The following is a 244,956-nucleotide window of genomic DNA, read 5'->3' as shown; positions in this document are numbered from 1 at the left end:
CCTGAGTGGCTGACAGGTGGAGTCTGCAGTATACGCGTGCACCGTGTGTGCGTGTATGTGCGTATGTAAACACCTGTGCGTGCTTATCTCGTGAAGAAACACTGACCGAATCTGCTCCTCCTTCCTAAATCACATCCTGTCTTCCACATCTGCCTCCTCCACTCGTTCTGATGTGTTCTTATCTTGACATAAGGAAAGAAAAATATTTCTATTTTCCTAAATTCTTTTTCTTTTTGCTTTGTTGTCAAGCAGCAAACCCATGGTGGTAAGTTTTGCGGTATAAATCAAGTCATTTATGTGGTATGTTTGGAAACGATTACACAGTTTTATGGAGCAAACAGGCCAGCTGAAGAGAGGTCATGAAGATGCCAGCTATGGCTTTTCTATCTTAAGCTCTCTTTTTACGAATGGTTGTCCAAATGAGAGTAACATCGTCCCTTTTCAAACAGTTTTCAGGTTTTCATCCAAAACCTCAAAAAGGACGGCTATAAAAGGCTTTGGAACTAACACAAAGTTTTAACTGCGATTTGACTTGAGCATGCCCAGAGATGGACGACTGACAAAAGAGTCACACAGATCCAGAGATCATTTGGTAAAATCTAGTCGTTCAGGAAAAATAGGTGTTCCTGTAAACCACCTTGCAATAGATTTGATTGCTAGCAGGTTGTTAGTCTCCTGGAGTTTGCATGGAACACACCAACTTGTCTGCAAACACAATTTACTCAGCAAACTGTAGTAAGAGGGAGAACATTTGCCTTTAGAGCAAAAGTTGCCCTTGACTGCTGCAAACAAGACATTTCAAAGGGCTGTTTGGTGACTATTGGTGAGTGTTTGCAATCATGCAGGCGTCTTTAATGCAAACTGTGTGCGACTGAGTACAATTCTGGTACAACAGTGAATACTAGTAGCAGCTAACAGCGATTCACCAATAAGTTGGGGAATTAAAGACACAAGACTGGCAAGAAGCTGTTGGATTATTAACTGGTCACATGACAGCCACTGGAAGCCAACGGGTAAAGCGATCGGTTTTTATCGGATTCCTTCGTGGAAGAGAAATTGTGCAAGTCATGTTTCCGAAGTCACGAAGAGGCAACAGAGGGCTTGGATTGCGGGGAAACTCCCAAAACACACCGTGGTACAAGAAATCCCTTTCACTGGAAAGAATAGTGACTGTCGCTGCCCCCTCTCTCTTCCAGTACTCCGGAGCGAAGAGACAGACAGGACGGCCGGGGACACCGCCGGGTATTCTTTGCCCCGCTCCGATTTTAGTGGATTTTAATGCTGTGGCTGACACCACTGGACTTTTAATGTTGTTTTTATGTTTTTACTGTGTGTTCTCCCTGGCCAGGGGGGTTTTTAACTGTATTTAATCTTTTTTGTGAAATAAATTATATTTTAGTAATAGAGTTTTATATTGTTCTATTGCCTTGGCTACTCCACTGCTCTGTCCGTTTTTTAAGGGGTTGCCCTTCACTTACAATAAAACCTGGTGTCCACCTACATATCTGGCTACTCGGAACATGTCAGTGTCCTGTACCCATCCGTCGGTAAACTGAAACTGGGCTTGTTGCAGGGATCTGAAGTTACTAAACACTTCTTGAGTGTATGCACTCACACTTAGGAACATATAATTATAAATATGAGCGTGATGAAAGCTGGGCAGCACGCTAACGTCTTTAGCCCAGTCTGTATGCTCGTATGGGTCTAACTCTTTCACTCCTTTGATTTTTTCTTCATACCTTTTTTTTTTTGGCCTTTTCGTCAAGTCTGTCTTTGTACGGACCTGCCATGTTCTCCTTCGTTTTGTACATAACTGTTTTGGGGGCAAATAAAATGCAGGTAGGGATTAAAACTGCTAAATTAATGGTTATCGGTGCTGGAAATGCTAGCGCTTCATGCAGTGTTTTCATTTTGCTGCCACTCGTACCTACAATGCAACGCGCGAAAGTCACGTGGTCTGACTGACTCACTTTTGTGACAAGCCTCCAGTGGCCATATGAGGAATTGCAGTTTTGTGGTACTTTACATTTTCCTTCATTTTTTAACCTTGTATGTTGCTGAGGAATTCAGCTATTACTTTATTTAAAGAAGAGCAAAAATCCTTAATATTATACACAGGTAATGGTTTAAACAGTCTATATTTCTTTTTTTTTCTTTTTTTTTTTTCTTTTTTTTTTATATTTCTAAACTATGCAAAACCAAGACCACTAAAATGGAAATCAGTCAGCAAGCAGTGATGATGGAGGCGGCTAATGTTCGTTAATGTTGTACTTTCTGGATGATATCGATTTAAAAAAAAATCCCAAAACAAAACAAAAAGCACATTAAGGCACTCCGCACCACATCACACTATTTTCCAGATGTGACTCATGTGGTGTAACGGCTGTTCTTCACAGTTGGTTTGTCACACCTGTGTCTCCTGTGGATAAACATCTCAGTTTTGCGTCAAACGTTCTCCCCTGAGCCCTGTGGCATTTATTTCTATTTCTTAAACATATCTGGGCCACCCCGGGCCAGACCACATGGTTAACGCCTTTAGATTTATAGCACCCAAGCTTCGCGTCAAGGTGAAACCTCACACGTAGGCTAATAGATAACTCATAAAATTACCTAAGGGCAGACAAGCCTCTGCCGTTTGGTCCTGTTCATCATTTTTAATCTCGCCTTTACATCTTCATATGTGGACACTCCTACATTTTTGCATGTGTGTGTGTTTGACATGGAGGGGTGAGAGTCTAGTCTCAGATAATTACAGGCCACTGATCCCATCAGCTGTCACCGCCACACTCTTTTTACATGTCAATGACAGCCAAATGGGACCTCATATCCTTCCTCCGGCTCATACAATGCTCTCATTGAAAACATGAGCAGCGGAGAGAAAATCCGAAAGCAAGAAAGCATAGGATGCCACTCCTCGTCCCAGCTGGCGCTGGCTCAATGGCAAAGGGCACTGAATCTTGTCCGCGGAATAACAACCACTCCTATTCCTCTCCTCAAATCCTCCTCCTCATCCTTCACCTCTCTCCGGCCGACTTCATCACCGCCTCGGCTTAATCTCTGCACATTCATGGGGACTTGCACCCAGGCTCTGCTTCTTTGCCTCCTTTTGTGTTTGCCAGCACTCTGAAGAAAAAAGAGGGGGGACAGGGGTGGATGAAGGCAGTGGTGCCTGCGGTTGCTTTGGTTTGTCTTTTTTGGCAGGGGGGGTGGGGGGGTAAGAGCTTGGCAGGACGCCTGGCTGTGGCCCTGCATACAAACATAGGGTGAAAACACAAGGTCTGTTTGTGTAGGTTTTGTTTGGCTGTCACATCTCCTTACCTAAAGAAGAGCGGGGGAAAAAAATTGCCACAAGAAATGGTTTGCCCCTCGCTCCCTCTAGACAGCCATCGATTCTCTGCAACAGCCAGGGGGGAGATGGACAGAGATGAGATGGAAAGCAATCCATATCAGGAAATTACTGACCATAACTCAATGAAATTAATTTAATCTTTACAATAAAGTCTTGGCAGGAAGCCCAGTCTTGTTTTTTTTTTCTACTTTCAAAATAGGAAAAGAGCTCTTCGATTAAATCTGAAATACTATCAGTCTGCATGTAAATCTACAAAACAGCACCAAGAGAGTAACCGCAATTCATCACTACAGTATATTGTATATCTGAGTAGACAAAGAGCTGACACAGTCCCTGTTTTCTTTCCTGCATTACATCCCGTTCAGCTAAACCTCCTTAACTCGATCTCCCTTGGACTCGGAGAAGCTGACTTCAGCGCAAACGGCACATTGCATGTGATTTGTGGAAGTTGAAATCTTTACCGTATGTGCCGCTCTTGTGTCCCTCTCGGGGTCCACGCTTACATGCTTGGTAGGGGCCACTGATGTGAAAGGGGACATTGCCGGGTTCCCAGCGCAGCTGCGAATAACATTGAAGTGGCATTCCAACTTGTCAGTGTAGCGTGGGCCATGCACAAAGCCACTTCCTGCTCCTCAGAGGGAAATTTGAACCAGCCGCCCATGCACGGGAATCCGGCAATCTGATCAGATTCAATATGTTTTCCAATGTTTATATGTAAATTAGCCACTGTGCCACTTTGTCATAGTTTAACGGCATGTGGTTTATATCAACGTCTACACAAATTTGTATTTATGTTCTATCCTGTCAGTGTTGCAGCACATCAGGGCCTCTGGGATCTCCTGGTATTTCAATTACAGAATGTCCCCCTGATAAAGGACAATCTGCATAGGTAACGCCGAAAGAGCTGTAACTTATTGCAGCATACGGCTGAGCTGACTGCTTTATGATCACTCTGGTCGTAACCACAACGCCAAATCCAAAGGGAAGCTTTGCGGTGGAATGAGAAGGAAGCCTAACATGTTTGGAAGTAGAATGAAATTTGGAGTTTAAGCTACCTTTGGAATTTCTGTTTTCCCTAAAATAATCCCATCTGTTAATTCAGTTACTGTAATATGCATGAGATTAGCTGGTTCTGTTGGAGGCTTCTTCCTGTTAAAAAGGATATTTTCCTTCCTACTGTTGCCAAAGTGCTTGTTCATAGTTGGATGTCTGATTGTTGGGGTTTTCTCTAGTTTGTTTGTATTATTGTAGCGTCTTTACCTTACAATATACAGCACCTTGAGGCAACTGTTGTTGTGATATGACACTATATAAATAAAAGTGAACTGAAATGAATATATTACATCTATACAGTCTAAAGATTCAACTTGCTAAGGTCTCATTCACAGGCCTAGAAACAGTCCAAAGAGGGTGCTGCACCAAGTTCACTTGGTCACTTGGCCCAGTTGCCTGTCGCTTGCATGGAAGACGGCAACTTGGAAATAGTCACCAAATACTTGCCGAGCAGAGGTGAAACCTGAAAAAGTCAGGTGCAAACTGGAATTAAATAAAGTTCACTTTTAGAGTAAAAGTAAAACTAAGATGTTTCAAACATCTACTTTGAAGACAAACAGACTGTCTTTCTACTTTGCAGCACACAGTTTCACTACTGTTCAGCGAGTTTTTGGTGAGTGTTTGCTAACATGTAGGGGTCGCACCAGCAAGTTAGGGTATAATAACTATTTTTCCCCAGTGACCTGCGGTCGCCAGGAGTCGCCGCCCTGTCCTAACAGAGTTTGTTAGCTTCTGTCTCCATAAAACCAAGATGCCAATGTCACAGAGGCTTTCTATGTAGTTTATGATCTCCAGCAACTCTTTGGTGAAGTGTGCAGCAAAATACAGCACTATGTTGAGGGCATTAACTTTGTCATTTGGTGGCTTCAGATACCATATATTCAATTTATCCTTAGGTTTGCTTTTTTTTTGTTGTTTGTTTTTTTTGGGGGGGGGAGGGGGGACTCAGAGCTCTCTCTAACTCTTCAGAATGGAGATAAATGTGATTTAGTTTGTGGTACTTGTAAAAAAATGTAAACACTGCAAAATCTCATTATAACAAAACAGCACTGTCAACAGCTTTTATGTGGACTATTTCTTCTGTACAAAGTAGTCTCTTTGTTATTTAACTGGTGCGTGCAACTCCCACTAAAACCACAAATTGCTGTTTTTAAATTCCACCTTTCACACAAGTTGAGCAAAACATACACAATGTATTAATCAGCCAGCTCTTCGTGATGGGGAGGGATTTTCATCAGTATACTTGGTACAGTTGATTCCCACTAAGCTGTCAACAGAGAAGATCAATCTGATGTGGAGTTACTCACTTTTTCCTGCAGCTCAAAAGGTAATTCTTAATATTTTATCTTGAAGAGTCAATAAGATAAAGGAGTCATATCATATCTCTATCAACAGATATTTGTATATTTATGGGAATCTCTGCAAGATTTCTGTTTCCACGTTTTTTGACCAATTCAAAATGAGGCAGGCTTTGGTTTCATGCAGATCCATGTGAGTATACAGTGGGGCAAAAAAGTATTTAGTCAGCCACCGATTGTGCAAGTTCCCCCACTTAAAATGATGACAGAGGTCAGTAATTTGCACCAGAGGTACACTTCAACTGTGAGAGACAGAATGTGAAAAACAAATCCATGAATCCACATGGTAGGATTTGTAAAGAATTTATTCGTAAATTATGGTGGAAAATAAGTATTTGGTCACCTCAAACAAGGAAAATCTCTGGCTCTCACAGACCTGTAACGTCTTCTGTAAGAAGCTTTTCTGTCCCCCACTCGTTACCTGTATGAATGGCACCTGTGTGAACTCATCATCTGTATAAAAGACACCTGTCCACAGCCTCAAACAGTCAGACTCCAAACTCCGCCATGGCCAAGACCAAAGAGCTTTCGAAGGACACCAGGAAAAGTATTGTAGACCTGCACCAGACTGGGAAGAGTGAATCTACAATAGGCAAGCAGCTTGGTGTGAAAAAATCAACTGTGGGAGCAATCATCAGAAAATGGAAGACATACAAGACCACTGATAATCTCCCTCGATCTGGGGCTCCACGCAAGATCTCATCCCGTGGGGTCAAAATGATCATGAGAACGGTGAGCAAAGATCCCAGAACCACACGGGGGGACCTGGTGAATGACCTGCAGAGAGCTGGGACCAAAGTAACAAAGGTCACCATCAGTAACACACTACAACGGCAGGGAATCAAATCCCGCAGTGCCAGACGTGTTCCGCTGCTGAAGCCAGTGCATGTCCAGGCACGTCTGAAGTTTGCCAGAGAGCACATGGATGATACAGCAGAGGATTGGGAGAATGTCATGTGGTCAGATGAAACCAAAGTAGAACTTTTTGGTATAAACTCAACTCGTCGTGTTTGGAGGAAGAAGAATACTGAGTTGCATCCCAAGAACACCATACCTACTGTGAACCATGGGGGTGGAAACATCATGCTATGGGGCTGTTTTTCTGCCAAGGGGACAGGACGACTGATCCGTGTTAAGGACAGAATGAATGGGGCCATGTATCGTGAGATTTTGAGCCAAAACCTCCTTCCATCAGTGAGAACTTTGAAGATGAAACGAGGCTGGGTCTTCCAACATGACAATGATCCAAAACACACCGCCCGGGCAACAAAGGAGTGGCTCCGTAAGAAGCATTTGAAAGTCCTGGAGTGGCCTAGCCAGTCTCCAGACCTCAACCCCATAGAAAATCTGTGGCGGGAGTTGAAAGTCCGTGTTGCTCGGCGACAGCCCCAAAACATCACTGCTCTCGAGAAGATCTGCATGGAGGAATGGGCCAAAATACCAGCTACTGTGTGTGCAAACCTGGTAAAGACCTATAGTAAACGTTTGACCTCTGTTATTGCCAACAAAGGTTATGTTACAAAGTATTGAGTTGTATTTTTGTTATTGACCAAATACTTATTTTCCACCCTGATTTACGAATAAATTCTTTACAAATCCTACCATGTGGATTCATGGATTTTTTTTTCACATTCTGTCTCTCACAGTTGAAGTGTACCTCTGGTGCAAATTACTGACCTCTGTCATCATTTTAAGTGGGAGAACTTGCACAATCGGTGGCTGACTAAATACTTTTTTGCCCCACTGTAACTACACACCTGTTATCAACCAATGGATAACCTGGCTATAGCAGAAGCTTCCAGAACCTGATGGATTCCCAGACTGACTCGATGATGTTGCTGTCCTCCGCTGTCCAAAGGGCTTCTCACTTTCAGACAGTATACGTCTGTATCCACTGTGGTGATTAAGCTCTTCTTTCAAGCTCGGGTCTCATCTGAAGGTGAGCTTTCTCTTTGAACCAAGGAATCTGGGCTTCTGTCAAACCACCGCAAGAGTCTCAGGGTTCCCACAAAACCCAGCTGATGACAGTTGCTGTTTGGAGATGAGGGCATCAACTTGTGAGACCCGGCTCTCCCATGGGAACCTGTGGAAGCTTATCCCAACCCACTGTGCACCCCCTGAAACTGGTGCCTTTCCCATCATGGATTACAGGAGCTTTATAAAGACTACTTAGATCTCCATGCACATCTTTCATCCAGAATATTTGCACCCATAAGATTGCAAAAAAACCCTCTAAAACAAAAAAAACCCCAATACAACCCCCCCCCCCCCCCCCCCCCCCCCCCCCCCCACACACACACACACACACACACACACACACACAATTTCAAAGAATGTCAGGGAAGCAGAGAAGAAAATCAGCCGATTTGCAGAATCTTTAAGGATGGGACAAAACTGTGGTTGCCTCAAGGTGTTTTATTTTGTAAGGTAAAGACCCTACAATAAGAGAGAAAACTCCAACAATCACACAGTGCCTATGAGCAAGCGCTTCACAACAGTGGGAAGGAAAAACTCCCTTTTAGAAAGGAAGAAAGCTTGAGCAGAACCAAGCTGAAGGAGGGGCCGCCATCTAACGTTAACTTCAGGGTATTTTACAATGCTAGCATAAGCTACTGCTTATGGCTAAGAGAAAGTGCTAAGATTGGCCAGCACATCTCTTTGTTTATCTAACCCATTGTTTAGGTGACAGTCGGTGGTGACATTCAGCAGTCCTGGAAAAATTAGTGGAAACTCATTAATCGCTAATGAGTTTCCAGTAACTTTGACAAAAACAATGCCTGGCCATCTAGTTTATTGGTATCGCCTTTGGTAATTCCTTTGAATTTAAACTGTCACATGCAAAAGTAAAAGCGCTATGAACCTCAACTATAATTTATAGTTTTAACTGGCAAACATGTTAATGCTATCAAGCTAAGATCTCAAACTGAACATCAACATCATTTAAAGCTTGCAAGCATCTTAGTTTAGTCAAAATACCACTATGCTAGCTAGTTCTTTGTTAACTAATTAGTTTTGCTTAATTTCAAAATAATATAAGTTACTGTTCAACACATTAGTCTGTAAAAATGTCACTGCTAGATGTAAATTGATAGTAGATTTTTTTCTCATCTTTGGAAGGCTTTTAGCCTTGTACCTCAGCTATCAATGCTTGATAAGAAGCGTTTGCCTTTATTTACTCTAGAGACTGTAAAACTTTATAAAAGAAGTCCAACTTCTGAGGTGAGTTGTTGAGTATGTGCTGAAATGTCTGTAAGTGCTACTGTTTTTGTCACTGTTAGCTACTGTTAGCCTCTGCTAACCAACCTTAGTGAAACTTTCTTTTAGGTGGATACAACATTGTTCGACTCTGACACTTACTGAATGAAGTTATGATTATGATTTAAGAACGTAATCAAACTGTTTATCAAAGGTAAAGTGGTATTTTGTATCCTGAGCCTAATATGGCATACGTTAGCTCTTAATAACAGCTTATAGTTTTTAAATGGTTGTTGTTTAGCAGGCTCCTTCTCAGCTGTCCAGAAATGAGAGGGTCACATATCTAATCTGCTGACAATAAGTTACTGTGACAATAATATCAGAAATAAATAAGCAAGTTTATACATGTTTTCATTTGTTAAAACCCTGATTTCATTTCTGAAGCTGACGCTTGAGGTCATTTTACAAAGAAACCGGTGGTGTACCTTTCATTCATGTTTTCGTTTCGTTGGTGAAGGGGACCCCTTCTCCTGTGATAAAACATGGGTATGGTCTTTCATATCTTGAGTCAGAAGGTGCAGGCATAAATGTATCAGCCTGTCCACAACACCAGAAACCTATGATGGTATTCCTTCACCTCAGCTTTTAGTGCAATATGTATGTGGCTGGTCTCAAGCTACATACATAAAACACCATTAGTGTAAAGGGTGATGTCCTTCCAGCCCGCTTTATTAAAATATGGTGGTGGATGGCAGAGACTGCTTCCCATGAGTCCATGCTGAATAAACTTAAAAACGATACAGAAGATAAAGATGAACATTGGGACTACTTTTGGAGCTATCTGAAGCAAACAGGAAATCATGACCATATTATCATAATCTGAAGGATTATTAACTGTGACCACCGGTCCAAATGTTACTTTACCGTCATTTTTATTTGCCCATTTCTGTGTTTCTTCTCTTGGAACCCACTGTTAGTTAGTTTCTCTTTTCTTTCTTTTAGACTTGTAAGGGCAGGGGTGCACACCAGCAGTTTTCTTGTGTTTTTTGTTTGTTTGTTTTTTCTCTCTCTCTTATACATGTTGCAAAATCAATAAAAACTTAAATGTCAAAAAAAATAACAATAATGAAAATATGGTGGTGGCTCCCATAAACTGCAAACCTGCTCCTATGCATGCATGTAAATGTACTGATTCTTTAGCGCTTCTCTAATCTATCTGAGCACGCAAAGCACTTTTATACAACTTACCTAATTCACCCATTCATACAAGCACTTTCCTATCTAACCTTCACACACATCAGAGAACAATTTGGGGTTATTATCAGGCAGTAGCATGCAGACTGGAGAAGCCAGGGATCAAACCACCAACCTTCTGATTACCAGAGAATCTGCTCTACGTCCTGAGCTACAGGCACCCATAAACACATTTATGAGGATGCGTCAGTTTGTTGGAAGATGTAATTACACGCTAATCTGTGCATATCTACAAGTTCAGTATCCTTTAAAAAATACAGATTGTATCTTTAAGGTAATAAATACATAAACAGAGACTAGAGACATAATATGTGACTTATATGGACATGTTACAGAGATAAACAGGGATGGGAAGCAGATGGAGATAGACAGTTGAAAGAATATCAAAGGTTTCACTGGTCTGCCCTATAACAGGGTTGAAATGTAGGGACAAGGACGGCGTTTGTTCTTTAATCTGCTCTCTCACACTGGGTTACTGCAGCTCTCCTGGGAATCACTTTCAGCCCAACACAGACTGACGGTGGGATCTAAAACACCACTCAGTCACAAAGCTGCAGACACAGGACAGGATACCAGCTTCCCATTTCAACAAGAAATGACAAGACTGTTTTGTTATGAATGGTTTTATTGAAAAAAAAAAAAAAAAAACAACCCACCTCCACATACAGAGTTAAAAAAGAATATGCTGGATTTTCAGGTTACAAACAGACATCCTGTAGTGACATACGACAATAGTTACTGACAGATTCTGGCAGTAGTACAAATGGAGTGGTCTGCCTTTGATGGTAGTTTATCCCTGCCACAGTTTCAAATGAAATTAACGCCACACAACGTTTAAAAAAAAAGCAAAATTGGTAAAAAGCAAAAAAGCAAAACCCAAAACTTATAATAAAATGCTGCGAAAATATTGTGCATGAGCCATGATTAAATGACACTGACGGAGATAATATGAAGTGCCCTGGGTTGTCATCGTTTTGTTAAATTGTGCGTTTCTCTGATGATTCTCTTCCGCCCTCTAGTGGTAGTAAATCTCTACTGAAGGAGCAGCAGTGAGCATGTCTGCAGACCCCGTTTACTTTACAAGTGCTCGGGGTGGTTCTGCAGACAGGTGATGAACTCTTTCACCTGTCTGCCCTCAAAGCAGATCTGGTAGACGGCTGCGAACAAAGGAAACCTGCAGAAGGAAGGAGACTCAAAGTTTATTGCATGTTGATGTGAGGACACTGCAAATGAACTGTTTGTAGGTCAAGGAACAGGAACAAAACAAGCTGCTGGCTATAAAAAAATAAATGATTTTAATATCCTTTATTGTCCGAGACAGGTTCAAGATAAAAATGAGCCCACAGCTGCTGGTCTAATCAGAGGTGTAATCAGGCGATATAAGTGAAAACACTTGTGTGTGTGTGTGTGTGTGTGTGTGTGTGTGTGTGTGTGTGTGTGTGTGTGTGTGTGTGTGTGTGTGTGTGTGTGTGTGTGTGTGCGCGCGCGCGCGCGCGCTTGTGTGGACTATGGCTGTTTATACTGCAGTTTGCAGGTAATTACAGATAGCAGGAATGCTGATAATTCTTATTAGTTTCATTTAGATTTCATGCTGCCGGTAATACCAAAACTTCAAGAACATAATTGTGATTTATAACTTCGATCCCAATCTTCGAAGAGCACAGCCAGAGTAAATATTCAGCCCGACTTGAACCATTAATGTAATGAAGGCGTACCCAGCAGACTGGAAACTGGTTCTGCTAATATAAAACAATAAAACAAAGACGTAACTGTACGTAAAAGGATTAGTGGACTTACTTGTTGACCATGTCCCTCTTTTTTAAGATCTTGTAGACCTCCGCGGAGGTCTGCGGACCCTGGAGCTTCTGGCCATTGAGCATTTCTGCCTCCAGCTCAGCGATAGACTGCATGAGCAAACATAAAAGCGTAGGCTGAGCAACCAAGTATGTTGACAAAAAGGACACACAGATAGAGATCTATTGTGTTGATGGCAGTAAGCTTTTCAGGGCTGTCCCGGATACCATTCTTTGGTCTCCAGAGAGTGAGCACTGCAAGCAGCAGACAAGCAAAACTGCTTCTAAGGGGCTTTGAAAGGGAGCTAAATCTAGCAGAAAAGTCACTAAGAAGGCGACAGTGAGATGAACTGAGCCGCGATGATCACTGCTGTGAGCGAGGGGGATATAAAGACTGCCCAGCAAATATTTGGTTAGAGCCCTTAAACTTCTTCCTTCACTGCGTCCATGACCCAAATCAAAGATAGCGTGTGCACGCTACCTCTGTGTACACTTCAATTATTCATAGAGTAAACCCAACGGGGGCCACTTTTCCTCAAGATAAAAATGCTGCAGCCCCATTTAAAGTCTGAAGGAAAACATGACTGACTGAAAGAGTTAAATGAAGTGCAGCTGGGTCCATAGACCTTTTGGACAATGATGCAATTTTTGTAGTCTTGCCTCTGTGCACCTCAACAGTGGATTTTGAATGAATCAGTCCAGACTTCCAGCTTTAATTCAAGAGGTTTAAGTTTTTTTTGCATTAAATGTTCAGAAAAAACAGCCATTAAAAGAAAACAAAACTTTGTTTTCCTTTTTAATACAGTCCCCGATTTTCACAGGCTCAGTCTCAATTGTAGAAACCAACATGGACCAACAAGGATTGTTTTTAATACTTGGAAATTCCTCTCGAGACGCTCTGCCAGAACTTTACTTCACCCACCTTCAGCTGCTGTTGTTTGTGGGTCTCTCTGCCCTCAGTTTTGTATTTAATAACTGAAAGGCTGCTTGGTTCAGTTGAGATTAGGTGACTGACTTGGTTATTGAAGATCTATTTATTTGCCTGTGAGACTCTTGGGTTTTAACTTGGGGTTGAACAGTTTTGCAGCATTTGGTTGTATCCTCGCAGGGAGTAGAGCCTCGTACACTTCACAATTAATCCTGCCGCTTCTATCAGTAGGCACATCATCAATAAACACCAGTGAACCAGTTCATGCCCTTACCACACCATGAGCACCACAATGTTTGATAGATGATGTAGTATTCTTCAGATCATGAGCTGCTTCTCTAATCATACACACCTTTCTCTTTTTATTGTTCTACTACAAGTTCATCATAGTTTCCAGAACTGCGCGGGCTATTCAAGATGTTTTCTGGCAAAGTCTAATCTGGGTTTATTGTTCTTTGTGCAAACCACCTGTAAATTCTCTGTATCTCGATTCATAAAGGCACGTTTTGCTTGTAAACTTTGACAATGACATAAGTACCTCCTCTATAGTGTTCTTGACTTAGTTAGATGCCATTAAGATGTTTTTCTCAACGATGGAAATAATTCTGTCATCATCCACTTCAGTTATCTTCTGTGAGCTTTGAGGGTTTTTGGTGTTGCTGAACCAGATTGTTGATTTGGACACTACGACAGTTTTTGCTGTCTCTCTGATTTTTTTTTCCCAGGTTAGTGATGACCTCCCTCATTTACATTAGTATCTGTTTTAACATTATATCGAGAGTTTGAGTGAAATGCAAATGTGAACAACACTCACATGTCTCTGAAACTGCTCAACAGTCAACTGTTTAATTACTTTTGAGTCTCAGAAAATGCGGCACTATGTGTAAAAAGAAAAAAGCCGTAATTCCTGAACAGTTAAAGCTAAATGTTTATATAAAAAAAGACCTTTGAAACTGCACAGTAGTGCACTTCAATAACTTTGATTTTTTCCTCTTAATACTAATAGTAGATATTTGATTTACATTGTAATAATTAACATTTAGTTACCCTTTGGATTTGGATTTTTGTAACTTATATTCCTCTTATTTGAAAAACAATAATTGCGATGGACTGTCCTCTCTGACTCACCTTGGACGTTCTGACGAAGGCCTCTGCGACCTTCCGGTTTCGTCCTCCGTAGCAAGTGGTGATAAGGTCGGCCACGCCGCAGCTTTCCAGGAAGGTTGTAGAGCTCACTGAGCCTTTGCAGAAAATTTTGGCAAAGGCAACCATTTCCATCAGGCCAAGCCTGATTACCGCCGCTTTGGTGTTGTCGCCACAGTCGAGGCCATCACAGAATCCAGCGCCGACCGCCACAATATTCTAGTAATGCATGAGGGGAAGGGTGCAAACATTTTAAGGTTTTCCATTATACAAGGAGAATTTGACTATGGAAACATCCGTTTACCTTTAAGGCTCCACAGAGCTCCACTGTGTCACTCTCCCGCACGACAGCGATGCGAAAGTTGGGAGTCTGCATCAGTTCTTTGAAGATGTGGCCGTTTGCCTCATTTCTTGCTCCTGTAGTGAATGAAGTTTATTAAACATAGAGTGCTAAATTGCTCCAGCAACACTTAAAACAGGAAGTAACTGTGCACTAGCTTGTCTGACCACCACAAAACCTCCTCTGCAACTTATCTACACATGTGCTGTACAAAGTATCTAACCGATGGTGGTTTCACAGAACTTCTCATCCGCCACCTCGCTGGCGATGTTGGCTCCCATCAGGACGCTGACGTCAATCTGTAGTTTCTCTCGGATGATGTCTGAGATTAGCGTCAGTCCTTCCGGTCCCTCATCAATGCCCTGGATGACAATAATCAACAATTTAAAACATAACCTCTACCCTGAATGGGCTTTTGGCCTTGAGATGATGGTGACACATACAGGATGTGATTGTCTCTGTATTATATTGTATTATATACAAAAAACTCATGATGCCATGACCGCAGAAAAATAAGAAGCTGTGGTTAGGATACTGTTTCCCCTTTTATGCTGGCAGAAAATGTGACATGAACAGTCACAGGGTCTTACTTTGATGAGTGATATCCCGATAGCTCCCTCTGCGATGTGAGGTTTCATCTGATCACAGAGTTTCCCAATGAATTGGTGCGGGATTACAAAGACGAGGATCTTTGCTCCTTTAACAGCTTCTGTGATGTCTGGAACAGCCACCTAGTGAGCCGACAACAGCATGTTAGTCCTCATACAGAACCAAATCATACAGTGCCAGTATGCAAGACACTTCATTTTGGATTTCCTCTAACCCACACAGGATCAAAAGTATACATACAGACTTAAATATATACATGTATTCACTTAAATCTTTTAATATGTGTTGCTGAGGGCTGTACAAATTCTTAACAAAGCCAAGGCCCAGTCATGATCACCAATGATCAATCATGACTAACAGACCCTGTATAAAATCCAAATAAATTCAAACTTTTCACCCAATTCTTTTTTTTTAAGTGATTAAAGATGTATGCTGTACACTCAATCCACTCTGGAAAAACGGCAGGTCAGAGAAATCATTAAAAGCCCCAAATGACCATGATATTCATGCCCATGACGAGTGGATGTAAACTTCTGACCACAACCGTATATATCACTGTACACTGATATATATACTAGTTTAATGCTAATTTACGGCAGTATGTATCTGCGGTATATCGTTTTTCATTAACGTTGGTAAATATTTAATAAGCATGTAAGGAATAATGCAAAGATAATTATGACTAATGCAGCGTTCCACTTGGAACTTGATGTTGGAACTTGGGAATTATGTCTCTCCTGAGTTAGCACGTTCCAGAAAAACCAAAAAAACAGGAAGAACAGGTTTGAAAAAAATTCTTATCAAGGTGGAGCTATTCAGACATCACTAGCAATTCAGCATAATTCTTATGTTTTTGCACTTAAAACACACAGCCATAAACAGAGCCTGAGAAGTGCTCTGAGTGAGTCAAAAAACACACAACAGTGACAGCACAGATTAAAAGTTTACAGTTTTACTACAGTTTAGGTTCAGTGCCAACATCTTGGATTAGTAACTTTGGGTATGTTGGTCTGCGCTGACTTCCCGAGTGGGAAGTTCGAGTAAGGTGGGTGTTCCATAGAATACATTTCTGACCTCCAACTTATTAAGGAGCGCACCGTAATCTGAACTATTTAAAGATGACACTGCATACCCACTGCAGCAGCTTAGTTATTTATAGATTCCATGATATTTTCTAATTTTTCATATTCTATGACAGTTTGAACTCAAGTTTAATGATCTATAATTAAGCATGTGGTAACTTTATACAACCAAAGACTGCAAATAATGTCTCAAAAGCCAGTTTGGTGGCATTATTCTCACATTTTAATGAAATATAATGCACTCATTTGTATTTTCTTAAATTAGTTTTCGAGTGTATAAATAGTCTGGCCCCAGGATGTCTTTCTAGTTGCATTCAATAACAAAACAGTAAGAGGAGGATTGTGAATCATAACTGTAAAATACCACACCACAGATCTAAATATGGACGGTCAGCAGCTATGAAACACACTCCTAATTGAAATCAATTTGATTACAGATATCAAATCTTTTAGAGTAAAGGTCAAAGGTTGGTTAATTGTATTAATTTATTAATGTATCTTTCTTACGCTATATTTTTTCAGTATGTGTATGTATTGTATCTCTGTGTATTACAGTGCATTGCAGTTTTATGCTGTTTGAGCATTGTGAATGTAAAAGACCAACAAGGGACAAGGGCAGGAAATTAGCAATGGTATTGGAACCATGTCAAACTGCATTGTTCCTTTTAAAAAAGTTAAATAATCTTATCGGTGCAATGTCGTGTGCTTCAAGATTGCGGTAATTAGCAAACCGGACTGCATAATCTACAGATGATGCTTCTGTAACTGTTGCACTTACCACATTCTTGGGCAGCTTGTGGCCTGGTAGATACTTGACATTTTCATGCTCGGTGTTGATGATCTCTGTCAATTTCTTCCCGTCAACCATTTCTTCATAGACCCACATGTTCACCATTGGGTCAAAGCGGTTGGAAGCTTTGACATTGTGCCCGATAATTTTGGCAATGGCAGAACCCCTGAGGGAGGGACAAAGATCAGGTTAGAGAGCCAGGACTGAGCCTAACCCAAAACCACAGGTTGAAGCTCTGGGAATTAAGTGAGTACACAAAGTACGGCATGTTCCTGAAAAGGCTAAAAAAGCATGCTTAGGCTTGGAATTGGACTTCTTCCAGGAACATGCCCTTAAGGGAGAACTCTTTGTAGTCCCAAGAGTTAGAACCACAAAAGGTACTCACAGGTACTCCGTACAGGTACTCTACAGGAGTGTATGGATTTTATTTTGCAAGACCCTTATTTTAGAAAGCAGGATGCTACTACACGAACAGCTCTTTAGAAGCAATCGAGGAAGGCTGTAAATAACAGCTCCAGATCTTCCTTTCTGATGTGCAGGACAGAGGTAAAGATAAGCCTATTAGATTATGAATACAGCGGGTTTGCAACCAGTAAACGACCAAATCAGCGATCAGTTTTCAGTTGGCTGAAAAAAGGGAACTCCTACTTCTAAAAGAGGCAAAAAGATACAGAAAAACGTTACCAGTTTCCAGATCCAACGATGCAAACTTTCTTTCCGGGCATTTTTAAAAGTAGAAACTCCGACAGTGAGCGCTTTGCAAATACAGCCTGTTGTCCTTTACTCCCCAGTCTTTAACTTCCTTATACGCCCTGAAAACGCTGCTACTCTCTTACCACGCCCTTATTGTCACGGCTACACCTCTTATTATGTGCAGTTCATAAGCAGCAAAGCCTTCTCCACGCATCTCCACCGTTTAGACATCTCCACTGTTTTTGAAAGCTTCATAGCCCATATTCAGGTTCGAGTTTAAAGGTGACTGCATGCAACAGCAACAAGTCCGCTATATTAAAGCGAACGTTTTAAAGGCCAGTTATTATTTAATATTATCGGGAAATATGGGATACCGCCAGTCACATTACTACCTCATGATAACAAAAGCGTATTTTAAAGGCGCTTCCGGTCATTGGGCTTTTCAAAATAAAGCTCTTGCTAACAAAGGATGCCGCTTAAAAAACAAAACCACTACACCCCTAATTAATTTAACACGTAAATTAGCTTATACATTATATTTAAAAACGAGGTATGAAAAACATTAAAAACAAAGCAGATTAATAACGCGTTTCTTTTTAAATAAATATGATTCAGCCCATCATTGAACACTCCTGGCTATCAAACATTTTTACATATTTGTCAAAATATTTATACACACAAAACGCATCTGTTTAATATCTTTAAAGTTGTACTTGTCTGCACATGTTCAGCGTATACAAAAAATATCAAATAATAAATTAGTGGGAACAAATATGGATAATATGTGGCCTATTTGTGTAATTATTTATTCACTTTATTTTTCACCTACAACAATGCAAAAATATATTATAAATGTTTTTAAGGTTATAATTCCTTCTTTCAGATAATACTTACCAGTCAGTATAAAAATAACAAAAAACTAATTTATTTGTTGTTCTTTCTTGTTACTTAATACACAAAATCTGATAATATTTTATAAAATTATTATGTAAAACATTTATTTCCGTTTTAGATTGCGGCTTTTTAATCCCCTCAATTTTTTTTTAACCATTTACGCCTCTTTTACGTTTTTTTGTTGTTATTGTTTGTTTTCTTTTTTGGTTGGATGGATTTTTTGTTTATCATAAATGATTATATTTTTATATATCTTATATATCTCAATGCGGAAACGCTCCTGTAAGGTGAGTCACATGACCGTGTCCCCAACCGAAGCCAGTAAATATCAGGCTAGCTAGCAGTCTGTTAGCTACTCCCAGTTCCAGTAGATCAGACCATGTTTTTTCAGCTGTCATCGGCCAGTTGTCAGTCCAGCGTGTGTAGCCTGTTCGGTGGTGCTTTTCGTTAAGCGATGACCTCCCAGTAAGAGAGACTCCGTCCTTTAAAAAAATTCAGCTCTGTAGACTTGGCTGGCTTTACAGGTTAGCTTAGCGCTAGCAAGCTGCGTCCAGAGGAGGTGTCGTTGCTAGTGACTATGCAAGGGGAAACCACGACGATCCGAATCACGGAAAACGAAGGCAAGCTGGATGTATATCCCCAGAACAGGACCCCGAGCTCGGGGAGAGCGAGTGCCAAAAGCTGGCAGTACAGGTTAGTTTGTTCCGCTAGCAGCTAATTTAGTGTTGTCAGGAGCACTTCGTTGACCCGGACAGCACAACAACCTACTCTTTTTCAGTAGTGTTTAAGTGTGTATTTGGTTCTCAGGTATACAAGCTGAGTCAGAGGAATGCTCTGTGATTGAATTGTGTATTTACCTTGCTGTGTTTATGGGCGTGTGCTCACTGCCTGTATCATTTTATGAGTGTCTCCTTTTGCCCCATAATACCAGCGATCACATGGAGAATATTGATGGCTACCTGATGAAATATACCAACCTGGTGACAGGCTGGCAGTACAGGTGAGTTCTGACCCAACTTCATGTGACATAAGTCATCTCAATGAGCATTAAAGACCTTACAGTTTTATAGGGACAAAGTACCTTTGTGTGTGTGTTTATGTGTTTCTAACTTACCAAACAAAAATGTAAGGTGTGACTGTGATAAAAAGTCATATCATGGACAGCAGACTAAGCCAGTGTTGTTTGATTTCAGGTTCTTTGTCTTGAACAACGAGGCGGGCCTGCTTGAGTATTTTGTCAATGAGCAGTCACGGCCACAGAAGCCCCGTGGCATGCTCCCTTTGGCGGGGGCCGTCATTTCCCCGAGTGATGAGGACTCGCATACCTTCACTGTCAATGCCATCAGTGGGGAGCAGTACAAGCTCAGGGGTGAGGATCTGGCAGCCATGAGTGCTCTAAGTTAATTTGGCTTTAGCTGGTGCTTCTGTGCTCCTTCCTGAGCTCTCCACCTTTTATTGATGCCTCCATTCTACTTTTTCTTTTCTTTGTTTTAAAGCTCAGCCTTGCTCTCATTAACTTCCATCTTGTTCCTGCTGTATTGATCTGGATGTTTTTCCATTATCTGCTGCCGGTGATGCAGAAGCACACAGGAATCAATGCTGAGTATGATTACTGTAGAGTTACTGTAACAAGGTTGTGTTCTTCTTCTCCTGTGTGTGTGTGTGTGTGTGTGTGTGTGTGTGTGTGTGTGTGTGTGTGTGTCAGCCTCTGATGCCAAAGAGAGGCAGCACTGGGTCAGCAGGCTACAGATCTGCACGCAGCACCACACAGAGGCCATGGGGAAGGTAAGACTGACAGTGCCGAGTGTGTTTATACCTGAAAAGAGGCACATGACCATAATTTGTACCATGGTTGGTTTACACTGGATCATTCTTCTGTCAAGAATATATAGTTTTAAAAATTTATCTTTAAAAGAAGAAGCATAATTAAGATAAAAACAAAAAAGTCAAAAATAAAAATCAGTTGAGGCAGGCTGCCTGTTACACTTTTGTTGGATATAATGACACAGTAGTTCAGTTCAATTCAATTTTGTTTGTGTAGCACCAAATAACCACAACAGTCACCTCAAGGCACTTTATATTGTAAGGTGAAGACTCCACGCTTTTCTTTCCAAGCTCCTTGGACTACGATGACCTGGAAGACTGAGAACCTTCACAGATGTAAATACTCCACAATAATACAGAGAAAACCCCATATATCAGATGACTGCTTGTTAATAGAGGTATCCTATTAGCCAATCACATGACAGCTGCTCAATGCATTTAGACACATAGAGTATGGTCAGGATGGCCTGCTGAGGTTCAAACTGAGCATCAGCAAGAAGGTGATTTAAGTGATTTTGAATGTTGCTTGGTTTGTTGGTCTACTGATCTGCTGGGATTTTCCCATACAGCCAATTCCTGGGTTTACAGAGAATGATCAGAGAGGGAAAATATCCCGACTGCTTCAGGCTCATAGGAATACAATAGTAACTCAAAACAATCACTTGTTACAAGCAAGGTATGCAGAAGAGCATCTCACCAGCAGCAGAAGACCACATCTGGTTCTTGTCCTGTTGGCAACTGAGGTTGCGGTTCACGCATGTTTGCCAAAATTGAACAATAGAAGACTGGAAAAACATTGCCTGATCTGATGAGTCTCAATTTTTGCTGCAACATTTGGTTGCAGCAAAAATTATAACCACAGTGTACTCATCAACTCATGGCTGCTTTGAGAAGATTAACACACGATGTCACAAACTGATTTCTTGAACATAACAATGAGTTCATTGCACTCATTATGTCTGTGGAAATATTCTTATCCTTGAAAGGATGAGTCAAAATCGCCATCAGATTTATGGCTCAGGTAATGGCCGATCTGTGTGTTTCTTACTAAATCTAACCGATTCTAAATTAGAAGGGTCGTGATCGCTGCATGCAGTTTGTAGACGGGCACACCACCATTTTTCTGTAAGGAAACACGTGAAAGCAGAGAGAGAAGTGACAATGTTGTAAGCCCACAGAAGCACCACTAAAGCAACAAGGAAAGAGAAGGAAGTCTGACTGGCATGAAATCGTGCTAAAGTTTGCTTTGTAAGCTCTTATCAGATAATGCGTCTGCAGCTGTGTGAGCAGTTTGTGCAGATATTTGTGTCTGCGAGCAGTGATGACTGTGCAGAAAACACATTTTCATAAGCTCAAAACTCGGTGTGCTTACAAAATAAAAGCTAAAGGCGTATGGCTGCCTTGATGCATGAAGCTTTGTACTTTACCTTCATGTCCAGGATCTTTATCTAGATTTGCATATTAGCATATTTGCAGATTTTTAAAAAAAAAAGAAGTTTATAGTAAAAACCTGGAAAACTCATCCGATGTGAAATGTGCACTCCAGAGACAGCAGCTCAGTCAGTCCTGTCTGTCTTTAAAGGCTTGTAAACCATGAACAGCTATGTTTTACTTCAAAGTCCATCTTTGACATCATTGTCAAAGTCAAAATCATCATTTTTTTTCTGCGCTGATGAGCAGTGACACAATGCTCTTTCATTAGTCTTTTTTGGTTTTTGGAGCAGAAAACCCATGCTGCTGCACACCTTTAGGCTCTAAAGGCCCTTAAATGGCTGCTGATCTGTCAATAAATGTGCAGCAGTGAAACAGCCGGACAGTACTTTGGTATTAAAACTGTTAGGGTGTTGTAAAAACTTCCTCAGCAAAATCTATGACTCATGAGCGGATGTGACAGTTTCCTGTTTTCCTTTCACATGTGCCAAAGGAGGCAATCCAACAGAGTTAGAACAGTATCGGTGTTTATGTAAAGAAATATCAGCTTCCAGCCTGTTTGTAAGTGCAGCAAGCAGCAGTATTGATCTGGATATTGATCTCCAGATTGCTGTGCAGCCCGTGGCCCATTTTAATGGTCTGGAGGTGGCCAAGTTTAGGAAAAATGAGCAAAGATGTGCAAAAATATAAGAAAAATGTTTTTAAGTGCTATAAACCACAGAGCCTGGGAGCCGGAGCTGGCCTGGTAAAGACGGTGATCCAGGCCCAATGACAGCTTTGAAAAATTAGAAGTTTGGACTTTTAAGTTTTTAAGTTGGTCATAGGGGTCATATGATTGTCTGTTTTCTTTGTATTATTTCTTTGTGTCTTTACCTTACAGTATGACGCACCTTTAGGCAATTGTTGATTTGACTATATAAATAAAACTGAACCAAAGGTTCGGGCCAGTTTTGGAGATTCAAAAAAAAAAATGAAAAAAAAAACAAACCCAAAAACATAACAGGATTTTTTCCCTTTTACCAAAATAAAATAAAAAGTGTTTTATAAAATAATATACTTTCAGCATGTTTTGTGCTGTTAGTCCGGCATTTAAAAAAAACAACTTTTTGTTTGTTTACGTACGCTTACAAATTGAGGAAACAGTATGGAGTTCAGGGGCCATGAAAAAGCCTGATAAATATCAGTAGTTTACACTGCTTATAAAATGTTTTTGAAAGCTTTTATTTTGAAAAAACAATATGGTAGTGCAATACACCCCGTCTCATTTATAGCTAGAAACACTGCGCTGACCCATAAATGTAATGACTGTGCTGGTCTCCGTTCCTCAGAGTCAGCCTCCGTCAAAGTCCCGGAGTTACTCCACGGCGTCTCAGGGCAGCGGCAGCTCCCCGATGTCCATGCGCCGGCACAGCCAAAACCCCGCCTCTTTGTTTGGCTGGTCGCAGGTCAGAGGCTCGTCGGCCTACTCCAGTAAGAGGTCCCTGCTGCCCGACCACCTGATGGACGCAAGAGAGGTACACTTTGATCTGAAGAAGTCATAACTCACCGATTGGGGGGAACTTTTAGCCAAGACACAAACAGTGGGGGCTAAATCCCAAGGGACGCTAGTTGCGTGCTACATTTTATGATGATTAAAAAGACTGGATGAAGGCGCCGTGTTTGGACAAGATGAGCAGACAGAAAGCAGTGCTGGCACTCACTACAATGTTTCATTAAAGTTTAAACTCGAGGCCAAGTACAAGCAAAAAGTACAAGAAACATTTAGTTCCTACAAGGCACGCAGCGGTGAATGTGAAATATTTAAGAGGCGCTTTAGAGCAGGACTTTAGCTCACTGAGATTTGTTTAGTCATGAGCTTTAGTAGTCTCTCTCTGAGCCAGTTTAATGCTGCAGATTGTCCACAAGGGGGCACTCTCATGTTTATTTAACTTGAGTGGGATACAGCAGGTTTTTGTTCTAATCAGCAAGGTGTAAATATGTTTTTCCCTTGAATTAATCAGAACGTGATAGTTAAACAAAGGCACTGAGTCAAAATCAGCAGAGCTGCCTGCACAGGTAGTTAATCACGGTCCTGTGAGGCTTTGCCCTTATTAAAAATAACCACGACATCCTTGTATTTCCAGATGATGAGCCAAGCCCAGGGTCAGCACAAAGACCTGATGCAGGGCATTGAGGGCCTGCCTGCGACTCCTGGCCTTTCCCCCCTGGACCAGGACCTGCTGATGCTCAAGGCCACTTCCATGGCCACCATGAACTGCCTCAATGAGTGCCTGCACATCCTCCACCTGCAGCAGGTGGCCCGACAGAGAAGCTCCCTAGGAGGTACGTGGAGGGATGTGGTGGGTTGTTGTTGTTACCTTTTGTGTTTGTCACAAAAGGTAACAACACGTAAGTTGAACTGTATATGTTAAAGTACCTGGATTACGTTAAGGGTGTGCTAATTAATGATGGTACACTAAAAGCTCAAACTCAGTTTAGTTCATCTGGACCCAGGCTGGCAGTCAGAGAGCTTTTGGCCAGCATGAGTTTCTACAAACAGAATACTTACAAAGGTGGGACGGCTTGTAAAATGATCTGCAAACCTCATAAACCTGCATTTTATTCATAGAACATAGAAACATTTTCTTTCTCAGTTTGCACATTTGACATGGTTTCTATTGCTGTATTGTGTTCAGGCAGCATGGACACGCAACTTTATTTAGTTGAACTCATATAGCACTAAATTCCAACTTTGTCTCAAGGGGCTTTATTTTGTAGTGTAAAGACTCTACAATAGTACACAAACCCCCAACAATCATATGACCCCCTATAAGCAAGCCCTTGGTGACAATGGGAAGGAAACACACCTGTTCAACTTGAAGGAACCTCTGGCCACCTGTCAATTGTAGTTTTGACGTAATTTTGAGTCCCTCGTGGTGCTTTATGGTCAAAATCACCTGCTACTGTGGTACTGAGTCGTCCCAAACACTGTCCCTCTGCACCACCTCCATCTTATCCCTTTATTGACCAACCCTTTATATTTACCAGTAAAATTGACCATGGGCTCAATAAAGGGTTAAATAAATTCTATATAAACTCAAGTTAAATTTTAAGTTCAGTAAATACATGATGTTTGGGAAGTGGGTGTTAAATATTTATGTCTCTACTGGGCACGCAATCCTAAGAACAAATCATAGTCTTGCTCATGCAGTGTCTGCACCCAATCTAGGCGGTTAGTTTGGCCGGACACTGGAATTATTCTGCATTATTGATGGGGTCACCTGTCCCCGTTTGTACCACCTGTCTCGCTGGTAATTGGATCTCAGATGGTTAAATATCCATCCGCAGCACCTCGAGGACAGCTCTGTTTTTAAGCTTCACATTAAAAATCATACAGTAAGGTGAAGGAGAGGAGACTCGCTGATCTTTTGTTAAAATGCCGGAAAACTCGTCCCACTTTTTCCACAGCGGATCTCGTTACTCAATGTATATTTCATCAGGCCGGACTCGCCACAGCAGCCAATCAGATTAAGTCTTCTGACGCACAAGGTGAATTTGAATTAGATCTGTCCTCTGCTATACGTACTTTTAAAGGGGGCGGAGGGGGGGGGATGCCATAGTGAGAGGGTTTAGCCAATCGGGGTGGGGGATGCTTCCAGAGTATCCTGATACCTGTCTTCACGGAGGAGTTGGGTTACACTCTTTTGGTCGACGGCAGCTCTCTGAGGAGCAGAAGCTCTGCCCGGTCAGCTGCAAGGCGATTGCGGGGCGCCGTGCGGTAAATGGTGGGCCGAGCTTAGCGCTACCTGTGCATGTAGGGGGGCCTCGGTCGGGTGGGAGGGAGGGGTAGGACCATGAGTACCTCTGAACCTGCACCTGTGCACTCCCCGTCCACTGCAGGACCCACCATTGAGTGGCTGGAGCCCAAACTGCCCGACATCCTGAAGAATGGCAGCAGCTCTCTGGGCAGCTTCACGACAGGTGAGGGCCCGCTGGAGGGGAACCGCTTGGAGCTCAGCAGCCCCGAGTCCTGCAACTTCTCCGGGGTAAGACTAGGAGAGGGGAGAGGTTATCTGTGTCATGCTTGTTGCAGTTTTCTGTTAATGCTCTGTGAGACTGCCTCGTTTTAAAATCAGTCATACAAAAAAACTTTAATTTCTTCCCTCCTCTCTCCTCACAGGAACAGGAAGACATAGATGCAGAGGATGAATTGGAGGACTCCTTTACGGACAAGGAGGAGGACCTGGGTGCCGTGGAGGAGGAACGGAGCGTCATCCTACACCTGCTGTCGCAGCTGAAGCTGGGGATGGACCTCACGCGGGTAGGTCAAGTTCCCATATCAGCAAAAACAATCCCTCTGAGACGCCAGCACGAACGGGTCTTTGATAAGGCTCGCTTGGCTGTAACAGAGGAGGATTTTCCCGGAGCGAGAGGAGTTTCTTGTATCAATAAACACAGAGTTCAAAGCACATTGCGTCACAGTGAGGCGTGAAATGCTGCCAAGATTCCCTTCTGATTGGTTTTGAATGCAATTTCACAGAATTCTGGTAAAGAATAAACCAAAATGAGGAGTTCACACCATGTTCATCTGCAGCTAAATAAGCCATTTTTTAACAGTGTACTGATACACAGTTAAAAGTATGTGGTAAGATTGTTCCACACGTATTTCAGCCTTGACTCAGCAACTGTTACACAGAAACACTGCCTTTCACTTCTTAGGTTGTTTTTTTTTTTTTTTTCTTTTTTCAAATAAATCCTCCTGTGCTTTTCATGCATCATTATAAAAAAAACAAACCCTGCAAACTTTTCTAATGTAACACAAAAAGATCAACATCATTTACTGCAGTCATTGTGTCCTGATCAGTCCTTATGGTCCAGTAACGGTCAAAGACGCTGATACTGGTGTACTGGTGCTTTGTAACTTAGCTGTTTAACAGAAAATAGAAAGAACTATGGCTTAACACTGACATGTTGGTTATTGCCTGCATCTGTTGTGAAAAAGTATCTGCCACCTTCCTGATTTTTCTTTTTTTGCATATTTGACAGACTTGCATGTTTTAAATCAGACAAATTTTAATATTAGACAAAGATAATCTGAGTAAATACAAAATGTAGCTTTTAAATTCTTTAAATCATTTATTAAGGAACAAAAAAGTAACACAGACCTACCTGGTCCTATGTGGAAAAAGTTATATCCCTATAGTTTGGTCATTTTGCAGATCTAGTGACAAAACATTTGTCCCAGTGAAAAAGCAACATCCAGATGAACAATATTCCTTCCTGGGATGAGAACTGACTTTGACTGACTTTGTTTCTCAGCTGTTTCTTTAGATCGTGGCCTGATGTGTTGCTTTTTGAGATCTTTTCGCAATATTTTTGTGATTTTTGTGATATTGTATCGATACAGGGACAACAAATATTTATCTTGTTAAATAAATTAAAATACTCTTGGAATACTAGGAACAAAAGGGATCATCTCATGCACCATCATCCAGACATAATGTTAGCTAAGCAAACTAACACATTATCCAACATTGGGCGCACTTAGCTTGACAATTCAGATCAAGCTAATGGCTGAAAAGGACAAACTCCTTACATCCACCAAAGAGAGAAAATAATAATCAGCGGCTGCCTGGTGATTAAGTTGAATTTTTCACATTGTGCAATTGACTGTAGCTTGTGGTGATAATCAGTTGCCCAGAGCTTGAGGGTGTTGCACAGTCATGACCACGTTTGATCACAAAGTGATTGCGCAGGTCGCCTGCACCTTTGCAGTGTGACTTGGACCGACTGCAATCCCTCTGAGAGATTTCAAAGGTCTTTAAATAACTGCTGTCTGATTTATAAATGCAGACAGATTGCCAACATTTCGCCATCAGTCTGAATGAGTCTCTGTCATTGAGCACAACTCGAAGGGACTCGACTCAGCTGGCCTGTAGAACAGGAAGGCTGATCAATGAAAATGTAATTGTTAAATGTGAATTTCTGTCTATGCAGACAGCAACAGATATTTGTCACAGTTAAATGCTTATTAAATATCAGCCTGTGATGAGGCTGATATCTAGTAGCACAGTGCTGTATTCGAATTAAAGCCGCCCATGAAAGTAATTGAAGCTGTTTAAAAACCACATTTTGAGGCAGGATAAGGAGTCATGGTTGAAGTAAGCTCCTCATTCTTGGTAATTAGTTGTCAAGGACACGTGCTTAAACACCCTGACCTGAGGCTTACGCTGACACTCTTATCTTTCAGTGTCAGTTTGTTCCCGTAGTTCGATATCCTGCTCTTGAGTTTCTGATTTATCTCATGGGTCCGCTGGCTTACCTCAGCTGGAACTCTAGTAAACACCCCATGATCCGCAGGGTCACGTCCTGTCTACGTCTTTTCACTTCCTCATTGCACTATATTTTTCTGCCTAACCTGAGCTAATTTAGAAGCATCCTCAGACTCAGTTTGTTAATGCAGTATGTTCCAGAAGATGTGATTTAAAATCTCTTCTCTTGTCCATTTTACTTGTAGGTGGTCCTCCCCACCTTCATTCTCGAGAAGCGCTCTCTGCTGGAGATGTACGCAGACTTCATGTCCCATCCGGATCTCTTTGTGACCATCACAGACGGCAGCAGTCCGGAGGACCGCATGGTCCGGTTTGTGGAGTACTACCTCACCTCCTTCCACGAGGGCCGCAAAGGCGCCATTGCCAAAAAACCCTACAACCCCATCATTGGCGAGACCTTCCACTGCTCCTGGAAGGTGCCCAAGAGACCAGACGCCTCCAAGGAGCCTTCACAGGGAAGCCCCGACCCCACTGCTTCCAGCCAGGACTCCTACCAAGTGCGCTTTGTGGCGGAGCAGGTTTCCCATCATCCCCCTGTGTCTGGTTTCTACGCCGAATGCCAGGAGAGGCGGATGTGTGTGAACACACATGTGTGGACCAAGAGCAAGTTCATGGGCATGTCCATTGGGGTATCGATGGTGGGGGAAGGTAAGGCAGCACAATTTTTAAAAAAACTGTGTTCTGCGAGGTTGGCAGCAGGAGTGGAAACACGAGCTGTTTTTACACATGGAGCACATGTAGGAGGCCCGCTCACCAGCAGCGAGTGCAGCGGGGGGTTAGCTCCTCTACACTCTCATTCACACAGGCTTTGCTGAATAAAGAGAGAGTGTAGAGCATTTATTGTCTGATCTGACTTCTCCCCATTTTAATTCTCACCTGCACCTCGATTGGATGTCTAAAAAAGTTCAGGGGCGCGCTGCATTGGAAACATTAGATGTTTTCACACATGAACTCGAGATGGCGTCAGCAGAATCAGGTTGGCTTCTTATCTAAAGTTATCACTTCTCACGTGTAGCAGAAAGCAAGAGATGGCCCGCCTCAGATGTGTTTTCACTGCTGGAAGTAATCTGTTTGGCTCAGGTGGAGCATGCTGAGTTCTGGAAAGTTACCTGCTCTCTTCTCACGTGCACAATATCATGATGTGTGCTGTGGAGCTGGCAAGTCGCTATCTCACCTCCTCCTCAGACCTCGAGGCCGCAGTGCCAAAAAAGCCTTTCCATACACAGCTGTAACTGACAATAGAAGTGAGGTGCCCCCAACTCCCTTACTCCTTAGTTTGGTTTTAGTTTTATCTTAAAGCCCTCTTATTACCAAAAGCAGCAGTGTAATTAATTTAGGACTAAATTCTGGTGTATCAGGTGTCATAGTTGGTGTACATTCTCATTTGACTATTAATGCATTTCTTAATAAAAGTATTTCTCTCTTGTCCTTGTTAATAAAAATGTAGGACAGGACATGTTTGTACTTTACTGTGTAGGGCCTCAACCACAGAAGCATCTCTGTCATTTCCTCTGTCACCCAGTACAGACAAATAAGGGAAGTGTCGTGGTTGTGCGTCGGTATTGTGCAGAGGCTGTGCACAGCTTTGCAGACTGTCGTCTACATGCCATTGCTGTTTACCGTCACCAGGTGGCAGCATCAAAATTAGGTGGTACAGCCGACCTGTGAGATCCAGCTGCTCTTGATGTTGTTTATCAGTCAACCATCACCATTTGACCTAAACCTGCCGTCATCCTTGTTGGGCTGCAGGCTCCTTTTGACCATTTCTGCGGTAGGGCTGTTGCAATACTAACATTTCAGACTTGGTTGAGTATTTTCCTGGATATTTCTATCATTATTAATACCACAGGGTGGAAAAAGACAAAAGAAAGATTCGACTGTATTCTTATTTATTGTTGCTGGGTAATACATTACATAGTACACCCCTCATATCTCTTTGTTACAACTGGCAGAAACCTTGTAACTCTTGTTTCTGTATTTATTCTTCCAGGTTGTCTGTATTTGCTGGAGCACGATGAGGAGTACACCTTCACGCTGCCCTGCGCCTATGCTCGCTCCATCCTCACCGTTCCCTGGGTGGAACTTGGCGGCAAAGTCACCATCAACTGCGCCAAGTCGGGTTACTCGGCAGTCATTACTTTCCAGACTAAACCCTTTTATGGAGGCAAATTACACAAGTAAGTCTTAGTTTTTATATCCACAACAAGAAGTAAAAGAAATGTATTTAATGTGGTTGCAATGATTGTCATTATATCAATATATGTGGTTTGAATCGTATCAGATTATGAGCTTGTGTTCCTTTTTGCCCATTGGGATCCATTTTCAGAAAGTTATGTTGTTATGCTGATGATGCTCAATTTTATTTACCACCAAAGTGCAACAACTTCCAAGCAGTTACTGCTTCGTTTCTTGGAAAACAAAAAAGTTTAACTTCAAACTGAAAAGCAGAAAAACCCCCAGAGGTGACCTTATTTGGTCGATGCTTTCATTCATTCAATGAAATGTGCTCTCTAAATGAACCGAACTTGACTATGTGACCAGGTGAACTACTAGCAATACTATGACAGTATTCAATTTAATTCAGTTTTATTTATATAGCACCAAATCACAACAACAGTTCCCTCAAGGAGCTTTATGTTGTAAGGTAAGGATCCTACGGTAATACAAAGAAAACAGATAATCCTATAACCCCATGACCAAGCGTTTTGGCAACAGTGGGAAGGAAAAACTCCCTTTTAACATTCAGAAACCTCCAGCAGAACCAGACTCTGGGAGGGTCGGCCATCTGATGCGACTAGTTGGGGATGTTGGCAGTAAGACGAGTTTTTGATTGCCAGTTCTGCAGCTCTTTAAAATAAGTGTCCAAGATGGGCGTTTATATCTAAACAAATCCTCAAAATTGCATGTTTGTATTAATTCGGTCCTCCTACCACACGTTTAGGGTAACAGCAGAGGTGAAGCACAACTCCACCAATGCAGTGGTGTGCCGCGTACAGGGCGAGTGGAACGGCGTCTTGGAGTTCAGCTTCACTAACGGAGAGACGAGGGTGGTCGACGTCACCAGGCTGCCTGTGACGAAGAAGCACGTGCGGCCAGTAGAGAAGCAAGGACCGACTGAATCCAGGTCAGATGAAATTGAAGTTGAAGGAGCGAACTTGCAGTGTATTTAATAGCGTTTGCTGAAACATTTCGATCCTTTGCAGGCGCCTGTGGCAGCACGTGACCGAGGCTTTACGGCAGAAAGACGTCGAGAAAGCCACTGAGCATAAGACGGTCCTCGAGGAGAGGCAGCGGACAGAAGAGAGGCACCGTGTCGAGACAGAAACCCCCTGGAGGACCCGATACTTTGACAGAGAGGTGAGCAGTGGTGATTTATTAGGTTTCTGCTGATACAGCAGCTGGTATTTACTGCATAGGAAGTCATATTGAATCATATAACTGCCACATTGAAGATCTTACAACTTATATACACAAAATATTTGAATTGCATGAGTTAAAAAAAAAAAAAAAAAAAACTTCTCAGAGGAGTTTCCACACATTAGTTTGATGCCCATTGTTTGGCAAAAATGTTGAAATCAAATACTTTGCAGCCTCAACTTAACAGTCTGGTGTTTTGTCTAACTTTATCAGGGTAAACAATTATGCTATCTCACTGCAGACGCTTCATTATCACTGATACGTGATGCCACACTGACTCTCGTCTCTCCTCCTGCAGGGTGAAGGTTGGGTTTATCACAAGCCACTTTGGAAAAACTCTACATTCAAATCCTAGTTTCTTCAGCCCTCTCCTATCTTGGATGTTGATATTGTAGATTCAGGAGTGTGTGTGTGTGTGTGTGTGTGTTTGTGAGTGTGCCGGAGTGTGTCTGCGTGCACACACGCATGTGGCCGTTGGTTATGAAATGACAAGCATGACCTGCACTGACGTACAGACGAATGCGACGCTGAGGGGGGAGAAGGACCGAGACGGCATGACCGAAGGTGTTCTCGAATCTCTCACATGATGTTCAGGAAGAGTACAAGTTTTTGTACTGCAGATTAGGGTTTTGTTTTTTTTAAAATAATCTAATGTCAATGAAAACATATTCTTGTACAGGTAATGGTACTCTATTTACACAGCCTTAAGATGATCTGATGAATGATACTCTGTTTGGACTCGGATGATCCGCCTGGATATGGTTTCTTCTTCTTCTCCTCTTTTTAAACTGTGGTCTCACCTGAGGATAAAGGGACTTTTGGTGAATATCTTCTTTAAATAGGAAAGAAAATCCCCAAGTAACTGGAGAATACATCTCATAAAGCTGAATCTGTGTATTTGAGCTGATAAAACAGAAGTCATTCCCTCTGTCACTGGATGTATTTACTTACTCGTGGTGTTTTGATCTGAGCAGTACAGAAACATTTAGTGGATGCCTCCCAGAGTAATTATTAAACGGGGCAATTTCCCAGAGTATATACATAAAATAGCACATTGAGCAGTGCTTACAGAAATTTACGTACTTTAAAATGACAGATTTAAAGAAAAGTACTAAAAATTAAAAAATAACGGCATCTGAATACTGAACACTGAATTCACTCACTGTTTACTGTAGACTGCACTGCGTTTAATGTGTTTACTCTCATTTTATACATTTATTTATCTTGTCACTCTGAAGGAAAGGCCCCAGTCATATAGGCCTAGAGACAGGTTGGCAACCTGATGGCAACCACCAGTTGGTAGGTGGTGCTGGCAGTTGCAAAGAAGGTGCACTAGAACTGCTTTAGTTTCTAACATGTTGCTTATAGTTTGCTTGGAAGACACCAACTTGTCTGCAAAGACTTTGCAATGGCTCTCTGAGCAGTAGTGAAACTATGAAGAGTGCAAAACAAGCCTGTAATAGAGACCGCTCACCCTCAAGGTGGAAGTTGAGTCCTTTAAAACATGTTTTCAGTAATAAGGCGTACTTTTACTTTGAATTTGAACGGTGTCTATTTCCGGTTTGCATCACATTCTCAATTCGTAGTTTCACTCCTGCTCAGAGAGTAGTTGGGAGACTGTTTGGATAACACCCAACGTTTCTTTGCACCAACTACTCACGACCTTTCACCGAAGCAATAACAAAGAGGTTATTGGTGCAGCACCCTATATCGCTTTGCGATCAGTTTTACCTTGCAACTGCTGGGAACCACTCCCCAAGCAGTTTGGAAATATGCCCCCCTCCCCCAGTGACGAGAGGTTGCCTGGGGTTTCCAGGTGTGCGTAAGAAGCCTAAGATGTCCTTGGTGGCATCACTATGACTCTATTAGGGTTTTTTTTTTTTTGGAGGGGGGGTTTAAATCATAAAATTTAGTTCAAGCTCCCCTTTAAGCTGTAAGCAGATCTATCTTAGGGTTTGGTGATGGGTAAAATTCTCCAACAGTTCCAAATAGTTACCGTGTCCAGTAGTGGGTGCTGTGTTTGTGCAACATTTCCTCAGTAATGCATTGTGCCACGAGGTTTCCTTAACATCAACTGTACATTTCCAGAGGGGTGTACAACAAAGCAAGTTCAACAACCTAAAAACACGTTCACAGATCATCTGTTGTACTAATCAACTTTGTTAACCTTCGAACGTTATTGGATTTCATGACTTAAATAATCTGATATATTGGTTCGTTTTTCTTGAGATTTCCCTAATGTTTATGTATGATTGTTTATTAGCCGTTACTAAGGGCATTGCAGTTCAAAAATAATCTTGTTTTATTGTCACAAGTAATGGATTACTCTGTTACAGTCTGCTTGGATCAGTTGGTTATTGTTTGTGGCTTCCAATACGTTGCCAGCGGGAAGTTGCAGAGTGCCCTCTGGTGGACACACAACATCAACCCCTGGCAAGGCTGAAGGGTGTTTCTCTCATTTCTTTCTTCCCTACTTTATCACGTTTTCATTTTAACAGTTATTAATGGCAACAGATTAGCACATCGCTGACATTAGCTAATAGCTGAGATGAGCCAATAGCTAAGATTAGCGCTGCTCTGAAAATAACCTGCTCCACACCAGGTTGTTTGGCATAAGTTGCCATGGTGATTTATCCAGTTTGAAACCCCCCCCCCCCCCGCACACACCTTTGTGATGCTGAAGACTTTGACTTTAGGCTAAACTTAGCTTGTTATCCTTTCATCTTGCTTCATAGTACACCCCTCAGGTCTGTACAGCAGAAGGAGGCACCACCTTGTGGCACTATTCAGCAATTGCACTTTACAAGCTAAATAATTCTCAAGAAGACAGACCACTAAAAGAACAAAACTTGCACATTGACACTCCCCATTGTAAGTGCTTAGTAGTGCATTCGTGAGCAACTATGATGCAGAGTTTTAGGTAAGTAGGTCAGACCAAAAAACGGTGTTTTAAAAGAGCTAAATGAGCACGTAACCAGCCAACATGTACACTGAATTTAACGCCAAGTTTAGTCAGTGTACGCCCTTGTTGATGATCACTATAAATTCCTTTAGAAACACAAAAAGTTTCCTTTCAAAGCTTCAGCTCTCAATTTAATGCTGAATGCTAATATTGATGTGGGTTTTGTTCACGTTGCTGGAACAGCATGTTGTAGACTGAAAATTAGCAAATTTTATTAAATAATTAAATGATTCAGTCGCAGGTGAATGCTTCTTAAAAGGACAAAAAAAATGCTATGCCACTCTTCATGTCTTTTGCCTTTTTTCTTTGTGGTTTTGCAGTGTTTGGAAAAGTCCTGCAGCATGATTGCAAACTCACTTAAATTTCCTAATGTCTGTTGTGAAAGCTTTTAACCAAATTTGCTTCCTTTTGTAATGTAAATAAATATTTTCTTTAAATGTGTGTCCATCCCCGAGCTTGCCCTTCTTATTTCTGGAGTCACTTTGAGTACTTCATGTTCAATCAGTGTTTGTTTTCCTCTTTGATTCCACTCTACCGTGCTGTGATGTATACATGATATCCTGTATGTATCGCCTCCCTGCTAAAGCAACACGTTCTGAGAGCAGAAAGCCACCCTGCCATTGATAAGCTACCCCCTTCAAATCTCGGTGCCTTATGTAAACTCTTCATGTGCGTGTGCCATCCAGCAAGGAGCACGGCACTCATCACCTACTTATCTGACCAATGCAATGATGTATGTATTGTTAACGTGTGTTTGATTTCTTTTTCTTTTTTCTTTTTTTTTTTAAATCAATGCTTGACGTCGAGACTTCGACTGAGCACTTTTACTAACGGTTTTGACATCCTCCTAGTTTTTGGATTCTGCTGGTTGTCTTGCAGGTCTCTGAAATGCACTGAAGGAAACCTGGTATGGGGAAAAATGGATGTGTGAGATAATCTAATAAATGGTGTATCACTTGTATGCTGTGTCTGGTTCCTCTACTCATCAGCATTATTATTTTTGTGAAAAAGGCTGATTTTAAGACATATTGGAAGCTACACCTGCACAACTCCAGAGTAGTTTCCCTTTTAACAAATGACCAGTACTATGCTGTGAAATCAAGTCTAGGAACTCATCAGCTTAGCCTTTGGCTTGGAGTTTCAACTCTACTCAGGACATCAACTTAAAGGGAGCTCTATTACACTCATATCCAGCTCCATTGTTGGACTCTACTAGAGTGGCTTTGCATGATTAACTGTTCAAAATAATCCATATTTATCACATTCATGGCCTTTATGCAGCCCGTCAGTTGATCCTGCCTGAAACGAGCTGTTCTTTCTCCCTTTAAGCCAACTGTTTTGTGATTGGCTGCCCCTCATAAGCAGAAGGTTTGATAGCACATGGGTGGAGCTTCTGTACCCACAGCCAGAGCTGTGAGCCTGGTATGACCATATCTTCTGTCATTAATCATATATTTTCTAAATCTGTGCCATCACAGTAGTTAAAAAATCTGAGGTTTTGATTACACTGACACTGACCTCATTATTTGAAACTCTCGCTATGTTAAATATAACATCCACCATTATAACTGTACATATATGCACTCCTGTGAAAAGCTAACTCCACCCTCTCTGCTTCCATAGATGGTGAGTAGCTGAACAAACGCACTTGATTAACTGATTGTCAGCCAGCATGAGCACCTCTGTAAAAGCAGTCTTTCCAGTAGTGAACGTCCCAGTAAATTCACCCCAAAGTAAGACCATGTTCAGAGAAACTACAAAACTTCCAAGAGCTACAGCTGAGACTCTACAGGCCTCAGTTAGCGTGTTAAAGTTCAATGCAGCGCAATTAAAAAACGATTGATTAATTGAACAAGTATGGCTTATTTGGAAGAGTTGTCAGAAGACAGACTCTAAAAAGATAAATGTTATATTTTAGTTTGCTGATATTGCCCTGCTGCCCACGAGGTTCTAGGTCTTAACACTCGCTTGCTCAGACTTTGACTAAAGCCCATTTTGGCAGGATATTGTGTAGAATCTATGACGACGCTAGCCCTGAGTGAAAGAGAGACAGCTGACCTTGAACTCAGGCACAAGAAGTCAGGTATTTCAATAAAATACACAGTCCCCCACAAGGAAACCCACTGTGATGGAGCTCTGTGAAGAGCCGACACAGCTTCTTTACCCTGTGAGATTCAGCAAGGTGCAGCAGGATTTGCAGGTCTGTTTATTCAGATTATTCCATCATAATCATACCATTAATGCGCATTATTTGCAAATCAGTTTATTTTTTCTGTTTATTAATCATTAAAAACACGTTAATTTTAGCACATGTATGATCTGCATGACCTGCAGTGTCTTTGCTTCTTGCTGACGCAGTGTGTATCAAGTCATCAGGGTTCTTATCGAAGCATAAAGTTTTTTGTTTCTCAAATAGCAACTGTGTTGCACAAACGAGAGCCAGAGGATGGTGAAACACGCGAGTCATACATGAGGACGAGGCAACTATCTCAGCAGAAGAATGCCAAGGACACTTGAGAGATATGCCGGTAATAAAAGACTTTTACAAAAAGTTCACAGTGTGAAGTGTGTGGCAGACTAACAAAACAACTTCAGAGTTTAGTTGCACATTTTTTCCCACAGTTTGCAGTAAACAAATATTATTTAAGGGGATTCTGTTATTCTTCTTTTTAATCTCTGTTGTTTTGGTCTTGAATTAACTCGAGCCGCTTTGTGTGAAAACTTGGATTTTTGACTCACTCAGAAGTAACTCGAAGTTTTGAGTTGTGTAACTAAATTGATGATAACTCAAATTGTCAACTGTCAACCCTCTGAAAGTTTTTCGTATTTATTTATTTACTGTAAGTGCTGGAAACAAGCATTCATAGCTTTAGGTATGGTTCACAGTTTAAAATAATCCTCATTTATCTTATTCTGGGCCTTCATTCTCTATAACAAGCAGTTTAATCCTCTCCCTTCAAGCTCATCTTCTTCTGATTGGCTGCCCTTCCCAAGCTTTGTTGTTCCTGCTGGCATCTTTGGCACTGGTGCTCCCCGTCAGCAGACAACAGCAAAATCTTCATGATTCCTTCCACCTTGATGAGAATCCCAGTCCCAGACACACTGAAGCATCCCCACAGCATAATACTCCCACCACCATGCTTCACTCTGGGGACAATGTTCTTTGGGTTGTACACCTCTGCCTTCATTCTCCAAACACAAGCAGTGTCTCTGTGGCCTAACAGCTCTAGCTTTGTCTCATGTGCCGATGTGCTTCCAGTATGCATCATAATCGGGTTGTCCTTAGCATATTTCAGTCTGGCCTGAATGTGTTTCTTCTGCAGAAGTGGTGTTTTTCTCAGTCTGTGCAGGGTTCTAGTGATTTTCCTACAATTCCTGACTTGGACAAGTCATTCACAAGTGTCTTGGTAATTGTTCTGAGATCTTTAGACACATCTCTCACTAGTTTTCTTTCCAGTCTTTGAAATCTTTTGCTTCTTACCTCTGTTTGTTCTCAGTGGTTCTCAACGAGTTTCTTTATAACTATGTATATCCATCTCCTGCTTTGTGAAGATCAACAATTCCTGTTCTCAAGTCTAAACTGATTTCTTTTGTTTTTAACATGATGCTTTGAGCAGTCATAGCTTAAACCCTTGCTGAAGTTTTCATACTGTGAAGATAATCTTTACAAGCTTAGAGCATTACAAAGCACATCCTTGGACAGCAGTGGTGCAGATGTGTGTACGCGGGGGGTGGGTGGGTGTGTGTGTGTGTGTGGGTGGTTGGGATGGGGGGGTCTGATACAGTCTGATACAGCTACACAGTGTGAAGAAGGTCATCAGTCTGACCCTCCCTGTGGTGAGCAGCGAGCTTCCTTTACTCTCCTCTCCCTGCGTCTCACTCAGGGCCTCCGTCACGGCTGAAGAGCAGCTTCTATTGCTTCTATAACCACCAGGAAAAGTCTCAGCAGCTCCAACTTATCATTATTATCATTTTAATTCACGATGGCTCTCCATATATCTGGTCTAATAACGATGGTCATCTTTTATTTGTTGGTGCTGGGGATTGGGATCTGGGCTTTTTTGAAATCTAAGAAGATGGAGAAAAATTCAGCTGGTGGACAGGTGGAAGTTTCTTTTTTGGCTAATCGGAGGGTCACCTTGGCAGTGGGCGTCTTCACCATGACAGGTGAGTTCACGTAGAAGTGTGTGATCAGTAATTTGGTGCTAACTTCAAACACATTTTGCTTTGTTTTTTTTTAATGAAACAATATCTGTTTGCTTTTATAAAAGTAGTAACTTGTACCATGAATGTGAGACTTGTGTGTGCTCTGTCTTGTATGATCGGCTGCAGCTACTTGGGTTGGAGGTGCCTTTATCATTGGAGTTGCAGAGACTGTTTATGACCCCACAAAGGGGTTAATCTGGGCTCTCATTCCTCTACAAATATCAGTTTCATTCATCATCGGTAAGAACCTCTTACAGAGGAGTATTTACCTCCAAAAATATGCCTAAAATGGGCTATTTTCTTCAAAATAAGATCCACTCATACAGGATATGTCCTTATCTTCTATCATTACTTAAGATTTTTTTCTTAACTGTCCCCTTCTCTTAAAGGCAAATTTTGAATACCTTGACATTCCTCAGCGATCACTAAACTCTTAACCACAAGAATCGAACATAACCTGAAATCTAATTTCGGCACTGCTTTGATTGTTGTCTCTTTTGCTAAAGGTGGTCTGTTCTTCGCAAAGCCGATGCGGGATAAAAATTACATCACCATGATGGATCCCTTTCAGAGGAAGTATGGGACAACACTGACCGGGCTTCTCGCCATCATCCCTTTCATAAGTGAAGTCATGTGGGTTCCTGTCACGCTGATTTCCTTGGGTAATATAAACACACAAACACTTCCTTTCAGAAGTGTTGCCTAAAGGTGCTTTTTGTAGTTGCCCTGCAGAATTTAGCCAAACATTTTCACAACCAGGGGCCAGCATTTTACCAGTTACCTCTAAACTTCATATTTTAAATACGGTTATATCCTCATAAGGATTTGCCCACTTAAAGAGCGTATTCACCAGTAACACTGGCTTGCCTGCAACATCTAGTGGTCCAAACTGGTATTACACAAACTACAGCATTCAACTTTAGTTGCCGTCTCTTCAATACAACACACAGGTGTTCTGTTTTTTTTTTTAACTCTTATTTTGTTATTTTTTGGAAGGTTTTAAAACTTCTAATTGCCTGTATTTGCCATGAGTATCTTTAAATATTTATAATGGTCAACATGATTTTCAGAGGTATCGATTATGTGTGTTTTTCTCCCAACAGGAGTCACACTTTCCGTCTTTTCCGATCTGCCCTTAAGTCTCTGCATCTGGATCTCTGCTGCGGTGGCCATCGTCTACACAGTTCTTGGAGGTCTCTATTCAGTTGCTTTTACTGATGTCATCCAGTTATCACAGGTGTTTTGTAGCTTGGTGAGTTTAATGTGACAACACATAAACAAGACTGCTTTTCCAACACGCCAGAGGTAAAAGTTATCTCTCGCAAGAAAGAGTGCACGTTACAGTTGAAGCAGATTCGTTTCTCAAAAGCTTTACTCTGTTTTTTTTTTTTCCAGTGGTTGTGTGCTCCCTTCGTTCTGGCGAGTGATGTCTACACCGACCTCCGTCAAACGGCTTTCAACCACACATTTCAGGCGCCCTGGCTCGGCCGCCTTGAGCCTGATGACGTGTGGATATGGATCGATAATTTTCTCGCAATGGTGAGATGACATAACAGTAAAATGTTTCTAATGATTTAATAAGATCTGAAGTCCTTGAAACCTTATATTAAAACAAAAACATTGTATATAAAAGATTATATCAAATAAAGTGTAAAGTTGATATGTCGCTAATAAACAAATTGAACAAAAAGGCTGAAAAAATAAGAGGTACAATAAAAAAGAAACAGCGGGAGGAACATTAGGTTAACTGGCAAGAGGTAAGTAATGTGATTGGGTATAAAAAAGTCTCGTTAGGCAGAGTTTCTCAGAAGTAAAGATGGGCAGAGGTTCACCAATTTCCAAAAACCTGTCTACAGATTTCAGAACAATTTCAGAAAAATTTTACTCACGTAAAATTATGAAAACTTTAAATCTCTCCTCATTTACAGTGCATAATATCATCAAAGGAATCAGAAAATTTGGAGGAATCTCTGTGCGCAAGGACAAAGCTGAAAATCAATACTTGCCCTCAGGCATTTTGAGACATCTACATCATGAGTGTGATTTGCTTTTAAACTCTTGGCCCTGTATATGTTTTTATTTGTTAAAAACAAACTGTGAGCAATAAGTTCTTATGCTGGTAATTACTAAAACACAAGAAAATCTCTCGGTTTTAAAAAAAAGTAGCTTAAAAAAAATGAACATAGTAGATTGTGGGCTTGCTCTTTGTTTTCAGAGTGTTGGAAATTTGGCGTTTCAGGACTTCTATCAGAGGACACTCTCCTCCAGCTCCACGGCCACGGCCAGAATGATTTGTTTCATAGCGGCAGGTGTGGTCATTGTTCTGGGAATTCCACCTGTGCTGATCGGAGCTGTTGCAGCATCAACAGGTACACCTGACGTCTTCTTTCTTCCGGCTAAACCCTTTAGTTGTCCCCACAGCGGATCATCTGCCTCCATTTCACCCTTTTCCCTCTGCACATCATTTACTAAAAAAAATTCAAACACTACACATAAAACTTAACTAATATTCTTTTTACTCATCCAAATAGTTTTCATAGATTTTATTTTGAATTTATATTTTATCTGGCAAAAAGGGGCTTCCATACACGATGAGCCTTCAGCAGAATGATTCAGATGATCCAGAGATCAGAAAGGAGCAGGAGGACTCATATTTCAGTAACTTTAAACATTATAATGTTTCCTCTTATGCTTCAGACTGGAACGTGACCTCTTATGGCTCACCTTCACCCTATGAGCGAGGAGAGGCTGCCATGGCGTTGCCCATTATCCTTTTGCATCTTACCCCCACCGCTGTTTTCGTTGTCGCCATGGGAGCCATCGCCGGCGCTGCCATGTCATCCACTGACTCGTGCCTGCTGGCGGCAACCTCCATCTTCACCACCAACATCTACACCCTCGTTAGGCATCAGGTAGGAACAAAGTCGGTCAGAATGCGGAGTTCTTAAAAGTTTGTGTTGATATTTTGGGAAAAATGAGCTTTGGTGTTCTGTTTAGGTATCAGAGAAAGAGCTGCAGTGGGTGATCCGCCTCTCCATAGTGGTCGTAGGGACTGTAGGAACCTCACTCACCTACCTGGACAGCAGAACGTTGGCCTTCTGGATCCTCAGCTCTGACTTGACCTACACCGTCATGCTCCCCCAGCTGATCTGCATCCTCTTCGTCGGATCATCCAATGCCTACGGGGCTGTGGCAGGTTACGTTGTTGCCTTTGTGATGAGAGTGCTGTGTGGCGAGCCGGTGTTCAACCTTCCCGCCATCCTGCGTTTCCCTGGCTGCTCTCTGGAGGATGGTGTTTATGTGCAGCGCTGGCCTTTCAAGACCACTTGCATGCTGTCCTCTCTGGTCACCATCCTGGTATTTTCTTATGCGACATCGCTCTTGTTCAACAAGGGGATCCTCCCAGAGAGGTGGGACCTGTTCAGGGTGAAGACTCAAGAAGAAACAGCACCAGCAGATGGCGCCAGACTCGGTGAAAATGATAAACATGCATCTGAACCGATGTTGGACACAAGATGCTAAGTTTATCTTTTTTTCCTACATTTTCAAGTCTTCAGCACTTCTGCTATATTAAATGATGCACATTGGTAATGGCAATGTTGCCTGATTTCTGGATTACTTTTGTTGTTATGCAAAATAAAATGAACAAATGCCTTTTACTTCACAGCTAGTTAAACATTATGTTTACAATTACCTTGAGTCAGAAAACAATTAATCCCCACCAAGCTGCTTAGAGCACATTTTACATGTTTTTTTTAAAATCATTATTTAAGAGAAATATCTGCTCTGCTGTAACAGCAGCATATTTGTGTATATCACTATTTGTGTGGGTAACTCCGTATAACAACCACTGCTAATAATGAACTGATTGTTAGTTAAACTTGAGTAAATAGCTATTTTACTGTTGACATTTCAATAATAAATATGTCGTACTAATCAGTGGGCATGTTATACTTTAAATCTGTTTATGTCATTAAGTTGTGCAATATAAAATTCCATACTGTGAAAAAGTTTGCCCCCTCTCTGATTCCTCATTTTTTGCACATTTCTCACGCTTATGCTATAAATTTTAATATCAGAGAGGTTAACCAAGTAAATTCAAAGTGCACTTTTTAAATGATTGCATTTGTTAAGGGAAAAATACAATGACCCTGAGAGGTTAAACACACTGGAACTTAAAAAAAATGACAACAGTAAACCACAATAGAAGTAGAAAAAAACTCAGCAAAAGTCGAATAAAACACGAAGGAAGTAGAAAAATAGAAGAAAATATCACAAAACGTAATGGATGTGTTTTTGGGGACACAATAATGTGACGGACCAGCTACGGAAGTGACAGAAACCAAAAACAAGTGTAGGCTTACAGTGACACAGGCTTAGAAGAAGCAGAGGATTCATTGATGTTGTGAGGAATAAAAAGATGAACATAAAGTGTTTTAAACATATGATTAATATAATAGTGTCAGTACGTTTTCCATTAGCTGTTCATTGTTAGCTCGTCTGTCACGTTATTGTCTCCCCAAAAACACACCCATTGTGTTCTTGATTTTTTTAAAGTTTTTGCAGCATTTTTATATTATATATGCTTTTATTTTCTTATGTCGCAGTGTGTTTGACCTCTCAGAGCTACTGTAAAAAAAAAAAGAAAGAAACCTGACCCTATTTAAAAAAGTTGTCAGTCATCTTGCTGAGCTATTTTCAAAGCAAGAACTGAAAATGACAGAAACCTCCATTTAAAAAACCCCCAGACAAAGCTGAAAAACAGTGTAAACAATATCCATTTATTTAGATATTTAGGAAATATTCTGATATAGTGAAGCTTTATTATTTAATCTTTGCACAAAGAAGACATCATTCGACACAGACATGTTACATTTAAAGGGAGTGACAAACCCAGCGACCCTCAACAATAAATATGCCGATGCGTCTTTACACTCTAGGCTTGGCGTGATATGCATTTAGAAACATCAAATGAAGAATTTGCAGAGCTGCGTGGATTTAGACGACACAACGACAACCCCCTTTAAGAAATGCATCATTCCCTCTGCGTAACTTGAGTCTCTGCATAACCAAAATGATTACATAATTTTTCACAAATCATGACACAGAAAAAAGAAAGACAAGCAGCCAACAATAAAACACTCACAGTGCACTGGTGTGAGTTATGGCACAAAGTTTTGTCTTCTGTGACCTGACAGCACACAGAGAGGTTTGAGTGTGGAGGCCACAGCAAGCAGCTGAGTGTCACGAACACGGCAGACAGAAAACAACCTGACGTTACTGCGGGACTGTTTCAGTGGATACTCCTGGAGGTATGAGGTTCTCAGTGGACTAAATAAACCGATGTATGCAGACGTCTCTGTTAAGGCATGAAATGAGAAACGAGGTAACGTCTATCTACTGCATCGTCACAGTTGCAATAAAGATAAGAGACATCCCGTCCCCACTGCTCTGAATAGAAGACATCACAGACACAAACAGAACAGCATGACGAACACCAGGACAAGTGTCTCTGTAAATATTATATGCCTTTTTCTTACATATATAACTGCTATGTAAAGATACAGTCTTTGGTCCCAAATAAAATATTGTGCACAACATACACTTTAGAGTTAGAGCTGAACTCAATGAGACAATGGTAGGACATTATGACTGCATGATGATGGCGATAGCACAACCGGTGTTGGTTTATTTATCTACCGGTGAAGCCGCAATCTACTGCCTTCTTCCTAAAACTAACAAACAGATAAAACACATTCAAATGTAGTGTCTCTACATTTAAAAGGGGAATTGGTTGGTTTTTTGCTGTGTTTCCACAGCCAGGCCCCAAAGATGAAGCCTGGGATGACAGAGGCTGTGGGAGGGTCTACCATACAAAGTTCCTGATTGGTCACCATGATTTTCTCTCCAGTTATGGTGCACACTGTGGTCCGTGCCATAGTCTCTCCTATTCCTGCAGCCGTTACAACCCTTGCAATCCCTCCCATCTCTGCAACCCTCACAATTCCTACAACCCCTAATATCCCTGCTACCAATTTCTGCAATCTGTTCCATTCCTCCAACTACTGCAACCCCAGTAATCTCTCACATCCATGTAACTCTGTCAATCTGTGCAACTGTGGATTTTTTCTCTCCTTTTAAACGTGAAAATACGAGGTGCATATACATGAACACAAAGGTCGCAACTACTTCATAAGCTGCTGTGAGACTGTGCTGTAATACAGGGAGCACGATTAGACGGCGCAACATCTTCTCACATGAAAAAGTCATGTGACCATGTTTACAGTTTAGCGTTAGCCTTTCAGATTGCATCCACGCTAAAACCACAAAAAGTCAAAATTGTGTTGAATTTGTTTCGGTTATCCTGTTGAGCGTCTCTGATTTATCCTAAACTTTTATTTTTTAGCAGAGTTGATGGAAAAGTTTTTATCCACATCAAGATGTTTACTTTACAAACATCATCACTTAACAAAGCACTGGACATGATGGAGTTTTAGCTGGAAACACGTGTATTCGACTTTATGAACATTTTGAAGTGCAAATGACAGAAAAAAACATCTCTTTCTAAAATATAAAATCTCATAGACTTCTGGATTACAACATGTCATACTCCACTTCTATGTGATTAAAATACATATGCTGTGTTATATATTTATTCCCTTTACTCCATTTCAAATAAAGGTGCTAAGATAAGTCACTCACTTTATCTTTAGAATGGCTCTTTATAACGTTTATACAAATCTGCACCACATCACATGTTATATCATCTCCTTTTTCAATATAGACATATTTTCTATTTTAAATAGTCATTACTGAGTTAAATAATCCTTTCTCTTATCTTAAATAGGTATTTGATATCGTTGCTGAAAAAACATTTCTGCTCTTGGTGAGGACCAGAGATGAGACCTTATGTCGATTGCTGCTGTAACATACATTCAGCCCTCAGTCTGAGGACAGAGAAGATAAGAGAGTGACTCTGATTTGTCATATTTCAGACAGAGGAAGGAGTTTTCTTCATTTAGGAGACGTAAAGTCAAAACAGTCCTGTCCTTTCAAACTGTTTAAGACTTTCAGTAAAACCAAAAACTTTACTTTTTGTGTTTTATAGAGCATCTGGATAGAAAAAACATCCATCCGTCACCTCTCTCACACGTGGGACTCATCCAGGTCCAGGTCGACGGGTGAGAGGGGGAGGGGAGAGCGGCGGGGCGACCGGCGGGGGGGAGGAGGGGACAGCAGCGGGGTGAGAAGCGGGTTCTCGGTGCCGTCGTCCTCGCTGAGGTGCAGCAGGGTGTCGCTGCGCGGCAGCAGGGCGGTTGTGTCCTCGTCCCCGGGGCTCTCTCTGATCCTAGAAGGCCCCGGGGGTGGTGGAGGAGGAGGAGCAGCAGCAAGATGAGTTGGTGGTAATGGAGGTGGCGGCGGTGGACCGGGTGCGGGTGCTGTGCTCAGTACTGGGAGTGGCGGTGGAAGAGGAGAGGAGGTGCGGGACAAAGGGAGAGGGGAGCAGGTTCTGGAGAGGGGGAGAGGGGAGCAGGTTCGGGATGGGGGTGTTGGAGTGGAAGGCCGGGAGATGGATGGGGGAGGGGAGAGGCTGCTGCGTAGCCCCCACTGCTCTCTCTTCTCCTTGCTGCTTAATGCTTGAGGGACCTGTGTGGGAATACACCTGCTCCTGTAGTTTAGCTTTTAAAGGGCTACTTCACACATAAATGACATAAAATTATATTTTTATCTCCTTAAAATTAGAGGAATAGCTGCAGATGGTCATCATTCTGGTTTGAAGGCCGTAAAGGCGTGCCACAGGGCTCAATACTAGGTCCACTCACTGGCCACTTTGTTAGGTACAGTTGTTCAACTACTTGCTAGCACAAATATCTAATCGATCAACCCTTTATATTTAGGCATGTACACATCGTGAAGACGACTTGCTGAAGTTGAAACTGAGCATCAGAATGAGGAAGAAAGGTGATTTAAATGACTTTGAATGTGGCATGTTGTTGCTGGTCTGAGCGTTTCAGAAACTGCTAAGATTTTTCGTAAACAACCATCTCTGGAGTTTTACAGGGGATGAGCTGAAAAACAGAAAATCATCTCAAACTGAGTTCTCTGTACTCAAACGGCCCCCATAGTCATCAGATCTCAATCCAGAGCACCACTGGGTTGAATCTATACCACAAAGAATTAAGTGGTTCTGAAGACAAAAGGCAGTCCGACCCAGTACTAGCAAAGTGTACCTAATCAAACAGCTGGTGAATATAAATCAGTAGATACTGCTACAAAAAAAAAATAGGATTTTTTTAGTGAACCAACTATGTAAGTACTTCAATTGTATTGTTTATACCACAACATGACATGGTATAAAACATGGCGATGGTAAGAAGAAGATGAAATAAATGTAGGTAACACTTAGTACTATAGTTTTATTTATTTTATTTAATGTCCACAGCATTCTGCATTTCCTCCTTCAGCTGGTCCTACCTGTGCATTTGTAGGTCCGTGCAGGTCAGCCAAGATCATGGCTGAAGAGGTGGGGGGTACTTCCAGGGTTGGGGACTTTGATGGGGCAGGACTCGTCCCTCTGCCTTCGCCCGGTGGGTCCACAGTGCTGGGAGTTGGAGGCTTGCTTGCCCCCGTGGATGCCTGCTGGCCTTGATTCTCTGTAAAGGTGACTGACCTCTTTTGGTCTCCATGCGCTGTGGGCAGACATGCATGCGCACGTGGTCAAAACAGAGACGATAGCGCCAGCTAGCGACTCGCTAACACATTAGCACCACCAAAGAGAGTGGAGGCAGGGAGGGGATGGGAGAGGGGGAGGCAGGGGATTGGGGGGGTAATGCAAGACAGACATGCAGAGCGTCCTATTGGGTGAGGTTGCAGATAAAAGGGACGAGCCGTTGCAGGGTGGAGAGGAAGGGTTACGAGTTGTGTCTCACCTTCACAGTCCAATAAAGTTTCTTTATTTCGAAACAAAAGCATGAGACAGAACAGAGTGAGAAGAGTCAGTCTGGTGGCAGGTGGTACAGCAAACAGCATTGGAACAAACACAGAGGTCGTGAATGGGGAGGACAGGTCAGTTCAAGTCAGCACACTGACAATAAATAAAGTATTGTTACAGGTATAAGTGTTTGTAAGTCTGGATTTGGATTGTGTGCTTGATCTGAAGTGCAGGGTGAGTTTTGCTGTTACTTTTAAAGATAGTCACGCATCCTGTTTCAGAGTTTTAAAACACATGATGCGCTTTCATCATCCCTCATCTAAGAAAAGACAGATGAAAGCATGTGTGCTGTTACCCAGTGGTTTGTTCTTGGGCTGGATGCTCCTGCGCGTTGTAGAAAGCCTCGCTCCAGATCGACCGCGTGGTTCGGTTTTTGGAATGGACAGCAGGGGGCGTCGCATCTACGGGAAATTTAAGAAAATCCACAAGATGGTTAGCCTGCCCACTGTATTGTAGCGCCTATGTGTGATGTCTTCCTCGTCTTTTTAGTAAATAAAATGCTTTTTAAAAACAGGTTTATGTAACACCTGTAACGGGACACAACCCAAGAATGACTGAATTATTTAAAATAAATACATTTCCACATCTATTTAAAAAATAATAATAATGATTTATAATAATAAACATGAACATAATACAGAAGAAAGTTCTATATATTATTAAAATGACCACAACAGTGATTGTAACAATATAACAAACTTATTAGACGTCTGAAAAATATAAATATATAAAATGAAAAATATATTAAAATAATATAAATCTATATTGCTTCAAAGACTTTGTCTTTTTTATCCCCACATTGTTTAAGCATTTTTAGGGTGGCTTATTTTGATAACTTGATTGATAATCAACCCCGACTGTTTGCGCAGACACCACTCCTCCCTGAGCCTGGTTCTGCTAGAAGTTTCTTCTTGTTAAAACAGAGTTTTTCCTTCCCACAGTTGAGCTCTTGCTCACAGGGGCTCGTTATGATTGTTGGAGTTTTGTGTGTTTATTTGTATTATTGTATTGGTCCTTACCTTACAATATAAAGCACCTTGAGGCAACTGTTTTTGGGATTTGGCGCTATATAAATAAAACTGAACTGAAGTGAATTTCTTTTATTTTATGTGTGTGTCTAAAAATACTTTTAAATTCTATTGTCTTGTAATGTATTTGCTTAAATGTGAATTAAGATAGCACATACTCAATGCCATCAAGTTACATGGACACATGGGACACATGAAAAAAGGTGATGTCCACACCTGTCTGAGTCCTCGCTTTCTTCCTAACGGGGGCTGGATCAGGAGGTTCTGACCTGGTTCGCTCTGCACACTGGCCACCCTGATGCAGTCAGTCATAAAGAGACACACACACACACACATTCACGTGCGCACATTCACGCAAAACACACAGAAATACGTCACCATAAAGGGACTGAAAAGCAAAGATTACCCAACCGTCGATAAACGAAACTTTGATCACAATAAGATGTCGCTGCTACTCTACCCATTCACTCACTACACAATACACACAGTGTGCTACAAGACACCCAATCACAGTACGGAAAAGAATAACAGTGCTGCCATGATTCAAACACTGAAAACACAACAGGGGAGTAGTAGGGCCTGGAGTGGCAATCCTGACAAAGCAACTTGTCTTGTTTTTTGTGCTACAAATGCCCCTGAAACACCTGAAATGTCCCCATCTAACCATGAAACAGTCATACGGCATATTTAAAGTTAGCTTATAAACAAAAAACAACAACTAAAGTGTCCATTGTTTGTATTTTTTTGTGTTGCCACCCCAGTTCCCTCGTGCCCCTCCAGATTGGTATCCACAATAGGACGCCCAATTTGATCAGCGAAAAGCCTGATAGACACGTAAACAGTATGAAACACCATGGCACCGATGAGAGGCTGACTTTAGTGATGGCACATTAACTGTAAAGAACCACAGCTAACAGAGAAAGAACAGAGGCAGAGCTCCCTGGCCCCAGGGGCTCTGAGACCCTTTTTAACATTTTTTTTTTTGTAAAAGGGGGAGGGGGCCTGGTTAGGATAGCACAGCGGATGAGCTGAGAAGATGAGGGTCAGTGTGGAGCTCAAGGGGAAGTGAGGGGGGTTAAGGGGATAGAGACAAGGCACATTAGACCCACACAGAAAGAGATAGAGACGGGTAAGTGGGAGGTGGGGGGGCGGAGGTGTGACTGGCCGAGGCGATTTGATTCGATGCGGATGAGTGATCAACAGTGAGGCGGCCGATAGAGGTGGCCGTCCTGAGGTGATGCCCCTCCCAGTGGCAGACAGATGCAAGAATGCACCAACGGGACACAGACAGAGAGAGGGCCACTGTACCTAGAGAGGTTACCCTCCTGCAGAAGACCCTGGGACTCATCTAGCACATTGGGTTCACTGTAAAAAGGGGGGCGAAGCGGGAAAATGGGAGTTTAGGGAGTGTAGTGAGATCCATCACCACCCTGAGCCCCTTCCTTAGCAGGGTTTATATAAGCCAGGGTGTTTCCTCTAACCAAAAGTAACCAAAGGCAGAGCAGACTTTTGATTTTTAACATTCTTACCATGAAACAGAGTCTTAACACTGCTTAATAAAAAACATGATAAATCAACAGAGATATACATAGATAAATATGACTGTGGTTGTGGAATATGACTGGTTGATTTCTCGTCCATCGGTCGGCTCTACATGTTACATAATAAACAGGAAAGAGTTGAACATTTCATGAAAGCTGCTCTGAAAACAGAAATAATCTCATTAGTTTAACCAGCAGGATAGAAGCACAGTGGTTCTCAAATATAGCTGTGAAGTTTAGACACTTTAGCTTTTTGTAGTCAAGAGTCAACGTATTTGAGAGTGAAGCTATCAGCTGATTTTTTTATTGGTTAGCAACCTGCATTCATAGATCGCAAGTGTAGAAACATATTAATAAAATCCTGGAACATGACATTACAAAGGAGATGTACGTCAGGCACTCAGGAGCCTTGATTGTGAAGCATAAACTCGCTGTAAGCCTCTGACGTCTATAACTGACGACATATGTTTCAGTTAGAAATTTGCACTGTAGCTACACTATGTGGTAAGCACAAGCCCCTCTAAAACTGCACCAAAACCTATGCAGGATTAGGACTTTTTCAGGGCCCCTGAAAAAAATTACTGGGGGGACAAATGTCAGAATTAATCTCCTGATTGACTGTTTTTGTAGAATTCTTTGATTGATCTAAGAAATCAAACTTCTGAGATTAATGTCAAAATTAATCTCATGACAAAGAGTTATATAAAAATGATTACTATCTTCTCAGAATACTGAAATTATTGTCAGGATTCAGACTTTTTCCACTCAGAGTTTTGAGATAAATGTCAGAATTAATCTCGTGACTAAGATTAATGTTCAAATTCTGACTTTTTTCTCTGAATTCTGAGAACAAAGTCAGAATTAATTTTTTTCTTCTCAGAATTCTGAGGGATAAAAAATCCAAAAGACACTCCCCATTTCTTATTAGTGGCCCTAATCCTCTTCTGCATTAACCTGATGTGTACCTCCCTAATGTAACTGCATGTGGCACCGATGTGGCCTGTAACTATTGTGATCAGCACAGCTGAATCCAGCTAATGTTTTGCCAAAGCTTTGTAATTAATAAATGAAAAAGGAACAATTCTTTTCTGAATATAAGGAATACTAATCATAGCATTAATATAAGGACTCACGAATGTCAGTTAACCCCTGGAGAGAGACTGGTGAAAACACTGGATGGTACAGGGGGGAATTTTGTGACCTAGTGACAGCCTGTAACCATTTGCTGGTCAAGGAAAACAGATAGTTCAGAACAACTGGTTTCCAGGTGACTGGTGCCTTAATGCAGGTTAAACAGAGCTGGTCACTGTAGGCCTTTTTACTCCTTTGTTTCCTGTTATAAAGCTGGCTGTTTGATCATGCAGGATCTGCAGTTAGCTCTATTTTTCAGCCCTTTTGTTTTCTCCCTTTCACTCGGTCTGACATCGCCTTTTAATGGCTAGTGAGATTATTTCTGCCTTCACACCGTTTCATCTTTACTTTTCAAGTACAGGAAGAACAACTTGCATATTGCAGCTAACAACTAACTACTAAACCACCATTTTTTGTTTGTTTTTTAACCGATAAAGACTAAACAGATTGAATTAAAAAAAGATTTTCACTGAACTAGGTGTGACTGTTTTACATAAGTGCTTATCTGTGGCTCCCAGGTTCAGTGGGAAATGTTACCTGTGGCTGGGCAACATGGTGGTGCGGGGGGCCTCGGGCTGAGAGGCCGCCGAGCCAGTGGCGTGGCTGGAGAAACGGCGCTGTGACATCACCCTGGGCATGAAGGCTTCGTGCTCGCTCACCACGCTGGGAATGCTCATGGAGTCAACTGCAGCGAGAGGAACGTAGAGTGGTGAGTTCACTTTAAAGGAAGTGAACAGGAATGAGTGAGAATAGCTGGTGAAAACAAGGGAACAGTGTTTCTGACTCTCTTCATCGTCCTCGTCGGTACGGCTGAGCGTGTCCTGTGAGGGCTGCCGTGACGGTTGGCTGTCCTGCTCCCAAACTGTTCCAGTGCCTGTGTTGGATCGCGACATTGTGGCCAAACTGAGGCGGTAGGCTGACGTGGAGGTGCCCACCGTGCTGATGGATGTCTTGCCCTGATATGCTGTGGGGTGGGAAACGCCATACGTGACTGCAGAGTTGATAGCTTCTATTTGAAAACACTTACAGGACAAGTTCACCCTGTTTATCCGTCTATATTACTGATTCCTTTTACGTGGACATTTTTTTAAAAACATACTCATGTTCCATTAAGAAATTAAACATACAGACATACACAGCAATCATCTCCTGTCAGATTATATCAGGGTATTTGGACTGCAGTATGTTGTACGTCAGTATGTGTGTGACGAGAAGCCAAAAAACACTAGATGGATAAAATGGGATTTTTAGATGAACTGTTCCTTTAATTTTTTAGTATGTAGCTCCTGACCCGAGCCGCTGTGCACAGCCTCTTTGAGGATCTTGAGCTCATTGTTGAACTCTGCAAACAGTGAGCTCTTGCAGAGAGGTCGTGGGATGAAGCGCCGCTCCAGCTGATCAGCGATGTGGTGGCGCGCTGTGATCTCTTCCTGGGAATCGGCCGGCTGGGTCAGCAACTGGAAAAGTAAGATGGAGGAAAAGTGATGAAGATGACAGCAAACTTTTCAGGAGTGCTGAAGGAGCAGGAGGCTCCTGAAGTCCCCTACCTTGCACTGTATAAAGGGTCTGAGCAGGACAAAAATAGGGATCCGGGTTCGGACGATAAAGTCGATGAAGTCCCAGAAGGCCAAGCCGCCCACCTTCCTCAGAGCCATCTCCTTCACCTGCAGGCTCAGCCGATACCACTGGTTCCCCAGCGAGCGCTCGAAGCAAACCAGCACCACCTTCAGAGCTGTGGAGGAAGGAGGATGAGAAGAGGAAGACAAAGCAAAGCTATAAAATGTTCTCCCCTCTTCTATTGTACCTAAATAAGCAGCCTGGCTCGTGGACTCTGCTAATCCCTCCCTACGCAGATCTTTCCCAGGGTCACCCGGCGTGGAGCAGTGAGCCGGAGAGGCGTCAAGCATAAAGTTCTTGGTGCGGGATGTGGAGATGATACGAGGGGGAAGCAGGATGTTGATGACTGTCTGTAGGAGCAGGAAGACCTCCGGCTGCTCCAGGTGGGGGCTGTCTGCATCGAGAAAACAAAACAAAAGCAGGAAATACAAAAAACCCTGAGCAAGATGCTGATTGGCGTTTTAAGTCTCCTCCTCCAATCGCACCAATAAATCACCTTTGCTCCCGGAGCCTACAGTTAACACGAAGGGAATGAGCAGGTTGAGCAGCATCCCCTCCCGCCTTTCCTGATTGGTGAAAGGTGAGATCACGTGACTGAGGGGGAAGTCTTCCTTCAAGGCCTGTGGAGAAGCGCGAGGGAATTAGCATTAGCACGCGGAGCAGCTGCTTTATGAGTGGGTGTTTGATAGGGTCATCTCGCCATACCTGAATCTGCAGAGCAACCAATCGGACCACGGCGGTGCTAAAGGGCAGAGGCGGAGACAGGTAAGGGCTGAGGTGGAGGAGTGGCAGCCCGTCCGCCACACTGGAGGGGCCGACCACACCCATCACCTGACAACAGACCAGACAAACCACCCCACCAAAAAACTTAAGAAAATGCTAAAAAAAAAAGAAAAACAACTTTGCTTTTCAACATCTTTGCAGTCCCATACCAGGTTGACGCAGACGTTGATAAGCGAGCGCAGGTGAGGCAGGAACGAGATGATCGGCTGTCGCTGCAAGGTCAGGCAGATCCCCTCGATCAGGCTACTGGCCGCCTCCCACTCCACCTGTCTCCTGGAGAACAAACAAGTACACACCACCACCCCCCGAAACCACATACAAGCACATTGTCATGAGTTTAAAAAAAAAAAAAGAGCTCACAGGGAAAAACAATTCTGCCCCTGAAGGGAGTTTGTTTGTTTGTAACCAATCTAGTGTCGACAGTTTTCAAGATATCACCTTCAAAGTTGGTAAAATGGTAGATATGGTACAACCTATATTAACCCTCTCAGGCTCAAATTAAGTTTCTGTTGCTAATGCACAAAAGAATACCTGCAGTGGTACTTCTGAGTAAAAAAACTCATAAAATATGTATGTGGGGTAATCTGCAACGCCTGCCTTGAGAGGGTTAACAACTATTTTTTATGGCCCGTCTTCAAACTTCACATCAACATACTAAGCCTTGGGGGACATTAGCACCCAAGGTCAAAGTTGACCTTGAAAAGAAACTTCAAGAAACCACATCAAGGAACATTTCAGATGAAAGTGCATGGAGAGAGCTGCACAACACACTCAATATTTTTTCATTATGATGCCCTACGATGGCACAATGTTGCCATAAAATTTCACAAAATTACACAGCATGAATACATATTCAAATCTCAAACTTTTAGAGCTCATAGAAGTCAAAGATTGCATCAAAGACAACAAATGTCGCAAAGCTCACAAACATAGCCAACTAAACACTGCAGCAACAGATCCGCCTCAGAGCAGTGTTACCTCTCAGCTAGCTGCCTCCAGTCTACAGTCAGGGAAGCTTTTCTGTACTCTTTATTACCAACATTTATGCATTTATGTATATATGCAAATGGCCCTCTGTGATAGTTTTACTCCAACTTTCTACAGTTTTTTGCAGGATTGGACCACTGGAAAGGCGAGGATAATGAAAAGTTATGTGAAACGTGTGTTTGGTTTTTTTACTTTAGAGCAGTATTACCGCAATACTCAACATACTGCAAAACTTTAAAAACTACAATAGTATTGTATTGTGGGCTGTCTGGAGATTCCCACCTCTAGTAAATACCTGACCATATGAATAAGGACTTTCAGGAGACAAGTTCACTGAAGTCCCTGAAATATTTGGATGTGTGCGATCTGACGGCAGCAGATGTGAAGGCCTGATGTTTTGTCTATAGCTTCTCAAGTACAAGTAACATAATATTCTTTAAAGCAGTCTAAATCAGTAGAAGACGACACAATCACGATGAATTACTTTTACTGAAACATGCAGAGAAGTTGATTTCCAGTTCCAGCTCTTAAGACGAAATATTGCGGCTTTAGTGTTTGACTTGGTTTTTATGTATGAAATTTATTTTATGAAATTTCTTGAAAATAGAGATTATAACTGTGATTATTTGTATCATTACACTGGTAATTCTAATACCAGCAGGTTTCTTGGTCATTACTGCATCAGAATTGTGGAAAACTCTTAGCAAACACAAGTTTAAATTAAAGCATTAAAAACTTTTTAAGATGCATCAAAATTTTAAAATACGCATATAAAGAAAAAAGATTTTTGCATTGCATCACATCTATAAGGGTGATGAAGAATTCGTTCTTCATTGTGAGCTAAATAAAGACTAAAAAGACAACATAACACCTATATGTTGCTTTCCATGGCCAAAGACTGGACACTCCAGGCATAGAGGAACGCTGCCACTGATCCATTGTTAGAACAAACATCGTCACACACTTTTATGCCATTACGCATTTAAACTCACAGACAGGAAAACACAGTCCACAGAAGCACTTACGGTACAGCACCCACGAAGGCAGCGCTACAGAGGACAGTGCCAAGAAGCCGTCTATTCACTGTACACACCACGGCAGCGGCACAGCACGATACACTCACAGGGAGACGGAGAAAGAAGAGGGATTGTGTTCAACAGACCTGCTGCATAAAGCCTGAGGGCGAGCGCACCTGAGCGTGGGCATCTTGTGGATCTTGTTGAACATGCGGTCCAGCCTCTTGAGGATGAGGATGAGGGCAGGCCGGACGGCCTCGGACGACCAGTCGGTGATGGGCAGCATCTCCATGATGTAACGCCGCAGCCCTCGGCTCTCCATGGTCAGGGTGTCGTAGGGCGCCAGCTTCAGCAGGGCGTGGGCGATCTCTGCCAGCCTGGGGGCAGTAACATTCATTCAGTTCAACTTACAAGTGCTTTTTAGGATACAGCTTTAATTAACTAAGGAATGTGAAGAAACAACTTTACTGACTTTATTCCCAAAATGTGTGTATTGTGTCAACGAGATATCAACCGAAGTTGAATTAGGGCCGATCTGCAATAGTGTATAACACTATGCATAAATGCATAGTACGTGTAAATATTAATTAATATCTTAAGAACAAACAATTGCCACAACAGCAAGAAGGAAAACAAGTTTGAAGTGCCTTAAGTTTCAAAATAAGAGCAAGTTAATTGTCCACTAGTCAATCGACTATAGATACCTACAGAAGAGGATTAGGGCCACTGGAAAAAAAAAAGTGGGCATATCTTTTTTTCTTCTTTTCAGGAATTCTGAGAAAAAACTCTGAGTTCTGAGATTAAAGTTAGAATTCTGAGAAAAAAAATCAGACTTTTTTCTCAGAATGCTGTATTTTTTTTTCCCTCAGGATTCTGACTTTAACCTCAGAAATCTGACTTTTTTCTCAGAATTCTGACTTTAATCTCACTTTAATTCTGACTTTAACCTCGGAATTCTGGCTTTAATCTCACTTTAACTCTGACTTTAACCTCGGAATTCTGACTTTAACCTCAGAATTCTGACTTTAATCTCACTTTAATTCTGACTTTAACCTCGGAATTCTGACTTTAATCTCACTTTAATTCTCACTTTAACCTCAGAAATCTGACTTTAACCTCACTTTAATTCTGACTTTAACCTCAGAAATCTGACTTTAATCTCACTTTAATTCTCACTTTAACCTCAGAAATCTGACTTTAACCTCACTTTAATTCTGACTTTAACCTCGGAATTCTGACTTTAATCTCACTTTAATTCTCACTTTAACCTCAGAAATCTGACTTTAACCTCACTTTAATTCTGACTTTAACCTCAGAAATCTGACTTTTTTCTCAGAAATCTGACTTTTCTCAGAATTCTGACTTTAATCTCACTTTAATTCTGACTTTAACCTCAGAATTCTGACTTTAATCTCACTTTAATTCTGACTTTAACCTCAGAATTCTGACTTTAATCTCACTTTAACTCTGACTTTAACCTCGGAATTCTGACTTTAATCTCAGATTTCTGACTTTTCTCAGAATTCTGACTTTAACCTCAGAATTCTGACTTTAATATCACTTTAATTCTGACTTGAACCTCAGAATTCTGACTTTAATCTCACTTTAATTCTGACTTTAACCTCGGAATTCTGACTTTAACCTCAGAATTCTGACTTTAACCTCAGAATTCTGACTTTAATCTCACTTTAATTCTGACTTGAACCTCGGAATTCTGACTTTAATCTCACTTTAATTCTGACTTTAACCTCAGAATTCTGACTTTAATCTCACTTTAATTCTGACTTTAACCTCGGAATTCTGACTTTAACCTCAGAAATCTGACTTTTTTCTCAGAAATCTGACTTTTCTCAGAATTCTGACTTTAATCTCACTTTAATTCTGACTTTAACCTCGGAATTCTGACTTTAATCTCACTTTAATTCTGACTTTAACCTCAGAATTCTGACTTTAATCTCACTTTAACTCTGACTTTAACCTCGGAATTCTGACTTTAACCTCAGATTTCTGACTTTTCTCAGAATTCTGACTTTAACCTCAGAATTCTGACTTTAATACCACTTTAATTCTGACTTGAACCTCAGAATTCTGACTTTAATCTCACTTTAATTCTGACTTGAACCTCGGAATTCTGACTTTAATCTCACTTTAATTCTGACTTTAACCTCGGAATTCTGACTTTTTTTCTCAGAATTCTGACTTTAACCTCGGAATTCTGACTTTAACCTCACTTTAATTCTGACTTTAACCTCAGAATTCTGACTTTAATCTCACTTTAATTCTGACTTGAACCTCGGAATTCTGACTTTAATCTCACTTTAATTCTGACTTTAACCTCAGAATTCTGACTTTAACCTCACTTTAATTCTGACTTTAACCTCAGAAATCTGACTTTTTTCTCAGAATTCTGACTTTTTTCTCAGAATTCTGACTTTTTTCTCAGAATTCTGACTTTTTTCTCAGAATTCTGACTTTAATCTCACTTTAATTCTGACTTTAACCTCGGAATTCTGACTTTAACCTCAGAATTCTGACTTTAACCTCAGAATTCTGACTTTAATCTCACTTTAATTCTGACTTGAACCTCGGAATTCTGACTTTAATCTCACTTTAATTCTGACTTTAACCTCAGAATTCTGACTTTAATCTCACTTTAATTCTGACTTTAACCTCGGAATTCTGACTTTAATCTCACTTTAATTCTGACTTTAACCTCAGAAATCTGACTTTTTTCCCTCAGAATTCTGACTTTTCTCAGAATTCTGACTTTAACCTTGGAATTCTGACTTCAACCTCACTTTAATTCTGACTTTAACCTCAGAAATCTGACTTTTTTCTCAGAATTCTGACTTTTCTCAGAATTCTGACTTTAACCTCAGAAATCTGACTTTTCCCCCCTCAGAATTCTGACTTTTCTCAGAATTCTGGCTTTTCTCAGAATTCTGACTTTAACCTCAGAAATCTGACTTTAATCTCACTTTAATTCTGACTTTAACCTCGGAATTCTGACTTTAATCTCACTTTAACTCTGACTTTAACCTCGGAATTCTGACTTTAACCTCAGAATTCTGACTTTAACCTCAGAATTCTGACTTTAATCGCACTTTAATTCTGACTTTAACCTCGGAATTCTGACTTTAACCTCAGAATTCTGACTTTAACCTCGGAATTCTGACTTTAACCTCACTTTAATTCTGACTTTAACCTCAGAAATCTGACTTTTTTCTCAGAATTCTGACTTTAACCTCAGAATTCTGACTTTAATCTCAGTTTAATCCTGACTTTAACCTCAGAAATCTGACTTTTTTCTCAGAATTCTGACTTTTCTCAAAATTCTGACTTTAACCTCAGAATTCTGACTTTAATCTCACTTTAATTCTGACTTTAACCTCGGAATTCTGACTTGAACCTCGGAATTCTGACTTTAATCTCACTTTAATTCTGACTTTAACCTCAGAATTCTGACTTTAATCTCACTTTAATTCTGACTTTAACCTCGGAATTCTGACTTTAATCTCACTTTAATTCTGACTTGAACCTCGGAATTCTGACTTTAATCTCACTTTAATTCTGACTTTAACCTCAGAAATCTGACTTTTTTCCCTCAGAATTCTGACTTTTCTCAGAATTCTGACTTTAACCTCAGAAATCTGACTTTTTTCTCAGAATTCTGACTTTTCTCAGAATTCTGACTTTAACCTCAGAAATCTGACTTTTCCCCCCTCAGAATTCTGACTTTTCTCAGAATTCTGGCTTTTCTCAGAATTCTGACTTTAACCTCAGAAATCTGACTTTAATCTCACTTTAATTCTGACTTTAACCTCGGAATTCTGACTTTAATCTCACTTTAACTCTGACTTTAACCTCGGAATTCTGACTTTAACCTCAGAATTCTGACTTTAACCTCAGAATTCTGACTTTAATCGCACTTTAATTCTGACTTTAACCTCGGAATTCTGACTTTAACCTCAGAATTCTGACTTTAACCTCGGAATTCTGACTTTAACCTCACTTTAATTCTGACTTTAACCTCAGAAATCTGACTTTTTTCTCAGAATTCTGACTTTAACCTCAGAATTCTGACTTTAATCTCAGTTTAATCCTGACTTTAACCTCAGAAATCTGACTTTAATCTCACTTTAATTCTGACTTTAACCTCGGAATTCTGACTTGAACCTCGGAATTCTGACTTTAATCTCACTTTAATTCTGACTTTAACCTCAGAATTCTGACTTTAATCTCACTTTAATTCTGACTTTAACCTCGGAATTCTGACTTTAATCTCACTTTAATTCTGACTTGAACCTCGGAATTCTGACTTTAATCTCACTTTAATTCTGACTTTAACCTCAGAATTCTGACTTTAATCTCACTTTAATTCTGACTTTAACCTCGGAATTCTGACTTGAACCTCAGAATTCTGACTTTAATCTCACTTTAATTCTGACTTTAACCTCGGAATTCTGACTTTTACCTCAGAAATCTGACTTTTTCCCCTCAGAATTCTGACTTTTCTCAGAATTCTGCCTTTAACCTCAGAATTCTGACTTTTTCATCAGAATAATTTTTCCTCAGAATTCTTACTTTAATCTCAGAATAAGACTCATAAGAAATGCTAAAAGCATTTTGTAATTTAAACACAACAAAGTAAAGCCTGTGTGTTATCCATCAAGTGCTGGATGTGTGAAAGAATGTAGGTGGTGAGAATTAATGAGTCATAACTTTCTGACTAAATCTGCTGATGCCCAGCAAATACTTCAAGTTACAGTTAGTAATTTTTATGTTATTTCACCAAAAAGCATTCTGTACTCCTAAATATATCTAGAATAGTTTGTAATTACATCTTCCAGCGAGCTGAAGCAGTCTCATATCAATAATGTAATAAAAGCATGAAGCAACGAGACAATAATGTCACAGTCATCTGAATAAAATCTCATCTTCTTTCTCCTCACCTCAAGCTGAAACCCTAACCCCTAACCCTTAGGCTGAAAATCCCATGTTCCCTCTGACAAATAGTTTGATTACATTCTCACACTGAATGAGAGTTTATCTAATACATTTCAACCAACAGTGTTAGATACACGTCAAAGAAAGTTTCACTGATAGAGGATAACAGTTTAGCATATCACAAAGTTTTACAGCCTCCTTCAGAGTAAATGAAACTGGATGCTTCTCAGTCTGCATTGACAGCTGAGGTAAACAGTGGAGTGACAGGGAAAAATTCCAGGGTGGATTTGAATTTGATCCAAACATTAGTGGAAACACAGATACTGAACTGTTTGTATTTCATCTCTCTTGGCTGACTGAAACATGTTTGTCCTATAGCAGCCACTGTAGTTAGGGTTATGCACTTGAATCTCAATGGGTAAGAAAACTAAATAATTTGACAAATTTACACACTGTAACTAAAATCAGCTGCTATTTCATCGCACACCTCATGTGGGACTTGATGTCCAGTAGCTCCAGAGCTGTGACCCGCGGCTCGCCTGCAACGTTCTGCAGGATTTTGAGCCGTGGCCCGCAGTGTTTGTAAAACTCGGTGCAGATGTTCAACAGGGACTCCCGTGGACGGCGGAACTCCTCCCTGGCAATGCGCTCATCCAGCTCCTCCCTTGGCATGCCCTGGCCCTCCTCCAGCAGGTGAAGATTGTCCCTGACAATACAAAGATCTCCTCAGTCTTGGTTTTCAAACTCCAAAACTGCACTATAGTCATCTATTCTGAGACAGGTGAGAGTTAAAGGTCTGACCTGGTGTTGACCCCTCCGGACATGGCGTGGTTAGCCGTAGTGCCGCCCTTGTGGCCCTGATCACAGCGAGATATCTGGGGAGCCGTCATGGGCCTGTGGACGATCAGATGACAACAACTAAGAGGAGCTAAAAGCAAATCTAGACTCAGTTGTGTCTGCATTGGTAAGAGACAAACCTTGTGAGGGTTTCAGAGCTGTAGAGCAGGGCCTGCAGAGACGTAGCTAGGGCAGCGATGGCCGCAATCTCATCTCTGGCAGCCGAAGCAGACTCCATCGTAACTGTGTTGCTCTTCAGTTTCTGGAGGTAGCAGGGAACCAAGGCCTCCAGCACCATCAGCATCTGGAGACTTGAGAGGGAAGCATGGATAGTATGAGGACAGAAAGCAACTGACAGAGAAAGACACCTCGATGTTTTTATTGATACCTCCTGAAGGATTCGGGGGCATATGCAACCACAGTGACGCACAGCTTGATGGCCTCGCTGATAGAAAAGGTCAGGTCCTCATTACCATAACAGAAATCTGTGACATATACAGAGTACAGTCAAACTAGTCCAACAGTAATGTTAGACTAACAGTTGAATTTATGAGGCTTCCTTTACAGACTTATTTGATATAAGAGGTTTAATGAATTTGGGCATCAGTCTGAGTTTCTGGACTTCTTTACCAAGTCTCTACTCTCCGACTAAATCCATATGTTGATACCTACGGCAGCTTTGTCTGGAGCCAGTAAAATTGACAGTTTACCCAGAGAGCGTAGAGGCTTCTCAGCTTTGACCAGCTCCAGAGCATCCAGGGCATCCTGGGTTTCACCTTCTAGAGAGACCAGCAGGTCGAACAGACACTGGGCCGAAACTCCTTTAGAAAGACCGGTACTGGTGCTGGTCTGAGATGGATAAGAAGAGAGAAATGCATCAAAGGAGACGAAGAACTTGCAGTGGTGCTGACCGACTGCAGATTCATTTGAATGAGTCCGAAAGTCTTACTGTGAACTCGAGCAGCGGAGCAACGCTGGCAAACAGCTGCAGGATAAAGGGTTTTCGATGGAGGATGTAAAACTGCCGGCAGCAAAACTCAATGCCCTGCCTCAGAAGAGGGTTGCTCTCGTAGTCTGCATAGACCTGTCACAGCAGAACAGGGAGAGGGGATGGGAAATGTAAATTACTGCGAAACTGGAATTCAGAGCCAACTGCTCTTCCTCCACTCACTGTCTAGGCTCAGTTAAGTGTGCACAGGTAAGCATACCTGCAGCATGGTTGGCAGCATCCACTGGTACCCGCTCAGGGAGAACAGATGGTTAAAGTGAACGGCGGTGTTGATGGCGGTCGCCGTGTACTGCCTCAGCAGGGAGCTGTCCTCGGGGTGCAGCAGAAGGGCCCCGTTGAAGACGTTAAGGAACAGCATCATCTCATCGCCCCACGGGTACTCACTGGGCATGCCCAGAAACATTTCCTCCAACAGTTTGATCCACAACACCTTGTGGAGAGTGTCCAAGCCAAACAGCTCTTTTCCTGGAAGGCGGAGCAAAGCAGGATTCATTATCCTAAAATAAACAGTAGGAGCTATACTCAAGTTTATTAAGCTGTTAGTCTTTTTCTCACCTTGAGGCTCATTAAAGAGGGAGAACTCTGCATCGATGGCGGTGCGGGGGAAGGAGGGCAGGCGAAGCAGGTCCTCCTGCAGCAGGGAGACGTGGGACTGCTTGTGCACAGCTGGCATGTGTTGTGTGAGGGAGATGAGGAAGAGGACTCGACCGACTTCTTCTAGTTTACGGGAAAACACCTGAAAACAAAAATTCAGACTATGATTTTCCTGTTGCAGGACGCTGTTTAGGGGCTGATTTAATTTTCACATTTCCAACCTTACCTGTTTCTGGATGAGCTCCTGTCCTTTCTCAGGCAACATGTGGACCAGGTTGAGCTGAGGAGAGACTGACCTTCGGAACGGGTAGATGTCTCTAACATATGTCTGAAGGATAGAGAGAAAAATAATTACACTAAATATCTCTATGTTTAAAATTAAATTCAATGCCAGAGGTACAGTGGAACAGATGTGACTCAAAAGCACTGGTCTGACCTTTCTAATCTGCACAGAGCAAGACCGACCAACACTAACATACATATGAACTATTATTGATGATTAATGAAAATAGGTCTTGACTTCAGATAATTTAGTGCTTTTAAATAGTTGTTGCTTTTTTCAGTGAACAAAAAACCCCCTCAAAATAAAGTTCCCACCTTTGAATAATGGATGAGGTTCCATCGTTTATCCATGAGGAAGTAGTGTGCCGATCTGGCCTCGGGAATGTTGAAAAATTCCAGACACTCCTGGTTGGAGAAAAAGGAGATGGCTGATTAGTTTACTCACGCTGAATTACAATTTTAAATTTTATGCATTTAGCACACGCTCGCCCAGCATGATTTGAATTTAATTACAGTGATAAGCCTCCTCGGTCTTGCCTCACTGTGTGTGTGACTGACTGAGATGAGAGTTTTTACCTTTAGCAGGGCTTCAAACTGAGTGTCTTCGTGGACTGGTAGCTGGGTTGGGATGTCACATTCATTCTGCCCGTGCACCACCAGCGTTTTGGTTCCTGCAGCAACAAAATGCATGAAAATATTTACATTTTGTGACATATTGTTGATTTCTGTTATTCCATCCATCCATTCACTTCCGCTTATCCTTTTCAGGGTCGCGGGGGGAGCTGGAGCCTATCCCAGCTATCATAGGGCGAGAGGCGGGGTATACCCTGGACAGGTCGCCAGTCTGTCGCAGGGCCAACACACAGGGACAGACAACCATTCGCACTCACATTCACTCGCACATTCACACCTAGTGGCAATTTGGATTATCCAATTAACCTATCCCCACAAGTTGCATGTCTTTGGACGGTGGGAGGAAGCCGGAGTACCCGGAGAGAACCCACGCAAACACGGGGAGAACATGCAAACTCCACACAGAAAGACCCCGGCCTGATGGTGGGATTGAACTCAGGACCTTCTTGCTGTGCGGCAACAGTGCTAACCACCGTGCCACCCCTTTTTTTTTTTCACCCATTCACACACACATTCACACACTGGTGATGGCAAGCTACATTGTAGCCACAACCACCCTGGGGCGCACTAACAGAGGCGAGGCTGCCAGACACTGGCGCCACCGGGCCCTCTGACCACCACCAGTAGGCAACGGGTGAAGTGTCTTGCCCAAGGACACAACGACCGAGACTGTCCAAGCCAGGGCTCGAACCGGCAACCTTCCGATTACAAGGCGAACTCCCAACTCTTGAGCCACAATCGCCCTCAATCGATTTCTGTTATTGAACATTAAAATTAAAACTACAACAAAAAGAGTGACCATAAGGGTCTTTCTCTGTCAGTATGAGACTTGTTTGAATAAAGCTAGAGACCAGAAACAGAAGTTTGCTTTTTGTCTTAGGAAACAATGCTTTTTATACTTTTACCTTTTATCTTTGTTTTGATTTAGAAATGCTGTTGGTATATAGCTGTGGAAATGCTCAAGTTGACTACCTTATCTCAGTGAATGAACCACTTCAGACTAGAAGTGAGAAAAAAGGAATCTAATGATGGATATCAGGGTTCATAATGTCCCTTTTGTTAAAAAAAACATGGTTGTGATGTGTGTTTAGTAACCTGTTGTCTTGTAAAATGGTTGGGTGTGCTTGGGAAAAGAAAGACACATCCTGATATTACCGGGGTTAAACTACACCTTGCTACATTTGGCTGTTCCCTTATCAGTGGGGGCATCACCACAGCGGGTAACTCTCCATGTTTTGTTTTTGCAGATTTTTTGCCAAATACAACCTCAAAGTGAATTGGTGTCTCCGGCTGGTGCTGAACCTGCAGCCTCTCATTTGCCAAGAACCCACTTCACTATGTGGCCACCCCAGTAAAAATGCAACTTAATATTAAATAACACGGTGCTGATCAGACATTGTGGGTATCTCAGCTGGTCTATCGGTCCTACCTTGGTCTGTTTTGCCAGATCGGTGGACGGTCTAAACAAAGATCAAATACAGAGGTGGCACCTGTGCATCAAACACCCTCTGCACCACAAAGTCATCGTTTATAAAGTGCTCCACAAACTGGAGCGTCAGAGCTAACTGGTGGATTCTGGTGGAGAATGGTTTTACAATACAAGCATTACTTATGTCTGCAGTATTTAGCACTCACCTGGCATCGATGCTGTGACCAGCAGTTTGACCTCACACTGCTCTTTCTTCATGGTCTGCTTCAGGTCTTTAAAGAAGAGCCCCTCCACGTAGCCGACCACCTCCCAGAGGAAGGTCAGCGTGGCCGAGATGGCGTCCATGCCCCATTCACAGGGAGTCCGCACAAAATACATGATCAGGCCCACCTTAAAGGAGGAGAAATTATGATGAGGAGAATAAACAGAACTGATGACAAATATAAAGGTACAGGTGAAGGTAGCTGGTGACCCACCAGGTAGTTAAAAAGGATGTGAGAGGTCTGGGCTGGCAGATCTCCAATGTTGAGCAGGAGCTTCCTAAGCATGTACATCAGCTCGTCCTGGTGCAAAAACCAAACAAATGGACAAACAATAAAAAACTCATTGCGAGTCTTTTTCCCACATCTGTCCGCAGGTGTTTGCCTACCTGTCTGTTGCTAACTGTCAGCTTTTCCAGGAAGTGGCGGAGAACGAGAGCTGGATCTTCAATGAGGCAGTTCCAGAGGATTTGCTGGGCAACAGCACTCACTGAGGAAACATTTTTGCATAAATAACCAAAAAAAAAATCACAAAAGTTTTGATGCAAATTCATTTTTTTGTGTAGTGACAGCTACCAGCCACGCCATCCTCTCTAACTTCGCCGTCTTCCATGAGGTGCACTATTGGTAGGACGGCAGCACAGATGCATGCTGGGAAGACAGCTTGAGGCGGCTGTAGCATGTGGTGAGTGGGTGTGTGTTCTGTTGTGTTTTCTTCATCTGGCAAAAAAAAAGAATTTGTAAAGAGCAAGTTTTATATAAAAAGTTTAAATTCATTTGTTTCTGACATTTTTCTACCTTCAGCACTGGCCAGCGAGCGGACAGACCATACAGAGCCCCGGCGGAAAGAGTAGTTCCTGTGGGAGTTGCTGGAGGCGCAGGATGGGCTGACAGACAGACGTCGTGATGCCAGGTTCACCACTTCTTCTGCTGGCGGGATCAATGCCAAACATAACCAGTAGAGGTACAGGGGGAAAAAACAACATGCTATCAGGGTAAAGAGCTATGCAGAGTCAAAACACTGTGTGCTAATGTGGCAACCTGCAGGGCTGAAATATGAATCCAGCAAGCAAGTGCCAAAGTCTGCAGTTCCTCTAATGAGCACATGAGGCTGAGTCCAAGTGTGAGTCAACCACTATAAGCACCCATGTTTAACATCTACACTTTACATACTTAAAGCATTAAAAAGCATGTTTACAGTATTGTGCAAAAAAATGCTTTTGGGCTCTGAGAATAGTTTTACCCTTCGTAAAAACACAGTTTTGACTTTACGAATCATCTTTACGAATGTAGCTTAGTAACCAAGCGTGCTCATGTTAGCACTCCCCCTTTCATCTAAATATGGTCACTTCTGGCTTTCAAAACTATTACGGCTGTATAAAAGGTGGAAAACGTGGATGTGGCCATCATTACATTACCCACTGGTTTTGGAGCTTAAATGTTAGTGTGTTATAGCCATATTGTTTTTCTTGGAGTGCTAACTTATCAGCTGCATCCCTAAACTGTATGGGTGCACTATGTCAACTCAGTATTTCACTCATCAAAACTGAAGCACAAACCATCAGGATGGTCTGTAGAAAGCTGAAGTATTACTCAGATAATCCATTAAAAATGCTCTAAAAGGCACTGAAAGCACACAAATCATAAAGAGGTTTAGTCTAATGGCTTGAAGTAGTGGACGAGACCTAGCAGCTGCCATCTACCTATATTGGACACCTGTCAGTTAACCATAGACAGTACAAATCATCAACTCAGCTTCTGGGTCAGAACAATAACACCAGTGTAGAAGTGCCTTAAACCTGCATTCTGTCTGAAGGCCGCCAGTCAGTGATAGCGGTGACGTGGGTTTTGCAGACACATGATCTAGAGGTTGGTCTCCAACCAGAAAATGCTGGGAAAACAATTGCTTAACCTTGAGTCACACAGGCCTACTTACCAGAGAGCAACCCCACTGGCAACCACTGGTTGCTAGGAAAAAATACGCAGTTGCAAACCGAAATACAAAGACTTCCTTGTGATTAATATGGTCGCTAACATATTGCTGCAGAATAACAATCTTTTATAGACTGTGCTTTCTGAGCTGTAGTAAAACTGAAAAGTCCAATGAAACCTGGAATGGAGGCTGTTCGCCTTCAAAGCAAAAGTTGTGCCCTTTAAAACATGTTGGTTGTAGTACTGAGGTACAGCTTTTACTTTGAAGGCAAACTTTATTCATTCGTCATTCGTTGTACTACTGCTCAGCTAGTAGTTAACAAGTACTTGCAGAGAAACATCAAAAACTACAGGCAACTGTGGCAACCAAAGCATTCACAAGGAGGTTTTAGGTGCAGCACCTTCTTTGAATTCGATTTCACATTTCTTTGCATTTCTTGAGTAATGTGCACATGACGTCACATTGCCAACCAGTTTTTAAGATGGAGAAAAGGGATAATCAATCCAAAAGGCTAACACAGTTTTTGCACCAGTCTGCAGAAAGCTTTTTAATGCTGTTAACACAAGAGGGTCGACTCTGTTTTGAAATAACTCTCATTTGGCCACTGGAGGAACTTCTGTGCTCGCTGTTTTCCACCTCTTGAGGTTTTTCTTGTATAAAACACAAGTGCTCATACGCCTGGCGGCCCCACCTTCCTCCTCTTGCTCGGGTGGAGGGCTGCATGTGGGTTCGTAGCAGGCCTCCTGAGCCACAGGGATGGCTGTGATGATGCTGGCCTCGCGGCCCAGACGCCGCTTCTCCTCCTCCTGCTGCAGGTTCTTGAGGATGTGCTCGGCTCGCTGGTGGGAGCGCGACACCGCCCGCGCAGAGAAGGATTTCTAAAAAGGAGGGGGCGAGGATCAAATAGCACAGAGGTAGAGCAGCGGGTGTAGAAATTGTAGGAGGTTCAGAATCGGGGGCAGGGGGCGGGGGGAATGCACAAATTAGCACTTTAAATCTTTCAGGAATGTGTGTGCACAGCTACAATAGGCTTCTGAGGAGCAACTGGACAACACATTAATACAGTAACTCTCCTCCAGCACACCGATCTCATGCTCTAAAATGCCGTCCTGAGCATTATGAAGCACGCTGCAGTGTAGACGTATAGAATAGGAGCAATTTCAATCACGATAAACAATAAATGTGTTCAGACTGGAAGATGGAGAATTTACTGTATCTTGTGCACAGTAATTGCCTCACAGCATTCGCACAAACAAATCTAAAACAGCCATGATATGAAAAACAAACACAGCAAAGTCATTCTCATCCAATGACCATGCATCAACAGCACGACACACACAACATGTCTGTATGCCCGATGCATGCTGTTATTTTCTCCTTAACAATCAAAGCATGTGCCGGAAGACTCTTTTTAAATATGTGGATTGTGTGTGTCCCTGATCAAGATGCAACTATCCAAGATGACCCATGAAACCGCCCCCCAGCTTCTGGTCCGTGATGAAAAACCTAAAAGGTCGCTTCCCCTTCTGTCTTTAATGGTCTGAGGTAACAAGATGCATCAGCAGCACAAACACCCGGACAGAAATACCAACTTACTATGGCATGGACTGACTGAATTAATGTGGGGTACTAAAAACAAAGACAGTCGATTAAATTATAGAACATGTGCTCGCTCATTAAAATCTCATATTTCTATTCATGCTTTATGAAAAAAAATATTTAAAAAAGACAAGAAATTAAAAGGAGGCACCAAGAAATCTGTGTTCACACATTTTTCTTATATTTGCAGATTTCTTGGTGCAGTTTTCCACATTAAACTTGCAGCAATAACAAATGTAATATTCAAAGCAGTAAGAGTGTGCATATCGTCTTTTGTTTTTTGGTGGATTGTGGAGTTAAGTGGGATTAAAAAAATAGTTAAATTATAAACTGGCCTATTTTTACAGGGTTCACAAGCTTAGGAAAACTCTCTCACTGAACTCCAGTGGTGTTTAAAAAACCTTCTCTGTCACTTTAATTAAAAAGATAAACTCTAAAAGCTGTTTCTGATAGTAATACAAGTAGATTTGTGCCTTTTAGAATAGGGCTCAAACTTACAGACTGGTCTTCGTTGATTGGATCCTGGACGCTGCCAGTGTTCTGGGGCACCCAGGGAGGGTCAAATATGGGGACACAGGGCATGCCCAGTATTGGAGAAGGGAGAGTGAAGTTAATGCTGGGTGGAGGGATCTGAAAGAGAAGTACACCAAATTTAGTAAACACAGCGAATGCCCTTCTGCGCTCTCTCTTTTGGGGACGCTAAAAATGCAAACAATCTATTCCAATTTGTTCATGTAAATGGAGAGTCCTCGTCACATTAAGGTTAAGTATGGGGTTCCACAGGGTTCTGTGCTAGGACCACTTCTGTTTACAGTATACATGCTTCCCTTAGGGAGTATCATCAGAAGGCATAACATACATTTTCATTGCTATGCAGATGACACCAAACTTCCTATCAATGAATCCAGATAACACATCCATAGTTAGCTAAACTACGAGAATGTCTTAAAGACTTTTAATCCTCTGCTTCTAAAGTTAGCTAAAACGGAGGTTACTGTACTCAGCCCTGAAAATATTAGAAATGTGGTATCTAACCAAATGTTTACTCTGGATGGCTTTACCGTGGCTTTACCTTGGAGTTGTTTATATGGATATGTGGATATGTTCTTCAGTGCACATTTTAAATAAACACACATGACTGCTTTCTTATATTTGCACATCATCTTAACATCCTGTCTCACGGTGATGCTGAAAAACTTGGACTACTGTAATTCATTATAAACAGGATGTCCTAAAAACTCCCTGAAAAGTCTTCAGTATATCTAAAACATTGCAGCAACAGTACTGACAGGGACTAGAATGAGAGAGCACATTTCTCTTATATATACTATAATCTCTGTCTTTCTTTCACATCATGTCTTTTATCCTGTCTTTGTCCCCTCACCCCCAACCAGTCACAGAAGACGGTCCTCTCCCTGAGCCTGGCTCGGCTGGAGGTTTTTTCCTCTTTAAAGGGAGATCTTCTTGGACATTGGTTGATTGGGTTATTACCTTAAAAATATAAAGGGTCTTGAGGTTTTAGTGATTTGGTGCTTTATAAATAAAACTGAACTCAACTGAACTACCTTAAAGATCTGCTGGGCTCCTTCCTCCATGCGAGGCCACACTTGGTAGCGAAAACGCCACAGAGTGTAAAACTTCAGGATGGAGTTAATGCGCTGGCAGGCCTCAGGGTGCTGGAACTCTGCCATCATCATTTCGGTCACTGCATCAGGGACCTTTACGGCGCACAGGAGAAACAAGGCAGCTGGAAGGGGGCAGATAAAAAGGGCAGGAAAGAAAAAGGTGAAACATGGTTGAGGGCAAAAAGCGTTCGTGAACCTTGAAGGGCACAGCGACCTAAGAGGGGACCACCACAGCTCAGTGATGAGCTCACCAGCAGCGGCTGCCATATGTTCATCCACACTGAGTAGGAGTTCCCAGGCTGCGGGCTGGATGTCTCCGTACATGTCGTCAGTCAAGATAGGAGCTGCTTTGATCAGCAGTGAAAGAGGAGCTGGTGACAAACTCATCACCTATGAGAAAACAAACATTTAAGATGAAAGTGCAAAGATGCAAAATGATCTATAATCTCTTTGCTAAGGTAGTAATAAGACACTTTATCTTTGACTTAACATCACCCACAGTGTATACAAACTGAAAAAGGTGCAAGCAGTCCTTTTCAGAGCTACAACACAATTAGAAAACTTTTATTTCCTTTTTTTGGACCCATTTTTTGCTTTCAGAACTGCATCAGTAGTTCATGCTGGAAGCATTTCTCACAGATTTTGACACATAACATCTGTTAAACCTCTGATAAACTGTTAAAACAACAGTTTAGCCATCATGCTGTTTTTGCCATGTTCTGATCCTACCATCTGAACGTTGCATGAAAAATCAAGACTCACTGGACCTGTCAACATTTTTTCCAGTCTTCTATTGCCCAAATCTTGGTAGCTTTTATGAATTATAGCCTCGGTTTTCCTGTTCTTATTTCACAGGAATGGCACCCGGTGTGGTCTTCTGCTGGTGCTTCTGTATAGCTCGCAGGCAATTTCTGTGCCACTTGTAGTATATTTTACAATTCTGCAAAATGTATTTTGGCAGCAGTTTCCGAAATACTCAGACCAACCACTGTGTCACATTCAAAGTCACTTAAATCACTTTTCACCTCAACTCTGATGCTTTGTTTTAACTTCAGTAGGTTGTCTTCACCACAACTACAGAACTAAATGATTTGAATTGCTGCCATATGATTGGCTGATGTGATATTTGCTTTAGAAAGCAGTTGCTTGAACAGATATTACACCTTTGTAAAATCATTAATAGAAATCTCTAGGCCAGACAGGCAGACGTTCCTCTAATGGCCAGACTCCCATGTTAAATAAACAACTTTGCATGATCAACCACACTTGCAGCCTGATCCAAAAATGATTGTCTGTATGAGTAGCTTCTTTCTGCACAACTGTTTTTTCTTTTTAAAATTCATTAATCTCAATGCTGGTTAAAGCTTAAAGCTGGGGTGCGGTCTCCTTTATTGACAGCACGGGCAGCTCTGATTCCAGTCTGAGAATGTGGTGCACATCAGGTAGGATGTAATAATTATAAAAATAACAAGAAAAACAGAAATTCACCTGATTGCGGATGTACTTGAGCATGCCTGTATCCTTCTTCCCTTCTGTGTTGGAGTCAGTGGGTCTTCTCTTCATGGACGGGGTCCTCAGACAAGACTTGTCTGAACACTGATGGGAAATAGTACTTTAGAAAGTGGCGAAGATTTAAAAAAACTAACAAAACACACATATTTAGGTTATTCATCCAGAAAAACAGCCTGTCAATTCCACCTCTTTGTTTTTCTTCACACGTCCTCCGATGTTACCAGAGGAGGCGCTGTCCTCCCTCAGGCTGTCCACCGTCTCCCCGTACACGAGCTTGATGGCACGGACCAGACGGGCGCAGGAGCGGCTGTGGTGTTGGTAGCAGCGTGGGTGGCAGAAGTCTATGTGGGTACAGATGAAACTCTGCTGGTTGCACAGCAGGATCATAATCTGTGCCGAGAGAGAGCAGAGAGGAGGTCAGTATGCGGGAAAGTACACACAGCTTTCCTCCCCGCATGTACCGACAGACTTACGTGAAGCCAGGACATGTTGCGGTGGTAGTTGTCCTCCGTTCCTCCTGAGCTCTGACCTTCTGGCTCGATGCTGGGTTCACTGGTGCTGAAGGGACTGCCTGCAATGTTAAACAAGAACAAACAACCCCATACAGGACGCTGATAATTGTCCACTTATTTCACGATGGAGAACAGTTTCTTTTCCCTGTGCAGAATACTTATAGTGTTCTTTTCACTCTCTAACAGGATCTGGCAAAAACAATACTGCAAAAGTAAACTAATGTTAACATACACTGTAAATAAGTCTTTAACTTAACACATTTTTCCCTATATATTTTACAGAATTTTCCTGTTATTTTAAAGTACATGAAATACCAATGATATGAGAAAAAATAGACTGTTAATTGGCAGGTCTGATGTAAAATAACATGAAAAACCTGTAACTGTGTTTTACAGTTTTTATTTTTTACAGTGTACTGTCATTTCCTTTGAATATTACACAATAATAAATGAAATTATGTTCTTTCCAGGAGTTTCAGTTACATCATACCGATGTCAGTAACTGTGTCCCTGCTCTGCGTTTGTGACAGCAGGCCTTCTTCGTTCTCAGACTCAGAGTCCTGCCGAGACAGCTTGGTGCTCTTCAGACTCCCCGCTCTGCGTATCGAAGACAGCGAGCCAACCTTCTTCACACGAAAACTGCGGGCTCCTTTGATCTGAAGCAGGCGCGAGCCTCCGATACGAATCTTCCGCACTGGTGCTGGAGAGCAGGGGAGTGGGGAGAGATTGTCTACAATCAACAATGAGCAGTGAGTAAATACGGAGCGGTAATCGGCTGCATTAACCAATCTGGATGACACCGAGTCTCACCCTGAGCCTCCTGGGTCTTCTTATCATCGCAGGTGGTGTCAGACTTCAGAGTGTGGCTGCTGCTGTTGAGGGAATCGTGCCCGTCTTCGTCGTCGAGGATGCCCGCAAAGCTGATCTTCCTCTCGTAGCGATGGCGGCCGAGCTCTGGGTCCAGACGCAGGCGGCAGCTGTCCAGATCCTGCAGACAAAATAAGTAGAAATCAAATTCTCATCGCTATTCACATCAGATTTACCTTTTTGGATTTTGATTTCACTACTGACCACAAGCGGTTCGGTGCGCGGTCGTGGTAAGCAGGGGAAGGTCTCTCGCAGGAAAGTGGTGATCTCCAACAACAGCTGGCAAGCGGCCATCTTCAGTGCGAAGGGGCAGCCACATTTTGTAGGATTGACCGTGTCTTTGGAGTCAGAACAGATAAGATAAAATATCTAAATGTGGCTAGAACATCTTTTTTGTTCTGACAACCTAAAAGTTGTAGAAACTAAATTTTAATTTAAGATTTTTTTTTCAAAGTACACACAATAAAACGCACAATACTGTGATCTTATTACTTTCATGCAGCATGTTTTTAAGTGTGACATCAACAGCTTGGCAAGTGCAGACTTTTTATTTTCCAATTTGAGTGGACGTTCATGCGAAATCATCTTCTTCTGATTAATTCAACACCACACAAATGCACAATAAGGTGCACCTGATGATCTAAAGCTGCAAATGGACCATTATGAGGTAAATATTTTTAATGATGATACAAGTTATCATTAAAAAAACCTAATTTATTTAACATCCTATTGTCCAATCCCTTACATAGGGAAACGGATGAAAATGTAGAATTCAAGTCATGAGAAAACAAATGAATGAGAGTAATGGTTTGAGTTTTTATGTGCTTCTTATTTGGAGGACTGCATTGGTTTGCAGGCCTCAGCAATGTGATTTCTGCCATGCAGTAGCTGACACCACTCAGACAAGCTAAAACAGCAGCAAGGCCTTTTTGGGTCACCACGTCTCATGAGACGCTACATCTGTGTTATATCTGCACAGTACGATAGAGACGATCTGGCCGAGTGGAAACCTGTAAATAGAAGAAAAACAAGTAACAGACACTGTTTTGACTCACTGTCATCTAAATAGTCTTCTTCCTCGTCTTCTTTCCTCATCCTGCGTTTGGTCTCTTCATCGTAAATATAACCCAGGATGTTGGCGGGGCTCTCACTGTCCGAGTGGCAGAGTTCGCTGAGCCTCGTGCCAATCGCCTGAGCAGATTTAACACGTTTACAGTTAATGAAGCCTTTTTATAAACTGTAACCATAAACAATCTTCGACACATTTAACTCACGTCTCCCCACTGGCAGAAATGCTTGGCAGCGTTCCACTGGAGCTTCTGGTTTCTTTTATTGCCCACAATAGGCGATCGGCCCCTGGACAGCCCTCTCTTGGTGATGTTTACGTGGTGGCCCTTCATCCATTCGGGCCAGTTGCCACGATTACACCGGTGGACAAATCTGGCACATTCCAAGAAAAGGGAGGCCCTGGCCACAACTGGGGCTTCCTAGAAGAACAGAGAAATAAATAGGTGATAGCCTTTGAAAGCTAACAGCGACATCTTTACTCTTTCATTATTTTCTCCAAAGTGAAACGCACGAGGTCCAGAGCAGCGGCGAGGATGGAGGCATCTGGTATGGTTCCTGGCTCGCAGCAGTTCAGGAGAAACTGGAAGCGTTTCATACCCTGTCGGATGGCGCCCAGATTCACTACATTCTTGTTCTTCATGGCCTCCTGGCTGGCTGCGAGACGCTCCTGGAAACCGTGAGGTCCTGAAGGACACCGTGAGGACCACAAGGGAAGAGGTATAACAAAAGCCGTTTGAAGAAGAGTTCTCGTTATAGACTCGCTTGTTTGCACAATAAAGGTTAGACATAGAAATTGCATGAAGCAACATCACCATCCAGGACATTTAACAAATAGCACTGAGCTGACAGATGAAGCTGAGTGAGAGATGACACACAGCCATCGGCAGGGGTTACACCTGAATTTTCAATCGTATAAGAATAGTCACAAAAAACAAGATGAATTTAAGGGCCAAAGATATTTTCAGGCACTTTTCTCCGGCATCTTTCTAAAAGGACCTACAAATCTCATTGAAATGTCAGGCGTAACCACAGCCGCACAGAGGAAAGCTGTATGTGGCCCATTGTGTTTAATCACTAACACTCCAGCACTGGAAATACCACCAGACATCACCACAGAAGAGACGGAGAGAGCACTGACAGCGTCATGCTTGACGTAGCACAGAGACACGCTCCACAGCAGAAAGATGGTTTCATAGACATGAGTTGTTGTGAGACACCGCCCGTCCTCTTTTTTCACCTTTGGGTGAAAACGCAGAGGAGAGGAACCAATGCTGGACAGAACAGGACGTGCACAGTTGGAGAGAAGGGAATGTAGACCTATCGGGATAAATGAAATGCTTTAAATTTCTTATTATTATAGAGCTAAAACTGTCTTTGGAAGTAAGAAGTTTGGTTTCAGCACATATAAATGTCTGGCTTTAGGGTTTTTGTGGCAAATCACAGGCACAACTTTTCACAGCTTTTGCTCAGACATTGTTTAGAAATCTACAGAAATACTCAATGTCATGAGTAGACATATATCCAAATGAATGTAATTATAATATTTATTTTAAGCTAGTTGCTAGCTATATTGTATTTTATTTTACTGAGATACCATTTTTTACAATGTGTTAGAGTATTGTGAAAAAAGTCTTGAGTCATCCCTCGTTTCTTTATGTCTTGCTAGGAAAATGGGAAATAAATGAAGTGATTTATTGGAACTTTTAAAGGAAGGACATTCAGAGCTCTTCTCTGGATGTTGGTCGGTCCGGGTTCTGGACCATGATCCAAGACGTTTCACTGTGTGTTTTTCTATTCAGGTATTAGTGTTGCTGCATTGGTAGCGTGCTTGGAATCATTGTCATGCTTAAAAATTGTCTTTTGTCAGGTTTTTAATGAATTTTTTCTTAGTTTTTAGTTATATATTTATCTGCTGTAGATTTTTCATCCATTTGTCCAGTTTCCTCAATTTTTTTAAGGACACACTGCACACCATGCTGAGATATGTAATGTTTTCAGCTAATAGCTCTTTGGGAATCACCTTGTTGGTACAAAAATACTATTTTAAGCCTGTCAAACTTTGCTCTGGCATTTTCAAAGATTCAACTTGTTTCCGTTTGTACATGGGACAAATTACATATTTTGGGACAGGCTGTTAGTAACAAAGTGACTAAAGATACAATTTAAAATTGGTTCTTTGCTAAATTGTCTATTATATGTAGACACAACACTGGTTTATCCCTTGAGCTAGGTTTCTTTTTTATACTTGAATGATTCATCACATCTGTGTGGTCAGTGTTAAGTGTCTTAACAAACAAAAACATTCCTGTGAAAATGATCAGGTATAAGGACTGGACTGAACATGAGCGAAAAGCAGCCAATGTCCAAAGAAACAATTTGAAAAACCTTCAGAGACCCTGGAGACCTATTGCTTTAATAGTCTGGCTACTTGGAAGCAAAATATAAAAGAAATAAAGGATGACTCAAGACGTTTGCATAAAGCTACATATTAGTTGTGTTTAAGGTAATTTTTCCATGCTGTAAAGGAACAAAGAAATCTCTTAGCTGTTGGATAGTCTGATGTTTTTTGTTTATAGCAATTACAAAAATGACTTTCAAAGGGCTGTTCAAGCAATCAAAAAGTGTTAATTCACTAGCATGAAAAAGTAGAGGCAGCAAAGGCATCCTGAACTGTAGTCAGTAGTATAGGGGGAAATGAGGCCAGTGATTCATATCATGTAACTCTAGAGAACTTTTGGCTGATCTTTTTGGCATATGCCTTTGACTCATCAACAGTACAAAAGAGAGACACAAGTACCTTCAGGGTGTGAAAAGCAGAGCCGGTGTGAAAACTCTATAAGCCTGCATTCTTTTAAGGGGGCGATCCTTACAGCTACAGAAAGATTAAGTGTCCTATAGAAGCAGCTGTCTGCCTCTGACCTCGGTAAACGTCGCCAAGTTTATCAGTGATAAAATAGTGAGAAAATAAAACATCGAGTCCATTTCCCCTTCCCCTGTTGTTTTATATTAGCTTTAGTTTTGGGGAGGTTTTTTGGCAGGCCTTCCAGAAAATGATCACTTTGAATTGACACTGATGGGTTGAAAATTCACCCATCTGGATTAAAAGAGCGTAGCAGGCAGCTATCTGGCGAGGCTGACATGGAGAATGGTGGACGGCAGCACTGTCAAAAGACCACGACTTGCGAGGCCAAACAAAACACGACACCACCAGCGACAAACAGAGGCGAGGACAGAAGAAGAGAGGAACAGACAAAGAACGATGGGGGCATGGGGTGGGCGAGGGGGGCACCCCAGGGTGGGGGGGGTCTACCATCTTTCTCTTCTGTGTGGTGAAGCTTGGATGGATTCCTCCTGCCAGACCTCCATTTACCGAGCCGCTTGAAGAAATTCTCCTCCTCGTCCCTGCCGTACTCCGGCCCTACAGCGCCACCTTCAGATAGCTTCACTGCACTAGTGAACTTCACCTAAACACACATAAACACATCCGCGCATATCAGCTGGCAACGTAGACCAAATCAAACCTCTGTTTGCTCAAAAGGACGGCTGATTAGAAAAGCTGCGACACACTATGGTGGCTTTCAGTGGCGGCGAGCTGACCTTTGAACTCTGACGTATGAAGGAGAGTCGATCCACCGAGCTGATATCCAGCAAGTCCTCGACGCCGTCAGTCAGTCCAGAGAGAGAGGAGCGCTTCAACCAGTTCCCTGAAAACACACAAATAAAAAAACACTGACATGAACATCATCATGTATGGTAATAAAGAGGTAAATCTATAAATCGGGTAACTACACTGGGATTATGTATGCATGCACACCAATGGGTAGAACAGGGAACGATGCAAGGGCATTCACTCAATGTTACTGCACAGACACACACATTCAGGGTGTATAAAGATTCACAGAGATTCACAAAGATTCACAGAGTCATTCAAAGAAGTTACAGAAGAAGGACACTGAAACTAAACTGACCTTCCTGCTTGCTTTTAGCTGTGTTTGCAAATGCCCTTTTATGATATGTTCAAAGAAGGAGGTGCCATGTGAATATGGTATATAGACAATTTTCATAATAAATAGAAGGGAAGTATAATTACTACGCTACCCATAACTAAATGAAAACCTACAAACACTTATAAATAGCCAATACTGCACTAGGGAGGAAATTTGCAAATAAAAGCTTAAAACTAAACCAATTATCTCTGCTAAGCTAAAGTTAGGGTCTGGTTGTGTTTTATATTTTTATTTAATCAGCCAATCACATTTCAGCAATTTAGTGGATTTACCATTTATGTAACTTCAAATGTGGCATGGTTGTTGGTGTCAGATGGGCTCTTCTGAGGTTTTCAGAAACAGCCAATCTGCTGGGATTTACAGAGAATGGTCTGGAATGGTCTCAGCAGTGCATTGGGTGAAATCGTCTTATTGATTCAGAGGTCAGAGGTGAATGTGACCAGACTGCTTCTAGCTGATAGGAAGGCAACAGCAACTTAACTGAAAAAACTTGTTACAACTACTGTATGCAGATGAGCATCTCAACTGTAGCAGAAGACCACACCTGGTGCCACTCCTGCCAGCTGAGAACAGGAAACTGAAGCTACCATTTACTGGCTCAACAAAATTGGACAATAGAAAATTGGAAAAATGATTCTTGGTCTGGTGAGTCACAATTTCTGCTGCAACATTTGGACAGCTGGGTCAGAATTTGGTGTAAACAGCATGAAATAATGCCTTGTATGAATGGTTCAGACTGATGACAGTGGTGTAAGCATCTGGGGGGAATTTTATTTGCACACCTTGGCCTCCTTTGTACCAACTGAGCAACATTTAAACACCAAAGTGTTAGGGTTAGTGTTGAACACAGTGTACCCATCTTCTGATGGCATCTTCTAGCAGGATAACACACCATGTCCGAAAGCTCAAATTATCTCAAACATCTCAAACTATAATGATGCGTTGATTTAACCTTTTTTTCATGCTCACATATTGTTATATAAGAATGAATTTCAAATATTACAGACCTCAAACAGTATGAAAAAAATTGTTATGCTCTGTCCTATCTCTGGTAGGTGTAGCTTGAGTTGTGTTGGTATATTGTTTTGGTTAATTTAAGCTAGAAACAGCCTGCTTGATCTTAAGTAGGGGAGACCAGTGAACATCTCATTTCTACCTGTGTAAATAAGTTTAATTGCACATTTAATATATATACATATTTTTATATATTTATATCTTAAGATAAGAAAAAGAAGTGCAATTTCAATGTCTCAGTTTTTCTACGTGATAAACAAATACTGTTGTAGTAAATCAAAGAAAATTGACAGCATGACTTTGTGGGTTTAAATTGTAAGAAATAAAGTGTGTGTTAGGATGCCTGGGTTGTTGACCCAGGGTTTTTGAGTTTATTATATTATTTATACTTTCTAGTCTTTGGTTTCTTTGAGTTCTGTCTTATGGTTTATGTCTCTGTCTTCTTTAGTTGCTCTGTCTCCCCTATCACCTGTATCCCCTTGTCTAGTTCGCGTCTCTGTGTATCCTTAGTTCCTATATCCCCGTGTACAGTCAGTGTTTGTGTCTGCCCTGGTCCCACGTCTCTGTTCCCTCTGTGGTGCCTGCATGTGAGTCTGTGTTATGTGTTTCCTGTTTTACTTTGAAGGTCTCTGTCTTATCTCAGTGTGTTCAGTTTACGCTTCCTTTTGTCTCGTCAGTTCTGATTTGCCCCAGCTGCGTTTCCCTCCTGTTATTCATTCCCTGATTGCTCCCTCTTTGTATTTAAGCCCTGTGTTTCTCTGTGTCCGTGTCGTGATCTACCGTTTATTTTGCTGTGTGTTTTGTCAATCCGCCGGTTTAAGTTTATTTAGATTTTTTCCAGTTATGTTATGTTTGAGTTCAGCATTAAAGCTATTTCAATTTACGTTTGTCTCTGGAGTCTGCACCTTGGGTCCTATCCCTGTCCGCACACAGCCCACACCTAACAGTGTGAAATTACAGCTCATTGTTCAGACTGTGCTGTAATTAAACAGAATTTCTTTTTTGTTTCATTGTTAAAAATATAAAAATAAAAAAAGAGATTTCTAAAGCAAATAGTAAAAAAAAACAGGAACTTTCCATCATTTATTTTTTTAATCTACAAGTTAGTTACTTTGGTATAGCATGAATGAAGTTATTATCAGTAAAAATAAAGCTGTAAAACTTATGACAATACAGTTAAAAGTCCAAAATCTACGCCATCCCTCACGTTTTCCAAAGCCGTCCAATGAGGCTGGATTAAAGTGTTTGCTGAGCTGATTCTGGCCCCTGGGCCTTATGTTGCAAAAATACAAACTTAGTCTATCATCACCCTACACATGATCCCTAGGTTTTAATTTTCTTCATTTAAGGGTGAAGCTTATTTGCTTCCCTAGAGCAACGCGTGCTAAATAAGCATGTACTCTCTTCATTTAAATCAGTTTTTTTTCCACAGGTCTGCAAACATGCTAGGGGGTTGGGATGATCAACACAACACAGACATGGTACGGATACAGTATGAAGATGGTTCCACATCGACATACGTAGGACAGAGAGAGTGAGCGGTAGGCGAACAGTCCTGCGGCATGCTATGGCACAAAAAGGAGCACAAAACAGACCAAAGAGATGAAGTGACTTGGCCTCGGGGCAGGCAGTGCCACAATGTTGAACACATAAAACACATTATGTTAGAGGGGATTTCAAAGTAAGAGCAAATGCAATGAGATATGGTTGTTGAAATGTATACCGCTGCTCAATAAAAGGATGATTTGTAAGTCTCCATAAGCACACATAGCCTTAGGCTGCCTAATCTTTTAGAGAAATCCTATTTTCGAGCTAGTGCATATTTTCTAGTGCATTCTCGTCACTTACTAGGAGGCAAAAGCTCACTGTAGTTTTAAGACTTTTATTTTGAACCTACCCAGGGACTTCCTTGGGTAAGAAGAGGCTGCTCTTACCGATAGGCAGCTTCAACTTCTTGCGAAGCGAAATGCGACGGGATCTGGATCGTGAGCGGCGGTCGGTGGTGGTGCCAGAGTGTGCGGTGGTGCACTCTGAGGTGTCTTGTTCCGACTGGCTGCTGGTGTCACTGGCGGCGCTCTGCGACTTGAACATCTTCCTCCAAAAATCCTTCCTGCCCAGCAGAGCACCCGGGATCTGTTCTTCACTAGAAGCAGAGAGAGGAGGAGAGGAAAGGTAAGCACAAGGATAAAACATTTCCCACAAAACACTTTTTACTTCTTTTTTATTTTACAGGATGTTTTGGTATAAACTGAATGTTTATCAGAGGGTTAAGAAGGAGCAACAGGAAGAGCTTTTTCTACTTTGAGCAGAGAAATGGCAACTGAGCTCGACGGAGATGGTGCTTTATGGAGAGGTGAGGCGGACACTCACTGTTCGGGTGTCTGGGGGGGTCTACTGGAGATGTAGCTGCGACACTCGTCTGCAGTACTGGACACCTGACCCTTCTCCCCGGACACACCCGCCTCTGACCTGCGCGCACACACACACCCCAACACACAGACATAGCGCTCAGGCCACCTGATTCAAGGCTCCATTCTGACCTGTAATTTAGGCATCGCACTACTTTAATCTCCACTGAACTGATGTCTTTTACATATTTTATTTCATATGAACTGTTAAAAAATTAAAGGAACACATTTTATTCAGAGTATAGCATCCAGTCGGTCAAACTTGTAGGATCTGGTCAATTTAGTAGCACGGTGTCACTACTCATTTAGTGTCAAACTAAATGACCAGACCTGGAACCTATACATGTTGCACAGGTAGTCCAAATCCGTCAGGGGACCACATCAATATGTGCCATTGGCTGAAGGTTTGCTGTGTATCCAGCAGAGTTTAAGAGCATGGAGGAGATTCCAGCAGACAGGCAGTTACTCTAGGAGAGCTGAACAGGGCCATAGAAGGCCCTTAACTCAGTAACTGCTCCTGCCATAGCCCTTCAAAATGATCACCAGCAGGCCACTGATGTGAATGTTTCTGACCAAACAATCAGAAAAGACTTCATGAGGGTGGCCTGAAGGCCTAACATCCTCTACTGGCCCTATACTCATTGCCTGGCACAGTGGAGCCCGATTGGCATTTGCCATAGAATACTAGAATTGGCAGGTCCACCACTGTTGCCCTGTGATTTTCACAGATGAGATGATTGAACTCATGTGACAGATGTGAAAGGGTTGTTATGCTGCCTGTAACATCGTTCAGCATAACCAGTTTGTTTCTGGGTCAGTGGTGGTCTGGGGAGGCATACCCATACACAGATCTCTCTAGGCCAGGGGTGTCAAACTCCAGGCCTCGAGGGCCGGTGTCTTGCAGGTTTTAGATATCACCCTTGGTCAACTAGTCAAATGATTAGTTCATTACCAGGCCTCTGGAGAACTTCAAGACATGTTGAGGAGGTAATTTAGCCATTTAAATCAGCTGTGTTGGATCAAAGACACATCTAAAACCTGCAGGACACCGGCCCTCGAGGCCTGGAGTTCGACACCCCTGCTCTAGGCAGTGACACCCTGACTGCCATTAGGTGTCAGGATGAAGTAAATGGACCAACTGTCAGATCCTACGGTGGTGCAGTAGGTTCTGAGTCCCTCCTAGTGCTCAACAATACCCGGCCTCATGTGGGAAGAGTATAAAGGCAGTTCCTGGAGAATGAAAGAATTGATACCATTTGTGTTTAGGCTATAAGGTTTCGGTAAAACAGATTAGCTTGCTGTATAATTTCTAGGTTTAATTTTCATTTACATCAAATGATGTAGCCTCCTTAAGTTTCTAACACATTACCCAACCAGTCCACATCAATATAAACATCCAGAATAATTTTTCCCTATTTAGATCTGATGAGTTTTCAAGGTGTTCCTTTAATTTTTTTAGCAGTGTATTTTACTTAAACTTCTTCCAACCAGTGCCTTCTAACCGTACCTTATATATAAAAGACAGACAAGCCTCAAAAATGCATTCTTTCTAATGGCCAGCAGGGGATCAAAAAGAAGTCAGATTGGACACAAGTCTATGAGAAAATAACCCTCCTTCTCTCTTGATCCAAGACCTCAGTAACTACCTTTCTGATGAGTTTATGATGAGGTCTCATTTACTAGCTTGAAGTTTATTGTGTACAGTGGGCCCTCACTATAACGTGGTTCACCTTTTGTGGCCTCGCTGTTTTGTGGATTTTTTTTTTTTTTTAACAGCGCATTGTGTTCTGCGTCCTGATTGGCTGTAGACCAATCAGAGTACAGAATGCGTTCAGCTTATCAAATTTACACAAATCTTCGATTGTTAGCAGTGTGACTCTGAAGTGCTGTACTGTATGTTTGTACGTTTTCTCCCCAACAAACACAACAATGTCGATGAAACGTTTTGCACCTTCAAAGGCAACCGCGGGTGCCTTGGTTTCATTCCATAATACTGGACTTATTTTTCTACGAAGGTTTGAACTTCGAGAGTGTTTAAACAAGAGAGAAAAGTGTGAAAATGTTCGTGCCTTTCTGAGAAAAGCGTATAAAGTATGCAGTGAGGGGTTTTACAGCCTTGAAACATCTATAAGAATTGTAAAAAATAAAGTTGGCTATTTTGCGTATTTCACCTATCGCAGGTTATTTTTAGAATGTAACTCCCTCGATAAACGAGGGACCACTGTATCATTACGATGGTCATTTAATAAACGGGGTCACAATTAGAGTGAAATAGATGATACAAGAAGACACCATATGTGTCTGGGTTTGTAAACGAGATCCAGCCCTTGGTTTTGAGGTCCAGTTTAAAAAACAAACAAAAAACAAAGACGGCAACAGTGAAGCTTCAAAACAAAAATCAGTACGATTGTGGTGGCTGTGTCCATCTTTTATATATAGTCCATGAGTCTAAGTAGAAACGGAGTGGTACAGATACAAAGAGTCAGCTGTCTCTGCAACTGTAAGTCTATGCTTTCTATATGGGCACCGCTTCACAGCCAGCAGTCATGTGACTTTGTAGCCTCAAACGTGGAAATAAAATAAGTCAGAGGTAGTTTATTCTCTTCAGTGCCATGGCATGCGGTGGCGGCTGTCAGATAAAGCAGCAAACACAGCTGAGCTGCCTCCTGGCAGGGCTACCCAGAGCGCTAACAGCCACATTATTTTGGAAATAAGAACATCAAATCAGTCACTCAAGCAAAAAAACAAACAGATGCAGACAGGACAAAAAACAAAAAAGTCAAGCAGTGATGAGAAGCAGAGCTCTGTTACCTTTACAAGGTGATGGGCTTTAAATTTGACAGTAATGACTGCAGCAAGACATTTATTTTTCACCGTGAAGTCACATTAAGACCGTTTCTAGCCATTGAGTGTACCTCCTGGGACCGGGCTGTTTGGTCTCCTCCTTCTCATCAGGTTTCTTGGTGGCGGTGACCTTCTCCGCGCTGTCCAGGAGCGCGCTCAGTGCCACCCTGCGGAACACGTTTCCGTGGGCCTCTTTAATGAACTGGACCAGCTGGCGGATGTCACAGTACAGACCCTGGGAAAGGACAGAGTGAGACAAACAAAGTGAGAGCAAAAGAATGTGTGAAAGAGAAAAGAGAGAATCAGCAGCCAGTGTGAACAGTATGTAATTTTGAGCAAATGTGCGGGAGCAGGCTTGTGTTTTTGTCAAGCCACCAGCTCCAGCTTGTGAGTGGGTGGCCTCTGATTTCGTGCCATAACAAAGCCTGCCTCGAAAAGTGTGTCATCCTCCGCCAACGTACACCACTCACGCCAGCCTAAAGGCTCTGCAAGCACCGCAGAGAGGCCGAGGTACTTCAATGCTTTCAGACGCATCCAAATACACTTATCAAGGGTGCATTGGATATTTGATAACAGATTCTGAGTATTGTGGTGATTTTTAGACCTTAATATGGATATAAAAGTGTGAAAGAAATATTGTTTTTAGTTGAATTCAGCACAAATTTAAGCAACTTACGTATATTCCTTAAGACACTTACTGTGGACCTGATTTTAACTAAGTTAAACACAATCTAAGCTGTCATAAATGTCACTTTATCTGCAATTTCACTTTTAAGACAACTGTATATTGTTTAATTAGACATTAGGTTTAAAAAGAATTGCACTCCATATGCAGTTTTACTAAAGAGCATCTGAAAATTACATGAATTATATGAAAAAAGTAGTTTATAGCTATAATTTGCACGCTAACATTACTTTAATTCAAAACATTTCAGCTCTAGCCTACAGATTAGTGTGCTGTGATCATGTTAGTCACTTCCTGCTTTATTATGTTCATCAGTTAGGAGACAAAAAGAGACAGAAGCTTTCTCTTTGCCACCCTTTCTGACTGCCGGCCCTAATCAACCCCAATTAGTTTCAGCTGTGATTTGTGGTCCAGTCATTTCCCTCTACATATATAGTCTCTTGCTCTTTCAGTTTGTCAGATTGTGCTTATCATCTTTTTTTGTATTTAGATTTTTGCTTTTTTGAACCATCATACTTGTGCTATCTGATTCTTTTCCGTATGCGACTCAGTTTGAAGTGCCTGTGTAGCTGATGGATGCTAAACAAATCAGCTCATCTTGACTTGACCTTGGCCTGAAAGAAGATATATAGCTATTATGAAACACTCTTAAGGGGAACAGCAGATATCGTGTCAGACATAAAAAGGGGAAAAAACTGTCACACAGAAACTCTGTGTTTTTAAACTCTGCTGATGCATAAAACCTCTGTACAAAAGACAGAAAATGGTGCGGAAAAACTAAACTGCATGTTTAATATAGTCTGGTGCGAGCTCCCTTCAAAATTTTCTAAAAAAGAAAAGTAAAACATGTGCAAACATACATGGAAATACAAAACATAAGGCAAAAACTGAGTTTTTACAATTCTAATAAGCTTGAAAGTCAATATTTGGTGTGACCATCTTTATTCTCAGCACAGTCTGAACTCTCTTTCTTGTCATTTCTTTAAGTCGTCTTCAGGAATAGTTCTCCAGGCTTCTTGAAGGACTTTCAAAGCTCTTCTTTGGATATTTCTGCCTTTTGTTCTGTTCTCTGTCAAGGTAATCTGATCAAAATCTGGTGGTACTTTTCTGTGTTCATAATTCATCAATTTTGACAAGTTCTCCAACACCACTGACTGAAATGCAGCTCAAACCTTAACAGAATCTCCATTTCTCATGAGGCTTCAGTGAACAGTAGCTGATTAGCTGAAGGTCCAGGTGCATCTCTCCGGCACTGTGTCAGGTGACCTTCAGATCCTGTTTAACTGCTGTAGATAGTTTTGTAGGCCTGATATTTCTTCTTTTGTCCTCCGTTTGTCCAGTTTCCTCAAATTTTGTAAGGAAACACTACACACCATCCTGAGAAGTTTTCAGCTGGTAGCTCTTTGTAAATCACTTTGTTGGTACACAAATACTGTTACAGGCATACAATAGTATTTTATGCCTGTTGAACTGTGATCTCTTTTGCATTTTTCATAGGTTCTACTAAAGCAATGGGAACAAATGATGCATTTTTGTGAGAGGGTGCTAGTAAAAAAGTGCCTACAGATATAATTTAATATTGGTTCTTTGCTAAGTTTTCTGTCAAGAACTGGACTGAAAATGAGTGAAAAAGACAACACATTCTCATCCCAAAATGTAACATACGTCGCCATGTGACAAATCTTCAGTATGTTATGCGTTCGGAAACATGAGAACCGTTTGGAAGGAATCTACACATGTACATTTATTTTACTTTCTCATCATTAATTGCTTTGGAAAAAACAATCTAATATGATTAAGATTGTGGTTAAAGTTAGGGATAAGGTTATGTTTATGGTTAGGATTAAGGTTAGGGTTAGAGCTGGAATACACAGCTGGAACATGTATTACTGCTGGGAGCGTCTATTGGATTTCATCCACAATCCGGCGCGTATCATAGGGACGCGGAAGGTTACCTCTTGCGTTCCTATGGGACGCCTCAGGATGTGACAAATCGTCAGTATGTTATGCGTTGGGAAGGAGAATGGTCTGGAAAAAGAAGCCAATGTCTAAAGAAAAAGTTGGAAAGACCTTTCTTGGAAGTAAAATATAAAGAAATGAGGGGTGGCTCTTGATTTTTGCACAGACCTACATCTACAATACATGTTCTAGCAGACCAGAGAGCAGCTTAGATAGCATGTCTGATACAACGAATGAGATCAAGCGTCTTTATCTATAATAAAGCATTAATTTAACTAATGAATCTAATGCGGAGCACCAAAACAGCTGGAAGGCAACCAGGTAGACGATTTCACGCCCCACTCACCAGGTTCTCGGGGCTGTGCAGCTCATGTGTGGTTGAGGCGCAGCGGGTGATGAGGGACTTGAACATGCAGCCCACCACCACGGCCTCCATATTCTGGGCTACAGATTTGTTGTCTCCTGTGGCGAAGTTGTTTCCGAAGCCCGCCTTGTCTGGAAGCAGCAGGGAGGCAGGAGAGACCATGGATGACACAGCAGGTGGTTTAGTCATTGCTGACAGCACTGAGCATACAACAGTGAGCCCGTACAACAAGGAAGGAAGGAGAGGGGGCAAAGGAAAAGGGGGTTAATAAAGCATATGGGGGAGAAGCCAAACTGAAAAGGATTCTGAGTAGGGAGTAAGGAATACATGCAAGTGACTAAGGCCTGCTTTAAAAACATACAGTAGAGGGTTTAGTCTCTTGGTCCAGTTAGATTAATATATCAGCCAGATTAAACCAGAACTTTTAGAGTTGCAGGCGAGTTTGTCACTTTTCGGACAGAGTGAGGGGTGCAGCAATGAAAGCGGTGTCTAGGGAAGGGTCTGATCAGGTCAGTGTAGTCATCTTATTGCTTATATTATCAACTGTTATTGATTATTGATCATGTGTATCTACCGATGTTTCTTTTTTTCGCCCTCCTGGACCTCTCACCTGCACTGCCGTACTCTGCAAGAGAAAAGAGGCGGGGCACAAAGTTGATTGACATCAGGCCAGCACAGACATGTAAGGCGGTGTCAGAAAGGAAGTGGCACCCCACCTCCACGAGGAGGTGAACCCCCAAGATGCAAACACACACACTTAAAAAATAACACCCACCCACACACACACTGAAAACTAAACAAGGTGCTCATCGGTTCAGTAACTTGCCAATTGTCTCTTGTAGAAAAATCTTCAAATTCCAGTGCAAAACTGAATTGGCATGTAGGATGTGTCCTAATGCTCATCGATAAAAGCCACTGATTGAGCAGGAATGTAATGGGCAAAGCTCTGGATTGGCAAGTGTACAGAATGGATGAGCGTGTAAGGAAGGTAGGATTCAGCTCATTGAAGTGGATGAAGAAAAAGGAGGAGGATGGAAGCAGGAGGAGGAGGAGGACAACGAAGGAAAGCGACACGGACGAGCGGAGACAAGTGGAAGGAGGAAGGGGGAAAACACATATATAAACAGAGATAGCGCTGAAATGCAAAGTCGAAGTGCGGGGTGAGACAGTGGTAGGACAATTCAGCTTTGTCGACCACACTAGAGCTTTAAGTATTTACCTCTTTATGTGATATTATTTCATTTATATTGGCCTGTGCTGTAGCGTCCACACTAGACCTTTTAATGGGACAGATCTGAGTAAAATAAACCTGACAGACTTTGCTAGAGCATAAATATCTGCGCCATTAGGTTGAAACATTTACCGAACAGTTAACTTGGAAATCGATTAATCGTTTAAGCCTTTGATTTAAAAAATAAATAAACAAATTCGCTTGTGCATATACTGTTAAGATGAATATCTTGAGTCTTGAGTACTGTAATTCCCTCACACTGTAATTTTGCTGCAGGAATGACACATTTCCATATTAGCCTGTTGACAAGAGGCCAATGGGATTCTTCCATTAACTTTTTGAATTACTTTCGAAAAAAAGCTCTGTGGGAAATATAGGTGTATGATACTTAATGATTTCATTCAAAAGGATAAAGCTCCATAAAATTTTAATGGTTTTTGATTTTGGTTTCGCTGGTTTACAACTACAGTCATCTCAAAGCACATTTAGGGTAAAAATCATATTATATTAGAGAAAACCCAAATAATCAAACAGCCCTCTGTTTGCAGGACTTGGCAACAGCGGGAAGAAAGAAATCCCTTTTAACAGGAAAAGCCCTTCAACAGAATCAGGCTTAGGAAGGGGCTGAATGACTAATAAGGGAGTGAGGATTAATGCTAATGTTGCATGACTTTACAAAATCTCCCCTATATTCTTGTTTCTTTAGCTTGTTGGCAAATACCTAGCCTATGACACACTTATTTATAGTCCTGTGGAAAACTAACTATACCCTTACTGCTACCATAGGAATTAACAGGGTAACAGCCAGGTACTGCTAATCAGATGCACTTGAATAATTGATCATCAGCATCTCTATAAGAGGAGAAGTTGTCTCAGTTTGCTGCTCTGGAGCATCCAGGTGTGTTTTAACACAATGCCCCAATCTTCCCATGAAAGGTTGTCCAAGCAAAAACTGAAGAGCTACAACTCAGATTCTACAGGCCTCAGTTAGCATGTTAAATGTCAAAGTTCATGACAGTACAATTATAAAAAGACTGAATAAGTATGGCTTGTTTGTAAGGGCTGCCTTCTTCTCCCTAAAAAGAACATGGCAGCACAGTTTAGGTTTGCAGAGTTGCACTGGAAAAAAACCACAACACTTCTGAAAAAATGTCCTTGGGACAGATGAGACCAAAGTGGAGATGTTTAACCATAATGCACAAAACCAAACACAGCATATCAGCACAAACACCTTATACTGTAGCACATTAATGGAGGGGTGATGTTTGGGCTTGTTTTACAGCCACGGGACCTGGACACATTGCACTTATTGAATTGTCCATGAACTCCTCTGTATACCAAAGTATTCTAGAGTAAAATGTGGGGCCATCTGTCTGAAAGTCTGGATTAAACTAGGTCATGCAATAGGACAATGATCCCAAGCACAGCAGCAACTCTACAACATGACATGTGGTGGGACCTGAAGTGAGGTGTGCACAAATAAATGCCTGCAAACCTCAATTAACTGAAGCTACGTTGAAAAGAAGAGTCGACCAAAATTCCTCCATAGTGATAAGAAAGACTGGTGGGGTCATCCTTAAAACAATTACTTTACATTATTGTGTGTTTATTCTACAATTTATTTTAACAAGCTACTGAATGTTGGGGTGTTTTTAGTTTTCCAAAAATAATGACATACTGTAATTTGTCTTGTGTTCATCTCAGATTGTATTTACCTAATTAGAAGAACTGCTAAAGACCAGACCATTACTACTTATGTAAAGCTTCTATGTTAACCATAAACAGGTATCTTTCAGGCAGATGACGAAACCATAAGTGTAAAATGCTAACTCATTGTGTGGTGGTAAGACTCATTCCTGCAGCACTCTATTTCGATAACTTTAAGCTTATGTTCAGTTAAAATTCTTAATTTAGCCAATACTTTGGTTTAATTTGGTAGTAATCACCACCCAGGATGCTAACATGCTCACACATAAGCTGCTAGCATGCTGATGTTTAGAAGGGTAATGTTAGCATGTTCAGTATCTTCCTGCTAGCATGCAAGAAATATTGTTAATTAGCACATAGCTGATGGAAATGTTGATTAGTTGCTAGCAAATTAGCATGCGGACAATGAACTCAGCGGTGAACATGCTAACAAACTTCTGTTTAGGAAGTGCAAATGATATATTTTTCTGTTATTGTGAGCATGTTACCATTCAGACTTGTATTTAATTCAAAGCATTGATGTAGCTGTAAACTTGTCAACATTTGTATTTCCCTACATTTTGTGGACTTAACGATTAATCGATTAATTAAAAAAAAATAATGCTCAAATTAATTAACAATATTTTTACCCCTACCACACGATTTTTCAGCAACAATCCAATATACGCAATCAAAGCCAGTGTTGTTCATCCTGTTTCTGCATTTATTACCAGCATTTATGATATTTTTCTTTGTGACTGTCTGGTATCTGCATCCCTCTCGCGCACACACACAAACACACACCGCAGCACTTACTGTCAGTGATGGGCTCCATGCAGAAGCCCAGCAGTGCATGCAGGAAGTCGACTATGTTATTGAGGGAGTCTCTGTTGACGTACTCGCGCATAGTCAGGCGAAACTGAAGCTTGTCCAGCTTATACAGGTTGGTGAGGCAGTTCTGGGCCTGAAAGAAAGATTTTTAAAAAATTAACTTCAAGAGCAAAGTTTCTGGCTGCTGGACTTTTTTTTTTTTTTTTTAAATAAGTCAGCTAGCAATAAAGTGGCTTTCCTTTAAATTTAATTTACCATTGAAATTTTTATTTCCATCTTCAGTAGTTTATGCAGTTCTGAGAAAATGTATCTCCCCCCCTTCCGAGTAAGTACAAAATGCAATTTTTAAATTATGATTTAGTTCATTTAAAGGAAAAGTTCTTTAAACCTGCCTGGCCCTGTGTGAAAAACTAACTGAACAGCCTGTTTAAGCTCATGCCAAAGCATCTCATTCAAATTAAAGTCCAGACTTTCACTATGTCTCTCCAACACTTTCATTTTGTTTTTGTTTTTTTTGGTTGTTTCTAACCATTCAGAGGTGGTGTGTTTTGGATCATTGTTAGTTTGATCCCAGATATGCGGGACTCAAACCTTCCACAAAGTTCAGTTTTTGTGTAAATGTAAATGTGACAAATATGCAAACAAACAAACAAAAAACAAACAAAAATACTTTTAAACAGCACTTTTTGTCTCCACTGTATGAGTGGAGGTGGGTTCCAAAGTGGCTTGCAGATCCTAAACCAAGTTAAAATACCACCCTCTCTGAATTGATTTTTAGATCACTATCAGCTGAGTCATCTGTAGATGTGCACTGGCAGTGAGATTAGTTGAAGAGCCAGTATTTGCAGCTAGGGTTTTGTGGCCTGCCTGAACTAATGCTATGTTTGTTTTTAATGAAAAAACCAATTGATTAGAATTAAAAAGAAATTGCGGCTGTCTCTCACTGAAGTTAGAAACTCAGCCCAGTGCTCCAGCCAATGAGTTTCATTTTTATTAAACTTTTATTACACCGAAGGAGCAATTCAGTAAATAATTAATAGGTAATGAATCGATGTCACCATCTGAAACTGTGTTTATTTGCACACATTCAAAGAATTAGAGAATAGAGAGTAACCTGCATCCTCAGGCGATCTCCTGATAGTCCTCGATGGCCCTCACCACAGCCGTAAGCACAGCCCAGAGACTTGACTATCTTTATGAGCATTGTCAAAGCCAGGCGGTGGGGGCTGAGGCCACCAGCTTCTTCCTGTTCCCAGTGAAGAGAAGCAAGAAAACACACAAGTTGAGACATTCAGGCATCCTACACCTTTACAATCTCACTCTAAACAAACCTGTTCAAACACACCTTTTTATCGTCATCCTTATTATTTTTCACATCGTCCTTGCTCCCCTGCCCGCTCCCTCCACCACTTCCCCCTCCCCCTCCTCCTCCACCACCCCCTCCTCCACCTCCTCCAGCCCCTGCAATCGGCCCGCCTCCCTGGGCGACTCCTCCGAGGCCCTGAGCTGCCGCATCTTTGACGCGAGCCTCTTGGTTCTCCTTGTTATCTGGCTTGGACAACTTGCCCATCCCGGGCACCACGCCCAGCTGCAGCAGGCAGTCGATGATGTTGAGAGCCACGTCGCAGATCCTGGAACTGATATCGTGGCTGAGAATGGAGTAAAGAGCTCTCAGGATAGCCTAAATTGGAAGAAGGAAGGCAAAGAAAGGGTGACAAAATCAGAGAATTATTTAGTTTGACCAAGAAGGTCCCAATAACATAAGAGAAATAATTAAGGAAACTGTAAAGTGTCTGTGATGTTATGACTTAAAAAGGAAAGCATCAGAATCGAGTCTGCTTGGAGTCCCACTGGTGACATAATTGCTTATTAGAGCAGCCAAATAGGGCCATAACTTCTAATAGCTGTATTTGCCCCCAGGGTCCAATTAAATCACTCACTGTGAGGTCCAACATGCCGTTTTTCAGCACAAAGTTATTGGTGCCCTCGATGTTCTCGCCTTCCTCCAGACAGGAGTAGTTGATACAGGAGTCAGTGAGGCTGCGCGGCAGGTTGGCGCATGCCAGCGGCTCCACTGGGATTTCAGGTACAGCCACGGGGTTGCAGAGTTTCTTCATGTGCTCAGTGAAGAAGTCGGCGTAGCCCACGTTAAAGGACGCAACTGTTGTGTTGAACGCCGCCATGGTGATGGTGGAGATCTGAGATCGAACTTTAGACAACAGAAAATCATTTTTTATTGAGTACACGGTCCTGGTTAATAGTTTTTCTAACTCACAGATCCTCGAGATCGCCCTCTTGTTCCACTTAGGTAGCTCCATAGTGCTTTAGCTCAACTGTTTTGTGGATCTGATGAATGGCTGTGGTTTTTCCAGTGATGTACAGATGGGTAGATAGAGACCTTTCTTGTATTATTAGTTCGATGTTTATCTAACTATGTTATGTTCCAGGTACAAAGGTCTGGACTTTGACTGGGTCATTGCAGAACTTTGGTTGTTTTCTTTTTCAGTCATCGCTGCTTTGTTTGAGATCATTCTCCTGTTGCATGACCCAGTTGGAACCAATAACAGCAGTCAGACAGATAATTTGGTAGACCATGAAGACTCATTGACTGGAAGCTGACCAGGTCCATAAAACAAGCCCAAATCATGACCCCACCACCACTGTGCTGCCAGTTTGTATGAGGTGGTTGTCTTGATGTGTTGAGTTCCATTTTCTCCAACTGTGGTGCTTCATACTACAAATAAACAACTCCACTTTGGTCTCGTCTGTCCAAACCACATTGTTACAGAAGTCTTGTGGTTGGTTCAGATGCAACTTTGCAAACCTAAACTGTGCTGCCGTGTTTTTTGTTTGTTTGTATGTTTTTTAACAGAGAAGAGGCTTTCTCCTGGAAACCTCTCCAAACAAGCCACACTTATCAGTCTTTTTGGAACTGTACTGTCATAAATGTTAAGATTTAACATGTTAACTGATGTCGCTCTTGGGTATTTGCTCGAACGTCTGCTCCTATAAAGTTTGCATTGCTGCATTCTGTGATCACAAACCTGAATGTTCCAGAGCAGCAAAAGGATAATGGATGTACTTAGTTTTCCACATACCTTTGCATTTTGCTCATAAAGTTATTCTTTTGGGTTTAGCTTTAATAGCTTCACATAAGGCACAACAGCCAGAAGGTTGTACAGAGATGTACTTGAGAAGAAATGTGTGTGAAACCTGTTTTTTTTTTCTTTTTTTCACTTGGCACCATTTCACTTGCTGCATTCAAATTGTAAGAGATCAACACACACACAAAAAAAAAAAACCCTGGCACGCTCAGTTTGAGACTTTAATGATTAATTTAAGTGTTATTGTGTCTGATGTCACAGCACTCTGGCAAGGTCTTGGAAGCTTTTACACAGAAGCAATAGAAAGCATCCAAACTGTGAAGATCATTAACTGGGATCGGATGTGAACAGTTGAAAACTGGGAGGCTCGGGTGGGTGATTACACCCACCGGGTCAATGATACTGATTAGGTGAGGTGTCTCCTCAGCGCTCCGAGGACACTTAAAGACAATAACCATCCCAGACACAGCTTGTTCTCCCTGCTGCCATCTGGCAAGCGATTCAAAAGCAACAATGGAACAATGGTTAATGTTGAAGCCCATGTGTCAACGAAAAGAAACCATTTCATTCTCGTATTTGAGTTCAGTCACTTATTTATTCTTCTCATATTTACGGTTGAATCTCTACAGTCCTGCATGTGATATGTACTGAATACAAAAGTGTCCTTTCTGCAAATTTGACCCTTTTGACAGCTTCCTCACAAAATGAGCCTGATACTTTGGTACTTTTCATCCCGGCAGCACCTCATGTCAAATTCAGCTCCTTTCTCGCTAAACCCAAACAGAAAGCGTGTGGCAGAGTGTGAATCAGTTTAAAAGCCGGTGCTCTTATTTTGTGTGTAGTTTGTGTGTAAATTAGCATTGTCACAACAATATTGCTGTTATATAATCCTGCCCTATTTCTGCTTTGCTCAGCGAGCCTCAAAGGGAGCCGGCAGCATCTGTCCTCCCTTTATTGTAGCTGATGGACACTAATGTGATCAGCAGTGGATAATTTGTTTATTTCGCTTTACTTTCAAATAACGTGGATGTTTGTGGTTCCTCTTGCACTCTGCCAGCATCTCTAAGAACTCATTTTGATTTGACGTATGCCGGCTTTAATTTGTCTCATTTAAAACATCTGTGATCTATCTTTTATTGTTTTTTAACCATCTACCAACAAAAGAGAGAGTTTAAACTGTGTGAGTGACATCATCTATGTTCTGTTGATTTGTTAAGCCTAGGAAAGACAAATCAATACACTGGTCTACTCATTTTGCTCATTCCTAGCACCATATTTGAGACTCTAACAGAGCAGCTTTGCATGATTCATGCTTCAAAATAATCCGTCTTCACCTCAGGCTGGGCTTTGGTGCAGTCCCTCCTCTTTTAAGCCAACTTTCTTCTGATTGGCTGCTCTGAGATGACCATATTACGCATATTCTCTCTCAATGATGTCATGCAGATCCAAGAGTATTAAAAAACTGTCTAAAAACAAGGATTTAGAGCAGCTTTTAGCTCTTTTTTTTTTTTTTTTTGGAAACTGTGGCCTTCATTTCCGGTGTATATATGACAGGAAACCAGGAAAGTCATAATAGGTCCCCTTTAAGACTCCTTCAGGTTTTTTAACATCTAGAAATTTTACTTTTGGGCTTGCTTTAAATACCTGCTCAGGCCCATATTTAAACCATCTTCTTACCCTCCTTGACGGTGTTGTCACTGTGGCTGTTAGAGTGGTCGGGCATGTCTCTGAGCAGCGAGTGGTGGGAATGAGAGTGTTTGGCACTCAGGCTGTCTGCATCTGCAGCTGTGTCTGTGCTGCCCCGCCGTGTGAATTTGCCTGGAAAGAGATGCAACAAATGGACACGTTTTAGGTCGAAAGCACACAACCAAATAACACAACTAAACGTGGACATCAGATGGAGCTGAAAAGAAAAGCTTAACTTTAAGCTCAGCAAACATCAAAGCCCACAGAGACAGAGTGCATTTACGTCCTGCCTACCCCAGAGAGTCTGTCTCTGCGGCTTTGGTGTTTGTTGAGCTGAAAGTTAAACTTTTTTTTTTTACCCAGCTGTATCTGATGTCCATGGTTTCCATCCATCCTCCACAGTCACTAGATCTTGATCCAGTAGAGCCCCTCTGGCATGTCCAGCCTAGAAATCAGCAGCAATTGTGTGATGCTATCATGTCAATGTGGACTTAAAGTCTCTAATGAATATTTCCAGCACCTTGTTTAGTCTGTACCATGAAAACTTAAAGCAACCTCTTTTGCAAGGTAAACAGTGTCCAATGAGTGTATTTCAATGTATAAATATTTGAGACATAAAGTGCTAAAATAATTATCAATGGCCAGCTATGGGCATTTTCATAATTTCTTTTATTTTTTAAGAGTTTCTGCTCTAATTAGCAAACTATAGGAGCAACAATTTGACCCTCCAGCAGTCATGGGTTTCAAATTATGACATGTTGTAAGAAGTATCTCATACTTATACACTATGACACAGACTTGAATCTTTCTAGCAGCAGCTCAGGTTAAGTGGGTTCATAACAGCATGGTAAAAGAGGACAGTAGGTTTTTTTTCTTAATGGAAATAAGCCTTTAAAAAGTCACTAACGCTTGAAAATAATAAAAATAATAACTGCTTTTGTGCCTTGAGCGAATGTTAATCTCCACTATTCAGTGAGAGCTCATAAGGAATACCAGTGTCAATGAAGTGACCTAATTCACCAGCTGACAGCCAGATCCAGACTAAATCCTCTGACTCATGAAAGCTCGGTGGAGTGGAAGCAAGACTTCAAACTGGTGGCATCCAATCTCATTACCCATGATGGTGGCCTGCCAGCCTCCACGTTCCAGGGCCCGCCTGTCGTCACCCAGGCCAGAGAAGCTTCCGAAGGAGAAGGTGCTGCGGGTGGGAGAGACGTCCAGGTGGTCATCGTGCAGCAGGAAGGGAACCCCCATCCGACGCTGGCGCTTCTTCCCCGTGTGATGGAAGGGGATGGAGCCCTTTCTCTCGCGGTCCTCGCGGCGGTTCTTAAACTGAAGTGGAACAACAGGTCCTCTCAATCACATGAATCTGTATTTATTGTTTTAGCTTAAAACATAAAGGCCAGTCTCTGACCTTCTTGAAGATGTTCATGCCCAGGTCGGAAGACAAGTCAGGGACAGCCTGCCGACGAAGGTTAGTCAGGGAAACCCTTGCAAAGGTCTCTGTGCTCAGAGATTTCCCCTCTTCATTGCATTTTAAGCTCATATCCTGCGAAAAATAAGAGAAGGCAAAGGTCACGAACCAGCAGGAGCAACACGGACATCCTAAAGATGGCTTAGAGGCGACTATTAAAGCTGTTTCGATGAGTGACCTGAGTCTTGTGGGTGTTGACCAGTGAGGGTGTCGCAGCCACCATGGAGCTGCTGCGTGGCCGTGGCAGAGGTGCAACCAAGGGCTCTGGGGGACGTTCAGGCCTCTCCTCCAGGATCTGCCTGAGGCGCTGCAGGTAGTACATCAAGGCCCAGTGCACGCCCTCCTCCGTCCAGTGCGGCTGCAGCAGACAGCGCAGCACAGCCACATCAAAATAAGTGGCGTAACGTGCCCGCTGGGCCAACGATGCTGGCAAGCCGGCAGGAGCTGATGTTCTGAAAGAAGAGAGAGGAAATAAAGGAAGTTTCACAGGTTCAACCTTTAAGATGGTGAAGTTTAATTTTAAAAGACAGTACAGAAATTAATCACGCACAGATTAAATCAATCTATGAAAGGAGTTCACCTAGTACGTGAAGGTATGCAGAATAAATCGGGCCCTTGCGGGGAGTTCAACAAGCAAGAGGGCACAACCAACTGTGATTGTGAAAGCTAGAAGCTAAATGAAGATATGTGTGCATCAAAGAGTTAAGCCTGTATTCGCCGTTTGTTTCAGAGCATTTTAACATTCGGGCACAACATATCCACACTTCCGCATAACTGGATGGGTGCTACATTGTCAGATAGATTTTGTGGGACTAAGAAAGAGTTGCCTTTATTACATCCGCTGTAACTGCTCTGCTCTGTGAAACCTGCAACTCTGACATAGCTAGAGAGATGTAACAGGTGACATGTAACCTGATTGCTCAATTTTTATAAAGTAAGAACAGCTTCTGCTATATCTGTGGTCTAATTTACCTAATAGCTGATGGCTTTTAGACCACAGTTAGTTTTAAGAAAAAGTTTAGCTCCTTAAACAAAAGTTACCGGGTGTAACTGGGTAGCAAGCTGTTCTGTTTCTATCTGCAGCCGTTTATGTCTGACAGTATTCCTCTGTTTTGGGATCTCTGTGTCCAAAAAGCCAGAGGTGAGGATAGTAGCAACAAGACCCACATAGAGAGCATATGCCAGTGACAATCAACATTCCCTCTAATTTTTCATGTGTCTGAGTGACACACAAACTCCCTGAGCGGCCACTTGGACCACAATGAGCAACATTAGACGTGTGTACTTTGGTCACGCCAGCATCGAATCGAGTTATGCAAACAACAAAGTTTTTTGCAGCTGTTTACTTAAAAATGCAGCCAAGGCGGTTTTTTAAATAAACATTTCAAACTATTTACAGAACAATCAGCTGTTCTGCATCAAATTTGATGCCACACAACTTGTTTGTGCCACTCCAAAAAATTATTTCTGTCCACTATGAGATAAAGAAGAACAACAGCCTGATACCTGCAGGCCTGACAACAGGAGATGTATCACTCCTGTATCACCTGTAACATTCAGCAGTCGCCTCATTGTTCTGACACACACAACAAAACTATTGACTACACTACACACTAACGACACAAGATTTGCGCTAAACGTCGCAAATCTCTCACATCTCAAAACACCGCCGTCACTCCTAAAACTTCCCCCTTTCTAAACAACTAAATGCCATGTTGCCTTTTCATTTTTTGATTGGTCAACATGGTACATTTTTCCACCAACAGGAAAGGCTGGGAAATTTTTTGATTTTGTTTTTGCTCACATACGGAGAGCGCTTTCGAGCGCTTTCGAGCGTTCTCCTTATAAAACGCCATTTTTACCAAACATTACATATATGTTTGGTAAATATATATATATTTTTTTTTATCATAACTCTGGTTTTACGTGGCCTATCAACACAATTTAAAAACTGGTATAAAGTCAACACTTTTCCCGTCAATTCTTCCGTCAGTCCTGCTCACATCTCCAATGGTTGTACATGTTGTCATTAACGTGGCTTCACTCCACATCAGCCACGCTGCTTCGCTAGCTAAAACACCGGTGTTGGCACATAAGGACGCTGTCGTAGCCTGTCAACGACGTTGATTAGCTGCGTATATACGAATGTGAATCGCATCATTGGCTGGACTATGGGATACGGTGGCATCGTTCTAATCCCATACTGGAGCAGCCAGTCACTTACTGACTAACACTGCAAAACAGAATTGTTAAAGTATTGATTTTAATTTCAATTCAGGTTAGATTTTTTTCCTGTGCGCAGAGACCGTGCTAGCAGTGCGCAATTGCGCACGCCCGCAGTTTAGAGCAGGGCTCTAGAGTGCGACCAATTTGGTCGCAAATGCGGCCAAATTTTTCAGTGGTGCGACTAAAAAAAATATTTGGTTGCACCTGTGCGACCAACTGTTCGGGTAGCAAAAAGAAAAAAATAAAAATCTGCAACCTTCCCTGTGGTCAACAACAGACACACATTTTGCCCCTATCGTGGACTAAACCAATCAGAGATAGTCAGGGGTGGGACCTCTCTGATTGGTCGTGGTCCAGTTGAAAGTGCAGGTGGAAGTGGGAGGTGAGTAGCTTGAATAAAGCGATATCAATTCATTATATCCTGAATCGACTTTTAAATATAACTGTGTTTTGCCAGAAACGCCAGATTCTCCGATTAAAGCTCACAAAACCATTTCAACAACAACCAAACAGCAAATGAGAGCAGGTACACGGATTCCACACAAAGACGTAAACACAGAACGGACCGACGCATCAGAATCAACTTTGTCTTTCTCGGCTTTCTCACCCGACGGCCCGTAGACGGACACGCTGTCGGAGCTTAGCGGTTCTGATGCGTCCAGTCCGCGCTGTGTTTACGTCTTTTTGCGCTGATTCTGAGCTGCAGGTTTTGTCTCTCTCCAACCAAAATTCACCGAGCCAGCAGCAAAAGAAGCAGCAAACTGCGCTTCACATTTGACCAATGTCGTCATGAATTTTGCTGTTTTGCTTCCACGACTATTAAAATCACACTCCATGCACAGCTAGCTCTCTCTCTATCTCTGTACTTCAAGAACAGTTTCCCGTCTCCAATCTCTGTTTTCTGTATTATTCATTCGCTTATTACCCACCAGTCTACCGTTGTTTACAGCGCTGTGGCTGCTGTCTTTTTCTTTTTTTCACTTAAATGACCTCGGACAAGAAAGCCTGTTTTTTCTGTTATTCAATACTGAAGAAATGTAAACTTTATATGCAGAACATTGTAGAATATTTTTAAGGTTATCTGCTATAAAAAGCCAGACCAGGAAAATCTCCTTCATGTTTTTCTGTGTTTTATTCTCAGTTACTTTCACACAAAGGCATCTGGTATGGGCTCAAAATGTGGTCATAAATATTTTGTACTTGTAAAAAAGATTTGTGTGTGCATAAAAAAGATTTGTATGTGTAAAAAGAATTTGTGTGTGCGTAAAAAAGATTTGTATGTGTAAAAAGAATTTGTGTGTGCGTAAAAAAGATTTGTATGTGTAAAAAGAATTTGTGTGTGCGTAAAAAAGATTTGTGTGTGGACTTAGAAAAAAAAAACCTGCAAGTTACAAGTACGGATTTTTGACCCTATTTTTCTTCCCTTCATCTGATTGGTCAATGTCATGTCAATCACAAATGTAACAATCCAATCAGAGAACAGATGGGTTTGGCTGTCGAGGGGCGCTTTTTTTGAACTGCAGGTCCTTGAAGGGAATAAATGCCCTTTTACATGCCAACCCAGCGTTTTCCTTCATCACCACGAAGGAAAACAGTCTGTGGTCGTCCGAGTTTGGTGATTTTTGTGTCACAGGTCTACGTGTTTAATACAGGGACTTCCACAGCCTTTTCAACAGCGCTGCGGACCGCGGGGTGGGGGCGGGCAGTGTTTTGGAAATGACAGTCTTCATTACAAAGCTTTCTTCGTTATGAATTAGCATACATGTTTTTATTGAACATTTGAAGAACTAGCAAAAAAAACTAACTCTTGTAGAGGACATAAAGTCAGAGATAGAAAAGACAAGGAGAAGGTGCATCTAGTACAGGTAGAGCTGCTGCAAAAACCCACAGAGCCCAGCAGCCAGCATAACAAATTCTGGATCCTTTGCTTTTAGTTAGCAGTTAGCATTAGCAGCGTATCCTGCATCTGATGTGAAAGGACTTTTATGCTGCGCACTGTGACTCACAGCAATGGTCCTGGGTCAGCCCTGACTTTGTGTTAAACTAATCCTAAAGTAATAATGTTATTTCTAACCACTGATATACCACAACTTTATCCTTTCAACAGCTACTGAAAGTTAGGGGACCTAGCTGCTATCGGATATTTATATAGCGATCCTCCAGCTTCAAACGGTATCACCCTTCAAGGACCTGCAGTTCAAAACAGCGCCCCTCCGACAGCCAAACCCATCTGTTCTCTGATTGGATTGTTACATTTGTGATTGACATGACATTCACCAATCAGATGAAGGGAAGAAAAATAGGGTCAAAAATCAGTACTTGTAACTTGCAGGGTTTTTTTTTCTAAGTCCACACACAAATCTTTTTTACACATACAAATCTTTTTTACGCACACACAAATTCTTTTTACACATACAAATCTTTTTTACACACAAATCTTTTTTACACACAAATCTTTTTTACGCACACACAAATCTTTTTTACACATACAAATCTTTTTTACGCACACACAAATTCTTTTTACACATACAAATCTTTTTTACGCACACACAAATCTTTTTTACACATACAAATCTTTTTTACGCACACACAAATTCTTTTTACACATACAAATCTTTTTTACGCACACACAAATCTTTTTTACGTACACGCAAATCTTTTTTACACATACAAATCTTTTTTACGCACACACAAATCTTTTTTACACATACAAATCTTTTTTACAAGTACAAAATATTTATGACCACATTTTGAGCCCATACATCTGCTGTGATGTTCACAATTCTGAAGAAGTCAGTACTGATAAATGATCAGAATTATAATATTTCTGAATGTCTGAGGCTAAGTTGAATTGAATCGGGACTTTGAAAACCGGAATCAAATGGATTATAGAAATCAGTGATGATACCCAGCCCTAGTGAGCAGCCTAGGCACGACAGACGTGGATGTAGCTGTAATAGGAAAAGAACTATTGCTAACTTTTCTGTTAAGTTAAGGCCTGATCCTTCTGAAATTCATTCATTCATTCATTCATTCATTCATTCATGCCAGTGCTCTGACACGGTGTCATCAATCTTTGAATGCTGAAAAAGCACAGTGTATCCAGAAAAACACATTATATTATATAAATTATTATAAAATTTGTGTACACCTAACTTTTGTGCCGGTACGCCTAACTTTTTAAAGTTAGGCGTACCGGTACGCCCATGGCAAAAAGTTAGTCTAGAGCCCTGGTTTAGAGGGAACATTGGTGACAATATATGGTATATGACATTGATAGAGGTAAAAAAAAAAAAAAAAAGAAGAAGATGAAAAAGCATGTAAAGGAGGAGCAAGGCGTGGGGTTGGGTTGCAAAGCAGCTTGCAGAGGCAGCAGCAAAAAGTAAGCAGTCTGTAGCAGCTTAAATTGTGCAGCCTACATGAGATTTGCTGATTCGATACTTTGAAGGGTGTCAGTGGAGTCATAAAAGGATAAAATCAGATGATCTGTCAGGACTTTCAGCTCAATCGATATGTTGTTTCATGGACAACTGAACCAGCATGTTGGAGAAATGCATGATAAAGTTCCAGTTGTACTGGCTGACAAACCAACCAGTAGCAGACTGCTGAGGTTGTAGTTGAAGACCAGTTCATCACTTTCATGATGAACTGGTCTCTAAACACTGTGCAGCTGCTCTCAAAGCTGCAGTGAAACTGTAAACAGTGGGACACAAACTGGACACAGTAGACTGTTGCTAGCTGCAGTCCTGAGGCACAACATTTTCACATAAATGATGCTTCTGCATCAGATCTACAGCATAACCTACGCCATAACCAGAACCCAATTTTAACCGTATGTTGCAACCTTTTACATAAGCTGACCTGCACCGCCTGAGAAATGTACGCTGGGTTGACACATACCATAATGACTTGAATGGCTGGAAGGTTACAGTGTTGAAACAAACAGAGTTTCCAGTTACTGTGTGATGTAGATTTTCCCATAAAAGCCTAAATCAAGCTTTACTCTGAAGGCGAACCTTCTCTATTTCCGGTGGACTACACCTCAGCTAGTAGTCGATGAGAAAAACTGACCTCTGAACGTGAGGTCAAGGTCACTGGAATTTGAAGTCATTGAGATTTTTAGTAGATGCACCTATGGCATTAATTTGACAAAAATGTGATTTCCTTCTTGAATTATCACATTCACATCACATTACTTCAGCTTAAACTTGTTCTCAACGCAGACAAAACAAAGCTCATGTTGTTTTCTAAATCAAGAAAATGGGCCCAAACAATCCCATCAGTAACCACTCTTGAAGGTAATAAAATAGAGTTGGTTCACACCCATAAATATCTGGGAATCTTAATTGATGACTCGCTCACCTTCAAACCACATGTAGAGAATCATGTGAAAAATCTGAAGTTAAAACTGAGATTTTATTTTCAAAATAAGTTGTGTTTCTCTTTTAGTACAAAGAAGCGGCTTGTTGCTGCGACATTTTTGCCTGTGCTGGATTATGGAGATATTGTATATACAGTGGGGCAAAAAAGTATTTAGTCAGCCACCGATTGTGCAAGTTCCCCCACCTAAAATGATGACAGAGGTCAGTAATTTGCACCAGAGGTACACTTCAACTGTGAGAGACAGAATGTGAAAAAAAAATCCATGAATCCACATGATAGGATTTGTAAAGAATTTATTCGTAAATCAGGGTGGAAAATAAGTATTTGGTCAATAACAAAAATACAACTCAATACTTTGTAACATAACCTTTGTTGGCAATAACAGAGGTCAAACGTTTACTATAGGTCTTTACCAGGGGCCTGTTCTTCGTACGTCGCTTACTACATCCAAGATCAAATGACACATCCAAGACCAAACCATCGCGCTAACCGTGAGCTCGCTAATCCGGTTCCCCGAACACGCCTGCTGTTGACGATTAGTACAGCTGGACGCAGTAATGTGACATCACTGGGTGTCGTAAAAGGGGCTACGCATCGATAGTAGAAACATTGATCGGCAACCCGCTGATTGGTCGGCGAAAATGTCGAAGGGGCGTGCTCGGTATTTTCCGGCAGCAGAGCAAGAACTCATGAGTGAGGGATTTCAGGAGTTTCAGAGTTTAATTAAAACGCAAGAGAACACTGCAAAGGCTGCAGAAGCAAGGAGAGAGGGCTGGCAGAAAGTTGCTGACAAATCAAACTCGTAGGTAATTTAATAATAATACTAATAATAATGGATTGGGTTCATATAGCGCTTTCCAAGGCACCCAAAGCGCTGTACGATACCACTATTCATTCACTCCCACATTCACACACTGGTGGAGGCAGCTACGGTTGTAGCCAGGCTGCCATATCGCGCCATCGGCCCCTCTGGCCAACACCAGTAGGCGGTAGGGTAGATCTATCATATGACACTATATTGTCCAATATCATATGGCATTATATTATATTATAATATGTTATATTATATCCCCTTTCACATTAGAGCCACAACAGGACCCACAAGAACATGGGAACAAGTAAAAGTGGAATACAGGAGTATTCTACAGAATGGTAATATTTATCACTTAGATTGCTTTTCGTCTCTTGGCAAGGTAATACTGGCCTGTAATACTCTGTTAGTTTGTTCATAACAGCAACCAAGAAAAGGGCAGAGGAAAAAAAGACAGGTGGTGGTCCTGCACCCCCTCGTCAACAAGTTGGTTAAGTAAATAATACCCTCACGGGAATATCGATATCTCTCTATGAGCACACTGTCGCGCTGAGCTAAAGGATCCTGTCTGTCCCGCAATATACGCTGAATTCTGAGGACTCTCCTTATCAATCTTGCACCTTCCGCAATGGGTGGCTCGCGTATACGGACAGGACATGGCTGCGACAGGCTTCCCAAATCCACCTTCGCTTTTATAGCCGTGGTCTCTCATCTTGATTACACGAAGTAATTTACAATTACTACTCTGAAATATGAATTACATCTGTAATAATCACATACATGTAATAGAATGTTAATAGTTCATTTCCCTTTTTTAGGAAATGACCTGTATGTATCTGTGTGACATCAATAAAAGGATCAAGTGCTGCATTATCTTTAGTTACATTGATGTTATTTATTTATGGTGAAACAGTGGTAAAATATCGCTGTTGCTTTCGTATAAATGAAGCGGACATACCTGCGTGGCCGCGATCTAATCCTGTTTACATAAAGTAAACCTGCTCCCGAGCAGGTTTACGCTTACGGCTCTGTTGCTATGACAGCAAGTCCCGGATGAGCTTCGGGGAACCGAACGATCCGGGATCACGCGAAATCGTCAACAATCTAATCCAGCTAACTTACTTAGCGCAGTACGAAGAACAGGCCCCAGGTTTGCACACACAGTAGCTGGTATTTTGGCCCATTCCTCCGTGCAGATCTTCTCGAGAGCAGTGATGTTTTGGGGCTGTCGCCGAGCAACACAGACTTTCAACTCCCGCCACAGATTTTCTATGGGGTTGAGGTCTGGAGACTGGCTAGGCCACTCCAGGACTTTCAAATGCTTCTTACGGAGCCACTCCTTTGTTGCCCGGGCGGTGTGTTTTGGATCATTGTCATGTTGGAAGACCCAGCCTCATTTCATCTTCAAAGTTCTCACTGATGGAAGGAGGTTTTGGCTCAAAATCTCACGATACATGGCCCCATCCATTCTGTCCTTAACACGGATCAGTCGTCCTGTCCCCTTGGCAGAAAAACAGCCCCATAGCATGATGTTTCCACCCCCATGCTTCACAGTAGGTATGGTGTTCTTGGGATGCAACTCAGTATTCTTCTTCCTCCAAACACGACGAGTTGAGTTTATACCAAAAAGTTCTACTTTGGTTTCATCTGACCACATGACATTCTCCCAATCCTCTGCTGTATCATCCATGTGCTCTCTGGCAAACTTCAGACGGGCCTGGACATGCACTGGCTTCAGCAGCGGAACACGTCTGGCACTGCGGGATTTGATTCCCTGCCGTTGTAGTGTGTTACTGATGGTGACCTTTGTTACTTTGGTCCCAGCTCTCTGCAGGTCATTCACCAGGTCCCCCCGTGTGGTTCTGGGATCTTTGCTCACCGTTCTCATGATCATTTTGACCCCACGGGATGAGATCTTGCGTGGAGCCCCAGATCGAGGGAGATTATCAGTGGTCTTGTATGTCTTCCATTTTCTGATGATTGCTCCCACAGTTGATTTTTTCACACCAAGCTGCTTGCCTATTGTAGATTCACTCTTCCCAGTCTGGTGCAGGTCTACAATACTTTTCCTGGTGTCCTTCGAAAGCTCTTTGGTCTTGGCCATGGCGGCGTTTGGAGTCTGACTGTTTGAGGCTGTGGACAGGTGTCTTTTATACAGATGATGAGTTCAAACAGGTGCCATTCATACAGGTAACGAGTGGGGGACAGAAAAGCTTCTTACAGAAGACGTTACAGGTCTGTGAGAGCCAGAGATTTTCCTTGTTTAAGGTGACCAAATACTTATTTTCCACCCTGATTTACGAATAAATTCTTTACAAATCCTACCATGTGGATTCATGGATATTTTTTTTCACATTCTGTCTCTCACAGTTGAAGTGTACCTCTGGTGCAAATTACTGACCTCTGTCATCATTTTAAGTGGGAGAACTTGCACAATCGGTGGCTGACTAAATACTTTTTTGCCCCACTGTATGAATACTTCTGCTCAATGTCTTTGAATGGTTGATACTGTGTATCATGCTTCTCTGAGGTTCATCACTAACCGCAAATTTCAGACTCACCCTGTAAGTTATACTCTCAGGTAGGATGGCCTGCTTTGGCAAGTCGGAGGAACTTTCATCTATATAGTTTTATATATAAAGCAATACTTGGGTTGCTACCTTCTTATATATGTTCCCTGCTTACAATGAAACATGCTGGTCAGTATTCTCTTCGTCTGCATGGTTACTTGTTGCTTTCTGTTCCATTTGCCTGAACTGAATTTGGTAAAAGAGCTTTTGTCCACTTAGCATCCTCGGCTTGGAACAAACTGCAGAACGAATGGAAAATGACTGAATTCATTTTATTAAGTGCTTTTAAATCTAAACTACGAATCCTTAAGGCCAAGTCCATAACATGCAACTGTTTCAATTAGATTGATTGTCATTTCAACTGATTTTTTTATTTTTATTTGAATTTAATTTAATTTTTTCATTTATTTTTGCATGTGTGTTGTTGCTGCCTGTGTTTAATTGAGTAATTTCTGTAACTGTGGGACACTTGCTGCTGCCTATCTTGGCCAGGTCTCCCTTGAAAAAGAGGTTTTTAATCTCAACGGGATCTTCTTGTTCTCAGAAAAACATAAAGGTCACTGAAAGTAGCTGAAATTTAAGCTTGATTTTTAGTGCCTGAAGGTATCAATTTCAAGATTCTACATTGCCTCCTTCTCGAGTCACTGCATTCACAAACTTGGGTGTCCACTCTGCCCAGCTGCCTAGCAGGCTGATGACAACATAAGAAAAACTATAGGAAATCATGGCGCATTACTAGCGACCAAAGCAATCACTAGGAGGATTATGGTGCAGGAGCTTCTTTGCAGCAGTTTCACCCAGCAGGAGCAAAAACCCCTCCAAGAACAACCACCACTGACTTTGGTTGTATCACATCCAATATGGGGGACAACTCCTAGGCAATGTGTGCAAGACATCAGGTGAGAAATCTCAACACAAGTGGATAAAAGTAGCAGATATGGAATAGAACACGGACTGTAGAATGAACAGACACATGCAGTTAAAGTCACCTTTTCACATATGTGCTCATACACATCTCAGCATTTAAGTATTAGTTATTATTCATCTCTGGCTCTCTTCCACAGCATGTCGCGTCACCCCCAACCGGAAGATGGCCGCGCCCTCCTGAGCCTGGTTCTGCTGGAGGTTTCTTCCTGTTAAAAGGGAGTTTTTCCTTCCTACTGTCGCCAAAGTGCTTGCTCATAGGGTCATATGACTGTTGGGGTTTTCTCTGCTTTTACCTTACAATAAAAAGCGCATTGAGGCAACTGTTGCTCTATATCAGGGGTCCCCAATCCCAGTCCACGAGGGCCGGTGTCCCTGCAGGTTTTAGATGTGTCCCTGATCCATCACAGCTGATTTAAATGGCTAAATGACCTCCTCAACATGTCTTAAAGTTCTCCAGAGGCCTGGTAATGAACTAATCATGTGATTCAGGTGTGTTGACCCAGGGTGAGATGTAAAACCTGCAGGGACACTGGCCCTTGTGGACTGGGATTGGGGACCCCTGCTCTATATGAATAAAACTGAACTGAATTAAAAGGCACTTTACAGTAAACTATCCCTAAGTAGCTAAACTGAATATCATGATAGCAATGCCAAAAGCCGTAACTACATATATAATTACACTACATCACAACCTTTTGTGTTATATTAGACTGTGATCAACTCCTGCCACATTGCTTCATTAACAATGCATCAAAGGAGGATGATAAACAAGGACAGAGCCCCCCTTCAGCATCATTGGAAGAGGAGCAGAGAGGGAGGGAGGGAGCTCCAGCCTACGTGAGTCCACTATAAATAAGCAGGAATGAAGGTCAGCAGTTGGCGAGCTGCAAAGGAGTTACCACAAACTGTGAAGAAACATATTGATACTGTAGGAGAGGCAGACGTAGCAGGCCATTTAATCCCAGCCGCTGTAATAAATGGAGCAGGAAGTGCTGGTCGATATGTACATGAATCACTTTGAGAGCGGGCGGCGAAGGCAGGCTGTATCATGTTTCACCGTCTAGCCGACACACTCACACATACACACTCACTCTCCCTACTGCTATTGTGTCAGGTTGCCACAGAGACCGCGTGACGACAGCCACCCCGGTCCTCCGACTCCATGCGGTAGGAGAGGATGCAGCAGCCAGCGGTTGCCATGGAAACTGCCTCAGCATCAGCAGTGCTGCGCGGATTGCGGTGGTTGAGTAAGCTGCATTACTTGCAGCACCCGGTGCCGGAAATTATTTTATCAGTGCGGTGCAGCGCAGAGGTGCACGAACAGCCTGGTGACTGGCAGATGTAAATGTAAACCGTCCCTCAGAGACCTGGAGTCTGGTGGGGTAGGTGGGGGAGGCGGGGGGTATTTTTGATCAGGAGAGCGTCAAAACTCTCCCTTGCTGCATGTCTGATTTACATTCAGCTCACTGTCCTCCTCAATCCCGCAGTCAGCCTGAAAATCCCACTGCACGCATGAAGAAAGCAATTAATTTGTCTTTGTTAAGCAGGGAAAGAGGAGGGATAGATCCTCCATCTCCTGCATTACCATGTAACCACTGCTCAAACCCTGTGGTGCAAGGATGTGTGAGGATATAATTGGCTCGGGGGTGTTTTTAGGAGGCGAGGGGGTTGGTTTCCGGGCTTGTTTTGATTTTCAGTCAGCTGCCGGCTGTCAGAAGGATTGCGAAAAAGCGTCGGAGTGACATGCTTGGTTGTCAGAATGAGCTAAGATGAGCAGCGGAGGGCTTAGGATGGAAATAAACCTGCCAGTGAGGAACTTCTTTGCTGGTCAGATTTGGTGTAATTGTAAACTTTTTATTTTTTATTTTTTGCCCTGCCTTTGCCAAAGAGAGCTTGAGAGAGACTGAGCCTTGGCCTGGAAGTGGGCACACCAAATCAAGCCAGGCCAGGGACTATGCCAGCATTAGACATGTAGCACATTACTTCAGCGTAATTACCCTGGATATGTGGGCAAAATGTCACATGGGTTTGCTGATGCACAACAGGAAAAGAGCTGTGGTTGTGTGCGTGAGGGACGAGACAGTACTGCTTGAAGCAACATATTACACAGGGGGGAAGTGGATCTATTCATGTACCCTAGCTCATCGCAAGCTACCAGAGCGAGGCGTGTGGTGCAGTGGGTTTGACAGACGCTGCTGCGGGGCTCGGTGTTTAGCCATCAACAAGACGATGGCACCAGCTCCGTGTCAGTGCAGGTCATGTCTGCACTGCTTCAACCCTCAACTGGCTAAAGCGTGGAAAAATTAGTCATTTCCGAGAGGTTTTATGAAAGCAGCGCCTCCAATATTGATCGTTTATAAATCAAAAATAATGCTTGTGTGATTTCCTCTGTGGGTCTCTATTAATACAATTATCCATTTGTTTGGTAAGTTAAAATTGATGCTTCAACACGTTTCACTGCTTCTTGAGGGGAAACTGAATAACACATGCTCACTTTTTCTTGGAAGGGCCTTTGACCGGTGGGGGTTGCTGTTGGGAAGGGCCACCTTTTTCCACTGAGTTACCACGACGACAACTCTGCTCCCCGACTGACGGGGAGGAGGAATCTGATTGGGTGGCTTCGCAAACCACCTGGAAGCCCTGTGGGTAGGAAGAGAGATAGAGATGGATATCAGGAAGACAGACAGGCAGACAGTTCCTGATAATTAAAGGCTCTGAGGTTGGAGTGTGGTTTCTGTCATGACCCCGGCTCACCGTGCTAATGAATATTAACAGCCAGCCCCAGGGGGAACATTGGAAAAGGGGAGGGGAAGAAGCCTCAGACTCTTGCCCGAGCACATTCAATCAACATGGGAAGCAGAATCTGACAAGATATGGGCTGAAAACGTTAGCTCACCGTGGGACCCGGGTTGCCTGATCCACAGGGGCTGCACTGGTTGTTGACTGGGGAGTTCCTCTTTGCTGTTTAGACAGGCATAACAGTATACATGTGTTAATTCTGAGCAAATAAAAATAGATTATCTCTTAACACACTAATTCCCAACCAGGGGTACAAGTACCCCAGAGGGTTCTTCTGCAGTAGGCAGCAGACACCTGGAATGATTCGTTTCACTATTTATAGAACTGAGTGTCCTATGACTAAATATGTTAGCTAACGTTATGGATTGTGGTTCTTTCACACCAAAAATAGGAGGGTCTGGTTGGCTGGTGATTGCATTGAAGGTTTTTGCTGTTCGATTGCAATTATTGCCGCCTAATTTATAAATGCAGAAGGATTGCAAACACAATATAATCAATCTAAGTCAGTCTGCGCCAATAACCGTAACTCGTCTGTGACACTCTATTTGTTTTTTGTAAAGATTTTTTGGGGCGGCATTGTTACATTACTTTGATAGTAGAGCAGTAAATCTGTGAGGTTCCTCATGGAATTTGTTAGTGTGAATTTCTTTGTATGTAGATTGCAAAGGATTTGCAATTTTTACAGATTTATCACAGTTAATCACAAACAAAATGCATGTAACTACCAAGCTTAACCCCGTCAATCACAAACTGACAGCAGATTGACTCCATCTTATTGTGATTGAAATGCTGGATAACTAGTCAAAACTGTTAGCTAACTTGGTGTATTAGCAGTTGAAATAGCAAAAAGGTACGAATGACCAAATTGCCAAAGCTGTTAGCTAACTGTTTAGATTAACAGTTGAAATATAAAAGTATATATAACTAAAGAGATGAAATTGTTAGGTGACTGTGCAAATAACACTGTTAGCCTAATGTAACAGATAAAAAGCTGTATTACAGCAGCTAGCTAAAGCTATGAAATGAACACCAGTGATTTAGCTGCTACGTTGCCGGAAGAAAACTGTTAGCTAACTTTGTGTATTAACAGTTTTAAATAGCAAAAAACAAACAAACATTTAAATAGTTTAAATTAATTCTTTTTCTTTCTTTCTTTCTTCAATTAAGAATTAACTGTGTGTGCAACAGTTTATTTATTTATTTAATTTATTTATGTATTTATTTGTTTTCTTCACTGAGTGTGTTTTTTGTTGTTTTGGGTTATTATGTTATGGTTTTCTTAATTGTTTAAAATAATAAAAAACTTTAATTAGAAAAAAATTGTTTAAATTAGCCAACTACAAAAATATAACACCAGCAAACATAATTCTATATATTAAATTGCTGTTAAATAGAGTATTAGCTTAGGGCAGTAGATAAAAGGTTGAAATTATAAGCTTATTTATGGTTAACTAACTATAATTGGGACACGGTAAACTAAAAGTATCCCAGATTTAGGTTAAAATTAGTTCAGCTGAACATCTTAAACATGAAAGATGTTAAGGAGGAATATCTGACACAGATGCATGGGTTATATATTAGGAATACGATTAAGAACCACTTTATATACTCTATATATTATATATATAGCCCTTAAAGATAGCGGCGATTTCTCAAAGATAGTAGGAATTTCTTTAAAAAGTGGGAATTTCTTCACCTGTAACAATGTTTCTGACAGGTTTGATGAGGGCAGTAAAAGCAGGGATGTCAGGCAGGCGGTGCTCCCACATTGGCTGCCATATTACCAGACCACTAGCCAGTCTGAAGGTCAAGTCTGACTCCTGGAAAAAGGCAACATATTTACACATTTCTTTCCTCAAAACAGCCTGTAAACACCAGAAACAATTATTCTGTCTTGGTTAAATGTTTTGTGTTGTTAAGATTCTTAAACCTCCGTTACAACATGCTAACAAGACAAGACAGTAATTCCCTGCACAGCTGGGAAACAGTGCACTCCCAGGAGTAATATAAGCTGACCCTTTCATCTGTGTGCACACACAGATCAATAGGCACAGGGTGATGCTGACTGCAAGTACTAAATTAAGCAACACAGGGGTTGCTGAAATTAATCACAAAATTCTCAAAATTATAAATAGTCTAACGCCACAGATTAACACAATGCCTGTGCCATCCTGGCTCTCTGTTACAAAAATCAATTTCAAGGCCGTACACATTTGCATCCGCAGTTACAGACCTTTATCCGATGAACAAGCGGTGCAAACAGGAACACAAACAGCTCTACTGTTGCCATGCTCTTTTGGAATAGTTTGGTGCGAGTATGCTCATCCTCCTCCAGCAGGGAGCCGCTGTGCTGTTGTCCTAACCCGCCCAGGCCCGAGCTGGAGCAGGAGCTAGGAGCTCCCGGGGAGGAACCCTGGTTCCCCACAGGCTGGAGGAAGGCGCTACTGCTGCTGCCCCTGGACCAGCCGTGGCTCAGGCTGGGCTCATGGTTGCACTCCTGTGGGGCCTCCAGCAGCATCCAGTGCAGCGTGTGGAGCAGCTTGGTCTCCGCCACACCCAACTTGTCCTGGTGACCTGTGATGTAACCGAAAGACAAATACTAAACACACAGACACTTTTTTATCTGCTTAAACATGGCTGGCCTGCCAAAAGTCACCTGCAAGTGGACTCCAGAGAGAAACCAGAAAGCTTCCACTACCAAAAAATCTTGCATGCCTACAAACTGGTCATATTTGATGGTGACCTGTAATTTCCTGCTTCTAAATTTAAACTGAGGTTATTGTCCTCAACCCTAATAATCTAAGAAATATGATATCTAACCAGATGCTTACTCCAGATGGCACTACTTAGGCCTCCAATAACACAGCGAGGAATCTTTGAGTCCTTTTTGACCAGGATACGTCCTTAACTTCACATATTAAACAAATATGTTGGACTGCTTTCTTCTATTTGTGCAATTTCTCTACAATTAGAAATGCCCTTTCTCAGAGTGATGCTAAAAAACTAGTTCATGCATTTCATTACTTCTAGACTGGAATACAGTAATTCCTTATTATCAAGCTGTCCTAAAAACTCTCTGAAAAGCCTTCAGTTGATCCAAAATACTGCAGCGAGAGCATTGACAGGGACTTAGCTAGTGCTTTGGTCAAAGGTGGAGTGACAGGAGAACCAATCTAGCATGTTCTTGCATGAAACCTGAGCTCCCAAAGGAGAAACCCTCAAGGACAACAAGCCGCACAACAGGAGGGATCTGACCTGGATTGAATGAAGGACCCTCTTACTGTGTGGCAACAGTGATTTTCACTTGAAGGCGTATAACAGCTTAGTTCAAAGCCTGCCACCTCCTACTTAAAGAAAGTGTCAAATCCTGCTCAATAATAATGCAAACAGTGGCTCATTCATGTTTCATGTCTGACACATGGAAGTCACATGGAAGGATTTGATGCTTTTCTCTCCTGTTGTGTGCAGGCCATTTTAATCTCATAAATATTAATTCTATCATTTGCCTTTCTGTCCTTTTAAGCGATGATCTCTGAAAGAAGCTAAAAGGAGAATCAGATTTGTGTTTTGGCGATTGGGTATGACCTGGATGAAGCTGTCAGCTCGATTGGACTAAAGCGTCCTCACCAAGCTTGTTCCTGTTAGACAGCAGGATGGAGGTGCAGTGGAGTACGTGAGGCAGCGCCGCCTGGACCAGCTCCCAGCGGGAGATGCTCTGGATGGCCTCTGACAGGGCCGGCGACAGCCCGTGGAGCTTGTTCTCCACCAGCACTCGCTCAAAGGACTGGGGACGCAGCCAAAGGAGAGAGAAAAAAGAGGAGAAGAGAGACATCAGGCGGGCAACTTAAGCCTCTTTCTTTGACTATCTAAATGTCCCACATGGCCCCAAGCGAGCAAAAGCCTGTGGGAGAGACAGTGGAAGCTCTGTTTGGATCCAAAGGGATCTGGAGAAGCGTCATTATGGATATGAGTCTAGCTCGAGGGTAATGGGAGGAAGCACGGGGGCAAAACTAATTTGCTAAATGCAAAATCAAGAGCTCACTTGATTTGCAGGTGCAATAAGGTAAAAACAGATTACTGGGAAGGGAAGCGATTATTTCCCCTCATCGTGCACATGGTATTATGAAATGACTTACCACACAGGATGCCTCATACTGTTTTCCCAACTTTGGCCGCAGAAAAGCACTGAAAGACATCAACAGAGTGCTTGTGAGAGATTAAAAAAAGGACAAATGTAGGTTATAGGCTAGTAAATCACCCCATTTTGTCTATGTGGCCCACTTTTTTTTACAGGTGTGACATCATACAATCTGTACCCACAGCCCCATCTTCCTCCATTTAACACAAATCAGTGAGCAGACACTCACTGGCGGGGTTTCTCAATCACTTCATCAAATAATGTTGACGTGTGACGCGGTGACAAACCCCCGTCAGCCCTGCCTCGTTTTCACCAACGGCAAACACCTGTTATCAATGTCACCAACCTGGTCTGCCTCCACAGGAAGGTCTGGATCGGGAACGGTATTCCCTTCCCGCACTCCGGTTCGTTTTCATCCAGGCTTTTCCTCTTCACCATTTTGGCCGGACCCTGCGTGGCCGCCTGCCTGTGTGCGATCACCGGGACGCGCGGCTGCTGGCTCTGCCCAGGTGACCAGCGAGCTTTTCCCTCCCTCTTCACGACATGATTGGGTTAGTCCTGCGTAAAATGGCTGCAAGTGTCGATCGGTCGGTCGGCGGCAAAGGAGAGATAGAGAGAGAGAGGAGGAGGAGGAGGAGGAGAGAGGAAGAAGGAGCGCTCCGAAATCAGCACCTCCCTCCCTGGACAGCGACAGCTGATCGGAGAGCTAATTTATCAGCAGCAGCAGCAGCAGCGGGGCTTTAAAGACGCAGTGTGCAGCTGGGCCAGATGTTCTCCCCCTCTGCCTTTTCCTCCTCCTCTGATTCCCCGCAATCAACACATGGAGCGACTGAAACCGCTGCATCCGCGTGGTGCATCCACCCCTTTAAATATCAACAGGTTGTTTAATAATAGCCCAAGCTGTGAGTCATAAAAACACAGCAAAATCAAATCAGGTGTCACTTCCCGAAACATTCGCACTGTTTAAAGAGGCCATGCCGCGCAATAATATCCTCATAAGGCCATGGAACAGGGATCTAACATGTTGACGAAATCCAGAACAATGCACCGTGTTTTAACATGGCAGTGCTGTTTGAATGCGGTGTTTCCTTGTAAAAGAAGAAAAAGAACGACCAGAATGTTCTCAGCAGATGGACAGTCACAGCATCTGAACAGTGCCTCACGCTGCAAACACTAAAACCATAAACATTAAAACCCAGCAGGGTTTACAAACTTTACAAAAGACAGAAAAGGATCAATTAAAGGAACAATAACCATGTAGGGAAGAAAAACTTTAGGTTATGTGCGTAACCTCAGTTCTCAGAGTAGCGTAAGTGAGACCTCTTACTATGGGATGACCCTCCCTGCACATTCCTCAGAAGCATTTATCTAATTGGCCAAGGTGACCACCAGCCAATCCTGTTAGGTTGGTGGTCAGGAACAGCCATCCACGTTTAAATAAATTGCGCTATTTAATAGCAGTTATTCAAGATAAGCACCTCTTCTCGCTTAGCAACAGCAAGAAGGGCTGTCTGGGTCATGCTACTCTGAAAACTGGAGTTTAGTCACCATCTAGGTATTGAAGTTTATAATTTGCAGGAGAAAGACGCTGATTTGGTCCTGGTTTTGTTCAAGGGGTTTAACAAATATATATATATATTTTTAACTGTTCAGGAATCACAGCCATTTTTATATTAAGTCCTCAGGTGACTGACTTGGCCACTAAAAAAATCTCTATCTTTGCAGAAACTCTTGGGTTACTCAAACAGGATGCTTTGGGTCAATCAGTTGTGCAGCATTCGGCTAATCTGAGCAGAGGATAGCCCCACACACTTCATACCATACCATACCAACTTTATTTCTAAAGCACTTTAACATAAAACCAGAGTTTCACAAAGTGCTGTACATGTTAATAGCATACGTAAAGAAAATTAAAATGAAATACGATAAAATAAATAGATACAATAAATTGAAACATGTTAAAACAAATTGAGTCAACCCCTCTAATCAATGCCAAAGGCTTCAGCGAATAAATATGTTTTAAGAAGACTTTTAAATTCAGAGAGAGAAGAGACCTGCCTAACATGCAAGGGCAGATCATTCCACAACTTTGGAGCAGCTACAGCAAAAGCACGATCACCTTTAAATTTATACTTAGTTTTCGGTACCTTAAGGAGCTGCTGATTGGCGGACCTAAGGGAACGGGCAGGTGTATATGGTTGTAGTAGCTCCGAGAGGTAGGGGGGGGCCAGGCCATTAAGAGATTTAAAAGCAAATAAGAGAATTTTAAAAACAATCCTAAAATGTACAGGTAGCCAGTGGAGTGAAATTAAAATAGGGGTAATGTGCTCAAACTTTTTTGTTCCAGTTAAAAGACGTGCTGCAGCATTTTGCACAACCTGCAGGCGCCTAATGGACGCATCACTAACCCCAAAATAAAGTGCGTTACAATAATCCAGCCTAGAAGTAACAAAGGCATGGATTACTGTCTGAAAATGCTGTTTCGATAAGATAGGCTTTATTTTGGCTAATTCCCTCAAATGAAAAAAGCTAGATCTTACAACAGCTCTGACCTGGCTTTCAAGTTTAAGATTTGCCTCTATTTTAACTCCCAGATTAGTGATGACTGGTTTAACATACTGTGCCAGTGAACCAAGATCTATAATAGTGGCCTCAGAAGCACCACCAAAAACCATCACTTCTGTTTTCTGTTCATTAAAATGTAAAAAGTTCAAAGCCATCCAAGTCCTTATTTCATCAAGGCATCTGAGCAGCGGGTCTACTGAGAAGCCATTTATCTTTTTAAGTGGGAAATAAATCTGGGAGTCATCGGCGTAGCAGTGGAAAGAAATCCCATGTTTCCTGAAAATAGACCCAAGGGGTAGGAGATATAGAGAGAAAAGAAGCGGGCCTAAAACTGAACCCTGTGGAACCCCACATTGAAGAGAAGCAGTAGAGGATACAAACTCCCCTAGTTTCACAGAGAAAGTTCGCTCTGCCAAATAGGATCTGAGCCACTGCAGTGCGGTACTCCGCATACCCACCAACTGCTCTAAACGGGAAATTAAAATATTATGATCCACTGTATCAAAAGCAGCAGTTAAATCTAACAGCACAATAATAACACAGTCACCTGAGTCATTTGCCAAAAACACATCATTAAAAACTCGTAAAAGGGCAGATTCAGTACTATGTAAAGCTTTAAAACCAGATTGGAAAACTTCTAAAATACCGTGTTCTTCTAGGAAGGACATTAATTGCTTGTAAACTACCTTTTCAAGAATCTTTGAGATAAAAGGCAGTTTGGAAATAGGTCTGTAATTCGCAATAATATCAGGATCAAGAGCAGGTTTTTTGAGTAGAGGCTGAATCACTGCATGTTTGAGATTGACAGGTACAACACCAGAGGACAGACTACTATTTACAATGGATTGTACAGCTGATGCTATAGTGAGAAAAACCTCTTTGAAAAATCGAGGAGGGAGAGCATCATAAGGGGAACCTGAGGGCTTCATGTGAGCAACCAACTCCTGCAGGCAGAGCATGGAAACTGGCTCGAACCTGTCAAAGACAGCAGAACTAGGGACAGGGGTAGAAGGGTCGGGAACGGACTGGGAAGTCCGTTCCCGCTCCTTCTGCTCCTTCTGTCAGCAGAGACATCACCAGTAAACACCAGTGATCTACAGTAGTTCCACTGGCAGTCATACATACCCATAACCAGTGTTGGTCAAGTTACTTACTGATTACTTCCCCCCAAAAATAATCGTGTTACTTTAATGATTAATTATTTTCAAAAGTAATTAATTACTTAGTTACTTAATTACTTTTTAAAAACATGATTTACAACCTGAACAGGTGATAAAGCAAAAGATCTTTCAGCTCAATTCTACTTTCTCTGCATACATACATACAAAATGTAATCAAATGGAAAAGTCTCTTTAAAACTCGTTTTACTAGTTTTAATCTTTTAACTTTATGCATCAAGCAAAAATTAAATTATATGCAACATTCTCTGACTGGAAGAAATTTGTTTAACATTTAAACCTATTTTCTGCACATTCCAGCACATAAAATAAAATATTTTTTGTGTTTACACTCAGTCTTTCAAATAAATGCAAGTGAAACACAGCAGAAAAATAAAATAAAATTAAAGACTCAGCGATCCTGTTGCTCTACTTTCACCTGTATAGCAGGCGGAGGTTTGCCCTGGTGCAGGTGTGCCGCGGCGGTCAGTGGAAGAATCCGCGAGTGTCTCTGTGAATTTCCCATTATGTCGTAGTGCACTCAGTGCTTGCTCAGAAGTTAAGGGTTTTTTTCGCTGTAAAAAGAAGTTTTCTTCCCACGCAGTGAACAGCGGACACTAATGTTTTTGTCACTTTTTATGGAATCAAACTCAAAGTAAGGTCAGTACTTCCACGCTTTAAGTAAGAAGCTATGAAATTGGACTGGAATCAACTTCAGATATTTTATCTGCTTCATTTGTCATGGAAGAAGGGAACAGGCCTAATCTGGCCATCAAACTGCCTGTCAGTCAATTGTCTAATTGATTTAGAGCTTCTGCAAATGGGATAGTGTACAAAAATGACTGTAATTCTTAACTCATACATACATTTTTGTTAACCCTCTTGAATTAAAAGCTGCAGTGGTGTACAGAAGCAAGTCTGCAAAAATTGCATTTATCCCACTATAACTTTCATTAGAGCCCAGAAAAGAAATGCTTCTCTAGTAAGCTAAAGAAATATGTCATCGCGCTTCGTTGAGCATAAACTAAAACATATTAATGTTTAAAATTACAGAAAAAATTCATGTAATAATAAAACTGAATGTTTTTGTTAATTCACGAAAAATGTCTGTTTTTAAATCACTGTTTTGCCAAACTAACAAACTCATTAAGTTAAAAAAAAAATGTGTGTAGTAATGAAAAAAGGGAAAGGTTGCTGTTATTTAATTGTTTATCTATCACTTAATTACTTTGTTGTTCTTTGGCACAGTATGAACAACTGTGGAGGTGTTTAAACAGAAAGAAAAGCTACAAAATCTGTGAAAATATAGTCAAAATTCCAAAGTTTATCCTCTCCTTCACATTTCCCAAAGCTGTCCACAGGGCCGATGTTTGTTGGGTCGATTCTGGCCCCCATGCCTTATGTTTTACCCGCCATTACCAACTTTATGCAGAACTATAGAAAATTATAACAGGTTTTAAAGCGTTTGTCTGTCAAATATACAAACTTCAAATGACTACAGTAAAGCCAGCAATGCCTCCTGTTTAATGAATAATAATGACATTTTTGTTTAGCCTTCAAAACACGTGCTGATGATAACCAAACAGGCACGCCACACATGCAGGTTGACGTGTTTTTCACAAAAAGACGAGTATTTTCAAAGAATTGATCCACAAGACTAGAATGAACCAGTTTTTTTATTTCTTTTATTTCTTTATTTTTGTTGTTGCCATCATCCTGTAGGAGCATTTTGTCATCAGTACGTCTCAAACACCGGAAAGTGTGCACACATCTACAATTTTTTTAAATCTTTTTTTTTTAAATACACATACACAGGCAAAGAGGGGGAGGGATATAGGAAGCACAGAAAAACACTGGAAGGGTAGGTGACATCAGGAGGGGAGGTGGGGGGGGGGGTCTCATAATGGTGAGCAGAGAATATGCTAGAACATTTTTTTATTCTTTTTAAAAAAAAAACTTCTAAAAGCTGCAGGTTTGTGGGGTATTATTCCCATTCTTTACCTTCTTTATCTCTGCAAACGTTCAAAAACTTCTTTCAAATGGAATGTTTTCATATAAAGCTTCACACTTAACACTTTTTAAAACAAAATTCGGGGCTTTTACCCACTCAAATACACTACACAACCCAGTCTTTGCAAAAGGAGCAAGGTCACAGGGGCCCGTGTGCTAGAATGCACCCGGGCCATTTTACACCCACACAGAAAAGTCGAAGATCGCTCCAAATAGATCTAATTTATTTATCATTTATTTACCATGCCAGCATAACAGCATTGTTGTAGCCTAATAAAAACCACAGCGCTAATGTAAAACCAGAAAATAAAAAGAAGAGAGGGTGGAAGGGGCGGCGCAGCCCGACGGCTGACGAGAGAAGAAACTAAAACACAAAAATCTATTGGAAAGCTAGCCTTTTAGCGCCCGACTCGACAGAGCTGCAATGGTTATCCACATTTAAATGCTAATAAGCCAGAGCAGCCACAGGGAACGTACAAAACTGTAAATACTTCCAACTACAGTGACATATATTTTTTATATATTTATATATAAAAAGAAAACAAGAGAACACAAGTTTGTCCAACAATTCAGCACAATTCAGGAAATCCAACAAACGCAACAAAGAAAAGTTCATGTCACACACTTTTCTTTTTTATGTTGTTTTTTTGCAGACATGCTCATCAGCCATTCTTTTGCAGGTCAGTTAAGTCTCTCGCTTATCTTTAAGACTAGCACCTACTGTCTAGTAGCTATATCTTGCATTCAGTACCGTATAAATTCTGAATGGACGTCACGGTCCAACTTGAAATTTTTAGCCCCGTGCGAGTGGGAATGTGTTGGTGTTTTTCAACGCACCAAAGAAAAAGAAGTAAAGATGAACAGAAAAAGGACCAAAGAAAAATCCTGTACAATCGTAAAACCACCTTCTTGAACCACTTGAACCTTGGCATTCAGCTTATCTAAAACAGAAAAGTCCACGTTTGAGTGAATGAGAGGATAAAAAGCAGACCGACAGACGGGGAGTGTCGATGAAGATTTATGAAGAATTCAGTTTTTTTAAATCCCGCTTGGAAGGGCCGGAGGGATCGTTGATTGGATGAGACGGTCAACCAGCTACAACTGTGGGGGTTACGTTAAACACTGGAAGCTTGTGATGGGAACGATGGGAAAAGGAGGGGTGATGGTGTGGATTTGTATTTTTCTTAAGCAGAGGCAGCTGGCTCATAAGCCCTGCTTGGCCAGGGCAGCGGTGACATCCTGGGCCAGCGTGGAGAGCTGGGGCGACTCCAGGAGGTTGATGCTGCCGGAGGAAGACAGGCGAGGAGAGGTGCCTCCCGTCTCGATGCCAGGGGAGTGGGTGACGATGATTTCCGCACCATGGTCCACCCGAGCTTTGGCTGAATCCCGGAAATTCAGCTTGTGGCTCTCGATCTGGTGAGCAGGGGAAGACGGTTTAGGTCAGCGCTCTTTTTCCTTTTTAACGTGAACTGACAGTGACATTTGGTATAAAAAGAGGCTTCCTTTTACCATTATGTTCCCGCCTCCAGGAGTGTGGCTGGTGTTCTCCAGAGAGTTGACCTTGGCGTGGGCCTTCTCTTTGAAGTCCAGCTTCACATTGTCGATACGCACATGTCCTCCCCCTGGGAACAGGACAGCAAGGAGGAGAAGAGAAGTGTTAAACCCACGAGGAATCGCTCGCCTGCAGGACATCACTTCTCCTAGGCAATGCTCAGGGCAAAAAAAATCTCAGTCTGCACACTGCACAGCCTGAAAAAGGCACAAGTGCCAGCTTTGACCTGATTTATACAGTTTATATAGTACCATGTAAGACTGGATGCAATATTCAATTTCCTGCTTTGACACTTTCTTGTAAATATCATTGAAATGGTGACATTATGGGGGCAAAACTGAAGCTGTAAGTGGACAGATGACAGATGAAATTAAGAAATATCAATCAGATTATTGCTAAGATTAAAGGAAATACATATGCTTTTACTAAATCAAAACTAATTTGACCAGAACAGACTTTCGCTCACTGGTGTTATTGGGCCTTGTTTTAAAAAAAAAAATATGACAAACAGTTTGACATCTTTATGTTGATCTACGTGGAATTTCTGACTCCTTTTGTGCAACCCACAGCCACTGAACTGTGTTGCACTGTAAGTTAAAGACAAGCATGTAATATAAAATAACAATATGTGGATCTGCCTCTATTATAAAATGGATGGTGACCAACTGCATTCTCCAACTGCTAAAAGAGAAAAATTTAAACTTTCGTGCTGTGTGACAGTGGCTTAAATGGTCTTATAATTGTGTAATGTGGTAAAAGACGTTTGGGATCATTTAGAAATCGTCACAGTTTGTCCAGCAGAGCAGCTCTGACTCCATCCGGGCTGCCTGCAGCACATGTAGCAGAGCAGCAGCACAGCTGATAGTTGTGTGGAATCAAGCAGCGTCTTCACATTAAGTTCCTAATAGGATTGGGCAACATGATAAAACCTTCCAACCACCTTCAGTCAGCCCAGAAACCGGCTATTTGTGGAGGAGTATGTGTGCTGCACAAACATTTGTAGCGTTTCAGTGAAAAACTACCAAAATAGAAGAAACTCTAATCCTGGTGCTTTGTTCTACATCAGTTGGACAACAAACTCCATCGGTATTTCTCTACAACTCCCCACAGAATTGACAACAACATTTGATTCTTAAGACTTCAAATTTCCTAAATCAAGAAAATAAAAGCACAAAAGAAATTAGCATCCAGATCTGATGTACTCGACGAGTTGTCAATGTCTCATCAAATTTAGTTATGGAGTACTTTGCTGGTTGCCCTTTTTTAAAAATGTTACAGCATTGTTTGGGATTTTAGTTTGTTGCTTGGTGGTTGTTAGGCAACAAAGACATTAGTATATACCATGCATAATCCAACTCCTGTGGATATATATGAGAGCGCACAGTCCTGAAATTAAAATGATACAATGCTTTTATAAGGAGTTTTAGTTGCATACTACAAATGGGCCATTTTAGCTTGCTGGTCGGAGGTTGCTAGGCAATGTGATGATGTGCTATAGATAAGAACAATCAGGGACCGGGTTTGTTTGCTCAGCTGGAGGTTTCATGGATTACAGTGGATATACATAAAGAGAATTGGAACATATATCAATACTGGAAGGTTTTAATGATCCAACATTTACTATAAAACACAGCATTTGTTACGCTCTAAATGGCACAAAAATCATTTATATCCATAAGGACAAATCAAAATCAGCTAATAGCAACTAGTCTTAGCATTCCTTTAAGAAGAGAGCCTTACATACTTTGTACAAGTAGGTTGCCTTCCTTTTTTCCATACATCATATATACTAGTTAAATGCATGCTGGAGTATTGTTTGGTCTGTGATTTTAGTGTGTTGTTAGATAGTTGCAAAGCAGCATTTAGACATCATAAGTTGCATGCATAATTCAACTGCTGTGGATATAAATTAGATGTTTTTGCCACCAAATTAAAATGATACGAAGCTTTTATAAGGAGTCATAGGTGCATAAATGCTGCAAATGGGCCATTTTAACTCGTTGGTAGTAGAGATGGACCGATCCGATATTAGGTATCGGTATCGGTCCGATACTGACCTAAATTACTGGATCGGATATTGGAGAGAAATAAAAAAAATGTAATCCGATCCATTAAATATCAAAAAAGCACTTCACAAAACTTGCGACATGGCATAACTCGGCCCATAACCTTAGCACGTCGGAGCAGTGATCGCGTGATAGAGCGGCTATGGCATGCGAGACCTGTCCGTGGTCTGGTTGAATATTTGTAGCCTCGCTACCAAACCGGCATTTCATCTCTGAGGAAGTGATCCCCGAGAGAAGTAAAGCAAGTGTGTAAGTTCATCTCTGAATGTTTATAAAGCATTCCAGCATTAAGCTTAACAACTGATATATGGAGCGACTGCCTCTTCTTGCTGCTACTTCAATCGTGAAACTGCTTAATGATCAGCTGATCGGCTTTTCTGTCGTGACTCCGTCTCTCTTGTTTGTTTTTGGCCCACTTCGTGCCAGAAAGAGGAAACCAGCGGCTGAACAACAGCAGCACGTTTAAGCTTGATAAGCTGTTGTTAGAATTTATTTAATATCACTTTCTACACCAGGATCTTTTTCTATGTAGCTGACGCTGGTAACTGTGCAGGGGCGGATCTAGCAAAGTTTAGCCAGGGGGGCCGATAGGGCATTAACATGAAAAGGGGGCACAAAGACATACTTTTCTTTCTTATTCTCATTTAAAATGTCTAGCTTTTAATAATTAATTATCTGAATCTTACACCCAAAGTTTTAATATGATGTAAAATGTATAGAAGTCCATTATTGTATAAAGTAACTGTTAAGTCTAATATACACTAGTAAGCTATAGTACTTTTTCCTTTGGGAAGGTACCATCTGTGCAGTCTGCAGTTCTGTTGAAGAAAGATGTTGACTCTATTTAATTATTCTTGAAAAATAATTTATTTCGGTGCGTTTTTTTTCACACTGCATCAAATTAAAGTTGATTACGTCGATTAAGCATCATGAGGTGGAGGGTGGGGGGTGGTTCCCTTTTTTTTTTTTTGTGCTGGGAGTTTGCAACCCTATTAGTTAGGTTGCTTACTCTTTAAAATACCAGAATAGGGAGGATGGAGTAGGTTTAAGTTTATTAGATTGATCAGTATTGCTGAACTAGGAAATATTTTGGGTGCAGTGTATTTTTTCCATACAGGTATAACAGAATAGCTTTAGTGTTTTATTTTTTTAAACTTGAGTTTGAACTTATACAAAATGCAGCAAGATATTAAAAAACAGTTTTATTGATTAAAAACACACTATATCGGATTCATATCGGTATCGGCCAATATCCAAATTTATGATATTGGTATCGGTATCGGACATAAAAAAGTGGTATCGTGCCAACTGTAGTTGGTAGGTGGTTGCTAGGCAACATGATGATGGTCATTGTCTGAGATATAGATAAGAACCATTGGGGGCCTAAGGATTTTTTGCTCAACTGGAGATTTCGTGGATTACAGTGAGATATACATGAAGAATATATATCACCAATGTTTTTAAAAGTTTATAGTACGAGTAACTTCTTTCAACAAGGACAATTAAAGATGTGGTAATGACAACTAGTCTCAGAATTCCTTTAAGAAAAGGCCCTTAAACACATTGTACAATAATGTAATTCTCTAAGTTTTTCTAAAAGGCCAGCTGTGGCTGTACAGTACCTGGTCTGTGGTGGATGTTGGAAAAGGAGCCACATTTAGCGGTGACATGGCTCAGGTCGATCTTCTTGGTCTGGATTTGGATCTGCGAGCAGTGGCACATTGCACAAATTCACCTTTAATTGCTTTGAATGTGAATAAAACACAAATAACAGGCATGAAATGCAATGAAATGAAAGCGACAGGTTTCAAAAAGAGAGAAAATGAACGTGGTGAGATGACATGAATCTCTAGACAAAGGCGGTGTGAGTCAATCAACCGCAGTCCACAGAAAAGCCACAGAGAGGCTGATGTCAGATCCCTGGAGGGGAGGTTAACATGAACGCAAGCAGTGACGGTGCAGACATCAAACAAACACAGAACACGGGCGCTACTGTGTGACGCTACGGGGAGCAGGTGCTTCAATTAAACTTTATTGTCCATGGGTGATGTGAATTAGTGCGAGCATTGTAAACAAGAGAAACTGACAGCCTTGCAGGCTGCAGAGGGAAGTGGTTTATGTTATGAAATATATGCACTATGCAGACATGCTGTATGTTGTGGCCCAGGTGAATGCACAAAGATTATACAATTGTAAATGTTTTTGTTTCTGAGACACAAAATACAGCTAATGAAGACGAACACACTCCACGAGGACGGCTCACACACACATCTTAATGTGAAGTGTTATCAAGAACGACAGATCTTGGATGAGATGATTTTCTGCTAAGTCACTCACGTTTCCCCCGCCTGCCGCGTGCTGGATTTTGTCCAGGGAGCCACATTTAGACTTAACGTGGCTAAAGTCCAGCTTAACGCTTGGAATCATGACCTGTGGATGACAGGTTGACTTTTTTCTTTTAAAAAAAACCCAAACAGACAGAACACACAGGGTCTCTCACACAGCCATGGAGTCGAGGGGCTTAATAAAAAAAACCCTTCCTACTTCCCTGCTTAAAATAATCCTGTAGAGGCGTCCCAGGTTTACATCAGTCTGTCGATGCCCACTTTAACTCGAGTGCGCTTGAATTCAGACTGCATGAAATGGGCTGAAGCCTATGCAGAAATCAAGCACCAAGTCTCAAACGTGAAGCGCACGAAAGAGTTTACTTCCCAGTGTGCAACATCCACAATTTTTAAAAATTAAAGAAAAATCAAATCTACCAACAGCTAGCTCTGCAAGCTGCTTTGCAACCCACCTCCACCCCAGTTTCCAGTCTATGCTAACTTTCCTGTTATACACTAAACAGTAAACAGTGCTAACTGAAAAAAAGTAACATAGGCGTGCTACACCTTTGGAAATAAACCCCTTCTCTTTTGCTTGTCCGAAACAACGTATTGGCAGACGGACAGATGACAGACGCGTGAACACATAATAGTAGCATGACAGAGTGCCACGACAGCCCCAGCTGAGAAAAAAGAGAAAGAGAAATAAGAGAAAGAGAGAAAAAAGAGAGAGAGAAAGGCGTACATACATTGCCTCCTTTGGGCGAGTGCTTCAGATTATCCTTGGAGCCACACTTTGGCTGAATATGACTGAAGTCCAGCTTCTCGTGTAAAATGTGAACCTAAAATAAAATTGGATAATTATGATAATAATAAAAAAGAAAAAGAAAACACTGTATGTGCCTCATTTAGATAAGTGTGCAGTGAGGGGTCGGGGTCTGTTTGCGTGCATCATTAGAACTAACAATGCTTTTCTTCGTGGTGGTGTATACAGCTCTGAGAATAGCAGTGATACGAATGTTTAATTCCCACTTTAGTGTCTCTCGCTTTGTCCCTTTGTCACTATAGACTTATAATAGACAATAGTCTTCTAGGTTTCTTTACAATCTGACTTCCTTCTAATCGTCCCCTGCTGGTCATTAGAAGGAATGCAGTCTGGCTTCAGTTTCAGAGTCGGCCTTTTATATACAGTCTATAATGACCAGGATAAAAAGGTGCAAGAACCCTAAACAGTGGTGCTACAAACTGCTCGACTCTCATGTTGTAACTGAGACTGCAGTCACGCCCAAGAAATGACCTTCCAAGAATCTTTTACAGAGCACAAATTTGTGTTATTCTCAGAGCTGACCTGGAGGCAGAAATAATCTCACTGGTCAAGTTAAGCCTCACTGTGAGTAAGAAAAACTGAAAGATTGAGTTTCTTTCCTGAGAGATGCTCAGACTGATGCTCAATAAAAAGATCAAGATGTTATAAATATGATGAGGATCAAATCTGCAAATAGAAAACAAGAAAACGTATTTTTCCCCTGCATTAGCAAAAACCCAGCAAACAGTAGTTTTGCTTGTACAGCAAAAATAAAATAAAGTAATAAAAAGGGGGACTGTCTCCACTGAACTGACCTGGATTCTTCCGACAGCTCTGATGTTGATTTATTCCCACGTATAACAACATGTGCTGTGTTTAGAGGTTATCTTTCTCATTCCTTCTGTGGCTGTTTCAGCTCAGAGGTTTCAGCCTTTCTGCAAGGTCGACCAATGACAGAGCGAATGAACTGAACTCAATGACGGCCCTGTTTGGTTTATTTTAAAAACATGAACTAATTATGTAAACTCGGAAAATCACAATACTGAAAACAGAAATACCACATTTACTGTTTTCAGGTCTCTTAAAGTGTTTCTTTAGTTTTGAGTCCAGTCCTTGTACCGGACCATTTTCAGAGGAATGAGCCACTTAACACTGACCCAAGAGTCATTCTAGCTCCTGTAGACTTCAGTCTAAATAGAGTGATTTTGTGTGGAAGAAAAGCTTCTCTGTGAGCAGAAGCTAATATGAAAAGATAGAAAATGGTCCTCTAATGTTTCTGGTCTATATATCTGTCTGCGCTCCTGTGCCGCTCCGCTAAGCCGTGCGTCACCGAGCCTCATTAAAAATTTCTGTCCCTCTGTCAGTTTTCTCCCCAAAGAAGTAAGGAGAGCTGGCAGTGAATCGACTCCACCTCCATATATCACAGGGTTAATGACCTCACCAACACAGCACTGTGGGGACATTAAAATGATCAGTTACACCCCAAAGATTAACAAGGAGATGGTTTCTGTCTCCTATCTGCATGCAGTCCATGTGTTATTTTACGTGTGAGGTACGTCATTGCAAAGGAACATCTCTCAGTTATTCTAACAGCTTGGCCACCTTGAGATCCTCTAAAATTTTTATCTCGTAGGTTCCTAAAAGACATCTTTTTCTGAAAGTCAAGGGTGGATAAAAGGAAAAGAGATGATATATTTTTATGCTGTGACCTTGATGTGACTCCTCCATAGGTAATTCTGCACGCTTGAAATTATTAATACCCAGAGCTGGAAGGGAAAATCCTGCACAGTGACGAAAGCAGCTCCCTCAGGGGCAAATGCTTTTGCAGGCTGGCTGCTCCTTGGAGGCGGTGTTTTCTTAGGAGGAAGGCTTTATGTTACAAAAACAAAACAAAAAAACTTTGGGAGAGCTGAAGGTCACCGGGGAGAAAATTGTTGGGAAAGAAAGAGGAGGAAGACGGAGGAAGAGGGGAAAGGATGCAGCTGATGACGATTCATCCAGACTGATGGAGATGACGGTGGACAGGGAGAGGGCAGAGGACAGTCGGAGGGAGGCAGACACACAGACGGTGGGTTAGAGGCACACCAGACAGTGAGCGAGAGCAAACGCAGAGCATGAGGAGACTATTTGAGCATTTTATGACATCTCTAGAGAGAAAAAGGAGATAAAAACCCATCCTTTTAAAGCTGCCTATTTTTTTTTACTGGTTTGCAGGAGCTGTTTAAGATTTTTCTAAACTCTGATACTCACAGAGCATCCAGTAATACTGAGTCATGATAATAGACAAAAGGATGGATTTAAAAAATCTCTTAAAAATAGTCAAATGTTTTGACTGAGGGAAATAATACAAAGAACGGACAATAATTCAAGTTAAAAACAGCTGTGAAATCGTGATTGGTTTGCAGTTTAAAGTCTTGTGCAGCCTATTTTATTTTAAAATGTGTACTTTACTGCCCCCATGTGGCAGAATTATGTACACACATAATACTTATAAGGACAGAAATCATTAATCTATGGAAATCTGTGCTTTTTCTACCTGCAGATGTTTTCCTGTATTTCTGTGTGCTGCAAAGACAAAAGTCACTCTGTGTCTCAGGGCTGCTTGTTACCTGTCCGCCCTTCGGCTGATGCTTAATGTTGGAGGTGGAGCCGATCTTGGACTTCACATTCTTCAGGTCAGGCAGAGGCTGATTGATGACCTTCAGCTGCCGCTGGACAGAGGATGGAGATTTGGGTGGGGTTCGGATCACTGCCACCTTCTTCTCCTGGAGGACGCTGAAGGACTTGGGCGTGTGGCTGCCCGGGGTGCGCGAGCCGGGCGTGCGGCAGGAGTAGCTAGGGGGCGTGCCGGGTGTGACGGCGGAGGAGCCCGGGGTGGAGGCGCCACTGTGGACTGATCGGGAACGCGCCGAGTCTGTACCTTAAGAGAAGAGAGGGCAGTAATGAGAAGACGAAGGAGGAGGAATGAAAAGAAAACCTTCAAACTATTGGATAGAAAGGAGTGATCCTTCATCTGCTTCTTATGATGATGATGATGGAGGAGAAACACAGCACTGAAAAAGACCTGCTCAGTTTCCACCTAAGCAAACAGCCAAGATCACACACAAGTGTTTGCCCAGGAGCCTGAAAGCACAAACACAGGCAGCTGAATTCATTTAGCTACTGGTGGCTTGTTGCTGCGTTACCGGGGAAGACCCAATAAGATTTTATCCTACATGAGAACAAGGAACACACCTGTTGCTGTGATCCACACCTGCTTTTCTGATAAGATAACTGCAGGGTGGATAAAGCCTATTTAGACACGCTTTATAAATACCTGTTTCCAATGGAAACTAAAGCTTTTTCCCAATTTGTATCACCCTGACCTTTGAACTATGACCTTGAAGCACTAAAATTGGCTTCTATAAGCTGTAAAAACCTGAGATTTTTGGATACATTCATGCAGTGTGTGGTTTTGCACATCTTTATGGCACCATTGTGATGTCATCGTTTGAAAAAATAAAAAGCGTGTCTAATGTCCAAGAGCTTAGGAAAGCCTGGAGGACTATTGCTCAAGAGCACTTTAAAAGAATTACAAAAAAGTCTGGCACCTTGGAAGTAAAATATAAAGAAATGAGGGGTGGCTCAAGACTTTTGCACAGACCTGCAAAGTGTTGTGCTAACATATGAGGTCAATCGATCAGTCTCATGTTCCAGCGGTCCATTGTGGAAGGCACAAACATACTAAATTTACCTTCTTACAAGCAGTTTTTCTGGTCTTAAGGATCACCTGTATCAAACATTACTTCAGCTGCTGTTCTGTGTGATTACCCTCTTTGAATTTCTTGGGGAAATAAATAAATAAAATAAAATCTATTTACTTTTTTGGTACAGTAGAGCTACTCAAAATATGGGACACTGTCTCGATGCATGTGGACGAGAAGTCAAGTCTCACATAAAGGGGGACATCTTCGACCCTTCTCGGAACAGGGCAAGATGGCTTTGTACCAGAGGAGGAGAAAGAGGAGATCCTGGTACAAAACCAGGCAATAAGACAAGTGCATCCACAGACCTGACAAGTTTTCTGCTGGTTGAGCGGTTTGATTAAATGATACCCAGAACAGCTGAATTGTGCTTGTTTATGAAAAGGGTAGTACACACTGCTGAATGAAAACCTCTTTCCGGACACCCAAAAGGCCAGATTCATCGCATTTTAACCATTTGGGTGAGAGTTTTCTGATGATCCAGCCCCATTAAACTTGCATGAGGTAAACAAGGCTGGCCACTGAGAAAGAAACAGAGATATCTGTTGCCATTTGCAACATTTCCAATCCAGTTCATGTTTGTTACACAAAAACAAATATGCTTTTCTTTCAAAATCAAGTGACCCTAAACTTTTGTGCAGATTACTGTCCCTCCCTGAGCCAAGCTCTGCCTGAGGTTTCTTCCTGTTAAAAGAGAGTTTTCCTTCCCACTGTTGCCAAAACCTTTCTCATAGGGGTTCATCTGATCGTTGGGGTTTTCTCTGTATTACTGCAGGGATGAAGGGATGATGCTCTCTTCTATGGAAAATATAAGTCCTTATCTTATAGTTATTAAAGCAAACAAGCATAAATAAACTGTATAAACTAATAAACAGATGTCGATGAAGATGGTGTGAAAGGTCTAAAAGGATCTACTAGGTGTTCTACCTGCCATACTAGGGGCTCTTCCAGACCTGGTGTCCGCTGTTCGGAACGCTTTACAGAAGAAGGGAATAAAAAGGGAAAATCAGGGGTAAAACAGCAGGTGGGAAGTGGAAGGTGTTGGGAGTTAAAGTATAATACAAATAATCTGGTGAGTAAAGAAGCAATTAATCTGGGAAGCAAACAATCTGAAGGTTTTGGACCGTGGAGATTCTTACAGGTTGGCCTGGAGGGGGTGCTGTTGTCCTCCTGTTCAGCAGCCGGGATGTGGCGTGTCAGAGACTTGGCCGGCCTGGGGAGGGATGACTTCTTCTCGGGGCTCCGGTACGCTCTCTCCTGGATTAACAGACACACAGCAGAGTTGAGATGCAGGCTGAGGCATGCACATGTTGGTCACAGCCACCCCTCAACCCTTGCTTTTATCCCCCACCCTCACTTTACCTTCTCCACCCATTTCTTAGACAGAGGTGATGGGCGTGAGCACGCGGAGGAGGGACGGGCCTCGCAGAGCTCCGCCTGTACGAGGGGGCTCCGTTTAAGGCTACAGGCAGAGCCGGGCCGGGGGGGCTCGCGATCAAACCCCCGACGCTGCACTGCCATCTTTAATACAACCGCCCTCGTGGGGCTCTTGACCGTGACCATGACAACAGGGAGGAAAGGCATGCAGGGTAGGTGGAAGATGTTCAGGATGGAAAACAGGCATGACAAGCAGATGGAGAAATGAAAAGTTGAGACAGGATGGAGTAAAAATGCAATGTGTTTATTTGTGGCTCATACACAAACAGTCTGTTTGTGTACGTGTGTGTTTTGATCTAACCGAACATATCTAAGAACATTGTTGTCTTTATAAATATGCCAAATGAACCACATGAACATTGGATTATTATTATTTCTGTTTGGTTTAATAATCTTTAGGAATGAAATGAAAGGAACAAGAAACAGAATTTGGCTGAAATCGTTTGAATGAGCTGCGTCGCTCGTTGCTGCACATCATAAGTGTGTTTTTAATGGTAAAATGTAAAATAATTTTGCACTTTTGATGTCTATACTCACAGATTTTCTCTGTCGAGACTGACACAAGGACAGAAGCAAGCATGCAAGACAAAATGATTATGGAGAGAGAGAAAAGCAGACATGCAAAAAAAGAGAAGAAAGCCCAAAAACAAAACAGAAAATATGAAGACGCCATGGCCTAAAGTCGTACAGAAAATGCACTCACCAGCCACTTTGTTAGATAGAACTTTTCAACTGTTTGTTAATGCAAAAGCAGCAAATTACATTGGAGCAACTCAGTGCATTTAGGTCTGTAGATATGATCAAGCTGCTGAAGCTCAAACTGGGCATCAGAATGGGGATGAAAAGTGATTTAAGTGACTCTAAATGAGGCATGGTTGCTGATTCGATCTAATTTTCCAAGCAACCATCAGTAGTGTTTACAGAGAATGGTCTGAAAAAAGAAAATATCCAGCAAGTGGGTAAAGATGCCTTGTTGATGTTAGAGGTCAGAGGAGAATAGCCAGCCATTTGAGCTTATAGGAAGGCAGTAACCCCAAAATAAAAAGGCACACATGGGAATCACACGGGAATCCAGGTGAGGGGTAGCCAATAAGAAGAAAGCGGTCTTTTAGGGATCAATATTACTGAGAGATGATGAAAACACTCTTGGAATAACCTTAACTTTGTGAGGATTTCAATTGAAAGACAAAAAATAATAAACGTTGACTTGTTATACTTACAGTGGTCCTCTCCCTGGACTGGTGGGCCACACTGAGGGGCTGATGGTGCTCCACACCTGTGAAGCAAACATGTTCATCAGTGTGACACACACAAATGCACATTTGCTGAATACAAGGTGAAAAAGTGGACATATGAGCACATTCATATTACAGAAGCACCTTCTGTACACGTATCACGACATTTCACGTCACCCTCACTTCGCTTGTTGACAGAACACACAACCTTCAAACATGCGGCCATTTTCAGGAGACATACACACGCACACAAGTGTTAAACCAGAGTTATTCAATACCAGTCACAATGAATAACATCATCACTGAGCAGAAAAAAATAAAAGCATGAATTTGAAGCAGAGCGGGAACAAATACTCCATGTTTGACAAAATGAGAAAAAACAAAGCATGTTTAAAGCTTTTAGAAAAATAAAACTGAAAAAGAAACCCAAAGCAGACCAGACATGACAGAACTTTAAAAAATAAATCAGCAGCACATGATGTTTGCCAGCTACACTGCACCTTGCTTGATTCCTCAATGAGCCATCAATGGAGAGAGAGCAAAGACATCAAACGCCACATATCCAAAACTGATTTACATTTGAAAAAATGCTTTAATTATTTGGGTGTTGCTCTCTCTCTATCCACGGCACTGACTCCGGGTGAAAAGTGTTCACCTGTGGCCTTGCGTCTAGCAGAGCCGTGAAGCAGAGCAGGCCTAGGATGTCTGGCCGCCGCTTTGGCTACACCCTTTCGAGACGGGGAATGACTTTGGAGGGCTGACACCTTACTCTGGTCAGCCCTCCTGATGCCTACTAGCAGAGAGGAGAGACAAGGTTATACCGACATGCATACCTCGGTTAGATGACAAGGATTATAAATTTCAGGCGTAAATACAGAATTGGAACCTTTTTTCTTCTTTATCTCCTCTCTTGGTGGATGGTGGCTCAGTACTTTGCGGGATACTTTAGACTCAGTGGTGGCCCTTGATCTGCCGGGGCCCCGTTTAGCGGGTCTGTCCACCACCACAGGCTTATTGGTCGAGCTCTGGGGCTGAGGAAGGGCTTCGATTTGCTCAGTCATAATACTTTTGTCATCATCTGCAGTGGAGAAGGATCAACAGAGGGCTAATTCTCCACGCTCCTTGCTAGCTAGGAGCTAGCTTAGCACAAAAGACACATTTCCAAACAAGTTTTCTGGTGCTAGCAAGTTTTTAAACCAAAATTATTAAACTAAATAAACATTTAAAGGCTTTTAATCTTTTTTTAAACAAGTGATTTATTAACAGGTTTACTCTGGGTACCTTGTGAATCCATCCAGCCACTGTCTGTATCTAGGATGGACACGTCCATGGTGGTTTCATCGTTAGGTGCTTGATCGGTCTGGCTAAGAACATCCGAGGTCTCCTCCTCCACCTTCCTCACCTTCTTTCCATCCTCTTCTTCTATCATTTTATGATCTTCCGTTCCTTCCTTTTCCTCCTTTGTTTCCTCTTTCTTCACCCCTTCGTACTCGTCTGTCTTCCCTTTCACCTTATCTGTGTCTAAGTCCTCTTCTATTTTATCTGCCTCCATGTCTTCTCTGCCTCCTTCCTCTGTTTGCTGTGTCAGCTCGTGGTCAGAGCAGGGAGACAAGTGCGAACTGTCTGTTGCAGGTTCGTCACTGTTTTGGGCGCTGTGACTCCATTCTTCTGCTCCAGACTTTGGATCTTCTTCCAACATCTGGTCATCCACCATCAGTCTCACTTGTTCTGTCTTTTGCTCTTCCTTCCCAGCTTCTTCAGTTTGACTCTTCCTTGTTTCATCCGGCTCTTGGGCTTCTTCCATTATCTCTTGAGGCTCCTCTGCAATCTCAATATCATCTTCCTCCTCTGCTTCTTCATCTATTTGTGCTTGAGGGATAATGATGATCGGAGAAGATATTTGGAGCTTCGGTGAGCCTTTCACCAGACTGCTTTTTTGCTGCTGGTTTTGGTCATTTTTCTCATCTGTGTGCTTTGTAGTAATTAAATCCTGAGCAGTGTTTGAGGTCTGTTGCCCACTTTGGATTGTCTTAGCTTTGTCTGTGCTCTCTTCTAAAGACTGAGATAATCCTGAAGCCAAGTCTTTGTTTGGCATTTCTGGTTCATCACTTCTTTCTTCAGATTCTTTCTGCTCAGGCTTCAGATTTTCTTTGTCTAACTCTGACTGTTTATTATCAACGTTTTCAGATGCTTTTAGCTCTGATGGGTCATCTTTCTGTGCTTTCTCTCCTGCAGTTTGGGTTTCTGATGATGTGTCATCTGGGGACTTGGGGGTTGTTGGAGTTGGAGGAACCTTGGTTCCAGTTTCTGTAGGCGCGAAAGTGAATGAACTGTCTGGTGGGATAGGTGAAGCTTCTCTTGATGGGTCTTTTTCAACATCTACCTCAGGGATAGCTTGAATCTTTATGTTCCCTGGCAACCCAGTCTCCAAACGAAATTCACTCAGTCTGTCTTTTGAAGTAGTCATTGGGATTCTTAGCCGATCCGGTTTTATTCCACTGGTTACAGCTTTTTCAAGGATCAGGTTAGACTTTACTGGTGAGCCTTTCTTTTCTACCACTGGTATTTGAGAGATCACAGGGGTAACCTCTTTGTAATCTTGTTGTTGTATTCCTTTTGAAACATCTTTTGCTTTCAAATCCCCTAGATCCTCCTCTACTTCCCCCTCTACAGAAGGGAAACGCTGGTGTGGAGAATCCCCGGGACTGGGTACATCAGCGGGAGAAGGCATGGGCCCTGAATACTCACTGAAGACACAGTAGCCCACCTCCTCCAGCTGGTTTTCTTGTGAGAAAACACTTGGGGCTTGATCTGTCAAGGCAAGCTTGGCTAAAGAACTTCCCACAAGGGCAGATACATTGGCGGGCACTGACTTTCTTCTCATGTAGTCAACCTCCATCCTCTCCAGGGATGGACGAGGTAGGGCACCAGCCAGGTCCAACATCTCAGAGAGGCTTCCTGATTGTTTAGAACTATCTGTGTGCTTATCATAAGGTAAGGGCTCATCTGCCACGGTGGGGATATTTTCAGGTGTTTCAGTGTTAGTTGGGGTAATGGAGACAGCTGGTGGAAATGTAGGTGGATGGCTCACCACAGATGGAGTTGACGGATAAACCTCTGATTCATCATAGCTTCCACTGATTGGATACAAGCTTCCCATGAAGATCCTTGATTTCTCTTCCTTCACCGTCTGTCCGGCTGAAGACCCAACAGTAATGTTCAAGGAAAGACTTCTTTGTTCCAGTCCCAGTTTACCAGAAGATGTGTTGACATTTTGCTTTTGTTGTTTCTCCATATTCTGCACAATGTTTTCATCATCTCCACTTAATTTTGTCTCTGCCGTTGTGCTGAGCTCATAATAGCTCTGGGTTTGTGGCAACTCTTCTTCTCGACCCTCCATGGATGTGTCAAAGTAGGTTTTTGATCCTGACACGTGTTCTACAAAAACATCCGATCTGTCAAGTTCTGGACTTGACGTCAGAGTTTCTTGCGAAAGGTCTGTTTTTTGAATATCAGTGAGCAGTGGTGTGTCATGCAATCTACAGTCATTTGCACCATGCTGGTCCTCCTTATTAACCGCCTCAAAAACATCAGTTTTTTCTTTGCTTTCATTCATATTTGACCCTGACTCACTTGGTAAGATAATTCCTGCTTCTTCTTTTTCTTCTGCCATAAGTTCTGATGAGGCCTCTGTCACAACAACTTCTTTTGCTTCTTTTTCTTTAGACTCTGAAAGTAATTTTCTGTCAGTGACCTCTTCCTTCCCACCCTCTCTGTCTTGATTACCCTGCTCTGTTGAGGAAGTGCAGGGGAGAGGTTTCTCTCTATCAGAAAGAAGGGGAGGGCCAGTCGAGGCAGGTTCTTCTCCTTCTGCCTTTGCTCTTTGTTTCTCAGGTGGCGATGGTTCATCTTCCTTCATAGTGGACTCACAAGATGGTTTACTGACTCTCTCTTCTGGCTGGGCTGCGAGTTTGAAGGATACTGTACAACTTTGTGTCGGGTCATGTTAGCTAAAAGCTTTGCTTGCAGCATCCACAAAAGCTAGCCAATACAGTCAAGCCGGCGCCGTCTGCACATAGATACAGTAGCTCTCCATCAAGCAATACACACAGCACAGTGTATTTTGTGGCAGGCCACAACAGCACAGAGGGGGGATCACAGCACCTAATATAGCGTGCAGAACTGGAATGAAGGAATGAGTTGCATGATGTTAGATGACAAGAAGAAAATGATACCCGAACACACTGAATTCCTATTGCAATACAGGAGGATTTATAAAATATGGTCATCAACATGGTGATCAAAATAAGTTACTTTTATTTGATGTATAAATGGTGTTACTGCAATTTCTACTGCAAACATTGGCATACTGTGGATATGAATGAATTGTTACAGTGCACAAATTATAAAACTAATATTTGCAATATAATCTTTATTAAGTTTCACAATAGTGATGAGCAATGAGGGTGAATCTTATTATCCTAAGTGTGTTTTTAGCAACAATAGGAAATTAACTTTTGCTCTGGGATGAAATGAAAACAACAGTGAAACTGAAAGCAGTGATACAACAGACTCAAAATACATTCAGGACTGATTTGTGAGGCACCCATACATGTGGGTACTCTCAGAAACAGCTGCTTCACACACAATTATTCCAGCAAAACCCACATAAAAAATATAAAGAGCGATAATTCTAGCAACAATTACATCTACAAGGCTTTACAGTTTAGACAATGATATTTGCATTTGCAATGTAGCTGGCAATACAAAGGTGCAGAAATGGATTGACTGTAATGTGGTTGATCGGGCGTTCTGATGTCGCTCCGATGGAAAGCAAATGGTAATGTTTTGGATGAAAAAGCACAAACTCAAAATGCTGCCACGTCATTTTGCAACTTCAGGTATTGAAGCGGAAGCTTAAGGATTTCAGGGCAACAAAGCTGCAGGAAGGCTGGCAGCAAAGCCTCAGTTGCATTACAGTTCATTAAGAGTTTTTGAACCCGCTACAGAACACAAGAGGAGCATGCAAAATAGGTTACGGGCAGACGTACACTCACGCTGTACTCTCACACAAACTGTATGCACACACAGAAAACCACACACACCTTTTTGTGATGGGTTGTGATCACCTTGATGACTTCCTCCATTGAGGGCCTCAGGGGTTTGGGCTTGCTGGAAGCCCAAAGCCTGGGGCTCTGTTAAATAATTTGTTTGTTCTAAGAGCAAATCTCTTGGCTGCTCATATGTCACATCCTCTTGGTGACTGTTGAGCTCCTCTGGAGCCTCCTCCTTCTCATCCTGCTGTTGACTGACAACCTCTACTTTATCATCTTTGGGCGGGGAAGGAAGACGCATAGATGAGACATGGAGGATGACAAAACTGGGATTACATGGTTTACAAGATACTTTCAGCTCTGATGGAGATGCATGGGATGCAATCGACAAGACTTCTAGCTTGGTCTTTATAATTAAATACATAATATTTAATGGTTTGCATACTAGATGTAGAAGCGGTTACAGCATCTTACTACAATAGTATATAACAGTATATAACAGGGGTCCCCAATCCCAGTCCACGAGGGCCGGTGTCCCTGCAGGTTTTAGATGTGTCCTTGATCCAGCACAGCTGATTTAAATGGATAAATGACCTCCTCAACATGTCTTGAAGTTCTCCAGAGGCCTGGTAATGAGCTAATCATGTGATTCATGTTGACCCAGGGTGAGATCTAAAACCTGCAGGGACACCGGCCCTCGTGGACTGGGACCCCTGCTCTAAGCCATCTGTCTTTTTATTCATAGACTGTACGTAAAAGATGGGCATAGCCTCTGTGTCGGAAAAGTGCCTTAAAGTTAAGTCGGTATTTGTATTTTGAGGTTATTTAATATAAAAAAAGGGATATTGTACTTATAAATATGCATAGATAAGTTATTATTAAGCTATTAAAAGTACATATGAGTGGGTGCTGGTTTGTGGAAGCTGCCATGTCACCCTGCCATCTTGAATGCAGTTGCTAGGAAGAACGGTTTATATATTTGCCCATAACTGACAATGAGCTGGCTAAAAATAACAACAGCTGGTTATAGGCTAATAAAACTCACACTTTACTTCTGATTAACAGTTTGATTAGGTTCTTACATGGTATGAGAGTTTATTCACTAAATGTCTGAGTCCAACAATGTTACATTCACTTCAAAGAAAGTTTCACTAACAGCAGGTAACAGAGGCTAATAGCAGCTAAGTGAGGCTAACAGCAGCACTCACTAACATAAAATTTCAGGATAGCCTCAATAACTGACCTCAGTATCACTGTCATTGGAGAGAAATGAGCTTCCTTGATTCACTGACCTGTATTGACCTCCTTTCACAAAGTTTTACAGCCTCCTTCTAAGTAAATAAAGCACGATGCCTCTCACCCAGCATTGACAGCTGAGGTAAACAGTGGCCTAACTGCCTACACCATCGGGCGATCTGGTCCGGAGTTGCTTTTGCCGTGTGAGAGCACTTACTACAGGTGAATAGTGCCCAAAGCTTTTGAGGTGACTACAAAATATTAAACTGATTGTTAATTGACTGTATTAGATTTCCTTCTTTTTCCTTATTTATTGCTAAGTGTTGATATTATTCAAGTATCTTAAAATATAGTGTGTACAACATTGCACTTCTTACACACACAGAAGCAGAAACATATCGACCAGCCTCGTCGGTTATGGGGTACAGTCTAATTTTAATATTTTTTATCTGTCTTTGATGACTAAAACATGTTTGTCCTATATCAATCCTTGATTGCAATCTACAATTTACTGAGATCTAGCGGTACAAAGTTTAGATAGTATAACTTTAAACCTGTTGGCCAGAACGGGGCGACTCGTCTAGCAGATGGAACAATAACAACCTTATTTGTCACGTCTTTTACAACCCCAACAGACATTTTCCTGAAGAGTGTGGCGTCTCATGTACTAGCTTCAATTCTTATTGAGTAGAAAAGCCATTTAAAGTCAACATTACACGAAATCAGTCTATGATTAAGCGCGCGACCTCAGAGTCAGATTCATTCTCTCCCACCTCAGGTTTCAAAAAGCTAAGATGGCAATGACTGAAAAAAAAGCATTACTTCACAAACCAGCTGTCAAAGTAGCTATTTCAATCTTTTTAATACGGTCTATGAGCATATCTCATTATCCCACAGATCTAAATTTCAGACACTGAGTAAAGAAACTAACCCTAAACCATGCAGTGAGACTATACAACGCTACACTTTTGTAATTGCATGCCACATGTCAAGAAGAAACACGCAGATATGTTAAATAGCTGAAAGTCAGACTTGGAAAAAATCAATACACAGAGTGAGATAGGGAACAACAGAGGAGATGCTGAGGGGTGGAAAGCAGACTAATGAAATGAAGGACTCCAGTGGCTGGTAATGTACCATTGCCTGAATGGAGGAAGAGTGTTTGTGTTGCCTAGTCCTTGTGTGCAGGGTTCACGACTCAACTAACTGTTATGTGTTTTAAACCAATGCAGGAGTGTGGACAGGACAGGGCGGCATGCTATGCATGCTCCAAACTCCTTAAAGGTGATATGACGATCAGCTGGCATGCAGACAGAGCACCGTGAAATTAAACGGTAGGGGGAAAAGGAAAGAGAGAGAGGAGGAAGAGGGTGCCCCATCTTTAAATCCTAGGGACAAGTGTGCTTGGGTGTCTTTTAGAGACTTTTGTGCCACTCTCACAGCCATTCACACCGTCAACCTGGATAGCCTGGATTGGCTTTAAGTGTGTATAGGTGTACCTTGTGCCACGGGCCCAATCTGCTCAGCGGATGGAGAGGGGGGAGGGGAGGGAGGCAAATTGGCTGAGTCATCCACTGCGAAGGAGAGAGAGAGAGAGACACACACACACACACCGGGAAGACAAGACATGGATGGGAGGAAGGAAATGAAGACGATTCACTCTGCTGACCTTATCTCTTTGTGAGGTCTCCCTTTGAATTCAGAGCTTGGCAGGTTGTGTGTGCTTCATGAATGGTAAGTGCTCAGCACAAGACTGGACGCTTTCTCTGAGATTTAATAAGTTGGGCCTTTTGTTTGCTGCCCGTTGAGGATAAATGCAAACAGACTCACTAACTTACCCAAATGATGCAGAAAAACTCTTTTTTTTAAAAACATTTTATTAAGCTTTATAAGGCAGAATACACCCAAGATCAACACATCATAAACTTTCCAAATGTACTTGTTAGACGGTGGCACAAATATCATTGGTTCTCATTTAAATTCTAACATGGTGTTGTAGCACTGCATTATCTAAATTACAAGCTTATTTCTTGCCTAGTTTTTCTCTGTCTGTTTTAAGGGTTTATTCATTCAGTTTTCTTGGTATTTATTTATTCAGCTCAACTTTTTATGAATGCTTTTAGTAAACAATTTAATTGTTTATTGGCAGCAAACATTGCTGGAACCCTTATATCATGCAGGCGCTGGACCGCAGAGAAGTGGATCTTGATGCTGTTTCCATGTAGATGTAATGCTGTCTGTTTAATGTTGTCTTTTTTTTTTTTTGCAGGCAACTAATTTGATTGAGAATAGACTTTAAACAATGTATAGTGCTTTGCAAAAGTCTTAAAGCCACCCCTTGTTTCTTTATATTTTGCTCGAATGGAGCCAGACTTAATTTTTATTTTTAAAGGGCTCTTGAACAATAGTTCTCCAGGTTTTCTGAAGGACTTTCAAGTGATTAGTTGGACATTGGCATTTTCAGTCCAGCCGTTGTACCTGACCATTTTAAGAGGAATGTTTTTGTTTGCTAGCCACTTACACTGACCTGTGAATCATTCAAGTATAAAACACTCAAGGAATGAACCAGGTGTATTGTGTCTACATATAACAGACAACTTGGCAAAGAGCCAATTTTAAATTGTATCTTTAGACACTTTGTTACTAGCAGCCTGTCATAAAAACACATAATTTGTTCTCATTTCTTTAGTTGAAACTCTGAAAAATACCAAAGATAACACAGTTTCACATAAAATAGTATTTTTGCACCAACAATGTGATTTCCAAAGAGATTTTGAAAAATTTGCATATCTCATCATGGTGTGCAGTGTGTCCTTAAAAATAATTGAAGAAACTGGGCAAAACAAGAAGTATCAGGCTTAAAAAAACCCAAACCCTAAAATATTGACTATGTTTGGAGGAGGTCAGTAGAGAGGAACGAGAGTGACAGCCGTCTACAGCCATCTGTGAAACACGGTGGAGGCTCTGTCACGGTTTGAGCTGCATGTCAGCCAGTGGTGTTGGAAGTCTTGTCAAAATGTAGACACAGAAAAGTAGCATCAGATTTTGACTGTGCAATACAATCTGGAAACGATCTGATTGGCAGCAGCTTCATCGTTTGATTGACTGGCCTCTCCACAGCCTGGAACTTAACATCATTGAAGCAGTCGATTGGCAAGAGCTTCATTTTCAGCATGACAATGATCTTAAACTCACTGCCAAAATCATAAATGTTAGAAAAGAATAAAGCTGAAGAATAAAGCTGGTCACACCAATATCGACTTTCAAGCTCATTAGAAACTTTACTGCATTTCCATGGATGTTTGGACATTTCAATAATCACTGCACCTATTTCCCATTCTCCTAGTAAAATATAAAGAAAAGAGGCTGGCTCAAGACTTTTTCACAGTATAATAATATACTGCAATTATATAATAATTTAACCCTCCAGTTTTGTGCATTTGCTGATTGCTGATGATGATTATAACTGTTCGAGACAGTTTATCTATAGCCTAGTAGGTTTATAATCATAACTTTTTTGATAACTTTTTTCCTCTTTTTGGCTACTTTCATTTTTTGCTATTTGTTAACTTTTGTGCTCAATTTCAATCCGGTCCACTGCGCTCTTAAATCTTATTGTAATTCTACTTTGTCAGACGAGTTGAGCTGATCCTTCCACTTAACACCGTTTGGGAATCACCAATTTTACACCCACCAAAGAGCCATCACTGTACCTTCCCCAATGTCCTTCTGCCTTTGTTAACACAGCTACAGCAGACTGTCCATGTTCAGCACTCATTCAATCAAAACACTTTCATTTGTTCAAGTGCCTTCATGGGATTGACTGCTCTTGCCCAGCATGATGGAGCCAATCACAATCCTCACAGCTGTAGACCCATCTGGTGGTGTGTGCAGGCACTCCAATCAATGCCATTGATACAACTTTGCATGCACATGCTTTTGCACACACTCGCAAACACACCGCACGCCTACCTGACGTCCCAGGATGCGCAGCCGCCCCGCCCCCATGGTATCCATTCTCTCTATAGGCTGAGCTGTAGGCGGAGTAGCCATTCTCGCCATTCTCCTGGCCGTTGGAGGCCCAGTGCCCCTCTGGCTGCTGACCGTCTGCCATACCTGCCTGCTGGGAATCCGGGGAGGGGAAGGGTCACCTGTTGTGTCTAAGGGTGGGGGGCGGGAGAAAAGACAACGTATTATATAACAATAATAATAATAAACAGATGAGTCTTGGCAGAGATGAGTCTTTGCTGCAACAATAAGAGGGAGAAAACCCCCTGCGTGGTGAAGGTTACAGAATTGGCCACTAGGGGGAGCACTGTGCTACGCTGATGCTTTACCGGCCGGCCTTTGTCTCAGCATCCACGTGCTGAGACAGGAGGGAGAATATGTGCATCTCATTTGTCATGATTCATTAGTTTCTTTGTTTGGTCTTGCTTTTATCATAAAGGTGTATATGGCAACACCGCCTGATAAAATACATGCCTTCATTGTACGATTATTTGGATTAACCCCCCCTGCCTCCCCCACAGAGTGCAGGGATGGAAAAAAAGCAGGTGATTAGTAAAAAACAAACAAATTCTCTCAATTTTTAATCCAAAATATGTGACACTCTGCTGTAGAGAGGCTATGACACCGTGGTTGAACACACCCTTGATATCCCATAAGGAGGCTGTTACCATGGCAACCACAACGGGCCTTAAGGGTAGTGGGGAGGGGGGGGGGCGTCCGGCAGATGGGTTTGACAGGCTCACCCTTTCAGTAGCAAACAAGTGCTCAATATGCACACAAATCTCGGAATATAACACAGCGACCACATTTCCACCAATTACAATAACAAAAAGCTTTGTTGCATTCAAGTACGTGCTGCTGAAGTATCTACGTTTTAATCAAGCCTCACTTAAAGCTATGTTTTACCCTCCAGAGCAAACACATAATGTTGCCTCCCGTGTCTGCCATTCTCCCTAAACAGGATCATTATAAACAAGCAGCTGCAAATTATTTCATCATAACAAACCATCAAGAAGACTCCTTTCTTCTTCCTCTCCCTTCTGAGGCACAACCTTCATGCAGGCAGGGGCCGGTCAGTCAGACTTTCAGCAGAATGTTAATACATCTATTATACCCCCAAACTATGGAATAAAAATAACCATCACGCCAGCGATTGTGTCGCCTCATCCTTACACTCCTTTCCTGTCTCCTTTCCCACTCTGCAGCGTCGCATGATGACAGGCCCGCAGTGATCGGGGCTAATGTCTGCTGCAGTGTGAGGCTCAGACAGAGAGGGAGAGAGAGAGATGAAGAAGGAGTAGAAGGAAGACCTACTGACACTCAAAGATACTAGGCCAAACTGTCTGAGACTGAAAATCTCAGCCCAGGGCTCAGTCTAGTCCCAGCTGTTGCTAAGGAAGAAAACTGGTGCGCTGACAGCCACATGGTGCTCATGGTGGTTCAGAACCGCTCTGACCTGCTTTTAGCTTCTTTTTCAGCAATATTGTGCCACACTTGGCATTCACACATTGTCCCTGCAAAGGATGTCATAAACCCTGGCTGTTTAAATAAAGACGTTGAGTAAAAAAACAGGTTAATTTACAGAGTTTTGGGCCAATTAAAATCTTCAATTAAAGAGTACTGCCTGTTTATAGTACTATTAAATTACACATTGACCTTAGGAGCAGAACATGTATTTTTTCCATACTTCTTAAGGATACTGATAAATAAAATTAAAGCAAAGACATTCAAGAAATTGGTGTGCTTCTAAACAGCATCCAGACATGATCAGGACGACCTGCTGAAGTTTAAACTGAACATCAAAATGAGGAAGAAAGGTGATTTGTTCTCCATTCTGCATCCTCCATTCAACAGTGATCAGTATACAGAGAATGATATGAAAGAGCAAATATCCTGAGGAGAATAGCCAGACTCCTTTCAACGGATAGGATGGTAACAGTAACTCAAGTAATCTCAAGAAGACCACACTGAGTGCCACTCCTGTCAGCTAAGCAGGAAACTGAGGCTACAGTTCACACAGATTTGCCAAAACTACACAACAGAAAATTGGAAAATTGTTGCCTGGTCTGGTGAGTCTCAATTTTTGTGACATTCAGATGTAACTTGATTTAAACAACATAAAAGCATGGATCCATCTTGCCTTATCACGATTCAGGCTGGTGGTGTAATGATGTGGTGGATATTTTCTTGGCACCTTTTGGCCTCCTTATGGCCTCCTTAGTACCAACTGAGCATCCTTTAATTACCACACCCTACCTGAGTATTGTTGCTGACTATGTCCATCCATTTATGTCCACAGTGTACCCATAACACACCCATCAGGTGTCAGAAAGTTCACCGAGTTCACTGTACTCAAATGGCCTCTGCAGTCAGCAGATCTCAGTCTGGTAGAGCACCTTTGGGATGTGGTGGAGATGGAGATTCTCATCATGGATGAGTAGTTGGAAATAACAACTCTGTGATGCTATTACTTTAATATGGTCTTAATATGGTGTTTGGTGAGTGTATAAACAAGCAAATTCTGATTTTTTTAAATCCCCAGATTAGAATTATACTTAATTTATTCTGTGACCTTTGGACTTAAGTAACACTTTATACTGAAGTCACGCCAAATTGTCTATTTTTTTCTGTTGTTTGGCTTTGCCAACTCTCCAGACCTTGCTCTCCAGGCACACCCTGTCATCCTCGCACACTTAACATGATTCGACATTGCCCTCTCGCACCGGTTCCCCTTGGTTGTTTACCAGTCTTAGTGTGTTAGAAAGGGATAAAGTCTGCAGTGGCTATTTTCCAACCACAACACCAAAAAATTAGAAGATTAAATGAGGCGTATTCTGCAGTGATGAAAAGCCCTATAACGGTTTTCCTCTCATGTTTCCCACAGCAATCCCTCTCTTTTAAGACACAAGATACTTTAAGAAATACACTCTGCAGGGTTGAACAGACAAAGTGCAACAAAATGAAGTTTGATCTTTATATTTTTAGGCATTTTTTAGATACAATCCTAACAGCAATAGCACAGCATGAGGACCATCACATTTTTCTAATGCTTAGAGGGTTAGCTCAACAGCACTAGGAGTCAAAAGTGATCCGTCAAATTCCATCACATCTCGAGTTTGATGCCTTAAATGAAACGTTCCAGCGTGATCGCTCGCAGAGAAGAAGAAGAGAAGGTGTGGCAGCAAGCCTGAGGCTAATCGGACATGAGTGGGTTTCTCTTCGTCTTTCTTTCCTCTTTTACTGTCATCGTCTCGCGCTCTCATGACCCCCTGCTGCGCTCCTCTCTACCTTCCACCCCCAGCATCTCATCGCACCACCCAAGCTCTAATCCCACCACATTTCCCTCCCTGTCTGCACCTCATCCCCCCTTCCAACCCCACCCCAATCTGGGTCACCCATCATGCCTCCGTAGAGCGCCACTCACATCGGAATGTCACCATCCATTTAGGATGGAGGATGGAATCTCTGGCAGCCTGTCTCAGTAGGCCAACCTGGCCTTAATCCTCTGTGGGAGAGGCCGAGTGTGTGTTTGAATGTGTGTGTGTGTTGGAGAACCTTTGTGTTTGCAGCTAGGATCAGCACGGTCACTAGGTAAGATTTTCTACACCACACTACAGATTAACAGTATCATTTAATCTCTTCTATTTGCTTTTGAGCAGACTAATCTCACGATAGTATCTACTGAATATCTGTATGAAATGAACGTGTTATAGAGATATAGATATTTTATTTATTGTTCGTGTCTTTTTTCAAGCAAATCAGCTTGTTACACGCGCATTGGTGCACTGAATGATGGCTGACTGTCACACTGAACAGAAGAACTGTGAAGTACTAAAGGACAAAAAAGTTTCCCGTGACCTGTAATCAACCCAGAATCCAGTGGCTTCCTCCTCTGGCAGCAGATGGACAGATTATGTTTTGCTGACTCAGCAGAACATGTGGCGGGGGGCTGGGGGGGTATGAAGCGTAATGAGTGCCTTCAGCGAAGTGTGAATGAACTGTGTAAATGCTGGAGAGCAGCACGATGAGCGAGGCACGCGCACACACAAACTCACAGCCGTGAACACGAGGCAGGGGTGATATCCACTCCTTACAGATTAAGTGCCGTAATAACTGGGGTAGAGGTGCCCTGAGATTATATTAGCACCTCTTTCAAAAGCACTGTTTTCTAGATAATGTTGATATTACTCAGTAAAAATACATTAAATATTTTAAATCACGTGATAATAAAACTGTAAAAAAGCTCAAGGTTGTTTGTGTCCTACTTTTTATTTATTAATACTTTAAACAATAACCTGAGTATCAAAAACTAATGTCACCAGCCTTTCTTTTTGCTGTGTTTACATCACTATGTATCTGCATTCCTATCAAATAACTGCTTCAAGAGATCTAAGTGACTGTATCCGGGTCTCCTTCCCTTTCTTTGGTCACAGTCCAGATCTGTCCATGTATCTCCTGCCAAGAAGATGAGCTAGACTCATACATGGTAAAATAAGATTTTTATCGACTCATAAAACTTGACGATTGATGATTACTTAGTTTTTTAAAATGTCTTTTATGTTGCTGCCTCGTGTCTCGGTGCTCTATTTTTTCTCTTCTCTTCTCCATCACACTCTTCCAGTCATGGTGGATGGCTGCCTCTCCCCGAGCTCTTGGGTCTCATGAAGGACTCTTACCTGTTAAAAGGGAGTTCTTCCTCCCCACCGCTGATAAGTTGTTCCTCAAAAGGGATCGTAAAATTGTGGGACTGTGGAATATAACCTCCTTAAACCTCTTTAATTTGTCAGTAATGATTGGGGTTCATATATACAGTTTTACTAATAAACTTTTCAACATGTCCACATACATGTCCCTAAAGAGGACAATATAACAACACTGGATGACTGATTTGACTGATAAGTCCTGTAAGTTTTGAGGTGGAGGCTCCATGGATCAGACTTTTGTCCAGCACGTCATAGATGCTGGATTAGATTGCGATCTGGGGAATTTTGAGGCCATTCCTGAACCATTTTTACTTTGTGGCAGGGTGCATTATCCTGCAGAAAGAGTCCACAGCCAGCAGGGAGTACTTTTTCCATGAACTGGTGCACATGGTCTTCAGTGCTTAGATACATAGTTTGTTTTCAAACCATGACACTTGCCGGTCATGTGAGCAATGCACATGAACCCAACTATCCACATGATGTAAAAGAAAACCTGATTCATCAGACGAGGCCATCTTCTTCCATCGTTCATGGTCCGGTTCTGCTGCTCATGTACCCATTGTGGGAACTTGTGGATAGAGGTTAGCATGGGCACTCTGACTGATCTGTGGCTATGCACGTTCTTCTGCAACAAGCTGTGATGAACAATTTGATATGCAGTAGCTTGTGTGCTGGATCAGACCATACGGGCCAGCCTTAGCTGCCCATGTGCATCATTGACCTGTGGCCACCCATGACCCTGTCTCTGGTTCAGTGCTGTTCCTTCCTTGTATCACTTTCAACAGAAACTGATCACTGCAGACTGGGAACACCCAGAGGAGCTGCAGGTTCGGAGATGCTCGGAACAATTCATCTAGCTATCACAATCTGGCCAGTTTGTCAACCTTGCTCAAATCCTTATGCTTGTCGTAATGGTCATAATGTGATGTCTAACTGGTGTATGTAAGTTATACTTGGTAGGTTTTAACTTAACTTTAACTTATTATTACTGTTAGTAATTTCTGAGCTAATTTCCTTGACCCTTCCAAAATTTCTCCAAGCTTGAAAAAAATCCTTTAAATTTGTACATATGTGCATTAGTTAAACACATTGCCTGCTGCAGCTGTCACCAAAACACGATGTAGGCTGAACTGATATGTGTTCATCACACAAACAAACCCATACAGGTGCTTAGTCATCATCATAGTAACCATGACAATATATTCACTTTATGTAATCTAAATGCTCCTCACTCGAAAACAATGACAACAGTAAGTTCATTAATGTGTGCTATGCAGTTCATTTTAAGTAACCCACACCTGCAAACTGATGTTCCCCCTTTTAAGGCAATTCAGGGTTGAGTTTAACTGAAAGCAACTGCTGGCTTTCTGCACCCTTTATTTTCAGCCCCCAACCTCATCACAGCAGTAGATGTTCCCTGGCATGCATCAGCCCCATCCTGCAGTGATGTCATTGTTTCCATGGTGATATAACAGCCAGTGCAACCAGTAGAGGAGTGTGACTTTGACCACGTTATGGATCCACAAAGAGGTCAGCAGAGCCTGCAGGATCCGGGGGGGGGGGGGGGGGGGTCACAAATGGGAGCGGAGCCGTTTAACTCATCAATATCCTGATAGCTGGTTACAGGTTGGGCTCTAGATGTCATTTTAGGCTTTTATGCTGCTGGTGGTGCTAATGGGGGCGGTATTAATTATATATTTTTGCATGTAGACTCTTTAGTTGCTATGACAGTAAGAAAAATACCACACAGCAGGATTTAAAAGAGAAATAAATCAAGAATGTATGCCTTTCATGCTTTGATTACAAAAATAATCAATAAAAGAAAAAGAAAACTTGAGAAAACTCCTAATTTTGTTAATCATCTTGCAACCCTTCCAGTTTAGTCTTGGCTCCTATTGTCGTTTCCCACACCTTTTGCTTTTCAAAAAAGGTTACAGCCAGATTGTTTAGATACATAAGGAACACACATCGAAAGAAAAACAACACAGTCAAGCATAATAAACTGCATGATCAAAAACTGTTTGCTTCTGAAGTATCTTCCCCGGCACCTCTGTGTCAGGTGAACCTGTGCATTCAATGGTGTCAGCGTAATTGGCAGAATCACTGCTCCCCCTGGTGGAGCCCCTGTTCCAAAATCGACACCTATACTGTATGTTCAACTAAAATTTGCAGCTGCCCAAATGGACAAGCCAGATGCCTTCTGGAGAAAGGTTTTATGGAGAGATGAGACAAAGACTGAGATGCTTGGTCACAATGACCAGAGGTATGTTTGGAGGAGTAAAGGTGAGGCTTTCAAACCCAAGAGATGACTCAGTTCATCTCGGCTGGAGATGGTTTGCTCTGCGCCGAGTCAAACTGGGATATCAGAGAGGAATCGCTGACCTGACGTCAACTGAAATGAAGTTACTGCTCAGAGACATGTAGACGGGGTCTACAGTAAAGATGGTGTAAAAGAAATGAATTCAGCGTCTGAACACCATACAGGTGGTTTTTTTTCTTGTTTTTATGCCACTTCATTTTTTAGTTCTTTTACTTGTTGACTGTTTGTATGTGAAAAGTATTTAATAAATAAATAAACTTACTTAATTACTTACAACACTTGGAGGCTGAGGTACAGCTTTGCCAGGATCCTCAGATACGCACATATCGACAGACAGTTAAAGAAAAGAAAACTATGTGAATTAAAGACAGCGTAACGAAGCCCTATAGCTGTGAAATACATCAAAGCTCGTTTTGGATGTATCTCCTGAAGGCTCAGTGCTAATAATTTCGGGTTTTTTTAGCTTATTATTTCGTTTTTATTATGGTATTAAAGAGTGGAGGCAAATCTCTACCAGCCTACCGTGCCCACCAAGTAGACAGTGGACCATTCATGATCATGAAGAGCTGGAATTACACTTGTGAACTGAATAACTTTCTATTATTGACACATCAAACAAACGGCTGCCAGGACAAACAGGACAACTGTGACATGTTTACACAGCACGAGCTCGCCGCCGTGTTTCTCAAAACTTCCTGTCTGTCAGCCCAAGCCCTCTCTTTATTACCCAAACTGAAGTGAATTTTGATTCCAATTACTGCACTACCGCACTTGTATACACCTACACCTACGCACACAATCTGCTAGAAATCAACTGACACGTACACAAACACCCACCGGCTCACGCAAACAAACACAGCTCAAATGCATCCAGAAGTCCGTTGCTTAGGAGCGAGCGCGTTGTTAACACAAGCTAGATATAGAAACAGATGGTTGTGAAATCTCCGTCCTGCCGCTCGCTCTGTCATTTCTCTCTCTGTGACGCCACTCAAACACATATCAGCGGGAAAACACAAGATTAGACTTTCAGCTTAATGACTCCTTTTTGGCATACAAAAATATCCGTCATGACACCAACGCAAACAATCATTTCTCTTCTTTGTGAGCATAATTCCCCCTCTATTATATTAAAATATATATATATATATATATATATATATATATATATATATATATATATATATATATATTTGACAATAGTCAAGCTGATCCTCTGGCTGAGTGCAGTCACTTAGAGCTGGCTCCCTGGGCCCCATGAGTCATGGGAAAACTGAGTGTGAAATGTCATGGGGGCATTTGAGCAGAAGTAGTGAATCTGGCAGCAGGTTTCCTGCTTTTGCTTTTTCTTTTCTTTATGTCACTTTAAAAGCTCTCATTAAGCCAGAGTTTATCAGCGATGTCTCTAGTAGGTTACTGTGTCTGATGTGGGCCTGTCTGATCATTACTGTGTTTTCTTTGAAAGTAAAATCTCAGCCCACACAAATATATCAACAACAGTGATCACAAAACGGTGTATAACTGAACACAGTAGTGCAATTTTTAACCAGGTCTTCCCATTAACACCTGACCTGTCCAGAGGGTCAGTCAATGAGCTCGTCAATAGCTTCAATGCTAACATGTTAAATGTAATGGACACTATTGCTCCCATTAAGGTGAAGGTTATCTCTGGAAGGAAAAAGTCTCCATGGAGAAACTCCACACTGGTGAAAAAAGAAAAAAGAGAGTGTAGGAAAGCTGAGCGCAGATGGAGAAAAACAAACCTCCAGGTTCATTATGACATTTATAAAGAGAAACTTCACAATTATAATTTACAACTGAGGAATGCAAGGAGGTCCTACTTCTCTGACATCATCACTAAAAACAGCCATAATGCTCGGGTCTTATTTTCTACAGTTGACAGGCTAACAAACCCCCCTGTGTCAGTGGCAGCTGAACTTCATTCGACCATGGCCTTCAATGACTTTGCCAAATTCTTCACTGAAAAAATCCAAAAAATTAGACAAGCAATTGGTACATCAACAGCAGATCCAGGATATGTACTGTGTCCACCAAAAAACTGTTTAAACACCATGAAACAGTTTCAACCTATTAACAGCAAAGACCTGGAGGACATCTTAGGTCAACTGAACTCCTCCTCCTGCTGTTTAGATGTCCTGCCAACAAGTTTTTTCAAAAAGGTCTCAAAGACTTTAGAGTCAGACCTGTTACAGATCGTCAACTTTTCTTTATTATCAGGTGTGTTTCCAGAATCACTAAAAACTGCTGTAATCAAACCTATACTGAAAAAGGACAATCTTGACAAGACACAAATGAACAACTACAGGCCGATCTCAAATCTCCCGTTTTTAAGTAAGATCATTGAAAAAGCAGTTTCTCAACAGCTCAGTTACTTCTTAAAACAGAATAACTACTATGATGCCTTCCAGTCAGGTTTTAGACAGAATCACAGCACTGAAACCGCTCTGACCAAAGTGTTTAATGACATATGTCTGAATACAGACAGTGGAAAAATGTCAGTCCTAGTTTTACTGGATCTCAGTGCAGCATTTGATACAGTTGACCACAACATATTACTCAAACGACTGGAGAACTGGACAGGTCTTTCAGGAACTGTACTAAACTGGTTCAAAACATACGTAGAAAACAGGAAATACTTTGTATCAATAGGTAACTTCACATCTGAGCAGACAAGTATCACATGTGGAGTTCCCCAAGGTTCCATCTTGGGACCCCCTCTGTTTAACATTTACATGCTCCCACTGGCACAGATTATAAACAACAACAAAATAAACTATCACAGCTATGCAGATGACACACAAATATATATCACAATGTCACCAGGAGACCGAGGCCCTGTACAGGCTCTTGGTAAATGCATTGAGGAAATCAATGACTGGTTGTGCCACAATTTTCTCCAGCTAAACAAAAACAAAACTGAGGTAATAGTCTTTGGCGCCAAAGAAAAACGATTACAGGTCACCAGAGAACTTCAATCTATACATCTAAAAACCACAAACCAGGCGAGAAATTTGGGTGTAGTGATGGATGCAGACCTAAACTTAGAAAAACACATTAAGACAATAACAAAGTCAGCTTACTATCACCTCAAGAATATATCAAGGATAAAAGATCTGATGTCTCAACAGGACCTGGAAAAACTAGTCCATGCATTCATCTTTAGTAGGCTTGATTACTGTAACAGCATCTTTACAGGTCTACCTAAAAAATCAGTCAGACAACTACAGCTCATTCAGAACTCTGCTGCTCGAGTCCTCACTAAGACCAAAAAAGTGGACCACATCAGTCCAGCTCTGAGGTCCTTACACTGGCTGCCTGTCCGTCAGAGGATAGACTTTAAAGTTCTGATGCTGGCCTATAAAGCTCTGAATGGTTTAGGACCAAAATACATCAATGACCTCCTGACCCAGTATGAACCATCCAGATCCCTCAGGTCATCTGGATCCGGTCTTTTATCAGTTCCCAGAGTCAGAACCAGACACGGAGAAGCTGCATTCAGCTTTTATGCTCCTTATATCTGGAACAAACTCCCAGAAAGCCTCAGATCAGCTGAAACACTCAGTTTATTTAAATCCAGGTTGAAGACTCACCTGTTCTCAGCTGCATTTGAATAAAGCACCAAATCCACACTTTAAGCTTAAATTTCAAAACTTACATTTAACTACTGATTTTATCTACTGTTCTGATTTTATCTGTTTTGATTTTATATACTGTTGTTTGTTTGTTTGTTTGTTAATTAGTTAGTTAGTTTATTTGCTTGTTTTATTCAATTTTAAATCATGCTTTTTATTTGTTCTTGTTTCTAATGTCTCTGTAAAGCACTTTGAATCACCTTGTTGTTGAATTGTGCTATACAAATAAACTTGCCTTGCCTTGCCTTGCCTAGGTTTATATGTATATAAGGTGGCTCTGCAGATGGCAGCGATGGTGCGTCATTTTATCTCATGGAGGTAAAATCGGATGGAGCACATTTATTAAGTTGTTCAAGACCAGAGTAGAAAACAACTCATCGCTCTCCGCTGACTTTGTTTTGCATGAAACTGCATCCTTGTCAAACTGAAACATGCTTAGCTGCAGCGTGACATGCAAAAATGAGTTTCATATAAGTTGCTGAACATTATTTCTGTAATATTGTAGGGTCTACACCTACTTCTAAATTGCATTGAGATGCCACTTATAAATTTAAATATCCACTTTTTAAATAAGTGGATAAAGTTCTTTTTAAGTAAAGTTTTTTTTGTTGTTGCTGTAGTTCAGGTTGTATTAGCATGGTATTTATATCATTGAGCCAGCTGTGGGTAACATTATTATGTTCACAAGGGCCCTAGCTGTGTCCTGTATGGAAAAATGTTATGTTTGTAGCCGACTGTTCCCCTATGCCATGCTTTTCAGAGCATGAGTCACTGTGTCTATGTTCTTTGTTCTGGAGTGAAATAACTCATCAGCCATTCATGAATTTATTCAATGTTGTTACTGTAACACCTTTGAAGCTGTGTTTTTAACTAAAATACTGAGAAGAATTCATGTTAAAACTGTGTTGGCTTACCGAAGTTGAAAAGCTGTCGTCGGTGATCAATGAGATAGGAAAGCGACGAGCTGAGGCGTCTTCTCTGTGAGGGAAAAAAAGAATACATGTTAGGACATCATTAAACTGTGGAAAAAAATGTTTAACTTGTAACATCCTTCTCTCTAAAAGAGGAGCTGTGTGTCACTGGGTCAGAAACAAGCCTAAGCTGCTTTAATTCACCAACATCTTTACATTTAAACCTCTGAATCATGTCTAGCTAGTCCTGAATCAAATGAGGGGCGTTTTCTACATGACAGCTTTCATTTTGGACTGTGCTTGAAGCAGCCGGGCGGGAGACATGCGTGTGCGCAGCAGCTTAGCTCTGTCACCTGGAGTCTGCCGGCAGCGTTAATCCGATCGTCAGCGTGGCCTTTCCTCTCTTTTAAGCTGCCGCTGATGCACAACAACAAAGCCAGAGATGATCTAATCTATTCACAGTGTCAGCACGTGTGAATATTTTTTGCCTGTCTGGGTGTTTTATTTTCTCATTATGGGCTTGAGTGTCATTGCAAGCATTGTTTTATTGTTGTTGTTATTGCACATGCTTTCTTTTGCAAAACCATATGAAACAAATGGTTTTGTTCTCTAACAAGATCGTACTGTTTGGTTTTCCTTCAAAAAAGCAAGATTTCCTTTTAATCTGTAACTGACTTTGTAGGGTAAGTGGGTTAAGGTGTAGGTTAGCATACGTTAAAAGTGATAATGGGGAAATTTTAGCTAGCTTGGCTCTGGTAAAAGTTGACAAAAACCAACTATCAGCACTTCTAAAGCACAACTCTCATTTCTTGAGAGAAGCAGATGTGGATCAAAAGCACCAAAACTGCAGTTCCTCTAATGGCCACTTGAGGGTGCCCCCAAAGGCGATCAATATCCATTGACGCCCATGTTAAAACTTTACAGCAGAAACAAACATGTTTGGAGACTGACATGAAAAACTCTTTTGGTATCTACTACGAATTTCCCCAAGTACTTTGATACATTTTCACTATGTAAAGTTCTACAACGTGGTCGCAGTTTTTATGTGGCCAAAAAAATAAAAAATAGAAACAGAAGTCATTAGGATAGCTTCCAATTCAATTGTAGGGATGATAATATTCTAAAGAATAAATCAAAAATAATTATCTTCCACAAACAAGTGATTACAAGAGTGTGCATGCCAAACAGACGCACTCCATGGCGAGCTGCTTTTAAGATTTATCAAATTCTTGGATCGGACCGCTGGGGCTGAGCCAGGGGATGAGTTAAAGCTTAAGTCGGCCATGAAGAAACACAGATTTGCACGTTTGCTCTGCTTTGGGACTGTAAGGAGGCAGAACACAGAGCATCCTGTTAACATTAAAACAGTGTGAAAGGACCGTGGGGGAGTTCTGGAGCCAAAAACAGGCATTCGGAGAGAGACACCGAATGCAACAGAGGGCTGAATGAAGGAGAGAGAGGAGGGGAGAAGAGATTTTCCAAACAGGAAAGGGGGGGGGGGGGGGTGAGTTATTAGAGTAGAAAGAATAAGAGGGGAAAAAGTGGGGAAAAGATAACTCACAGAGGAGGAAAGTCAAATATTTCCTTCTTTTTTTTTTTTTTTTTTTTAAAAAGAATGAACATCTCTGCAAGTGACAGAACAATGCCACTGTTATTAATGTTGTCTTGCTCGACAGAAATTTTTTGTGCTTATGCTATTAACCCATGTGGTCATGCTTAACTTATCAGCTTTAGCCTTTAGCTATTAAATTAAACCACAAGGTCTCTTGTAATTTAAGACATTTTCATTCGTCTGCTCAGTTGATGCACAGAGTAGGAAATGTATTTACTAATGCCGCTAATGCTTGCTGAAAACTATACTACTATTTTAGCAGTTTAAGGTTATAACCACATGTAAATTGTACAGAAAGCAGATTTTTATTATGAATGTTTAAAGTTTCTGAGTTACAGGTGAACTTTCAGTATTTCCCACGCAAAGACTTTATACTTTCAATTATATGGAAACTCATTTCTGTATGTTTGTTTATATGTCTTTAATGGTTCATCACCATATGCAATCAGATTACTAGTGGATAATCTCCTGGCCCTTATTTTGAAAACCCAGCCCTTGTGATATCCCACCAGTCTGCTTGCTGGACAGGTTCCTGTTGTGGCTGTCCTCTTTATTATTCAGCTGCTTTCCAAGAACCTGGAACTAGCAGAAAACAGTTTTCACACGACTCTTTGTCCTTCCTCTATAGCAGGGGTGGGCAACTCCAGGCCTCAAGGGCCGGTGTCCTGCAGGTTTTAGATGTGTCCTTGATCCAACACAGCTGATTCAAATGGCTAAATTACCTCCTCAACATGTCTTTCATTCTCCACAGGCCTGGTCTGTTGACCCAGGGTGATATCTAAAACCTGCAGGACACCGGCCCTCGAGGCCTGAAGTTGCCCACCCCTGCTCTATAGGAACCTCCTGGATACACCCTTACTAACATCAGAGGTTAAGAATTAAGAGGTTAAGCGTACTGATGATTGATAAGTCTGAGCATCTCTATAAAAGCATTAGTTTTGGCAGTTTGCAGGTCAGTAGCATTCAGGTGTGTGCTAACACAATGCCACAATATTCCCAGGAGTGGACATTTCAGTAAATTCACCATAACATCATAAATTCATAAATTCACCCTCAGCTTTCAATTCTGCTCCAGTCAGACCCAGAGATGTTTAAACTCCTCCACTTTGGGCAGCAACTCAGCTATAAATCAGGCGGAAATCCTTGGGCTACAATCCCCGGCTTCCAAAACTACCCTCTGGTACAATGAACATTAAAATTTTAAATATTTTCGCTTATTTTGCTTCAGTTCTATTTTTCTTTAATTAGTTATCCATCTGCATACAGACAGAACCAGATAAAAGGCAGGCAGGCTCTCTGAAGAAAGGCAGAGAAAGAAAAAAAAAAACTAAGATCATACAGGAAGTAATGTCTCTTACAGAGGAGAGCTGCCCAGCCAGGGAGGCTTAGCCAGAAAGAGAAAGGGATGAAGGGAAAGAAAGAAACTGAGAGACGTATAGTTACAGCTCCGTCCAAAAATATCGGGAGCGTGACAGGAATAGAACCGCTGGACTGAGCACCACATGTTTTTAATGGTTACAGTAAATGATCCTGTCTCTCACACAGCAGCTGCCCTGTTTATGAAACCCAAATGTTCCTCAGCACAGTTCGTCATTCTTTTATTTTCAAAAGTGCATCCATCTTCATTACTCATGAGTAATTCATTATTAAGTGCAACTTTTCCTCACTGTAGGATGAAACCAATTAACAGGAGTTGCTTAACTGAGTAAAAAAGTATGTTTTTGGCCTTCTCATGACTGTCTCTTTGTCTCTGCAAAGCACCAGAATCAGCAAACACCCACTGATTTCCCCAGACTGCTTTTTAACAAAAACGATATATCTAAAGAGTTTCTTATCTTATCACCAAACTCATTAATTCAAGCTTTTACAGGATGATAATTTGACATCTTCACAATCTTATCAGTCATCCAAAGCGACTGTCAACCCACCAGCGCATCATCTTCATCGGTTTAAAAACAAACAAAAGAACAAAGTGCAAGGTGGAACAAACACGTCATTACTCATCAGCCCTTGGAAAGGTCGAACACAGATGACTAGATACTTTTTGTGCATCCTGACATCCAACTTGACCCGCATACGCCTCCCTGGAGGAGGGATTCCAAGTGGGTCAAACAGGGGGCAAACTGAGAGAAGACGGAGGAAGGATGGAGGAAGGCGGAGATGGAGGTCAGAGGGCGACATAATCCACAGATTTGCCCTCTTCATCAGAAATGAGGCAAACAGGAAATTAATACTTATTTTAGTGTCGTGTGAAAGGCCCCGACAAAACCTCGCTCAACTTCTCTGAAATGAGAAGAGGCAAAAAAAATGGCAGAAAGACACTTCCAGAATTATCTGGTTGTGTTTTAATTGAGCAGCCTCTCTGCATTATTGGCAGTTTCTAACTCTGGCAAATGACCTGCAGAGTCTTGGAGATCCAAATCCGAATTTCACACTGAAGCCTTTACAAACATACATTAACTAAAAATCAGTGGAGAAGACACTTGATCTGTCTCACTTGATCAGGTCAATTTCGACATTTCTTCAAAGGCAATTAACTGATCTTAATGCTGAAACCCTGAGAGAAAGCTCACAATGAGCCGTACTCTTATCCTATCCTTTGGATGCCAAGAAAACTCATAAATAAGCAGTTTTCCCCATCACAGCGTTCCCCCCTGAGCACAACATTAGCTCCAACCCCTCAACACGAAACCATGGCTCAGCCTGTACACTTCGTCATTTGCAAATCTCAGATAGGCTGCTTAAATTGCATCACTGTGCAAACAGTTGCTGCTGACTCTGCAAGCTTCTTTGCAACCCACTGTCACTTCAGTTCTTTTACTTTTGAAGATGTCTATTGTATTTGCTGATGTAGCTTGTCAGTAATGCTTTACCCACCACCAGGTGGTCCAAGAACAGCATTTCTGCCACATATAAATTACTGCAGCTGGCACGACCATCCAAAACTAAAGTGGCCTTCATAGAACTCATACATTTTTTGCTTTCTCAACAATGTCACAGATTATGATTAAGTTTAAAGGTTTGGCTGTGGCTCAGAAGGTAAAGCAGGCTATCCACCAATCAGAAGGTTGGAGGGTCGATCCTTGGCCCCTCTAAGTTATGTATCTTTGGGCACCCTGAGTTGCCCCTGATGCATTCGTATGTGAACATTAGATTAAAAGTGCATTAGAGGTGGGAATCACCATACATCCCATGATACGATATTATCACAATACTTAACGCACGATACGATATTATTGCAATTTTTTTTAAATATTTTGCGATATTCAGATTCTGTACATAAAGGTAAACTTTATCAATATTCATTTTATCTAATATCAAAGTCTCACACTCAGTCTTTCTCTCATTTCAGTCAGTTTTATTGTTGACAAACTGAACGGCTTGTATTATAGTCTAGTCCAACTTAACTGAATGCAACCATCTGGTACAATTATAGCTATTCTGAACTATGCAACCCATTCAGCAACTGAATAATTTGAAAGTAAATTAAAACAAAATATAATTTTACATTAAATAAAAAAGTTTTAAACTTAATTAAAATAAAACATGTCTTAAATTAAAATAAGTAAACTGTCATGTTTATTGCTGCCAAAAAAAAGTTAAACACATTTGGACAGTGAAGGAATGTCAGGATTCTTGCTCAGAAAAAGGATCAACATGCTCTGAAGACAGAGTTCTAGTCCCCAAAAACCTTGTTTGCAACAAAATATCGATTTCTGCTGTCCCTGTATCGATACATTATTAGCAAACAAAATATCACGATACTACACAGTATCGATTCCCCCCCCCCCCCCCCCCCCCCCACCCCTATTATGTATAGAAAAAAGCACTTGTATAATGACTGGGTAGCAAACTCTTTATTTTTGAAGCAGGGTTGTTTTAGAGGCAGGCTTTTATTTCTAATCCCTTGTGTTTGAAAAGTACCATCCACTGCAGCAAGATGTTTACTATAATTTCTGCTTCAGAGTTGGACATTTTCACACTGACGTCCATGGGGATTGACTCACTTTCGGAGCTGGCCCCTAGTGGCCATTGGCGGAACTGAAGTTCTTGGAACTTCAGCACTGGCAGATGTGAACACATCACTTAGTAGGTGAAAGGGCAGAATTGTCAGTCCTGTGATGAGTAGATGATCTCACAACATCCACAGAGGTGTCTTTAGAAGAAACACTGACAAGGATTACTTCTATTTTGAAACCACCTCTAATCATTTTCACTCTAGTTTTAAGAACAATCTCAGACAGTTTTTTTATGCAAAGCATCCATAAAGCACCTACAGGCCTGTATTTAGTGCCAAGGTTACTGAGGATAATGAGTATGGCTGCCACCTGATGACTTAGTAGCTTCTGCTAAACAGACTCCTACCTCCTCGAGCAAGTGCTAAAGGCTAAATAAAGACTGCACGTTCGTGTTGCTTAGCAATGCTGCTGTACTTTAAATCACTAAAGTGCCACTCGATTCTCCGGTTTTATTTTCAAAACCCACACAAAGATTTTCCTGAAATAATAATGAAAACATGCTGCAGGAAACGTGTTGCTCTATGGTAACAACGTGAGCGCTGAAGCTGCGGTCTGTGTTTGTGGCGTGTTTTGGTTCAAGCTGGTGATCCAGACAGATAATTTGACAGAGACTCTCCTCCAAGGTTTTTGCTTCCTCCCTTTTAGCTTGGCCATCACCCCCGCTTCCTCATCTATAATTCACACAGGCAACCTACCTCCCTCCCCCCCACACACACAAACCTGTTCATACACAATCCCTCAGGCCACACGCAAACACGGGTATGTTTAATGCATCAAAGTCGCTATAGGAGTTCAAGGTGAAATCCATTCTGTAATATGCGCGGATACTGCACAAAGAAATAATTCAAGACAACTTTACAGGGAGTCTTTAATCCCCAATAAGTACTGCAAACTATGAGATTAGGCTTTGCACTTCTTTAACGTTCCTCTACATCATGTTGGTGTCGATAACCATTTCACATTTGGCATTAAACGCTTACGACTTCTCATTATCTTTCCATCGCCGCTGTGTAATTACCTCAGTGATTCATTTCGCCTTATTCCAATCACGACTCTCCATCTAGTCCTGAACTCTTTTATTCTGCAGGAGACTTGTAATCAGTGCAATCACACAGTAGTAAAGAGAGAGAAGGAAGGTGGCAGTTTTCGAAACTACAGAAGAGGTGAGCATCAGTGATCCCTGTGAAAACTATTAATGACTGTAGCACCAGTTTGGAGATGAAAAGGTGTACCTGAATGTTTTTTCTTTGTTAAGCCACTTAACACTGACCTGTGAATCGTCCAAGCATAAAAAGCCCCTTTTGTTAAAGAAACCATTTCTTTTGTTGAATTTATGAAAAAAAAATGTCAAAGATTACACAGTTTGACAGGTAAAATAGTATTTTTGCACCAACAAGATGATTCCCAAAGAGCTATTAGTTGAAAACCTGACATATCTCAGCATGGTGTGCAGTGTGTCCTTAAAAATATTTGAGTAAACTGGATGAAATAAGTATTGGACCTAATAAACTATCTATAGCAGATGATCAGTAGCTAAAAGTTATACCCTGGTGAAACAGGAAAAAAAATCCAACAATGACCTGACACAGGACCTGAGAGATGCATCTGGACTTCCAGGTCTGATGGAGTGATGAATCCACATTTTTTGGTTCAAATCATTGGCAGTATGTACAGAGGAGGACAGGAGAGCGGTACAACAGTGAGCGTCTACAGCCATCTGTAAAACATGTTGGAGGGGCTGTCATGGTTTGATGTGCATTTCAGCCAGCGGTGTTGGAGATCTTGTCAAAATTGGTGGAATTATGAACACAGAAAAGTACCATCACTTTTTGATCCACTGTTAAATACAATCTGAAAATCATCTGATTGTCAGCAGCTCAACTTTTCAGCATGACAATGATTGCAAACACACAAATACAGTAAAAGCATGGAACACTATAATGGATCGGCCTCCCCAGAGCCCAAATCTCAACATTATTGAAGCAGTGTGGGATCTTGTTGACAGAGAACAGAACAAAAGGCAGAAACATCCAAAGAAGAGCTTTGAATGTCCTTCAAGAAGCCTGGAGAACTATTCCTGAAGACGACTTAAAGAAATGACAAGAAAGCTGCCTAAGAGAGTTCAGACTGTGCTGAAGAATAAAGGTGGTCCCACCAAATATTGACTTTCAGGCACATTAGAGTTGTACAAACTCTGTTTTTTGCCTTATATATTGTATTTGGATGTATGTTTGCACATGTTCACAAAATATGAAGAGCACATTACTGCTGTCTTAACTTTATTAATATCAGAGAGAAAAGAAACATAGGAGATGACAGGGAATAAACCAAACAACTGTAGATGGTATCTGTCTTCTACATAAGTCTGCAAACTTGTTTTAGCTTATGACGATTGGACCAAAGCTTCATTACAAGTTTCACATGACTGTGAATTATGAGGTGTGAAAATACAGCATTAGTTTGGCTCTAATTTTAGCATAGGGGGTGTCACAGATAAATTTGTGGGTCATACTATAATTTAGAAAGGCCTTTCTTTTTCTAGTTCACAATTTCATCAGAAATTAATTATTTATCCTGAGACTCTGAATTCCCATTATTCCCAGTAGTGTTTTTTTTTACTCTAAATGAGTACTTAAAGTTATTTTTTATTAAGAGCCACATACATTAACAAAGTAGTTTATTACGTGCTTTTTAGTGCTTTCAAATGGTCATAAACACAGTCACACAGTCATGTCTAAAGGTGCAATAAGGTGTATTTTTATCCACACTTTTAACTTTGGGTAGATTTTTGTGGGAAATGGTAAAAAGTAAACAGTGAGTGAGAACGAAACTTAAAGGGAGGTCTTAGATGAGTATCCCAGTCAAATTTGTGTATTGTTTGGTTGTTTTCCTGGAATGAATTGCATAATGTGACGTTAGTTATCATCTGACAGCAAAACTTACAGTTATTTGTTCTCAGTTAGCTGCTAATGTAACCCAGTGAAACCTGAAATCCACAGCAGGTAGGCTGAAATGTAAAATTTGCTTTAGCTCACACTTAATTAACTTATCAATTTCCTTTGACTTCCCCTACAGTTGTGGTATATCTGCAAACCACTCTGCAACCCACCTTCACCCCAGTTCCTCCTTTTACGCTGCATGACTCAGTGTTCTGTCTTACGTCACTGATGCCTGTTTTGTGTTGTACCCGGGATGTTTGTGTTGCTTCCTGCACAGAGCCAAGCTGCTAAATAAAAATTGCAGAAGGAAATACCGATCTACTTTTGACAGTTCCTGACTGAAACATTTATCTTAAGACGGCAACACAGCCAAAACTCTGTTCTCTCCACTTTCCCTGTGGCTAAACAACAGACTTGTTTTACAGGAAACCAGTAGGAAAGTGTAGACCTGTAAAATCCATGCAAATCTCTCTTTGTCATAATTTGAAATGTTAAAAAGTCACACAGGGAGGTATCACTGTACAGTGTGTGCAGGAGTCAGCCAGAAGAGGACTCAGTGGACCCAAGAGAAGATGCTTCGGAGCAAATTTCACTGGAAAAATAGGGCATCGTGGAATCCAGCTCTTTAAATGCATCCATTAAGTCTGATCCTTGAGTCAGGAGCCCCAGAGAAAAGTAATATCCTGTTTATGACAAGAAACAACAGGAAATGTGGTTTTGATTATTGGATTTAGTTGCTGCAATAGCATGCTATTAGCATGAAAAAGAAGCTAGAAAATTTCCCATGTTTAGACTGACTACAACAAGTAACCACACAGTAACATGAGCTTTATAATGGATTGGCTCTTTTACTCACTGTTGAAGTACAGCAGAGAAGAGCATAAACACACATGCTTCCTACGTGTAATGCTCTCTGCCCTTCACATGACCTAAAAGCTTAAACATGTGCTCGTAGCACTTTCTCCTCTGTAAAGCAGGAAGGACCAGGTGCGGGTCTTCGTGTCTCCAAGACGACAGCTGCAGTTAACAGCGAGGACAGGTGGCTGAACTGATCTATATGCATTCACAGTATGTATATATGGAGGTTTTTAGTGGCCTTGGAGCATTACAAGCACATTCATCAATCAACACGTTAGCACAGCGCCACCCGAAATGGTGCCCGGAGGCTGCGATTTCATTACTTTCACCCTGAGGAATGCAAAGAGAGTGAAAAACATTTAGGAAGAAGACTGCAGTTGTTACGCAGACATTTCTGGTTAATCCTTGAAGCTTTTTAAAGTTTCCTTGATGGAAATATGCAGCTGAGACATAAGCTAGCCGCCAATGTGAACCTCTGCGATGATAATATACAGGAACTATTTAGTTCTTAGTTTGTGTTATAAAAGCTACTCTGAACATCTTAAATGTCTTAAATGTCGCCCATGACAAATATATATCTACATTACTGTGCAAAAGTCTTGAGCGACACCTAATGTCTTTATATTTTCTTGCACTTGTTTGGGTAAATCACACTTTTATAGCAAAATATAAAGAATATAAAGTGAATTTATAAGTATAAACTAAAACTAAAATAACAAATAAAAAGTGAAATGAGCAAACACAATCTAAAAGTTAACAGAAACTGAATAAAACTGAAAATGATCATGTAAAGAGTTACATTACAAAACTATTAAACTTTAAACTAATGACTTACGCTGCTTTCTAAATCTGAGCGCATCTGAGGTTAAAAGGAAACTTTAATCTAAGTAAGATTCTGCTCAAGTCACTGAAATGGCCAGAAATGACAAAGCACACGCACACCTGACACCGTTTGAAGCTCAATGCTGTACACATTTAGTCTCTGGGTTTTATTACCTGTTGTTACTAAGCAGCTACCTCACCTTGCTCCTTTTTATCTGCACCCAGACATGTGTCAGAAAAACCTATATGTCCTGTGCTGTCTCGACTGTCTCAGGCTTTCAAATGAGACGTCCTTTTCTCCTGTAATCATCTCACGAGGAGAAGATGAAACTGTCGGAGGTGGTTATTGTTGGGAATAACACTTCTGGTCAATCTGATTGCCCTAAAACTTCAACTAAAGCTGATTAAAAACTGCACCTCTTGAAGCTTCTGTTATTTTTAGCCTTTAACCTCATGCGAACTGAGATGAATTTTGCAAATACATCAAGTTCTGTTTTCTTTAAATCGTCCACTCAACACCCAAACTGACGGGATGCTACCTCATGTCATTGGCCTCCTCTGGGTGTTTTCCACTATGCAGCATCATCCCGCATTCCTCAAATACACTACCAGTCAGTTCACCGGCTCTGCTGCAGTCTTCCCCCCTCCCGCCCCTGAAATGACAAACTGTCTCCTGTGGCTCACCTCCTCTTACAGCTTTGGCATCTAGCGTCATGCACATCAAGTATCACTTGTCAACACTCACTTCAGGGCTTCCTGTCAAAGTCAAGGGACTCCCGTGTTCCTGTCTCCAACACTTTGCCTCTTCAAATTATCCACAGCACGCATTAATCTCTGACAGGGAGGTATAAAAACACTGCAGCCTGAGAGGCAGATGTTGAGAAACGCTGGGCGACTACAGCAGCTCCTGTGCCAGCTGGATAATCAGCCTAGAATTTATCTCCCCCCCTAATGATTAAGAACCTGATTAAGAAGTTCGGAAAAAGTTGCATTTTGTATTGTTAAATACCCGGGCTCAATATCCCTGCAATTTCGGATTAAATCTACAGTTTAGGCATATTTTTTTTGCAGTTGAAGATGTCATGAAGAGAAAACAGTGCCTTTCTTTTCTGCACTTGACTTCGCTGTGGCACCTACATTTATCTCCGCTGACTAACAGCAGCGAGAAGCAGGGTGGTGTTGACTCTTTCTCTCTCCCACTCATTTTGCCCTTCAAGCATGGCAACAGTTGGTTAACTGCCTGCTGCGCCCTATTCCGAAGGCACGGGCTTGGCAGAACCGGAAGAGGGATGCAGGAGGAGGGAGGAGGGGAAAAAAAGGGAAAGAGAGGAGAGGAGGTGCTGGGTGATTGGGGGACAAGCTGTGACCCCAACAACAAGGACAGAAAGAGGGCGCATCCGCCCCCCTCGTCCTGCCCGCCTCAGCCCTGGCTTGTCATCCCAAGTTGGTCCCAGAAAGCAGACAGCTCGCCTGAGAGCTGCCCAGCAACCGTGCGAGCAGACGGAGACAGAGATAGGCGGAGAGAAAAGGGGATTCAGGGAGGGGAGCGAGGGGGCGTCATGCCACTATAGATATGACAGACATTGCGGTGACTTCTAGCACGCAGTTATACATGCGTAACGTTGGCGAGACGGCAGAAACAAAAGTAGGAGGGTGGCACAGCGGTGTGGTGGTTAGCAGCGTTGCCTCACAGCGAGAAGGTTCTGAGTTGCTGTGTGTTTGCCCTGTGATGGACTGGAGACCTGTCCAAGGACTATATACATATAAATATATATACATAAATATGTGAGTCACAGGCCTACGTCCATCTTTCATTTACAGTGAATACTGCAACCTGCCCGAGGCCAACTGTCCACTATAAAAAGTAAGGGAGGAAAAGGCTTCTTACATATAAACACCGGTGCATGCCGTTACACGCCCATGTTACAGTACTGTCTGCCCTGTTGGTGCTGCTGGCAAGAAATGCATAGTAGATGTTGTTTAGTTTTAAAAAATACCAGTTCATTTTTGTCAGTTGCTTTGAAGGCGTCATAATTTCTCATGCATAATGCAGTTTTTGTGGGTATAATTCAAATGTTATTGTTGTGAATTTAAAAGGATAGGATGCTTTAATATGTTTTCACAGGTGCATAAATGCTAAAAACAACAGACTGTTGCTCAACGACAGGATGGCTTCATTTTATCTGATATAGATAAGAACCTTCTTGGTCTTAAGATGAACCTGTGTGCCAAGATCGGTTGCTCAACTCTTAATGATATGGGAGGAGTTTGTGGACAAAGAAACAAACCAACACACAGAGAAACAGAGATTTGGTGCATTACGGTGAGATTAAGACTATTAGAAGTTTGTTTAACTACTAAGTGAATATGGAGTGGTTTATTGTCCCCTCGGATGGTGCCACAACACGAAAGAACAAAACAGATAAAAGCAGGAGGCGGAGGAATAAATAGTAGAAAGGACAAAAAGAAAGGAAAAAGAAACAGAAAAGATAGAGTGGGAGAAAAAAAGGGCGCTACATCGCCACCTGCTCCAAAAGTCGATCGAGCTGTCAGCAAACTTGTGACAGCCAGCTCAGCCGGCGCTGACAGGCAGCGTAATGCATCCCGCGGTCTCGCTCGGCTTGGTGTCGCTCCCACTGAGAAACCACCAACAATCTGTTGGCTATGAGTCGCTAACCGCCAACGGCCGCATGCCATCACAGCTACAGCCTCTAAATAGAACCCAATCAGCATTGTTTCCAAGTGAAATAAAGTATAAAAAAATCAGAAGATCAGGCTTTTATCTCGGTTTCGCACACACAGGCACACAGCAGCAGCAGCAGCTCACCCTGAGTGAACCGTGGTGGCTGAATAATCAGGGGTGTCTAGACGGAGCACGTCACAAAGACTAAAGGTCATCAAACCAGAGGAACAACAGCCCCTGGCTTATCACAGCATCACTTTTTTCATATTCGCCGTCCTTCGAATATGTCAGCAGCAAATATTCTCAATCTGTGCCAAACAAAAGAGAATGATACCCAGGGAGATGCTGATTAGAGATCATACACACAATCAGACAAGGAAGAGGAGAAGAAGAAAGAAAGAAAGCCGGCACTTTTTCTCTTGAGAATTTTCCTTTTTTCCCCCAGCCTGTATAATACTGAGCATGCACATCATATTTGTAGCTGTAAAAGCAGCTAGAAAGGGACTATATAATATAATACACAGCATCTTACCTGGTGGGGCAGTTATTCCAGCTTTTTGTCTGCAAAGAGGACACAAGGGGGAGGGGGCAAGGCAGCGGCTTCTGCAGAGAAAGAGAGAGGAAAAAGAAAAGAGATGAAGAGGTGAGAAGAGGAGAGAGCAGGAGTCAGAGGGGCAGCGCCACGCAGACGAAGAGATGCCTTTTTGTCAGCAAGCGGAGCTGGCGAGCACGCCGCTGCAGATTACGCACTCCCTCTCATCCACACACACAGAGGACCGGCACACTGCCTCACAAAGATCTCCCCTTCACCAGCACGCACACACACACACATACAGATAGTGCTGCAGACAAGCCAGTGTCTGCATTACATTGGGGTTGGGTGGAGAAAAGGGGAGGGTGGAGATGTACACAAGAAATGTGTGTGTGTCAGGGCTACATTAATTCATCTTTGAAAGGGATATGAAGCTCATCAAACCCCCAGAGGGAATTAAGTTCCAACATAAAAGACCATCTCCATCCAAGAAATTTCCAGAAGTGCGTTTCATTCTCTTCCCTGTTTATCTCAGCCCTACACATTACAAATGCATGAAACATTTTAACATGACAGTATCTGTGTGTGTGTGTGTGTGTGTGTGTGTGTGTGTGTGTGTGTGTGTGTGTGTGTGTGTGTGTGTGTGTGTGTGTGTGTATCGTATGTACAAAGGAGGGGTGCAGGGTTTGCCCCTGTGGTGAATAATTGCTCTGTCCTGGTGCTCATTTGCAGGCATGGCCAAGTGCAGCAGCAGCAGCACCGAAACAAAGACAGCGAAGGGGAACCGGAGGGTGAGGGGGGGGATGTCTGTAGACTGCAGAGGCCGGACCAGCAGAGCAGAAGCACACACAGCCCGGTTTCACCAGGCCTCCGACCTCAAACCACATGAAATGAAATATATTTAGAGTGCAGAGGCTAACAATGGTCTCGGGCCAGTAATCCATCACGTGAGCTACTAGAGATGTCAAAGATGTTAATAAATACAGGGATTATGAGCCGAGCGCTGGAGTGGCTAAAAGCCTGAGTGAGTGCAAATTTGAATAATTGGAAGGGTGAGTGGATTTAATGAAACAAACGACAGGTTCAGATTTTTTTCTTGGTCAGAATTTGTCTCACTCAGGTCACCGCAAAAAGAACCAATGACTTCCCATTTATAACGTGACTCATCATCATGTACCATCGTCTTCCTTCCTTCCTTCCTTCCTTCCTTCCTTCCTTCCTTTATGTTCAGGTTCGTGTTCTTGTTCTTGCTCTGTAGTTTAGTTGTCCCAGTATAGTTTAGTTCTCCATTTTGCCGTTTGCCTCTCCATATTTTTGTGTTCAATAAATCACCTTCACACCTTCACGACTGCCTGCGCTTGGATCCTCTTTTTCCTTTTCCACATGGCTCTTCTCACTCGCTGTGACAGACAAATAGTTACAGACTTGCTGCAGTGCAGCAGTTTAAGTACAAAATGACAGCCTTGCTATTCAGCCTTTAATAAAGGAACATAACCCAAATACAACCAGTTGCCAACCAGTTGAATTGAGTGTCAAAGACGAGTAACGCTCACCTGCGTAGACAAACTCACACTGACTGCAACAACGTGACAGCCTGTGTTCATAAATTACGTGGCAATTATGTGTGAACCTTCATCAGTGTGAGAGCGACTGCAGTCACTTTGAATCAGACTGTGATTGTTGCCTTCCTCAAGGTAATCTGTGCAATCACCATCCATCCAAAGTGGTTGCCCAGAGGCCAAGAGTGGTTTAACTCTGGGCAGCCAGGCGGTTGCTGGTTTCTGATAGCAAAATATTCAGTTTAATAACGAGGTAGCCACCAGTTGCAAGGAGGTTGCTGCCCCATTTTTACTATAGCGTGACCGAGTCTTTAGCTAGTAATCATGGGAGCGCATTCAAAGACTAAAGACTTGTTCTCATAATATCCAACCGCACATCCATTGCTTCTAATCGCAGACGATAACGTTAGCAACTTGCTAGCAAATATAGGAGCATTTACTGTCTAATGATCTGGAGTTTGTGGAGACCAAGCCTGAGCTAAGCTTACAGTAAACAGTAAACAGTCAATCTTTGATACAGGGTCTTGACTTTGCAATATAAAATCTAAAATGTACAAGTTTACAGTTTCTATAAGATGACCAAAAAAAAATGCTATAAAAAGTTGATGGTCTTTATTCTGAACATAAGCATTTTTAAAGGACCTGCCCTTTAAGGAGCCAATAAATTAAGCCATTAAAGTAAAACCAGTACAACCACATTGATGTCAAGAGACACTCCCTGACATGATCGCCAAACCTCGGAGGCCAGTGAGGTTGATGTGAAGCTGAATCACAAAGGACAGAGTCATTACGGTTTCCAAAACCACTTTAGAAGTTAGAGGCTGTGCTCCTTCCACATCCTCTCTTAGTCTCCAATGTGAAAAATTATGATATCAGCAATACATACTGGCCACCCTGCTCTCTGAAGATTTTCTATTGGTAATTGAAAAACCAATATCGGTCGACCACAAGCAGAAAGAGCCATCAGCATGAGGCTATAATCAACCTGTCAGCATCGAGGTCTGGATCAAGTTTAAAGAAAACAAATGAGACATTTAAAATGACAGCTGAAAAATAATCTCTGTGTCAAATTAAAATATGAGCTCATATTCAGATTTCACCTCTTCGGGAGGGTTCGGTGCTCATCATGAGCCGAGCAACAAAGCAGATCCGTCAGAGTCTGAAGTCCAGAGAGACGGAAGAGATAAGGAGAAAACTGGATGGATGGAGAGACGAACAGAAGGAATGAAAGATTGGGGGAGGGAGGCTCAGACGTCCCTGTCAACGCCTCCAGCCTTTAAGGAGGTCGTGCCAGCACCGATTAGAGACCAAGCCTGGACCGAAGCTGCAGAGCCAGCTAGCACAGTCCGGTAACATCTAATCTCCCAGAAAGCAGATGTCGGTTGCGCTAACGCCAATATGCCACAGCCGAACTGTCAACAAGACACAGCGACAGGCAGATCACTCGTCATGTTGTTCACCCTGTGTTTAAGCCGCACACGTGGTTGGTAAAACAAATCAGTGCAAACAGACCTCAAATCTGCAGACTGATCCAACATTATGTCGATCTCACTGCACTGTTGGAAGCACAGGTTGGTCAATGAAGGTTGTGTTTGGCTTCTGTAAGGGCAGGGATAGCTCAGTAGGTAGAGTGGTGGCCCCATGATCGGAAGGTCGGGGGTTCGATTCCCCTGAACGGCTACCCTGAGGTACCCCTGAGCAAGGTACCGTCCCTACACACTGCTCCCCGGGTGCCCAGTGGCTGCCCACTGCTTCACTGAGTGAATGGGTTAAATGCAGAGAGGGATTTTCCCCACGGGGACCAATAAAGTACACCTTCTTCTTCTGTAAGACTGGGACAGAGCCAAGTCATCATGATCTGGCTTGGCCGAACTGATCACCGTGACTTCTGTGCAATCACCCCGGGCTCCTTCAGCTAGACGTGGATGATTTGGTCCTGTATGAAGAGCTGCTGGATATCCCTGGACAACACCCAAATCATCACAAGAATAAGGCTGGAAGAAAAGTCTTTTAAATAATGTAATTTCAAGATGTACCTCCTCTGATCGAGTCTCTAACTCTTGCCTTTAAAGCAAACACCTGCCAGATTGGAAGCTGAACGCACACATACACAGACAGGGATGGATTAGCACTTGAGGGAGGTTCTAAAGCAAATCACTGCAGTGTGAACTAATTCAGCATCATCTGCTTCTCCAGGATAGCAACCAGCTGCTGACTATTACTGGAACTGATATATATACAGACTTGCCTGAGTACCATCATAAGATACCCAAAAGATGACAACTCATCTTCTGAAAGCATGAGGAAAAACAAAATGCAGCACTAGCACAAATTACGTTTGGCTGAGCGAGCAAATTTACTGCAGGTGCTTCGAGGACAAAACAGCAGCGATGGCAGCCTCGGTGCTTCAGTGTCATTAGGGCTGTGATTGCGGCTCCATTTTATTTTGTATAACTCGGACTGCTGTAGCTTATGAGAGTGCTGAGAGGAGTTAATATGAATGCAGATATCGATTAAAGATTACAGCGAGTGCTTTGGGAAAATAAGGTCAAACAAGTGTGAGATAAAGGGAATGTGGAAAGCTAATCTTAGGTTTAGATGTTCCATCAATGTTTTCTGACATTTTAAAGGTTATGAGATGAATCAGGATAACAAATGGCAGCTTAAAGAGGCAGAGAAATTTTTTATTACGGCACATCTATAAAGCTGTGTAATGCAACAGCTAAGATGTCTGATGCAACTTGGTCAGACAGATTACATCCATCAAGGCGAGGCTATAATCTCCTGTGATTGGTTGTTTCACTGTCCGGAAACGTTGGAAAGAGGTGGCATAGCAGCTACATGGGTCAGTTTGGAAAATGTTATTTTATTAATCAGGAGTCCTGAAACTGCGATTTTACACCCATGAAATTGCAAGTGGTTCCAACAAGCATCTACTGTAAGGACTGGTTTGTAAAAAAAAAAAAATCAAACAACAGTCTCAAAGCTCTTTGTCCAAGCAAGAGCTCAAACCTCAAAGTCATCAACATTACTTACAAAAAAATGTAACAAACCCACACACTCCAAGGTATTTGTAAAGGCTTTTCAGCTTTGCTTCAACACAAACCTGCACGTTCACTGACTAATGACTGACGCTTTATTAGCAAGTGAGCATATGGTTTGATACTACAGTTAATCCTCTATTTTGAAACGTATAAACTAGTACGATAAAGATGTAAATTACTGAATATGATCCAAAATGAGGGAGTGCACCTATAAACTCAGCAGGATAGTGTTTAGAGAGGTCAAGACAAAAAGTCGTTTGACCATTTTTATTAATTTATCTTTTTTACAGCCACAGCTATCGCCATCTGGTGGCCTTGAGATAAAATGAATCTACATCTACAATATGTTTTATAAGGTCTATGGAGGCAGTTGACACTTGTTCTGTTATTTGTTCTTACAAAATTTATACAAACAGCATTATTTATTCATTGATAAAAATTTCCTCTAGAATGAATGGGAATAGAAGAGTTAAAAATGAAATAGTGGAAATACTTAAGTAAAATCCCAGTAGAGACGAACTCTTATCACAAAGAGAGTCACACTGGGTAAAAGAGTGCAAATTCCTCAATCAGGAGGGGAACTTCAGAGTGAAAGAATTTATTTCAATAAGAGAGCAGTGATAATGATTTAGAGACTCTTTTATAGCCTGCCTGGCTCTGGAAGATGATCAGGTAAGTCTTCAGTCAATAACTAATCATAGCAGACACAACAATGCTAAAACCCTCAAGCCCAATCTAAGAGTCCAAGTCTTTTTAGTATTTTGGCCTGCTTTATAAAAAAACATAAAGGTTGCATTCATATGTTTCCTTGTTTCCTCTTACCATGTTAACTCCACGCTAATACTTTCACCCAGACGTGGACCTAATAATCGCCTGTGCTGGCACAGTAATGGCTGAGGATTGGATCACCGCTAGCATCAGCAGGACGGCGGGAGCAATCTCTTTCCAGCATGAGGCTGACGTCCAATTCAAACAACAACAACCAGAGATCACCAGTAACTTCGTCCACTGAGGATAATTATGATTATTACATTAAAGTCTCTCCTTTTAGTACAATATCAATTTGATTAACTTGCTCAAAGGTTTCTCTGGTTTTGAGTCTCACTCTGCTTCAAATTTGCCTATTGGACAAAAATTTTCTCTCCTATGTTTCTGCCAAGGCATTCACTTATTGATGTTTGCTCTAGGACGCTTTGATGTTAAGAGGTCAAAGGTGACTCTGTTCAGACCAAACATATGAGCTGATCCGCTCCATCCCTTAAGAGCCTTCTGTATATAGACACAACAGCGTGACTCACACAAACACCACTGCGTGACATCTTATCCGAGCCGTGTGCGCTGCAGACAGCATAAGAAGTCATTAGACATCCACTGATTTACCACAAAGACAATTATTCTGCACAATCCTATAGCTCACAAATGTTCCTTGCTTTATATTCATGTCTGGTAACATCCTAATTTCAGATTCCAACTATCTGCACTTCAGTTAAGATTTTTAGGTTACTCTGTTGCTGGTTCACACCATCCATCCATGTTCTGCCATTTCTCTGGGCCTGATATGGAGGGGCATCAGTGTTAGTACAAATGCTAAGACTTCCCTCTTCCCAGCAATAGTTTTCCACCAAGCTCCCTAGCCAGTCGAGAGACATAATCATAGCATGTCCTTGGTCTTCCCCATTCTCTTAGTGTTTGGACATACATTGAAAAAAATCACTCGGAAAGTGTTGAGGACCCAGCCTAGTCAGATACCAAACTACCTTTCCTGGGTGGCCTTCTTTTGCTGTATCTAAGGGTAAGCCTGGAGTCCCTTGAGACGCAGATCATTTCCATCACAACTCTTACCAGTTAGTGAGAGTAGGAAAGTACAGTATGAGTAAAAAATTAAACTTAAAAAAGGGGTTTTCTAAAATTCAGCACAAATTCAGGTCTCTATCAGCATGCTTTGTGGACTTTCCAGTCAGCCTAGGAAACATAATAACATGGTTAAGCTTACAATGACAGCTTCAGTCATCAGCAAAGGTAACTCTACACTTAAAAGCCACAGATTCTGTCAGCAAAATGTTCAATTCAGCTGTTTAAACCTTTAAAACTTCAATCTCAAATTCCAATGCCCTGTTCAGGTCTCCTTGAGGAGCTTGACGTTTGCTCCCCACCTTATTCGCTTAGTCTAAACTCTGCAGTGAAGTACACCAGACACCAGTCAACACTTTAAGGGAAAAAAAGAAAAAAAATCTTGTCCTTCTGTTGAATTTAAGCCTTGACTGCCTAAAAGCTACTTCTGTCACCATCTATGCTTCTATGTAGTCATATATTGCTTTCTGACCTGCAGGAACATTTTCGTAGTTTCAGTGATTTTAATAGCTCTAGTACGGTCTCAACTCGCTGTAGGAGCAGAATGTCTCAGAAAACTGTTCTTTTGTGGTGTTTTTTTATGCTGCTACTATAAAGTAGATACTTTATTATCATGAGAAGAGTCAAGCACATAAATACAAGAAACTATCACAGTCAAACAAATGTTTGCTTTTCCTTATATACTGCAGATAGCGGATACTCATATTAAATACCCAAATAACCACATGAGTTTTTAAGACAATGAATTAATTAATAAAACAAATTAATCTCTGTGAGTCAAAAACTCAGGATGCAGACAGTGTTTTCTACTTTGAATCTGTGACACAAAGGGAAACCAGTGTCTTCATGCATTATTGTATGGAGACGGTGATAAATAGGATGGACACAGTCTGCTAATCGGTTTGTGATTGGATGTAGTCACAGTGGCAGTTACATGCAATCTGTTTGTGATATTAGATATTACAGTGATGAACTGTGATGAAACAGTGAAAAACAAAAGTCTGTTGTTGTTTATATGCAAAGATATTCACATTAACTTCTTACATTCAGAGTCCAGCCACAAACTCATAGATTCTAACCAGAAATACTAAAAAATAGTGACTATAAATAGTGACATAGTTGCTGCAGGATGCCAATTTATCTGCAAATTCAAAAAGGGGCTTGGGAGTCTTGTTTCTTTATTCCAAAGAGATGGGTCACAGACAAGCTGTACTCATCTGAACTGACTGACTCAGATTAATTGCAGCATGCTGGCAATTTGTCTGCATTTATAAATTAGACCAGTCCAATTCAGACCACAGCTGTCTGGACACTGGTTGCCTCTCGCCAGGTGATCTATGCATTCGCCCTGTGAAAGTGATACCCCAGAGGTTGAGGGTGTTGAATGTTCACTCTCTGACCAACCAGTTGGTGGCTGCAACTACTTGCAGTTGGCTGCCAAATGCAAAAAAGTCACATCCAATCACCCAGCCATCACTGATTTTTTTCCAAGTCGTGAGGAGGTTGGCGTCCTATTTTTACTCTGTTGTGACCGAATTGTTTAAGGAAGGTGGCAGGGAGTTAAAATGTGACCCGAAGCATCAAGGAATAAGATAAATAAGGATTCTTTTGAATTGCGACTCTATTAGGGTCCAAATATAGAAAGAGCTGGTGATAAGCAAAATCAATCCCCTTTCACATCTGCCTTAAATAATAAAATAAAACATAAAAAATGACCAACAGTGAAGACCAGGCCTTATTGAGCCAATATGAGGGTGAAAATAAAACATATTGACTTGTCAGAGCCAATTATAAAAATCATTATGAACCAAAGACTGACTATCGTCCCAGAGTTGCTAATATAATGTGAAAGCTAGGAGGAACAAAACATGAATAAACGAAGGCATGTCGTTCCCAGAGGACCTGTCTAATGGATGGTTACTTCCTGAATGCCTGTTTCATGCTCTGCAACATCAGTTATTCAGTCTAACAAGCTAAATGCTTTAATGGTTGGCATGAAAGCAGATTATTTTTCCCCTTGACAAACAGTAGAACATATCTTCCTCCACAAAGAGGGTGCCATACTCCTTTTACATCCACACACCAGATGAACTGTGATCCATTAATGTCTTAGGAAACTGTTTATTATATTGACACAGTCACCCTATCATTATTCAAAAGGCACAATTGCAAGAAGGTTGGTGAAAAGCTCTTGAGAGCATAAAAGCCTGAGTGGCTTGTCAAAGTGCAGCCGTACTTGTTTGCCGCTGCCAAGAGTAAATAGCAGGCGGTCCATTTGCCAAAAGAGAGCGTCAGACCATCTCAACTGGCTTGCCATTCATAACAAAAACCTCAAAATGTGTCCTGTAACTTACAGTGAGTGCGTGGGAATGTCCAGTCCTGTGCAACAGTTGGACCACCACAGGATAACATATCGAGTGTGATGGATTTTTCCCTTTACCACCCAGCAGGAAGGCCTCAGGGGGGTATATATTGTTCCATCATTCACATAATACATGCACACACACACACTGGCAGGCTAAAGATGGCCTGAGTGCGCTACTCTCGGACTGTCATTCCTCTCAGATATGAGCAGAGCACAGGAAATGCCTCAAATGTGAAATATGCCTCAGAGAGGCCAGTTTAAAACAGAGACGTGATTTGAGGAGAAAGAAAAGAGAGGAAGTGGAGGGGTGGGTGAAGGAGGCTGATGCTAAGACTGTGGGGGGAATTTAGGGGTTACACGCAGTCAAGTGTTTTTATGGACTTAAATAAATTTGTGCCTGTCTGAGGGCGTGTGCCTGCCTTACAATAAATGCTGTATATATTAACTGTCTGCAAGGTTTGTGCGAACACTCTAGCTTGCATGTGCCTGGCTTTACACTAACCACAGGGTGTAGCCGAAGGCTTTGAAGTAGTTCCTACACCCTGGGCTGAACTCTAACACAGGCTACTGTACAAGATCCTGTATTACCCCATGGAAAAATCACAACATGCTCTCTATATTCCCCTTGTAAAACTTCACTAGGCAGAAAAGGCTGAAAAAAGGGCAAAAAATAAAGTATAGGAAAACTGTGCATTTTTAAAAGAAGAGCCAATCACATTTATTTCCAAGCTTGAGATGGTAAATGGACTGTTATGGACTGTAGCTCCTTTCTACTCAGCTGAAAACTTAAAGCACTTTATACTACAAGTCTCATTCACCTTAATTGTATAGTGCTTTGATCTATGCCTAAGCTCTCAGCCTAAGTCACACACTCTCTCACACTCTGATGGAGGCATCAGGGGCAAGTCCGGATTCAATATCTTGCCCAAGGATGCTTCAGCGTGAGGACTGAAGGAGGCAGGGTTTGACTTTATCAATTAATTTTTTGTCTGACCAGAACAGCCGAACCCAAAGATATTTAATTGACTTTATATAAATCATACACTGTTATAAAGAGAGTAAACCTTGTGCATGCTAACAATAGCCAGAATGGCTTCAGGAGGTAAATCTGGATTTCTTCAAATTCAAATTCAAATTTTATTTGTCACACACACACACAACCATACACAGTATGACATGGGGGTGAAATGCTTGTAGCTGTACAATGCCCGACCATTAAATGACAGAAGAAAAGTTTTACAATATTTACAAGTTAGTTTACTACAAAATTTACAAATTAACTTAGGAATTTACAGTAAAGAATGTGCAAATAGCAGAAGAGATTATAAAGATTAGAAATTATAGGAATTCTTCTTCTTCTGGTGAGTATTAGGTATGGAGCCTGGCCAGCGACACCCAGCAACCTTTGTGCGTATTACCCGACTGGCTGGCAAGTGATTTCTTGAGGTTACAGTTAGTAGCTACCGTGAAACTTGTCACAAAGAGGTATTCAGTGTTACACCGAGAACATTCTCAGAATATCTTTGATTGCACATTGTCGCAGTTTCCTGTATTGTATAAAGGCAACTTCTTTGATGCTATTCATCATCCAAGCTGAAGTGAAACTTGAAAACATGTGCTGTAGCCCGAAAACGATGAAGGTTCAAGGTTCAAGGTTCAAGGTTCTTTATTTGTCACATGCATAGTTATACAAGTATAACACACAGTGAAATGTAGCCTGACACACTCCTCGACATGTGCAAAAAAAATGGGGGTGGGGGGGTGGGGGGGTGTAGAGGAAGAACATTATATATATATATTGTCACGGAGCGCTGTGCGGCAGGCAGGAGTAGGACCCAAAATGCAGGACTCACAGGCACGAGGGAATGAACTCAAAACTCAGCTTTATTCGCTGGCAGAACAGACATATAAACTAAACCAAACTGGGAAACCATAAACTAAGAACTCACAGAGAGACACACAGGGAGATCCACACAGCAAGAGGGACGACGTCACGCTGAACAGAGGGAGACGCAGACAGAAATACACAGAGGGTTAACGAGGGGAGTGGGAACACACGGGGAACACAGGTGACACTGATAGCCATAACGAGACAGGGCGGGGTGAACTGAACACTGACGGGAGAGGTGAAACAGGGAGCACAGAGGTTCAGACAGGAGGAGAGAGAGCACGAGTAGAACACCAACATAACAGGCAGGGGAGACACGGAATAAACACGAAAGGGGACGAGGGCTCATAAATACATAGAGGGGCACACAGGGAGACATGAAGGGCAAGGGATCAAAACTAGAAGCCATAGAATAAATCACACAAGTACAATAATACGAAAATCACAAAGAACTAAAAACGCTGGGTCAGGAGACCCAGGACCGTGACAGTACCCCCCCCTCAAGGGCTGGCTCCAGACAGCCCAAACACAGAAAAACAAAACCAAACAGAAAACAACCCAGGGCGGGCGGCGGGGGCCCAGGACGGAGGGCTCGGAACAGAAAACAAAGAGCACAGAAAACACCGGAGCCCAAGAAAACAACCCAAAACACAGAGCAGTTCAGGGGGCCGACCGTGCGGAAGGCAACGGCGGAGACGCGGAAACAGTTCAGGAGGCCGACCGTGCGCAAGGCAACGGCGGAGACGCGGAAACAGTTCAGGAGGCCGACCGTGCGCAAGGCAACGGCGGCGACGCGGAAACAGTTCAGGAGGCCGGCCGTGCGCAAGGCAACGGCGGCGACGCGGAAACAGTTCAGGAGGCCGGCCGTGCGCAAGGCAACGGCGGCGGCGAAGGAGACGACGGAGCAGTTCAGGAGGCCGACCGCGCGGAAGGCAGCGGCGGCCCTCCAGTCCCAGGCGTGCCGGCCATGGCCCGGTGGGCGCAGGGCCAGACGAGGCAGCTGATGAGGATGCTGGACCAGACGAGGCAGCTGATGAGGATGCTGGACCAGACGAGGCAGCTGATGAGGATGCTGGACCAGACGAGGCAGCTGATGAGGATGCTGGACCAGACGAGGCAGCTGATGAGGATGCTGGACCAGACGAGGCAGCTGATGAGGATGCTGGACCAGACGAGGCAGCTGATGAGGATGCTGGACCAGACGAGGCAGCTGATGAGGATGCTGGACCAGACGAGGCAGCTGATGAGGATGCTGGGGCAGACGAGGCAGCTGATGAGGATGCTGGGGCAGACGAGGCAGCTGATGAGGATGCTGGGGCAGACGAAGGCTCTGAAGAGGAGGCTGCGGCAGACGAAGGCTCTGAAGAGGAGGCTGCGGCAGACGAAGGCTCTGAAGAGGAGGCTGCGGCAGACGAAGGCTCTGAAGAGGAGGCTGCGGCAGACGAAGGCTCTGAAGAGGAGGCTGCGGCAGACGAAGGCTCTGAAGAGGAGGCTGCGGCAGACGAAGGCTCTGAAGAGGAGGCTGCGGCAGACGAAGGCTCTGAAGAGGAGGCTGCGGCAGACGAAGGCTCTGAAGAGGAGGCTGCGGCAGACGAAGGCTCTGAAGAGGAGGCTGCGGCAGACGAAGGCTCTGAAGAGGAGGCTGCGGCAGACGAAGGCTCTGAAGAGGAGGCTGCAGCAGACGAAGGCTCTGAAGAGGCTGCAGCAGACGAAGACGCTGAGGCCGGGCCAGGCGAGGTTGCAGAGGCTGAGGCCGGGCCAGGCGAGGTTGCAGAGGCTGAGGCCGGGCCAGGCGAGGTTGCAGAGGCTGAGGCCGGGCCAGGCGAGGTTGCAGAGGCTGAGGCCGGGCCAGGCGAGGTTGCAGAGGCTGAGGCCGGGCCAGGCGTAGCAGAAGCACAGGCGGATGTAGCCGGGCCAGGTGATGACGAGGCGGTCGCAGATGGCGGCTGGACAGGCTCCTCGGGCCCTCCAGCTGATGCGGCGTGAGGCTGAACGGGCCCCTCGGACCCTCCAGCGAAGACAGGAGGCTGAACGGGCCCCTCGGACCCTCCAGCGAAGACAGGAGGCTGAACGGGCCCCTCGGACCCTCCAGCGAAGACAGGAGGCTGAACGGGCCCCTCGGACCCTCCAGCGGAGACAGGAGGCTGAACGGGCCTCTCGGACCCTCCAGCGGAGACAGGGAGGTGCTGGCCGGGCTCACTGGAACCCCCAGCGGACGAGGTAGATGGCGGCGTGGGAGCCGCGGAGTCCTGGATGAGCTCATCCGAGCTACCAGCAGGAGCTGAAGTAGAGCCAGAGAGGATTGGGACCCCGGGCTCAATGTTAAGCTGGCTAGAAAACCGCACTGCTACGGGGAACTGGGCCAAAGGTTCAGGTGCGAGCTGAGCTGCTGGACACACGGGGACCTGAGCTGCTGGACACACGGGGACCTGAGCTGCTGGACACACGGGGACCTGAGCTGCTGGACACACGGGGACCTGAGCTGCTAACGGTGGAGAAGTAAATGACTGCACAGGGGACTGAACTGATGTCTGTAGTAACGGTGGTGGTGAGGGTGGAGTAGGTGGTGGAGTTAATGACTTCACAGGGGAATGAACTAGAGGTAGTGACGGTTGTGGTGCTGGTGGTTGAGTGGGTGACTGTGCTAAAGGAGGCTGCACTGGGGACACCGGAGACTGCACTGGGGACACCGGAGACTGCACTGGGGACACCGGAGACTGCACTGGGGACACCGGAGACTGCACTGGGGACACTGGAGACTGCACTGATGGTTGTAGTGGAGGTGTAACGGGTGAAGGAGTGGCTGAAGTGGCTGTGGGTCGGACGGCTAGTGGCTCAGCTACAGGGTATGGCAACGGCAGGGCTATGGGTTGAATGACTGGCTGAGTGGCAGCCTGAGTGGCTGGGTGTAGTGACGGTTGTGGTGGAAGAGAAACAGGTGGCAGTGTGGATGATGGAGCTAAGGGCGACTGAGTGGCAGACCGAACTGATGACTGAAGCGATGGTAGAGGTGAAAATGGAGCTTGTGGTGGAGTTAATGGCTGAGCTAACGGGGACACAGGAGACTGAACTGAGGGTGGCTGCGAGGGAGCTAACGGAGCTGTGAAGGACTGCGAGGGAGCTAACGGAGCTGTGAAGGACTGCGAGGGAGCTAACGGAGCTGTGAAGGACTGCGAGGGAGCTAACGGAGCTGTGAAGGGCTGCGAGAGAGCTAACGGAGCTGTGAAGGGCTGCGAGAGAGCTAACGGAGCTGTGAGGGGCTGCGAGGGAGCTAACGGAGCTGTGAGGGGCTGCGAGGGAGCTAACGGAGCTGGGACGGGCTGCGAGGGAGCTGGCTGAGCTGGGACGGGCTGCGAGGGAGCTGGCTGAGCTGGGACGGGCTGCGAGGGAGCTGGCTGAGCTGGGACGGGCTGCGAGGGAGCTGGCTGAGCTGGGACGGGCTGCGAGGGAGCTGGCTGAGCTGGGATGGGCTGCGAGGGAGCTGGCTGAGCTGGGATGGGCTGCGAGGGAGCTGGCTGAGCTGGGACGGGCTGCGAGGGAGCTAACTGAGCTGGGACGGGCTGCGAGGGAGCCGACTGAGCTTCTGGTAGCACAACAGGTGAATTAGAAGGCTGAATGTCCGGCTGTGGGGTGGCGCGTCGGCGGCGTGAATGCCGTTTCTTTTTCCCCGCAGATGGCTCCAAAGGGCCGGGAAAAACCACATCCGGCCGGTGAAACTGACGCGGCTGCTCCAGGGTGGCTGTTGTCTGTTGCTGCTGGGCCAAGTCTGATATTTCCCGAGTTCGCGCCGCCTCCCGGGCGTTATTCAAATTGGCCAATAGGTCCAAACATCCGCTGACCTGGCGGAGATGAGAATTTCCTTTGAGGATTGCTTCGATAGCATTTATCCCCACAATCTTGGCCCTTGTATTGGAAGTGTGAGTTATCCACTCGACTAGGCGTTGGACACGTATCAGATCGCTCTCCCCGGGTAAGTCTGCTGGGTCCATATCTGGTGACGTCGTACTGTCACGGAGCGCTGTGCGGCAGGCAGGAGTAGGACCCAAAATGCAGGACTCACAGGCACGAGGGAATGAACTCAAAACTCAGCTTTATTCGCTGGCAGAACAGACATATAAACTAAACCAAACTGGGAAACCATAAACTAAGAACTCACAGAGAGACACACAGGGAGATCCACACAGCAAGAGGGACGACGTCACGCTGAACAGAGGGAGACGCAGACAGAAATACACAGAGGGTTAACGAGGGGAGTGGGAACACACGGGGAACACAGGTGACACTGATAGCCATAACGAGACAGGGCGGGGTGAACTGAACACTGACGGGAGAGGTGAAACAGGGAGCACAGAGGTTCAGACAGGAGGAGAGAGAGCACGAGTAGAACACCAACATAACAGGCAGGGGAGACACGGAATAAACACGAAAGGGGACGAGGGCTCATAAATACATAGAGGGGCACACAGGGAGACATGAAGGGCAAGGGATCAAAACTAGAAGCCATAGAATAAATCACACAAGTACAATAATACGAAAATCACAAAGAACTAAAAACGCTGGGTCAGGAGACCCAGGACCGTGACATATATAGTATATACATTGGGTGAATGTGCAGTAGTAGCATGAATGTTCATCTTTAAATTAAAAGCTGTGCCTTGATGTTGCAACAGATTGATTTGAAAGAGAATGTTCTTTGTTTCTAGTTTGCGTTGCACTTTTCATGGTTTCAATATCATTAGTTTGTAATTATTTAGAGACAAACTGGCATCTTCCATGAAACTACTGGTGACTGTTCGACCTGGAAAGCAATCCCAAAATTTTTAGTGCAGAATCGTATGCTGCTTTGTGACCACTTGTAGCGGAAGGCCACAACCTCCAGTGACTACTCGCCATCTGTTTGGTCTCCTTGCAAACGGTGGTTGCCAGATGGTCACCAACAGTTTTCTATGTCTGTTTGACTGAGCCCATAGCTTATCTGGAAACACAGGCAAATAAGTGACTATGGAATGTAGAAGCAGCTGGCTAACCTTGGCTGGCTTTCTAGCCAATCCTGTCAGAAACCAGATCAGTTTTCGTTTTTCGTCTTTCTGTGATGTGGTAGGAGCTGGTTGTTTGCTAACATTAGCATTAGCCAATGTGGAAGTGCCTTAAACCTGCATTTTAAGCTAATGACGGGGAAGCTTCACTGCTTTCCCAACCCTTTGCTGATGACTTTGGGGGATCAGTCGCTAGTTTGAGGTCAGTTTCAGGAGTTAATTTGATAAATGATGGCCCTTCTTTTGATTAGAAAAAAGTGAATCCACTGCTACTCATATTGGACAGATGACTGTTGAGCACTCAAAAGGCTTTCTTACTGCAAGTTTCATTCTTCCAGTCACACACACACACATTCATACAACATTGTTTATCTATGCTTTGGTTTGCCGTCCTGTTTCTAAACCCTGAGATAACTGACTTCAGGACTCGACTGACAAATAATTGATATCACACTGGCTAGAGCCATCTTGTATCGAGCCAATACTGCTGCATGCTGTTATTAGCAATGCTGTAGGGGAAGAATGGCATTTAGGCTAAATGCTTACGAGCAAGCATAAATGTCACATCTTTTTGATTTTGCAACAAATTCCACTTGAGTGACATGCCTCACAGAAATCAGTCGATCCGTGAAAGTCTAATCTTTTTTGGGTTTGGCACATTGGCAATTAAAAAGCGCTCGGAGAAATGCTACAAACTGCACCTTAAAGAACTAAACTGCCTGTCACAGCAACCGTGCTACCTCAAAGCTCCAAACGTCTCTTGGAGAACATCGGCCTCAGGTGCTCATTTTCCAACTGAAGCCGTCTCTCTCTTCTGCTTTACCTGCAGGGTGTCTGAATGCAGCAAAGCAAGCAAATAATCAAGCAAACAGAACAAAGGTCAGAGATTTTGCACAAGACTTAAAGCGCACACAGCAAAGGCAAACTAAATGGAAATGAGGGTGGCACAATGAATCAAACGTGCCAAAAGAGGGAAAAGTAACTTCCACTGTTGCTTCCCTTTGTTGCTCTGCATATGCCTTGAGTCTTTTACTAATAATGCAAACTCTCTGTGGATCATTTCAGGGGCAGATTACTAGCAAAGAAAAGTAGACAGAGGTAATTTGTAGCAGGGATGTCCCCATTTCAGAGCCTTTTACTGCTCAGGGGAGATCTAAACCTTGGCTTCCACATGCCATCTGTTCTAAATTAGCACCTACGCAGGGAGCGCTCAGATCTGGGCACCAGTGGTCAGACGCTGAGGTTTAGAGTCCTGAAGCTCCAACAGCACAGGACAGCACTAAGCTACTGGCAGAGAAAGAGTGAGCTCTTCTTTTTTCATGGTTTATATGCAAATAAGCAAGAGCAAATGAGCAGCAGAGGTCGCACAGTTGTTTGGACAACGTACCAAATGACTTCCTGAACAAGTTGCAGTTGAGTGCTGAGCAAGAATAATAAGGCAGATTAAGCACAAACACATAAAATTAAGTACACCAATAATCGATTCAGGAATGACTATTAGCAAGGCTTTTGGTGGACTGAATTATATTTAAGTCCAGATGTTGGCTTGTTTCTTCAGAGAGAAGTATGAGGGAGAGACGATAAGCCCTGCAGAGCTGCTGTGGCGTCCAGGCTTGGAGGAGAGAGGACACATGTGTCACTGAGACTGAGTGAAGAGCGGAAGTTTCTGGAAGTCATCAGGCAGGGCGGAGGGGGCCAGCTGCACAGGGCTTTTACTGCAGTGGAGGAGGATGTCACAGCACAAAAACATCCACACACTTAGCATGGACGCAAGGTCCAATGATATACCGTGTGCATTCAAATATAGCAAATGAACACTCACACGTGCAAAATACTACTTGCTGAAAAACATAAAAATACGTTCTGGGCGAGAGAAAAAACACAGCCCATATCCTGGGCTGGCAGGTCAGCCGCCTGACATGCAAACACGCAGCCATGGTTAACACCAATAAATGACAAACACGTGGAAACACATCTCGGAGTTGGTGTCAACAGCTGTCACGTCTTATGGGGCAACTCTGTCATTCAGGCCGTGCGCAGGGAAACCGCCCTGTCAGTAAAGCGTCCAAGCCTCCCTCCTCCCATCCCCCGCAACAAGAATGAGTCATGGTAGGCGACTCAGGAATTGAGATGATGTTGATTTTTTGGCTGTACTGTATGGGGGGGAAATGCAAGCAACACCCTCATGATAAATGAATAACAATGTGTTATGTTTCGACATCTATTTTTATTGAGAGTAAATCCTGGCGTCTGCCGTGGGGCCATACATGTGGTTTTGCATGTTTTAACCCATTTACTATAAAACAGACCATTTTGAAAACCACTCTGTTCCATTTTAGTGTTGCGGATGCAGCTTTCCCATTGTTCCCAGCAGCTGGTTGTTTTTATGTATATCTGTATGGTATGAAAACTGGTTACTATTTCAAGTGAATGTAATTCTGAATTTATTTTTGCATCAAAAAAACCCTAAAACTCATATTTTACTACAAATTAGCATCCACATTACTGATGGTTCTTTTGTGCTTCTTTTGCTTAAAAAGCACTATGCTTATTTACAGCTCCATATTTTTATTCTGGTACTCTAATAGAGTGGTTTTGTATGATTTACGGTTCAAAATAATCATTTATTGGACTTTGGTGCAACCACTCAGTGCACCCTGAGTTGAACAAGCTGGTTGGAAACATGTTGGAACCAGTGCGGAAACCTGGAAGCTGATATATATTTTGGTCATGTTCCAAAATAAAGTTATTCTGGGAAAGAATTTGTCTGAAACTGAGTAAAATATCAAGATCCAAAATTCCAAGTCCCACTGAAGCTTTTTATTTCTGCTTTTATAAAGAAGACGTGGTTAAAAACAGAGGACTGGTATTAGTATTAAATACTGTTAATAGCCAAAAGAGTAATAATATTAGCAAAAATACAGTTACAAAAAACAAAAAATAACAGATGGACAGTGTTCATGTCATCTATGAAATGGAAAAGTTGGCCTTTAGTCTGAGATCCAGAAGAAACCCGTATACACTAAATAACATTAATGATATATGATGTACCCGATAGGTTTGTTTGGCAGTTTTTTTCTTTTTGCGCATTAAAAATAATAAATAAAAAGAAAAAAATCCAACTTAGCTTCTGCCCCTTTAGGAACACTGTCTTGTGATTGTCTGCTCCTCCTAAACAGCAGCTGGTTGGGGCTTATGTGCCTGGGATGACCACATAAAGGCTGTCTGGTCTCTATGACATCACAAAGAGCTAAGAGTAGGAAAAAAAAGGCCCAAAACTGAGCGTTTCTAGTAGTCTGAAGCCTGAACCTTTGGCTCTCTGGGCTGTGGCAATTCTAGTCTGCTAGGACGCTGAGCAAAACCTCTGCAACCAGCATATATCACCATTAAATCATAAATAATGTGACATCAACAACACGCCCACTTATGTAATACTGTCCAAAGTGTTAACTGCTAGCTTCTATGCTCTTTGAAGCCTGCTAGCTCTGCTAAGAAATTGTCCCCTCATATCCCAATTTACTAACTCCACACTCGACTGTCATGTCACAGCCTGCAGACAGAAAACTTGTGGAAGCTATTCAAATATCTCTTCCCCTATATTTAAGCCGGTATGCGCAGCATTTAATTATTGAGCATTTTATTTAATCATTTTTATCTACTCCACTCACCACAAACTTTCCTTTTTTTTATAACACTCCTCTTTCTCTTTTTTCCTTTTTTTTTGTCACTCCCAAAAGGATAACACGTCTTTGTTTTCATGAGACGAGTCCTTATTGTTGTCATTTAAACAGAGTCACGCATGCCACTTGCAGTGGGAGTACATGGAGTCGGGCAGGGAGGTCACGTCTCTCCAACTGACTTTGCAAACTTTGCACAATGTCGCTGCTGTAGTTTAAAGATGATCAGCCCTTAGAGTCCCCCACCAATGTAAGCACCAATGCCAGTGTATTCATATGAGAAAGTCTGGAAAAGCGTGTGCTATTAAATGAGAAGATATGCAAGGGTTTAGTTGGGGTGTGATTCGAAAAGAGGTTCCAGAATCGTATGCCTGCAGGATTATCGAATCATTTCATCAATGTTGGCACGCTTTATCGACAGCAACAAAGTGCATAACATTGATGTCTAACTCATAGCAGTGAGCTTTCCTATGCTTCACTTCCACTCTGTGCTCAGGACTCGGCGACAGTCACAGTTGCGGTGAAACTGAAAACACGAGCAAGCCTTCACCTGGTTTTAATATTGTGATTGATTGATGTAGTACACCTGAAACTGTGCAGCATGTAAAGTAAAAGCAGCCAGGGAGCTTAACCTTACACTGCAGGCACTTCCACTCTGTCAACATCAACGGCATCGATGTTGACATGGACTGGATGACAACCAACTCAAACGGGTTCTCTTTAAAACTGCATTTTAATAGCAAACATGAGTAGTCAAATTTGTGCTCCCCGTGCGCATTTCCTGTCATCGGGAAGCATCGCAGCAAAGCCTTTCACCTTGAGGTCCTCTAAGTGCACACTATTAGTGTAAGTGATACAAGCAATATTGTGGTTAGAGTGAGAGGAGAAGCAGGGGGAGGTGGTAACATGTTCAGCCCCTTGAGGCTGGAGAAGCAGCCAGATGAGTTGGGGGGTGGGGATGTTGTTGAATGGGAATCAGTTATGAGTTTCCATTAACAAAATAGGATGGAGTGAATACTGAAGATAGAGTTATTAAGATAAAAGAGCACAGGTATAATACACCAGCAGGGTGGGAAGCCAATAATGACTTCCTGCACTTAAGGGGCTCAAGGCTGAGGTCATTCACCATTAACTTTACTTGACATTTGCATGCTTGGAGCCGGCCGTGGCTCAGGATATGTCTCTCTGATTACTTCTGCGGTCTCTGTAGACTCTGATTTGCGAAAGTGTCGAATAACAGAAAGTGAAAAGTGGTCTAGTTCATGCCCAGTGAGGGTGTATCTGTCAGGGTTACATCTGAAGTCAAATCCAAGACTCAATCAAGAGTTCTGAATGACCCTTCAAAAATACTGAAAATTGAGTTGACCGGTCTCTTACATTGATCAGACAATAGGTTATGGTACTAAATTTGATTCAAGCAAAGGCTCCACAGTTTAATCTAGACATTATTCTAGTGCACAGCTGGGGACGCTGTGTGGGCTCCGTGTTTGTGTGGGGTTCAGGAGGCTGCCGTTATTATTGCAAAGATAGTACTTTGTTTCCATGACACTGAGATGAGTCACTATGGCTACGGCTCCATTGGGGAAGTCAAATGAATAAGGAAGACCCAAGGACGGCGGTGGTGCTCTTATTGACAGAGAGGTGATGTGTTGGGAAATAAAAGCTTGGTACTCTATGAACTTACAGACGGTGTTAAAATGATGGTGCTTTATCTTTTTGAAGGAAGCTGATACTATTAACCCAGTACTTTTGAATTCTCGCTTATAGCCAAGGTCATAATGAAAAGGCCTGAGTCATTCCCAAGAAATCCGATAACAAAAAAGAAATGAAAATATCATGAAAACAACTGCGAGGTAAAGATTTACCAGTTGTCAACGATGCTTCTGTTTTAAACACAACTGAACACAAACTACAGTAACAATACAATTTATTTACCACACCTATTGTTCGTTTACTTCGGTTGAAGTCAGTTGACAAGTTTGCAAACTTGTAGACTTTCCTGCTGTTTTGTTTCTTTTCACACAGTAAAATCCAAGCGAACTCCAATCGAAACAGTATGTTCTGTCTGTTTACTGACCAGATGTTTGAGGAAGGAGCACAATTAAATACTTTTATATTTTGAGAACATGGAGAATTTAGATTTCTCAGATAGTTGCTAACCCATGCTTACCCTTGAACATCTATGGTGCCTTGTTGGATCCCAGAATGCAAAGGATACGTTAGCTCAAACTTGCAACTTACACCAGGTGTTGGGTTGGACTTGAACCGCACACAATTTAAACTGACTAAATGTCACAGGTGTGAACCCCCCCTAAATATGCATATAGGTGATATCTGTACATGCATATAGGTCTCCCAACTGAAGACTAGAATTATTAAGCCAATAGTCTATAGTTATATTTAAAATATTTCATCATCAAATATTTTCATTCAAAATGGTGATTTCCTATTTTTTGTTTAAAAATGATCTAAATGAGTTTCAATTTAAGTGTATGTACCAAATAAAGAATAAGAACAACAAGAAACAGTAACACCATGACAGAAATCACACGCTAAGCTTGAACTCCTGAGTCGCACACAATGCTGTGCAACAGCTGAGTTAATTTATTATTTATTTGCAACAAAAGTGATGATACAATCTTCTGTCAGAAAGAGACACCGAGCACTCGTGTCAGTGCATCATCAGCATTCAGAGCGCCGCAATCGCCGGCTCTGCAGCAGAGTGACATCGTCTCCAATGCAGCTGACTGAGTGTCACTTTGGCTTTGCACAGCTAGACACACACATATGCATACCCACACCCACAGTGGCTGGAATTCACACACACACAATCAGCACTGCCACGTGCAGACAGAATGATGCAGGGCAGCATTAGCCAGACCGGGTGTTGTGTTTTCATTACACAGATGTGGATGCAGATTAAAGCGTCTTGTATCTCCAGCTTTGTGGTTCCCAGCACAACTGGTTCACATGTCTTTTGATGGGATGCCACCCAGCACAGGAAATAGCTGGGCCTGAGAACATACGAGCTAAAATAAAGTAAAAATGCACTCCGCGTCTCCCCCAGTTTGAAAAGCACAGAGCTGTGCTGAATTTGTGGTGGGAATACGACAGATAAAGGCTGGTGGAACCAGGACGTTGTGCGTCAACGATCTGAAGGGTTTACTTTCCTGTTTGTATTGGCTAGTTCAGTTTTCATCTGATCTCAGGCTGGGGGAGGCATGAGAGGGGCAGGGTACTCTGTGTGTACTTTCAGAGGCGTTTATCACAGCAGTTATCAGGGCAGCAATGCTTTCAATCATTGCTTATTTACATTTTTTATTTTTATCTGGGGTTCAACGGCTTTTATTGAACTGCACCACCCATTGTTAGTGTGCATTACAGTGGGACAACATGGCTAAGTCGTTTCACTATCTGCCTTCTGAGCAAATGCGTTTTGGCTTAGTTCCGGATGGGGAGTTGGTTCATGCAAAAATAGATGGCCATATAATGTTGAACACAGAATTGCCTTCTAAACACAGGCTACAATCACAAGGAGGAACTTCCAGCCGCGAGTGCCAAAATACACTCTATTATGTCATCCTGGAGATGCAAAATCCAAGCACAGTCCCACACACAGCACCAAGCCGGAGAACTGTTCCCACTCAAACAAGTGGGAGCTAAACTTGAGGCGCTCTAAACTTACGTGTAAATCACATCTGCTTCATTTGATCGGCTAAAAGACCAGCAGCTCTAAGCGGGCCGCGACGGCGCACCGGTGGTGATTAACTCATCAGGCTGGAAGGCTCTTTGATTGAACTTACCAGGGGTAACGCAGAAAATGAGGTCTTTTATCCTAGGGTCCAATGGCCCTGCACAGAATCTGCACACAGGGATCTCTATAGATGATCCCCATGTGGGGAGAAACGGGGTGGGGGGTGGGGGGTTTATAATGCTGCGCCTAGATTAGGGTGAAAGGGAGGCAATCAGCCTGGCAGCCCCTGAGGACACATCAAGCTTGTGGTTTTTCTCTTGGACAGTAAGGCATCATCATGGTAGAAAGCAGATGGCGGAGGATTAGCATCTGAATGTGGGCATGAAGATCCACAGGGGTCCCCCCCCCACACCGCTACTCCTCCTCCTCCTGCATCCCCACAGGGGATAGGTGAGCTGAGAAAAAGACGAGCTCTGGAAGGACAAAATCAATAATTGGAGACCCGTGGTGCGCAGACAAAGGAACCGATGGAAAGCTGGTGGATTTACACAGAGAAGCAGCTAATTACGTTGTCTTCCTCAGAATATTTTTACTGCGGGCTTCCTATAACAATTTCTGGGTGCAGAATCAGAAGGATGCGCAATACAAAAACAAAGCCAGAGATGGCGATCGAGCTCAAAGCTGCCGTAGACATGGTAAAAAAAGAGATAACATCAGGACACATCCCACGTAAAGCTGCTTTTGAAGTTCACGCCTGTGCTGTTTGGACTTGGTCTGAGGGAAAACATGCTGGTATCATCAATGAGCTCTATTTGTAATAAAGCGTTTAAGCTTCACGGCAAGGTAAGCCTACTGAAAGTCATTTTGGCACAACAGAAACAAAAAGAAATGGTAGAAGAAAAGCAGATATGTCTAAAAACATTGTGCAATCTATACCGACTCCATGCACAGCGGGATTTCCCCCCTAAGCTTCAGTAACATAGTAAAATACTACCTCTCAGGCCTCTGCCTGAAAAAATGGCAGGCAGTTTAGATGCAGAGGTAAAACACAGAAGACAGGTTTGCTGCTCCCAATAGACCCAGAACCTGAATGGATTTGCTATAAAACCTTAAAAAAACACAGTGAATGTAAGTTTTACAAGAAAACAGGGGCTATATATGATGTAGAAGGCAAACTATATAAGTATGACTCAAATAATAAATAAAAGGATTGGAAATATGGAAAACCTTTGCAGCCAGTTGCATCATGTACAAATGCTGAATTTCCCCAAAACCTTCTGCCTTCTTCTTTTTCTATGTTCTTAGTTACAAGTTTCAAGCACTGCAGACGTGCCATGTGAAAGCATGCGGCTCCGATTCTCCAGTTTATTGCCCGTTTATCACCAGATACTGTCAGCAGGCACACTGAGTCAATGGCACCCAGGAATACAAATCTCTCCTTAAGAAAAAAAAATGTCACCCAGCTCATTGTGGTGGAAAACAACAGTCTCCTTCCCGCGAGGGGGGGGCATTCGCAAACATCTGTTGACGCTCCTAAATAAAGCTTAAGTCTCCTTTTTCTGTAGAGATTTATGTTGTTTGATTTAATGAGGTGACCCGAAGTAGTGAAGTCTCCCCATCCCACCTTCAGTAGACGGCACCTTGGGGACAACTCAATGCAGCTGGGCCATTCAAAGTTCAAGATTAGCTGGAATTATGAGGAATTACAATACAAAAAAACAAACAAACAAGCAGATATTCTTAATTTTATTGATGGTACTGCTTGTAGACCAATCAGCGGATTCCCAGATCCAGTTGAAGGTGTGTGGAGGAAAAGAAAGGAACAGCGAGGAAAGGGAACATTATGCTGTGATAAAAAGGACAGAAAGGCTTTTTTCTAGGCTTCTGTCTGTATCTTTTTTTTTTACAAGTCGAGGCAGAGACGCACAGAGGGGCTACACACTCAAAGAGGGTCATTCCTTTGAGGGGCTGGTTTCCATGGCAGGGGTTGCCCTGGTGAGTGGGAAGGGCCTTGATGGTCCCAGTGGAGCAATAGGCCCCTGTCAACAATTCAAATCAATAGAGAGAGTCCAGGTTGGAGGATACATGTGAATAAGGCTACGTTCACACTGCAGGTCTTAATGCTCAATTCCGATTTTTTGATCAAATCCGATTTTTTCGTCTGCTTGTTCACACTACAACTAAAATGCGACAGCAAACACGCTCTAGTGTGAACGCTCAAAGCGGCCCGCATGCGCAAAAGAAGACTTCACACACAACGCGCTCTGTTTAGACCCAGAGCAAACAATATTGTTTGACTGATGGCCCTTAATATAAAGACTTCAAACTTTACGTTTCTCAATTTTTTCTTTAAGTTATTTTGTTATTTACATAATAATGTAGATAACCTAATAATGATCCTTATTGCTGTTTTAGAGAGGAGCGGTGCTTCAAAGGATAGTTACAGATTTCTGTCAGAATCTGCAGATTATGCAGTACAAATAAAATGTTAACGTTTCTCCAACGTTGTCTTCCCAGCAGTTTCACCGATGGCCAGGAAGCGTTCGCGATGTCGTATCGGGCGCTTCTCCGGAGCTGATAATTGGCTTCTGTCTTGTGTCAGTGACGTAAAAGACAGATTTAATGCGACATGACCGTTCAAACAGCAGTCGCTTTCTAAAACATCGGATATGTATCGGATTCAGTACCACATACGAAAGTGACCCAGATCGGATTTGAAAATATCGGATTTGTGCCGTTCACACTGTCATACCATGATCGGATATGGGTCGCACAGGGTCAAAAAAGTCAGATTTGATGCGCTTTCGCCTGGGGTGTGAACGTAGCCTAAGTGTTGCACTAGAGCCTACAGCTTCACTATTAATTGATCTGTCATGTCATATATAGTCAATTTCTTGCCTACAAACATCAGAAAATTTTTACTTTATTTAGTCATTGTGGCTCTAATGCTTTCATTATCTGTTACTGATTTTGACTTTGTCTACAATTGGAAAAACAATATATGTAAATGACTGCTATTGGAGACATTTCCTAAGTGATCCCCTACATGACCTCCTAATAGGTTATTCCTGTCTTTGGTGGGGAGAACAAATAAACACAACTAAGGCTGCATTAACTCTATACCCCTTTAAAGCCTTCCAGGAGTCATGTAACCTTGAACAACTTTTCTGATCTGACCAATATCTGTCATATTTCAGGGCTGCTTATAGGACAAAATGACTAGGAAGTTATTGAGGCCGGTCTCTCCCTATGGAGTTACCTTGGAAACGAATCTAATGGTTGTCAAACCCCGTCTTTTAATTTTTACTGAGGTCTCAAAACTTGCCATTAAGGGTACAGGAGAGATTGTCAAATGCCATTATGGGGGAAAGACTTAAGGTAGTACAAGACTTCCAGGACAATAATGAACTGTACATCAGCGGTCCCCAACCGTTATTGCGCCACGGACTGGTTTATGCCCGACAATATTTTCACGGACCGGCCTGTAAGGTATCGCGGATAAATACAACAAAATAAAACTAGTACCGGTACCGAAAACAAAGAAGATTTATTCATAACACACGTGAAAAGACCCAGGAAAACCGAGTTAACGATAAAAACGATAACAAAATAACGCTGAAAACTGATAAAAACCCTGAAAACCATACATTTCACACCTGAGCCTCAACTCTCGCAGCCCGGTACCAAACGACTCACGGACCGGCACCGGTCCGAGGCCCGGGGGTTGGGGACCGCTGCTGTACATAACACTTTTTAGCCTTTATTATGATAGGACACTAAGGAGTGGTTAAGAAAGCTTGGAGAGAGAGCAGGTTAGGGAGAGACAGAACAAAAAGCCTTGGGCAGATCCAAACCTGGACTTCTGAAATGGTCTTACAGCATATGGTTCACCTGCTCAACCAAATAAGCTATAGTGAAAGACCCCCCCAAAATATTTCTGACCTGAGGAAACCAATCACATGTTTACTAACTAAAAATGCTACAGCTGCGATTACAGCTGCAACTCTAAACTGCGACTCAAGACCCCTCACTTTCCTGAAACGTTAAAAAATGTGCACAATGTTCCTGTTATGAATTCTGTCTCTGTGTTGGGAATTATAACAATAACAGTTATGATTCATTGATGATGTTGTGCTAAATGTGTAAAATAACAAAACTCTTGGTTTCTGCTGCTACCTGATATTCCAAGAATGCAATAAACTGAGATTAGAGACACCTACAAACAGCTGCAAGCGACAAACAAAACGTCAGTTCCAGTAAACGTTTTGTCAAATTATATTTGGTTGACTTGAGTGTCTTATTATTCTGAATCATTAGAGTTGAGCTGTCATTTCACAGACATTTAAATGTATGAAAGATGTGAAAACATAGGAAATCTAACAAAGCCAATGACCATAATGGTGCAATTTCTTTGGCATTATCAGCTTTTCAGGTATTATTGTAATGCATTAATTGACACACAGAGAAGGAAAATGTGATTAGAATTACAAAGTAGCTACCAGGCATCCTGAGGCGGACATGTAAGGCATTATTCATTAAATTATGTACTCCAAAATGTCAAAACAGTGAAAGAAGACGTTAAAATGAGACATAAAAAGACAAAACCAGTTGTTTTGTCTTGCCAATGGCATAAATTATGTAGTAAAGTAACAAATCTTCATATTCAAGAACAAGAACCAGAGGGTCCTTTTGATTTGGCGTGAAAGCAATTAACAAATTATTAAAATTGCTGATTAATTAATTAATTCAAATACCTGCTTCTAGGGTAAAACTGAGTTATGTGAAGCCAAAGTGGGTTTGCAGAGTCTGATGATTTCATCCTGCATATTTTTCCATCGTCTCTCTGTGGCATGTGTGAGAGAGAGGATGTTAGATATGCTTTTAAGCCTCTCTTCAGACACATTCGGCAGCGGTCACAGTAAAACCCCTTCCTGGATGCTGGCCAGGACGTCCACTACACGCAGTCAGCTGCCCCTTGTTCCAGCAGACTAGTTAAAAACAAGACTCACAAGGAACGAAATGTGCTATCGCCGTAATCATGTCTTCCATCTGTTTTTATGTTTCACACTGGCTTCACAGAGCTCCTCTGTGTGATGCTTCTATGAACTAGGGGGTTTCCATTCATCCAAAATACGACCCTGACAAGCAGACGCACTCAAGCGTGTGCACGCTAACACAGTGAAGAGATGTTCTGGTTTACTTAAGAAGCTTCAAACCCAGAGAAGCAATTTACCCCGAATCCTTGGGGACTTTATTTCCACTACATTACCATCCAATCTTTTCCCTTAATGGATGAACTAAAAAAGAAGAAAAAAAAACACAAAAGAGAAAACATGTTCAAAAAACCTCGAGAAACCCAATAGAGTCGGTATGTTCTAACAATACTCTAACAATGAGCTTCATTCAGTCCTCTAGCACACTTCACTCAGTGTATTAGCCTCCAACTGCAGTCAGTTGGCTGTTTGCAAAAGGATGAGGAGAAAACAATTGAGCTGTTTAGCTTGCACATCTGGAAATCATAAAGGCTCAGCACTAAGTAGCTTAGCTACTACGCTAGGCTAACAAGAGGTCCCCAGCCTATTCGGTAAAAAGCTAAGGCTCATTAGTGGTTTGTTCCCAGTCCGAAAAATCAGACCAGCCTCACATGTAAGCACTGCTGCTCCAGCTGCATCGTTCAGACTACCATTAAGTCCTAAAATAAGTTCTGGTTTTGAAGTGACATAAAATAACCTCACATTGAAAGGCAAAATCCCGCCAATGCTTTTTCAAGACCTTCAAACATGTAAGAAACCAGCAAAGACTCGAGCAGCTTTTCGATCTCTCCAGCAATACTGTAGTCCACTACAATCTGAAGGCTAATATTTGCGTGTAGAATTCTCCAGGTTTAATCTAAAGGGTTGTACAATGTAGCTTCATTAATGTTTTGCATCACTTTCCTCATTTGCTCTTTGTTGTGCTTCAATAAAAAATGTAATTCATTACAGTAGTACATTATATTGTTTTTAAACTGCAAAACCCATAAAAATCCAGCCAAATATTAGCACTTTACTAAAATACAGTGGCAGGACTCAGCTGGTTACATATAGCTGACCTAACATCATCCAGAATATGTCAGCAGGCCAGTTGTGTGCAATTTTGTTTGCCAATTAAGGGTGTAAAACCACAAACAGCAGGTTAAATGTCATAACCCTGTTAACACAGAAACACATAAACGTCCCTTGACGGCTTTTTGGGAACATGCAACAAGTTTTTGCCTGGAATGTGTTGTTGTCTACAGAAACTGCTCAAAAAAAGACATTTTTACAGTGGATGACCAAGAATCAGGCCTGGTAGGCAGGTTGTATACTTCGTCTTTCAAAAATTCTGAAGAATGTTTTTTTCTGTTTTCTTTACCCAGTCCTTATGTCCTCCTCACAGATTAGCTAACACAAGATCAGAGGGTAGAGCGGCAGCAAATATTAGAGATGCCAATATCTGGGGGAGCAGCCCCTGACTGTAAGAATGCCCTGCATGAGTGTCCTCTCTGTTGAGGGGCAACGTCCGTGAGGAATGAAATATGACACTGGCTGTCAGGGCTCGTTTGGGAAACTAGCGGTGAGCCAGCCATGGTTGGAGCTCCGGGTAGAAGGGCGAACAGGGTGGATGAGTGATTAGAGAGACTATCTTGTAACAAGGAGGTCACAAGATGAAGAATCTGTGTGGTTAAGCTCAATTAACACACACTAGTTTAGACTTTACCAGCTCTTCCTACTACAACTAGACAGCAGATTCTGCATTATTGTTGAATCCAAAAAGCTGTAGGCCTTTTTCTAGGACTGATCACCTCTGCTCCTATCCCACAGCCTAGGTACCCGCTACATCCATCTGTCCTCTGTTGTTACAGCATGCTTCCTGTGCATACAAAGTGTCTCTGACAGCTGTATCTTCTTTTAAAGAGCGGGATACTAGAAACGGCCTTGGTGGACAAGTGCCTACGTCAATGATAAGTTCATTCATTACTGAAAAAAGAATGACGTTCACAATGCTCTTCATCCATTTCTAACAAAAGACTTGTAGGTCCTAATTAACATGGCACACTGCTGAGTGGCAGCCTGTTGAAGCTTTCGTGTGTTTTTCTTGCTTTTTTCAGCATTTCCTTAATCACTTACTCAATTATTCTTAATTACTAATTACTTTACTACTTTACAAATCTTTTTTTCTTGCTTTTGGATTTTTAAACAATTTATATTTGCCAGCTGTGCCAGTTGACAGCACTGAGTACATGCGTGATGCTAATGCTAGAGAAGAAGCAACAGGGCTGCAGAGCTGAAGCTATCATCATGTGGAGTTTAAGGCTACAAGTTGCAAAGTCAATTGACTCCCAGCCTATTCAAAGTATCGTTGGACAGGAAGACTTTGTATAGTGAAAAAAGATGGAGTTCACAGTGATGATGAATAGTAATACCGGAAACGTTCTCTTCATCTCCGAGCATGAAGTAAGGAGAGCCTTCAAAAGAGTGAACACCAGGAAAGCAGCAGGACCAGACGGCATCCCAGGTCATATCCTCAGAGACTGCGCATACCAGCTAGCTCCTGTGTTCACTGAGATATTCAACATCTCTTTATCTCAGTTGGTGATCCCCACATGCTTCAAAGAGTCCATCATTGTTCCTGTCCCGAAGAAACCCCACCCTGCTTCTCTCAATGACTATCGCCCTGTAGCCCTCACCTCAGTAGTGATGAAGTGCTTTGAACGCCTGGTCAGAGACTTCATCATTTCTTCACTACCAGACACACTGGACCCACTACAGTTCGCTTACCGTCCAAATCGTTCCACAGACGATGCCATCTCTCATCTCCTCCACACATCACTCACTCACTTGGACACTAGAAGGGGGAATTATGTTAAAATGCTCTTCATAGACTACAGCTCTGCATTTAACACCATAATTCCCTCCACACTCACCACCAAGCTGGAGCATCTGGGACTCAGCTCATCTATGTGTCAGTGGATCTCCAACTTCCTAACTGGCAGACCACAGGCAGTAAGGATGGGTGGACATGTCTCAGCCTCCACCACTCTCAGCACTGGATCCCCCCAGGGGTGTGTTCTGAGCCCCCTGCTGTACTCTCTGTACACATATGACTGTGTGGCCACTACCAGCTCCACCACCATCATCAAGTTTGCTGACGACACCGTCGTGGTGGGCCTGATCTCTGATAACAACGAGACGGCCTACCTGAAGGAGATTAAGAATCTGGAGAACTGGTGCCAGAGGAACAACCTCCTTCTAAACGTCAGTAAGACAAAGGAGCTGATAGTGGACTTCAGCACTAAGCAGGAGAGGAACTACCAGACCCCTGTCATCAACGAGTGCCCAGTGGAGAGAGTGGACAGCTTCAAATACCTCAGAGTTCACATCACGCAGGACCTGTCATGGTCCTGTCACATCAACACCGTGGTGAAAAAGGCCCGTCAGCGTCTCTACCACCTCAGACGCTTGAGAGGCTTCCAACTGCGCTCCAAGGTGCTCAGGAACTTTTACTCGTGCACCATAGAGAGCATCCTGACGGGAAAAATCTTAACCTGGTTCGGGAACAGCACCATGCAGGACAGACGAGCTCTACAGAGGGTTGTGCGGTCAGCTGAGCGCACCATCCGCTCCGAGCTCCCTGACCTGCACTCAATCTACAGCAGGCGGTGCTGGACCAAGGCCAGGAAGATGGTGAAGGACCTCAGCCATCCCAACAACAGACTGTTCTCTCTGTTGAGGTCGGGAAAGCGATTCCGCTCCCTGAAGACCAACACAGAGAGACTGAGGAGGAGCTTCTTCCCGCAGGCGATACGGTCTCTCAATCACACCACCACACAGTACTGACCCACACATATGGTTCTTACACACACACTGGACTTTCTGGACATTGTTTTCACTTCATCACTTAAATCACTTTAAGCATATTTGCACTGCAGAAGACATAATGTGGATTGCACATCACTGGACATTATATTCTTCATTTCCAGTTAATACTTGTACAGCTGCTGGTATTGTGTATTGTGTTTTAAATGGCACTGCACCTTCTTACCTGTCAGAACTCCTTAGTACTTATCGCCCCAGGAGATCTTTGAGGTCAGCCGATCTGATGCTTTTAGATGTTCCCAGGTATAAATTAAAGACAAAGGGAGAGAGGGCGTTTGCTGTGGCTGCACCCAGACTGTGGAACAGTTTACCTCCTCACGTCAGATTCTCCAAAAGCCTAGAAACTTTTAAAACTGCTCTTAAAACTCACCTCTTTTCATTGGCTTTTAGAAAGGTTTAATTTATTTGTTTATTTATTTTTTATTTGATCAGCGAGGTGTTTTACGAAATTGTGTTCTATTGTATTTTTATCTGTATTTACTGTACAGCACTTTGGTCAGCCTTGGTTGTTTTTAAATGTGCTCTATAAATAAACTTGACTTGACTTGACTATATATTTATTTATATTTCTTCATACATTCTTATATAGTTCTATATTGTGTATTTTGTTGTACAGTTATTTTATTTTCAACTTTAATTTATATATGTTATCTTATTCTCCCAGTTAAATTTACCCTTCATTCTAATTTGTGTTGTACAGTTATTTCATTTTTAACCTTAATTTATATTTTATTCCTTCCTAGTTAAATTTAACCTTTTTAATTTTTCATATTTATTTCCTATCTTATTCATAGCCTTTTCCTTTTTTGTTTTCTTTAGGTCACGAGCAGTTGTCCAAGCATTTCACTACATATCGTACTGTGTATGACTGTGTACGTGACAAATAAAATTTGAATTTGAATTTGATTTGATTTAATAATACTATAAACTTCATGGAAATGTGGCTGAACTTACACTTTACTATAATCATTTACATTATATTAAAGTATACAATACTATTATTATTATTACCATTTTTCCACTTGCTGTAAAAAATAAATTCCCAGATATGGGGAATAAATTAAATATTTTTGTCTCATTTCTATGATCTTTTCTATCACTTGAGTATGTCAAGAAGCTGCATATCAAGTGTGTGTGCACTTGATATGCAGGTCAGTGGGCCGTTTGGTTCTTCTGACGTAGGCGAATTAGATTAGGTCCCTCTCACAGTTGAGACTTAATCACGTACTAAAGCACAGCTCAGCCATCTCCCATTAGACACCTGTGGAACAAAAGGAGCCTCAGACGGGAGCAACAGATATGTCCTGAGACCTTAAACACCTGTGTCTGAGGCACTGAGGTGTACTGCAGTAATCTACTTCACCAACAAGCTAGAATGCACATAAATTCTTGAATAATGAGCAATATCAGAGACTGATCGTGATTCCAGACACAACTCTAATGCAATCGCTTGTCATCAGGAAGGGCCAACGAAGATGATGTGTCTAAATTCCAGTGGAGTGGATGACAGGTCTGTGGTTCCAGGACCTAACCAGAATCAACGATGGGAGATTTACTTAAGGTCACCCAAAGTGGTGCAGGGAGGCGGCTCAGGTTTCCTGGTGGTTATATGAGCAAGAAATGGCTAGATATGGCTTACACACACACACACACACACACACACACACACACACACTACAACTGAAATTTAAAGACGTTAAGAGTGAGCACACACACAAAACCCCAACCTGTCGTGCCCTGATTAAGGTCATTTCTGTCAGTGATTAGACTCAGCCCAATCTGGTCTGACAGAGGCTTGTCCTTACAGGAGAAGCAGGCGAAACTTGATTCACATCTCACCTGCTGTGCTAATGCACTTTGTCAACCTTCATTCGGCCTGAGCCAAGAAACACCTATTCTGTGTCAAACAGGCAAATATGTTTTGCATGTTTATCTGAATCTGCCATTAATGTGAACCTGAATTACACGGGGCTTTAGGAAAAACTCTCGTGAAAACAATCAGTCCATTTCTACTACGTTCCTCTGGCTCATTACTGCTGGTAAAACAAATTCCACTTTTCGTGATCAAATCGAATCTGACTGAACAAGCAACCACAATGCATTAAGCTGAACTTTGGGGGGATCTCAGGTTACCAAGCTTGGACATCCCCAACATGCCAAGGCACTGATTTCCCTCTACATCTCGTCTACAGCCAGGATCTTCTGAGGCAGGAACTGGAATGTCCAAACACACAAACTCTTGAATTCCTTTCCATAAAAGACTGTTTTCACACTTAAAATTCTACAGAGTTCCTGCTTCTCCTCACTGCACTGAGGCTCGGGAGATGCTGAAAGGATGCAGAACTGAAACAGACCCTTTTAGCCTGCAGATTTTCAGATCACTATCTGTGACTGAGCACATATATTTAAGGCTGTAAAACGATATTAGAGTCCGTCAGGGAAGATCCCAGAATATGGTTTTGGCTTTCAGCTGTCATAACAAGGACATTGTTATTAATTTGAGTCACATAAAAGGCTTCCTTCAAACTACATTTTGCTGGTGAGAGGTGGTGGTGGTGCCTATAATGCCAAGTAGACGCTGGGCTACTCCCATCATAACGCATTGACAAATCGGTAATAGCCCGAAAAGGGGGGGGGGGGGGGGGGGGGGAGATGGGGATAACTATAATAATCCACAATTATATTGCACTTATATTTACAGTTTTCCTTTTAAATATCCACTGCAGAAATAGGGGGATCCTTTCCTGCAGTGGATGGCTGCGAGCGGCGCCGGTTTCAGCACCATGCAGGCGTGGACCAGAACAAAAGGCGCAGGATGCAGCAGCGCAGAGAGCCTCGCAGGGACGCAGCGAGACGGTGACAAATGCCGCAAATTAATACCCAGGTTAACACATCTGCCTAACAGCATTTTAAATACAAGTCTCCACTGAAAAGGCACGCATTTCAATCCGCCACACTCGCAGATATCCCCCATTCTCTCTAAGAATCACGCACATAACCATAATTAACACCATAACCACACACAGCAGCAGAGGATTAGTGGACAGCGACATTGATGTGCAGACTCTGACTTTTTGTCAAACTTTCCCAGCAGCCGGTGTCGCAATCCTACATCTTAAATTTGCGCATCCGCGCTGCTTTGCGCCATCGTAAAGTCTAATTTCCCCGCACATGACGAAGCAAAGCGATTTGGGTCTTACCTGGAGGTTCAGGCTGCTGAGCGGCACTAATGCCCTTGGATAGGAAGAGAGCTGTGGTGACAATGAGAGCGGTATGGGGCCCTGTGGCCCCTCCCCGTTGCAAATGAAGCTACCGTAAATGCAGAAGTCTGCGCGCAAGGAGGATTATGTGGCTTCAGTATGCGATGATGTAGAATCTGTGCAACATCTTTGTAGTGTAAAAACACAAAAATAAAGAAAACACAACGCAGCTCCTGTAAATACTGACACACGCACATATAGGTATAAAGGTTTGATGTCAGGTCATTGCTAAAGGGCTTTGAGTGATTTGATGCAAAGGGGTCAGCTCTCTGTCTGCAGTGGATGTGAGCGCGGAGCTGAAGCACCGGGGTGTGGCTGTTGCTGAGGGAAGATGGAGAAGAAAAAGGAGAGGCGGGGGTTAGACGAGTGGGGCTATGGGGGGAAATGGGAAGGAGGCAGAGGAGATGGACCAGTGAACACGAGAGCTGTGCAGTAGTATTGCTATACTAATACAGATACCAATAGGCTCAACTTACAAAGGCAGCTTATGTTGATCTCATAAAGCCCACGATTTATCTGACGAATAATCAGCGTTTAACGTAATCGAAACATCTATTTTAGACCTGGAACCTAAATGTGCCTGGCTATAAAGAACTTTGGGTCAACCTCTACTGTTTAAATGCGTTACAGGCTTTAAACGAAACAGTAAAAAAAAACAGACTGACTGACAGTTAACACAAAAAGGTGGGGACATCTTTCATAATGAATGTTTGAGGTCTATGTTTTAGTTTTCAAAAACAATAACTTATTTAGAACAATTAAGCAGGATACATATTGAACTTGGAGGACAGAAACAAAGTATCCAGCGATACCAATTATTGGTACAGCATTACCCATATATTTGGATCAATTTGAGCCACCTCTAGTCAACAGCAGATACTCTCACAGTGCCCTCGAGGTGAGGCGTGATGGTCACAGACAATGACATGACTCCATATTTACAAATATACACAAGCTCTGAAACACTGATGCTCCAAAATTCTGAATAAATGTGCAGAAAACGTGGTCACCAGCAAGCCTAAGGTGCAAAAAAACCGAGCTTCAAACTTTGAAGGGATGCTTTGAATCATCAGGTCTAATTCAACAGCCTGCTTTTTTCCACTGCACTGTCATGGGCTCCTCCAGGTTTGAGCAGTCCTTTACTGCCACCTACTGATGGAAGTAAGTCAATGCACTGAAGATGCTGACGCTGCCATATTATTAAGCATAGTATATGCAGCATAAATCAGTGTGGCACTTAAAGCAGACATCTTTATTTTGATGTTTAACTAAAACAACCCATAACTGATGAATTAAGAATGCAAGTATGCACAAATCTGAGTTAATTATAATTAACACTTGCCAGTAATTCATAATTCATGTTTATGTAATGATGCAGACAGTTCCACCCCATTGATCTTAAACCTGCTACAGTCTGTGCTGTATGTAGAGAGACTTGCAGAGTGACATAACTTTCAATAAGCTGTCACTAGATGTTCCCTGAAGCTAACACATCAGGGAACCGTATCCGAAAGATGTTTCTGAAACTTCAGAGGATCTTCGAGAGGTAAAACACCTCCCTGCTTACCTGACCTGCCAGTTTTGAATTCTTAAACTTGGAACATGTGAAAATTTTGTCTTGATTGTAGCTTTTAAGACCTGAAATATATTTTCAGGCCTGAAAATTTCAAAAAGATATATCCTATTTTTAAGAAGTTACGAGGGCTCAAAAATGTTAAAAAAGCTAGGACTTTTTCCAAAAATCTGGGGGATTTTCCATGTACAGAATCTAAAATTGGCATTTAGAGGAGTCTCCCTTCTCAGTCACACTCCATGTCATTTATTTAATTACATTCATGACACTCACAAACAAGAGCTGAGAACCACTGGCACAAAGTTAGTGCTTCATGCACTTTGAATGGCAAATAAATCAATTTACAACAAGTGTCTAGTGTTAAACATTGTTCATGCCGCTTGTAAATTAACTAAGAGTGGCAGATTATGAAAGCAGGCATTTAAGTGCATATTAAAAAACACTGATTTTGAAAAAGAAAACCTCCTATAAGGGAAATTATGTCAGATATCTTTAATCTGATGCAGACTGGCCACATTATCAATGCTAAAACAAGGCATTGCTGACAAACTTAAAGAAAATTCTCTGTATTTCCTGTCATATGTGTACTGTAGCAATGCTGAATGCTAAAATTATTATTATTATGTCCAAAGATTCAACTCATGAGGTCAGTGTATGTCCATCCTTAATATTACATATACAGTCGTGTGAGTGCAGAAGCTCCGCCCACCTGCTGCTCAAAACTTCTCTTTAAAAGGGGCATAAAGGGGAATACAGTGGTTGAACATTTACAGTGTTCTTTTATTCCCTTTATCGATCTGAAAATTTCAAGTATAATTAAACCAGTGGACGTACTGGTGTTCACATTCACACTTCCACTGCACGGCTATCACAGCCGAAATAATTCACGTAACGATATGAGTGTAATACCTACAGAAAAAAAAACTAAACTGGAGATCTTTATTGACAGTTTTGTGGGTTTTGTTTTTAAAAAAAAAAAAAAAAAGGTTACAAAAAACGACAACCCAGTTTCACTTCTGGCTGACGATGGTACGGGCGATGAGCTCCTTCATGATCTCGTTGGTTCCTCCGTAGATAGGCTGAACTCGTGAGTCCACAAATGCCCTGAAAACGCAAACATGTTGATGAGCTGGAAAAAAAACCAAAACAATCAAAGCTCTCTGTTGCAATGTTTACGTGATACTAACTTGGCGATGGGGTATTCCCACATGTACCCCCAGCCTCCGTGGAGCTGCAGGCACTGAGTGGCCACTCTGTTCTGGAGGTCAGACGCCCTTCAGATAAGATGAAGTACATCAGCGCGTGACAACAACACAGCTTAGCCTTTAGATCATGAGGTGGTAAACTCCAAAAACTCACCAATACTTGGCCATGGAGGCCGTGGCAGGATCCAGGCTTTTCTCAGCATGGAGCTGAAGGCAGCTATCCAGGAAGGCTCGACCCACACAGATCTCGGTCTTTAGCTCTGCTAGCTTGTGCTGCACAGTCTGTGGAGCGCAAAGACAAAAAACAGATAGTATGATGACTGGGAGGATGATTTGATAAACTAGTCCTCTTTTAATAGGAACTCATCAGGACAGACTATATCCTTACATGAAATATCCTAAAAATATTCACCAAAAGAATTACTATAAAGACCTGAAGGTGAGCGACTGTTTTGCTGAAAGCCTTCCGCTGCATTACATAATTTCTGGTTTCCTCAAACATGAACTCACAGCTCGCTATGGCCATGTCAGCAATCAGCAGACGCTCCTAGAGAAGGGAAAAGGTTGTTTGACGTCAAATGAACCCATGTGAGACGTTATATGCAGATGATGTGTACAAGCACGTGATAAAACATATTTAGGAGTGCCAAAGTACAAAGACGATGAGGCTAAAAATCCAAAGATACATGTCTGTAGGTTCAAGTTATGAATATAAAGATGTTTTAGGCATTTCATTTTGTAAAAATATGGGTGCAGCCAGACTGGATCTCCACCCAGGTTCAAGGTACGGAGAGTTACTCCTTCAGTGGAGGCATTAAATGTTTCTGATATGAACATGCCATAAATGTTGTGTTCACCTGAGGGAGTTCATTCATCAGGTAATAGAAACCTTTGTTGAGTTCTCCTAAGAGGGCATCAGCTGGGAGGCGCACATCCTCGAAGAATAACTCAGCTGTGTCCTTTGAAAGAAGCAGAAACACAAGTGAGAGGATGTAATGAAGTATAAATCCTTAGTAGCACAAATGACAAAGTTCTGTTGTCACTTTTTAGCCTCATGCATTTGTATAAACTGTAATTTACAGTAAAGGTTTGAAATTTAAAGTGCTAAGAGAGTTATATGTGCAATCAAAATTGCCTTTGTTTCTTCAGCTGAACAATCAGAGCAGTCTGATCGTCCCACAGACACAAAAGCTGTTTCAGACAGATACTTCTTTTTGATTTTGAAACACTGAACCAGTTAAACCTACACTTGTAGACCACAAAAAATGATGTAGGGGCACTTCATATATTTCCATGACCCTGGTACCTGGGCTTTCAGGCCAATCTTCTCCAGCTTCCGCCCTTTGTGAAAGCCCTTCATGCCCTCCTCCACCAGGAACAGACTGATCCCGTGTGCTGCCGTCTTCGCCTCTCGGTTGGTCACGGTCACTACCACCACCAGATCTGCCATCCAACCATTTGTAATAAATACCTGAAGAGGTCAGATGGAGTAATATCTATACTGGACTTTAAATGTAATTGAGTGGATACTTTTGAAGTCTTGACTCAGTACCTTGTTGCCGTTGAGGATCCAGTCACTGCCATCCTTCTTGGCATACGTCCTCACACCCTGAAGGTCACTGGAAAAAAATAGAGGAGCTGAGTCGCTGAAGCTACCTGACATTATGTGTGCTGATTTCTTGATGTTACAATCTGTGATTGAGTCCTGACCTGCCTGCTCCTGGCTCAGTCATGGCGATGGCAGCGATACATTTCCCAGCGGTCATCTTTGGGATGAAGTGTTTGATCTGTTCCTTGCTGCCGTAGTTGACGATGTAGGGCATGACGATGTCAGAGTGCAGCGCAAAACCTGGGCCTGTGCAGTTGCAATACATTCTGTAGTGGTGCAGACAGCAGAGATGAGATGAAGGATGAAGAGATAGCTGACTATAAGATCTGGCAAATACACTGGTCATCATCACTAAAGCTACTTTCTTGTGATTGTTTTTTTTAAATGGTATTGAGCAACAGTTCTCCAAGCTTTCTGAAGTGGTAAAATCATACCTGGATAAAAAAAAAACAACTGCAGCAATGGATCGATCACATGTCCTCACTTGGAAAAAGCTTAATTCTCTTTCTTGTGTTTTTAAAATCACATCTCAGCTGGAACTCATTGCTAAAATATTTCAGTCTCTCTGAATGTCGGTGAATAGCTTCAGATATAGAACGGTGGTTTGAAGGACAACTCACTGCTCCTCCCATGTGACAGCTGCAGAAAACAGGTCTCCTCCTATGCCACCATGCTCTTCTGCTGTCATTACTCCCAGCAGACCTTGCTCACCAGCCTTTTCCCACACCTCCCTGCTCACCTGACCTGCCTTCTCCCACCTGCAACAAAAAACAGTTGAAGTAAAGCTATTAAAGGCTTATTTTAATAATTCTTGGTAGGTCATCAAACTTCCACCTACTCTTTGTGGTAAGGCACTACTTCCTCTTGGAAGAAGCGCCGCACATTTTGTCTGAAGAGGTCATGGTCCTCATTGAAGATCCGACGGGTCCCGATGTCCATCAGGGATTTGGCGCTAGAGGTCTCAGGTCGGCCTGAGGATGCGGGCTGCCTGAACTCCTCAGACTTATTGTGCTGAAATCTGTGGGGACAGAAATTCAACCATCCGTCACTATACAGCCAGCAAGTGCCTGACCTGGGAGCTCCATGACAAATTAACTCACTCAGCGGTCAGTTTTTGAGGTGACTCGTGGGTAAAAAATGTGAAATCCTGCAAAATAATTAATTGATGCAAATCAATTGCTAAGTGTTAACATTATTCAAATATTTAAAAATATAGAGTGCACAAAAATGAGCGCTTAGCTTACTACAATATGGTTGTCTTATAGAGGTGGGAATCACCATACATCCCACGATATGATATTATCACAATATTGAACTCACGATACGATATTATTGCAATTTTTTAAAATATTTTGCGATATTCAGATTCTGTACATAAAGGTAAACGTTATCAATATTCATTTTATCTAATATCAAAGTCTCGCACTCAGTCTTTCTCTCATTTCAGTCAGTTTTATTGTTGACAAACTGAATGTTTGTATTACAGTCTAGTCCAACTGAACTGAATGCAACCATCTGGTACAAGTATAGCTATTTATAAAAACTATGCAGCCCATTCAGCAACTGAAGAATTTGAAAGTAAATTAAAACAAAATATAATTTTACATTAAATAAAAAAGTTTTAAACTTAATTAAAATAAAACATGTCTTAAATTAAAATAAGTAAACTGTCATGTTTATTGCTGCCAAAAAAAAAGTTAAACACATTTGGACAGTGTCAGGATTCTTGCTCAGAAAAAGGAGCTGATCAACATGCTCTGAAGTCAGAGTTCCAGTCCACAAAAACCTTTTTTTGTAACAAAATATCGATTTCTGCTGTCCCTGTATTGATACATTATTAGCAAACAAAATATCACGATACTACACAGTATCGATTCCCCCCCCCCCCCCCCCACCCACCCCTATTGTCTTATAGTGACTTGAATTGGAAGAGGTAAGAAAACAAACTCCGTTGACTACAATCTACAACCCACTGACATTTACTGGTGAGATTTTACACTTTAACTACCTCTGCTTTGCTTTTCTTCCCTCGTTGCCACTGTAAATAAGAATGATTTCTTAATGACGCCTTAAATAAAGGTTACACCAACTTTACATGGAATTACATGGATGTACAGCCTTGTCAGATCAGCTTCAGTTGACATCTCTTCAGCACACAGACAGTTTATTTAATATGGGAAGCTTTCAAACTACCTTTAGGCACACTTCAATGTGTGGAGACTTCAATACGATTTAAACAACAACAACAACTCTCAACCATAACATGTTTTATTTAGATAAAAATGGCCAAACTCGTGTATCTTCATTTTTAGACTGCTGTAATTTTAAAACGTTCACTAAATTTTGAGATTCTGGTTTCGATTTTCACATTAAAGGTCTCCATGTAAACAATAGGTCACAATAAAGTGTGTCAAAGGTAACCGCACACACACATCATACAGTCCGACCTTCTTCTGTACTATAAAAATGCTCCGCGACTTCTACAGTGAAATATAAAAAATATTACTAATATCATGCAAAGTAAAACTATTTCCTAAAAAAGCGTAAATGTTCCGCTCACAGCTTTGAATGCATTTCTTTGCGCTGATACCGTCCTGTTGCACTTACTCCCATCCTGATGAAGTGCTTCGAACGACTAGTCATGCAACACATCAAGACTGTCCTGCCCCCCTCCCTGGATCCCTTCCAGTTTGCCTATCGGCCCAACCGCTCAACCGATGATGCCATCTCCACTGCACTCCACTCGGCACTCACACACCTGGACAAAAATGACTCATATGTTCGAATGCTGTTCATAGATTTCAGTTCAGCATTCAACACCATAATCCCCCAACAGCTCATTCAAAAACTGGTCCAGCTGGGGCTCAACACCTCACTGTGCAACTGGCTGTTGGATTTCCTCACCGGAAGACCTCAAGCAGTACGGGTTGGCAGTAATACATCCAGCACCATCATTTTAAACACAGGGGCCCCGCAGGGATGTGTGCTGAGCCCCCTCCTCTTCACTCTGCTGACCCATGACTGCACTCCATCATACAGCTCCAACCTCTTCATCAAGTTTGCGGACGACACAACGGTGGTGGGTCTCATTAGCAACAGGGATGAGACCGACTACAGAAGTGAGGTGAGACGCCTGGCCACGTGGTGTGCTGACAACAATCTCTCTCTGAATGTGGAGAAGACGAAGGAGATTGTTGTGGACTTCAGGAGAATGCACACCCAACATGCTCCTCTGACCATTGACGGAGCGTCTGTGGAGAGAGTGAGCAGCACCAAGTTCTTGGGTGTGCACATCACAGAGGATCTCTCCTGGACGTACAACACCACAGCACTGGCCAAGAAATCACAGCAGCGTCTCTTCTTTCTCCGCAAACTAAGAAGAGCAGGAGCACCAGCCCCCATCATGTACACTTTCTACAGAGGCACCATCGAGAGCATCCTGTCGAGCTGCATCACTGTGTGGTTTGGAGCCTGCAATGCGTCCTGTCATAGAACCCTCCAACGCATAGTGAGAGCTGCAGAGAGGATCATTGGTGTCTCTCTCCCCTCCCTCCAGGACATTTACAGCACCCGTCTCACTAAAAAAGCCCTTTGCATAGCGGCTGATCCCACACACCCAATGCAAAGCTTCTTCAAGCTGCTGCCGTCAGGGAGGAGACTGCGGAGTCTCCAGGCCAGGACCAGCAGGCTGAAGGACAGCTTCATCCATCAGGCTGTCAGGAAGCTTAACTCCCTCCCGATTCTGCCCCCTCTCCCCTCTCTCCTCCACGGTCTCACTGAACTCTGTCACACACACACAAACACACACACTCTCTGACTCACTCACTGGCCTGCACCAGTTACCAGTCACTTTGTGGAGCATTGGACTGCCATTACCTCATAAGACTTTGTTGCTACACTTTCTCTTACCGTACACTACTAAATCTCCATTTGCACTATTTGCCTATTTGCACTACTCTGCCTGGTTTACACTCAATGTCACTTACCCATTATATTGTATATTATATAGCTTTCTTGTTATATGTAAAATTGTATTTATTTAAATTTTTACTTTTTAATTATTTTACTTGCATTTTTAATCACTTTTATATTTAAATATATTTAAATGTTCATTTGCTATTTATCTAGGGATTGAGAGTAACGCAATTTCTATTCTCTGTATGTCCTGTACATGTGGCAGAATCGACAATAAAGTTGACTTTGACTTTGACAGATGCGGCTCCAGCTCACCAGAAACAGCTTTAACTGCGCATTTTTACCTCGCAGAAACTGCAGCGAGCGCCCGTCCTCTTCCAGACACATTTCTCAGTCCGAAAACACAAGTTCCGATTATTCTGTTCGCCAACATATTCGAATCAAAGTACGACTTCACAGGAAAAAGACGAAAAGATCGTTTGAGGGACACTAGATGCGTCACCGCGTCGTCTTCTTCTTCTACATTTTTATTGGCGGTTGGCAAACAACTGAAAGGTGCATTACCGCCACCAACTGGTATGGAGTGTGGGCTGGAACGTCGCTCAAAACAAACAACCCCCCAAATCCTTTCAAACAATTTCCCCTCTTTTAAAAACTGAAACAAGGTCTGATAACTTTTACTTCCAGATTCCTTTTGCAATAAATCAATAAGATCCAGCATCACTCGGTTCGTTTCACGGGTGCCTTTAAATGTGAACGCCTGAGAAGTATGGTTGTTATGTGAGGTGGGTCTCGCTTATGATTGCGTCCAAATAAAGCGGGAATTTGCTTTAAACTACGTTAATATCACAAATACAAACGATTTGTTTAGTCCATAAAATAGGGCTTACCAACTGTCCTCTTCTTTTTGCACTTGTTGACTTGTAAAAGCCTGTATGACATTTTTTATTTCACCATTCATTAACCGCACCGAGAAGACATCATTTAAATATGTTCACGTTTTCTTTAAGCAAACGGTATTATTAAAATTATTCATGACTGGGCCAAGTGTCCTCTTTTTTGGAAATCAAAATATGGTCACCCTACCATAAAAACACCAGCAGAATGAGACCGCTAACTTTTGTCTTCTAGTGATGGGTCGGTCGCGAACGAAATGGCTCTTAGAGCCGACTCTTTGACATGAACGACGCGAGCCGGCTCCTTATCGCCAGTAGTGATGTGTGGATCGATCCTGAAATATCAATTCCTCCGATACCAGTCATTTATGTTCTAGAATTGATCCTCACATTAAAATATCGATATTTTTAGTAATTTAGGGTTAATTTGTAGTTTATCATTAACAGCAACACAGTGGAAAGACCCAGAAAGAGAAATAAGAGTAATATTAAAACTAAGTAGCTGCCGCCATTGTTGGAAACTGGAATTGGCTCGGCTATGAATTCTGAGATATGGTTTTTCAATTTTGTTGTCCAGGTGGAAATTCGGGAGAATGGTGGCTCCGGGATTCTCCCGGAAAAATCAGCAGGGTTGGCATGTATGGTTGTGGCAACATCACTAACCTTGTCAAACACCTCAGAGTAAATCATATCACAGAATATGAGGCGCGTATGTTGAGATGAACTGAAGAGGAGGAGAGGGACAGGTGCTGCTAGGGCGAGACAGACGTTTGTCATGGAGTCCTTTAGTGCTGCAGGCAGGCAAGGTGTTCAAATAGACTTGAGGTTTTTTATTTCTATATGATGAACTCTGCATTATTAAGTGATAAGAACAAGTAATCTGATGTCCTGTAATCATTATGACGCTATAATTTGAGATACAATAAATAAAATACGTTTTTGTACAAAGTATCGTATTGGATCAGTATCGTTGATACCACCCTGAATATTACTTGGTATCGGATCGGAAAGGAAATCAGTGGTATCGCACATCACTAATCGCCAGCTGTGTTTTTTTGTTTTTGTTTTTCTCTCACCCTCTCTCTCGCACTTTTTTCCGCTTCATTCAGCATGTGAGCCTTGTGCTTTATGCTGGGAAGAGGGGGGGAGGGACGGTAGTTACACTCAGTAGCACAGGAACAGAGCAGGAGGGAGAGAAAGAGAGCCAGGGACAACAAGGTCACATTAGAAAGGTATAGTAATCATCCACAACTATTTTCAGTTGCAGATGATAAAGAATTCAGAAAGTTTATTCATGCAGGTCCATATGACAGAGAATATGCATCTTCTTTTTGTTTTCATATTTTAATTTATATTTTATTGTGTTGTGGTTTGCAGTGTTTTGTGTTGTTTCACTTTAAATTTGTAAAAGGAAAAAGCTGAAAATTTAAATAGTTAAAAGTTGAAATGTGAATAGTTGATTTTTGTATTATATGATTTATTTATTACATTTTATGTGGAGTGAATAAATAAAAGTATATTTACGGTGGCCTCTACAGACAAAGCACATACAAACTTCAAATCACGTACGAACCCTGAAGCACGTACGAACCCTGAAGCACGTACAAACTCCAAAACACGTACAAACTCCGAAGCACATAAAAACTCAAAACACGTACAAAAGACAACAGAAGTGCTCCAGGATGGGCAGTGTTGAGCTTTTGTTACGTAGTGGCTACACAAGCCAGCAAGTACCAACGACCGGATTTGGTGTGTGGTAGTACCAGGTAAATGAACTTTTTTTTTTTTTAATTATTTGACTATATATGAATGCTTGTGTATAAATACACAAACAATACACATATGCTTTCATGCTTTCAATTGTGTAATTTAAGTGATCTAGGTAGCTCTGTTTTGGAAGTTCAGTACTTGCTAGAAATGTGTTTTGGAGTATGTATGTGCCTTTTGGAGTTTATACGTGTTTTCTCTCTAGGGGCCACCGCATATATTTATATATAAACATATATAAATAAAACCACTTTTTTTTTTACATTAGTAATTCCTTTTGTGCATAATTTTATATTGTTGTTAATAATAAATTAATTAAAGCAACAAAACAACCTGAAGAGCCGGTTCTTTTTAGTGAGCCGAACTGAAAGAGCCGGTTCTCTAAAAAGAGCCGGAAATCCCATCACTATTGTCTTCTGTTGATTTGTTGCTCAGCATTTCCACCTATTGCTGGGGGTTATCCTATTGCGAACACACTCATTGCAGTAATTTAGAGTTTAAGGCAATTTTCTGACATTTATGGGCCAAAAAAAGCACGCCAACAGCAGATAGGTTTTAATTAAATAATTGCACGATTTTTTGTGTTATTTCAGAGTAACAAGGCGATTCACACTTTGTGCCCAACAAAAATGTTCCAGGCAAGCGCATCAGCTGCTTTAAGAAACCAAAGACAAACCAAATGATGGAAATCTGGTGGTTTATTTGTCTTTATTTGTTTATTGCATTCTTCCTGTCACATGGTGAAATATAATAAAGAGATAAAATAGCATCTCTAACACCAGCTTCTCATTTAAACACTGTGAAAGATATGGAGTGATCTGTAAAGCACACAGGCAAAAATAGATCAGTTTAAGTTTAATATATCAAAATTTGGTTGACCTAGTTCAAACAGTCCCACAGTAACTGATAATAAAATGCATATAGTTTTCCAATGATAGAGCTTTAACATAATTTGGCTAGCTATATAGCTAGCTACATTTAATTGTTCAATCAGTCTTTTTTCACTGGACCCTAATCATCTGTTTTGAAACATTATTCCATAATTTTAACAAATATTATTTGAGCAGAATAATTTTTTTTTTTTTAAATTTCTTAATTTTATGTTTATAGCTGCTTAAAGCTATTTTTCTCTCCTTTTTCATCTTTCAGACACACAAAACATAAACCAGATTACTTTAACATTTCTTGTGTGGTTACTTATTTTCTCATTTATTCTCTAACCAGTTCAGCTGGTTGATCTTTGTGACAAACATACCAAACAATGCTGTCAGGTAAACAAACTATGCAGAGCCAGCACTCGTCATTTTTATTTATCTTGGTCTTGGTCGTATTGTTGGACTAGTTAATGGGTATGCCCTCATTGTCATCTGTTGGGATTTTATTTTGAAAGGACATGTCGTGTCATTTTGCAGCGCATCTGTGAGAGTTTAATAAAGTCATGTTGGTGTGTGTATTCCTGTGAAAGCTGATGCCCCACATGTGTTTATTCCTCTGTTTACATCAATAACTAACTCTTATTATCAGGGACTAAAAGTAGTCCTGTTTTTGCCAGAATATAATTGGCGAGCCAGCCAGGGGAGCAGACAGCAATCCAGAAGCTGAGGACCTGGGGGGACTGGGAAGTTGCATATATGAGTGATAAGACACCAAAGAAAAATAAAAGTAAGGAAGAGCTGTTTCTGCTAATTTTTGTTGCATCTGGGTGAAATCAGGCTGGATCTCTACACACGTCAAAGGTACAGAGAGCTGGTCCTTCTGCAGAGGAGGCATTAAGTGTTACTGATATGAACATGCCATAGATATTGTGTTCACCTAAGGGAGTTCATTCATCAGGTAATAGAAATCTTTGTTGAGTTCTCCGAAGAGGGCATCAGCTGGGAGGCGCACATCCTCGAAGAATAACTCAGCTGTGTCCTTTGAAAGAACCAGAAACACAAGTGAGAGGATGTAATGAAACGAGCACGAAACGAACACTATTAAGCAGTAAACTAGTCAAAACGTAGTAAACTAGTAAACCTAGTAAACTAGTCATTGCCACGACCTTATTCTATCCCTGATAAATAAAAAAAGATGCCAAGAAAACCATTCAGAGATGCAGATGAGGACCTGGGCTTTCAGGCCAATCTTCTCCAGCTTCCGCCCTTTGTGAAATCCCTTTGGAGGAGGCCATGAAATAGAGGAGCTCAGTTGCTGAAGCTACCTGACATTATGTGTGCTGATTTCTTGATGTTATATTTGTGCTTTAGTCCTGACCTGCCTGCTCCTGGCTCAGTCATGGCGATGGCAGCGATACATTTCCCAGCGGTCATCTTTGGGATGAAGTGTTTGATCTGTTCCTTGCTGCCGTAGTTGACGATGTAGGGAATGACGATGTCAGAGTGCATCGCAAAACCTGGGCAGAGATGGACAGGAGGACGCTGCTAATAAAGTTACACAATTACACAGTGAATTCGCGTTATTCGCGTGTATTATTATTGAAGGAAACGGTTTCCAGGGCCTACTCCGTGGATCGACTTCCTTCGAGGCGTGGACGTCTATCAGCAGAGAATGTACCTTCACCTATCAGCAGAGAATGTCCCTTAGTCTGTAACACAGTCAAATATATTCTCAAGTAATATTCAAGCATGCCATTCAGCGTGTTAGTACGAGCTCGGGAGCAGCTTGGGAGAACAAGAAAACAGAGACTGCTTTAGATTGTCTTCCCAAAGTGACTCAACTTTATTCACAAGTACAACAGTTTATATAGAGGGTAAAATTCATGAGACAGCAGATTATCAGTTTAAACCAGTACAGACCAAGATAAGGCAGTGTCTTCCTGCCCATGGGTGAAGAAGCATCCTTTGTGTAGTGTATCAGTTCAGCTACAATTGTGATTATCTCAGCGACATATTTTCAAGGCACAAAACGAAGAGTTCTTACATTAGTGAAATCTGAAACAAACCATTTGGCCTCAACAGGCGTCTCCTAAAAGATTAAGAAACTAATGTAGCTGAGGGAGTGATCTCTGTGGTATTTCAACCTTGTACCAGCCTGTGATTCTCACACATCAATTCTTGGGTCAAAGAGAAAAATAACTAAAACAAAGGGGCCTTATTGAATGACAGAGTTTTCCTGCATAATGTCACTATAAAACAATATCCAGTAAATGCTACCATGGTACTAAAATACCTAACAATTATATTTACAAAATACCACAGTTTTTGTCTTGGACGTATCATTTTATTTTTGTTGCATTTATCCGCGACACCTTAAATATATAGATAGATATAGATATAATCATACAAAGTAAAACTATTTCCCAAAACTGCGTAAATGTTCCGCTCACAGCTCTGAATGCATTTCTTCACACTGATATGGACAGATGCGTCTCCAGCTGACTAGAAACAACTTTAACAGCACATTTTTACCTCGCAGTAACCGCAGAGACATGCAAACATATTTCTTAGTCCGAAAACAGAAGATCAGATTATTCTGTTTGCCAACATCTTCGAATCAATTAGTCAGTGAATTATTAACAAATACAAATCAACAGTTTCGTCCATTAAAACAGTAGCAGAGTGAGACCTCCAACTCATCATTTATGGGTAGTTTTCTTCTTCTATTGAAGTGTAAGCAAGTGTGTTTGCACAGCATTTCCACCTATTGGTTGGAGTTACAAAACACTACCTGCAGAATTTATCATCTTAAAGGCAATTTTAAGCATAAAGTTTAGTAAAAAATTATAGGCCAAAAAAGTGTTGATGTATGTCTTTTGTCTGAGAAAACATAAAGCATAAAAAAGGCTCCTGCCAGTCATAACACAGTATGGAAGCTTTTTTTTTTTTTTTTTTTTTTTTTAATGTTTTTTAATTAAACCCAAATGCAAAAAACCAAAAACACTATCAGCAGCTTCATGTATGCACCTTTACTACTACATCACACCACACGGGGGCAGGACTTACACAGGTTAAAACTTGTCTTACTGCACTGAAACACAAGCACCAGAGGCACTGTACATCCTGAGGGATTGTTAACATTAGGAAACATCTAATGCACAGTCCAGAATGGAGATGTTTCATTCAATAATCACACACTTTTTTATGTTATTTCAGTTTAACTAGATGATTCACACTTTTTTGCCCAACAGAAAATGGTCCAGACAAGTGGGCTGGTTTAAGAAACCAAAAACAAACAAGTGAAATCTGGTGGTTTATTGAGCTTTATTGATCTTCTGCAGTACCAGTATGTTCTCAGTATGCTCTTTGACATTAAAAAGGAAAATTGTTGCTGGATGACTGAGAACCTTCACAGACAAAATTGTTACTGTTTCAAAACGACTCAGGTATACCTTCCTCTTAAAAAGTGGAGAAAATCTCATTCAGCTCTCATGAAGTTTCATTTTACAGTCACTGGAAAGATCTTTCAGTGAATGTACAACAACTACATATTAGGACAAGTTTACAATGTAAATTGTTCCATTTTTCCTGTCACATGGTGCAATATAGAGAGATAGAAAAGAACATTTACTCTTTGACTCAAATTAGGCTGATGTCATAGGCACATACAAACAAATATTAATGATCATTCTGTTATAGCATGAATATTGAAAAATAAATCAACAATAATTTTTACTCTAATAAAGAAAAAAATATTTTTAGTGGGGCAAAAGTCAACAATGGCTGAATGGCTTCTTATTTAAATACTGCAAATTATATGTAGCGATCTTTAAAATGCATCGGCAAAAACAGAGCACTTTAACTTTAATATATCAAAATTTGGTTGATCTCTTTTGGGGGAGCATTTGGTGTTTCTGTTCTTTTGTGAGTAATTTATTCAGTTTTACACACACACACACACACACACACACACACACACACACACACACACACACACACACAATGTTATGGTTCATTTTTTTCCCCCCACTTTGTTTTTTTCTCTCCCTTTGTATGATTTTTAATGTTTTATGTCCACTTTTAGTGTTGGATCTACATGGACTCTCTATGGTTTTTCGTGCTGGCTGGATCCTTTGAACGTAAAAACAAATGAAGGAACCACTTTGGATCAAATCCAGCTGAAGTCTCAGTTTTAACTGTTACAGTCCATAACCGTTACTTTCTGTGTAACATTCATTTGAATATTAAATAAATTGTATGAATATCTTTCAATATGTAGATATCTAGGAATATCTTATTTTTAGAGAGAACCAATATGACAGAAATATATTTTTGTAAAATTTCAATTTAAAATCTCATATATTGTATGTGTGTTTGGTAAGTAATCTACAGTTAGATTAACCAAATTAACCTTAAATGAGTGCCAATAAAATTAGAATTTTTGTTTTTTTTAAAATAGCTGATAGACACTATTTTATTATTCTTCATTCTGTCTTATTGACTTTATTGTTTTAATGGACTAAAATTATGTTTTATTATATATTGCTAACAATTTTGCTTGTACTGTTAGCTAATAATGTAAATTCTAGTTTTTGTTTCCAATTCAGTAGCTAGCTGCTATAATATAACTACTATTGAAATCCAATTTATTTAGCTAAATTTTTTTTTAACTGTGTCCAAACTGTTATGTGTTTCCACTATAATGTTAGCTAACAATAGAACTGCTAGCTACATGGAAGTATCCCATAGCTTTTTCATAATTTTAGCTAGCTACCATATTACAGCGATCACCCCAGTATATCTAGGATAGATTTTTAGCTGTTTAATCATTCTTTGCTCACTGTACCCTAATTGTTAAAAAATTGAACAGTTGAACAATTAGACTGTTGTATTGTTATTCCATAATTTTAGCTAATATACATTTTTGCAGAATTATTTACAAACTGATTATTTTAGCTACACATCGGTGTCCATTATTGTTTCATTATGTATATTTAACAATTTTATTGTTTATAGTTACTTGGCTATACTTAAAGCTAATTCTTCAGTTCTTAATTCACTTTCTGACCCTTTTCCTTTTTAAATGTATTTAATAATCTATGCTTTCTTTTTTGGCTCTATCTTATTCATAGCCTTTTGTTAAGCATCAACTTTTTTACATAAATTTCTTCAATCTGAGACCTGCAGTCTACAAAAGCATGTGGGCAATGAAAGATCAAGAATCAACCCAGATGGGATGTACGTTGGAAAAGTTTATTCTCAAATGAAGAGAGTGAAAATAAATACAACTTTTCAGGGAAGGAGGGAGCTCTGGCGCTCTGACCACAACCATTCTCCAGCACCTTTGGCATTGCTGGGCCAGTGATGGCGTGACTGAATGAGGTGGCGGTGGGAATGGAGGGATCTACCCTCACTTGATGAGTGGTCACCCCTTTTCCCCCGTTCCTCACCCCATGTGGTGAGTGGAGACGCGCCCCAGTGGGGGGAAGTAGAGGCCGGGTGATGGAGGTCTACAATGGAGAGGTGATGGCGATGTCCCAAGAGAGGAGGGTGAGAGACGAAATGGAAAAGAAAACAAAATAAACAAAATGAAAAAATGGGCGTGCTTCAACATCCCTTGTACATAGTCCTTGTCTTTCCGTGGTTGGTCTTTGAAACAGTGTAGATGTCACGAACACTGTGGGGCTGTCTGTAGGCGAGCTACAGTTTCTTCAGCACTCTCGCTGCTGGCCTCTTACACAGACATGATGTGCTTGACGAAAGCTGCAGGAAGAAGTTCAAATATTTAGCTTCCTGGAAATTCAAAAAAAAAAAAAAAAAGGAAGTGGAATGGTTTGAAGTCCGGTCTTACCCTCATAGTGCACACTGCCGTTCTCGTCCTCCTGGCCGGCCATAAGGGCATCAATCTCTGGCTCGCTCATCTTCTCTCCTGTGGATGCACAACGATCCATGTCAGGGATATGTTTCCCATTTCACTCACTATTGCATGCTAAGCAAACTATATGTGTGTGCTTCTAAATTTAGGAGGCTCACCCAGAGTGGACAGCACAATACGCAGCTCAGCACCCATAACTGTGCCATTGCCCTCCTTGTCGAAGACGCGCAGACCCTCAACGTAGTCATCATAGGTTCCCTTGGGTTGAGCGTCGACCTCCTTCAGCATAGGCAAGAAAGCGTCGAAGTTGAGCCTCTTGTTGGCCAAGTCTGTTGATAGCACACCAAATTATTACACATACCATGACACAGACTGCTCTTTTGTGTTAGAAAAAACAGTTTATGTCTCACCGTCAGCAGTTGGGTTGCCCAGAATCTTATTAACGGCCCCGTTGGTGGGATTCTGGCCCAGAGCACGCATGATGTCAGCCACCTGGTTGTAGGCCACCTGGCTGTCACCAACTCTGTCAAAGAGACCAAAAGCCTCCTTGAAGTCTGGCCAGGAGGAGAGAAACAAAGTTGAGTACAAGTTCTTCAGGACTTATAGTTAAGACTTCAACAATAAGGAAGAATTAAAACAAAAAAGTCTGCCAGAGTCTTTTTTCTTGTTCCATCCAAATGGTATAATTGATATTATTTTTATGGCATGACATCCATGTTTTCTTTGCTGTGTTAGATCCATCCCCTTTGGATTTCCTACTCTATCTATTACAGTGTTACTACTAGTCATCTATGTCAGTTGCACAGTGCCACAACGTAGAGGAAGATTAAAGACAGTAAAAGCCACATAATTCTGTCATTGTTCTCAGCTAATTGAGAGGGACAGCTGTGAAGAGGAAGGCACCAACTGGGGGCCCAGACAATGGTTGGCTATGTCTGTGAATCCCACCAGGAACTCAAAGTGACCTTTTTGACAGATTAATGTGTTCGTGTGGCTTCTGAACAGCAGTTGTACCCTTCCACCACACTCGACCCACCCCGTCCTTCTACATTCCTGCCTCCACTTGCATTTACAGCAACATTGCGTGCAAACTGATACACCCTGACAGAGAAACGCAGGCCATTTAGAGACATAGCGACATGGCCCCCCGTGCAGTCAAAGCCAAGAATGCTGACTGGGCCGTAATTAACACCGTAACTTGGAAAGGAACTTAATGTTAGACATATAGTATAGCTGTACCAGAATGTGCAGAAGCAGCACTAAACAAATAAGCCTGATTGAAAACGTGTTAAAGGTTTGCCTGCAAGTCTAGGATACACAACTGGAAGAGTTTTAACTACACAAAAGTATCCATGTCCAAATGGGGACCCCAATATATCCCATAGGGCATGTTTATAGAGGACATGTCTTTCGGCAGTTAAACAAAAAAAGGTATGGGGTGATTCAGATTCTTGTGTAAGCTGATGCCACCAGCACTGCATCTTAAACCCTGACCTAAGGATTAACGCCCCTCCTGAATAAGGACAATGGCGACTTGCAAGACAAGGCTGAGAATAGACATGTCTGAAATCTTTCCCGACAGCTGGAGAAATTGGTAGAATGGCATGGCGCTCTTCATCCTCTGCTTCCACTTTTCTAGCACTTTAATCAGATTAAAAGTTCATCTAAGTAAGCCTGGAGCTACTCTGAGAGTTTGGTTCGTGTGACAATTGCAAAAGCTAGACGTAAATACCTACCAGCACATTGATTGAGAGGTTGGTGCCTTCATATATGAGGCAAAATTTCTCTTTTTCTTTTTCTTCACTTACCCTCAATCTGGTCCGGTGTGAACTCAGTCTGTCACATTTGAAAAGGCACATTAACAAATACACAAACACACAGAATACAGAGAAATAAAGAAAAACAAAATGAGTATATCCAGCTTATGTAACTGTCCAAAGGATTCTGAACACATGATGGATGCTGAAACTCTAAAACGGCCTCTTTGCATTAGAATATTAGCCTTTTTTGACATTAAACATAGACATGTGAATGCATTCCAAGACTCTAGTCCTGGGTGCCAGTCTTCATTTTGCCTCACTAGCAAAAGTCTCAGTTTTGGGGTCATTATCGAGCTCATATCCAAACCAATTAAAAGGAAAAAAAGGTAACTCCATCAGCAATGCCCCACCCAAAAGGTCCAAAACAGAAGTTCGTACACACCATTTTGGAGAGCAGGAGCTGGAGGAGATGAGAAGCTGAAGTCCCAAGACAGTGTGGTCCTTAGCCATGGTCAAAGCACCCCTCTTATTTATTCCGGGCATGTGATGTCACGTATGCTAATGGGCAGATCAGATGACACATTGGAACATCTTTAACTTTCTTAGGGCAAACGGAAAGGAGAGCTGTACGCCCTCGGAGCAGTGGGAGTAGGCCTTTAGAAGGGGACAGGGCTATTTTTAGAAGGCTGAAAGAACGGTTGCAAGATTTCAAAGAGTCTGTGAATGCATTACAATTTCAACCGAAATGCTTTTGGCAGCATTGACACTTAAGACTTCTCTCCTCTGGAAAGAGATGTACAGCTGGTGAGTGAAAATGCAGAAAACTCAGCTTCCTTGAGGCTCACTTGAGGAGGGCTCCAGGTGTGAGGAGCTCATTTACAGGGTGGTATTTTTAAACAGCCCCACTGCTCCTCCTCTTATGGTTAAATAACAGAACCGGGCAAAAAATCGTTTGAAAAGTTCACTCCATTCAGGCATGTGTTAAAAACATTGACACTGAGTGGCAGATAACCTGAAAACAACAGGTTTTATAACAATTCTAAAGACCTTAAAAAGATCTGCTCTCACAGCGCTACCCTCAGAATAGGACAAGTAACAAATAAATTCATAATGTGCAGATTTGCTGGCTTCAACTAACTAAAAATTGATCAGTTTGTCCATTAATAAATAGGCAAATACACTGGAGCAAAGTTAAGCTTACATAATGTAGGTTATGTTATTAAGAACTACATTCATAGCACAATAAATGACGTTTTTAAAAGTCAATTTCATTTCCATCTTCAGCAGAGCTCTCCATGGTGCTGACAGCGGAACAGAAAGAACCAATAAGATTAATCTTAATAAATGAATTTCTTGATGCATTTTTTGATGTAACAAACTTAATTTAAAAAACTGGAAAAAAATCTAAAATCATTACCTGCGATTCTGCGAAGTGCAGTTTCATTTTTCAAGTTATTTATAGCCCACCTATTACAAATCACAATTTCAAAGCATCAAGGTTATCCTTACTTTATGTAAGTAATAGTAACTAATCCTCATATACAATTATTACCCAACAGTTTAGATTCATAGATGCATAGAGATTCTTTTTAATCGTTTATCTGTAGAAAGCATTTTAAAATTTTCTTTTATTGTCTGGTGTTTCCACTCTCTGTAGTTTATAAGACCAAACTCGGTTGGCTTTGTAAACATGGGCAGTAAGAGGTCAGCAACAGCATAGTATGTGCCAACTTTGGGAGTCATGAGTGATGGGACGGGGCGAGACATTCACAGAGACGTAACACACAGTCATCATAGTCAAGACAGCAGTACACCAGCTTTGTGAGGACCTCGCGCCCCGAGGTCGTTTATACCTTGTACAACTCTGCTGAACACATCCAGGTGATATTTGTTATGATGTGGGATGACATAGATGTCTTTAATGTCTGTAACTGTGATATTGTTGTTGTGGTTATTTGTCTGACAGTCGCCCCGAAGCACAAATTTCTGAAAGGATAAATAATAAATCTAATTGAATCAATCCATCCATCCTCCCAACTCTAAGTTGTGCTGACATCTGTCCGTCCATCCGTCCGTCCGTCCGTCCGTCCGTCCATCCATCCAATCCAATCAGTTCAGTTTGGGTAGAATTTGACTCTTGGTTCGAATTAGATAATTAGTTTGGTATCACAGGGCAGAACCACAAATGAAGGTAGGAGATAGTGACCAGACCCTAAAAGTAAACAGTTGGATAGTAGGTAATATAGCATCATAGCAGCTACATGAAACAGGCACAAAGAAGGCAACAAAAAAAAAAAAACAATTGAGAAAAGGAGGCAGAAATAGAGACAAGACAGGGAAAATAGAGATAACAGGAGTCTTTGATTGGTTAGAGGCTGTCAGATTCATACGAATCTTTCATTTTTTTAAATAATTTGTTCATTGCTGTCTGTTTAGAGGGACGCCAGTATTGACAGAGTCCTGATATTCGTTGATTTCAGCTGCTCTGCTTTTCTCTTTAAAAAGGCGATTATTGGATTCAAGTCTGACAACATACTAGGACAGGTTGTAGTGTGATTCTGGCAGTTTCCTCATTGTTCTGTTAGGCATCTGCAGACTGGGAGCCATCCTGTCAACCAGCATTTTGGTATATACACAATCTACCAGTCTTCCCAAAACCTTTCACATGGTAATCGTCTGTGGACCGCGTGCGCCCAACTTTCAGAAGTCTTCTTTTGGAATTCTTTAGCAAAATTCAATCTTGTAGTTTTCCTTTAAAGAGCCAGCAGTGTTTTTTCGCTTAGGGTGCCGTCCATAGAGGATGGCATTATGCTATGTGTTGTGAGCCATTTCCATTTATAAACCCTGTGCCAAATCTGAAGCGCTAGCTTTCTTAGAGCTAGACTGTGCAAGTAATGCACTGCCCATGGTGTCATTTTAGGAGGTCAGTTGCTGGTTAGCACGATTATTGCTGCAGCTGTGCTTTGACTGACTTTCTGTCGGTGCCCAGTCTTCTTGTATCCTTTTTCCATCCTTAATTTAGATTGTTCAGTTCCTCTGGCAGTTCTTTTTCTATTTGGAACAACACATAGGTCCAAACAACAAGGAGGCTCTGGTGTTCACAGGTCATTTTATAGTCATGTTCATTGGTTCAAATTATGTCAGTGATAACTGGTGTGCTTATTGCTGGTTTGGTTTCTGCCTCAGGGCCTGTATTGTCAGTACAGTCTTTCTGGTATAGTATTGTTCTTATGAAAGTCTACTTGTCAACTTGACAGTACCATTGATACAAACTATTATTTCAAATATAAAATGTTCTGAAAATTTAGAAAGCTGTGAATTTCATAGAAGAAATCTGTTTTGTTTTTTTTTTAGGTTAAATTTATGCTCATCTCTGCTGTCACATACATGTGACTCCACGTGGGTAACAGCCTAGAAGCAGTGATCCCTGTGTGTTAACACTGAGTGTTGTAGAAGGCTCAGGGCAGATTGGTTTAGGTGAGGGAGACTATATATGCCTGCGTGTTTCATTAATATAAACTTATTAATGAAAAATATGCCAATTATGTATAAATACCAGCTACAGTACTGTGCAAAAGTCATTTATAATACTTTGCTTCCAAGGAGCGAGACTTTCTTGCTGTCAGTTGGTGTTGAACAATAGGTCTCCAGTGCATATGGTGTGCAGGATATCCTTAAAAGATTTGAGGAAACTGGAGTCGAGGACCAAAGCAGAAGTGTCAGGCCTGAAAAATCAACTACAGATGGACAAGATTTAAAAGTCATGTCCTTAAACATCCAAAGAAGAGCTTTGAATGTCCTTCAAGAAGCCTGGAGAACTATTCCTGAAGACGACTTAAAGAAATAACAAGAAAGCCTGCCTAAAATAGTTCAGACTGTACTGAAGAATAAAGGTGGTCACACCAAATATTGACTTTCAAGCTCGATAGAATTGTACAAACTCTGTTTTTGCCTTAAACACCGGGAATTGAGGGATGGAACAAGACTTTTGCACATTGCTACATGCTTATGATCTTCCTTAAGTACAACCAGTTGTAAGAATACAGCAGATTTCCATAAACATTTTTTGGCCTTTTGGACAAGTATATATATATATATATATACACACGATTGTTAAAATAGAATAAATGTTTTCTCTAAAGTAGGTCCAAAAGGAAGGAAAGACACTTATAGTGCTGCTAGGCTGCCTAAGTTGTCATCGCCTATGTAACACAAAGCAATCAGCTGCTGAGCATCAGAACGGACACGTTGGAAGATACTTGTAGGAGCGCGTGAACCACAGTGAAGCACATGCCTTTGGAGACCACTCCCCTCCTGGACAGATGAGCTCTATTTTTACTCTCATTCCCACTGGTGGTATTGAGTTTCTCCTACGCTGCGTTTGCTCTGCGAAGACTGAGGTCTCAAGACTCCCTGGTACAGTAGCCACCTCCCCCTTCACCACCTCCTCCTACCAAGCTGGCCGTGGGTCATAAAGAAGCTCTGGCAGGGAGCTTAAAAAAGAGAGATGGCATTGTGTTGCTGCTTGGTACATGAGCCTTATATGGAAAAGACTGGATTAGATGAGCTAATGGTCCCACAGAGGAAGAAAAAGAGAAAATTCAACTCATTGCAATACAATATTTATCACTTAAAGCCAGTTTAAACCCAAACTTTGCTTGCATACACCAAATGATAATGAAAAAAAAAAAAAACATCTGATGAGATATAAATACACTGCTAATGAAGTCACCACTGAGTGAACTTTGTGGCTCTCTGCTGCCCCTCTGTGCTTTTTCTTTACCGCTGCACAACATCGACAAACTAGGCAGCTGCGTTACGTCTGGTGCAACGCAACGGAGCATTGCACCAGACATTTCTACACCCAAAAAAGACAATAGAAAACAAAAGCATTTAAACTTACAGAGAGCAGACAGATATATACAGCTAAGTGCTAAAAAAAAATTACAGTCAGCTTTCCCATGTTTTCATTTTAAAATTAGTTCCCTTCCTTTTAGTTCACAGAGCAGGAGTTGCTGGGGCATGCTAGGGAAGCTCACAACCTTGACACGTTTCCAAAACATTACAGGAAATGTATTGTTAATAACACATGACGTTTCCAGGTGGGAAAAGCAGGAAAAACATGGCACAATGTCTGAATGTTGAATTAAAAGCCAGCCGTCATGACTGCGGTGCCCATGTGTGACAAAGAGCAGAGCGGTGTGGGTCTTCTTATTCAATGATTTCTAGTGTGGGTCTGGGATCATTACCCGCAGACACTTTCTACACCTCAAAGGCCGGGAAGCGGGCGCTCATTGGATGCAGAAGGTCAGCCAGGAAGTAGATGGTTCCTGCCATGCCTGATAAGAAGAAGGGACACTGTTTAGTTAGTTTAGTTTCCGTAGATACACGACCAATAATATGGCCTCCCCAGTCAGCTAGCTGTGGTCTCATGCATGTATCACTTATTCCTATCAGATGAATTATATACTTTACTTATGAGTCATTATGGGTTTTTTTATACAGTTATATTTGAATGATTACCAAAGCAGGACTTTGAATCGTCTCTAAAACAGACTACCCAGACAGCTGGAGCTGACTGCTGTTGCTAGAGACTGAACTGAACCTCTCCACCACGTTTCTGCTGTTGGGGCAGAAATCCAAAGACTGAAGATTCTGGTATTTTATTTATATGTTTCTCTAATAAAAACACATTCGTCTGTGTGTTGTACACAAATATAACTATAGCATTATCTCATAATTTAATATTGCAGTGGATACATCCACTACCACTGAAAACTGACCTTGGTAAGGCAGCTTATCAGTTTTCTACATTCACTTAGTAACAGAGAATCAGTTTGGTTGATGTAATTATTAGAAAGCTGATATTTGTACCCTTTTTGTTAAACCTGCAACCCTGGCTGCTTTAACACTGCACTGCAGAAAGTATTCACTCACCCATTCAAAATCAGGTGTTCCAAAAGTTTCCATGGCAACAGGTGTATAAAATCAAACACCTAGGCCTGCAGACTGCTTCTAGCAGCTCAGTGACTTCCAGAGTGGTACTGTGATAAGATGGCATGTGTGCAACAAGTCCAGTCGTGAAAGTTCCTCACTACTAAATATTCCACAGTCAGCTGTTAGTGGGATTATAGCAAAATGGAAGCAATTGGGAATGCTAACAACTCAGACATCGAGTGGTAGATGGTAGAGTGCGTTGAAGTGGATGGTGCGCAGAGGTCACCAACGTTTTGCACAGTCAATCGCTACAGACCTCCAAACTTCATGTGGCTTCTGATTAGTTCAAGAACAGTATGGAGAGAGCTTTATGGAATTGGTTTCCACGCTGAGACGTGTTCTCTGGAGTGACGAATCACACTTCTCCATCCACTCTTGGTTGGGCGGTTGCCAGGGGAATGGTACTCCATGAACTTCACTGTGCCAAGTGTAAAGTTTGGTGGAGGGGGGGCCAAGGTGTGGGCTTGTCTTTCAGAAGTTGAGCTTGGCCCCTTGGTTCCCATAAAAAGAAATCTTAATGCTTCAGACTACAAAGACATTTTGACCATGTCATGCTCCTAACTTTGTGGGAACAATTTGGGGATGGACCCTTCCTGTTCCAACGTGACTGCACACCAGTGAACAAAGCAAGGTCCATAAAGACATGGATGTGCACGTTTGGTGTGGAAGAAGTTGACTGGCCTTCACAGAGTGCTGACCTTAACCCGACAGAACAGCTTTGGGATGAATTAGAGCGGAGACTGTGAGCCAGGCCTTCTAGTCCAACATCAGTGTCTGACCTCACAAATGTGCTTCTGGAAGAACGGTCAGTAATTCCCATAAACACTCCTAAACCTGTGGAAAGACTTCCAGGAAGAGTTGAAACTGTTATAGCTGCGAAAGCATGATCTGACATCATATTAAACCCGATGGGTTAAGAATGGGATGTCGCTCAAGTTCATGTGTTTGTGAAGGCAGACGAGTGAATACTTCTGGCAGTACATTGTGCATTTATGTGTGAGGGACAGATGAACATGTGTGAAGCAGCTGGCTGTGATTACAAGTTCATATTTCTTACCACAGAAGCCAATTTAGCTCCTTTCAAAATAATCTTATTCAATTTCCACTGCACTACTCCTGTAATCTCACAGCATGACTCATTTATTTGCACTTGTAATTCTTACTACAATGTAAGCCATGCCTGCAACCTGGCAACAGCAAGTCTTAAATATCTAACAATGTACCAAACCCAGAAAAATGGCATCACTAAAAATGTAGTGCTTAGTTTACCTTGTAATCTGTGACACATGTAACAAAAACTTAAAAAATGCCCTTTTGTGCATAACATGATATTTTTGGAAGGTTGGATCTGCCATTATGCATTACCTTCAAAGAGAGAGAAGGGAGTGTCTGGTGTCCGACATCCATGTTTGCCGTAGTTCATACACCAGTCTGCAAACTGCAGCGAAAGAGAAAGTAATGTTACAACAGTAATGACACTGGACCGCTGATCCGTCTCCGGAGAACAGCGAGCAAATGTCAACAAGTCCTAAAAATCGGGCCCTTCTCTGTGAAATCCGAGCATCTGTCGATGTATCGGATTACGACCACAATGTTGTGCTTGGAGGCAGGCAACACATCTGAAGAGTCTATTTCCATCTATGAATAGATTCATATTAATGAAAGCACATGTGGAACTCTCGCCATCTGGAGTGCATCCAAGACCAGCTCGCTAGCGGCTAGCGAGCCACGCTTTGACGCCAACTCGCACAGACAGCGACCGACCTGCTGTCAATAAACATAAAAGGCCCTGCCTCTCACATGCCCATCGTTTCTGGAATAATTTTCAATTTTAGGGCTGGCGAGTGACCAACTACGTTCTGATTGGTTAAGCTTTGAACTGAAGTTCAATATGACTTTTGCGTCTCACATCAAAGTCGTTGAGCGTCGAGGGAGGACGCGACAGAGACTCAAAAATGGAATTATAAAAGGACTTCTCGTGGCTTTCTACAAACACATTAAAATTTCAGGGATAAAAAACGTCCTGCTCTTATGAGGAACCCCTAGTCATAACTCTACAGCGTCAGACAGTGGAGGCATTAATCAAGCCTTTGGACACTAATTATGATGGATGCACTGCTGGTGCGACGCAATTAATATTTGCGGTTATTTGATCAGACGACTGGCCGCTGCAGCCCAGGAGTGATTACATTATTAAAGAGCTTTTATGTCCTCTCACCATGCAGGCTCTGTACAGGTGCTTCGGATCCTGCGTATGCCGGTACAACGCCAAGAAAGTGTAGGCGTTACCAGCCGCGCCGTGGCACAGGCCGTAACCCTTTTTCAGCAGGCCGTACCACCACACCACCTCCCCGCACTGCAGAGCGTCGCCCAGGTACTGAGGAACTCTGAAAGCCTGGAATGAGGGACATGTCATCATCTTAACTGTGATAAGCATAAAGCAGATCTTGATTTCTGTGAGATCTGAATTAAAAAAAACCTCCAAGTTAAAAAGAGAACCTCAGCGGTACTGTATAAACGATACCCTCTGTCTCATGTAGCACGATAAGTTAAGAAATACTACAAATAAACTGTTCTGTGGATATGTTCTGTGAGGACTGTTTGTCCTTTAAATGTCATTCATTGGCAATATTATTCAATTTAGACAGAAAAGGGAGAATTTTATGAGATTAAAACATGACTCTACTTCACCACAAGATGGCACTATGAGTCTTTCGATGACCCCTGTGTTTCTCAGACAGTGGTTTTTAACAAAGTACCCCACAGAACCCCTTTAATTTGTCAGTTAGGCTTAGCTAACTGTTTATAACCATCCATAAGTAACAACTTATTTCAACCCTTTACCCGCAGCTTTTAGTGACTATTCCAGTTAACAGCTGCCCACAATGTTTAGTGACTGGTTTGAATAGAATAGAATAGAATAGAATAACCTTTATTGTCATTGTACAGAGTACAACGAAATTGGAGTGCCACTCCCTTGGTGCAAGTTTCAATAATAAATATAAATGTAAAATATAAAAAGTACAAAAAAACAATCGTAAGTACTCAAACAATAGTATGTACAATATATACAGGATAGCAGCATTAATATAATGACAGTATGACAGGTGAACTGCTTATCCACCAGTTCACCTAGCTAAAGTACTGTGCAAAAGTCTTGAGCCACCCCTCATTTCATTATATGTTGCTAGGAAATCTGGAAATAGGTGCCGACAAGGAGCAAAATATAATGAGCTGAAAGATGGCTCAAAACTTTTGCACAGTTATGCATTTTAACTATTTAATTTTATGGACAGTTAACAAAAATATTAATGCAGTTTAATCTTTAAATTCATACTTACAGCTAACACATTGTGGGGATTAGAGAAATATTTTGCTGCTATTGTTAATAATCATCATCATTACCATTGCATTAATAATTAATATTGATATTGTATTCAGATGTTTAAACATATTGGTACCCAATTAGCCTTTATTACAGGTGCAGCTATAACCACTTTAAACTGTTGAGTTAAATCAATAATCTTAAATGCTTTTGAATGCTTGTTATAATCTTAAATGTGTATGTGCTGATTCTGTTGGGTTATAAAAGAAAGGCCTAACTCTGAGTACACTCTGTGCCAAAGTAGACAGGAAGCGCAGGCTTTTGCAGAGTGTGCTTGTGAAAGTGGAACTAAAGCAGAGTCTAAGTGTAAGTTACTTTGAGGAGCTGTTGGGAGGATGCTATTTGAATAACCAGGTTATTCATTATTGTCTTTTATACATTTATATCTTTTGATTAAGCTTTTAGTAGAAGTTCTTGATTAAAACATTTATTCAACATATTACAAATATAGTTTCAGTTAGGTTATTATGCACATGAGAATTGGCCTCTCTTCTCATAAGACAAAGTTCGTGTGAGGTCGAGCCACACACGCACACACACACGTACACATACACACACTTACACAGCAGTTAGACTCAGGGGTAGGTGAAGGTTCAAATAATATTTTGTAAAAGCTTGCAACTGCAAAATTGTGCCTGCAAAAGAACAGTTTGTTGCAGAATGTGTGCCTGATGTTCCAGACGATAAGCGAGCGTCCGGCAGCGACAGGAAGACACCTGGGATGGAGACAAGGCGATGTTGTTTTGCAAACTGTGTTAAAAGTCATTGTGGTTTTGATTTGACGTATGCATATATTGTATCTGCTTAACGCATGAGGGGGCGTTATAAATTTCCCTGATGGTATAAAAACAACTGATTGTGTATTGTTCGAGAGAGATCGATGCTGATTGTGTAACAGTGTTCATGTCTCCACGCGTGTTCAGTAAAATCATCGTTTGACTCCACCCGGCTGGATCAGTGTTGTTATTTTGGAATTCCTCCTGTATCCCTCCTCAATATTTGAACCCTAACAACATCCATACAACTGCACTTTTATGCATTACTTTTAGCCAACTGCTGACTTTTCTGCTTAACACTGTTCCGGTGAACAGACTAACTAAATGCAGTTTCATGTAGGACCTGGTACACAAACAGACTGAACAGACTCACTGTTTCTTTCTGCAAATGAGTAATCAAATTTTCAAGCTCTCAGTCTTTACCTTGTAGGCCTGCAGGAGCATGTACACGACCCCCGGAGATCCGTGGCACCAGTGCACCAGCAGGTCTCGATCGTCCCCCATGCAGGGAGGGTAGTTTCCTGAGGGGAACTTAAGACGGCAGACGTGGTCGACGCTGGGTTTCACCAGCCTGTGCACGAGCTCCTCCGAGAACACAAAGCCAGGCTGTGAAGGAGGGGTAAGATCAAGTTCAGAGGAGGGAAAAAAAGGTGACAGGTGGCAACTTTGGTAGAGCGTGAGGTACCCTGGAAACAGACAGATTAGCTTCTGCACAAGAGCACTTATTAGAAAGTTAACTTTGGAGCTAGCATAATTAACTTTTTAGATGGCATAACAAATATTTGCAGGCTTGGCTTCTTAAACGAGGAGAGGGATTTGTATGTTTTCTTTGATTCTTAGAACTGAAAATTTAATAACTTCAGCTTTCAGAGTTCTTGGTGCAGCCATAGATCCCTTCGAATGAAAGTGCATACACCGAATTACTGCAAAACCACAGAAAATTATTTCCCATACGGCCTGCACAAGCACAAGACTACTCCACTTGCATCTAAAACCAGGATCCTGTTCCACCTGCATGAGGAAGTAGTAGATGCCAGCCAGGCCGTGGGCGGCCCCCACATACTGCTCCTGGTACCACTCGTACATCAGGGGGCTCTGGTTCTGGACCCGGAACTTCCTACTGAGGTGCTCACCCGATTCCAGCACAGCCTGGGTGATCTGCGGAAAGAAGCAAAAATATAAATTAGTGGAGATAAATGAGAGAAAATGGTTTAAACCTAGAGGTTTCTATGGCAACTGTCGCTCTCACAAAGAAAATACAACAAAATAAAAAACTTTGGACTGAGCGCACTGTTTCTGAATCACCTGTTGGATGTATCCATCTGGAATCCTGTCTTTTCCAAGCTGCTGGTTGATGAAGACCAGTGAGTAGAGGTAGCCCACCCGCCCATACAGCAGCTCGTCTGGCAGCCCGCCCGAACCCTTCACCACCGTCTGGTGGTACTGCATCAGCCTGGTGGAGAGGCACAGGAAGTTTGTGACAGATTTTTTGCACCACTGAACCACATCTTAAAATAGACCTTCTATTTATGACGACCTATAAGCGCGTACAATTAATTATATCATAAATGCGATTCCTGCTCCGGCAGTTAAATGAACTAGATCCGGACCATTAAGCTGGAAATTAAACTGGTCCAATCGGCTCCATTCGAGTGCATTTGATTCATACTGCAGATACTTAATAAAGCTGTAATAGCCTCAATAATACTAAGTGCAGTTGTATTGAAGAAAACATGCTGGCACGCAACACAATGATGTAGGCTATACAAACTGCATATTTTAATGGCTACGGAGGGGGGGTGGGGGGGGTCTAAATTATTAACAGGGACAAAATGTTTCTTTTTGCAGCTCACAGGCTCAGACTGGTGCTCTATGTGTTTCACAACATCATGGAGGAGATCCCCACAGAGGCAGACGTGCCTCTAACCTGTAACAGAAGACTCTCAAGGAGAAGTCTTTCACAGGAGGTGAGGTTTTGCAGGGAAACAATGCTGCAAATGTGAGTGCTAAAGAGCGTTTCAGTAACAGTGGAGTGACGTTACACAGCAAATCCATAAAATAAAAAGCCTTTTTCAGTATTTTCTTTAGTGCATTTGACATTTTTTGGGCCAGGAAAACTATCGCCTGTCAAACAGGAGAAGAAATCTGGCATCAAAACACATTTTCCTAAAGAGAAACCTCCCAAGAAAGGAGAAAACTGCTGCAGACACAGTGGTGGTTACGTAGTACACTTTAATGTACACCTAAATTCATTACTTATACCGACTTATATGAGGCTGACCTGTTGATGCACTCGTCGCTCTCTTGCACTCTCTGAAGGCGATAGAAGACGACAGCAGCCACGGCCAGCGGCCCCGCATCCCCACACAGGAAGGTGACGTCATGGCGCCGGGTCAGGCACTTGAGGCTCTGGGTGACATGCTCGAGAGCTTTGTGAAGGAACGAGGGCTCCCTGAACACATCATGGAGGTGCAGATAGAGCAGGGCGATGCCTTTTAAGACACAATGTTGAAAGTTTGGAAAGCGCCCCAAAATTTTTTCTTAATTTAAAGGTATACTGTATCTTGCAATTAGATGCTAGTAGATTTCAGTCAACTGAGTTTTGTTTTCTTAGCCCTCCCATTTCAATTGCATAATCCTAGCTACCATCGCTGCTTTAGGACAAACAACTCTGGCTGCCATTTATTTGTACTGAATGTATTTGTACTGTTTACCTCAGCTGTCAATGCTATTCAAGACGAAGAACAAGTGTCCACCTTTATTTACTCTGAGAGGCTGTAAAAGTCTAATATGAGTCCATGAGTCCATTAAGCCCCCTTCTGTCTAATGACAGTGATACTGAGGTGAGTTGTTGAGGATATCCTGAACTTTTCCAAGCACTGCTGTTTTTGCTGCTGTTAGCCTCTGCTAGCTGCTGTTAGCAAGCCTTACCAAAATGTTCTTTGAAGCAGCTCTAACATTGTTGTACCTGGACACTTAAACAACTCTTATAAAACTACTGTTTATTGGAGACAAAGTATGATTTTTAGGACACTCAAGCCTAACATTAGCTGGCTTAATGTTGGCTTAGCAAGAAGGTCCAGGGTTTGAATCCACCATCTGGCCGGAGACTTTCTGTGTGGAGTTTGGATGTTCTCTCTGTGTATGCGTGGTCAAAAGACAAGACTGCCCACAGTCCAAAGACATGCAGTTAGTGGAGTTAAGTTAGTGGAGGTTAAAGGTTATGCTAAATGGCACCACGGCACTCGCTCATATGTATTATTAATTAATTAATTAATTACGTTTAGAAGAAGGTATCAGTCTGTTGGAAGACATAATTACACAATAATTCATGTTCATTAGTAGTCCACATAAAAAAAAGAAGGTCTCACTGAAGTAAAGCTGCATACAGGTAAACGGCAGAACAGTCTCACAGCATGTGCACAGTTACGTGCATTTCCCTGCTACTTGACTTATTTATCCCAGCTGTGTAATGCTATCATCACCTGCCCAGCCAGTGTAAGCAGTGCAGTCTCTGGGATCAGCAGACCTAAGCCCATTCTCCATGACACCTAACAGCTCGCTGATCTTGCTGCTCAGCCGCTGGGCAAACTCTGGTGTGAGCTAAGGGTTTAAAAAAATACAAAACAAAAACTGTAAATATCATGGTGGACATGAAAGACATGCTCGCACACTTCTTTTTAATGCATTACCTTTCCCTGAAAGTCAAAAAACGCCTGTGTGGATGCGAGGCTCCCATCATAGTCGGGGTAGGGATTCTTCAAGGCTCTTGTGTCCATTTTCAGAGCCTTGTTACTGCTGCTGCGCTGTTTTTTATTTTATCTGGGTCAGAAAATAATCTGCAGGGAAAAGAGGCAATGTAAAAGCCGCAAGAAGCACAGACGAAGATCGTGTAATAGAAGCAAGACTAAAAATAGCAAATTATCGATCCTGTAACATAGAATATAAAACAACACGGAGCATCGAGCCTGCTAGGCAGAGCTCCACACCCCCACACACCAACTCATGACAGCTAAGCTCAACTACGCTGCTTCTGATTACGCAGCTGAAGCTAGCTGCTAACATTAGCCGCTAGCTGCAAGGTTATGTTGTTATAAAGTAATGAACGACTTTATACCTTCAAATTATGACAGGGTGAGAAAATAAAATAGAAATTTGCACCTTGGTACCTTTGCAAGCGCTGCACTGTTGGTGTTTACTCTTCTTTGTCTTCACTTTTAGCTGACGGTACATCCGCACTGCTTTGCTCACTACTGACACCTCCTGCGGCAGGAGTGGTACTGCAGCTCAGAAACTCAGGGACGTCAAACTCATTTTGTATCGTGGCGTGAGCCACCTACACAGCGCAGTTTGATCTGAAGTGTGCCAGAAACTCCCCTTTCTGTCAGTGTACATGAGGTTAAGTACACATATAATCCCGGAGATATCTTAATATACGAAAAAGAAGTGCAGTTTCAACTCAGTTTCTCAGTTTTTCAACTGATAAAGCTGATCTACTCTATCAGCATGACTCTTTGGGCTTAAATTGTATGAAAGAAATTTGTAAAATTACAAAAAGAAGAAGAAGAAAGCCTCTGGTTGCTCATTGCCTAGACTGTCCTGTAAATATAAAAATATTTTTGTTGATTCATTGAAAATGTCCTACTTTTTAAACAGTCTAAAACAGGACTACCAACACTAACAAGGACACTAGCAATAAGCAGAACTAGAAAAAGATGAATCAGGAGGAATAAGGAGGGAGAAATGGTCTCTTCCTGTAACACCATTACCCTTCTGGGGGTTGTGTTGTTGCCTGTCCAGTGCACCAGCTGTCAGATTCATTTTCACCAAAGCTGCTGAAATTGGTTCACAACACTGTGCACTTCCTAACTGGACACACTGAGATCCCTGGAGTTCTTGTGCAGTTTAAATGTACCATAATCCTAGGAGGATCTAACATGCCATGGTGCGTTTATTAAAGGAAAATGATACAGTGAGTTGTGCAGCCTACTTCCACTCCTCGCTTTTAGTTTTAATTACCTCTGCTAAGCTGTGTCCCAGTGCCATTAGATACAGTTTAACTTCACCATGAATTAAGTGGTGATTTATGGCCTGACAAACATCAGTGTTTCCGCAGTCAGAAAACTGCACCAACAACCTTATTTAGGAGTTTAGAGTAACTGTCACACAGGTGTCTAATCCCAGGCATTTCAGCCCATCATCAGATCTTTATGGTAATTGCTCAGTCACAGTCGCCTACGTCAGTGAACCCGCCTCAGCTAATCTTGTCACCTTTTTTGTAATTTTATGATTAAAGACTCCACACTGGTGAGTCTAATGACTTCCAATATAAATAGAAAGGCCTAAATGCATGGGCACGAGGTGTAGCGCAGGTCACACAAACTGCTACCATGGAAACATCATGTGCCACCAATCTGCTCTTGACCTTCTGCAGAGCTCAAACCACATGGTATTATTCCTGTGGATGGTGATGATAATTACTGTAGTCACAGGGAAGTGATATTGATTGGCATTCTGCTGAGCTTCCTAGCATATTCTGACTTATTGCAGAGATAGAAGTTGCCCCCAGATCTGCAGTCTTCTTTTTGTGAGAAGAGGACATTGTTATGGCACGGCGATATTAGAGATTGCAATGGGATGCATCCTCTGAAGGGCTTTGATCGTTCTCGGGTTTAAGACTTTAAAATACATCAAAACTGAATCCTAATTAAACTATAAACCAGCTATGCTAGTCTTACTTCAATAGGTTCCTGCAAGAGTACAGGCGAATGTTCGTACCAACAGTCCTTTGTGACTAAATTTTCAGCCTATTTGATGTTTTTTGATTATGATGCAAATGCTTTTAAGATAACATCAAAGTTTTGCAAGCCTTGAATTGCAGAGTTTTTAGCACTCATCTTAACTTGATGTAACATTTTTTTTCCCGAGTCGCTTATGAGCAGGATTGTTTGTTGTCCTTCCCCACCCCCCATCTTGATGACTCATGTGACCTTGTCTTTGAAAAGTGCAAATGAAGCTGACGATTAGATTAGCGCCCGATTTGCTTCAGTCATCACTGTCATTCTTTTGTTTTTCTGTTTACCGCTCTGCTTTTTATGTCTGTGTATGCTCCATTATTTCCTTTCAGTTAGAGAAACTTGGCTCTCCCAGTCATTTCCATATCAATTGACCGGGCTGCAGGTGAAGGCTACTCATGCAGTACAAAGTACAGAGCCTTTGCCCATATACCTCGGGACTGTTTTACCTTGCCTTCGGGGACAAGGAATGGAAATGAGGTTCCGAAATGCGACAAGATTCAGAAGGAGACCTTGGGGCTTGATTAGAGCTTCGCGATGAAAGACACATTATTGAACCGAGTCTCCCTCCCACTGTGCTGCCAGGAGAAATGGCTTCATGGAGGAAAACATTAAATAGATGTGAGATTGATCATTTGTTTGTGTTTCTAGGCCAGAATAACATTCGAGCTGACACCAAATCAGGCACTTAAACCTAATTTTACTGTATCATAATGCTAACATTATTGCTGTGAGCAAGATTTTTCAAGGATAAAGATGATGGAACTGTATATTAGTTCTCATTGGCGGAAAATGTCATTTAAAAAAGAACAAAACCAGCAATATGTTGATTATTGTGTATTTGTATGTGTAGTCAAAGCTGTTATCTCCTTTCCAAAGACTTCAGTGTTCAGCAAGCAACTCGTCAACACTGTCATTGCCAACATCAGCTTTGTAGGATGCTCACTGTGATTTTGATCCCTGTAAACAGATAGCTGTATATGAGTAATGCAGCATCTTTAGCTAAGGGACAGGATTTTAGTAGCAGAAGCTGTTTTTTTCTGCTTGTAGGCTGAGGCTTGTTCGAGCAGGATTTAGCTTCATGCAGGTAAACAGACTATACTTTTTATACAGGAAGTTTGGGCATTCTTCTTAGATTCCTATATTGGCTAGTTGGTGCATTAAGTACTTATTTACCAAATAAGTTTAGTGAATTAGCATGCTAACATTAGCTAAATTAGCATAAAGTAGAGAGGAGCTAAATGAGGAGCAAATAACAAACTGCTGTTTTATATAAAAATAGAGGAAACCTCTTTATAACAAATAACAGTTTTCATAAATAGAGAATACTGTAAATGTTGGTAAAAACTTTAACAGAAAATTAAAAGGTAAAATTTAGGCCCTTTTTTTTTAGGTCAATGCTGCAGGGCAACAATTTTACTGCAAAATGACACTGACACTCAGGAACCTTGCTTTAGTACAGGAATATAGCCAGAATACAACAACTTGAGTCAAATTCCCTATTGCAAGGAGACACATCGCTCATGAGGGCTCATCCCAAACATGAATGTTAATGAGAAAGCCTGGCAGTCTGCACTCTAATTCATACCAAAGGTTTTCTCTTGGGTTGAGTTTGGGATTCTGTGCAGGCCTGTCAAGTTCTCCCACCCAAACCTCACTCATCCATGTCTTTATGGACTGTGTTTTGTGCACAGGTTTGCATTCATGTTGGAACTGGACTTGTTGCACAGTTGGCATCCTTTCATGGACCATGCTGGAATTCACTGAGATCTTGAGAGCGACCCATTCTTTCATAAATGTTTGTAGAAGCAGTCTACATGCCGAGGTGCTTTTATACACCCATGGCCATGGAAGTGATTGGAACACCTGAAATAAATGACTTGGATGAGTGACTGAATACTTTTGGTAGTGTAGTGCATTTAATGTTTATGCTTTACATATACTTGACAAGACAAGCAGTATACACTTATTGCTATTTGTCTAGGACTTGGAGGCAAAACACTTTTAAATAGTGTGTTTTTTTAATCTAGTATGTCTATTTTACTGAGACACACTAGAAGTAATACCTTAGCTCTTTGTTCACAGCTGCTGAATACAATCCAAGTGACCTCGACACAACGTGACAGCCCGACAAACTGAACTTTGGATAATTTCTGATTGATTTACCCAGTCACCCATCACCTCCCTCTCTCACTGCCTCTCTCGGTTTCCCGCCACTCCTTTATATTCACGTGGACGGCCGGCCTGCTGCTACAGTGAGTGAACGCTGCCAGAGGAGAGTCTCTGCAGACTCCAAACTGTGATGCACAAAGTCAACCACTTGACCCCCGGCTGTAGCCTGCAGCGTATTCCTCTACTCGCTCTCCAAAAGAGAGGAAAAAACAAAGATTTTCAGAGACACAAAGAGGCGCTTTCTGTTCTCTGTTGTCCAGCACTGCGGCTAGAGGTTGTGGGTGAATTAAATTCTACTATTCACAATCACTGCTATGCCAGGGGGTGTATTGTGTTAATGCAGAGATGCACAAAGCTTGCTTTAGACATTTATTTTGCCTTTTAAGAGCAGGTTTGGTCACAGTAACAAACACAGCTGTGTGATTATAGGACACTAGCAAAGCTGGATCTTCTTTCCACTCAGTCTGTTGGAAAACATCTTTTTATCACAAAGCCTGGCGGCCATATCTGCTGCACTCGGTCCTTTCAGTGAGCCCGCCTTTGTGATAAATCTTTTTTTGACCCGCAATTTCACCTCCTCTCGATCATAGGTTTAGATACAGCTCCCACAAAGGGGCTGACACAGCACCTGAGAGTATTTCCTTTCACCACCTTCCATTCGCACCTTCCTCATGCAGCAGAAGTTATTTAACCATAGCAAAAGACATGACTAAAACCCTCAATTTGAGGAGTGGTACAAACAGAGGAGGGAAAGCTAGTAGTCCTCCTTTCTCCCTTTTTCCCTCTCTAAGTGGTCGGGATCCATTTCGATCCGGCCTGACAGCTGAGATAAAGAACATTCTGGTCTCTGACATGCTGCCATGGCCCCATCTGTGGCGGCGCTAAAAATACACGCAGTCTGGTGTCGCCATACCAGTCAACTGTCTAGGAGAGGGAAGGAGGTAAAGGGGGGAGGAAAGAACTGAGAGAAAGAGAGGTGCAGACAGATACAAGTCGAATCATTTGAGATGGAGCAGAGGGAAAAGAGGAACGACTGAAACGAGCGAGAGAAAGATAGAGAGGATGAATGAAAGCAATAGAGAAGAAATAGATAAGGGAGCACAAAGGAGAGCGAGGAGGGTGCTGTGTGCTCACTGTAATATTGCTATCTCAGGAAAGAGACATGAGCAGTGTACACGAGTTATACCACAGTGCTAAACCTCCTGGGCTCATCCAGTACATGACAAGCAAACACAGAGCGGCGAACAGGCAGATATGAAACTCTGTGGATTTGATCCCATTTGAAGAAATATGTAATATAGAACGACTGTGCAGGTCGCAGAGCACCGAGGCACAAGACATAATTAGATAAATTGTGAATGTGTGTGCAGAAATATATGGTCAAGATATGTCTATGACCAAAATTTATCATCATAAACTTGATTTAAATGATAGATGTAGTAATGTGATGTCACTCACTGGTTTCTGGATTACTCATTTTGAAGCTTCGGCGTCTTTTTGTCTTTTGGTGTCACAAGTCACTACATCTGGGCAACTGGCATTCTCGGTTAGGCCCCACACAAGTCTAGAGACCAATTGGAGACTGATTGGCAACCAAAGGTCAAATCGACCAGTTGATGAGTGGTTGCTTGCAGTCGCTAGGAGAATTTGGTAAAAACTATGCTATCAACTAAAGGAAACACGAGGAGAGTTTTTGTGCAGCATGTTCTTAAAAAAAAGTATCTGTATTTTATTTATACAAGGACGACACATATTACCATTGCTACATTCAAGCAAAAGGCAGCTGATGTAATGTACACAGGTTTTTCAGATTTGCAGACTCTTTGCGACTGATTTCACTCAGCAACAGCCTCCAGCAGCCGC

General features: G+C 42.0%; 8 protein-coding genes across 37 annotated transcripts; 2 read left to right on the top strand and 6 right to left on the bottom strand.

The window, feature by feature from the left end:
• Positions 1 to 10,831: 10,831 nt before the first annotated feature.
• LOC146680933 (glycerol-3-phosphate dehydrogenase 1-like protein) lies at positions 10,832 to 18,000 on the bottom strand. Its single transcript, XM_085448844.1, has 8 exons — positions 17,579 to 18,000; positions 16,883 to 17,060; positions 15,004 to 15,144; positions 14,637 to 14,775; positions 14,378 to 14,490; positions 14,059 to 14,292; positions 12,007 to 12,113; positions 10,832 to 11,383 (listed from the first exon to the last, which is right to left on the bottom strand). Exons 1-8 carry the CDS (start codon positions 17,617 to 17,619, stop codon positions 11,287 to 11,289), a joined length of 1,050 nt encoding a protein of 349 aa, XP_085304970.1. The 5' UTR covers positions 17,620 to 18,000; the 3' UTR covers positions 10,832 to 11,286.
• Positions 18,001 to 18,762: 762 nt separating this feature from the next.
• On the top strand, positions 18,763 to 33,802 carry LOC146680932 (oxysterol-binding protein-related protein 11-like). Its single transcript, XM_085448021.1, has 13 exons — positions 18,763 to 19,174; positions 19,413 to 19,481; positions 19,675 to 19,850; positions 20,187 to 20,266; positions 23,065 to 23,250; positions 23,860 to 24,058; positions 25,616 to 25,761; positions 25,896 to 26,036; positions 28,233 to 28,695; positions 30,038 to 30,224; positions 30,989 to 31,171; positions 31,251 to 31,404; positions 31,763 to 33,802. The coding sequence occupies exons 1-13, from the start codon at positions 19,059 to 19,061 to the stop codon at positions 31,817 to 31,819; spliced, it is 2,157 nt and encodes a 718-aa protein (XP_085304147.1). The 5' UTR covers positions 18,763 to 19,058; the 3' UTR covers positions 31,820 to 33,802.
• Positions 33,803 to 38,226: 4,424 nt separating this feature from the next.
• On the top strand, positions 38,227 to 42,645 carry LOC146680931 (high-affinity choline transporter 1-like). Its single transcript, XM_085449119.1, has 8 exons — positions 38,227 to 38,593; positions 38,759 to 38,872; positions 39,139 to 39,294; positions 39,736 to 39,884; positions 40,028 to 40,171; positions 40,848 to 41,001; positions 41,330 to 41,544; positions 41,630 to 42,645. Exons 1-8 carry the CDS (start codon positions 38,410 to 38,412, stop codon positions 42,152 to 42,154), a joined length of 1,641 nt encoding a protein of 546 aa, XP_085305245.1. The 5' UTR covers positions 38,227 to 38,409; the 3' UTR covers positions 42,155 to 42,645.
• A 747-nt stretch (positions 42,646 to 43,392) lies between these two features.
• unc80 (unc-80 homolog (C. elegans)) lies at positions 43,393 to 116,796 on the bottom strand. 19 transcript variants are annotated; one of them, XM_085449607.1, is made up of 67 exons: positions 116,328 to 116,795; positions 115,980 to 116,028; positions 115,471 to 115,627; positions 114,077 to 114,417; positions 113,540 to 113,663; positions 111,941 to 112,005; positions 111,539 to 111,684; positions 98,306 to 98,579; positions 98,068 to 98,202; positions 97,769 to 97,985; positions 96,645 to 96,785; positions 93,804 to 94,072; positions 93,209 to 93,544; positions 92,978 to 93,109; positions 91,849 to 91,996; positions 88,690 to 88,740; positions 88,098 to 88,315; positions 85,179 to 85,342; positions 82,226 to 82,324; positions 81,790 to 81,998; positions 78,432 to 78,538; positions 78,145 to 78,298; positions 75,346 to 75,518; positions 75,041 to 75,253; positions 74,822 to 74,957; positions 73,971 to 74,104; positions 73,710 to 73,887; positions 73,390 to 73,629; positions 72,861 to 72,958; positions 72,574 to 72,777; positions 72,364 to 72,471; positions 71,127 to 71,265; positions 70,816 to 70,997; positions 69,749 to 69,880; positions 69,248 to 69,280; positions 68,343 to 68,529; positions 66,517 to 66,648; positions 66,295 to 66,438; positions 66,108 to 66,208; positions 65,935 to 66,021; positions 65,665 to 65,848; positions 63,973 to 64,067; positions 63,712 to 63,801; positions 63,341 to 63,442; positions 63,076 to 63,256; positions 62,720 to 62,985; positions 62,461 to 62,595; positions 62,222 to 62,360; positions 61,900 to 61,996; positions 61,652 to 61,822; positions 61,476 to 61,568; positions 61,162 to 61,380; positions 55,874 to 56,104; positions 53,874 to 53,997; positions 53,647 to 53,772; positions 53,438 to 53,561; positions 53,129 to 53,335; positions 52,872 to 53,056; positions 52,616 to 52,781; positions 52,109 to 52,288; positions 51,862 to 52,009; positions 49,961 to 50,017; positions 48,869 to 48,947; positions 47,920 to 48,025; positions 47,563 to 47,583; positions 47,108 to 47,322; positions 43,393 to 46,279 (listed from the first exon to the last, which is right to left on the bottom strand). In XM_085449607.1, the coding sequence occupies exons 1-67, from the start codon at positions 116,417 to 116,419 to the stop codon at positions 45,779 to 45,781; spliced, it is 10,491 nt and encodes a 3,496-aa protein (XP_085305733.1). In that variant the 5' UTR covers positions 116,420 to 116,795; the 3' UTR covers positions 43,393 to 45,778. The 19 variants fall into 19 exon arrangements, with proteins under 19 accessions (XP_085305733.1, XP_085305736.1, XP_085305734.1 ...); XM_085449610.1 differs by having other exon boundaries at positions 55,904 to 56,104; XM_085449608.1 differs by having other exon boundaries at positions 66,517 to 66,645.
• Positions 116,797 to 121,361: 4,565 nt separating this feature from the next.
• On the bottom strand, positions 121,362 to 205,513 carry LOC146680929 (uncharacterized). Of its 10 annotated transcripts, XM_085450054.1 has the most exons (20): positions 205,434 to 205,513; positions 170,223 to 170,293; positions 156,761 to 156,824; positions 145,138 to 145,325; positions 142,665 to 142,739; positions 139,981 to 140,205; positions 136,157 to 138,838; positions 135,762 to 135,953; positions 135,505 to 135,668; positions 134,861 to 134,908; positions 134,178 to 134,195; positions 133,575 to 133,751; positions 133,343 to 133,460; positions 133,131 to 133,178; positions 131,070 to 131,380; positions 128,405 to 128,497; positions 127,669 to 127,761; positions 126,954 to 127,035; positions 123,223 to 123,335; positions 121,362 to 123,126 (listed from the first exon to the last, which is right to left on the bottom strand). In XM_085450054.1, exons 4-20 carry the CDS (start codon positions 145,277 to 145,279, stop codon positions 122,917 to 122,919), a joined length of 4,791 nt encoding a protein of 1,596 aa, XP_085306180.1. In that variant the 5' UTR covers positions 145,280 to 145,325; positions 156,761 to 156,824; positions 170,223 to 170,293; positions 205,434 to 205,513; the 3' UTR covers positions 121,362 to 122,916. The 10 variants fall into 10 exon arrangements, with proteins under 10 accessions (XP_085306180.1, XP_085306171.1, XP_085306174.1 ...); XM_085450045.1 differs by lacking the exons at positions 133,575 to 133,751; positions 134,178 to 134,195; positions 139,981 to 140,205 and having other exon boundaries at positions 134,861 to 134,916; positions 135,531 to 135,668; positions 205,434 to 205,510; XM_085450048.1 differs by lacking the exons at positions 133,575 to 133,751; positions 134,178 to 134,195; positions 139,981 to 140,205 and having other exon boundaries at positions 134,861 to 134,916; positions 135,531 to 135,665; positions 205,434 to 205,510.
• A 1,783-nt stretch (positions 205,514 to 207,296) lies between these two features.
• On the bottom strand, positions 207,297 to 214,336 carry acadl (acyl-CoA dehydrogenase long chain). 2 transcript variants are annotated; one of them, XM_085448745.1, is made up of 11 exons: positions 214,140 to 214,336; positions 210,719 to 210,898; positions 210,501 to 210,638; positions 209,982 to 210,146; positions 209,824 to 209,890; positions 209,578 to 209,742; positions 209,129 to 209,230; positions 208,705 to 208,818; positions 208,426 to 208,553; positions 208,254 to 208,340; positions 207,297 to 208,170 (listed from the first exon to the last, which is right to left on the bottom strand). In XM_085448745.1, exons 1-11 carry the CDS (start codon positions 214,226 to 214,228, stop codon positions 208,077 to 208,079), a joined length of 1,329 nt encoding a protein of 442 aa, XP_085304871.1. In that variant the 5' UTR covers positions 214,229 to 214,336; the 3' UTR covers positions 207,297 to 208,076. The 2 variants fall into 2 exon arrangements, with proteins under 2 accessions (XP_085304871.1, XP_085304872.1); XM_085448746.1 differs by lacking the exon at positions 214,140 to 214,336 and adding an exon at positions 212,441 to 212,466.
• An 8,421-nt stretch (positions 214,337 to 222,757) lies between these two features.
• On the bottom strand, positions 222,758 to 225,494 carry mylz3 (myosin, light polypeptide 3, skeletal muscle). Its single transcript, XM_085449507.1, has 6 exons — positions 225,411 to 225,494; positions 225,017 to 225,044; positions 223,619 to 223,762; positions 223,367 to 223,537; positions 223,185 to 223,262; positions 222,758 to 223,096 (listed from the first exon to the last, which is right to left on the bottom strand). The coding sequence occupies exons 1-6, from the start codon at positions 225,411 to 225,413 to the stop codon at positions 223,068 to 223,070; spliced, it is 453 nt and encodes a 150-aa protein (XP_085305633.1). The 5' UTR covers positions 225,414 to 225,494; the 3' UTR covers positions 222,758 to 223,067.
• Positions 225,495 to 229,574: 4,080 nt separating this feature from the next.
• Positions 229,575 to 239,395, bottom strand: lancl1 (LanC antibiotic synthetase component C-like 1 (bacterial)). Of its 2 annotated transcripts, none has more exons than XM_085449506.1 (10): positions 239,288 to 239,395; positions 238,819 to 238,965; positions 238,612 to 238,729; positions 237,408 to 237,618; positions 236,432 to 236,579; positions 236,138 to 236,284; positions 235,550 to 235,732; positions 233,184 to 233,360; positions 232,331 to 232,403; positions 229,575 to 230,307 (listed from the first exon to the last, which is right to left on the bottom strand). In XM_085449506.1, exons 2-10 carry the CDS (start codon positions 238,903 to 238,905, stop codon positions 230,231 to 230,233), a joined length of 1,221 nt encoding a protein of 406 aa, XP_085305632.1. In that variant the 5' UTR covers positions 238,906 to 238,965; positions 239,288 to 239,395; the 3' UTR covers positions 229,575 to 230,230. The 2 variants fall into 2 exon arrangements, with proteins under 2 accessions (XP_085305632.1, XP_085305631.1); XM_085449505.1 differs by having other exon boundaries at positions 239,296 to 239,395.
• Between the last annotated feature and the right edge of the window lie 5,561 nt (positions 239,396 to 244,956).

Source organism: Copadichromis virginalis, linkage group LG23, assembly GCF_057382275.1.
Source record: "Copadichromis virginalis isolate Kocher_CV1m ecotype Utaka linkage group LG23, C_Virginalis_male_GT1.1, whole genome shotgun sequence".
Classification (NCBI taxonomy): domain Eukaryota; kingdom Metazoa; phylum Chordata; class Actinopteri; order Cichliformes; family Cichlidae; genus Copadichromis; species Copadichromis virginalis.
The sequence above is the reverse complement of the archived record's forward strand: the minus strand, read 5'-3'. Positions and strand labels throughout refer to the sequence as shown.

Coding starts and splice junctions, on each gene's coding strand:
- LOC146680933 (XM_085448844.1), bottom strand. CDS start 17,619: ATGCCCGGAAAGAAAGTTTGCATCGTTGGATCTGGAAACTG. Junction 14,491..14,636: donor GTTCTGTGAAACCACCATCG/GTTAGATACTTT, acceptor CATTCACTACAG/GAGCAAGAAATGAGGCAAAC. Junction 11,384..12,006: donor AAGAGGGACATGGTCAACAA/GTAAGTCCACTA, acceptor TTCCTTCTGCAG/GTTTCCTTTGTTCGCAGCCG.
- LOC146680932 (XM_085448021.1), top strand. CDS start 19,059: ATGCAAGGGGAAACCACGACGATCCGAATCACGGAAAACGAAGGCAAG. Junction 19,175..19,412: donor GCCAAAAGCTGGCAGTACAG/GTTAGTTTGTTC, acceptor CCATAATACCAG/CGATCACATGGAGAATATTG. Junction 28,696..30,037: donor GGTATCGATGGTGGGGGAAG/GTAAGGCAGCAC, acceptor TTATTCTTCCAG/GTTGTCTGTATTTGCTGGAG.
- LOC146680931 (XM_085449119.1), top strand. CDS start 38,410: ATGGCTCTCCATATATCTGGTCTAATAACGATGGTCATCTTTTATTTG. Junction 41,002..41,329: donor AGCTGTTGCAGCATCAACAG/GTACACCTGACG, acceptor CTTATGCTTCAG/ACTGGAACGTGACCTCTTAT. Junction 41,545..41,629: donor ACACCCTCGTTAGGCATCAG/GTAGGAACAAAG, acceptor TGTTCTGTTTAG/GTATCAGAGAAAGAGCTGCA.
- unc80 (XM_085449607.1), bottom strand. CDS start 116,419: ATGGTGAAGAGGAAAAGCCTGGATGAAAACGAACCGGAGTGCGGGAAG. Junction 72,472..72,573: donor GTGTGAAGAAAAACAAAGAG/GTGGAATTGACA, acceptor ATTTCCCATCAG/TGTTCAGACAAGTCTTGTCT. Junction 62,986..63,075: donor CCTCTTTAATGAGCCTCAAG/GTGAGAAAAAGA, acceptor TCCGCCTTCCAG/GAAAAGAGCTGTTTGGCTTG.
- LOC146680929 (XM_085450054.1), bottom strand. CDS start 145,279: ATGGCAGACGGTCAGCAGCCAGAGGGGCACTGGGCCTCCAACGGCCAG. Junction 138,839..139,980: donor TCACAACCCATCACAAAAAG/GTGTGTGTGGTT, acceptor TCAAACTCGCAG/CCCAGCCAGAAGAGAGAGTC. Junction 135,954..136,156: donor TGGCTGGATGGATTCACAAG/GTACCCAGAGTA, acceptor TCTCCACTGCAG/ATGATGACAAAAGTATTATG.
- acadl (XM_085448745.1), bottom strand. CDS start 214,228: ATGTTGGCGAACAGAATAATCGGAACTTGTGTTTTCGGACTGAGAAAT. Junction 210,899..214,139: donor CTCGCTGCAGTTTCTGCGAG/GTAAAAATGCGC, acceptor CTGTCCCCACAG/ATTTCAGCACAATAAGTCTG. Junction 210,639..210,718: donor GTAGTGCCTTACCACAAAGA/GTAGGTGGAAGT, acceptor TTTTTGTTGCAG/GTGGGAGAAGGCAGGTCAGG.
- mylz3 (XM_085449507.1), bottom strand. Junction 223,763..225,016: donor CACACCGGACCAGATTGAGG/GTAAGTGAAGAA, acceptor CCTCCTGGCCAG/ACTTCAAGGAGGCTTTTGGT. Junction 223,263..223,366: donor TATTGTGCTGTCCACTCTGG/GTGAGCCTCCTA, acceptor GTGCATCCACAG/GAGAGAAGATGAGCGAGCCA.
- lancl1 (XM_085449506.1), bottom strand. CDS start 238,905: ATGGACACAAGAGCCTTGAAGAATCCCTACCCCGACTATGATGGGAGC. Junction 233,361..235,549: donor TGCTCCTGCAGGCCTACAAG/GTAAAGACTGAG, acceptor CCCTCATTCCAG/GCTTTCAGAGTTCCTCAGTA. Junction 232,404..233,183: donor ACCTGTACAGAGCCTGCATG/GTGAGAGGACAT, acceptor CTTTCGCTGCAG/TTTGCAGACTGGTGTATGAA.